The 288358-nt window shown below is 50.4% G+C and overlaps 2 protein-coding genes across 4 annotated transcripts; one reads left to right on the top strand and one right to left on the bottom strand.

Annotated features, from left to right (window-relative positions):
* Positions 1–51607: 51607 nt before the first annotated feature.
* On the top strand, positions 51608–61084 carry LOC119819485 (ficolin-2). 2 transcript variants are annotated; one of them, XM_038337713.1, is made up of 10 exons: positions 51608–51689; positions 53626–53739; positions 55736–55789; positions 56094–56147; positions 56431–56466; positions 57102–57134; positions 57287–57414; positions 57810–57939; positions 58924–59058; positions 60722–61084. In XM_038337713.1, exons 1-10 carry the CDS (start codon positions 51608–51610, stop codon positions 60967–60969), a joined length of 1014 nt encoding a protein of 337 aa, XP_038193641.1. In that variant the 3' UTR covers positions 60970–61084. The 2 variants fall into 2 exon arrangements, with proteins under 2 accessions (XP_038193641.1, XP_038193642.1); XM_038337714.1 differs by lacking the exon at positions 56094–56147.
* A 32093-nt stretch (positions 61085–93177) lies between these two features.
* Positions 93178–245422, bottom strand: Col5a1 (collagen type V alpha 1 chain). 2 transcript variants are annotated; one of them, XM_038335777.2, is made up of 66 exons: positions 244938–245422; positions 210581–210748; positions 203562–203775; positions 202153–202315; positions 182024–182155; positions 180802–180933; positions 180082–180321; positions 179171–179350; positions 178572–178628; positions 173547–173588; positions 173277–173339; positions 171587–171661; positions 170091–170183; positions 167965–168021; positions 166223–166276; positions 165896–165949; positions 164619–164672; positions 163368–163421; positions 161882–161935; positions 160271–160315; positions 158190–158243; positions 157528–157572; positions 156934–156987; positions 156686–156730; positions 155720–155773; positions 150784–150828; positions 150250–150303; positions 146356–146400; positions 144710–144763; positions 142704–142811; positions 141862–141915; positions 139999–140052; positions 136426–136470; positions 136246–136299; positions 135016–135060; positions 134305–134358; positions 133099–133152; positions 130422–130475; positions 129566–129673; positions 127981–128070; positions 127781–127834; positions 126572–126679; positions 123870–123977; positions 122405–122458; positions 121465–121518; positions 121272–121379; positions 120467–120520; positions 120257–120364; positions 118949–119002; positions 118101–118208; positions 117528–117581; positions 117240–117293; positions 115888–115941; positions 115238–115291; positions 114618–114725; positions 114486–114539; positions 114340–114393; positions 113316–113423; positions 111887–111940; positions 111072–111107; positions 109689–109742; positions 108237–108492; positions 107349–107461; positions 104078–104146; positions 100207–100440; positions 93178–95808 (listed from the first exon to the last, which is right to left on the bottom strand). In XM_038335777.2, the coding sequence occupies exons 1-66, from the start codon at positions 245044–245046 to the stop codon at positions 95662–95664; spliced, it is 5523 nt and encodes a 1840-aa protein (XP_038191705.1). In that variant the 5' UTR covers positions 245047–245422; the 3' UTR covers positions 93178–95661. The 2 variants fall into 2 exon arrangements, with proteins under 2 accessions (XP_038191705.1, XP_038191706.1); XM_038335778.2 differs by lacking the exon at positions 104078–104146 and adding an exon at positions 103948–104016.
* Positions 245423–288358: the final 42936 nt, after the last annotated feature.

Genomic DNA, 288358 nt, shown 5'->3' with positions numbered 1-288358 from the left:
CTTAAGATATTTCGGAGAATAATGTAGTTGCTTTCGTCCTTGTCCAAAAAAAAAAAAAAAAAATTGGATTAACAGCATCAGCAAAGGAGATTTCAAATAGCCTAGTATTAACTGTGTCATGTGATTATTAGTGCCCAGCCTTACATAGATCTATAATTGTAGAAGGAGTGGCGGGGCTGCGTCCCACCACCCGGCTAGCTTTACACCCGAAATAATTACACAGAAACTGTATTCATTTAAACACTGCCTGGCCCATTAGTTTCAGCCTCTTATTAGTTAATTCTCATATCTTGCTTTAACCCATATTTAGTGATGTGTGTAGCACCACGAGGTGGTCGCTTACCGGGAGAGATCTTAACCTGTGTCTGTCTTGAAGAGGAGAAGCATGGCGACTGATTATGGCCACTGCCTGAAGCGTGTGCCTTCTCTCTCCCAGAATTCTGTTCTGTCTACTCTGCCTACCTAATTTTCTGTCCTATTAAAGGGCCAAGGCAGTTTCTTTATTAACCAATGAAAGTAACACATAGACAGATGACTCTCCTCCATCATATAATAAAAAGGAGCAAGCTAAGCAAGGAAAAATACAAAATATACAGTTTGTGGAGAACAGGTACACCAGGGAGTGTAAACAGATTAAGGAAAAACCTGATGTTAATTGGAATAAAGGGATCAGTGACCTAAGAACAAGACCCCATCCAGCTAAGCTTCCAATTTGTGAAAAAGAATTAAAGAAAGGTTTAGGCTGGCCATGGTGGTTCACACCTTTAATTCCAGCACTTTGGGGGCAGACACAGGTAGATCTCTGAGTTTGACACCTACACCGTCTATGAATCTACCTCTTAGATCAAGGACAGCCAAACTTAGACAATGAAGGAAACCATCAAAAGCAGAAAGCTGGTGAAAATGTATTTGAATGCGGGGGCCATGTTCCAGTCTCAGGAAGATGTAGAATTTGGCAGCTTTGGCCATGTGGTTCTGGCTTTAGAGTCAAGAATGGGTGAAAGGGGTTATGGAATCTTCCTATGCAAGTAAGGAAAGCCATTAAGACCAGGCATACATCACGGTGTCCCTGCATGGAGGTAAAGCCTGGATTGCCTTGGAGACTCCAAGATGTTGGAGATGCTGGAGTCGTAGGATACCTGCTAAGGAGAGCTGCTGAAAGAGAGTGGGACTAGCCCAAAAGAAAGAAGTGTGCAGCCAACAAAGCTGAAAGGAGTTGGAAATCTGAAGGTTTGTTTTGTTTTGTTTTGTTTTTTGACAATTTGACATCTGCCATGGAGATAGAGTTTAGAGCTTGCCTGGCTGGTTTTCGGTCTTGTTTTGGTCCAGGGTTTCCTCACTATGCTCCCTTCCCTCCCACTTGGAATGGTAAGGTATATCCTGTGGCATGATATGTTGGAAGTATGTGATCTGACTTTTGATTTTGATTTTATAGAGGATTACAGTTAAGAGATTGCCAGAGTCTCAGAAGAGACTTCGAACTTAAAAAAAAAAATCTTTTTTTAAAAAAAGAACTAATTTATTTTTATTTCATGTACATTTTGTGTTTTGCCTGCATGTGTGTCTGTGTGAAGGTGCTGAATCCCCTGAAACTGGAGTTATAGGCAACTATGAGCAGTCCTGTGGGTGTTGGGAATTGAACCCAGGTTCTCTGGAAGAGCAACCAGTGCTCTTATCCACTGAGCCATCTCTTCAGCCCATAACTTTGGACTTTCAAACAGGGTTGAGCCTGATAGACTATGGGGATTTTAGATGTTGAACTGAAGGCTGTTTACATTATGATGTGGCTATACACCCATGGGTGCCAGGGAGTGGAATGTGGTAGCTTGAATGAAAATAGCGACCAAAGGCTCATAGGGGGTGGCACTCTGGGAGGTGTGGCCTTGATGGAGGAAGTACATCACTGTGGGTACGCTTTGGGTATGGAGAAGCTCAAGCCAGGTCCAATGCTGCTCTCTCTTCCTGCTGCCTGTTATTAGGATGTAGAACTCTCAGCTTCTTCTCCAGCACCACCATGTCTGCCTGCGTGCTGCCACACTTCCTGTCAAGATGGACTAAACCTCTGAGCTATAAGCCAGCCCCAATTAAATGTCTTCATTTATAAGAGTTGCTGTGGTCATGGTATCTCTTCACAGCAATAAAACCCTAGATATGACATTACCCCAAATTCCCCATCCTCCTGGGGCTTGACATTCCCTTTTCCAACCTGATACAAGAGCTCAGATGAACACAAAGCACCTAGGTATCCTTGTTAGGGAAGACGGGGGTGCAGTGCTTCCTGTTAATTTGTGATCTGGTAAATCTGAGTCTGTCCAAGGCATCTCTGGTATTAGAAATAGGCCATTCGTATTTTATTTCATATACCAGTGACTCCACCACTCCAGCTGGGTCCCTAACTCCTTCTACTAAGAACTGTTCTGGCTTCTGGGCTTGGGCTCAGCACGAATTATTTTCTTCCTAAAACCTGGCTCCAGTTATGACATCCTCCACTTTTAAATCTGATTGTGGGGCAAGGGATGTGAGTCAGTTGGTAGGAGGCTTTCCTGGCATGTGCAAAGCCCTGGGTTCTATTCCTAGCACGGAATAAACCAGGTGAGGCAACGTGCACCTGCAATCCTAGTGTTTGGGAGGTAGAAGCAGGAAGACACGAAGTTTAAGGTCATTCTCAACCAGCCAGGGCTGCGTGAGACTGTCTCAAAACAAAACAAAACAAAACAAAACAATTTTCCCCGTAATGAGAAGTCATTGCAAACGATTTGCTAATAGCATGGGAGAAATAGTCTTTGTAAAGGCTTAGTGAGCTTAGGAACATTTCCTATCTTCAGCCCTTGTAAGAGAAGTTTGTGCGGACCAAGACAGGGTTTGGGGAAAGGGTGCTCCTGTTACCTGTTGTAACATGTCACCCCAAATGCCGTAATTTCAAATGCCATAAATGCATTCACTTTGCGTTATCAGCATTGTTGGTCTAAAACCATAGTCACCCGACTGCTTTCTGCAGGATGCTCCAGGACACTCCGCTCCTGCCCCTGGCTTGGCTTCCAGATGCTTCTGCCTCTTCCTCCGTCTTCAAAGCTCACCATCCAGACTTGGTGGCCGGGTCATCAGTGAATCGCCTGTCAGCTCCGACCTCTGCCTCCCTCATATAAAGGCCCCCGTGGTTACACTGACTAATAGAGGCAAATCTGCCAGTTCTGATCTTTAATTATTTATCTGTAATGTCTCTTTCCTTTTAAGGGTACCCACAGGACAGGTCATAGGGGAGTGGCCATTTTTAAGTCAGTCCAACACGGTGTTTTTCCCTCCACTTTTCCCCATAATGAATCCATGGTATTCTATATATCATAAAGCTTATGCTGCAAAGTAGAATATGTGGGTTTTGTGCATTCTGTTTAGGATTTAGAGCTCCTCAGCCAGACGTCCAAGGTCCTTTGTCATCTGGTCCAGAGGTCCCTCCCAGATCTCTTCCTCTCAAGCTGAGGCATTGCAGCCCTGCTTCTAAGCTTCTTCACCTGTGAGGTTCCCCAGCCTCAGCTACCCTCACCCTTCCTAACCTAGAGGACCACAGGCTCCCTACCCCTGGATCTCTTGATCCACTTCCAGTGCCCAGTTCATCTCCTGTTGGCCAGTCATCCCCCCTCCTCATTCCCCTGCCTCCTGGTCCTGTACAGCAGGTACAGAACTGCACTTGGGGTCCACACCCAGTGAGCTCACACCAACACAGTCCCCTGTGTGGGCAGCTGAGGCATTTTGAAGCAGGTTTTATCCCCAGTGTCTCCCAATGGCTGCAGCTGCACCCAGGAGGGAGATGTCCTCACACAGCCCACTCACGGTTGCACCGGTTGCCAACTGCCCTATGATGGCTGTCTTCTTAAAATGTCCCAGACAGGCTTGCTGGCCTAGCCCTTCTGAGATGTGTGAAGCTCCCCAGTCCAGACCCTCTTCAACCCCTCTGGTTATTTCACTCCACCATGACTCTTCCACTGCCTTGGGAATCATTTCTTCAATCACCTACTGTTCTAAAAACCTCACTCCTACATCTTTCCTCCATCCCCAAATGTGTTCACAGGAACTCAGTAATCTTAATACGGGACTGTCACAACTCTTTGGGGTCAAGAAGAACAGAGGTACAAGAATATGAAATATTGAATGCTGATGTGTAAGAGATGGCACTGTCTTGGACAGAGCTACTGGGAGATGGGACCCTGGGAACCAAATCTTCCTGTGAAGGTGAACGAGTCCCCTGAGTCTAGGAGCCTGGTAGGAAAAGGCCCTGGGCAGTTTATTGCTCCAGAGTGAGGAATGGCCAGAATGGAACGCTTTCGAGCTGAGCCGGTGGTGAATCATCTTAATTAGCACTCTGAGTAGGTTCAAGTGGATTCTGCAAATGTTAGCAGCTCCAATTACTCCGTCCCCAAATTTACTGCAATGAGGTTACACTGCAAAGCCCCAAGGGAACTCCTGGGGCGAGGGAAGGAGGGTGTCCATAGCAATGTGCCTACACCATGCCAAACGAGTGTGGGATCAGGGAGGCTTGAGGAAGAGGTGCCACGCTGAGGAGTGAGTGGACCTTGCTCTGACAAAATCTGGTCTTCAATTCAGGATAACGCTTTGAGACAATTGCCATGTTGAGAAGAGCCCAGGACACCCAGCTTTGCCAACACAGACCTATACCCAGGGTCTGTGGAGAGGTTGCTCCCAACAGCCATGGTCCAGAACATTTGGTCATCACACCTGTGAATTTGGGCAGGTCCACCCTGTCTCCCAGGCTCTGAAGCCAAGACTGTCTCTGGTGACCTCCCAGCTGGGGACACTTTGTGACCTAAACCTTGGTATGCAACTTGACTGTGCTTAGCCTGGAACAGGCTCTATTTCTCCTGTTGCTGGATGTCTGGGGCTCTTCAGAAATCCAGAATGCAGAAGAAGATGAGCCACCTCCTGCTGCTGCAGCAAGAACCGAGAGACACTTGGGCTGTCCCTGAGAACCAGCTCTGTCTTCCCCGTAGTCTTATCTCCAACTGTGTGCTGGTTAGCCATGGCACAAGTCTAGACTAACCCAAGCCTCTTATTTTACTCAACACTCACACTCCGCTCTGTCTAGTGCTGGCTCAGACATCCAATCCTGCTTTGATTTGTAGTCTTGGGGTTTGTTTATATTTATCCTTCCCGTCAGCCTCTTTCTTAGGACTCTGTCCCCATGGGGCTCGGGAAACATCAACAAACAGGTTAGTCCACAGAGACTCTTGAGGGTTGAACCCATGTTTTGGCAAGGAAGCACAGAATTCTCTTGAGGTCAGTGAGCATTTGTAAATGGAGAGAAGGGAAGAGGGAAGGAGAGATGGAAAGAGCATGGGTACTTCTTGCAGATCCCATGGCACAAACTGAAGCAGATGGCAACCTCCTTTCTGTGCCTCCTTTGGTTCCAAGGGCCTACTAAGACCCTGGAAACACCTTTGTCCCCAAGCCATATTCCTAGCCTCTTGACAAATCCCTGTTGACTAGTCAAGCCTCCACTGATATCCCTGCTGTCCAATAAACAAGTGGCCTTGGCAAAGCTGGCATGTTTTGGGTCTATTTTTCCTGAGTGTCAAAAGAGGGTGTACCTCACAGGATGGTTTCAATGGGGATAGAAGTCAGCCACACCTTTGGGATTTTGTCCAGAGACATCCAGGAAGCATCATGGTGATGGAGACAGGGCCTGCTCCTTTACTCTCTCGGTTTTCCTTACCAGATATAAGCTCCTTCTCAGAGCAAAGGGCAAGACATGTCCTGCTTCCACAGGGGATACAAGCAGAATACAGACTTCTCCACCTGGGACCCACATACCCAAATGGTTCCGTGAGGCCTCTTTCCATTCCTAGATTGCCACTGTAAGACCTTCAGCTTTTCCCGTGCTGCCTCAACTTGGGGTGTTCTGGGAACACAAATCCAAGAAATTAGAAAGTCTCACTGGGGTAGGGTTGAGCCAAGAAAATGCCAACCTACCTTTGGGAAGGGAGAGATGAGGTATAGGAAAATTATATTGGTGTATGTACTCACATGCCTAAACACTTTCCCCAAGCCAGACTAGGAGGACATTAGCAGAGATGGGAGCTTAACTCAAGGTGGGAAATAACGTTGTCCCATGTTGGGGCTAACATGGAAGGCTACAGCTAAACAATGAGAGGTCTTGGGGCCAACTGTGACATATATAGGTAGGCCAGGGTGACAGGAACTTTCGGAGCAGCCGTGAGGTAGGGAAGTTGGGCAAGTGTATTATCCGGGCCTCCGTCTCATTCTTTTTTTCAATATATAACTAAATGTCTGCATTAACAATGTTCTCTCCAAGGGGCAAAGATCATCTAACCTAAACCACAGATATGAGAAGCCCTCTTCTGTGTTGGTGGTCAGGGTTGTCCAAGAGACTCCCCAGACATCCAGCCTATTGCTCTTGCCCTTGGTCACCTGCCAGAGGTAGAAGGTAGGTTTCTATTGCCGAGGACATGATGCACTTCAAACACAATGCCCAGAGGCCCCTGATCTGGAACTGACCTGAATGCCTCCACCCTGAGGACTAACTTTCATGCTACTAGAAGCTTCCAAAGGAAGGAAACAATCAACAGCCTTGCCCACCTCTGATGCTTATGAACCACAATGTCCAGCATTAGTGGCACACATACCTTGGTGGTAACCAACAGCTCTCCTAAAGCATGATCAACAAGAAGTACATCATGCCTGGTACTGGAAACCTAGCCAAGTACCCACGGTTAGTGAGACCATGGATCTTGGAGAGAACCTAGAGCTTTTATCGGCAGCACTTTAAACCAACTTAGTCCTTAACTGTGCTCTAAATACCTTTATACACAAGGATAGGTGTTGTCCTTGCCACTTACTGAGGAAACTTCTCTTTGCAACAGAGACCATTAGAAATTCACAGCTCACTTGTGGAGCCCAGTCCCAGCAGCTCCATCTACAACCCAATTCTTACAGCTAAGGCTCATGGAGCATTGCAGAAGGAGAGGTAAAAAGATTAAGAGCTGGAGCATCAGGGAGTCAGCTATGAGGTTGTGTCTCCTAGTAACGTCAAAAGCTATACCTATGAAGTCTCACCAACATGGCCACCTAAGCGGGGCTGAAGAAGACAATGGCAGTAGTCATGCCAAAATAGATGGGGGAAGCCCACAAGGCCTCAACAATGCACAAAAAACTACAGGCAGCTAAGGAGTGCTCCCTGTGAAGAGCACACCAATTGTTCATTCAATACCAAACAGCCAGCCTGGAAAACAAAGTAATATTATATAGACTGAGAAGATTGCACATATGTGCTTAGGAACACACACACACACACACACACACACACACACACACACACACACACACATGTAACAACAACTAAGGAAAAAAGGCCATGAAGTTAAAAGAGAGCAAGGAGGGGGTATAAAGGAGATTTTGGAGGGAGGAAAGAGAAGGGGGAAATGATGTAATTATAATCTCCAAGAAACAATTTTTAAAAGCTGAAAAATGTTTTAAGGATTAAATATAAAACTGTAGAGAAAAATCTCCCTTTACTATGGAAAGAAATGAATGGGTATTCCCTGAGTGTTTAGCCAGGACTCACTGCTGGGTAGAGTGTGGTATTGGTGTTAGATTGGCGAGGATTTTTATATGAGGTAATTGAAGGAAACCAAAGTTGTGTCTTGGAATCTAGAGGTCTGGATTTTGCAACCAGAGCCTCCAGTGGCTCTGGGGTCCAGGGAGTGAGGGTCCTGCCTCCTCGGTGCTGATGCTAAGATTTCAGCTGGTGACTGACCTCCATGACTGAGTTCCTCCAAGCTGAATGTGAGCGTCCTTTGTGTCTGCTTAGGGGTTCCTGTGAGTCTTGGATTCAATCACAGTCTTGTTTGGCATATAGTGAGAGCTCTGGAACATTGGCGGGTACAGGTAGTGTCTGGTCCTGCAGATGTGGAGAGGAGCCTGCAACACTCTGATAGAAATCTCTTTAGGACATTCACCTGTAGCCCACCATGTTTGGAGCAGGAAGCCCCCTTCAATGAGACCCATCCCAGCTCCTCACCATCACCACCCACCACCTTAGATGGAGGATCTTGGTCCTCAGCTGGGCCCACTAGCTAATCCTGAGGCTTCCCTCTGTTCCTCTGCAGAGCAGACTTTGGGGACTCTGTCCTGGGGAGAGCTTTTCTGACTGAACATGGGACTCTGTGGCTCTAGCGCTTGAAGCTGCAGGGAGGACACGAGCAATATTCCTCTCACTGTCCAAGTAACCCAGCCATCGCCGTTAACTTTGTACAAAGGGGATTTGCAGCTTTCATGGCAAATTAATTTTAAGACTTAAAGCTTAGTTAAATAGACTCAGGAAGCCCTTGTAGAGAATTTTTATGTCCGGCAAAGAAACCAACATTGGATGTCAGGAAGGGTGTTCACTCCTGAAGTTCCACGAGAGGCTGCCCATCCTTCCACCCATTGCCCTCCCACAGGCTTGCGGCATCCGCAAGACTCAGGACTTCCTAGGCTGCTCAGAATTCCAATTGCTAGGATGGCTGCAGTCAGGCAGAGCTGGACTCACCTGCTGTAAAGGGACTTGCTTGGTCACTGTAGGAATCAAAGACATTTCTTCTTGGCTTTGAGAGCCAGCATGGGTTTAAAGTCCCTGATAGTCAGGATTATAATACTGGGCAGTGGAACTTCTGGCAAGTGGAGCTCTACAGGAGGTCCTTAGGGCATTGGAGGACAGTCACCACAGAGACTGTGGGGGGTAACAACTGTATCTCTCCTCCGATGGTCAGCATTTTGCTCGGACACAATGCTACCCATTGTCTTTTGTACCCCCCAAGATGACCCTCTTCAATCATGCACAAAACTGTGGGCTAAATAAACTTTTCCCCATTTCCAAAGCTTATTGCCTCAGGAATTTCATTATGTTGCCTGAAAGCTGACAATGAATGGGATACTCAAGAAGGCCTCCGTCCTTTCTGGAGCCCATATCTTAACGACCTGCAGAATCCTTTTGACATGTGAGCCGATCTCAGATCACAGGAACTGGGACCAGAACTCCTTGAGGGCTGTTTCCAACTCACCAGGGCACTCATTATTTCCAATGTTAGCCAGCAGTACTGGGGAGAAGGACGAGGGACGATAGAAGGCTGCTGGGCTCATCCTCAGGGCTTAGAGGGATGTTGACGACAGGTGCTCGCCAGCTTTGCCTATGGCCAGCGGGTCAGGTCCACAGAAGTCAAGTGCATTTCCAGTTGTGTTCCCAACCCAGGGCCAGTGCTGTGCCCTAGATCTATATACAAGTGTCCCTCCAGCCCTCATCCATTCGGGCCTCTGAGCCAGCACTGGGCTCTTAGAATGGAAAAGCCACAAGTTTTTGTCTCGGATGTCATCTGGATCCCAGCCCCTTGCCTGTGGATGGTTGCCCAGAGGTTGACCATGCTGGCGAGTGCTCATCCAGGGACAGGCAGTGGGTGCCCTGACCACCGTGGGTGCAGGGACAGAAAGGCAGTCACATATGTGAGCGTGTGGGAGAGTTGACTTTGACCTGCCGCTTATATGTGAACTCCTAACCTAGGGGAAGAGGCTTGTGCTAAGGGCCTATAAGGAGAGCGATCCAGGGGTGCAGGGGCATACTATGAAGAAGGACAGCCAGGTGAGATGGGGCAGAGACTAGGGGTGCAGCGAACCAAGGCCAGTGAGCGTGGAGAGCAGTGCAAAGCACTTGGTCAGGCCTGGCGACCCCAGAGCCACTCTGACTTGGGGTTTCTGGCTATCCACACCATGACATGAAATCACCGCTGTGTTGAACTCCACACCCCAGTTTTAGTTACGTCTATGGTCGTCCCAGTAAGTGAAAAGTGTCTGGGGCAGCAGGCAGCTGTCCTGACCAGTGCTAGCCCAGCAGCCTGGCCTCCCCACTGGGAGGCCATTCATTCCCTCAGTCTTCAAAAGGGCGTTCTTCACCTCCAACTTCTACTCCTCACTGTCCAGTCTCCCCAGTCTCCAACCTCAAGTATCCAATCCTTGATTTCTAATTGTATACCTTCTATCCCCAACACCGTCCTCTGTGTTATAACCTCCACCAACTATCAACTTCCTTGAACGCTTAACCTCTAACCTTTAACCTCTTGTCTCCAGTTTCTCCAGTCCTGGACCTCCAAACTTAGCCTTCGATCTTGAATCTCCAGGGGGTCTTGATGCTACTTCTTTTACTTAAAATATTTTATTAAATTCTTTTTAAAAGTCAGGCAGTGCTGGTGCACATTTTTAACTCTAGCACTCGGGAGGCAGAGACAAATGGATCTCTGTGAGTTCCAGGCCAGCCTGGTCTACAAAGGAAGTTCAAGGCCAGCCTGGTCTACATAGGAAGTTTAAGGCCAGTTTGGTCTACAGAATGAGTTCCAGGACAGCCAGTGCTACACAGAGAAACCCTGTTTTGAAAAACCAATATATACAGAAGAAACTGGGGCTGGAGAGATGGACCAGTGATTCAGAACACTGGAAAACTCAGGTTGGAGTCCCAGTATCTACACGGTGACTCACGGACACCTGCGACTCTAGTTCCAGGAGATCCAACCCCTTTTTCTGACATTTTTGGGCACCAGGCACACATATGGTGCACATACATACACGTAGGCAAAACCTCTCCAAAAATTAAAATTGGCAGAAAATTTGGAGTTGATGTCATTAAAAGAAGGTATTTCCAGAAAGGTTTAGCTGAGCAGATAAAAATGACCCTTAGTGTGGGTGGTACCATCCCTCGGGCTGGAGTCTCTGACTGAATAAAGAGACAATGAACCAAGCGCTGTCATCCGTCCTCTGACTCCTTGCCTCCATCATGGTGCCTCAAACCGTGAGCCAGAATGAACCCTTACTGTCTGAAGCCACTTTTGCCAGGAGTCTTGTCAAAACTCTGAGAAAAGTAATGGAGACAGTAAGGAACGTGTCCGAGCTCAGCCAGGATTCAGGTGCAAGGCCAGGGCTCAGCACCACACAGGGACAGGATCCTGGCACAGGCTGCTCACTCCTTCCCTTTTCTGTATCCAGACCCTCTTCCATCAGCACCTTCTTCAGGGCCAGGCCATGGTGGCCGTGACCCTGGTAAGGCTTAATTGAGCAGGCTCCTTTGAGCCTCCTTTGTAGCTGGATCCTGACCTTGGTCATCCATGGTCATGTGCGACTGTGACTCCCCCACTTCCGGCTTCTGGTCCCAGCCTCATTCCTAGTCCTTGACATCTCAAAGTGTGGCCCACCTTTAGCAAGACCCCTTCTAAAGCAGGCTAGTGAGAATTTGCCTCCAGTGTCTAATCCATCAGGAGCTTCCCCTCCCCGACTCTGCTCCCCCAAGCATCTATCACTTTCCTGAGTTGGAATGGAGCTCGGTCCTACCCCACACTCCCCTTTCTGCTGCGGGAGCTTGAACGAAATTACACTTACTATTTTTACCAAAACTCCAACTCCAATGCAACTCTTTCCCCTTGCACAGCTGAGGTTATATATCTTGGACGGTGACTTGCAGGCCGGAAGATGAACGTTTTCTAAACACTTTGCATAATTGCTCTAGCCTTTGCTCTTACTGTCCGTTCTTCCTGTGGCCTTCTAGCCTGGCTCCTAGGCACTCTGCGGTTGTGAGATCCTGAGGCCAGCCTTCCCCTTCTCTACAGCATCACCCCCACACGCCAGCCTGCTCCCTCTGGCCCTCCAGCAGGCTTCAGAAGGAACCACCTCCACTTCTTTAATTATAGCCTCCGTCATGGCCTGGATTGCTGTGGTCTGCTATTTTTACTTTCGAACTAAGAGAGGTTTTTGTTTTGTTCCTACCTCAGGTGCAAGGACACATGCTGGGCAGATGTCACCCCTCAGATTTGAGGTCATCCTCAGAGGCTGCCCCACTTCTCCAGGCAGATAAGCCCAGGATGAAGCTGCCAGGAGTTGGGAGCCTGGTGGGCCTTTGCCTGGAAGCTGTGTGTTTAGATGGGAATGCCGGGAGGGACCTTTGTTTTAATCTGTTTATGATCATAATCTCCGATGGGAATCGATGACCCTGAACCCATGACTTTTTGCACAGGGACATCACAGATATCGTTGTCTCTCTAGTTACATGTGGCAGATGTGTCCCAATATGTAGACCTTGGAAGCTACAATGTGCTCCACCAGGCACCATGCCTGCAAGACCTCAGCCTCCCCACTGCTGCAGAGCTGGTAAAAGAGAGTCTCAGTGTCGTTGATGTCACCACTGAAGACAACATTTAATCCCAGTGGTTTTGTTCAAGGGGCTTATGTTAGACCAGAGGCTGCTCAAGACACCCCCATCCGTGATCTTATGTCTCCACCCTCAAGGTTGAGGCAAAGGACTGCCTCTGGATAGACAGGAAACAGACATCGCCCATAGGAAAATGGCAGTTTATAAAAGTAAAGGGGAAAACCCATGCTAGGTTGAGGTATTTAATTTGAATTGGGCTTGTCAATTAGGTGAGCCAAAGGGGGCTTTTGATTGCTGGACTTCAGGACTTTGGTAGTTGACCAAATCAGGAAATAGACCTTGGGGACTAGACTTAGGAATTTTATGTAAAGGTTTTTCAGCAAGGCAGAGGGAATGGGGGAGAAGGACAAGGCCTGCCTGAGCCACGTTTGCCATGCAAGAAGAGTCCCTTCTACTTGCACATTTTCATGCGGATAACTTGCTTGGGAAGCTGTATGTTCATATCTTTTGCCCATTCACTTCATACGCTGTTAGAGGGCTTGCAATGGGTCTCCGAGATTTCTGTATCCAGTGGGAGTTCTTATTAGATACATGATTTGAAAGTGTTGTCTGCCAGAGTTTGTTGATAGTCATAGTCATTCCCCCCCCCCCCCGTCTCTCTCCTCTCACTTGCATGTGTGTGTGTGTGTGTGTGTGCGTGCAAGTACCTGTGGAGACCAGAAGAGGGCATCCTATCCCCTGAGCATACACAGACTCTCTCCTGGGCCACCTCCAAGGGCATCCCTCTCTCCCTGGTATTTCCTCTATGGTCCTGGCATCTCCAGCATCTTGGCATCCCCATTGCCACTCAGCCTTCACCCTCACAGCTTCACACACATCCTCAGCTGCTCTCCACATCCCCCTCAATCTGGCTCGCATCTTCTATGTCTTTGAAACCAGTTCCACCTGGATGACATCACCAAGTTCTGCTGCCAGCTCAAAATACCACAACTGGATCACTTTCTGTGAACTGATCCTGGGAAACATCTGGGGAAGGGGCAGAGAAACCCCTGGGTTAGGCTTTCTCGTGATTTCTTACAGATGGAGCCTTCTGCCTTCTGCACAGTCCCAGGACTGTGTGTGAGGTGTTCTTCAGTGATGCTGAGCCCTTTGACAATCACAGCTGCGTTTCTACACCAGCCTGAACTCTCTCATGTCTTGAAATGTCTTCTGCTAAACAGAGCGACCCAGCATCTCTCAATTCAGCTTCACTCGGGTTCTTATGGCACAAGCGGAATGAAGCCAGAATTTCACATGCATGGCCCAAGCCCCCATTCCTGATAGCTCTTGTTCCCCTCCAAAACGTCACGAGCTGGGTTCCCACTGTGCATGTTTTCCTCATCTTTCAGATGAACCCAGAACAATGCTTAGTCTAGGGGTGACTTTCCTGACCCTGGAGACCTCCTTCTGTGTTTGCAGCTGGTGCCCTGCGGCTTAGGAACTCATACATACTCTGGCTGAGGAGATCGGCCACACGTCCGCATTTTGTCTGAGCTCCCCGTGTTTGACTTCTTCCTGTCCTCAGTAGCCGGAGCGCAAATCTTTGCTGATTTTGTGCCGATCTCATGGTACCCATGGAAAGTACTCACGGTGTCACCCTCTGCTGCCTTTGAGACAGGGTCTCTCACCCCACCTAGAGCTCAGACATTTCTGGTCAAACTGGAAGCCAACAAGCTCCAGTGGTCCTTCCATCTTTGTTTCCCTCCCATCAGTCCTGAGCTCACAGACACGCATGGCCATTCCTGACAACTCGCCTGGACGCCGAGGGTCTGAACTCGGGTCCTCACCCTTGTGCACTGAGTGTTTACTCTCTGAGTCACCTTGCTAGCCCCTGCCACTTCCTTGGTGATCTGTCTCAGGGACTCCAGCTGCATAGTCCTCCCTGGACCCTCAGCTGGTTCCTGCACTTTGTAGGGGAGGTGCAGAACTCCCTCACTTCAATGCAACTTGAAGATGTTCTCCGTGCAGAAAGTGGACCTTTGGTTACATCTGTTCTGTGAGTTGCTTTTCACCCAATGTCCAGGCCATTGCTAGATCTGCTTTGTCCAGTTTTTCAACCTCTTACTTTCCGTGTTCTTTAAAGTTGTCTCAGGAGGGATAGACTCTGTCTGTAACAGCTCTATCTTGACTGAACGCTGCTTTAATTTTTCTCTTCAACCAATAAAGGTTTTCCTAGAAATGTTTATTCAAATAAATACTTATTTTCACAATATCAACATGCCTGGGACTGGCTTGGGTGCAGGGAGGTGGGGCTGTGAAGACAGGCAGGACCTCAGCCCTCTGAGGTGAGCTAGACAGTTAGTGAGCCTCACAATTAGCCATTTAATTGCCATGGCAATAAGGAAGGGTTATAAAAGCTGACAGCCTCCAAGCAAATGTGACAAAGTTGACCTGATTATTTATGAAAGGTTTGTTTTGGAAAATAGGCTGTAATGAGTTCATTTGCAGGATGAAGCAGAGAGATTCTCCTGGAATCCCCGGGAGAGGTGAGAGAGGCTCTGGCTCAAGAGAGAAGGGAGAATATCCCCACAGGGGTGCAGTCCTACCAACTGGTAGCTAGCTCTGCCTGGCAGCCTGCCAGGTGTCCATCCAGCACATGTGTGCTCACAGGTGGGGCAAGGACGCCTGGGGCAGAGGCCTCTGTTCATCTACCAGCAGCTGGCCCTTCGCCTGCCCATCTTCCTTTTCTAATAACCCACATGCTGATAAATACAAATGTAAAACAGCCCCCCAGGGGCCCAGGTGGAGAAATTAGGGGTTAGTGATGGGCGAGAGTATCAATCAAGACCCCTTAGGGAGATGAGGCTGGAATCAGACTCCCTGCCTGTTGAGCCACAATGCCTACCTGAAAGCCCAGCTGCCCCCCCTACCCAGCCTGCTGCTGCTGCAGTGGGTGGGGCAGGAGCAGACTCAGTGCTGTGTATATCAGCAGCCCCTCTTCTCCAGCACCACTGATGCCTTCTGAACTATCTTGCCAGGACTGTCCCACCGACACCCACCAGCAGAGCCCACTGCATTTATTATTCATACCGAGGAGGGTTTCAGGGCAGCTGGTGCACACTGACTAGGAAGCACATTATTGTTTCATTAAAGATTGATCACACATGCAGCTGGTCATTTAAATAATGGCTCTACTGACACCGTTAATTGAATGATAAACGATTCCACCCTTGCCCCTCTAAGTCAATACCAGCGCCACTCCAGCAGAGCACAGCCTGTTCTCCAGCAGGGGGCTAGGGAGAGGCTGAGGGTGGGGCAGGTCACTCTGGTTTTGCACAAGGTGGGCCTGGGGGGTCACAGAGGCCAGGCTGGGGCATTTCAGACTGCCCAAGTGTTCAAGAACCCATGCACAGCTGCCAAGAGCTCAGCCGATGTTAAACTTCTCCTCTAGGAACTTGATTTAATTTAATAAGACAGATACTGTGTGTGGTTTAATGCCAATTCATTACAGAAGCAAACGGATGCAGGCTTAGGGTGTTAGCACACTGGGCATCATGAACCAGCGTAGTCCTTCTGGAGTGTATGGGCACCACAAGCTGCTAAGACAGAGGGAGGCATCAGGGAACATGATCATGTATCATTCATTCATTCATTCATTCATTGACTCATGCACCAGTCATTCATTCATTTACCCATTCCATTCATTGATTCATCCATTCATTCGTTCTTCAATTACTCATTCATTCTCCTCTGATCATTCATTCATCTGCATTCATTAACTCATTCATCGACATACTTGTTCATTCTTTGTCTTAGGGTTTCTATTGCTGTGATAAAACACCACGACCAAAGGCAACTCGGAGAGGAAAGGGTTTAATTTCAGCTGGCAGTTCCACAGCATAGTCCCTCATGAAGGAAGTCAGGGCAGGAACTCAAACAGGACAGAAACCTGGAGGCAGGGGCTCACGCAAAGGCCATGGGACGTGCTGTTTACTGGTTTTCTCCTCGTGGCTTGCTCAGCCTGCTGTGCAGCACCCAGCATCACCAATCCAAGGCTGACATTGCCCACTGTGAGCTGGGCCCTCTCATATCAATCATCCATAAAGAAAGAGAACTGCAGGCTTGCTCTGGGGGCGTTTTTTTAGTTGAGGTTCCTTTGTCCCAAATGACTCTAGCTTGCTCAAGTTGACTTAAAATCAGCCAGCTCACTCATTTACTCCATTCAGTTGTTCTTAATTTATTCATTCACTTGCTCATCTGTGCAGTCATTTATTCCCTTAGTCATTGTTCATTTCCCCCACTTGTTCAGCCATTAACTCATTCATTGATTCATTCACACAATCAGAGTGCCTATTGTTGGCAGAGACCATGCAGACCTGAAATAATCACACAGAAACTGTATTAATTAAAACACTGCTTGGCCGATCACTTAAGTGTATTGCTAGCTAGCTCTTATATCTTAAGTTAAACCATTTCTATTATTTTATATTTTACCACAAGGCTGTGGTTTACCAACCGGTACTGGCATGTGAGTGTCTTTCTCCTCTGTCAGTTACATGGCATCTCCTTGACTCCGCCCTCTCTCTCTCTCTCTCTCTCTCTCTCTCTCTCTCTCTCTCTCTCTCTTCCAGCCTGACTATAGGCCCTGCTGTAGGCCAAAGCAGTTTCTTTTATTAACCAATGGCAGTTATTCACAGCACACAGAGGGGAATCCCACATCACCCTATCCTAGGTTTCACGTTGTGAATGAGTAAGTGTGACACAGGCCTCCTCTTCCAGAACTTTTGTTTAAGAGGGAACAGAGGGCAATTAGACAACTGAGCAAAGACACCTGGGCTCCCGAGGGGACACCGCAGGTGCCTGTATGTGAGTTCTGGGAGAGGAAAGTCCCAGCTGAACATCGCAGGGTCAGCATTTCTGTAAGGAGAGTATTCAGCACTGACCTCCAGGTGCACAGAGCCCACCTTGGCTGCCAGCCTTTACCCTTCCTCCCTCTGAGGGCAAGAGCTGGAGGGTGGAACGGCCCAAGCAAAGCAGGCTGGAGTTCCAGCGATGACAAGTCTCAGGTGTAGTTTGTGTCCAGGCAAGGCTTCAGCTGTATGATGGAGAAGGCATTAGGAAGGCAGCCTGCAGAACCCAGGGCTCAAATGCTGACCATTATGGGTTCTAGTGAAGCCATAGCTGTGGGCCTGGACCACCTGGGCCATTTGAGGGAATTCAGCCCTGACTGGCATTCCTGTTGCTGGCTTCTGTGTAAACCTTTTGGAGGAGGAGGCTACACAGTGGGTCTGTTCCATGGACAGAAGCATTTCTGAGGCTCCCCTCCCCCTTCTCACACTGATGATGTGTTCTGTGGGAATTTCCGCTGAAGTTAGGTCTCAGGCCGGATTATCCTCCCTCACCCTGCCCATCCTGTGCCAGGTTTTCCTCCCATTTACACTTCTTCACGAGCCCACTTGGCTTTCCAGTTGAGAAGCCCCGGTGAGCCCTAATACCGGCAGCCTCTTCTACCCCATTGAATCTGGACCTGTCCAGCCAGCACTGATGTCACCAAGGAGGTGACACATGGCCATCCTTCTCTATCCTCACAGAGGCTCATGGCAGCATGACTTGTGTGGCTCTGGAAGTGACCTTTGTGCTCGTCCCTCATGGAAAACCCTGCCTGCTCATTATGATCAAGGCATGGAAGATGGTTAGTGGGTGTGGTGATCCCCATTCTGGATGCTGTGTGGGCTTCTGTTGGGCTTGAGGTCACACTTGCAAACATAGAGGTGGATGCCAGGGGCTCAGGGCCAAGGAGGTGGTGACAGTGGGGCTCCGGGGCTCTGCTCCTGGGTTAAGGATGAGGCTGGTCCCCTAGCCATTGGGCATGGGAAGAGGCAGGATGATGGAAATTCAAGCTTCATCATTTTGCCTTTAATCATGGCAACATGGACCATTAAATAGCCAACAATTGTCTTTTAGAAGCAGACCTTAAGGTTGACTAAGGGGCTGTGCATATAATAGAGTGTTGTCCCAATTATGCCTGGTTTTGGGTGGGGGGAACAGAGGGCCAGAATTTAGCACTTTGGAAAATTAAAATATCGAGAAAGCAGCTATGGAGAAGATGAGTTCGCCTCCTCAGCAGCCCTTCCTCCCATGATTAATCAGATGATGGGCTAATCCAAGCGGCAGGTTTTGCTGAAGCTGCAGTTTGGGGCTTCACTGAGAGAGAGAGAGAGAGAGAGAGCAGACGTGAAGCGTGAAGCTGGGCTGCAGTGGCTGGGGCTGTCAGCTGAATCCCCCACTTCTGAGCTGCAGGGGCTGGGGCTGTCAGCTGCAACCCCCCACTTCTGAGCTGGTGGGGCAACTCCTGGCTGCCACCATTTTCCCTCATTCTTTCCCCCAGCCTAGGGAGCCCTCAGAGGAAACTGCAGGGGAGGTGGCCGTGCAACAGCACAGAGGGCTCTCACCACCCTGGAAAGCCAGCTGTGTTTTCTCCAGGCAGGATCCACACACGGGTCAAGACTGTTCCTCCAAGGTCAAGCTGTCAAGTGGGCTCTGCCGAGCAGCATTTTAATTTGTTTCAGACATGATTAGGCGTGTGGGTGTAGCAGAGAATTGAAGCTGTGTTCTGTGGAGAGAGGGCCCCGCCGGGCCCACCCCAGGGCTCCTGCAGGCATTCTGTTATTATCTTCACCTCTGTGTACCCTTAGGTACCCCTGAGGCTGGCCTGTTGCCTCTGGAACCCTGAGCATCAGCTTCTGGGGCTCCAGAAGGCTGGGCCACTGGGTCTTTGTGACTGTAGTCTCCTGGTGGCTGTTCTCAACCTGGGCTCACACACTTGAGCAGGGTCTGGCTGGGAACAATGTAGACCCTTTAAAGGATACATTTATAGACCCTTATGAAATCTGTCTAAGAACACATTCATCCAGGACCTGTAGGACTCATGGAAGCCATTCCTAGGCTCTCCATACAGGGAAGAAAAAAGATCTTCATATATATGAAAGGAGGGCTCCGGGACCATGGGGAGGGACTAGCTTGGATTTCTGGTATAAACGGCCATATAGCTCTGTACATCCACCATCCTACTTATGACTGTGGCTGGTAAATGCTGGGTGAGCCTTGATGGCCTCTGCTTTAGTTAGGGTTTCTCTTGCTGTGAAGAGACACCATGATCACAGCAACATTTAGAAGGGAAAACGTTTATTTGGGATAGCTTACAGTTCAGAGGTTCAATCCATTATCGTCATGATGGGACATGGTGGTGTGTGGGCAGATATGCTGGAGAAGGAGCTGAGAGTTTTACATGTTGATATGTAGGCAACAGGAAGTGGTCTGAAACACTGGGCATGGCTTGAACATATATGAGACCTCAAAGCCAACCTCCACGGTGACACACTTCCTCCAACAAGGCCACACCTTGTTGTTTTTCTGCCTTCTTAGTGGCCATGCCTGACTCTACTATTTTAACTCTGTCTGCACCCTGTGGCCCTTGGTCAGCACTATGCCACCTAGGCCACAGCCTGGTGGGATTTCTGTCCTGCAAGCACTGGCTTGGCTGCATTTGTGACTGCCAAATGTTTTTGTCTAACTGAGTTGTTCTATTTTACCAATAAAGACTCAGGAGTCAGATGTTGGGGTGGAAACCTCCTAGATCAGAGAGGTCAAGAAACAGCCAGTTGACCGTCCTCTTCAGCTGGAGATCCAGCAAGAGAAAGTGCCTCTCTACATAGTTCCAAATTGAAAAGACCACAAGTCTCTTAAGTCCCTCCCTACTCCTTCCTGCCCCCTCTATCAGTATTACTGGGTCCTCCTACTCTCTGTGGCTGATTCTTGTCAACTAGTCGCTGGCTCCACCCTCTGATCCAAGGTTGACTTTATTTACAGTGTTTGTTTGGTGTTTCAGAGAACCATCAAATATCTTGCAACAATACCTACTCCAATAAAGTCACACCTCCTAATAGTGCCACTCCCTTTGGGGGCCTTTTCCTTTCAAACCACCACAGCCTCAATACTGCTGGGTTCTCTCTGACTTCTGACAGGAGGTAAATATATAAAAGTAACACAAACCCTTAGGTTCCTCCCACAAGCTTACTTCTTTTTTTAAAGACCATTTACTTACTATGTATACAGTGTTCTGCTTGAATGCCAGAAGAGGGCACCAGATCTCATTACAGATGGTTGTGAGCCACCATGTGGTTGCTGAGAATTGAACTCAGGACCTTTGGAAGAGCAACCAGTGCTCTTAAATCCTGAGCCATCTCTCCAGCCCCCCACCAGCTCTCTCCTAACGGGATAAGCAGACCCTGGAAAGTCGTTCTAAACAGGCATTAGCCAGTGGCCTCAAGGCATCAGCTCAACCACCACAAGCCTATGGAGCAGCATCAATGGCCCATGAAGGCCCCTCAGAAGCAGGAGGCTTCCGGGTCTATCAGTCCTGTTCTTGGCCATCTCGTGCATCTCCTCCCCTCTAATGCTAGGAGCTCTCTGATTGAGACAGCCTCCTGGCGTGCCATTCTTGCTTCTGAGGACTTTCTGGTCTAACACAGGATTCACTGGAGGCAGTGAGATAGCTCAGAGGGTGAAGTCACTCACTTGATGCCAGCTAATCTGACCACCTGAGTTGGATACCCGATCCACACAGGCGGAGAAGGAAACCGACTCCTGCAAGTTGTACTGTGACCTCCACACTTGTGTTGTGGCACAAGTGCCACCCCAACACACACACACACACAGACACACACACACACACACACACACACACACACACACACACACTTTCTCTCTCTCCTCCTCTCTCTAAACATAAAAAGTAATTTAAAACAGAATAGCCATAGGACCACTCTCTGCCAACTCTTCCCTGTAATTGTGGATGCTCTGGTTTATGTTCCTGAATACTGCCGGTGCTATGGTATCACAGCCACTCTTAATCTGCCTTCGGTCCTTTCCTCTGTTCATTGACTCCCGAGGGTGGCCTTTATCCTTCATCTGATCAGTTCAGATCCAGCAGGTACAGGGTGGCATATGAGCCGGACCCAGGGAACAAAGCCCTGAGTAGAACTGGAGTCTCTGAATGCATATACTGGAGACTGTGCCCCAGTACCTTAGAAGGTGACTTTTAGAGACAGGGTGAGGTGGCAGCCAGCATGACATTCCAGTATCCTTACAGAAAGGGGACAGTTGGAGCAGGCAGATGTAGGAAGGCTTCGTAAGGACACAGAGAGGAGAGAGACAGCATCTGTACACCTAGGAAGGAAACTGAGACTATAAAAGCTGATGATTCGAGGCACCGGTCAGTCTGATTGCTTCACTGTGGCGACTGGGCAGCCAGCAGGGTTCAGTGGGTTGGACATACTGTCATATCCCTGTGGAGCTAGGAACCTCTGAGGGTCCCAAGAGGGCCCTGCTAAGTCCAGTATCCCCTGGCTGTAGCTGCCTTCCCCAGGTGACCCCAGACTGTCTATTTTGCTGTCTCTCCAGCATCCTCCAGAGATTCCTCTGTCCTTTCTGAATTCCCACTGTGCTGCCCTCATTAGCTGCTCTGGGTCCCATTTTTAGGCATTTCATTACCACTTGCTGACACGGCAGCTTGCCTCACCTCATTGTATCTGTCAAGCCCTGGAAACCCACCATTCCCCGTTGGGAATGCAGCCCCAGTGGGAAGAACAGCAGAAACTCGCTCATTTTAATCCCAGGCAATGGGGTCGGGGGCATCATGCTCCCACTGGAAACCATAGGAAAACAAGGAGCCGGCAAAGCAGCGGGTGTCTGCATGTGTGAGTAGGGCATGAACGATTTCAGTGCCAGTGCCATCTGGCTCTGGGGCCTTATTGTTGGGCACAGCAGTATCACCACCCTTGGAAGTTTCAGAGACCAGGCTGAATCTGGTAACAGCCAGTTTCTGAATGATCGAGGGAAGTGGTTTAACCCCTCTGGGCCTCAGTTTCGCCATCTGAGACTCTATGCACCTCAGATGCTGAAAGGCTAGCAGGGTGCTATCTGACTGACATTGTCATGTGCTTATGGTAGCTCCTCTGCATGAGCCCATGACACAGAGGAAGGTGAGGGTGGGGCACTAGAAGGGCTGAGCCGAGCTCCAGCCCCAGGGCAGCTTCCAGCCTCATCCATTGCTAGTGAGAGTCCTCAGTCTCATGGCTAGTAACAGTAACCCCACAGTCTAGATGCAGGGACTGTGACAGCTTCCCAGAAGTGGGGCACGCCAGGCATGGATATACATGTGTGCAGGAGATGCCTGTTTCCTGGCGTGTGCCATCAGTTTATGCTAACAGTCACCCGAGTGTTTTGAATGCCAGAATGGTTTCTTTACGAGAAAGCGTTTGCTTTTTGTGACCTTTAAAAAGCCCAATTAAAGTTTATATGGTGCTGGAAGGAAGAGTTCAGTTCCCAGTTACTATGAACTCTGCAGGCTACATTATTGTGGCGAAGGGAGTGCCTCCCTCCCACCTTCTCCTCAGGGGCTGGCCTGATGGGTTTCAGGGACTCAGGGATGGGAGCTTTGCTGGGGATGAACAAAAGGAAGAGAGACAGGGGTTGGCCTGGGTCTGTGGTACGGTAGCCTGCATCCAGCCCCCTATGTGAACCGTCCAAGGTGGTGTAGACCAGTTACCCACCAGGGACAGTACTTCAGAGTCACTTGCCCTGCTGGATTCATGAGTGGGACACATTTCATACACATAGGGGTCCCCAGAGTGCCTTGGTGTGACTGTGATGTTGAATTCAAACAGGCCTGTCCCCTCTCTGAGAGATGTGTGCAAACACTTGGAAGCATCATAGATGTCCATGTCCTGTGAGGTGCTGCCCACAACTATAGGACACCGTGGGGTGGTTGAGAGCTAATGAAGTCCTTGGTGCTGAGTCCCCAGAGAAGCAGAGGTCAGACCCAAGTGGTGTCCTGGGGCATGTCCCTTCCCAGGATGGTTTAAGAGGGTTGGTGCCCATGTGTGCCAATACATCCCAGGTGAAAGTGTGACCCTCATGATGCCAGGTGGGGAATGTGAACTAGGTGCCTAGGCAGGTGTAGGAGGGTTCAGAGACCTGTCTTAGGGCAGAGAAGTTGGGAGCTGTAGCCCTGGGTCCTGGTCACAGCTTGGCCATCAGACCCCATGTGACTGATGTGATGTGATGTGATGATCCTACCTTCTTGGGAACAGGTTAGAGGCAGGCCTGCTGGAAAACCTGATGGTTGCATAGTACATGGGGACAGAGAAAGTGCAGAAGGGCCACGTGATCGATGCTAGGTGCCAAGCTAGGGCCCAATGTTCCCCTAGGTCCTGCTCACCTCTCTGCTAGATACAGTCCCATCCTGGTTCACATCTGCGGGAGCTCAGGGCCATTCCTGTTGGAAATGTGGTGACCATGGGCTCATGCTGGACAAGTCACTACACCTGTCATTCCAATGACCCCAATGGGTTGGGGATGCTAGCTGTGAGCTCTGCGAAGCCAGGTGGGGAGCAGGGATCTGCAGAAGCACCCTCTTCCCGGTGGTCCCACCAGGAAGAGCAGGGCTACCAGTCCTCACTATGCCTCTCCTACAAACCTCTCTGGAAGAAGCCCTCGGTGTAACCTGCCTGCCAGCCAGGTTGTCACAGTGCCTTCAGGAGAAAGGTCACCAAACCTCTGTTTGTTTCCCGGCTCTGCAGAAAGGGCCTAATTACTAATTAAAGCCGAGGCCTTCAGGTTGGAATACTAATCCTTCTCAGCTGTGCGTTCTTAATTACACTTCCCTTCTGACATCCCAAGGAGCAGGACTGGGACTGGGAGGGATATGCCAGCTTTCCCAGACTGTGGGCCCAGCCAGGGGGCCAACCTCTCTCCTGTCCCCAGACTCCCGAAGGCAGAGTTGCTCTTGCCTCTCGCTCCTCTTCTTCCCTAGAACACACGCAGAAATGGAGCTTGGGGCATCCTTCTTTCAATTTGTTTTAGTTGTTGCCTAAGGAAGCTGCTTGAGCCTGGAGCTGGCTCTGGCAGGCCCTGAAGCCTCTTCCCAGCTGTTCTTCCCAGTAATTACAGTTCGGGCTGCCTCAGGTTTGTGTCTCTGGATGCCCAGCTGATGCCTCGACTCCATCTTTCCTGGAAGTAGGGGCTGAGTATCTCTAGGGGCCTAGAAAATGAGTGTTCACATAACAAATGGGGGTGGCGTGAATGGTGAAGGCTGAGAGCCTCACTCAGGGGTTTGGCTGTCTGAGAGGAAAATCAGGCTGGGTGCAGCCAGCCCTGGGTGCAGCCAGCCCTGGGTTCAGCCAGCCCTTCCTCACCTGATTGCTCTGTCCAGCCCCACACCCAGCTGGAGCAGATGCCTCCACAGCTGGCCCAGTGCATTCTCTCCTACCCGCCTCAGTGTTTGCTCTGTGGGGCTCACACTCACACACCAGGAACCCCCTCTCCCCCGCGCAGCACCCGGCACACCCTCCTGGGACTACACTCTCTGGGACCTCACCACAGTTTCATCTAGAACCTGTGCCACCAGCTGACATGGAATCGGCTTCTGCATTTGTGGGCAGCCATCCTCGTCCCCGTGGAGTGTGGCGTCCCCCAGCAGGGCCTCCTTGCTGCTTCCGGGCCAAGCACACTAGCAGTCAGCGGTGGATCTGCATTTGCCCCGTGGAAGGATGAATGGGCAAGGTGATGGATGGATGCTGCTGTTGTAGAAGTCAGAGAGAGAATTAATGGGCTGGGGCTCGGGGAGGGGTAGAGCCCTCCAGCTGCAAGCAGGCAGGGAAGGAGGTGGCCGCGGCTCAGACATCTGGGGCGGCCCATGGCTGTGGCTGTGCTCCATCATCCATCAACTGGGCCCCAGGGCACCTGCCTTCTCCTCCAGACACTCGCTGAGGTGGAAAACTCTATTTCCTGATTCGCAGTGCTCAACAGCTCAAGTGCCTCAGGGGCAAGGAACTAGGTCACCATGGAGGAGCCACAGCATTGTGTGACTTCCTGGAATCTGTTTCTATTCACCTTGGCCATGGAGTAAAGACTCTACCCAAGTCTCAAGTGGTGACCCGATCACTTTATTGGGATAACTTACATGAACACAAGTGAGGGGTTTCTTACAAGATCATGGAGGACATGAGCAGGCATAGCAGCAAAGTCCCACCCTAGTATGAGTGATGATTCATGAAACCCACATCTCTGGAGTCCCACCCCAGACAACCTTCCAGCTCCTATCCACTCTAGCACCTGCTAAAACATGTGCAGCTGGACAGGATTAGAACCGGCAGGAGGATGGATGAATGACCAGAATGTCTGGTGAGGATCTAATGACACACCTCCCGTTCTAGGATCTCATGTGGGTCCTCACAGCCACTCTGGTTTCAAGATGACAGTCATCACGCCATGCACAGGAGATGGAACACACATGAACACACACGGTCAGCTTCTGAACTTGCCAACTTCATGGAGGACAGAAGACAGAACACCAGCCACAGTCCGAGACTAGTGGAGGAGACAGGTGTGGGCTTTACCCCTGGCTCAGATCTAAGAGCGAACGTGTCAGCCAAGACACACACACACACACACACACACACACACACACACACACACACACACACGGAGCACTCAATAATGGAAAAAGTGACTACGTACTTGATCTAAATTTATAATCTGTGTAGAGATCAGAGGCATCTATAAAAGACCCTACAGACTTGTGCTGGCCAGTTTTATGTCAACTTGACACATGCTAAAGTCATCTGAGAGGCAGCTTCAATTTAGAAAATACTTCCATATGATTAGGCTGTAGGCAAGCCTGTAGGGCATTTTCTTAACTAGTGATTGATGGGGGAGGGGTCAGCCCATTGATGGTGGTGCCATTCCTGGGTTGTTGGCTCTGGATTCTCTAAAAAAGCTGTCTGAGCAAGCCTTGAGGAGAAGGCCAGTAAGCAGCATCCCACCATGGCCTTTGCATCAACTCAGCCTCCAGGTGCCCTGGCTTCCTTCAGTGGTGGACTAAGATGTAAGCCAAATAAACCTTTTGCTCCCCAACTTGGTCGTGGTGTTTTACCACAGCAATAGTAATTCTGGCTAAGACAAGACTAGTAACTTTTTTTCTGGTTCTTTGAAACTGTAAGGAGAGAAGAATATTCCAGAAAATATTATTCTACCTTCCCCATGGCACTGGAGAAACCCAGGGTTGCTGTACCCTGAGGTCCGGGACTTGCATCTCTCTTAGATGCAGGCCTTTCTTCACAGCTGCAGAGGGGTAGGTGCCAATGTGAGCCAGCCTTCAAAGCTTCCCCTTTTCCTGCCCAGACAACAGCAGCAGCAGCACAGAGCAGCTGCAGTGCCCGGGAAGCACAGACCCACGGGGCTGGTCATCTATGGACTGGACCCTGGGCAGCAGAGCTGCAGTCCCCTTCTCACTCCACTGTGTGGAGAGCTCACAGCTGGGGCTTCTGTGAGCAGAGGAAGATGGCCCTGCAGGATCCACCAGTCGGCCCCTGGAGCCCCAGGTGGGCCTTGCTCATTACAGCTCAGCGTCAGAGTCATTCATAATTTACCAGTGTGTGTGTCTCCACTGTTGATGTTCCGTGAAGCCCCCGTTGTGTGAATCTAGGGGTCTGTTTGAAGACCAAGCTGGCAGAGAAAGTAAGTGTACTAGTCCTCTTCTTCCACACAGCCCCCGCCCCCTCAGGTGATTGACACCATGGTCGTCATGGCGCTGGAACCTGCCAGGTTTGGCACGATAAAGATCTTGTGCCAGCCCCAGACTGGCGTTGCACTGAGAATGGAGTGGGAACATGGATTCCCCTTTCTTCTGCCCTGCCAGCTGCTTTCTCTCTTATCTAAACAAGACTCCTGGGCCCGGACTCCAGGACCCCCAAGCCATAGTAGGTGTTCTCTTAAAGGAAGTTCTCTGCCCACCCTCTCAGCCAGGGGCAATCTTGGCCCCAACAAACAGTTCAGAAAGCTGCTTCCCCAATGGAGCAAAAAGACACAGCTCGGTGCTCCAAGGGAACAGATAGAGCTCCTGTCTGTGTCCTCATTCCCTCCTCGCCTCCTAGTCCCAGGCACATAACAGGCGCTCGATAAATATTTATCGAAGAAACGAAATTTGCAAGACATTTAAGAGAAACATGGCTCGAGTCTGTGCTGCCCCCAGACTTTGTTTCTTCCCTGACTCTTGATGGTTGTTAAACCAGGAAGCATAGCATCGTTATCCTTCCGTCACCTGTCTGACAGCATGCTCCGAAGGGCCCTGACAGCTACAAGTCCTTCCTGGCTTGTGCGTGTTGCGACCCTGCAGTCTCTGGTCTTGCCCACTTCTGGCTGGGGGATTAGTTTGCCAGAGAGACTGGAACACAGGAGACCTGGATTTGGTCTCTCTGCTGATGGACTCACAGTTGGGTGGGAGGAAGCTGATTGGCTTTGTTTGATTCCCTGGGAAGATCAGAGGAGGCAGAGGACTAGGCCAGCTCTCCTGACCGTTAGTCTCAATTACCAACTAGATAGGATCTATAGTCGCTGAGGACACAAGCCTCAGCGTACACCTGTGAGGAATGATCCAGATAGGTTCACTGAGGTGGGAAGACATTATTGCCTGGGCGTGGGTCCTGGAAAGGCATTTGTCTCTCTGCTTCCTGACTGAGGATACTGTGACCAGCTGCCTCAGACTCATGATGCTGTAACATTCCCCACCAAAAAAGACTGTCACCTGGAACTGGGAACTGAAATAAGCCCTTTCTCTCTTAAGTGGCTTTTGTCAGGGTGTTTTATGAGAGTATATAAGAGTATATAAGAAGAAAAATAATTAATATGATAATTAATATTCATATAAGAATAATTAATATGTCTGAAGGGGGGCAGAGGTAAGTAAGGCTCTTTCTTGGCAATTCTGGGCTTTGCAGAGAACAGAGGGAACCTCTGGAGCCGTGTGAAAATGGGCACACTTTCCAGTACCTGCAGCTATCCTCACCTGCTGCAGGAAGATAGGCCACTTTCCAGGGGAGAGCAGGAGCCACACAAGGAAGCTTGTCTGTTTCCCTCTGAGCCCAGACAGAGTAAATAGACATAAGAAAAAAAAACTAGGGATCCAGACAGTCAAAAACAAGAACATTACAGGTTGCAGATGACATAGTCTTCCTAAAATATTTATTAGTAACCCTTAGAACAAACAGGAGATTCATCAGCGCGGCCCGGACAAGGTCAGTATACAAGCATCCTTCGTATTTCACCGAACTGGCATGGTGGCGCTCAGCTTTGATCCCAGCCCAAGGGAAACAGAGGCAAGAGGAGCTCTGTGAGCTCAAGGTCAGTTCCGTCTCCAGTCTACACAGTGAGTTTCAGGCCAGCCAGGTCTATGCAGTGAGACCCTATCTCAAAACCAAAAACCAAACAACAACAACAAAAATCTTAGATCAATTGTTTTCTCTCTATGCACTTGTAACACTCCAAAAACAAAATTGAAAAGAAAAAAAATAATTCCATTATATTAACAGCACAAAGAACAAGATAATTATGGTGCCAGACTTATAAATTCTGAAATACTGTTCACAGAGACTACGCCTTCTGTTCACAGAAAGGTGCTTCTGCACCTCCAGCAGGATAACTTAGGGCTTTTAAAATGACAGTGTACTCTCAGTGTCTCCACAGAGTCAGTGCAATACCTTTCAGAGCCCTAGATGGAGTACCTTTTTATTTCTGGGTGAAATAAATAAACCGTGGCTGGTGAGATGACGCGGCAGATAAAGGGACTTGCTGTCAAGCCTCATGGCTTGATTTGATCTGGGAATCCACATGATGCAAGGAGAGAACCAGCTCCTGAAAGGCGTCCTCTGACCTCTGCCAGAAGCAAGTCCTGGCCTGCGTGTGCACGTGTGTATGTGTGTGCATGTGCACGACACACACTAAATAAAATGTAATGTTTTTTTTTTTAAAAGAACTAGGTAAACAGATTCTCAAGCTCTTATGGATCTGAAGAACAAGAGCAAAGTTGGATGCTTGCTCCTTTGATTTCAAAGCCAGTGGTCAGACTACCACAAAGCCAGTGTGAATGGCCATCTGGACAACACATGGGCCAGCAGAACCGAGACAGAGAGCGTGCAGATGCTATGGTTGGATATAAATCTCCTCCTCAGGATGCTGAACATTCCATCCCTGCCTGATAATGCTATTTTGGAAGGTTCTGGACACTTTAGAAGGTGGGGTCCAGCTGAAGGAAGCAGGTCACTGTCTCTGCCCCTTCTTGCCCTTCCGCTTTCTGGCCACTGTGAGGTGAGCTCTTTTGCTCCTCCACGTTCTCTCTGCCATGATGCGCTAAACTCTGCGACACCGAGCTGTAATTGACCCTCCCCATTTCCTGTGGGTACTGTGTCGTAACAGCACAGCAGTTCCACACACGCAGGCACCCACCTTTATGGTCAAATGGTCTTCAGTTGGGAGGACAACACCAGAGGGAAAATATTGTTGGGACAACTGAATATTAAAAAATTATTCATAGGTAAAAATTAAAATAAGGTCAGTGAGAGGGTTCAGCGGGCAAAAGGTGTCGTGAAATATTAATTTAAGGTGTGTTACATTTGTTTATGTTGTAGAACATTTGTTTAATGATGCAAAGATGTGCTGCATTCTTTTATATTGCATTTGTTTAACTCTGATACTGTGTTACTTTGCCTGTCTAAAACACCTGATTGGTCTCATCAAGAGCTGAAAAGCCAATAGCTAGGCAGGAGAGGGATAGGCAGGGCTGCCAGGCAGAGAGTGTAAATAGAAGAAGAGGAGGAGAAGAGCAAGAAAAGGGGGAGGAGGATGCCAGGGACCAGTCACACAGCCAGGCATGGAATAAAAAAGAAGGAAAAAATATACAGAAATAGAGAAAGGTGAAAAGCGCAGAGGCAAAAGTAGACGAGATAATTTAATTTAAGAAAAGCTAGCTAGAAACAAGCCAAACAAAGGCTAGGCATTCTTCTGAAAAAAAAAAAAACATAAGTTTCCATGTATTATTTGGGAGCTGGGCAGTGGCCCCCAAAGAGTAAAGAGTAAAGAAAAAACCAATTACATAAAGGTGTTTGCTGCCAGCCCTGACAACCCGAGTTCAATCCCCAGGACACATGCAGTGGAGAGAGAGAAGTGACTCCTGAAAGCTGTCTTCTGACCTCCACGTGCAAGTCACGGCAGAAGAACACACACACACACACACACACACACACACACACACAAATCAATAAATAAATGTAAAAACTCAAAATGAATCAAAACCCTGAGTGTGGGCCTGGAGTGAGATGCCAGAAGCACTTGCTGTATAAGCATGAGGATTTGAAGTTAGAGCCTCTATATTCACATCAAAATCCAGGTATAGAACCAACCCTGTTGATCAAGGTGCGGGCAAGCCAGTCCCAAAGTTGTGAGCATGGGAAAGCTATCCCCACTTCTCATCTGTATGGCGGCAGCATGGGCAGAGGAGAGACACCTTCCTTCCCCCACCATCAATGTCTGAGGCAGTGGGAGAGCTGTCCCTGCCTCCCATCAACTGCAGCACTCAGAAGAGTGGCCCCTACACCTTGCCCGGGCAACACAGTAGAGCTGGCCCTGGAGATGTAGCCGTGGGAGAACCAACCCTGAGGATGTGAAAGCCAGAGAACTGGCCCAGCTCCTTGCTCATTCCTGCAAGGGGTGAACTGGTCAGAGCAATGCAGGAGAGCTCACCCTGGTGGCAGAGACAGGGGAGAGTTGGCAGGCTGAACAACCCCGAAACTACCCAGTGCTGGCCCACCCCAACATCCGTCCAATCTGTGATCTGATGGAGCAAGTTGAGGGATTATTCCTGTGGACCCAGGACTGCAGGATTTCTGTAACATAGGGCAGCAACAGGAAGTCCAGGAAGAGTCCCAGTGTGGATGGTGTAGAAGAGACCAGGAGCCTCGAACCAGACCAATGATTCTTTTTGATAAATGCCTGTGTGTAAATTTATATGAATAAAGGGGTTCACTGTGTGACTCACTGTGTCACACTGCGGCTTCCATGATGGGATTTTCCCCTTCTTCCTTTTTTTTTCATTCCCCCCCTCTTTTTCTCTTAAATTTTATTTTGTTTTATTTTGGGGGTGGGGTGGGAGATGGGTGGCATCAGTAGGCATGATGTGAAAGATAGAAAGACAAAAAGACTGAAGGAAGGAAGGGAGGGAGGAAGAGAGGAAGGAAGGATGGAAGGGAGGGAGGAAGGAAGAAAGAAAGAAAGGACAGGTGGAAGGGAGGGAGGAAGGAAGGCAGGAAGGAGGGAGGGAGGGAAGGAAGGAAAGAAGGAAGGAAGGAAGGAAGGAAGGAAGGAAGGAAGGAAGGAAGGACAGGTGGAAGGAAGGCAGGCAGGCAGGCAGGAAGGAAGGAATTAAGGAAGGAAAGAAGGAAGGCAGGAAGGCAGGCAGAAGGAAGGAAGGAAGGAAGGAAGGAAGGAAGGAAAGAAGGAAGGAAGGAAAGAAGGAAGGAAGGAAGGAAGGACAGGTGGAAGGGAGGGAGGAAGGAAGGCAAGAAGGAAGGAAGGAAGGACAGGCAAAAGGAAGGAAGGAAGGAAGATACAGACTTGGTCATATGTGTCTGCAGCTCCAGTGCTGGGCGTCAGGGTGGGGTAGAGACACCCTGAAAACATCAAGCTCCAGGCTTAGTGAAAGACCCTGACTCAAAGGATAAGGTGGAAAGTGCTAGAGCAGGCCGTCCAGTGTCTGGGCTCTATCCACAGCCATATGCATCTACAGGGGCAGGGCATGTAAGGGCTAAAACTACACAAGTCTCGGGGGAAACGTAGGCATATGTCTCCATGGTCTCGGGTTAGGCAACTGTTCTGATGGGACATCAAAAGTGAAAGAAACAAAACAAAATAAAACCCCAAGATAAACTAGATTTCATAAAACTAAAACCTTTTGTGTTTCAAGCAATAAGAAGCAAGAAGACAGTGGACAGAATGAAGAGAGTCTCTGCAAACCCATGAGCTGACAAGGCATGTGTACACAGAAGATATGGGAAACTCTCTACTCAATAATCAACAGATAAACCAGTGTTCTAGAGGAAAGAAAACTGAACAGACTCTTCTCCCAAGAAGACATGCAAATGGCCAACAAGCTCATGAAAAGGTGTATGACCACATTAGCCATCAGATGTAGTTCTGAATGATTGCAAGAAGTCTCTTCTTATCCATCAGGATGGCTATAAGCACAAAGACAACCAAGAAGCAATGTTGGAGAGGGGACAGGGAGGGTGGGACCTCTGAAGATGCGCAGTGACAATATGAAATGGGACAGAGTGGGAGATGGGTGGCTGCTGACAGGAGTGGAGACGGAATCGCCATTCAACCTAGAAGGCAAGTCCAAGAGACTTGATCACAGCCCAGTGTGTCCATAGCTGTGTTACTCACTGGAGCTAGAAAAGTAGCCCCTGCCCCCGTCCATCAACCGAGTTATCAGGAGAGCTGTCTATGAAGACAGAGGAACAAGAAGAGCATCACTGACCACAAAAAAAAAAAAAAAAATACTGGCGCATGTTACAATGTGCTTAAGCCTTGAAGAGTTTTGCTAAGTGGAGTCTCCAGTCTATGAAGATGAAAAGGCAGTCAGGGCTCTGGGGCGGGGTGGCACTGGGAGTGCAGGTTCTCGGTTGGAGGAGGATGAAGATGCTCTCAAATTAGACTGTGCTGATGGCTGCCCAGATCCAGAATATACTAAAATGCACTGAATTGCATATTTTAAATTAGCAAAATTTATAAGATGTGAATTTTGGCTCAATAAAGCTATCAAAACAATATCAAAGACAACAAAGACTCTACACCCACCCATGGCCCGCATCCCAAAGGCTCAGGAGTGGGTGTGTGAGCCTGGCTGTGCTGGGCACAGCAGCTCCAGCTGCGAGATCTGGATGCAATAAAGTCCGGCAGTAGCTCGGGTGTGGAGCAGGCCTGTGGCAAGGCTTACAGTGTTTCTTCCTCTTTTTATCTCACTATAATGTCAGATCTGTGTGAACACAGCCATTGGAGGCACTCCCACGATCCACTGATTGTAGAGAATCTCTGTCCCTCTGGGAAGATCACTGAAATCCTTTCCAAGTGCCCCTGCCCAAGCAGTGTGTTCATACCCTGATGTCCGTTATTATGACTGAAGGCATGGTGTGACCATATCATGATTTGTTTATTGATCTGCTTTTCTGTGGTGATAACAGACAAAAACATAGTGCTATATAGTTTCACGGGTGGACACAGTTTGGCATTTGTCTGGGGTAGAGACATAGGCAGGAAGTGACTAGGTGTTCAGCATACCTCCCCGGTCATGAATGGCTATGGCCGGGGACCGTCTCTTACCACCTCTGCACTTCCAGTGCTCCCTTCCACAGCCAGCACAGAGGGTCCCCCTTCTTCATTCAGTCATTCCATGGGTTTCTCAGTGCCCAGGAGCAGCGAGAGCAGATGGAGAAGACAATGCTGACTGTGTGCCTGACGCTCTCCTGGGAAGAGAATGGGAGCAGACAGGTGTGCAGTCCATATACAATCAACCCAAGGCACATGGGCCGTGGTTAGACAGGGATTGTAGAGGTGTCAAAGGCTGTACTCCATTACTCCCTCTGAGACTTTGTAGTGAGATGTGAGTCAGAAGCACCTCCCCTTCGTGTGAGGTCCCAGCCAGAGGCTGACTGGGTGGCTTTCAGATGTCCACAGACAGAGGGAGAGAGCCTCTGTAATGTCTATGGGTGCTCGTCTTGGTAGCTCTTGGTTTCCTTTTTCTCTGTGTTGTGTTTCTCCAGCCTTACCAAGACAAGCTACATGGTATTTGTAATCAGGAAGGCTGAGCTCATCTTGGTGCTCAGGGCCACTCAGCTCATCAGAATTCACTCTCCCTGAAGTTCCTGTCTCTGGCTCTTTGGACATGTTCTGAGATTTAGCTCATCACCCCCACTTACAGGTGAGGGATGAGATACAGGGTAAGAAAATAGCTTCAGATCAGATGTCTCATAACTAAAAATACATTTTTTGGGTGCACGTTGCCTCGGTGTTATGGTGGCTAACTGCATCCAGTGGTTCTGACAAAGGGTTGAGGCCACACAATGTGTATGCCGCAAGGTCAAGTGTGCTCTGAGGGAGAGGGGATCCTGGTGGGTGCTGTGCCAGAGAGAGGCTCCAAGAAACCTGTCTCTGGACTGCAATGGACCCCTCTGAACTCCAGGGGTTGAGCTGTCTAGGAATACACTATCCAATAGCATTGCCTGTCAAGGTAAGGTCTGGGGACACTGGGAGCCAGTGGTGGGGATGGGGATCACTCTGAGCACCACAGGGTGAGGTGAACTGCCTGATGCTGACATGTAGGGGGGATACACGCGTGGGCAGTCAACAGGCTGACACGCTGGACAAAGCCTCTGGTGGAAGAGAAGCTAGCTGGGTAATCCTAGCAGCCAGTCTCATAAAAGAAAGGTTTTGCTTCAAGGAAGGCAAACAAAACCAGAGGGATGGAGTTGGATAAGCAGGGCTTCAGGGGGCTGAGGTTGAGAGGGACAGGGAGGGATGGTCAAACAGCCCTGTACTGAGTCTCCAAGGCCACCAGACACTTGGATCCTGATGCTAGTGTCCAGCATCAGGACACAGGATCCAGGGCACAGTGCCACTTAAAGAACAGAGATCTCTGAAGATGATGGTGTATCATCCCTGGCAGGGCAGTTTGGAATAGCTGGAGGGGTTGTTCATGATACTAAGAACTTTCTAGAGTTTTCTGAGGGAGCCTCCACCCTGGTAGTACTGCCTGAAAAGACCGCAGGTTAGTGAGTTTGGGGTGGGTGTATCATTTGAATATAAGAACCCTGCTGTGTCTGAGGCAGCAGCCCGGGCTGTGCTTGGAGCCCTAGCTCCCTTCCTCCTTATCTGAACATAGAGGCTTTAGCCTTTGGCCCCCAAGCTGACTGGCATTACACAGGGTCCTGAGGCACAGAAGGTTGCCACTGAGGTCTGTACTGGAGAAGCTGCCTGGAGAAGCTTAGCCTGTCCCTCTCTGTCTCAGAGTCCTCTAAGACAGATGGCAAGAGTGTCCCCAGAGCTGGGGAGGGACCCATATGTCCTGATGTGGAGGTGAGCTGGGGCAGAACATGATCCCTGAGCTCTGACTGCCTTCTGTGCCTGCTGCTGCTAGGCACGTGTGGCATTGCTTCACGGAGCACACACAGCATGCACTGGCTCAAGGGGAAGCTTCTTCTGGGACCAGGTGGGGGAGATGGATGAGGAAGTGTGCTAAAGAGTGTCATATGAGCCTGTTGGTATGTATGCTTGTGAGCTTGTGAGAGAGCACACTATGGACCCATGAGCACTTGTGCACGTAAGCCTGCAGGCTTACGTGCATGTGAGTCTGTGAGCACGTATGTAGTGAGCCCGTGAACATGTGTGCATATAAGTGTGAGTGCACATGCATGCGAGCCTGTGAGTGTGTGTGCTGTGAGCCAGTGAGCTTGTGTGCATGTGAGCCTGTGGACATGAATGCTATGAGTCTCGTGGGTCTGTATATGTGTCCTTTGTGAAAGTTCCAGTGGTCTCCATCAGAAGACAGCAGAGGTTTGACCCTCCCTATCCCTTCTCCTCTAGCCTGGGGTACGAATGCAGCCCAGCCATATCCAGGATGAACCCTTTTGTATCTACAACATGGGTCCTATCTAAACCTGTCTGATGGACTCAGCTTCCTGGTAGACCCAGCCAAGGGGCTTAGAGAGTAAGAAAAGATATCTTCAGGCTTGGTGTCGATGGAGTTCCTAGCAGCCTGCACGTATCTCCAATGGCTTAAGGAGTGGCATCATTCCTGGGCATGGGGTCCTGGGTCACAGCTGCTCCCCCTTAAGCACTTCAGAGACCTTTCTCACTCTTCCCCAGAGCCTAAGGAACTCCATTTTTTTTTTACTTCATTTCAGGGCAAGGGAACTGAGACTTGAGATTGGATATGAGGTTATGCTGTCTGTAAGGGCCCATCTGACGCGGCCAGTGGGCTCTACCTGTCCACAGTGCTGGCAGCCTGTTTCTTCCAGCTGGGCTCAAAGACCAGCTGTTCCCCTCTCCACCATCCAGTACACCCAGAGGAAAAGCGGGCCAGGGCACACCCTGTAGTCATGGTGGATATGTTTGCAGCCTCAGTTTCCCCTGCATGAAAGAGATCTTTGGGGGCAATCCCTTCCTGCTATCGGAAGGTCATTCAGATGTAAACATCATCACGGGAAGGTCAAGCTCAGAAAAGCATCTTTCCTCCCTGCTCCCCAACCTCTCCCACTCAGAGTAGCTCCCCACCCTCCGCTCACCCACAGGTCACCTTTACACTTGATGTCAGGTGTGAAGCAATCAGCCCTGTATTTCGTATTGCAGGGTGGGAGTGTAAAAGAAATGTTTAATTTATCACTGGCTCCAGGAACTGGGAGGAAAAAAAATAATAATAAAAAATCTGTCTCGAGCACCTAGAACATATTATTTACAGCCCCAAACTTTCACAACAATTTGAATGCAAAGCAGGATGGGCTGTATTTATAGCACGATGTCCCAATTGCAAAGGAAGGCGTCTGTGAGAAAAACAGCATTTTCCTTTAAACTGCTCACTGAGAGAACTGGAAGATGCCTCGCTTTCCCAGGGAGGCTGCGCACTGCAAATTCGCAGGTACCCAGGCAGAGAGAACAAAAGCAGATGAAAGCGGGCGGGCCTTGGCAGCCCCCGCCAGCAGAGCTGGGCAGCTTTCTTCTCATTTAAAATAACATTTCTATTGATTCGCGTGCAGGTCCCCACGAAGCTGGGAAGTAGGCTGACGCCACCAGGATGAGGCGCCTGGGGCACAAGCCCTTGGTGGCTCTGACCTGCATTGCTTCCACCCTGAGATCTGGGGGTGGGGTCAGAGACATTCAGCTGACTCAGTTTCCCCACTCCGAGGAACAGAATCAGCCCCTCTTTCCTTGGGGCTGGGATGATTAATGAGCAGCTGAGGAGCGCTTTGAAGATGAAAAATCTCCCCGCTGTCCCAGGGATTAATCATCGTATAATATAATGCATGTTCCATAGCGCTGTGGCGACTTAATTACCTACAGTCACCGAAATGATTTTCCTCCCGTGCCTCCCAGAAGAAATGATTCCTCCCTTTTTTGAGCCCCAAAACTGCAACCCAGATTCTCGGCAGCGAATCAAAGCTTCCTGCAGCCGCGGAGAAGCTGAAGGCTTTGCGGGAGCGAGAAACAAAAGAGCTCAAGTAGAGGAGCCTCAATCTCAGAAGGCGGGGGTGGGAGTGGGGGTGAGTGCAGAGGTGGGGATGATGGTGGTGCAGGGAAGACACAGGACTCCTGGGCAATTCACAGGGTTAAGTCTGACCCCCTCAGCTGATTGGTCCAGGTTCAAGGCCTATTACCAGCCTCTGTCCGCAGCCCAGGCAAGGAGGGCAGGGGACTGCCGCTATTGACCCTTCCTGAGGTGGTGACCACTGCGTATCTATTCTTGTCATTGATATGTATGGGTCAAAGCCTATACAAGTAGTCGCCCAGGAAGAGGGTACCTCAAGTAAGGAATTGCCTCTAACAGACTGGCCTGTGTACATCTGCGGGACCGGTTTTGATTGCTGATTGGTGGAGGAGGGTCCAGACCATTGTGTGTAAGAAAGCTGGCTGATCATGAGCCGAGCAAACAATCCCAGAAGGAAGCAGTATCGCTCCGTGGTCTCCACTTCGAGCCCCTGCCTTGAGTTTCTGCCGTGACTGATGCGTCCTCAAGGATGGGCTGAGACTTGAAAAGCTGAAATCAAGCCTTTCTTTCCTATATTGCTTCTGGTGACGGTGTTTGTCACAGCAATGCAAGTAGAACAAAGCCTTTACCACCTGTGAAGAAGGTGCCCGAGTCATCCCAGGAACACTGAGCTCAGGCCGAGATAGGCTGGGACTTCACTTTGTGGCCCCCTGTATTGACTCCTTTGACCTCACTGTGACCCTGATTCCTGACGGGAGCAGCTTAAAGGATGATGGGTTGATTTTGACTCAATGTTTCCGTGGGTTTCCATCCATCATGGCAGCAGCGATTCAGTTTGTGGCGGTTGAACTGTTCACATCACAGACAGATAACCAGGCCGGAACCAAGAACAACACACACCCAAGAACCCGTATCTGGTGACCCTCACCTCCTAAAGCTCCCATCGCCTCCAGGAAACAGGGCCACCAACTGGGGACTAAGAGTTCAAACCACGAGCCTATGGGGGCATTTTACGTTCAGTTCATGGCATTGCCCTTTAATTCAAATCAGCACTTGGAGGGATCAGACACTCCAGTGTCCTGGCCACCAGATTAGGCGTTTGGATGCCTTTCAAAAACTAGATGAAGTATTTTTTATTTATTATATTTGGCCTTTGAAAGAATAGACCCCACTGCAGAGAGTTCGAAAAGCGGAAAAACTAACACAGACAAGAGGGAGGGTGGCCCTGGATGTGGACACGTGGCAACATTTCTTTCTTATCTCCTTTTTCCTGTAAGACACTTCTTTATTCCACCTGGCTTGACCTTCTTTTAACATGGAAGCAGAAAGCTTCAGAGGGAGGAGAAATGGGCTCAGGGCCTGCCCATTTGCTGTGTGTCTTTGATCATCTCCACACCCTCTCTGAGCTTTGTTTCTCCATCGCAGAACAGGGCTGAGGCAGGGCTCGGCCGTCACCTTCTCAGTGCTTGCCTTGCAGCTCTCTGCCCTTTCTGTCTTCTCACCCCATTTTGTCTTTCGGCAAGCATTGATCTCCACCCAACACAGTGCACACTGCGTGTTTGCCATGGCTGCCACCCCCAGCCCAGGCGGAGCTCAGGAAGTCTCCGAAGGGGACCCGCTGACTGTGCTCTAAGCTCTGCCTCTGAACCCAGGCCCGGGTTTAGTGCTCAGTTTATGTGCAGAGCAGTCCAGCCAAAAGGACAGGAGCACGGGAGGGCACCTTGGGAAGGGTAGCTGGGTCATGGCGGAGAAGCTCATGCACAAGACGTGGCAGAGGGTCCTGGTGGTCTGGCTGCTGGAGGCTGCCTGCTCTGGTGCTCTTATGCCCATCCTCATAGGCGTATGAGTGGAGGCGGGAGGGAGTCCTTTCTCTGCCACAGAAAGGCCAAGACCATTGGGTGTAGAGTCTCTCTGCCTAGATAACTCTGTTTGGGTCTGTGATGGACGCAGCAGCAAACACCGTTGGAGAGAAGCCACCAGCCTGAGGCGAAGGGGTTGCAGCTGTTTGGAGCCCAGCTGTGACTGGAGAATCACACTCCACTCCCCGCTCCCCGTCTGGGACCGAGAAGCCGTTGGAGGGTGGAATTACTCTTAGCATCTTCTGAACCATTTTGAAAGCTCTCACAGCGAACCGTGGTGTGTTCAGTGTTATGTGTAGTTAAGAGCAGTCCTGCCAGCATTCTGCACCCAGCTGCAGCCACTCAGCCAAGCAGGAGGAAACCTAGGTTGCCCCCTACTCAGGACCTGGGCCTTCTTAGTATAGCAATGGGAAGTCCTTAGTTCTGGTGATGCTTTCAGAGTCTATGACTGGTCTGGGTACAAGACTCAGCCAGGTCCACATGTCACAGCCTCATCGCCCAGACAGGTCGCATCCCACCAACCTTGCCCTCCATCCTCAGTGTCGTGGGGCCCCTCTAGAATCCATTGAGGTGCTTCTAGCTGCCATTTGTGCTTCTCCCCAACGAACCAGAGGTAGGGGGGAGATGTTGTGAAGGCAGTTGTCCAGACAGAGCCACTGTCCTCATCTGGAACCAGGTGACTGGGTGCAGGTTAGTCACCACCAAAACAAGATCTATCCATACTTTAGTTCCCTGAGTCATTTTCAGGGCTGAAAGGACCTCTTTAGACCAATCTTCATCCACCCATTGAGTCTACTTGTCTACCTGTCCATCTGTCCATCGCTCACCAGTCCATCCTTCCACCTATCCACCCATTTAACCATCTCTCCACCTACCCATCTATCCACTCGACTGTCCACACACTTATCCACTCATCCATCGATGCATTTACCCACCTACCAATGTGTTTGTCTGTACATCCATCTGTCCATCCATTTACCCACCCACTCATTACCCTTGTGGTTGAGGCAGCTGAAGCTCAGGACAGGAAGAGGAGGCTTTGCTGCCCGTCCAGCACCAGCTCCAAGGTGTTGTAGGTTTTGGAATCTTCTAATAACTGGGAACACCAGCTTTCCAGGCTTATAGCACATGATGCCCTTAGATCCAGCGGCATCGCACAACTAAGACTGGGAGTTGGAGGCCCAGAGGAGCGAACTGGTACCCTAAGGGCTCCTTGCATCATTTCTGGTGGTCACAGCCTTTGCTTTGACACCCAGGTAGGCAGAAGGCTGGGTGGGCAATGGCACCTCTAGGCCAGTATCCACAAGGGAGTATCCTCAAGGGAGGACAGTTGACCTCTGACCCCAGGGAGCATGTGGTGTGGTGAAAAGGGAATCCTTTCCTGGTCATGCCTAACATCTGCCAACAATAGCTGGGCAGAAGCACACTGAACTGTCCCTGCTCAGCTCCCCCTCTGGGCCCATATGCACTGCTGTTACGTCCAGGTCAGGAACTCAGTGTTACCGTTGCTATCAGGACAGCAGTCTGGCCTCAAGAAAGCCGGGAAGGGAACCTTAGAGGAAGGATGAGTGATGGTTTCCACTACTGGTCCAAATCTTGGGGCACACCTTTTTGCTGGAGCTGGACCTGACCCCTATTTTAGGTACAAGTCAGTCCACATTGAAAGACGGGCATGGGGGTCTTCCGGAATCTCCAGAGTACCCAAAGAAAGCTCTCCTCCATCTTTTGGTGTTTGGGAGGAGGAAAAGGGGGAAGAGGTACTGGATAGACAGCCAGGAACAGTGACATGCCCCAGTTTAAGAGGTCATTTCCTTTCTTAGATTGTCTATTTGGACTCGTGTTTAAACAGGAAGGAAGTACATAGCAGCCTTTTCCATACAGGCCAAGGGTACCAGTCCTTATAAGAGCTGTGACAGAGGCTAATTTGAGAGGTGAGCCTCACACAGAGTCTTATCCAGGGATAGAGGGTTGGACTAGCCTGTGTGACCTCTCTGGGCTGTCTCTACATTCTTGAAACAGAAGAGTGATGGACACCCCTCCCTGCACGTTAAAGAAGGCGATTTGGTGTGGGTGCCACCCTGATCCCTCACTGAACACAACTCTCTCTTAGGTCACTAAGGATATTCTTTACACCAAAGACGGTTGAAATTGTATACAGATGTCCCCCGCTGGGGGTCACTGCTCTGCAGCAACTTGCCATGTGGAGGTTTCCCTGTCCCCACACACCACACAGGTCCCGGAGCAGTGCCTTCGTTAGGTTACTATTTCTGCGATGAAACACCATGATCAAAACAACTTGAGGAGGAAAGATGTTTGTTTCACTCACGCTTCCATATGACTGTTCATCCTCGAAAGTAGTAGGGGCAGGAACCTGGAGGCAGGAGCTGATGCAGAGGTCACGGAGGGGTGCTGCTTACTGGCTTACTCCCCACGGCTTGCTCAGCTCGCTCGCTTATAGAACTCAGGACTACTTGGCCAGGGTCACACCACCCACAATGGGCTGGCCCTCACCCATCCATCACTAATTAAGAAAAAGCCTTATAGGCCTGCCTACAACCTTATCTTATGGAGGCATTTTCTTACTTGAGGTTCCCTCCTCTCAGATAATGTTAGCGTGTGCCAAGATGATGGAAAACTAGCCAGTACAAGCAGAGAGATTCAGGCCCAGGCTCTTCACCATGCTTCCAGGGGTTGCGGGGGTCTCCAGATGGTGACTGTGGGTTTACAGCCTCCCCGGCTTTTCTTGTGCGGAGAGATGGTTGAAGTGACGTCACAGTGCAAAGGGCATGCCCGCAGTCCAGTGCTTTTGAAGAGGAACCTGCCACCGGTTTGCACGAGACTGGCATACACTAGCAATTTCCCAAGGGCATTTCAGCCAAGCCACCAGTTGGAGCAGAGATCTGGGCTCTGCTGAGGAAACCACAGGGCGGACCGTGGCCTGCTTTCAGTTCTCCTTTGTTGGTCCTTTTGAAATGTTTTTTATTGAAAGAGTTTGTGGAGAAATTGCAAAATTAAAGTGCTTGAGAAAGAAGCAAGAACTTGCTTGTTCAACTCACTAATCAACTGTGGAAAGTCCTAGATGGCCTCTTGAGTAGAGATCAGTCATGGTTTGTGTGGGACTGGAGGATTTCCTAGATTAAGGAGCCCTCAACAAGTGGGTCAGCTTTCCTAGTGTAAGCATTGCCCTCCCACACAGCTCAACGGACATGCTGACCAGCCAATCAGAGCCCGATTTTTTTGTTTGTTTTTAAACTAGCAGTGCCTCCAGTTCACAGGACAGGATGGAGACCACACCAGGTTCTCTCTGGCTTGCAAAGAGCAGGTCTCTAAAGAGCCTGCAGGGACTGTGTTTCTCTCTCTCTCTCTCTCTCTCTCTCTCTCTCTCTCTCTCTCTCTCTCTCTCTCTGTGTGTGTGTGTGTGTGTGTGCTACCATGCATTCATAAGCCTGCAAGCCTGCCTGCCTGTCCACAGAATGACAGGGTCAGGATGCCAGAAGGATGGAGGGAACGGAACACCATGTGGCTAGGCCTATGTCGTAGCCTGTGCCCACGCCACAGGGCAGGGAGCCAGCACCTCAAAGATGACTACAGGGAGGAAGAAGGCCGAGGAAAAGGCATTTCCATACCATGAATGTTTAATTTCACCTGTGTTTCTCCCATACCACGCATACTGGGATGAGTCTTATACATTCTGCCCATGTCTCAGTATCCTTCAGCAAGGTTAATCCTGTCCTAATGTGAGTTTAAAAAATTAAATCCACTTCGGTGAGCAAATGCCTTTCGCAGCCTCATCCTGATCTCTTACCCAGAGTGAATATGCTTGTGTTGTGACTCTGAAAACCGAGCTCCAGGGCAAATGGCACACAGGGTCCACACAGCTCCACGCAGCTCCATGCTCTCTGTCCCTGCCTCCACTGTGCTTGGCTCATGCATTATATATGAAAGCCCCGTTCCACTCCTGCCACGGTGCAGGCATGCGGGCAGGGACCTGTCAGCATGCTTAAATCAAGAGCAAGGCGGATTGTGTTCTGGGCCCCAGGAACAAAAGGCCGTAGACAGATTTGGGTTTTTCAGAACAACTAGGTTAACTCAGGTGGGGACAGACTCTTGGATCTAGTTTGTTCACAAGCTTTAAAAACACAGTGAACTAAGCAAGAACAATCACAAAGACGGAACAAAACCTCAGGAAAAGTGTCAGCCTTGCCTGTCTGATTTGTCGCGCCTGTGTTTCAGAAGGAGAATATGACCTTCATCCCAGGCGGAGTTGGAAGACGATCTCATGGATCTGTTTGCTCCATATGTCCTAGGGCTTGTAGACTCGATTAAGATATTAAAAACAGGACTAGGGGAGCAGAGTTCCTCCACAGTGCTCTGCCTTGGTTTGCGTCTCCCAGCAAGCAGCCCAGGGCAGACTCACATGTCCTAGGGATGCAAGAATGGTGTGAAGAGATGCCCTGCCTCGGGAGATATAAATTCCAATTTTCTGTGACACAGACTATTATGCTGCAAGCATTGGTCATCTGTCTTCGAGGGCCTGGCAGGTGCTTTGTGCCCCATTATTATCTCTGGGAAATTAAAACAGTCCATGGGTGAGGAATGCTTCCTGGGGAGCCCCAGGTGGCTCTGTCTCATGGCCTGGGCTGACCTCAGCTACCACCACTGCAGTGTTGCTTCTCAGAGGCTGGCACTGCCTGATACCCTCCCTCGCCCGCTCTGCCCCCCACCCCAGGGCTGCGGAACACTTCCTAATACCACATAGCTAGAAAGTGGCTTTCTCAATACAGGGTCCCAACAGCCTGGGCTCCTGACAAAGGAAAGTGAAAGAAAGGGAACTGACAAGATGAAGGGAGGGAGAGGGGGAAGGAGGAAGAGAGAGAGGGGAGAAAGAAAGGAGAGAGGGAGGAGAAGAGAAAGAAGGCAGGAGAAAAGGACTCCTCTCTCCCTGTACCCTGGGCAAAAGACAACACTCCCTTCAATTCTTCATTATTGGAACTGGAAAGATGTCTTAGTCAGTGGAGGACTTGCTTGCAAGCATGAGGACCTGAGTTCAATCCCCAGAACGAGAGAGAGAGAGAGAGAGAGAGAGAGAGAGAGAGAGAGAGAGAGAGAGAGAGAGAGAGAGAGAGAGAGCTGGGTGATGTGCCACGTGCTTATAATCCCAGCATAATCAAGATGAAGACCAACAGCTTCCTGGGGCTCACTAGCTAGTCAGCCCAGCCTAACTGGAAAGCTTCAGGAAAAATCCAAGGTGGTGGCCCACACAGATGCTTGGTGGGTAAAGGTATTTGCGACCAAGTAGGACAACCTGACTTCAATCCTGGACCCACGTGGTAGAAGGAGAGAACCAACCAATGTCCACTAATTGTCTTCTGACCTCCATAGGAACGACATGTGAGTGCAGACAGGTATTGTGTGTGTGTACACACACCACACACACACACACACACTCACACACACACACACACACACACACACACATAATTAAAAAATTAAAACAACCAAACAGAGGCTGGGCATTGTGCGCACGTCTTTAATCCCAGCAACCAGGAGGCAGAAGACAGATGGTTCTCTATTCTACAAATCAAGCTCCACGCAGCCCAAAGTACATAGTGAGTCAGACCCTTTCTCAAAACAAAGAAAGAAAACCCAAACTAAGTAAACAAAAAAGAAAAAACAAGGTAAACAGAGAGTGTGAAATAACAGCTGGACCAGACCTCTGGTCGTGAATACTTGTGCACACATACCCACCATACATGAATACACACACACACACACACACACACACACACACACACACACTGCTTAAGGACCCCTGACTTGTGTCCCTGGATCTGAAGGAGGCCTTTTTATCCGCTTCTCCCCAATCCCTTTATCTTCTGACAGCTTTATTAATAAACTCTACACACCACGGAATTCACCCATTTGAAGTGTTCAATTCAGCGGGGTTTTGTATTTTTTGAGTCATGTGTCATCAACATATTCTACAATTCTATAATATCTTAGAAAATTCTCATCACCTGAAAGACAAACCCAGACCCATTGTCCCGACGCCCTCTCTTCTGCCCCAGGTTCTGACAACTACTATGTATCTTCTCTGTGAACCTGCCTGTTCTGGGGCACACGAAGGGGCTTATACAGTGTGGTCTGGCCCTCCCGTCCTGGAAGCTCATCCACAGTGTGATATAAACCGGAACTTCAGTCCTCTGGACAGCCGAGGGCATCCTGATGGATGGCCTGTGTCTGTTTGTTCGTTCACCAGCCGAGGGACATGCATCTGCTTCAGCCTTTGGGCCCTCAGGATCTTACAGCTGGGAAGGGACAAATCAGTGGACACACACAGCCCCACTACTTTCAGGTCTTCACCTGGGAGCCAAGGTTCTGGATCATGTGACAACTCTGAGTGTGTTTCACAACAGCTGATTGCCATGTGCCCGCTTCCTGAACTTCTGACCTTCCTGAACTTTGAGCTTGTCTGCAGGGGCCAAGGGGAATAGCGTGGGATATGGAGCACTAGCGGCTTTCCCTAGGCTCCACCAGGAAGGATCTCAGTGGAGGGGACAGACAGGCTTGAGGATCTCTGAGATGAATGGTCCTCAGCCATAGACAATGGAATGAAAAGATCTTATGATGTTTAATGGTGTGTCCCCAGAGCCAGGTCCCAGCAGAGAGGAGACTGTGGAGGGAGGGAGAATGGGGAAGTTGGCGACTCCAGAACCCAGGGGTGGGGAGGGCCAATTAAATCCACTGGCAGGAAGGGCGGGGTGAGTGACCTAAGACTGGGGAGAAGTACCCCACCGGCATAGACACCTCTGAAATGCTTCAAGGAATTCTTTTTCTCCCAAACAGAAATTGTCCCACACTGGGTGGTGACAGGACCTTCAGTCCCCTTTCTTGAGCTCTGAATTTGGCCGATTTCCTTTGTATCCCAGAAGGGTGGAAGGCAGATGTCCTCACAGGGGACACAGCTATCCTGGCAGCTCAGAGAATGAGCAATGCAAAGGTCCCTCCCACGGCCTTCCGGGCTTCATGGAGGTGTGTATCCCTAGGAGAGGGACAGGGGAAAGGCCAGGTATCTTGGAGAAGAGGGCCATTCATGGTGTAGTGGCTAGCTGACTGCCTCAGTTGTGATCCTGGGAAGGGAGGCTGATGAAGCCATCTCCCCTAGAACCTGCAGAGCAGCCCCAGCCCTGTGTCCTAGCTGGAAGTGCCCTCTCCCCCACTCCACTTATGCCATAGCTCAGCAAATAAGGAACCATTCATTGCATCTTTCAAGGTTTTTTGTTCCATCAGCAATGCAGTCGGCGGTCCAGGCTACGTGGGCATGGTTCCTGCAGAATGCACGCTCTCTCTGTTTATTTCCCTCTCTTCTGGCTTCAGCACTAGCACTGGGAGCCAGTGCTTGGTTGATCTCCTAGAAGTGAGGGTATAGAAAGGGTCTCTGGGCCCTGCATACCCCAAGCTTCCTGTGAATGGTTCGTCTGGAGCTTCAGCAGGAGGCAATGAGGCTGACCTTCATACCTGTACTGGCTCTTCTTGCTCTGACCTTCCTTTAGTGAACCAAAATATCTATTCACCAAAGCCCGGGAAACTTTAACACAGTCCTGCCCAGCCTCCCAGCCCTTGTTCGAGTTCCACAAGTTCCACACAGCAGGTTCCTCTAAGAGGCTGGAGTCTCTCTACTTCACGACTAACCACACTCTTAAATCCCACTGTTCAGGTCCCTCTCTACTCATAAGCTTTGCACAAACACAATTTAACTATAAATGTTCTTTTTGTGTATGTGTGCGTGTGTGTGTGTGTGTTGTATGGTGGAGTGTGTATGCATGTGCCTGAGTGCATGCGGTGTACGTACATGTTTACATGTGCTTGTGTGTGCGCACATGTGAGTAGAGGCTAGAGGTCCTCCTAATGGCTCTCCACCTCAATTTTTGAGAAAGGGTTACAGATGAACCCCACCAAACCTGACTTTTATACAGATGCTGGGGATCTGAACTCGGGTCCTCACACTTGCACAGCAAAGCCCTTAGCTTGTACCCAACATTCTTTTAAATCTTTCTTTCATTTAGTTCTTGGTTGTTTTGTGAATTCCAGCAAGCTTCTGCAGAAGCTGTGATGGCTTTATGCCATTGCTGTAGAGACTTCCCCAGTATGAGATCCCTGCAGGGTAGTGACCATTCTGCAACAGGTGGATCTTTTGTCTTCCTGCTGGTCCCAGAATCTCCCTGCTGAGCTACCTGTGGCTGAATGCTGAGTTCACTGGTCACAGAGAATTGTGGACATGATGCCAAGGGGCTTTCAGATGTGTTTATACCATGTGCACCCTCTGTGATAATGGATGAGGGTCCTCAGTTCTCATGCATTCTCAGCAAAACCCTGTGTAGTCTGCTTCTTCGAAAAAATTTGTGTTAGATTGAATGGATGGTTGGTGTCTAGCGATGTTAAGGGTACTGCTCCGGTCACCTGAGCTGTGTGTACTTTGCCATTTCTACTGGAATGAAGCATCCATGCTTATAAGCATCACTTGGGGTTACCGGTCCACTTTCCAGAGGAGGGTGGCTCCCAGGAAGCCCTCTTACAACAAAGCGAGCCCTCTACCATGCGTGCATTGACATGGTTCAAGTTTGTCTTCCCCACACCTTGGTGTATTTTGAAAAACAAATGCTGTTCTCCATGGATCACGCCAGTTTCTAAACAGTCCCTTTGTGCCTGACAGTTTTCTATCCTGTATAAGACATCAGTGAGGCTAATTGATAACGTATAATATGATCTAACACCACTAGGTTTTACCATTCATGTTAGGGTTTGCTGTTTTCCCAACATTGGTTTCATTTTGTAGGACTGGATTCAACTTCCACTTCTTGTTTGGAGCATTTATTCAAAGTTTTCACTACCTGTTTCTCTATAGAGCCTCCACTGGCACAGATCAAAGGGTGGGATACACCCTGCTTTGTTGCTGGGCCCATTGCTGGCCCTACTGTCTGACTGCATAACCCTAAGTCAGCAGCATCCTGTCTGAGTTACTGCTAGTTTTAGGGATACTTTGGTGCCTGGCAGAGTAGATCAGTGTCTCTTGGTCCTGCTCAAGAGTATCATGGTTTTTCTGAATATTTTAAGTCCATCTTGTCCAATGTTATGCTGGGAGAGTTAACTGATGATATACGCAGTGGACACGTAGCTCACTCAGGGGACATGTGGCATGGGCACCCTGATCCATCAATGCAGAACAGACTTACATGAACACAGACCTCCAAGATCCTGGTCTTAGTGAGGACTCTGGATTCTTGTTTCAGAGAATGCTCTCAAGCATTCGCTATGAGGGTGTATCTTTGACACCTGTGACCTCTGTGTTCCATGTCCTGGGTTCTCGTTACTGGTTCTTGGACCTGTTGCTTTTCCTCCCTTCGAGCATGGTTGTCTCCCATCCTTTTCTGATATTTACGTACACATACACACACATTTTGTAGAGGGCCAGGCAGACGACTCAGCAGGCAAAAATACTTACTGCACGAGCCTGACCACTTGAATTTACCATCCATTACCCACTGGGAGCAGTGAGTGGCTGCACATGAGACCTCAGCTCTTCTTTGGAGAGCCTGAAGGTGGAGACGGGAGAATTGGCCAGAAGCTCGGACCAGCTCACCTTAAGTACGCCATGCACAAATATCAGGAAAGGGCCTGCCTCCGAAATAAGGTAGGAAAAGGGAGCTAACTCCCGTAAATTGTCACCCCAATACACACACACACACACACACACACACACACACACATACACACACACTATAGAAATCTTGTGAAGCCCATGATGCAGGCACGACAAACCTGGGAAGACCCCGAGATGTTTCTCAATCTTAGCTTTCCCCCTGGCACACGCCTCCTCAAAGGCAGTTTGCCGCAGTGCTGAGGTAGCTCATCCTGCTTCTAGGGCGGAGCCTTTCTGGATCCCAAACACAAACACTTCCTAGTCCTTGGCACTGACCTTTGACCTTTAGCACTGCACAGCTGCCCAGTTAGCTTTTGAGTTTGGTAAATTCTCATGGCAAAAAAAGAAGCTGGAAGCCTTATTTTCTTTCTTCAAGATTTATGTTCTCAGAACTTAGCCGTTGTGGTTGCAAGACTGTGACCTTTTGCTGTTTGCCACCAGTAGGATTGACAGTCCTGAATATCCAGATTGCCATTGCCAGAGATCAGTGGTTCCCACACAGCCAAATGTAAAGTATTTGACTGTAGCAGGACCTGGATATATTTGTCTTTATTATGTTACTAACAGACCACAAAACAGATGATTCAGAAATAAGTGAGTTTTGTTTATGCTCGTGGCTCTGGGCATGCAAATTCCAGGTCTGCATCTGGCAATGACTCTCTTGCTGGCAATGGTGACACAGGTCCCTGATGAAAGGCAGGAATGCTTGTGAGTGTTTATGTATATGTATACATGTGTGCACGCATGACTATATATGTACCAACGAATACACATGTATTGTGTGCATGTGTGCACACATGACTATATATATGTACCAATGAATACACATGTATGTGTGTGCATGTGTGCATGCATTGATTTTTATAAACACACACCACTGAATATACATATGTGTATGTTCTACGTACATGTACATATGTACACACATACATGTGCTCATGCATGTGTATGCATTTGCATGAAGGTATATGCATACATACCTGGGTGCAAACATGTGGGTGTGTGGATATGCACATGTATGTGTCCTGGTCCTCCCTCTTCCTATAGAGCCATCAGGACTGACTGTGGAGCCTACTCTCTGACAACTTTACTGTGTGGTTTAAATGAGATAAGTTTAAATGCCCATAGTCTCAGGCACTTAATATTTGGTCCCCAGTTGGTGGAATTGCGTGGGTGGATTAGGAGGTATGGCCTTGCTGGAGGAAGTATGTCACTGGGAGAGGACTTTGAGGTTAACCCTCCTGCCATCTCCAGTGCCCTTTCTCTGCTTTCCTATTTGCCCTTTGAGATGTGAGTCTCGACTGCTGCCCCAGCTGCCTGCCACCTGCTACCTCTGCTCCTCCATTATGGGCTCCAAACCTCTGGAACCATCAGCCTCAAATAAACGCTTTCTTCTCTTAGTTGTCTTGGCTGTGGTGTTGTATCACAGCAATAGCAAAGTAACCAACACACTGACCTAGTTCTAACTGCCCCAGAGGCCCCACCTCCAACACTACAGTGGAATTAAATGCCTACGATCTTCAAACCACGGCATCTACAGTCTTCACAAGCCATATCTCAGCAGCCTTTCCCTGCTACAGGACTGTGCTGGTGACATCTCCCCTGGTGACTGTGTGGAAGGAGTTGTGCCAGCAGAGGCAGCTGGCATATGGGGGTCCAAAGTCTTACTCCCTCTCTCTGGTTTGACAAAACCCCAGGTGAATATCCATCTTGAACCAACTAGTTGGCACAATGAAGCTCGCCTGCCAGGCCTCAGCCCCGTGCTCTCTGGCTCAGGGGTGCTGGGAGACTCAGAAAGGAGCCTACTTATGCTTGCACAATGGTGATGTCTAGAACTGCGCACCACACTCAGCAATGGTGCTCTAGCACACACCCCATATTTTCCTAGGCTTCTTAACTGTCTGTCTCTGCGTCTGCCCTGCTTGGCACAAGCAGTACGGCTGGGATCTCCTTTGCACAGTGGCCCAGGGAAATAGCTGTCCCTTGAAACCCTGTCCTGCTACCCTCTGACATCATCAGACGTCCATACCATTCAGCCGAACAGCCACTGTCAGCTTACAGTGAGCCGGCAGGGTACAGAACTCAAAACACAGAATTTAGCCTGAAGGCAGGGAGACCGGAGTGGAGGGACAAGAGGTGTCTTCTCCTGTGGGTGTGATGAGCGGCCCCTGGCCACTGGATCTCTGACAGAATGGAGTCCAGTGTCTGATCCTTGCAGCTGTGGGATCTACCTGTAAATGCCACGCAAGTTCTTCTCCCTTGGTAGCTGGTAACAAGGTACAAGTGTACTTCGGTGTCACAGGTGCTTAGAACTTCTTTTCCTTTCCACATCAAATCCCCAGTGACCAGCTTACTCCTGATTGTCCTGGGGACTGGCTCCAGAATCCTCTCTAACCACAGATGATTTAGAGCCTTATGGGAAACAAGAAAAGTATATGAAGTTATGCTTGACTTAAGCCAGCAAGGCAGGTCCTTTACAAATAGAAGTGACCCTGGGCTGGGCTCAGATGTTTCTGCAGAGGAAGTGAGCCTAGGCAGGCCTCACTGGAAAAACAGACATAGCCTTGGGACAATTTCAGGCCTCTTGTGCAACCATAGGCCTCCAGGAAGTGATTGTCTCCTGGGGATTGGGACACTTGGAGCCCAAGGTGGGGAGCTGGGTCTTCTGCTTTATAAGAGCGGGGTGCCTCTGCAAAGCTATAGAGAAGACTGGGAGCTAAGCAGTTACCATGGCCCTGGACACTGCTGCCCTCTTCATCGTGACCCTGTCCATCAAAGGCCTGCTCACTCATGCTGCTGACACCTGCCCAGGTGAGATGGACTCTAAGCCCCTGAATGCAGGTAACTGCTTAGTGTCCTGGTGCCCGCCTCATCTGAGAAGCTCCTGACAGCTCAGTGTCACCCTCTGAAGACAGACTGGAAGTGACCAGCACCAGGTCAGGTGGAGATTTTATAGCCTGGGACTGCTGACCCCGAGGCCTGCAGTCCAACCTCAGGAGCTTCACAGGCGAAGATGACACCGACATTTTCTACCTTCTTAGGGAGTTTAGAGAGAAATTCTAGGAGCCTCTAATCTGGTGGCTGACACACCCTCTTGATAACTTTGGTAAAAATGTACCCCATAGTCCCATATGGTACGTATAGGCAAGGACTTGGGGTCAGGAAGATCCCTGATTGGCTCTGTCCACCCTGGGAACATTGTTCGTAGGCACAGGACAGCTTTGTGATGACATGATTAGAAAAGAAACTCAAACAGCAAGGCACAGCCAAATCCAGGGAAAAGAGCCAGCAGGGAAACCAGACAGGAAAAGCCTACAAGGGTTCAACCCTACAGAGAGAGAACTACAGGCAACTGAGGGAAGATGGAAGCGGGAGAGATGGTCCTCCCCACTGAGGAGCACACTAATTGGCTGTCCAGTGCCAAATGGTCATCCCTGTAAACATACACACAAGTAACATCATGTGGACTCAAACTGTTATATTCACGAATACGTATGTATACAAATACATATATATGCATACAATAACAATTAGTGGAAAGAAAGAGACCATGAATTTGAAGGAGAGCAGGGAGGGGAGAGGTATGTGGGAGGGTTTTGGAGGGAGGAAAGGGAAGGGAAAAATGTAATTATAACCTCAAGAAAAGAAAAAAAGTTTGGCAAGAAACACACCAAAGACCCGCCCTTTTCTGATAACTCAAGAGTTCTACAAGGGTGTGTACTCTGCAATTCCACAGTTGAACAATATTTTCAAAAATGTAGCAACTTCTGTTGGGTGCCAGCTGTGCCTTGAGACATACATACCCCCTCCCCAGAAGACCTCTTCTAGCCCAGTCATCCATGATTAATCCTCAAGACTGAGAGACAATGTTATGCTGACTGAATTTCTTAGCAAGATAGCTTATTATTTTTTTAGAAACAGTAACCATTCACAAAGTTGTCTCTAAATGCCATAATGATGGCAAGACTTTAGTTTTCCAAAGTCATTCTCATAGTGAGTCTCTGCCACACCCCTATTTTTTAGGGAAACCATATATTTAAATGTGTATGGGTGTTTTGCCTGTAAGCTCATCTGTGTATCACTTGGAGGCCTGGTGCCTGCAGATACCAGAAGATCCTCAGAAACTGGAGTTACCACCAGTTGTGAGCTGTCATGTGGGTGTGGGGAATCAAACCTGGGTCCACTGCAAAAAATGGTACTTTTTGTTTATTTATTTGTTTATTTTAAGACAGGGTTTCTCTGTAGCTTTGGAGCCTGTCCTGGAACTAGCTCTTATAAATTTGGCTGGCCTCAAACTCACAGAGATCCACCTGCCTCCGCCTCCCAAATGCTGGGATTAAAGGCATGCGCCACTACCACCTTGCTAAGAATAATGCTCTTAACAGCTGAGCCATCTCTCCAGTTCCTACAACCACTTGGGGGCTGAGGGGACAGAGTCTCAGGGGTCTTATGTGATCTGTCAAAGGACCACAGCACTGGTAACTAGAGGACTCATTCTTGAGCAGGCTTCCCCTACCCACGAGACAGAGCTGTATCCTGAATTCCTCTCTCACCTGCTCAGCTTCCTGGGACAAGGACGGACCTAGTCGCCATCATAGGAATTTGACTTCTGCCCCATCTCTGCAGAGGAGGCTGGGGATCCTGGCTGTAGCCATCTACCCATATCTGATGTGGCTGAGCTGGCAGTTGCCTTCAGGGCAGGTGGCCCAAGATACTAAGACTAATTGATGCCTGTGCTGTTCCACAGAAGTGAAAGTCCTGGATCTGGAGGGCTCCAACAAGCTCACCATCCTCCGAGGCTGCCCTGGGCTGCCGGGAGCCCTGGGACCCAAGGGAGAAGCTGGTGCCAAAGGAGACAGAGGTGTGTTCTGGGGATGGGGGTTGCGTGGGAGGTACAGAAATGGGGGAGGGGCCCTGAGTCTGGTCTTCTGAACTTGGAAGACCACCTCAGGTCCTCTCTGACTCTGGGTCTTGCACTGGGCACTGGGTACCTGGCATTGGCACAATGGTAAATGACAGAAATTAGGTCCAACCAGTCTGGGAAGATCCAGGAGGGCTCCTCTGGACCATCTTAGGTGCCTCCTGGTCTCCTACCTATGTTTCCTTCACTTGATCACCAGAAGACATCTAGGCAATAGACACTTTGGCATCCCCACCTGCAAGCTGGGCTATTACTTTCTTCTCCACCTGCCCCAAGTGACAGAACAAAGGATCAAAGGGACCAGCTCCTCCCTGAGTTGACCTCCAGAGAGAGTGGGGCAGCCTCCATCTGGGGTCTGCTTCAGAACACAGTCCCTAGAGCCCTGAACCACAACCTTAGTGCCTGTGGGGACCTTGAGCACACTTGTTATCCCCTAGTGGGAGACAGTGGTGGTACCCATGTTTCCTAAGTCAGACTCTGATGTACACTGGGGTTCAGCAGCACAGCTGCCTGGGTGAGCCCATGTCTGAAGGTTCTCCATGTGGACCCTGTTGATGATCTGCTGGGGACAGGACAAACACTGACCCCTCTGATACCACTAGAAGATGCCAGGCTTAAAGCTGATGTGGGTGGCCCCAAGTCAAGTCCCACTTGCTTGCTCACTTCTGTGGTCCCACTAGGGGAGGGGATTTCTGTCCCCAGAACCTTGCTGAGGGACATTGGGGAAGAGATTATCCCATGACCAGAATGGGACAGCCAGCAATGAGGGAGGGGTGTTGACCTCTTACTTTGGACCCCATTTCCTTATAACTAAGATGTTACCAACATGAATTGCTGATTGGAGTCAAGCGGGAACTATTGTTCCTGGGTGCTCTGTAGGGTCAGTGGGCCTGTCCCAGTGTCCCCACAGTGAAGTAGCTTCTCCTGATGTACATGTCCGTCTGTAGAGGATGAACAAGTCCACTCTGTCCTCGGCACACCTGACGATGGGAGCCTGGCATCCTCATGCTGCTGCAGACACCAGCATGGCTGTGCTGGGGGCCAGTGTGATTCTCGCTATCAGAACCCGCAAGGAGGACCTTGTGACCGCCTCATAGCTTCCATTGAGCCAGGAAGCATCTTAGCTGGGTTTCTATGGCTGTCATAGGACACCGCGACTAAAAGCAGTTAGGGAAGGAAAGGGTTTATTTCATCTCACAGACTGCAGTCTGTGATCCAGGGAAGTCAGGGAAGGAATTTAAGACAGGAAACTGGAGGCAGCAGGTGATGCAGAGGCCGTAAAGAAATGTTGCTTACTGGCTCATTCCTCAAAACTTTCTCAGCCTGTCTTCTTGGTTCCCAGCACTGCCAGCCCAGAATTAACACCGTCCTCAGTGACCTGGCCTACCGCATCAATCGCTAATCAAGAAAATGCCCCTCTATGCTTGCCTGCAGGCCCATCTGGTAGGGACATTTTCTCAGTTGCTATTCTCTTTCCAAATGACTCTAGTTTGTGTCAAACCGACATATAAACTAGACAGCACGGGGTCGTTGGGCACGACGCAGCCACGGCTTTCTACATGGACACTCTGTGAGGAAGACCTGCCCTCTCCTTGTGGAGACCTAGCGGGACAGCATCTCTGAAGACACGTTCCCTGTCTCCATCTCCACCTGTGAGGTCGCTGTGGCCCAGGTCTGAGTCACTCAGGTTCAACAAAGGAATAATTGAGAGCTTACTGAGAGCCTGCCCGTGGCCCCAGTACCCAGCCTACCTCTGCTATCTCCCGAGCCACGGGTTAGGCTATACCACCCTCTGCACCCTCCACGGTGAGGCTGGCTATAGTCCCAAAGGTCACTAAGGCCATCATGACAGGGTCAGGAGTTTGCCATCTAGGCAAAGACTGTCCACGGAAACAATGGTGGATGCTTTGCTCAGAAAGTATATTTGGATTTGCAGGAGAGAACGGCCTCCCTGGACATCCTGGGAAGGCAGGACCGATGGGGCCCAAAGGTAACAGCCTGGCAGACAGCCGAGGGGTGTTAAATAGTCACCTCAGTCTGTCATAAAGACATGGGAGTTGGGGAAAGAATGGGAAGGGAGTCTACCCGAGGCCCCAGCGCCCAGCCCACCAATGCACCCTTCCAAGCCATGTGTTAGATTATACCACCCTCTGCACCCTCCACAGCGAGCCTGGCTCTAGTCCCAAAGGTCACTAAGGTCAGCATGACAGGGTCAGGATTTTGCCACCTAGGCAAAGACTGTCCACGGGGACAATGGTGGATGCTTTGCTCAGAAAGTGCATTTGAATTTTCAGGAGAGAAAGGCCTCCCTGGACAATCTGGGAAGGCAGGACTGATGGGGCCTAAAGGTAACAGACAGCCTGGCAGACAGCCAGGGGGTGTTAAATAGTCACCTCAGTCTGTCCACAAAGACATGGGGGTTGGGAAAAGAGATGGGAAGGGAGCCTGCCCTACCCCAAGCCTTGGTGTCCCTTCCCTGTCATAAACAGGGGTTGCCTGCTCCCACTCTTGCTGACTTCAGCTCCCCACCTGCCCCTAAGCGGTGCCTGCCTTAGGTAACTAGCCCCTTTGGTGAGTCTCCTGATTGATCAGATGCTCTGGGCACCAGCATCTTGTTTTCTCCTTCCCCAGGAGACCGAGGAGAAAAGGGAGCACGTGGAGAGAAAGGTGAGTCCATGTGTTATGCCTTGGACATGTCCACATCTCTGTAGAGTGGGGTCTGCCATGCCCAGGCATACCTAGGGAGAGGGGCTCAGTGGGTAGAGTAGGTGGTGGGTGGGCACTAGGATATTCAAACCCTGAGAGCTCACATCCTAGCACCTACCCGAAGTCTAGCTGGGTGATTAGCAAAACTGAGTTCAATTCTTTCTAATTGATGCATATTTATTTTTTTAAAAAAATTATTGAACTATAAGACACAACCTCATGTTTTCTTTACAATTGAGGGGGAGCTACATTAGTTCTGAATGCCATGGACATTCCTCATCCACAAGGCCTCCTGGGTAGACACTCTGACAGAGCATGCTGTCTAAGCATGTTCCCAGCATGTCTAAGCATGCTGGGAACAAGGAGGGGGTTATGTACTCTCATTGGTACTCAAGGCCTCAACAAGGGTGCTGTCAAGGACAGTACTTACCACAGCTGCAGAGGAAAAGCCAGGTGACTGGACCATGTACCTCAAGAGGAGGACTTAGGCAAGTCCTGAAATTATCCAGCTATTGCATTTGTGGGGCCTTAGGGGTCAATGGGGATGAAGCTGATGACTACACACTTACGACCGAGTCTCTTCTCTCCCCACACAGGAGACACCGCGCTATCTCAGTCATGTGCTACAGGTGACCACATCATCTACCCTGTCCCCATGAAGATATTCTCTGTCCCAGCCTCCCCTTCTGGGTCCCTGATGTGTGATGTTGGGCTTGTTGTCTACCTTCTCTGAGCACACCTGGGTTCCAATCCCACCTTCATTCCCTGATTCCCTCCACAGGACCTCGGGCCTGCAAGGAACTGCTCACCCGGGGCCACTTGCTTACTGGCTGGTATACCATCTACCTGTCAGACTGCAGGCCCCTGACTGTGCTGTGTGACATGGATACTGATGGTGGAGGCTGGACTGTGAGTATTGGGCTAGCCCTCCCCAAGTTCATGGCCAACAGAAAATGAGATCTGTGGGCTTCTCTGCCCTGTTGTGCCTCAGAGGGCGCCCCTTCTTCTCCGAAGACAGAGAACCGGGAACGCTGGCTGGTGACCTGTGTGGGAGAGCCCATGTTGAAGGGGAGGACCAGATGGAGCCAGCACACTCCATTTCCTGCTATGTGGCTTGGGGCACGTTGCCTACTCTCTTAGCTGCCACGTACTTGATTGTGTGGGGTTTGCAATGCCATGCATACGGCACTAGGTCCTCAGTGTTCTGGAGATCATGGGTTCCTGCTCTGTTCTGAGACTTGGTCCAACATGCTGTAGGAAGTTTGCCTGCCTCCTTGATTTCTATGTATTCCTCACTGTCCCAGGTCTTCCAGAGGAGGCTCGATGGCTCTGTGGACTTCTTTCGGGACTGGGCCTCTTACAAGCAGGGCTTCGGCAGTCAGCTGGGGGAGTTCTGGCTGGGGAATGACAACATCCACGTCCTGACCACCCAGGGTAGGCAGTGCCAGTCAGATTGGTTAACCCTGGGACCCTGAGTGCTGGACCATGGGGCTGAAGAGCCCCAGGTGGTTAGAGTGCATATTAACAGCACCCCAGGGCATGAAATCACTGCTGTGACCTTCCAGAGGGTGAGGGTCAGGGGATAAGACTCTCTCTAAAGGGCTACTAACATCTCAGAGCCCAGCGGAAGAGGTGTGCAGGTAGTGTTGGGGACAACCCTTTGCCAATCTAGCTGTTAATTCATCCTGCACACCAGCCTCTGGGTCCTATCAAAGTCCCTCTTGCCACAGAGAGTAGGCTCCCCAAAGCCCTTCTTGCTCCACTGTGGTACATCACACCAGCCCATGGTCTGTTCTGTGATCCAATGAAAACCACATCACCTTTGTCTCCTACTCACTGCCAGGACACCTTATTGTGTTTGATCCTGTGCATTCAACTTTTTTATTATTATGTATACAATATTCTGTCTGTGTGTATGTCTGCAGGCCAGAAGAGGGCAACAGACCCCATTACAGATGGTTGTGAGCCACCATGTGGTTTCTGGGAATTGAACTCAGGTCCTTTGGAAGAACAGGCAATGCTCTTAACCTCTGAGCCATCTCTCCAGCCCCTGCATTTAACTTTTTAAGGGAACAAAGAAAGAAAGAAAGAAAAAAAGAAAGAAAGAAAGAAAGAAAGAAAGAAAGAAAGAAAGAAAGAAAGAAAGAAAAGAGACCTTCACATTCAGGTTCAGGCTACTGCATTTGAGGGCAGAGCCCTCTGGGAGAATTCAAAGACTGAAGCATGCCAGGTCATGCCAAGGGAACACTGCCAGTGGGTTTTCAGGTACTGCCTGGAGAACAGATGGGAGGATGCCTAGAAATGATGCCCCCATCCAGGCCAAAAGATATTGGTACCTACCCAGGTGAATTCCCCAGGCCTGCCTAGTGTTCAAGTTCAAAGGTTGAGTCTTCACACTCCCCGCTCCACTTTCGGCAGGAACCAGTGAGCTGCGAGTCGACCTTACAGACTTTGAGGGCAAGCACGAGTTTGCCAAGTATAGCTCCTTCCGGATCCTGGGAGAGGCCGAGAAATACAAGCTCATCCTGGGAAACTTTGTTGGAGGTGGTGCTGGTGAGCAGCTTGGGAAGAGACTTGAGATGGGACCTTCTGAACCAGTCTAGGAGTAAAGGGGCCTGCTTTTTGCCTCCCCCTGGTAGCCTTGAGCTGAGTCTATGGCTCTGAGGCTAGGGTTGGCATCTGAAAAACACTAATGTCTGCGTCTTTATGCCGGATGAGGACCATAGATGCATTCTGTTAGCACTCCCAAGACTGCCCAATAGGCCAGGCTAAGGGCCCCACCCAGATCCACTGCATAGTGAGTGGGGACCACTGACTACCATACCTGATAGAGTCGGGAAATGGTCATCTCTCCCTAGGTGCTAAAAACTTGTTTCCCCATAGAAAGAGAACCTTTGGGACACTGAGTTAGCCAGACCTTTTACTGTGGACCAAAGGTGAGAAGGAACATTATGGTGGAAGCTTCTGATAGAACAATGCCTCTCATTTTAGGGCCAACAGGAAGCAAAGAGATAGACTGAAAGGGAACACCCCTCAAAGGCATGTCTCTAGTGACCCTGACTTCCCAGAGTCACCATGTCCCTAAGGGCTTCTAGGTATCTGTCAGTGACTAACTCACTGATGATGTCTCAGCTCTCTTAATCCAATCACCAGAACCCCAAATACTGCTGATTGAACCTTCAACACACACAATTTGTGGGGGGGGGACAGTTTATCTGAACCACAACAGCTTTCCCCAAAGGACTCTGGCCCTGTTGTTTGGGAAGTGCATCCCACGAAATAAGTGCCTGGCTGGGTACAATGGAATGATAAGATTCCCAATGCGTCTCAGGGAGCTGTGGGGCATGAGCAGACCTATTTAACTACAGAAACCCACAGCTAAGTGGGGCAGGCCAGTCTCTGAGGAACTTTTGATGGAGGAGTGTCTATGTGTTACTTTGATTATTAATAAAGAAACTGCCTTGGCCCTTTAAGAGACAGAAAATTAGGTAGGCGGAGTAGACAGAACAGAATTATGGGAGAAAGGAAGCGGAGTTGGAGGAATGCTTCAGGCAGTCGCCATAATGAGTCGCCATGCCTCTCCTCTCCGAGATGGACGCAGGTTAAGATCTCTCCTGGTAGGTAAAGCTAGCCGGGTGGCGGGACACAGCCCGCCATTCCATCTACAAACTTTGAAGGTGACAGGTCTGAAATTTATGCACCCACTTTACCCCATCTCACCTGGGACTTTTAGGAAAGAAAGCAAGCAGGGAGCACTGGTCCTGTTCTGCAGGTGGGAGGGATGCATCAGAGGGACGCAACAGAGGGTCCATGCAAGCTGCATGCCCAGCGTGGAGGCAGAGCAGGGTGAACCCTGGAGACACGGGGCCATTTAGTGCCTTCTGACAGACAGCCAAGACAAGAGGGGAGTTTAGAGAAGTCCTAGAGAGAGCTGCAGCCTGCAGCGGGGAGAGAATTGGTACCGGCGGTGCTCTTCAGAGGATCCCCAAGGGAACAGAGAGTGTGGTGGGGAACGATGACAGTGGCCACAAGGACTTGATGGACTAGGAGGAGGGGTCATATCTGGCGTTGTATTCTTTCCCAAGGCTTGCACAGATGGGTCCCTCACCTGGACCTGAGCTGATGAATTCTCCAGCTGAGGACAGGCAAGTCACAGGCAGGGCTGTCTAGTGGATGTCTAGCATCTATCTGCATGATGCATGTTCTTTCTGAATAGGTGACTCTCTGACTACCCAAAACAACCAATTCTTCTCTACCAAAGACCAAGACAATGACCAGGATTCTTCCAGCTGTGCACAGCAATACCACGGAGCCTGGTGGTATTCGGCATGTCACACTTCCAACCTCAATGGCCTCTACCTCGGGGGTCCCCATAAGAGCTATGCAAACGGTGTCAATTGGAAGTCATGGAGAGGGTACAACTATAGCTACAAGGTTTCCGAGATGAAGATGCGTCTCACCTAGCTTCCCACACAGGCACGTCCTTCCGTCGTCATTGCCAGCTAAGGAAGGAGTGTGCCCACCCTGTCCAGCTCTGCCCTTTACCCACAGCCCACACAGCCCGTGACCGCCAGTACAGCCTTCCTCACACACCTGCATTTTCATCCCAAAGGAAAAATTGCCTTTCCAAAAGCTGCTTGTTCTCCAACAGATGTGTGCCTATGAGACTTCCGTGTTACCTTTGAGTATTTCTTCACATCTGTATCATCCAGCACAGCTGTCTATGACCTTGACAGTCAGGAAGAGTTGGAAAGTCCATTTATAAATGTGGAGGAAACGACCAATGTCTGCTTCCCTGGGGTCATCTGCCTCTGACCCCCAGCCTTGCTATTATCATAAGTGATCAGCCCCATGTTCCCTTATAGCTCACTGACAGCAATTAACATGACCATTAAAAAGTCACATGGAGCTAGGAAACATTCATTGGGAACATGCAGAACCCCTTCTTGCTATGCAAATGTTTCTGTGAGACAGTAGCTTCACATGAATAGCAGATATGGGGATCACTGAGCACAGGACCAGCAGTACCAGGGAAGATGAAGAGGGGCCTGATCACCCAGGGCACATCTCATCTCCAGCACCTCAATTCTAACTGACAGAAGTGAGTGGGGGTTTCTGGGGTCGAGGAGAGGTACCCCTCACACATTAGGGCTGGTGTCTCCTTAGGACTCAGGGGGTCTGAACAGGAGGACGATCTTGGTGGGTATGCCCTGACCCATTCAAACTAGCCCATCTGCTTATGAGACATGAAGAAAGGAAGTAAGGACCAGGAGGATAGAATCCCTCTACACACTCATGTTTAGCCCCACACTCTGCTTCAACTGGTACCCACACATTTAGTGGCTTAAAAGAACCCACAGTTCCCAAGATAATAAGACTTGTAGAGGTCCAGCTGGCCAAAGTCAAGACACTGGTGTGCTTTCTTCCTAATGCCTAGCATGGAGCCTGGCTCCCACCCGCTCCAGCTTCCTGGGTACCCTAACTTCTTTGGCTATCGTTCCTTTGTCCAGCTTCCGATCCTGCAGCAGTGTATCAATCTGACCTACTGCTGTTCATCACCTGGAATGGGTCTCCATTTCTAGCTGGAGATAGATATGATCAGCTTAAACATGCCCCAAAGGTCTTGGGGAGCCAAGTTGCTCCCTGGAAACTGTTTACAGGTTCTGGGCATCAGGCAAAAAATCTTCAGCAGAGGATGTATTACCCTGCCCACAACATCCTATTAGAAACAAAACAAAACAAAGCAGGACTAGGGACACACCTTAGTTTGTTGGGTACTTGTCTAACATGCAAGTGCTGGATTTGATTTTCAGAATTGCACAACCCGGATGTGGTGGTGCACACCTCAAATCCTAGAGTTCAGGGGATGGAGGCAGAAAGATCAGAAGTTCAAGGCCATCTCAGGTTTGAAGCCCGTCTTCGACACATGCCCCTATCTCAAGAAAATAACCTAATAACAGCAACAGAAACCAAACAGCACAATCTAATAATAACAGTAAAAATACCCGCAGCAGGTCAGTGAAAACTAGTATTTGGGCTGGAGATGGAGCTTGGTGGTAGAGCCCTTGACCAGTATGCACAGGCACTGAGTTTGAAAGGCAGCTTTGAACAAAACAAAGAAAGCATGAGATTTGAGCAACCGTCTCATGAAATTGATTCCGATGCATTTGGTGAAAGGCTCGAAATAATTTAGACTTCTAAAAACACCCTCATATTTGTAAAAAGAAAGAAAGGAAAGGTTGAATTTATTTATAAAATTATATCTATCAGAGAGATGCAAATCATAACATAATGAGGTGCTAATACAGGCTACAGCTCTAAATGAGCAAGACCAAGTTTAGGGGACAAGGGGGTCTACTCACTAGTAGTGGTAACCCGAAGGCTATGGATAATCTGAAAACAATGAACGTTTGTTGGTGCCATGGAAGGGCCTCAGACATGATTATACCACACGCCTCATACCTACAGGGTGCCCTTCATGGCATGGAGGCACCAGTGTGGGTGCAGGAGGCATGGCCAGGAACTAAAGACTCTCAGGCCAGAGTGAATCCCAGTGCTTATCACAAGGAGAATGTGCCTAGAAAATCACAAAGACAGCAGTCCCACAGAGTTCTCCTCAGCAGCTGTCTGCATGGCAGGGGTGGGAGTCACCTTTATCATAGATACACACTTTAGTTAATTATTAATGTATGCATGTGTGTATATGTGTGTGCATGCATGAGTGTATGCACTTGTGTATGCAGGTGCTTACCGAGGACAGAAGACGGCATTGGATCTCTGGGAGCTGAAGTTACAAACATTCATGATTTATACAGCTTGTTACATGGGTGCTAGAACCCAAACCCTGCACTCGTCCTCATCACTGCACAGCCCAACTTCTCAATCTTGAAGCTACCTCTCTAGCCCCGCATACAGCTGTTTGTCAAAATGCAGTTCTTCTGGTGATAAATCCCACATTTGTTATCCATAAGTGTGCTTAATTTGCCCAATTTTATTTTCATTTATATTTATTTTGTGTGTGTACGTGTGTGGGAACTGTAACACGCATGTCAATTCAGAGGTCAATCCAGAGTGCTAGTCCACAGTCATCATGGTATGTATGCATGTATGTATGTATGTATGCATGTATGCATGCATGTATGTATGTATGTATGTATCTATCATCTATCTAACATCTATCACCTATCTTCTATCTATCTAATATCTATCTATCTATGTATCTATCATATATCTATCTATTCATCTATCTATCTGTCTGTCTGTCTGTCTTCTGTTTATTTGACACAAGATCAGTTGCTATGATTCAGGGCTTGCTGGTTAGTCAAGCTGGCTGTCTAGTGAACTCCAGGAATTCTGTCCCTGCTTCCCCAGCACTGAGATCACAGCTATACACCACTATGCTCACTTAGAAATTATTTTCAGATTTATTTATCTTACTATTTTATGTGTATGAATGTTTTGTCTGTATGTATGTATGTCTGTGCACCATGTGCATGTCTGGAAAAGGGGCATTGGTTCCCCTGGGACTGGAGTTACAGATGGTTGTGAGCCACCATGTGGGTGCTGGGAATTGAACTTGGATCCTCCGCAAGAGCATCAAGTGCTCTTAATTGCTGAGCCATCTCTCCAGCCCAAGTACTGACTTTTTATGTCAGTTCTGAATGCCGAGCTCAATCTTTGTGTTTTTTTTAAAAAAACATATTTTTATTGATTCTTTGAGAATTTCACAACATGCACCCCAATCCCACTCATCTCCCAGTTCCTCCATTTCTTCCTCTTAGTGTCACCCCCAAAGGAAAACTAAAAAAAAATAATAAAAATAAAAATGAAGATTAAAAAAGGACAAAAGAAAAATTTGAAAAATTTCAAAATACAAATCATATCTATAGCAATTAAAAACAAGCATGCCAACAAACAAAACAAACCCCATGTTGACCCTCTCCTCCTTCTTACCCCCTCTCCACCTCTGCTCCGTTTGTCTTAGCGGCACTGGGTGCAGCTGGGTGTCATGCAGTGGACCCTTCTGTCCAAGCAGCTTTGCTTGCAAATGCTCACTGTGCAAAGGTTGTTGGTCAGGCTGCTGCTGCCCCGAGTCAGGGAGATCCTGCGGCTATGGTTCTGCAGGACCCACACCTTCACACACTCCAGCAGGTCATAGATGGGGTAGACATTGGGGTATGCCAGCTCAAAGTCCTGGATATGTATGTGGGAGGCTGCTGAGCTGGTCAGTCCAGGTCTCTGTGACCACTCCCATCAGGTGAAGGATGAGGCCAGCTTTCCATGTGTGGGGACCAACTTTCCGTTTAGGGACAGGGCCAGCTTTCCCCGGGGTCATTGGTTCCGCGACTGGTAAAGGGCATGCATGGTTAGTTCCTCCAGACCCTCCTACTTCAACACGATTCAACACATGGTTTGCATGGGCCCCCGGGGTAATATGAGCAATAGACATGAACACAGCCCTCCCGCTGTGTCAGCATCACTGACCCAGACATAGCCATCAGCAGTAGCATGGGCCCAGATGTCACTATAACCCTGCAAAGCAATGCAGACCTCTTGGATCGGCATGGGCTCAGCAGCAGTGTGATCCCTGAACTCCAGTATGGTCCCAGGTAGTGTCCCAGACCCCAAGCAGTTGCACCCTGATGGCAACAGGAGCCATAGACCTCAACACAGACCTAGGCTGCAGTAGAGCTACAGACTTAGACATCCCCCCACCCTCCACCACAGCTCAGGCCAAGGTCAACATGGCCCTGAGTAGCAGCAAAGAGCCCCCTGATCGGTATGGTATGTTGGCAGCATAATCCTCAGGCATCAACACGGCCTCTGGTTTTGACCCATACCCCAGGCATCTGCAATAGCCTTCAGTGGTAAACAAAAGCCACTGACATTCACACAGACCTTGGCTGTGGCAGGGCCACGGACCCAGATATGGCCCTTGGCAGCAGGCCAGGACCAGACGTTACCACGGCCCAGGGTTAAAAGCAGGCCTCCTACATCAGCCTATTTCTCACCACCTTTGCCTCTTCAGATCCACCTCTCTGCACGGGACACGAACTCCTTTGCCTCTCTCTCCCTCCCATACCCCTCTGCTTTGGCTCACCATAAAGGAGCCGGACTGCCCTGGCAGCCAGTGGCTTCTTCCCGCCCGCCTGGTGCTGTGTGAGTTCATCTCCTCTGCTTGGTCCCAGTAGCACCGAGCAGGCCTGTGGCTTCTTCCTGCCCGGTAACCAGTCCCTGAGTTTTCAAGGCAAGCATTTAGCTAGCTGAGCATTTAGTACCTCCCCCAGCCGGGACTTTATTTGAACTATTATTACCATTTGTTGTAGGGTTCCTCACTGACAACTGTTTTCTTTCTGCAGCTTATTTTGATTTCTTTGATTGCTTTTGTGCAGTGCTAAGGATAGAACCCAGGGCCTTGGGGGAAGGGATGTCCTCCCCATTCGCACCTCAAGCCCCTAGCACCGGGAGTATGCATGGCCTGTTTTGTAGACTTGTTTTCGACAGAAAGTTAGTGAAAGCCGTGTTCCTCTAAAGTCTGTACCATAGGTGCAGACTCCCCCACCATGTTAAAACTTGATTTCTATGCTTGGCTTTTTTGTTTTTCAGTCTTAAAACTTCCCTTTGATTCCGTCTTATGGCACCTAGGTCAATGATGGGGACACTGCCATTCATTTCAAGACTGTTTGTCATTACCTCTTGAAGCACGGTCCTGGGGTCTATCTTGAGTCTTTGGCGCTCCTAACTCAGCTGGATCAGCAATGCAGGGTTGGGTGTCTTTCTGCTGCAGGGTTATGTGTTCTCTTGATACTTTGTATTCCCATACAATTTGGAACTGTAGGATGGACTTTTTAAATCTTGTTATGGCACCCTGGTCCCTTTAAAACCCTTCTGGGACGAAGTAGATTTGTTATTGTTTGAGCAGAGAAACCTCTTTCTTAGCAATGTTAATAGCCCCACTTTTGATCATTTTTCCAACAGTCTTTTTCCTCTTCCTCCAGGTCATCAGGCATTTTCCTTTACCTTTAAGATGCCGATGTCTGAAACTGTGCCCCAAGTGTATGCTGCACAGGCCACGACTTCATTTTCTGGTTCTCAAACTGACCTAGCACTCCCTAAGAGTTCAGGCTCTCTTACTGGTGATGACCCCAGCTTACCGACTATAAGTATCCTGCAAAGGGTCCCAGCTACCCTACGTCCCTGCCCCTCTGGGTCCCTGTTCCCCCTAGATACCTACCCCTTTGGGTTTCTGCTCCCACTGGGTACCTGTTCCCTTGGTCCCTGCTTCCTTGGGTCTATGTTCCCCTGGGCCCTTGACCTTCTGGGTCCCTGATCCCTTGGGTCCCCGCTCTTTGGGACTAGTCTCCTTTTGGGTCCCTATTCCCCCTTGGGTCCCTGCTCTTGGTTCTGTGCCCCTCTGGGTTTTGTTTATTTGTTTTTGGAAGGAATCTGACCCTCCACCATCCCTTCTAATACATTACAGGATATAGATAGCTATACCTTTTATGTTCTAATTTGAAATGTAGTTTAAATTTTCCATAAGTTTTATTTTATGTAAGATTTTATCTTATGCATGCAAAATTATACAAAATTTTATTTTATATATACATAATTGTGAATTTTTATGTAAAATACTATGTGTCTCAACTTTGCAGTTATTTTCCATGTTACACGTGTTTGCACATTTAGCTTTTTAAACATCCACTCACTCACGTGAGGAAATGGTCATGCTTTTACTGTAGACTTGGACCCCACGTAGCATTCCACGTGTGTGCAGACTCAGCCTTCTCTCCACTGTTGGCTTTTCTCCCAGGAGTGAGGTCCCTAGTGAGCCTGTGGATTCAGGGAGCATTCTCTGTCACTGACGTGGGGTCAGCAAGATTCAGCCACCCCCAGGCACCCGAGGTAAGGCAGGCAGATATTCTCCATCATCAGTCTTAGCCCCACTCAGGGTTTGCTTACCATTTCTTTCTGATTCAGCTCTTTCATGCCTGCACTCCCGGCTTGGCTGGAGGTCCTTCGGACATGTGGCTTGTAGGGGTAACCTGTGGTTGACAGGTCTATTTGATGTCCTGAATATGGTTTGTGTGTGTAGTATATATGTATGTGCACTCAAGCACACAGAGGCCAGGGGCCAACATTGGGTGTCTTCTATTGCTTCCCACTCTATTTTTTGAGATAGGGTCTCTCACTGAAACTGGTGCTGACTTACTGGCTAGACCTGCTGGCCTGCCAGCCTCAGGGGAGCCTCCTTCTCCTCCTCTTCCCCTCAGCACTGAGGTAACAGATAAATATCACCACACCTGTCTTTGCTCATAGGTGCTGGGGGTCTGAACGCAGCCCTCGTGGTTTACAGCATTTTAATAGTTGAGCTATGTTCCCAGGGGCTGTGTGTTGCCCACTGTGATTCTGGCTTCCTAGGCCTGAGAAGGGCCATGACGCTCTTTTTTGATTCTTCCTGGATGGTTGTGACGGGCAGTCAAGATTGGGGACCTGCAGGATCTGCAGATGATTACAGAGCAGCGGTCCTCAACCTTCCTATACAGGTCCTCGTGTGGTTGTGATTATGAAGTAGCGGCGGCTACTTCATAACTGTAATTTTGCTACTATTATGAATTGTAATATAAATACCTGTTTTCCAATGGCCTTAGGTGACCCCTGTGAAAGGGTCACTTGACCCCCAAAGGGGCATTACCCACAGGTTGAGAACCCCTACTTTAGAGGGATGTGATTCAGAAGAAAACTGTGTGGAGCAATCTTCCCAAATGGGAGTCACTCGGACCCTGTTTACACAACCTGGATTAAGGACAGCTGAGAGCTCCCGGCAGCCCTGCTCACATGTCCCTGAACTTCTGCCCTCTGCCACTCTGAGGAGCAATGTGGGTGGCCACGCCTGTACCACAGCCAAGCCTGTCCTGTGACAGAAGCCTGGGCCAGGCTTGGTTAGGACATGTTTCAAGTTCCTCATCTTGGCCACCAGCCTGAGCAAGCCCCTTTCTGTAGCCTAGTGTGTGGCTGTAGGCATTCTGCTGTGCAGGTGCCGAAGCCCACACAGCTCCTCTTAAAACGTATGGTCTCCTTCGGTGGGAAGACCCTACGTGCCCAGAGGGACTGTCCTGCCCTTTTCAGGACACTTCCAAGCAGCCTATACCTGCAGACTCCAAAGATTTAGTGGCTATGGATCATGGGGAGCCGAGAGGCTTGTGGTCTGGGTGGACAGGGGACCTAGTCAGCTGTGAAATGTGACTCTCCCTCCAACCCCCCTTAGGGTTAGAACTTTTCCTACCACAGCAGGCCAAAGCTGCGAGAGTCCTAGTTGCCGTCTTGGGACAGATGGGCTTTCAGATGGCCGCTAGCTGCTTTACTGGCTGGGACTCGTGACACACGGTGTGGTGGGCGGTGGGTGGGAGGGACAGAATCGCTGCACATCTCCAGGAATCACATCACTGGCCGCCCCCCACCCATATGTTCCAGGCTGGCTCATCACTATGACGATAACAACAGCATAAGTAGGTTCAGAACCACCAAAGAACAGCTGAAGAACGCAGTAGGCGGCAGCACTTGTAATAGCCACGGGGTCTCGGGGCTGCTGAGAGGGCTTCCACCACTCCTTCGGCCTCCTCGTAGTTCTCTGACCACCATCTCTCCTTGCGGTGCATCTGGACAAAGCACCTGCCTCTCGGGGATGGACACAGATTCACTCTTGCTGTTGCCCATGTCATGGCCAGAGCAGGGCGTGGCAAGCAGAGCAGGGTCTTGGGAGCTAAGAACAGGACCCCTTTCGATCTATAGTCCCTCCCCTCTCCAGCCCTACTGGGGCTCCCCCTGAGACAGTCCTCAAGTGTTCTCTGCCTCCCTGTATCTAATGTATCTATTATCATGAGGCCATCTCCCTGAGGTGGTCCAGGCTCAGGCAGGAGGAATCTCTCTCTCTCTCTCTCTCTCTCTCTCTCTCTCTCTCTCTCTCTCTCTCTCTCTCTCTCTCTCTCTCTCTCTCTTTCTCTATCCCTCCCTCTCTCCTCCCCTCCCTCTCTCCCTCCCTCCTTCCTTCCCCTTCTGTGTGTGTATGTGAGTGAGAGAGAGAGAGAGAGAGAGAGAGAGAGAGAGAGAGAGAGAGAGAGCACCTGTATGCATGTGTGCATGCATGGTGTGTGTTAAGTTATTGTTCACATGAGTAGGTCAGAAAACAAACTCAGATGCTGTTTCTCTGGAGTTACCCACTTTTTCATTTTATTTTATTTTATTTATTTTTTGAGACAGGGCCTCTCCTTGGCAAGTAGGCTGCGCAGGCTGGCCTGACCTATGAACTCACATCCCCAGCTCTGGAAGCACACGTGTGCGCCACCATGCCTGACTCTTTACATGTTTCCGGGGATCAAGTCCCTTAGGCTTGAGTGGCATCACTTTAGCACCTAGGCTGTCTCCCAGTCAGGGGAGACCTTTAACACAAGGCCGAGTCACTGTGTAAAAAGTATCTGCTGGTCTTGGTTGCCAACAGGAGCTTAAAACCTCTCTTATTGTTTAGGAATCTAGAAGTGTGCCAGCATTTTCCATTGCTGAGATGCCTTGGCCTCCTGGAGCCTCAGCCTGCTTTGTTCCTGCCTGCCAACTACTAAGCTTTGCTTTTCCTTGTAACACCTAGCCAGGCCGCCAAGAAAAATAAACAGACACCGTTAGAATCTTGTTTATCCCCCGCTTTCCCCCGGGGGCCATAAAGAATGTTGTGCATCCACCCTTAAAGTTGTTGTCGGTAATGCATTGATCAGTCTCTGTCTTTTGCCCTGCAGCCCCTACCAGCACTGAGGCCTGGGCTTTAGATTTAAATCAAAAATAGACCTACTACAGATTTCTTTATGAGTTAGCAAGATAGCATATGGGTATTGTGATAGAAATCCTGGGGTCACCATCATGTTGTCCCTGGTTCTGCTGAATAGCCTAACAGAATGCCTTGGGGGTTTCTACATGGCACAAAAGACCCAGGAGCTGCAAGTGTCCATAGAACCTCTGTGACCACCTGAGAACTGAGCATCTATAGTGTGGTCCCATCTACTGTCTGGTGGCTTGAGAAATGTGTCCTTCCCACAGGAGGAGGGCCAAAGACCAATGTGAGCACATCACATTATTCCGTACGAAGACACCGACGGACAGTGTTGACCGGATGGAAAGGGGGTTTCATAAAGACGCAGTCTCTTCTTCATAGGCGTGTGCTCCAGTGATGGCCAGGAACCTGAGCTGTCTGCATTTGCGCTCACACTTTGAAGTGCAGGGGCTGGAGAGACGGCTCCCTGGGTAACGTGCTTGCTGTGTAAGCACAAGGACCTGAGTTCAGTCCCAGCACCCATGTAAAACTCAGGCATGGCGGTGCGTGCCTGTAATCTCAGTGCTGAGGAGGCAGAGGCAGGAGGCTCTCCTGGGGCTCTCTCCAGCCAATCCAGCCGAAACTGCAAGCGGCAAGTGCCAGGCCCAGTGAGAGACCCTGTAGGTGGAGAGCAATAAAGGAAGACATTAACACTGACGTCTGGTCTCCTCATGTGCACATATCAGCAAAAGCACAGCGTGTGTGTGCGCGCGCACGCACACATGCACACATGCACACATGCACACACGTACGCATGCACAATGAATGCAGCTCTGGTAGATGGGGAGACATGGTGACTCTAAAGGACTGAAGGGAAACTTAAGCCAACCTGGAAAAAAAAAAAACTACAGGTCATGCTTCTGCCCCACTCGGTTTCCTGTTTGTGGGTTGCAGCTATAAAATGCCCCCCTTGTCTCAGGGAAAGCATGTGCAGAAAACCCAAGAGTCAGGACACTTCCCCGGTAATTTCAGGAGAGCGTAGCATCTGTGGATGCTCCTGGGACTTGTGGTGTGTACAGCAGTTTCAGTCCCTCAACCAAGTGATCTGTGCCACTTGCAGGGAAGAAAACAGAAGGCAGGGACTTGAAGCGGTTTCTTAAAGCAGATACCTGTGCTGCCCTGGAGGATGGGGTGGGGGCTCAGCTTGGGGTTTTCCTTTCTGTTGCCAACACCTGGGATACTGCGACCCTTCCTGAGATGACCTAGCAATGGTCAGTTTCAGGTGCAATTGGATTAGTGGAAGGAGAAGCCAAGGGCTGGGAGAATAGTACACAATCAGCACATTGCCATAGCAGAAATGATGGGGTGGGGAGGCAGCGGATGGAGGGGGAGATGCCACTAGAGTTAGCTCCACCATGGTGGACTCCGCAGGGCCCCACAGCACACAGCCACGCCTCTCTCCTGGGCCTCGTTAACACAGCCTGGTTCAGTCTATTACTTTTCTCCCTCACTGTGACCTGACAAGAGGCAACTTGAGGAAGGGTTTATTACGATTCGTAGTATGAAGACACAGTCCAAGATGGTGGAAATTCTGAGCAGCAAGAGAAGCTGAAGGCTGTGGCAGCAGGGACATGAGACTGCATATTGACATTAAGGTGGACCTGGAAGCCAAGAAAATAAGACAGGAAGCAGGCAAAGTTATGAAGCCTCAAGGCCCTTGGGGTTGGGTAATGGCTCAGCAGTGAAGAGCACTTACTGCTCTTCCAGTGGACCCAGGTTCGAGTCCCAGCACCCACATGGTGGTTCTTAACCATCCATAACACCAGTTCCAGGGAGATATGATGCCCTCTTCTGGCCTCCATGGGTATTGCAAGTACATGGTGCACATGCACATATAGGCAAACCACTCATGTACATAAAATAAATAAACCTAAAAAAAACCAACAAGCGAGCAAAGCAAAACTCAAGGCCTGCCTCCAGCAATTCACTTACTCCATATAATAGGTTTTACCTTCTTAAGTTTCACAACTTGTAAAAATCTGAAGCTTTTAAAATTGGACTGGGAACTGGGAACAGAATATTTAAATGCACAAGCCCATGGGAGGTGTTTTATATCTAAACCATAGTGGCTAGGACCCCATTTCAGAGGAGCAGTCACACGCTTCCCAAACCCAGCTCAGCATCAGCTGACATGACAGCCTCTTCTAACACTTCTTCCTGTTGACCATTTAAGGCCTGGAGTCAATGGACAGGTGCTGTGCTTTGGATGCTGACCACCTCCCACAGGCCCATGTGTTAAAGGAGCGGTGCACAGTGCGACTCCTTTAACAGGTGGGTCTACCTGTTAAACACTGGGCGTGTGCCCTTCAAATAGTCTATGGGACTCCTCTTCCTTGCTCCTCTTTGTACCCCGATTATAATGTAAGTGGCTTGTTCCACTGCACAAGCCTACTAGGCCACCTTGTGACCAAGTGACCATGGATTGGAGTTTCTAAACCCTTTAGCCCAAACAAGCCTTTCCTGCAGAGGCGGAACCTGGAGAGGCAACCTTTCTTCTCACGGAAGTTAATGGTCTCTAGTCTTCTGTTAAAGTAATGGAAAACCAGTTCCTATAAACCAGCCAGGGAACCTGTGGTTCACAGAAGAGGTGGCACATGGGACCAGAGACAGAATGGATGGGAAAAGAACATCAACTTGGCTTCTAGAAAGACTCGAAGCCCTCACCAACCAAGCAGAGAGGCCTTCCAATGCCCTGGGCCTGTACCTTCCAGGAACCCACAAACACTTGCTTCCATGTGTACCTTATTGGGGTGATTTCAGAAGGCATCTCTCTCCCAAATATATTGGCCTTTTTATAAATATTTTTAAAATCTTATTAAGATAAAGCAAAGATGCTCAGAAGCAAATTACATCAGGGCTTAAATTTTCGAAATTTATTTATAAAAATTATTTTTAGCTCATCACTCAGTTAAGCAAAATTTAAGAACAACACTTTAGGGGAAAAGAACTTGGAGCTTGACAGATTAAAAAATGTTTCTGTCTTTAATCGTTTATTTTTGTCTCCTGCAATAATGACACACACTTGGGAAGGTAAATGTTTTTTGAACAAGCATCTCTCAAGGTTTAACCTCAATTAATCACAGCTTCAAAGCTCTCTCACTTCCTGGAGGAACCAGCGTCCCGGGAGAACCTGTGTAGATGCAGAGACCGAGAGCCCTGGGCCAGGAATTGGAGCTGGGGCTCAGAAGGCAGAGTGATTGCTTAGCATACAGGATGCCCTGCCTTAGATTGCAGCTCCACATTATCCAAGCTGGGACTACACACCGCCCGGGCTCAGCACCCCAAGGGTGGAAACAGGAAGATGGAGACTTAAGATCATCCCTGGCCAGCCTAACCTACACAAGACCCTATATACAAACTCCCTCCCTCCCTCCCTCCCTCCCTCCCTGCCTCCCTGCCTCCCTGCCTCCCTCCCTTTCTCCCTCCTTTTCTCCCTCTCTCCCATGACTGCAGTTACTTTGGCCCTGGGCCCTACTGAATTCTCTGAGTGCAAAAGGAAGGGCATCATCCCAAACTGTGCGGACCTGGGGTGCTTTTGGAGATCCATGGCTCCACCGGGGATCTCCACGAGGAGAAAGAAACTGGTCTGTGGCTGGACTGCTTCCTGGGTCAGTAGCTAGACAGAGACTCACAGTGTGAGGGGAAGGAGCTGGGTAGCTGTCCAGGACAAATGACCTGTGCGCTATTGCAGGGTGGAGGGGCACGTTAATTTTGATTTCAAAATATATATAAAACATTTTACAAACTTAAAAAGTTCTACAGTCTTATAAATTCAAATTCAAATACCTTAAGTTTAGTCTCTTTTTAAAAAAATCCACGGTCTCTTTTTTAAAATCCAAGTACACAACTGTAGGTGCATATATATATATATATATGTGTGTGTGTGTGTGTCTGTGTGTGTGTGTGTCTGTGTGTGTGTGTGTTAAATACTTGTTTTCTTCAAGAAAGAAGAGCCAAGTACAGTCCCAATTTGAACCAAACCAAACCAAACTCCCACAATGTAAGTAATTTAGCATCCAGTGTCAGGGATCCACTCACCAGGTCTGGGAACCTCCAAAGGGTCTCTTCTCCGGCTCTGCCCTCTGCAGCATGCCCAGCTTGTCTTCTTGGCTCCAGCAGGCTCCACGCCACTGCTGCTGCTGCTCATGGTGGTCATCCCACGGTGCTGGCATCTCCAAACTGCTGGGTCTTCTGCTGCAACTGGGCTGCACTTTGACCAATGGCCTCTCCTGGCCTCTCTCTTCAGGGACTCCTGCCCTGACACACAGTGCCAAGCCTCAGCTGCTCTCCGTGACCCCTCCATGCCTTCAAAACCAGGTACACCTTACTGAGTACCTAGTACACCTTACCTTACTGCCAGCACCAGGTACAGTCTTGACTACCTCAGGAACAGGGCTTCTGCATGTTGACCCTGAGAGAACATTTCCCAGAAGACTTCACCTCAATAATGCTGATCTCTTCTTAGTCACAGCTGATCTCTACCCCCAGGTGACCAGTGCCCATTGCCCCAGCAAAGCAAAGAAGCAAGTATAAGGCCTCAGCCTGTGGGGAGACTGAATTCATACTGACAGCCCAGAGTGCCCGGGATACCACCACTTAGGGGTTTATTCCCACTTCTGAGCCAGGAGGAAACAGAACCCTATATTCCACAGCCCCACCTACAAAGACCCCCAAGATGGAGAAGAGGGGCTGCATTTCCAGCCTCCCATGCAGTCTCTCCTTCCTATACACCTTCAACAGAGGGCTTCCACCGAGATCCCAAACCTAGTGGAGACTAGGGGAACCTAAGAGATTCGTGCTACATGAACCTTTCCAGAGAAAAACAGCTCAAGAGATGGCTAAGGCTTCAGAACACTTGCCATTCTCCCAGAGAGCCTGAATTCACAGGAGTCACATCCGGAAGCTCACAACCATCTGCAACATATCCTCTGGCCTCAGTGGAACCACCATGCACAGAAACTCATACAAGCATACAACATAAATACTATACATATAAAAATAAAGAGCCAGGCGATGGTGGCGCACGCCTTTAATCCCAGCACTCGGGATGCAGAGGCAGGCAGATCTCTGTGAGTTTGAGACCAGCCTGGTCTACAAGAGCTAGTTCCAGGACAGGCTCCAAAGCCGCAGAGAAACCCTGTCTTGAAAAACCAAAAAAAAAAAAAAATTAAAAAAATAAAATAAAGAAACTTTCTTTTAAACTTTTATTTATTTTTATTTTATGAACATTAGTGTTTTGCCTGCATGTATGGCTGTGTGAGGGTGTCAGGTCCCCTAGAACTGGAGTTAGAGATGGCTGTGAGCTGCCATGTGGGTGCTGGAAATTGAACTGGGTCCTTTGGAAGAGCAGTCAGTGTTCTTAACCTCAGAGCCATCTCTCCAGCCCCTAAAGAAACTCTTTTCTTAAAAATGAAGGTAGATTCCAGTCCCTGAAAGTACCATAGTAGGACTAAAAAAATTAAATTCATTTTGAGCAACAAAGATGTGATATCTTTGACAGTTATAAAACTGCCCACAAGCCGGGCGGTGGTGGCGCACGCCTTTAATCCCAGCACTCGGGAGGCAGAGGCAGGCGGATCTCTGAGTTCGAGGCCAGCCTGGTCTACAAGAGCTAGCTCCAGGACAGGCTCTAGAAACTACAGGGAAACCCTGTCTCGAAAAAACAAAAACAAAAACAAAAAAAACTGCCCACAAAATAACAAGGAGCCAAATGGAAACAAAAAGTCCCTGAGTCCCCATCATGAGAGCTTGGGGCCATTCCTTCACCTTCTTGCAGCTGAGGAAACCACAGTTCCAAGCAGGACAGAGGACGCAAGGTTCACCCCCAGCCCTACGCTAATCAGCTGCATTCCTTCACTTCCTCTTGCAGAAGTGGCCCTCCACAGCTCTGCCCAGCTGCCCAGCATGGTTCTGGCATGTGCTGAGCTGGTCACGCTGGGAAGAGGGAGATGGAAGAGAGGAGAATAGAGGTAGAGGGGTCTGCAGCCAATGTTTGTGACACAGCGAAGATGCCCACAACATTCTAGCTACGAAAGGGACAGATTCAAGCTCTGCAGAGAAAGCTCTGAACTTCTGTAGAAACCAAGGAAATAAAGGCCTCTAGAAAACCTATAAAAGTTCCCCGAATATCTGGCTACTTAATAGCTTTAGTTTTCTTCTAAACACGATAGATAGCCAGGTGGTAGTGGCTCATGCCTTTAATCCCAGCACTCAGGAGGCAGAGGCAGATGGATCTCTGGGAGTTCGAGGCCAGCCTGGTCTACAGAGTGAGCTCCAGGACAGGCTCCAAATCTACACAGAGAATCCCCGTCTCAAAAACCAAAGCAAACGCACACATACACAGCCCCACCCATCCCATCATACACACACTAAAACAAGTGAAATGTTAAGAAAAAAGTTTTTAAATGAATACAGAGCCTGAAAAACCCCCATATGGATAAAAGGAATTGAAATAACAGTACACACACACACACACACACACACACACACACACACACTTTATCCTGTAATGTGGCATTGCTCGAAGGGTAATTTCTTGATCAATGAACAGAACAGAGTACACAGAGGAAACCCAGACCCAGGTGGCTTTAAGGGTGAAGTCATCCAGACATAATAATAGCAATTCTACCCCCACTATTTTCTGAAAATCAAAAAGTTACATCTATTTCCTAACTCATTCTTTAAGAGCAGCCTCCCTCAATACTAATGCCAGACAAAAATTATCACAAGAAAAGAATAATGATAGATCGATAACCTTTGTGAGCATGGATGCAAAGATTCTAAGCAAAGACTTCAGCAAATGGAGTCCAACAATACGATGTCTAAAATACATCAGAAGCTGCTGAGGGTTAGCCCGGGGATGGGAGGTGTGTTTACCATTTGGAAATCAATGCCGTTCTTCACCTTACTGGGCTGAAATGGAAAACCACACGATCATCTCAAGAGAACGGAAACACATCTGCAATCGTGATCCGTCCCCCATCTCAAAGACTCTTAGGAAACAACAGGTAGAAAGTCCTAGCGAGTTACAGCACAAAGGAACACAGTCTCGTTCTCCTGAGGTTTGCATGTGGGCCTGAAGCCTACACACAGCTTCAGTGAGTCGGCTACTGAGGGTCAAAGGTGACCACCAAAGTTCTACCATCCCTGAGATCTGCTGAGGAAAAGCTGTGTCTATGCCACCTCAGCTGCTTCTCAGAGTCCAGCTGCTGTGGCTGTAGAAGTGGCGGGTGTGGCTCCCTAAGGGTCTTGGCTGGAAGACGCCATTGTACCTAAAGGTTGCCTGCCCATGGCTTCACTAACATGGGCGACTTCCTATCTCAGAGTGGGCAGGAAATGAGAGCAGCAAGACTTGCCTGGCAGGAGCTGCCATTTCATGTGAGAACACACACACACACACACACACACACACACACACACACACACACACACACGATCACCTCCATTGCACTCCACCAGCCAGAAGCAAGCCACAGGTTCTGTCTACAGTCAAGGAGAAGGAACCTGGCAAGGTAGGCTAGCAAGGCACAAGGAGCCTAGGGACCCTTGAGGGTCTGTCACCACAAAGGGAAAACTGCTCAACAAACTATGAAAAAGTGTCCCCAGTTCTCATGACATTAGCGGTACAAAAGTGAAGGCACAAAGAAGGATCGAAAGCAGGGGCTGGGGAGATGGCTCACTTGGCAAACTGCTTGCCTTGAAAGCATGAGGCCTAGAGTTCGATTCCCAGCACCCACTTAACAAACTGTATGTAGTAGTACATGCGTGTAGTCCCAGTGCTGGGGAGGCAGAGGCAGATGCATCCCTGGAGCTTCCTGCCAGCTGTCTAACTGAAGTGGAGCTCCAGGCCAATGAGAAATCCTGTCTCAAAAACAAAACAGACAAGGTGGCAAAGGACTGGCAAATGATACTGATACTTGAAGTTGACCCATGACCTCCATATGCATGTGTACACATCATTCTGATGCACACACACATGCATCCAAGCACATGCGTGCACACACATGAATGCTTTCTGGTAAGATGAAAGCTGGTACACAGGGCAAGAGGTCCAAGGTTAAGGCAGAAGTTTAAGACTGATTGTGTCTGAAATGGATCTAATGATGCAACTTGGTTCTAATCAGAATCCCAGCAGCCTTTATCTTCAGAGCCATTGGAATTGAGCCTAGAAAGACACAAAATGTAGGATTTCCTAAAACTCTCTGAGGAGAAAGAAAGAATAAATTTGACAGATGTGGCATGATTTCATTTGTTATTATGTTAATATTACTACATAACTTGATGGGCTCTGAATTACTAATATAAGAATTATCAATACAATTATGGTATTATCTCAAGATAATTAACTCAGAAATGGGGTATTCATTTAAAGGGAGACAATGGAACAATGAAACAGAACAGAGACTCAGTAATATATACTCAGATAAAGAGATGGATGCTGGGCCAAGGCATGGAGGAAGTGTAGAGAATAAGCTGTTCAGGAGGGGATGCTTGGAAAACCAGCTTGTAACAGATGATGTCGAGCCCCAGCACCACCTTAAAAAACTGGGTATAGTTGTATGTGCATGTAGATGCTGGGAAAACCAGCTTGTAACAAAAGACATCGACCCTATCTCACACCGTATGCAAAATCAACCTGAAATGGACCACAGACCTAAATGATAAACGAAAAATAGAAAGCATCTAGAATGGAAAATAAAAGATCCTGATTTGGTTTCCTGAAGTACCATCTCCAGTGAGAAAATACCTACAGGCAAACACCACCAAAGTCCCATCCTTCCGCCCAGTAAAAGGCTCCTTTGGAAGCATTGCATTGGTTAATTTCTTCATTGCTGGGATTAAATGCTAGAAGCAGCCCAAAGGAGGAAGGCTTTATTTTGAATTGCGGTGTCAGCTCATCGTGGGGAGAGGACCTGGTAGAGTTCATGATGTGGGGAGGGCATGGTGGAGACACTTCACCTCCTGGCCAGTCAGGACTCAGGAAGCATGGTCTGTCAGAAAAAAATGGACATCATCTTCAAGTCCCTGCCTTCTGCTTGCTAGGTCACAATGTCCAAAGGCTCCTCAACCTCCCTAAACTGTACCAAAGCTAGAGACTGTGTTGAAACGAGAGTCTATGAGGGACACGTCACACTGATGTACACACACACACACACACACACACACAAACGCATATATATATATATATATATATATATATATATATATTTGAGACAGGATCTCACTATGTACCCTTGGTTGCCTTGAACTTGCTATTTAGACCAGGTTGGCCTGCAATTCACGGATTCTCCTGCCTCAGCTGGTATTAAAGGCATACACAACCACACCCTGTTGACATTTCCACACTGAAACAGGGATTTAAAAAAAAGACTCAGAGAAACATTTCTGAATCTTATGTAGTAGCCTGAATAACAGCCCTAGAACCCATGAACCACATATGACAAAATGCAGCTACCAAAATCTCTTGGTGCCCAAGTACCTTATTTAACGTAGTCTGACGTTTGCACAGAAAGTGTGCACATCCTTCTGGGTGCTTTAAACCATCTCTGGGTGACCTACAACACCCAGCACAGTGTAATTGCTATGTAAACAGTTGTTGTATCGTATAGTTCAGGGAATAATTTGGAAACAAAAACACAAAAGTATACAGATGTTCCATAATATGCAAATTTCCCTCCAAATAGTTTCAACCTGTGCCTGGTGGAATCTGTGGGCATAGAAAACAGACAGAATGCCCCTGGTGCCACTGGGCACAAAGAGAAATGAACTGTAGGTCCTCTAGCCCACCATGACTCTCAAGGACACTGACAGCTTGTTCACTGGCAGGAAACCATTAGGGAGGGCTGGAGGGACAGTACAGTCCATCATGTGGTGTCTGAGCAAGAGTCTCTGCATTTAGTCCCCATGTCTATATAAAGAAGCTGGACATGATGGGACCCACTTGTAATCCTAATACTGGGAAGACAGACACAGTTGGATCCCTGGAACTCAGGTGGTGAGTTCCAAGTCAGGGAGAGGTCAGAGAGAGACCCTGTCTTGAAAAATTAAGGTAGATAGTTCTTGAAGACCCTTGAAGTTTTCCTCTGGATTCTGCATGCATGCTCTTACACAGGTGCATGTATATACACATATGTGTGTGTTGTGTGGGCATGTGGGCATGCAAACACACACACACACACAGAGAGAGAGAGAGAGAGACAGAGACAGAGACAGAGACAGAGACAGAGAGAGACACAGAGACAGAAAGACAGACAGAGAGCAGACTAATTCACAGTGGCAGAACAGATGTCATCTAGAGAGCAAGGCACTGAGATGCTGGATGTCAAGCATCCCCCAGGGAAGCTTGGGGAGGTGACAGACAGGTGCGTTCATCATCCTGACCAGGGTGATGATTTCATAAGCTGATTGAATGTCAAGATTACTCATCTGTACACTTAAATTACATGTTGTTTATCATAAGTCAAGTCCATCTTGCCGATCCCTGACAAACAAACCGTACGTGGCCCAGAGTGCAGGCTTCCAGGGGTCCTCACTGTTGTCAAGGGGAAGAGGCTCCTTCGCTCGGCTCCAATTCCCACACAGGAGAAGGATGAGCCACTGCCCTGCGCTGTGCTCGGCAGCTCTTGCAGATGCTGCTAACTGGTCTCCAGACAGCTCTTTACAGCCAGAGTGCTTATGCCGTGGCTCCCCAAGCTATCCCGGCAGCCAGAGCCAGCAGCTCCTGGCAACCCTCGCAGCTCTCCCACCAGCCTTCAGTGTGACTCGCTCAGTTCACTCTAATCAAGATCAAATTCACAAAAGCAATGCAGTCTGAAAGAGACTTCCTAGGAATTCGCTGCGGCATGAGGGGTAAGCATTGGAGGCCAGAGTAAGGCAGAGGCTTCCCTGGCTGACCAGTGGCACTGGAATTTGTTTTGTTTTTGTCTTGAGACACAAGCTAAGTCTGTTAGCCCAGGTTGGCCCCAAACTTACTATGTAAGCCAGGATGATCCCCAAATTCTGGCAAACCTCCTGCCTCAGCCTCCTAAGCACAGGGGTTAAAGGTATGAGGTGTTACAACAGAGAGGGGTGATTTCACAGTTAAGAAACTACGATGCTTTGTGGCCCCCAACATGGCCCTAGTGCCCCTGGCAGGCTGGATCAGGGACAACTGCAAGGGCCTGGAGACAGGGACATCCATAGTAGCTCTGGGCGTTGGGAAGATTAGCTCCAAGACCCTGTATCAGGGAAAGCCATCATGGGTTGAGAGCATCGAGTCTGACAGGTTTTTCTATGATAGTGAACTTTCCTTTCTCCTTTTTCAATTCATGCACGTTGTGTCGAGCATCTCTCCCTCCTCCATCCTGTTGTCTCTTCTTTGTCCCTCTCTATCATTTTGTTCCTACTTATATGTACATAAGTGATTTCATGTGGTTGTGTGAAATCCAGGAACCTCAAATGAGAGAAAACCTGTTTGTCTTTCCAAGAAGGATTTAATTCGTCATCCATTTTCCTGCAAATGATACAACTTCCGCCTTCTTTACAGCTGAAAATATTCCACTGTGTATGTACCACGTTTTCTTTCTCCGACCCTCTGCTGCAGATGCCTGCTTTGGCCCATCACATGGGCATTGAGAGCTGCAGTAGTACAGGTGTGCTGGTATCTCTGTGGTGTGTTGGCTCGGAGTCCTTTGTGTAGAATCCCAGAAATGGCGTAGCTGGGTCCTAAAGGAGAATGCTTCTTAGTTCTTGGAGGCCCCACCATACTGATTTCCCCAGAATCTCTCACAAATGAAAAAAAACATTCAACTTCACTAGATATCAGAATGACACCCCCCTCGTGTGTGTGTGTTTCTGTGGGGTGTGTGTATGTGTGTGTTTCTGTGGGGTGTTTGTGTGTTACTGTGGTGTGTGTGTGATTCTGTGGGGTGTTAGTGTGTGTGTATTCCTGTGGTATGTGTATGTTTCTGTGGTGTGTGTGTGTGTGTGTGTTACTGTCGGGGAGAGTGAGTTCCTGTGGTATATGTGTGTATATTTGAGTACACTTGCTTGTGCAGGAGAGTGCGAAGGCCAGAGGTTGACACTGGGTGCCTTCCTCTATTGCTACCGCCCTCTTTTTTGACACAGGGTCTCTCATCAAGTCTGTGTCTTGCTGGTTTTGGTTAGACTGCCCAGTGACCTCCCAAGATCTTCCTGTCTCCACATGGAGCTACAGACACATACTGCCACACTGGGTGCCACACCAAAATCCAGGTGCTGGGGATCTGAGCTCAGGTCCTCATGCTCACAAGGTAGGCACTGTACCTACTGAGCCATCTCCCTGGCATGGTGACCTTTCTCTAAACCCCCAGACCTCTCCAGGACTGAGGAGGTGCTGCATTCTGTAAGTTCACCCATGTAGGGGCAAGCTTCCTTAGGTGAAATTAGAACAGAGAAGGCAGAACCAGGCACCTGTTCTCTGCATGGCATCCTTCCTTGGAGATGTTGGCCAGAGGCTCGCAGCGGCCTGATCCCGCTCATTTGACCTCCAGACCAGGAACAGACACATGCTGGTGTGTTTCTCCCTGAATCTGGACAAAACAGCGTCCTAATTCTGCAGAAGCTCTTTTGCACCTGGGACATTTGCCATCAGCGTCATGAACACTGGCAAAGTCTGAGGGGATTTTTGCCTTTAGGTGATGACATCGCAGTCCATCTGGAAAGGTGACACCGAGTGAAGGAACGAGCCGGTCATTTCAATGTGTTTATGCATCATAGGAGAACAGCTAAGCCACCCCCAAGTTCATCAAACTCATGTTTAAATAGCCAGATTTCTAACAATGAGCTCATACCCACAGTCTTGGTTGGAGCAAGCCGCAAAGACATAAATTTAAATAGATTAATTTTGTAGAATGCAATTAAAATGTTTAAGTCTGTTAAATCAGATAAGCCAGTGAAGAGGCTGAGAGTCATTTACGGGTTCCGTAAAGGAAGTTATTAAAGTTGTGTGTTGTATGGGAAGTCAGGTTTATAAGCCAAACTCAAAGCTTAAGAAAGCCCTGGGTTTGGGGATGTCATTTTAAGACGTCAGACAAGCTCCACTTGAATGGAACTTCTTGTTTAAAAGCTGAAGGTAAAATTCAGAGTCACCTTTGGCAAGAAATAAGATCTACCAGGTGATAAAACAGCAGAGCAGAACCAGCTGGTGATTTCAACGTGTTCGTGTGTCACAGGAGAACAGCTAAGCCACCCCCAAGTCCATCAAACTCATGTTTAAATGGCCAGATTTCTAACAATGAGCTCATATCCACAGACTTGGTTGAAGCAGGCCTGAAAGACATAAATTTGAATAGATTAATTTTGTCTCACCATTTCGACCAGGCCCAGGGCAGCTGCCTCTCTATGAAGGGGAAACTGAGGCTGAGGAAAGAGAGAGGCTACCTTGAGGCTATTTGGCTCTCTAAGGGTCCTGGAGTGCTTCTGAACTCAGCAGCCTCCCGGCATCTTCATCCACACCTATCCTGGGAGCCCACCCACATCCTCCTGAGGTGACAGGTTTGAAACCTGCTTGACTCTTGCCCATGCTCACAAAATAATCCCTCTTCATTGCCAATCAACTTCATCAGATTTGGAATCACCATGGAAACACATCACTGGTGCATCTGTGTGAGGATATCGCCAGAATGGTTTAACTGAGATGCGAAGGCCCACCCTGAATATGGGTGACACCTGTTGACCTGGAGTCCCAGAGTTATAAATAAATAAATAAATAAATTATAAAGGGGAGAGTGATCTGAGCATCAGCATTCTTCTCTCTGCGTCTTCATAGTGAATGCCACGTGACCAGCGGCCTTCATCTCCTGCAGCCATGACTTCCCTGCCATGATGAACTGAATGCATCCTCAAACTGTGACCCAAAAGAAACCCTCCCTTGCTTAACCTGCCTTTGACGGGGAATTTGCCATAGCAACGAGAAGCATAATGTATAGACTTGTTGTGGCCTTGAATTTCATTTTTACACAGATCATGAGCCCTGACTACACTCTCTTTTTTTATCTTAGTAAGTCAGCGTTTAGATCTAAGGGGCTTTCTCTCTGCCCATCGCTCTCCCTGCTTACTTGAGATAATGTCCCGCGTGTAGCCTAAGCTGGCCTGCTGCCCCATCTCTGTAGTGCTAGGATAACAGGTGGGGGCTGCCGGGCCTGGCTTTGCACCGTTTTAACGGGGAGAAATGCATCGTGGAGAACGGCTTGCCACTGTCACTTCTCCCCCGACTAGGAGTTGTTGCTTTCCTAACCTTTCCCGTGCCGCCTCAGCTGAAGAACACTGCAGCATAGCTGGGGCGTGGGTCTGCCCACAGTCTGAGCTATTCTCTTCCCATGTTTCCACTGATACAGGTTCAAGGCTGCCACTCCTGCTCATTGTTTCCCTCGTCCTCATCTTTCTGGTCACTCTTCCTGTCTCACCCCATTGTTGTCTCCAGGAATGCTTCCTTCACCCTCTGCTCCTGCCAGAAGAGGCTTCTCCTGTTCTCCTGTGTCCATGCTGTAAGTCCATCTCCCTGAGTCCTCAGATCGGTAGTGTCGGCTGCAGCCCATCTGAGCTGGACATCTTCAGCCCGTATTCCTCCGACTCTGCTCCCTCCCCCGCCCCACCGCTTGGCCTGAGTCCCACTCTGTCTGCTTGCTCCTTACCTCCTCAGAGTGGGGGCTGACTGCTCTTATTTTATAAACCATATCTCTTTGGGGTGGTTGAGAATTCTAGCTGCTCTTCCAGAGGAACCAGGTTGGGTTCCCAGGACCCATGCCAGTGGCTCGCAACCATGAGTAACACAAGCTCTGAGAACTCTGACTTCCTCTTCTGGCCAAAGGTACATGTACACACACACACACACACACACACACACACACACACACACACCACTCCACCCCATAATTAAAAATAAATATCCAAAAACATGACTTCTAAGCCCCCATTGGATAAATGTCACCAAAGCTCTCTGTATCCATGGGTTCTCTGAATTTCTATCTTCAGCATTTACACTTAGTTCATGCTTGTTTTTTTTCACCTCTTCTGAACCCCCCACATCGTTACCTGTGGTCTTCTTTTCTGGCATATATACAGTTAAAGTACTGGCTGAGAAGTCTGACATCTGAGGCATTCACGTGTTTCTTCTCCTTCTGTTTTTCTTCTCCACCCCCCTCCCATGGCAGGGTTTCTATGTGTAACAGTCCCAGTTGTCCTGGAACTCGTTTTATAGACCAGGCTGGCCTCGAACTCACTGAGATCTGCCTGCTTCTGCCTCCCAAGTGCTGGGATTAAAGGTGTGTGCCACACCCTCCTGCTGTTTCTATTTCTTCTTGGCAACAGGTTCCATGTTCCTTCTAGGGCATATCTAGTAGATTCTGATTCTATGGCAGCTATCATGAGCACTCTACTGTGCAGTCTGAAAATGCCATGTACACCGTGTTAGTATGAGCCGCTCTTCCTTAGAAGAGGCCTGGCAGGGTGCTTTAGACAGGCCCAGCACTATTTAACTACTCAGTCCTGGGGGGCTACAGTCCTGCAGGGCTGGCTTCCAGGCTTTCATAGGGTGCCTCTGTCTGGTCCCTTTAGTTGGGCATGAGGCCTCAGGGGAGTCCAGTGATGAGCTAGGGTGGAAGCTAAGCGCTAAGAAAGCATTTACTGCCCTGCTCTTGACTATGGCTGTGATGTGACCGGCTGCTTCAAGTTCCTGTCTTGACTTTTCTGCCGTGATGGACTGTAGTCTGGACATGTGAACGATAATCTCGCCTAAATTGCTTTCTGTCAAGGTATTTTATCACAGCAACAGAAATAATAACGCATATGAGACAATAATACCACAACAGAAATAACCACAACATACGCCCAGCCACGATGTTGTTAACCTGGATCCATGGGACTGAGTCCTCTGTCTGATAAGACAGCTGCCACCTTATGGGAAAAGTCATATGGTCCATCTTTTAGAAGAAGTACATTATAGCAATGTGCAGGTCAATGTACATTATCGTACATTATAGTAATGAATCACAGATTAGCAGGAGGCTCTAGGCCCCTGGGTCCCTAGCTAGCTGCTGGTGCCTACTCAACTGGGTGCTTTCGCATTTATCTTAGGGTTTAATGGTCACATACAGTCCAGAAAGGGCAGGGAGACCATGAGCTGCAGGAGGATGGGGGATTTGGGGTAGGGACTATGCTAGACAAGTGACAAAAATGACATTTCTTCCATGGAAAACCCACCCAGTGAAGAACTCAGAGGACAGAGAAACACCATTAGGCTGCCTCCTAATCCTTCCCAAACAGTTCCACCAAATGTGGACCAAGCATTCAAAACTATGAGCCTACAAGACCACTCTCATTTACATGACCACGCCCACCTCACCCCCCAGTTGCATTTCAGCTGTGTCTTAACAGGGTGTGGTCCATAGTGGCCTTACAGCCCAGTTTCCTGACCTATACTGTGAGCCATGAGGGTCTTAGAACTGAGTGTAGGTGGTGACAACTTGGTCAGTAGTGGAGGCTTTCTGCACACTCAGTGAACTCAGGGTCACCCTCATCCAGCAGCGTCCATGTGTTTCTGGCAGCGCTGGCCTGTGCTGAACCATGGGAGTGGCACTGTGCAGGTCACTGGATCGTGTGTCGTCAAGCCGCCTGAACTACATTGCTCAGACGTGAGGCTCTCACCTGCTGTGAACTGCAGCGTCTACGCAGTGCCTGCAGAGTTTCCGACTTTTAGAGAATCACAGAGACTTAACTACATGGGGAGAAAGTCAAATAATTCCCTCCCATCATTCTTCAGCATGTAAATATCATGTCAGTATGTCTTTGGATTGAGACTATCGGGTTTGGGGCTGGAGAGATGGCTCAGCCGTTAAATGCTAAGCTCATAACCCAAAATATAAGAGAATTTTTGATTTTTTTTTAAAAAAATTGTTTGAATTTCTGACTTGAGATTTATTTTTAAAAATGCTCAGTGAATTTTGGGCTGGGATTAGGACAGAATTTCCAACAGTTCTGAAAGTATTTTAAATATTTCCCTACCATCTTGTACTATGTTTATATGCAAAGTGGCATTGAAGGCTGTAAAATCAAAATATCAATCGACTCTGAAAAAGATTGAAGAGTTTCTAGGTCTTATGGTATCAAATAGTCAGGCGAGATTAGATCTTTATGTAAAAACAAGCACAGCCACGCAGCACAACCACACAGCACAGCCATGCAACACAACCACACAGCACAGCCACGCAGCACAACCACAAAGCACAGCCATGCAGTACAACCACACAGCACGGCCACACAGTACAACCACACAGCACAGCCATGCAGCACAAACACACAGCACAGCCACGCAGCACAACCACAAAGCACAGCCATGCAGTACAACCACACAGCACGGCCACACAGTACAACCACACAGCACAGCCATGCAGCACAAACACACAGCACGGCAGCGCATTGACAGGAAAGTTTTGTTTTTGTCTTTAATGAATGATAAAATTAATATGTTTACCAAAGGATTATTTTTAAAATAGTTTCTTTAATATAGTTAATCTAATTTCTTTTATAAATTACTATCTATAAATGCTTGGTATGTATATCTGTTTTATGTGTTTATATGCTTGGAATTATATAAAATTTCTTAGGAGAGAAAGGGTCAAAACCACAAAAAGCTTAAGAAGTCATTCCATGAAATATTTGTGTTGATGATGTTAGAGAGAAATCTTTATGATCCATTTTCAGTGTGAGGTGGAATTCATTAAGGAATGGCAGATAAGCAGAAGGCACAGGTCCCTGTCTTCCCCTAGTTGGGAGCTGACTCCCCGCCTGCCTCAATGTATTTTAGTTTATCTCAGGGTTGAAAAGGTACAGTGTCTGCTGTGTGACCAGACTCTCAGAACCCATGTAGCAGGAAATGGAGGGGTAGAGTCAACCTGGAGCCCCAGGAGGATGGGGAGGTAGGGGTGGAATTTCTCATGATCAGTACTAAACTGGTGTGTTGTCCATTTTGCTTTTTTTCCTGACATCTGACGTCACAAAGCAGGAGAGTAACCTGCCTTCGCAGTTGCCTCTCTGAGTCCTTGGTACGCTCTCCTACGAAGCAAAATCGCTGTTCATCACATTGCAAAGACAGACACAAGCAGTCTTCCAAGTGGGTGTTCACAACCCCCGCTCTGCAAAGTGATAGGTGACAGATGGGTCTCAGATCTGCAATACTAGGGGTGAAGTCTACAGAAAGAGGATTCCAGACAGAGTAAAAAGACCGGGGCACCAGAGGACAGAGAATGGAGACCACGGAAAGATAGGTCTAGGGGAGTTTGACTGCACGGGAGCGTGACAGCTGGTTTTGGACCACATAGACATGACAGGTAGGTGAGTGACACCCACCCTTGGCCCACCCAGATATTGATATAAAAGTATGAGATATCCATGTCTCCATTAAGAAGCTCTATATTTCACTGTCCTTTCCAATTATCTTCCAAATGGCCTCTGTGCCCCACCCCAGGCCTATCCCCTACACCAAGCCCACCCTCAGAGCCATGATCCCCACCAAAAGATCCCTTTGTCCTCAAAACCCTTCCCTGATATCTCTTTTGCTGTCAAATGGAACATCCCAAGATGGGAGCCAGATGAACCTTTCTTCTTCATGTGTTGATCTTCTCAGGTATTTTGTCAGAATCACGGAAAGCTGATGGATAAATTAAATGTACAGAAGTGGCCCAAGGCACTGCCATGTTCTAGATGTGCCCACGTTTTACCTGTGCCCAGTATCCTGTGTGGCCTCCCGAGACTCACCGACACTACCTCTGGGTGGGAGCTGCTGCCATCAAACTGCAGCGGATTTCTGCCCCTACGTCCCAGTTCCGTCGCCTTTCCCAGCTGGACATAGACTCCTTCATTAATCTGTAAACTTGTTCCCTCAACTCATTCTTTTTCCTGGGTACCAGAAGACCCTGTGTTGTCAGTCAGAGTGGGAAAAGCCACCGTCAAGCTCTGGTCTTCAGCCAGGGCAGCATCCGCTAGAGTCTCAGGCAAGGAGGGATGTAAAGCCCTCCTGGCAAGGGAGAAAGAAGAAACCCCAGCAAACGGGGCTGCAGCTGTAAGAAGGCTTCCGCTCTGCCATTTCCTTCTTGGGCATTGTTCCGCACTCAAGTTCCATCCTGGATGAAGGTGGTGTGTTCATCAGCTTTGTTGCTGTAACAGAATGACTGAGAAGGCGAATCTTCAGCTTCCAGGGCTTCACGGTCACTTCCCTGGGTGATGTGGAGTCTATGAGGTCATTGTGTGTCTCAGAGGTGGAAACATGAGGGAGGGAAGCCTATTACCATGGCAACAGAAAAGCAGAGGCAGGAAGAGGCTGGGATCCCAATACCACTTTCAGGGGCACTTCCCCAATAACCTAACTTCTTCCCATTATGTTCCACTTCCTGGGGTTCCACCACCTCCCAGTAATGCCACAGACTGGTGTCCAGGCCTTAATACACAGCCTGTGCAGGCTGTTTAAGATCCAGAACACAGTACTTTACTCTCGCCGGTGTAATGAAGTAGGCTGCCACACCGGAGAGACTGCCCATAAGAAAAATCAGCAATGGCTGCCAATCAACAGCACCCAAGGACTTGAATCCTGCCGCCGCCAAGGGCGCTAGGAAGTAGGGCTTTCTGTGGTCATCTGATCAACCCTATGAAAAAGACCTGGATCCTCACAGGCACCTGATTGCAATGCCAGGCGAGACCCTGCACCTCAAAACCTGCTGAAGCTCTTTCCAGAAGCTGTGGGGTGAAGCTGTGAGCTGCCTCAAACCTCTATGTCTTCATGTCCTGGGTTACCCCCAAAGTGAATCCCATGGACACAGAGGGGGTGGGCTCCCTCATTGGCGAGGAGTCTTCTTAATGGCTTCAACCCTGAAAAGGCTCTCTGGGCAGAGGCTTCTAGTTTGAAACGAATTTGAGGACATCCCAGAGGGCAATGGATTCTTGCACAGCTGAACGTGTTGGCTCACAACATATGCCTGGAGACTAGATGTCTCCCAAACCGACGTGATTTCCACCCGTCAATATGGAAAGAAGGGATGTGGCATGCCTGTGGGAGGACACAAGTGTGGCTCCTGTGAAGTGTTTGCTCCTGGGACACAGCTGGGGAGGGACGTCTTCCTGCCTGGGGCCTAAAACAGACCCGGTGCCTGACAGAATCCCGTGAGTGTGGTGCAGGCAGTGGCAGATGCTCATGGCTCATGTTTGGGAAGACAGGGAGCAGATGGAAGCCTGGGCCTTGCATCCCCATGTGCTGATTTCCACAGGTTGAGGGAGGGATGGGGCAAAGAGCTGAGCTGGCGCTTTCCAAGATCAAGATTCACTGCAGCCAAGCTGGGGATCTAGCCTGGGTTCCTGCTGGGGGTGGGGGTATCCTCACCTACCACACTGCGGCAGGGCAGGGAGGCTCCAACACCCGACATAGTGTCCAGCTGTTCAATCATTCAGAGAGAGTCAGCTGGCCATTCCAGTCCAAGAGTCTCACGGAGAGGCTTTGTTCCAGGCAGCAAAGGCGGGGAGGATCACAGAGGGCCTACCTAGTCAGGGCTCTAACCTCTAGCTGTTTCTTTGAGCAAGGTGGGAGGAAGAGATGGAAGGGGCATTCTGTTGGAGTTTCCAGCTCGGCCCCAATTCTCTAGCCCCAAACCCTACCCTCTCAGAGAAGCAGCGAAAAGTCCAGTTCTGCACTCTTGACTGCAGAGACACTCCCCCTAACCCCAACAAAAGCTACTAGCTGCTCAAGACCCCACTGACCGTAATTTTGGGCACCAATAGCTTGTGAAGGATGAATCATCACCTCGTGCCTGCAGGGTATTTAAGACCCCTCCTTCAGATAGGTCATGTGATTTCTCTCCTATCCTCATCTCTGGGTGGGGGCTGAAGCGTCACCCAGGAGTGCTTTGTCCAGACAAACCGGGTTCTTTACTTTTTAATTTGTCTTGATCTGGTTTACTGCATCCGCAGAGAAACATATTGTTTGGATACAGCAACCTATCAGGGGATCCTTTGAAACTTGGCCCAGGAGTCAGGAGTAGAGGCAACTGTGGCCTCAGTGGTACCCTATGCTCTTCCTGAGCCTTAGTGGATTTGGCTTAGAAAATAAGTTCATGGACCATACCTCTGTGTGCACCACAGCCAAGGGTCACTTGGAGAAGCCAGGAGTGTCACTGTTCCCGTGGTTCCCCAACCAGCACCTAAGTTCCTTAGATGGTTCTAGAACTTAACCCAGGAGGCGAGAGCCCTCAGGCTGGGGACCCCTAACCTAGGTGGTGGGACTATAATGCTAAATCAACTGTTAGAAGCCACTCTGGCTCTCGAGGTCTGGGGCTGAGCAGAGGTTTATGGGCACCCTAGAATAGGCCTGGAGCAGCCCCAGTAAGCACCTGGCCCTCCCATTCTCAGCCAGAAAGCTGGCCCACTCTGGTCTGGAGGAGGCTCTGTCCTCAAAGTATCTAACCTGCAGGTGCAGTTCCCAGGAAGGTGAGCCAGGCCATTTTCTTGCTGTGTGCTGCTTCATACAGGACACCACAAGGCTTTATCATCAGCTCCTACCGACCCTGCTGGAGGCCATTTCTGTGACGCCCATCTCTTAGAGGCAGCTTTCCACCCGTGCATTCCTGAGACCCCACCAGTGGCACCTCCTCCCACCATGGCTCCATGGACCTCCTATTCTGTGGGGCTCTTACATCCACCAGCCTTTGACAGTGTCAAGTCATTGGTGTCCCTTTCTGGAGTCACCCACTGCAACCCACAGGATGTATTGATGTCATCTGTTCCCACTCCAAGCCTGAATTCCAGCTGCTCAGCCACAGTAGCCAAGTTCTGGTGGGTGTGTCCCCCAGAGCTTTTCTCAACTGGCTATTTCGTTCAGCCCTGCGAATCCTCATTTCTGGAGGCTTTGCTTTCTACAGTTCAGGGCTGTTTTCCTCGGGATATTACCTCATCATTCACTTCCAAGCCTTGGAGCTATCTAGTTATCTGTGAGACTCAATGGCCTGCCTGTGTGACTATCAGCAGCTTTAGGCTGGGAAAGAAGGGAGGCCGCCCCTCCAGGACCAAGTTTTTCACTGTTCAGGGGTCATCAGGACAGTACTCTCAAGTGACCCAGTCTGTGAATCACCTTGGCAGAAACAGACGCCCAGGCTACTTTTTAGAGCGCCTGCAGAGCAGAGTGGTATGCCACCGGCCGCCGTGGGGCTGCGAACCACACTGAGATCCTCTGGCCTGGGGCTCGGTGGTAACAGGCATCCCTTGAGGTGCCTCAAAGTAGCAAAACCTGATTCCAGGAGTGATGGTACACGTTCCTGAGAGTCTGGTGGCTGTGACACCAGAACCTGCAGGGATGTTGCCACGACTGCTGATAAACAAAGAGCCGCCCCTTCAGAAGCAGGAAGTACACATCCCATTTGCTGAATGAAGGTCATTGGCGGAGGTGGACCACCTGTGCCTCCTCCAGCCACAAACAGTGTGATGTGATTATCTAGTTGCAAAGGGGTCACCTGATGGATTTGGTGACACGTCCCCTCAGGGTGTCAAAAGCCCAGGGTGAAAAGTAAGGCCTTTGAAATCAGCACCGGCTACATCCTAATACCCATTCATGGATACAAAGTAGCCCACAGCTGGGCCCACAGCAACATGAGCCATTCACAGCCGGTAGCCATTCTCCACACTTCCTAGAACAACCCTCCCCCCCCCCCCCCCCCCCCCCCCCCCCCCCCCCCGTTCATAGTTCTTAATGTCTGGGACTGTAAGCCAACAAAGCATCAGGTGGCAGAGGGCCTGGCCATGCAAAGGAAACAGCGGGTCAAGTCTCAGGTGTAAACAGTAAACTCCTTTATTGAGACACTGTTACAAGGATTCCTTTAGTACACGGTTTTAAAATATTTTCAAACACTCTTCCTGTGGAGAAGTGAAATTTTGAGGCTTCCAGTTGGACCTCTGGGAAATATACAATGTACCCTTTGGCCTGAAATTTTAAAGGACCCAAGGTCCTATATCTTTTATCACAGCATTCTGTTTATGTTTTTTGTGTATTTTCGCCACCATTTGCCCAATTATATATGGAGAAAGAGGGAGAGAGAGAGCACACACCAGAGAAAACGGAGACATAAAAAATGATGCCAGGAGCATTTCTGCAAATATAAGAAGTAATTTTTATTGTAAAATATTGAAGGTGAAGTGGACTGAGGAGAACAGGACACATTTTAGACTTCAATACAAATTGCAACTTGGAGGGGAACTGACAGAGAATGGGGCAGGGTGAAAGAGCAAGTCAGATGGGGAGAGAGGCAGACACCGAATCACATGACCTACACAGAATCCACAGGGCATCACATGGCCATCTTCCAATATGGCTTTTCTCACGCAGAGGCACGCACAGCAAGTGGTCCCTGGCTCACGATGGCATCCTGGCTTTCAGGAGCGACCTCCAGGCCAGGCTTTTCTTTGGCAAGAGTAAAACTTGTTCTTGAGGAAACCTGGGGATGCCTGTTGGTGGCGTTCATCAATCCTGGTCACTCCCGGGTGCTTCGTTGTGGTTTCCTTCACTTTGGGGTGGGGTGGGGAGAGGAGCACCAGAGCGTGATGGCTGACTCCCTGGGCACCATAGCCTCCTCATGGTGGAAGGAGAGGCATGACAGGCGTGGGACTCACAGTGAGCCATTCTTTTCTCTTGCTGGTCCTGGAGACCTCTGCACCCAGAAGGCAGCCTCTCCATCACACACACCTTGGAGGAGGAAGAAGACGACAGCATGCAGAGGGATCCATACCGACCCCAGAACTGACACCTGCGCCCAGAACACCCCTCTGGTGGAAACCCAAACAGCAGCCCTGGAGCCACGAAGTCCTTCTCTCAGTCCACCTGCTGCTCACAGGGCAGTCTGGCTATCAGCGTGGGCACCCAGTGGCTTCCATCCCATCCTTGGCACGCACACAGAAATTAGCACCACGAACATTCAGCAACTGAACACGATCATGGATACGCAATGTACCATGCAGGAAGTCTTTGTTTTGCGCGTGTGTTTTCAAATGAAATAAGCGGAGCCCGGAGGGGATTCAGGCTTCTGGAAGGACTCCCCACCATCATGAACACGCGGTGCCTTCAAGGAAAAAAGGTCTCTGGCACCAATCTGATCGTTAGGTTCTTGGCAAAATCTCAGAATGTAGAAAATTGGCCAGGGTAAAGGCAGGTGGGGGAAAGGAGGTGCAGCAGGCACCCTAATGCAGCCTCTAGGACACATAGCACCACAAGAGACAAGTGTAAAAAAAAATCAGCACCAATGTTCATAGTTATTTATCATCTACAGAACACGTGGTTCTCAAACCCTGGACACTGTCCCATCAGCCTCTGCAGGAAGAAACACGGAAAAGGGAAGCAACCAGGATTAATTTAAGCCTGTGTTTTAATCTGAGTGCATGTAGGAAAGGCAGGATCTCAAATGCCTATTTTTCCCTCCCCATAAAAAATTATCCAGAGCTAATCAAAAAGAAAAAAAATAATTAAAAGTCTGGAAAGGGCCCAGGCACCTGCAGTGGTGATGCAGTTTCTTGCTGACTGAGCAAATTTCCAATTTATTGCACTTTCTTGTGGGGATGGGGAGGGGGAGGAGTGAGGAGATGCCCTCTACAGAGAGCCGATTGCAAGCCCGAGCTGGTGCCCCGTCCCAGCTGCCCGCTCTCCCCATGGGCCTGAGGCTGGGTTTCCATGCGAGATTGAAAGCCAGGCACACTTAACATTTATAACAATACAATACAAATATTTACTTAAAACTCTCACAAAAACATAAGCACCTTTAATCCATCGGAAAGGCACGTGTGGAATGACATTTGGCCTCTGAGTGGATGTGTTGAGGGTTGTTTAAAAAAAAAAGAAGGCTTTGGCGACCTTTATAGGACCACCTCAGAGCATCTTTTGAAGGTCAAGGGGGATACATATCTTCAAGTTGCATCTTTTTAAGTGATTTCCAAATACTGCCCCACCCTGACTCCCTACCAACAGTCCATGAACGCCTTTAATGAACCTATCAGGAGAGCTGGGGACCAGGGCCTGCAGCGTGGCAAGAGGCTGTGGTGTGGTTAGGTCATGTGATTCGGCTCCGTGGCGGGACACGGCTCTTTCCCTTTGTTCTCTCTGGGTGTGGGGTCCAAGGCCACGGAGGGTCCCTCCGAGGCATAGATGAGTCAGGCAGGCAGGGGTGAGAAACGTTCACTGTCCGGGATGGGCCGTGCACAGGACACCCACAGGTGGGGTGCTGAGGTCACGAGGTTGCTCTGAAGACCGGTGGGCTCAGCAGCTCCTAACCCAGGAAGCAAGCTGGTCCCACTTCAAATCCAAATTTCTGTGAGGCTTCACCAAAGTCGTTGAACATGATGTCCACAATGGGGACTTGCTCCACTTTGGGGGTGTCGATCTCCAGCACCGTTTTCTGGTAGCCTTTCTTGGTCTAGGAAGGGGGAAGAAGGTGAAGGCAGTTAAAACTGGGGGCTTCTTGTGGTGGTTAAGGTGTTTAGGTCACCTACCACCCCTGACCCAGGTCCTCCTCTGCCCCAAGACTCTACCAACTCCCTGAGCCACCAAGAACAGCAAGTTGGAGGAGAGGTGATGGGACTTCCCGTAAGACTTCACACAAGAGCTGCCATCCCAGGCCTCTCCTGGACAGGCGAGGTAACTTTCCTTACTACCTGTTCCAGAGAGAACTGGGTAGACTGAGGCACAGAAGGGCCACGATAGTTCAGAGTCTGTGCCCTCCTGTAATCAGATCAGCACTTTTGAGCGGAGCAGGACAAAGCTCTGGTAGGAAAAGCTGGCGGAGCCTCAGGCAGGTGGGGGGAGTTGCCAGCAGAGTCAACCCTCTCAGACCAGAATATAGGGAGGACATGAGTACTTCTGTCCCCAACACCAAGCACACTTCTTAACTTTGTGTGTCAAGAACATTTATCACAAAAGACAATCTGGTTTGCCCACTCTGTCAGCTTCCTTCAATGGTGCCCAGTGTCTCCCTTTTCCACCACAAATCTTGGGCTACCCACTGGCCCCCTGTCTTCTACTATCATGGATGTAGGCTGCATTTACATGCAACTGTGTCTGGCCTGGGAAGGCCTGGAGAAATCACGAGGAGAAAGCAGATGGGCAGCAAGCATCTCCTTTGTGGGTACCACATGCCAGGATGCAGCCCGGCAGAGGATCCTCTGCTGACCCTGTGTCAGTCCTGAATCTTTCATGTTTGGTGCCCAGCTGCAGGGCCTTCCTTTGCATGGGTACCCCACATCCAAATAGGAGCCCAGTTACTCAAGACGATTGTGGGATGCTGGGCCTTGGAGAGATGATTGGACCACGAGGATGGACCCCTGGACCCCTCATGAGTGAAACTGGTTCCCTCATGAAGACCTTCTCTATCTTTGCCATGTGATAACACTGCAAGAAGGCAACTGTGCACAACCCAGGGGTGATGACCACAACCTCGGGCTTCCTGCTTGTGGAACTGTGGGCAGCTCCCATGGTTTGTAAGCCACTTAGGTGATGGTCATGGCCAAACCAACCCAAGCCACCCTGAGCCACGGCTGCAAACAAAGCCACTCTTAGGTTTCTGATATCAGACCTGAGCGCACTGGTAAATTTCTTTGTGTAAAACTGCTAAGCTCTGCAGGTTAAGTCGTTACAACAGCATGGCTACTTGACATCTCCAGCAGGAGTGTGGAGGGCTTGCTCAGAGTGCAGGGGTGAGTGCGGGAGTGGGCAGAGAGAGTGCAGGGGTGAGTGTGGGAGTGGGCAGTGCCTTCTCTACCCGGCACGAGTGTCCAGTCTTCCCTGCTCTCAACGTCCACTCTCCCCAGGCCCCACCCACCCACAGTTGTCCTGATAAGACCCCTCTGTCTTGTGCTCAAAGCCAAGCTAGGGATACACCAAGGCCCAGGAACGTTTGAATACTGCAGGCTCTGCCTATTCAGATTGACTTGGAGTGGATTCAGAATCTGCAAAACTTTCTTCAATGGGAGTCTTAGAAGATTTTGTCATCTATAGTTTTCTGGCTGTCCCTTGAGAAACACAGAAGGAACTTGCCACCAGGAAGCCAGCACTAGAACCCGGTCCAGTTTGAGGGCTGCTCTGGCCAGGGATGGGTGATCATACCCTTGCACTTCCAGGGTCACCTAAAACTTACTATGTGATATATCTGGGGGCTAGAGAGATGCTCAGGGTTAAAATGTTCGCTATGCAAATATGAAGAGAAGTTTGAATCCTCACAAATACATATAAATGTGGCAGCCCACCTGCAAGTCCAGCTTTGGAAGACAGAGATGGGATCCCAGAGCGAGTGAGCTAGCAAGACAAGCCGCATCAGTGAGCTCTACATTTGATTGAGAGACACTGCCCCAGTGATTAATATTGATGATTCCCAACAGACCCCAATGTTAGGGCTCTGCATGTGCACATACATACATACACACACACACATATATACACACAAACAAGCTTGCGTGCGAGCATGTATATACGCAAGTGCATGTATACGTGAATATGTGCTTATACATGTAAAACATGCATATACACAAATATGTACATCATATACATAAAAAATATAAAAGAAAAAAAAGGGGCAGTGGCCCGTGCCTTTAATCCCAATTCTCAGGAGGCAGAGGCAGGGGGATTTCTGCAAGTTCAAGGCCAGCCCAGCATACATACTGAGTTCTAGGATGGCAAGAGCTACACAAATAAATTCTGTCTCAAAAAAAAGAAAGGGGAAAAATCTGGCTATCTTCAGGGGCTGGACTTTCATACCCATGAAGCTAACTGTGGGGTAGCTGAGAACCTCACCCTCCTGGCCAGGTTAGGGAGCCAGAACTGGCTACTCCTCATGTAGGCCCTGTTATCTTGGGCTCTGCTCCCCGACCCAGACTTACAATGAGGTCAACAGCCTGGCCTCTCCTGGACCCTGGAAGGTGGTAGAGTCTTGGGAAGCCATGTGAGGTCAGTGATGGGGGTTTCCATTTTTGTATACCAGTGAGTCATGTACCTACAGGCTTACAGCAGGCACCACTCCCTTCCTTTATGGCATTAGCATGGAGTGGGTCTCTCTCTCCTACTCCGGGGACCACCGTGTGTGGAGCTGGCAGGCGATTTCACATGGATTTGTGGGGCCCCGTTGCTCCAATTATCAGAGCGCTTAGAGAGGGACGCAGTTAAAGAAGAGACATAAATAACCATCGCCAGCTAGCAACAGCCCCCCAGGGGCACACAAAGCTGCACAAACAACGGGATTGATGTAGAGTGACTCCTGGCCACCCCACAGGGCCGGCTGCTTGGCAACCCCCTCAATCAGGCTACCCAGCCACACAATACCAGCGCTGGAATTCCAATTTCAGTGGCTGTGATTACAAAATGAATCAAGTCGGCCTCCCAGGGCTGAGCAGGCCCTGGCACCACTGGCCTGCATGTGGAGGACAAAAACCCCCTGAAGGAGCCCTGCAATTGAATGAAAGGATCGTGACCTTTCAAGTTGTGGCTGGACTTCTCCGGGAATTGGGGGCGGAGAGCATGTTGGCCACCCCAGCCAGTCTTGCTTGCTGTTCCCTTTGGACTGCCTTGAGCCCCGGGTGTCCTGCTGGTCTGTCCCCTCCAGTACACAGAGCGAGTTTTGTTTTGTTTTGTTTTGTTTTGTTTTGTTTTGTTTTATCAGTGGGTTATTCTGTTCTGAGCCATTATTTCCCCACCTTTTCCAAAGCAGGATTTTCTTTCAGGAGTAAAAACAGGAGGGGGCTGTTTCTCCCTCTCTAGCCCAGTGGACTTCTGTCATCTTACACTTGCCTCGGCATCTGTGGATGCTGAGGATGCCACAGCTCATAATGATGCTCAGTGCTGCGGATAGAATAGCCCTCCCCATGAGAAGACGGTCAGTGTGGGCTATGGTCAGGAGAGCTTGCATTTAGCTCCACACTTCCACACTCTCTCTGGGTCAGCCTGCCATTGGAGGTGTATAGAGAGCTCCTCAGTATGGTTGGCTCCCGCTCAGAAGTCCAGTGCTGGACTGGGGAGACATTTCCATCAGCAAAGTGCTTGTCATGTAAGCATGAAGACCAGAATACGATCCCTAGAACCCACATTTTAAAAGCTGGGTATGAGGACTAGAGAGATGGCTCAGTGGTTGAGAGCACTTGTTACTCTTGCAATGGACCTAGGCTCAATCCCAAGCCCCCACATGGTGGCTCACAACCATCCAATGGCTCCAGTTCCAGGGGATTCAATGTTCTCTTCTGGCCTCCATGGGCACCAGACGTGCTTGTGGTACATAGACATACATGTGAGCAAAACACTCACACACATAAAATAAAAATTAAATAAATCCTTAAACTAAAAGCCGGGTATGGTGGCACCTGCTAGCAATCTTGGTGCTGGGGGTATGTGGCAGGGGAAGGCTACCGATTCCTATAGTTCACTGGCCAGCCAGCTCGACTTACTTGGCAAGCTGAAGCCAGTGAGAGACCTTGTCATTTTATAGGAGTGACAATCACTTGTGCCATCCACAGGCACCCCCACATACTAATACATACAAGTGCACACACACACACACACACACACACAAATAAGACACATGCTTCCATACATACAAAGGTGCCCAGTTTGTGTTCTCACCCTGCCCAGAAAAGAGCTACTTAAATAGAAATGATCTCTAAACTCCAAAACCGGACCTGTCCAAGTCAGCTACACTCTGATATGGCCAGGCTGGAGGCATATTTGGCCCCTGATACATCTCCAGTATACAGCTCAGGGAATAGTACGCAGAAGGTATAGCAACGCACCCAAGGGGGGCATACAAGGTGACATCACGGGCACATGTGATACTCACAGCACAGCCATCCACCAGGGCGCGGATGTAGGGGTTGTTATCGTAAGACATCTCCTCATCGTTGGAGCCCAAGAAACGGATAGCCTTGTCGTAGCTGCCTGTGGCGGCATCCTGCCAGGCCACTGACTGATAGCAGTTGTAGGTGATGTTCTGGTGGGCGGAGGCACTCAGCAGCCGCAGGAAGGTCATTTGTACCACGCCCACAGGGTTGCCTTCAGCATCCACATAGGAGAGCTAGGGGGTGGGTATAGTAAGGGAATCAGCAGGATAGAGATAGAGCAATGGCCACAGAGTTGCCCACATCCAGAGGGCTTCACCCAAGCCCAACTCCCTGAGGTCACTGCCTGGAAGCTTCCAGACTCCTTGCCTCAAGGCCAGCACATGGAATAATCTCCTGGGAGCTCCGGGATCAGGAGTCTAGTGAAAATACACCCTGTTTCCTTCAGGGACTGACAGTCTGCTTATTACCCTTCACCCAGCAATCTCCAGGTCCAGCGCCCACACTGCTTCCTCCAGAAGCCTGCCTGGATCAGGTTTTCCTACACTCGACCCTCTTTTCTGTCTCTAGCTTTCAGGCCATGTCTGAGGAGCCAACCACTTCCTCCCCACTTGGCTGGGTCTGCCTGGCTTGACTGCACTGAATGAACGTTATGTTTCGTTAAGACCTGCTCTCTCATCTACGGGACACAGACGGTTCCACACTCCCATCAGTGAGTTGGGGTGCTGGGAGCAAGAGGCAAGGTCTCTCTTCCTCGGATCAAATGTATGGGAATAAGGCCTAGGAGTGGAAACAGCTCCTGGGGTTCTGGTGACCACATCCTTTGCTGCCCTGATAGTTCTTGAGTGTTCTATCTGACCCTGAGCCTTAACAGGAGTTCTTCTCTCTCCTGGGCACACAGCCATAAGCAGGAGATGCTATGACTGTCATGTTTGGTCAAAGCTCTGCCACTGCTCCTCACTGTTCCTGAACACAGCCCTGAGGTTATGTGCATCAGCTCAGGTCCTGTGTTCCAGTGCCTGTGTGTTATCATCCTTGGAACACATATACCACAAGTACAGAAGCTCAGCCTCTTGTCCCTGTCACTGTGCTTAGCAAAGGAAGGTGGCATGGGCTCTTGTGGAAAATGGAAGGCCACCTGCTGAGTGTTCAGTCTGTTCACAGTTCCACCTGTGAATCTGCTAGATTCAAGAGCTAGAACAGCCAAGAGACCCTTGAGAATGGCTTGGATGGATGATGAACCAGCCTGAGTAGGACCTGAGTTGTGTGGGAATTTGAGTGACCTGGAGTACCCCAGAGGTACAAGGGTATCCTCTTCTGTAGGGATTCTGAGACAACAAACAGGCTATCCTGCTGACCACTGGCCATAGCAAGCAAGAAACGCGGGTCTCCGGAGACAGGACCCTCACTGGAAGGCTCCACTCTCCACAGCAAACTAGGAACCGCATCGGGTAAAGAGAACGCCACTTGGTAAGTGGCTTCCACAGTGTCATTAGTATCTCAAGCCACTTTGCTCTGCTAGGTGCAGGCTGGCATGGGCATCCTGAGAGGAGAGTCTCATTTTCTACATCTCTTTTGCAGGGAGTTTTCTGAGGTGTCAGCATTAGCAGGGGTGTAAAATTCTTAGTTGTGGAACAAACCACTGGCTTCCCAGCCTGGGGGTGACTAGACGATTCTCTCCAGGCAAGGACTAGAGGGCTCAGCTGGGCAGGTCCTGTAATGACTTTTCATTAAGGAAAGGAGGTTGGCAGAGGTTCGTGTCTCACTCTGGTAATCACATCTCCGGTTGGCTGCTGCTCTAACACTGCTCTGTGTTGGCCACTCCAAAGGACATGAGGCAATAAAGGAATGCCCGGGCAATGTTGGGTCTGGTACAGGGCGCGGTGATCAAAAAAACAGTGACAACTTCAGAACCCATGTTTTCAGCAGTAATGGGAGGAAAGAATGGGGTGGTGGAGCCAGGCCAGGACCCTGTCCTTCCCACCGTGGCACTAGGACACCATAGTGGTTCCCAAGCTTCTGGCAAACGTCATTCCCTTGGAGGCAGCTCCAGAAAACCCACAATCAGACTCTCAGAGGAAAATGCATACCAACCAGTGGTCTGGGCATCTGGCGTTCCTGGGAGGTCACGTGACTGACTCGAGAAAAGACACATGCCGCAGCAGAGGCAGAGCTGGCACCAGACACAGAAGGACCCAAAGCTCCAGTACTATCCCGGGTTGGATCCCAGTCTTTAAATGGCCCTGCCCTGGGGCATTTCCTGCCGTCTCAGTGTGAGCAGCCATCTTAGGCATCTCAGAAAGAGATTGGCTTCTTCTCTGCCCTCCAGTTACTATGGTTGTTACTGGGAGCTGGGAATGAGGCAGTGGAGCCTGGAGGCAGGCTGGTTTGCCGTGGATGGTCCCTGCACCCCTGTTCCTGGCAGCCAACTCAGGGTAAAGGTCAGAGGAGGCTGCCTAGGCATTCTATGGCTATTTGCTTCTTCAGCAAGGATAGTGGTGGGCGCCCCCTTGGGGACCTGGACTACACTAGGTGGAAGCCATCTTGGAAGGGGAGAAGCCAGGCCAACCTCAGGCAGATAGGACCCAATGGATCTCAGACCTGGGGAGTCTCACCCTCTTCTTGCCTCAAGTCTCCTGCCACTGCTCACTAGGCCTCCCCCACCACAGGTCCTTCTGTGTGCCAGTGGTTCTCTCTGAAGGAAGCAGAAGAAGCAAAGGAGAGGAAACAACAAGGAGGAAGCCCAGCTCCCAGCAAGGAAAGAGAAGGCTGTGGGGGCTGGAGCCAGAAGAACACAGGCCTGCAGCTTCTGTGCACAGGCCGAGCACCTCAGGACCCTGACAGACAGCCAGACATGCCTCCAGGCAAAGGGATGACAGAGAGGATGGTCCCGGAAGCCACTGAAAGCTCGGATATGCACGGCTCTGTGCTCACTAAAGGTGGAGCCTTGGTGCAGCATTGAGAGGCAGTGGAAGCCCAAAAGGGGTTTGTGTGAGCAAGGACCCATAGGGTGAGGCCCACTAGATGGCTAGATGGAAGAGGAGAGTCCAAAGAAGGTGTGTGGGCTCTATTCGGAACCCGAAACCTGGAGTCCAGCAAGGTGTCACAGAGTTCTGATGGGACTTTAGGAAAGGTTCAAAGTGCTAAGGGGAAGATGTCCTATTGAGTGGGAATGAATCGAAGCAAGTTCCTGGCCTCCGTGCTGGCCACATGAGCTTTCTGGTTGATGTTTTAAGATATTTTCACCTCTAAGGTGATGGGGTTCTGAGGTATACCTCCCATGAGTTAAACACAGACTAATATGTGAGGGGCAAGTGGAGACTTCAAGGCCAACAGCCAGAGCCCATGGGCCTTGCACAGCCCAGGAAGAGGATGTAAACAGCAGCAGCCTGGACGGACCCTCAGTGAACCACCTCATCTGCTGTGCCCATGGACTTATGGATGTCGTCAGCCGGGGTGTGCCATCTGTCAATGGCATGTGACTTTACTGGAGCTCCTACCTCCAGCTGTGGGTGCCCTGAGTCTCAGTGAGAAGCTACCCGCCTACTTCCAGGAGCGAAGGAACTCTAGGTGAAAGAGGAGGCAAGAGGAAGGAACATCACACCCATCGGACCTTGCTGTCAGGCGTGTGGAGCAGGTTGGCCTAAAGGGCATTAGCAGGTGTGGCCCCAACTGCAGTCAGTCCCAGGCAGCACCCAGAGCCAGGCCGAGCCGCAAGCAGACAGCGTGAGGCGGCCACTTACCAGGGAACCCCGTTTGTACTGACTATACCAGGTGGAAGGCTGCTCTTTGGGCCAGCGGGCCATTTTACTCTGCAAGATAGGAGATGGCGGTTTTAAAGTGACAGCTGCAAAAGACGTGGGGTCACCTTACCAGTTTCCCACGCTTGAATTCACTGAACCAGGAACCTGGGTTTTCTTTGGGCCAAGAAGTGATTCTGGCCTACACATCAGGCAGGAATGGTGGGGAGGGAGAGAAACAGAAAATGAAAGGGTTACTTCTGCCTCCACAGATAGATCTTCCCAGCTTTCCCAGCCCGTGTCGTGCCAAGGTAACTAGGCTTCCCTTAAGAGCTGAGGCCTTACCACGGTGACACGGGGTGACAACATCTCTGGAGCCCTACAGTGGCTAAGTACATGTCAACACAGTCATGCCAGGGCTAAAGACCACACCCTAGCAGCCGATGTGCACCAGGGCGTCAAGTGACATGAAAGGTACCCATGGGGCAGCAGACAGCAAATGCAGTAGTCTCGTGTCGGTGACAGGGAAAGTTGCAGCCAGCATGCAATGTGTGGACATCGCATCCCATTCTCAATCTTGAGACACAGCAGACTGGGCTCTTCAGCTACACCTGCTACTGCAGCAACATGGGCATTCCCACTGTGTGGGAGCTGCAGAGGGGTGTGTGTGTGTATGTGTGTATGTGTGTATGTATGTATGTATGTATGTATGTATGTACAGTATATGTACATATGCATACGTGTTTTTGCATGATATGTGTGTGCATAAGGTACATGAGTGTGGCGTGAGTTGAGTACATAGCCATATGGGAAGCTCCCTCCATGTTGGCTGGCTGCAGGCCATGGGAAAACCAGGCTGAGACTGAGCCGGAAGCTCCCTCCCTTCTGATTGACTTCCTTAGCACTAGGGGGCACTAAATAGGCACTGGGGGGGGGGATGGAGAATTGTCCCTAACAGTCCTGCTTAGTTATGCGTCCTGCAGGCTATTCTACCAACAAGCCAGACAAGATGTACACATGGCTGCCATAGTGATACAACTTTTATGGTGTAACCAGCTGATTTTCAATAGGCTTAAGACCCACTTCCCAGCAGGGAATTCACATCCGGAACTGGAAGGCAGGGGGAAAAGCCCATGGGTGGGGAGATAACAGGCTCTAGCAGGGAGGCCACTACACTGCTTTGTTAATGTTGTGACACCCCTATCAAGTTGCCTTTAACCACTGGTGTTTGTAAACACAACTCACAAGTCTCAGAAACCTGCTCTGGCTTACAGGACACACAAGGCCCCTTCAAAGGCTATAAAATCCATGGGAAGAAGAGGTTCTCTGACCAGCCACACTGCCTGCCAGTCACGAATCCAATGCTGCAGCTTTTGTAAGTTGTAGGCCTGGGGCGGAGGTCTTTTCAGTGAGACAGCCGCCTCTGAGTCACCCAAGAAACTCACAGCTTCGCTCAGCTAAACCTGGGTAAAATCATTTTTTGTTCTTTGCTCTGTTGTTGGTGCCCTATCTGAGGTGAAAAGATGTTTATCATTGTCTCCCCAGAAAAAGTCATATAAGAGGGGTGTGTGTGTGTGTGTGTGTGTGTGTGTGTGGGTGTGAAGGTCTTCACTGGGGACTTGTGGTCTTTGGGGTCCTTGGAGCTGTTAGGTAATATGCCGTGACAAGGGAACAAAGGCTGCCCCAAAGCCTCTTGTACTTTCAGTGCTATCCTTCATCATGGGCTTACTTCTGGCCTCCCTAGGGGAATCTCACTTCGGGTCTAGTGGGTGACTGAGCCTCTGTAGGTGAGGGTGGGAGGTGGCATCTCTGGATTGACTCACTGTAGGAGGAGGAAAAGAGAGTCCTCCAGATAGCCTGGGCCCAGACTGGGCTGAGCTGCTCCTTTTGAGACCATATTTGGGACCCGGGTCCAGATGTTAAGTGGGGAGAGGAAGAGATATGAGACACTATTGATTGCCCCCTTGAGCTGGGCGGGTGCTAGGACAGAACAGATTTCTGGGAAAATGAGGTGTCCTGTCTGCCGAATCACCAGAATCCTCCACTTTTCCCTGTTGTTTTCAGATCTAACAGTCAAGGCCACACTCGGAGCAGTTCCTCCCAAGTTAGAGACAGAGAGCACAGGCTTCAACTCTGACTTCTGCTCAAAGCTGCTCCAGGCCCTGGAGCCTCATGTCCCAGCGCTGCTAGGAGAGGGTCTTTTCATCCTGGACAGTGCAGCCCTGGCCCAGCCTGTAGTTCATACATTGGAAGAAGCAAAGAGCCAAAGTGCAGGGTCTATAAAGACTCCATGTGACCCAGCCCCAGATACAGCTTGGCTACTAGCGGCTGGCTGGAGAGGGCCGAGCGCCAAGGCGGGTGAGAAAGGTCTCTTAGTTTAATTCTGTACCCAGCTCTGGCCAGATGGAGGAATCCAAGACCCATAGAGTAGATGCTCAGGTCTCAGACCTCTACTAAGCCCTGGCTTGTCTCTGGGAATCCAGGAATCCAGGATGCAGGAGGGATGGATGGATGTCAAGCCTATGAATCTCTCACCCCTGCTCTGCTCCTACTGCCAGTGTGACCCAAGGGCACGCTGGTGCTTGCCACTTTTATGGTGTGATTTAGGGAGGGGATGGAAGCCCCAGGGAACCCTTATGCTCCCTCCAGCAGGAACTCACTCCCCAGGTGACAGGGTCACAGGAGGCTGTGGTGTGGAACCCGTGCATACCTGCTGTGGGATCCAGGAAATGGCATGGGAAAACTATGAGCCATCCCAAGCCAGATGGATGGACCCTGAAGTTGGGGTCATGGCCACATCCTCAGATATGGAAAAGGCTCATCCTATTCCTGCCTGTTCTAGGCCAGAGTCGCCTTGCTACAGATTCCCACCACATAATTTACATACCCATCACTTGCACACAAATTCTATAGAACGGAGCTCCTGAAAGGCCACAGGGGTGACTAACTGATCTCCCACAAAATCTGCTGAGTCAGAACCCGCTATCTGCTCACAGATTCTTCACAGATACCCCTGCCTGGCACCTGAGAGGACGGGGACAAATTCCACAGAAATAAGATGCCACTCCCGGTTTAAGCACAGCATCCTCTAGATGTCTTGGGCTCGTCATCACACTTGTCCCCAAAATTTTAGGTTGGTCTGGGTTGTGGTGCTTCTGAGAGCCCCAGGGAGGCTGGAGGGGCACACTCAGGGCAGCCTTTCTCCTACTTGCTGGGACCTAGGCTGCCCTGCCGCCACGTGCCTGAAATATCTCATCTCAGGACCACTTAAGAGTGACTTCCAGAAGAATGCTCTTGGTTCCAAAACTGGCTGGTCTCTGACTTTTAGCCCTAAAGCTGCATACACACAGGAAATACTGAAGCCCTGGCTGGAATGGAAGCAAGCGGCTGACATGAGTACTCACCCCCTCAGACTTCTTGTCAGGGAAGACACACGTGGATCCTCCGGCTGTGAAATTGCAGTAGACTTTGAAGGAGTCCCTAGAGCACCCCTGGTTGGGATCGACCCAGTATTCACCTGATTTCAGAGACAGGGAGGCAGATTCATGAGAATGGCTCTCCAGACAGCGGCAGAAGCCACCGCAACATTTCAGTCTGGCTGTTAAATGCCCAGCCAGGGCCATAAAGTCACCAATACAGCCTTCCTTCCTCATCTCATAGTGCTTCCCTTCTCCTGTGGGAAGCATAAAGAGTAGCAGACAGCCCTGCTCACAAGAACAGAGCCGGGGCATGCAGCACACCATGTACGTGTCTGCTGACCTTGATGGGTGGCCGACAGAAAGGCAAAGAATGTCCTGAAACAAACCTGGAAACTCGCAAGTGCGGAGTCAGAATTTACTGGAATCAGACACCCCTCACATCTGGCAGGAGCTATGTCCCTACTTACTGGGGGAAGACAAGCTGGATTTGGTTTGCTGCTCAATAGGCCCTTGGTTTGAAAAGGGTGAGGATGAAGCCCCATGGTTCTGCCAGTGTTTAAAACCCGCCTTCCTGAGCATCGCACATCCTGACATCAAGCTGCCTTCAGGGTCGGCTAAGTGCCAGGCCAAAGGCATTTCATACACTGTCCATTTACCACCACAAGGAATGTCTCTGTCCCCATTTTACAGATCAGGAGCAATGAGGCTCAGAGTAAAGCAGCCTTGAAGCCTTGGTGCTCAGCCTGTCTGGCCTCCCCTGATTGTGCCACCTCCCTCGCTAATGAGGGTCTAGCCTAGGCTTCCTCCCACGGACAGGGAGTGAGTGAGGCGTGGCTCTGACTGGCCTAGACTCCCACTGTGGCCCGCCCTCACCATCTGGGAAGTCAGGATGGCAGAGCTGTAGGTCTTTGCAGGTCCTGGCGGGGTTCTGCTGTGTGCCCAGTGGCCGCTTCATCTGCTCAATCTCCTGCTTCAGGGAGTTCAGGGAGCCGAAGATCTCCTCCATGCCATCTGCGTAGTCCACATAGCTCTCCCCAGCCCCGTCGTCCAGGAGCTGGCTAGCATCGATGTTCCGCCGAGTCCGCGATGCCTGCATTGGCAGGGGCTGGATGACCTCCCCGGGAGGGCCCTGGGGTGCAGAAGAAAGCAGTCATGGATGGGAGTGGACAAGGATGGGCCTGTCCCAAGGGCAGAGTTAAGATGATCCTGAGCCAGAAATCTGGGTCCCTCGGGCTCTGTGTCCTGGGTTGGAAGGACAGCTGCCAGGTCACACTGTTTGCTCACTCCTTCCTGTATCCTGAATATTCCATGCCCATCCACTTGCTCAGGCTAAGTGCCTTTCTCCCCTGAGCCCAAGGCCCTGCCTTTTCTCCAGAATTTAGTGGCTCAAGGCCTTAGTTTTGCATGTTGTTCTGTCATACAACAACACACATGCATAATACTCATATAGAAACACGCCTGAATGTTTTTACATTCTTATTCATAAATATTCACATGCATACTATGCATTTAGAAACACATACATTCATGTTCACAATATACATAATATATACATCTACACATATACATGTTCGTACATGTATATTCATATATATACATACATGCACAATACATACATAAAGAAACATGCATATTCACAACACTTACATATAGAAACCCTAACTCTGACACATAAATGTACAATATACATAAATACATACACACATATGCATGCATGCTCACACATACATATAAGCACATATATAATATATATGTAGAAATAATACAATACACATTTCATGTTCATACACACATGCACAAAATACATATATGCATACTTGCATGAACATGCATGTTCCTGTATACACATACATATAAACATTCATAATACATATAAACACGTGTACACATATACAAAGAGAAGTGCATATAGCATAGAGAAACATGAATGCACTTATATGCATATTTACACACATATTTACACAAATATTACACATTACACACAAATGCACAAGCCCATACTTACAAACATGTATACAGGCATAAGTTATTACTTATAAATATGAATATATACACATAATTAAGTACACACAAGCATGTACAGTCTTATGACACACTTACATAGTCACAAACATACATGCACGTTGCCTCTCTCTCTGGCCAATAATCCTACCCAGGGCAAGTCAGCCCATGAGCTCCGTGGACAGGCCTGTGACACTGACAGCCCCCTCTGCATCCCCGGGGACCAGCCTCGGGGTACGCCGTCTGAGTTTCACTGCATCTCAGACAGCGAGCCCCACAGCAGATGCTCCCCCAGTCTCCCTCCACACTTCACAGACTACTCACGGGTGGGCCAGGGAGTCCTGGGTGGCCTGCCTCGCCCTTTGGGCCAGTGGGACCCTGTGGAGAAAGTGACAAACCAGTAATTGGTCACCGGGCCTTCTGTGATCTGACGGACCCAGCAGCTCCAGAAAGGTCAGGACAAACTGACAAGGCAGGCAAGACTTCTCTTCCTGAGGCTGGCACCCTCTACAGCAGGGAGCAGACAGCCCAGAAAGACAGGAGACAGGTATAAAAAAGAAAAGAAAATGCCAACGCCAACAAACGGGTTTATGGAAGCATGCCAGCTGCATGGGCCATAGGGAGAAATGTAAGCCCAGCCCTCAGCAGGACTCCATCCACCTCAGCCAGCAGGGTCCTTATCAGAGAGACTAAAAGAAGTGCTAGAGAGGACGGGACACCGATGGTGGGGACGCAGAAGAGGTCGGCATGGTGCAAACAAACAAGGTGGACATGCTACACCGTCTCACTGTCCCACTTCTGAGTAGAGCAAGGACACAGAGTCACTACATCTCTGTGACACTCGCACACCCCCGTGGTGGCTGCACTGAACACAGTAGCTAAGACGTGGGATCAGCCTAGGTGCTCCAGCCAGTGAAAAAGGAATGTATCGTATACACACAGGAGCATTGCTCAGTCATAAAGGCCATCTTGTCTTGTGCGTGGGGACACGGGGGAGGGGTGACGACTAGGGGCACTCTGAAATCAGCATTACCAGAAGTTCAGTGTAGAATAATTTGAACATTAACAGTTAATAGAGAGTAGATGATAGAGGTTAGGGGAGGGGACCGGGACACTGCAAGGACGGAAGATGGATGATGGGTACGAAACATGGTTGCACGGAAGGAATAAAGCACGGTGTTCTATAACACAGTGGGGGACTGACACACCACATCCTAGCCTGCTAGGTTTCATGACTATATAGAGAGGCTGGAGGGCTCCAAACACAGAGTAACACTAAAGATGCAGAAACGCTAATGACTCCAGTTCGGTCAGGACGTGTCATACGCACAAAGTGAAAAGCCACACCGAGCCTGATAAATGCACGTGTTTGTTACATTAGCCAGAGTGCAAAAAGGTTGCAGGATCTGGCAGAGCTAGTTCGTCTCACTTGATTTCCTCCCACAGCACCGCAGGAACAGCTACAATTAAAATAATACTTAAAAGCAGCCAGCAATAGAGCGATAGAATCATATTTTTTCACCAAGGGAAATCTAGAGAAAACAAGGAATACCAACAACAAACAGTATAATGAAGAAAAGGGGAGGGGTGGAAAGGATCTCTATGGGCCCGAGTGGGCATCCAAGTGACCCACTTCCTAGAGGACTCCTCTCCCACCTCCAAGGTGGTCTCCGGTATCATGGGCCCCACCAAGGCAGAGTCACTTACCGAAGAGCCTTTAGCACCTTTGGGACCTGGAGGGCCCTGAAGAGAGCAGAGGTCAGAATGTCAGTAAACAGAGGGGCCCACAGCTCCTAGTTTCGCTCAGCCTGTCCCCGACCTTGCACTTGCCTGTCCTCTCTGCATTTGCCTGGCTGGTGGGCAGGAGGAGAGCTGGCAGTGGCTGCCACTCACCCCCAGGAGGCAGAGGGTGTCCGGTGAGAGGCCACCCTGCCCACAATGCTCAGCTTGGGAATGACATTTAGGCATCAAGAGTCAGGGAGTGTCTGGGCTCCTGAGGGGCCTGGAAGGAGTCAGCTGCTGGACATCCATGGCCATGTGAACCCAAGGTTCAATTAACACAGACAGGTCAGAGAGGGCAGAGCTCAGGGATGTGGGAATGGCATGTGGGAAACACAAGGGAGGCCTAGGCCAGGGTGCTGAGAGGACAGGTCCCTTATTCTCAAGGGTGGACTGAGATGGCCTGACTTGTGCGCATTAGGAAGAGGAGAGCCAAGACATTCCCCTCCCTCTTCCCAGATGCTTATAGAAGAATCTGCATTCTTTGGGATGGGGTTCAGGCATTAAAGTTTGTCCTTCCCTTCCCCTTTGGCAAGGCACCCAGGGGACTGGCACCCAGGGGACCAGCAACCCCTCTCCTGCTCCTGTGCCTTGGAACCCCAGTGTTGCATTATATACAAATAAATTCTGTTTCAACCATCTCTTCTGACTTCCTTGTGGTTCTCTAGCCCAGCTCGTCCATCTCCCTCCCCTCCTTGTATCCACTGGGTCCTACATCCCCTGCACCTGTCCTAGATACATACCGGCAGGCCAGGGGGCCCAGGAGGCCCAATTGGACCAGAGGGACCAGTGATGCCCTGGAAGGGAACAGAAAATGCAGGTTACCAGCTTTAAGATGGGGTGGGATTGAGGAAGGTGACAACCAAGCCTGGCAGGCAGCTGAAGTCAACCACTCTAGAGCTTACTCCACGGTGAGGGCCTTCACGCCTCCTCGCTGCATTAGACTGATTCACCAGAACACCAGCCACAGGCTGAGGTCCCCAGCCCCTCCCCAGGCCAGAAGGAACTATAAATTAAGACACCACCCCCACCATACACCACTGGAACTCAGAAAAGCCTGACCCAGCCTCCTGCCCAGCTTGGCCACATATCTCGGCTCTTGGTGTCAGGTCTCACCACAGGAGACAGGGGAAAGCAGAAAGTGTCCAGGAGTCTAGCCTGTCCAGCCACAGTCGACAGCCCAGCCTCACAGAGAAGAAAGTGTCTCCCTCCACTGTTAGCTCACAGAGCCTGGCCTCTGAGTCTCTAGTGTGTCCCATATTTCTCAAGCCTGCACGCTGGAGACACCTTCTACCTGTAACATGGCCAAGACCACACTGTGTGTGGAAAAACCAATGAACCTTCATGTACAGAGCTGCATAGTTTGAGTGCCACAGAAGCCTGGCGACACTTGGCAGTCAGAAAAACGCCCACAGTGGCCGAGACAAAGGCTCCACGGAGTCTCCTCCTTTGATGCCTTCCACTTCCAATATGACCTAAAGAGGGATGTCTACCATTCGCTCAGCCTCCAGAGGCTCCTGTCACCCCCACATTCCGCTGTCCTCAGGGATAGGCCAAGGTGTGGGTAAGCAAAGATCCCCAGATGTGAGTGGGTACAAAGTGGGGAGTCCCACTACAGTGAACGGGGGTTCCCCATGTGAACACGTGTGTCTTTTCTTCTGTGCTGTACACAAACTAACCCATTTTCAGCTTGGGCGTCTCTTCCACTTTACCTCCTACAGACAAACCAACATGCAGCCAGGGTTTCCTCCTAGCTGACCAAGACTGCAAACTAACCCACTACAGTGGATCCAGGGGAAGTCTGGGGTCAGAAGTGGGCATCTGTGGCAAGGGGAGGCAGGGATGTTAGGCGGCCATTGCTCTGCCTCTCTCCACAAGTGAACATGGCTCTGCCCACCATCACCTTCTGCCCAGCGAGTTAGTAAAGAGGGGCAAGGATTTGACTGCTCAGGCCCCCTGATTCTGATGGTTATCACACCAACGAGCTTCTGCTCTGCCCAGGACTTGGGTTTGGGGTAAGTTCTAACTTGTGCCTTGGGGACCTAGCTAAGTCCAAGTCCCCACTGGTCCCATCTGCAAAGCAAGATTTGAGATTCCACAGCAATGAGGGCATCCTCCCAGGCTCCAAGGGAAGCTAGAAACTGCTGTGGAGATGTTAGTTACTCTATGTACCTGTTCTCCTTTAGGACCAGATGAACCCTGGGGGCCTGGGAGTCCTCGGTCACCCTTTTCACCCTGCTCACCCGGAGGTCCGATGAGTCCAATCAGACCTGGATGGCCCTATGAGAAAATAAAGGTATGAGAAATTCACGCTACCAGTGCCCTGAGTCAACCGCACAGTGGGCCAGGCGACCTGGCACACGGCCATAACACAGGGAAATGTGTCATAGTTAACATGTTGAGGATTGAAAATAGGCAGAGGCCAGGCGACAAGAGAGGCCTCGTGGGCCCTTGCTGGTAAGGAACGTACCTGAAGAAACACACAGGGAGAGCCAGGGCATGGCTGAACAGTAAGGCCCTGGGCTAGCATGTGTGAGGCCCTGGGCTCAACTGCACAGTATTACTACCATCCTGGGCACTGAACCCCAGTAACAGCCAAAGGAAGGATATAGGGGTACCCAGACCCAGAGGCCACTGGATTTCCCCGAGGAATAGTTTGCTTACTTTAAACATGTATCCTCTTCCTACAAGGCCTAAGACTGACCCTGAATGGAAACCGCCCAGTGCTAAGAATGTTATATTCACTGAAACAGCTTTCAAGAGAAAAATCCACCATATCTGCCCTATACATCTTTTGGTTTCACATGAGTTTCTAGAATGTTCTGGCAGGACTTCCAGCTTCCATCATGTTAGCGAAGGATCTCAAAGTAGGAAAAGGTGTTCCTTGCTGTCTTCTCTAAGGACAGCTGCTTGTCTCGTGAGCCCATTTATTCACAAATAAATCAACGTGAGGAGGAGAAAAGCCACCAATCAGTTAATGATGCTCGGGGCTTCTAGAAGGTTCTTGTCAATTCTGGGGCTTCTAGGACACCTTGATATAGGCATGAGTCTCAAAGCCCTGGGTGTACTTCTCTGTCAATCTATCTCCAGGTCCTGCGACAGTCACAGCAGGTACTTGGTGGTAGGTCGGTAACGCCTATGGATGAGTTGATGGTGTTGCTATGGCAATATTGGAGTCCCCTAAGCCTTAGCTCACCTTTTCACCTTTGGGACCAGAGTCTCCTTTGAGTCCAGGGAGTCCTGGAGGACCCTGTAGGAGAAGGGAGAGGAGTCAGTGTCCTTGTCCCAAGGGTTTCCCGTGCCCAGCCCATACAGAAAATACTGGCATTTCATGCTACTCACCAAAGGGCCAGGGGGACCATCAGGGCCTGGGGATCCTGGGAGGCCTTGTTCACCCTGAAAAAGAGTCCCTTGTTGTGATTAGGTGCCCCCATCATCACCTGTCCCTCATCCTATGCTTGCTAGGCCACTTACCACAGGACCAGGGATCCCTCGAAGACCATCAGGACCAGGCTTCCCAGGGGCCCCTTGGGGGCCAATAGGACCAGTCTTCCCAGGAGGGCCTTCTAAACCGGCTTCTCCCTGTTTAGAGGATGCAGGAGGATGCAGATATTCAGAGATTTCCCCATGTGTCCTACGTGGAAGCTAACTTGGCCCACGCTCCATCCTGTTACCAGCGGCTCCCTGACTCCTGCTGACTGTGGTAACCATCACAGCAGGTCACCCACCACGTGCCTAGCCACATGACACCCACATGCGGAGCTCACTAAATCTCAGAGATGACAAATGTTCCCATCTAGGCCTGCAAGTCACCCCACTCAAGAGTAGCTGGGTATTCCAGTCCTGGACACAACATGTACTACTCGGGTAATGACCATCCTAGTCTCCTAAGGCCCCGCTTCCTGTGTGTACTGTCTTCTGCTCTGTCACAGGTCAAAGACTAGGTGTGACCTCACCCTGGCTCCTTTGGCCTCCTTCCTCTGCTTCGTCATCCTCCCTCCTGCCTCCATGGCTCCTTTGTCCTCAGACTGCACCCTGCCATTGCCCCAACCTCCTTCAGACCCACAGAGGTCACAGCCACCAGGGTAGCTTACCTTGGCTCCTTTCTCTCCTTGTCTTCCTTCAGGGCCCGCAGGGCCTGGAGGACCCTAGACAAATAATAGAACAACTAAGATTTGAGCGCTGAGTTTGGAGACCAGGCCTAGACTCCAGGGAGAGCAACAGGGTGTGAGGCCGCCCTGGACCACTCTCCAGTGAAGATTCAGGCCTCCATATGCGATCCTATGACTCCAGAAACCTGCAAGGCTTCTGGTGGATCTACGGATGCCCTAAATATAGAAAACCCTCTCCTGCCTGTATACTCTGTGGCTCAAGTGCCACAGTCCAGGCATCCAAAGACGCAGTATAGACATCTGTTCCTAATTTTGACTCTCCTTCGTTCAGATAGGCTGGTCTATGGACAAAGATAGAGAAGTTCTTGAGAATTTTCTCTTCCCTGACGGCAGAACAGACACGTCACTTACTGGCCATCCTAAACACCCCTGGTCTAGACTTTGCCTCCTCTGAGGTTGCTCCACCCAGTTATGTCACCCCACTGATCTGTGACCCGATGAGCGTGTCCCACATTTCAGATATCCATGTGCCCTCTTTGGGGCCATGTGGGGCACCAGAGGCTCCACAAGGGGTAGAGGCCTTTGTGCAGGAAGCAGCCAGTGAGAGGGGAGCAGAGGGAAGAAGGACTTACCCTCTTTCCTGGAGGTCCGGATGGACCGGGTTCACCAGTAGGACCTGGGGATCCCTGGTTGGGAGAAAGGACACGGAGCATCAGAAGTTTGTCACGTCAGGACACAGGGCTGTGCTGCCCACAGCCGAAAAAAAACACTTGGCAATTCAGTCCTTTCTGTGGCTAGCCCTGCATGGCCCCTCACTGGTGTGAGTATAGCAAGTCCCATTCCCTGCTGGTAGCACTCAGGGACTCCAACTCCTAGCCCACAGCTGTTGTATCTAGAACAAATAGACCCCCTGGGGGGCGTGCTTGTTGTGTCTGGAAGTCTGGTTTCTACCATGCCATCACCTCATTTGCCGAAGAACCAAGCCGGAGCCCAAGGCAGGGGGTACGGGAACAGGGGCATGTCACGACACATCTGGCTCACAGTCTGTGCCCCCAGCCTTTCACTTCCATTGCTGCCCTTCCTTGGGTCAGTGATCTGGTCTGAGTGGTCTCTGAAACCCAGGCTCATATCAGATTGCCCTTGTCTGGTGTTGAGAGGAGGAGCCTGGTAATCAGGTCATATGCGCATGCACAGTCTACACCACGGTCACAGAAATGAGCTCATCCTAAAAGGGTTATTAAGACCACCTCATCTTCCCCATCACTTTAGGTTGGCATCCACTATGTTATTATTATTTGAGACTGGATCTTACTCCGAAACCGAGGCTGACATTGAACTTATTATTTAGACCAAATAGCCTCAAACTTGTAGCAATCATCTTGCCTCAGTTTCCTGAGTGCTGGAATCAGAGCATGAGCCACCATATCTGTTCTTGCCTTGCTAAGCCACAGCAAGACACCCTACCTGATCAGGTCCCTCTATCTTGACTTCCCAGCCTCTAGCACCCTGAGTCAAACACATTTATCTTGCTTTAATTCACCCAGCTTGTAACATTATCCCACCAGCAGCAAAAAGACCTAGAGAGTCAGTCATTTCTAGGAGCTGGCCACACCTTGGGGGTAGGCTGGAGAGACCTCTGAGTCCAGCACATTCCAGCCAAGAGACCACCTTGCATTAAAACAGCTGCTCAAGATCAAGTGGCTTCAGTCACAGGGATATTGGGCCCCAAAGGAGGTGTGCACCTGTTGGGAAGCTTTGACTGACATTCAGGGTGAGACCAGGACACTTCACAGAGACCTTAGAACTTTGGACAGGTCCCCTGGTGGGACTACATATTCATCCTTCCTTTGGAGGAAGGGTCCCAGCCTTCATGAGGTTCCTGGGGCTCCTAAGCTCTGGCCACAGTCAAGAGGGACTTGACTTCTCATAAAGACCCAAGAATGCAGGGATGCTCCTACCATGAAGCCATCAGACCACAACTCACCGTCTGTCCAGGTTCACCATCATCCCCTTTGTCTCCAGGTGGACCATCTTGACCCTGTGAGAACAAGAACATTGCTTCCACTGGATAACTCACATTCACCCTCCAGCCCTAGCATATCCTCAGATCCTTTCCCAAACCCAAATGCCCCTACTGTGCCCAAAAGTTGGGCATTGGAACATGGATAACCTGGAGGGGTGCTATGGCCTCGAGAACCCGGTAGAAGGGTAGAAACAGAGAACGGGCAAGTTGGGGATGGTAAGAGGTAGCAGGAATGGGATGAACACTTACTGCAGGGCCTGGCTCTCCAGGGGGACCAGGGTCTCCGGGAAAGCCCACAGGGCCCTGAGAAAAGAGAATGAAACTATCAGCAGCCTGACACACCCTGCGTGGCCCACTACCACCCAAGTCGCAGGACAAGGGACAGTTCCGACCCCTCCAGCGCTTTTGATGGGGAGGCCCCTATCCTGAAGAGTCCACTTAAGCGCAACCTCCCCCAGGAGGCAGGTGCAGAGAAGCAACCTTCTGCTCTTTTGAGCATCGTGAGGGCAGGTGCCCTACCCACACTTTGGTGGCCCCTTCAACTTCTGATGCAAAATTGGGGCCATCAGGGAAAAGCAGCATCCTGAGCCGGAAGGCCTTTCATCAGGAGCCCTGCTGGCTGCTGCTTCTGTCCCAGGCCTCCCTGCTCCCCTCTTGCAGCTTCATCAGTAGCTGCTGTGGAAACCTCTAGGGTAGACAGAATTACCCTTCAGACACACAGCATTCGCACAGCTGTTCCTAGGTCAGGGAGCACCCAATGCAGGCACTACAGAGACTCAGAACAGATGCTGCCCAGACACCACAGCATCTAGTGTTACTTACAGGGCTGCCTTTGGGACCATCATCTCCAGGAGGCCCTTTGGGTCCAGGGGGTCCGGCAGCACCAGAGGGGCCAGCTTCTCCCTTCTCCCCTCTTTCTCCTTTAGGTCCCTGGAGAGGAAGACAGCTCAGTTGTCAGAACCCACTATGTGCTCGCCAGAGCCTGAAAGGCGCCAGCCTGGAACGGGCCATCAATGGACTCATTGCTGCATCTTGCCGGCAGCCCCTTCCCAGCATCTCTATGCTCCAGGGTGAAGATGATACTGTTCTTGCCTCTAATTCTCCATAGCAACCCCATGTGTACCACCAGGCAGGCAAAGAGCCCTGGCCTTCTAAAACCTCAGCTCTAGGTAAGGGCTGAATCCTGATCTGATGAAAGGCAGTGAGGGAGTCCCATAGTTCAGACACAGAAAACTGCCAGAAACTGAGACACCTCAGTCCCCCAAGATGCTTCCTAGGTCCAAAGCTACTCTGGGGATGTCCTCTCAGTGACTATACCCAACCTTCAGAGGCCTAGGCTAGTTGAGTTAACAGAATTGCTATGCTCATACCACAGCAACCCGTGAAAGGGCCTATGAACCACAGATGGCAGTTACTGGTAGCCATGATTGTGAGGTCATTGTTGCGGTCTACACATGTACACACATGTGTGCTCAGCTCCATGTCTGTAGACATGGATGTACACAAGCTCAACCCCGACAAGATGCCACACCTTCCCATCATAGTTCTGTTGTTTGACAAAGCAGGGTCATGACTCCCATTTCATGGGAGGGGAAACTGAGGCAAGGATGAAGCTTCTAGTCAATGTTCCCACTAGGCACATCCCTCGGCTCCTCCAGGGCCACACTCACCGGGGGACCTCCTTCTCCTGGAAGACCAGGCTCTCCAGCTTCACCAGGCTCCCCCTGAGAAGACAAGACAGTGTTGGAAGGTTCCCTCACCAATGGTGATAAGGGACAGGCCATCTGGCCCAACTGCCCCATTCTGCCTGCCTATCCTTGGGTACCAGAGTCCGGGACTCTGTGGGGTCAGGGTTATTGCCTTCAGATAGCTCATAGGAGTGCAGTGGGAAGCCAATGCGGAAGAAGAAATGGGAGAGGCATGAGGGAGGTGTATGGGGACGGGGGTGTCAGGGTACTGTGCAGATCACAAGGGACACCAACTCAAGGCTGTCCAAGCAAGTGCTCTGAGTCCTGACACACATGTGTGAGCAGCCTCCTCACACACGGGCCACCGTGCCTTCCCACCATGATGAGCCAGACAGCCCATCAGCCTTTAAGTGATTTTCTCAGGGGAAAGAAGCTAACACAGGGGGAAAGCCTAGTAGAAGCAAGAGACCCAGTGTATTCTCCTGCAGTGCTGAGACAGGAAGGAAGGGCCTGTAAAATGGTGGCAAACAAAGGCCATGCAGGGGTGAGGCAATGGGGAGGATACAGCAGTGCCTCTAACCCACACCCACTTCTCTCTCCCTTTCTTATCATAAAGAACAAGAACAAACCAACCTGCCCCAAGCGTAAGGCCTTGCATCAGAATCAGAATCCCCAGGAAGGGCAGGCCGTAGACTTCCAGCCCTCTCAAGGCCCAAGATGGCCTCCTAAAGCCATGCTCCCAGTATTCTGTGGAGCTCAGTCTCACACTGAAACCATCACAGTTCCCACACACATGTGTAGTCACAAGCAAGCATACACACATCCACACATATCCGTGCTCACACGCTTGGGCTAAGGGCGCTCAGTCAGCCTCAAGGGCCAGGCCCTAACACCAACCATCAGGAATGACAAGGCCTTGGCTGTGAGAAAGCAGAACTGGGAAGAGGCAGTCACAGCAAGCTCAGTGTGGAAGGAGATCTGAGTAGGAGGGAAGGGAGCGGGCGGGGTGTGGGGGAGCGAGCATGCTATTGCTTTGGATTTTGCAAATGGCTGTTACAAATGACCACTGTCAGAGCTCTGGACTTAAGGTCATGAATCCACTTTTAGGTTTCAAGATGGGTGTGAAGGGAGTGTCTCTGTGCAAACATACATGTGTATATGCATGTGTGCTCACACACACAGGCACACGAGTGCATCCACACACAGGCACATGGGACTGCATGTACACACAAACACACTACTTCTCAGGGAGCTATAGGGCAGACACTGTGATAAGCAGACGGACATCACCTTTTCTCCTACTGCACCAGGGTTGCCGATTCCACCAGGAGGACCTTGCGGCCCATCAGCACCTGGAGCTCCAGAGGGTCCTCGGGGACCCGGGGGACCAGGAGGGCCCTGGGAGAAAGAAAGGCCATTGGGCAAGACAAGATGTAAACACCCTTCCCCAAAATGTAAACCCGGGGAGCCCTACTGGGCCTCGATGGCCCAGCCACTTACCATCTGGCCCACATCTCCTGTCTCACCCTTCTCTCCTGGAGGTCCTGGCAAACCCTGTGGACAGGAAACTGGTGAGGTGCTACTCTGTGAGAGACGCTCATGGCTCTCACGAGTGCCACGGCCATGGTCGGCACTGCTGTGATTGCCCCTCCCGTGATGCTCCCTGAAGGCCCTGAAATGTGCTTCCGCGGGAGGAGTGCTCCTGCTTCCAGGGCTCAAACAGCCGAGGACATAATCAGTGGAGAATGGGAGGATTTATGGGCACCAGCACTTACAGCAGCTTCCCATAAAACAATAAACCTAATGAGCCGGCAGCAGGGAAGCTTCCGGATAAATCAAGTCCCCACCATATGCCAAATACCACCACTAACTAAAATTTGTATTTTCCAAAATAAAGTCTTGTGCTCAAAGAATATTTAACGGCCTTCAACGTGGCCCATAACATAAAACGAAAGGCTGGTGTATGCTTTACAACGCACAGTGAGTTTGGGTTTTATGGACATCCAATAGAGTCACCAGGGTAGAAACAGGCAACCTAGAGGGCAATGAACGTGGTGGGCTGTGTGGATGGCTGTCACTTCTAGGTGGTTTGCTCAGATGTGAACATGTGTGAGTGCGTGTGCGTGCGCGCGTGCATGCACGTGCGCGTGCACATTCCTAGGAAACAGGCAGCACTTCCAATCACAATCCCTACTACTGAGGCTCAGTTTCCTCATTCTTACAATGAAAGGAAGAGTGGGCCCAGCAAGATACTGACACCTCTGCTTGTAGGGGTGTGGGGGATCCTGGGAAGCTCCATGGTTACCTGTAATCCCACTGGCCCCGGTGGTCCTGGGAAACCTCTTGAACCTTCGTCTCCTTTCTGTCCAAACAGGCCTTGCTGCCCGCGAGGGCCAGGCTCACCGTCTGCTCCCTGGAGGAAGGAAGTGAGCATGAGTAAGGACAGACAACAGCTCGAGAGGTGGGGCCTTGCTATGTCATTCAACACAGATACTCACCGAGGGACCTGGCTGCCCGATGGGGCCTTGAGGACCCGTAGGTCCAGGAGGACCCTGTATGGGGTCAAACAGAGACATAATTATTTTGGAATTGCAGAAGAGTCCAATGCAAGGTCAATTCTGTCTCCAGAAGCGGCTGGATGTGCAGTATGTGACTTATGAATGAGAGTTAGTTCCCAAATGTGCCAGTCATCAGAGCGACACTAACTATTAGCATTATGGCACAAGCCAGGTTGTAGGTTCTAAGTGGGCAAGGCTCGCAATTCAACTACGGTCATGTTGCTATGGGTAACAAAAGCCGAGCAGGTCACTCCGTGTCCTCCCAGCGAGCCCCAAATGCCCTGTTGTGGCAGAAGAGACCCCCACAGACAACAAGGATCAGAGGTCTCAAAGCTCCTAAGTGCTGAGCTAGGGGGGACGCCACCATGACCCTTGCTTGCATGCTGTCCTCAAGCACCTATCACGGTAGGCTCAGGAATGGGGAGAGAGAAAAGCCAGCTGGAACAGACAGCCAGAGGCCTGTACTGACACCTGGTGATGTCACCTCAGAAGTAATGGCACTGGCACTAGTCTCAGGCTTAGGGGAGTCTCCAGTTTGGAAGGAGCTCATGGCACTGGAGGGGGCTGGTGTGGATGATGGGGGGGGGCTATGGCACCCACAACCCAGCACCTCCCAATGTATGAAAGACCAAGGGACAATGGATGCTTTGCCTCTGCAGAGCTCTGAGGTCCTCAGAGATGAGCCCCCAGGCAGACACATGGCTGGTCATGCTTTGCACCAAGAGGGTCTCTCACACGCCTGAACATACATGTACACGGGATAGTCTCAGGAATGCAATGCAACTGGTGTGACCCAGGAGTTTGCAGTGTTGGGATCACGGAGCATGAACACAGGGTCATTCTGCTTTCAGCAGCCACCCCAGCACGCTCACAGGCTTACCTGCTCGCCTTTGTCCCCCTTGCTTCCCTTCTGCCCCGGCTCTCCGATCTCTCCCTGGGGATGGACAGGAAGGATGTTGTTAGTCCAGTAGCTGGATGTGCCCTTCTCGGTTCCATGAGCAATCTTTCTTGGAGACTAATGACAGTTGCTCTCCAGATGGTCCCAAGATTTTCCAACAGAAAGTAGCTCCTTATGTGAACGTGTTTTCCTTTCTGATTTTGATGTCTGTGTATACCTAGGTGTTCGTGCGTGTGTGTGTGTGTGTGTGTGTGTGTGTGTGTGTATGTGTGTGTGTGTGTATGTGTGTGTGTGCAGGTACATATTCGTGTGTGTGTGTGTGTGTGTGTATGTGTGTGTGTGCAGGTACATATTCGTGTGTGTGTGTGTGTGTGTGTGTCTGTGCACACAGCCTGAACGTATGTCTGTGCACTGAATGTAGACACTCTGAGAAGGCCAGAAGAGGGTGTTGAATCCCTTTGAACTGGAGTTGCAGGCAGTTGTGAGTGGCCATGTGGATGCTGGGAACTGAACCTCAGTCCTCTATAAGAGCAGCCATGCTCTAATCACTGAGCCATCTTTGCCGTCCCCTACGTCTTATCTGCTCCTTTCTGAGACAGGTTTCTCACTAGCCTTGAACTTGCCTCCATCAGCTAGGATGGCCAGCCAGAGAGCCCCAGGGTTCTTCCTGTCTCGCCCCCCAGGTTCCGAGATTACAGACACACTACCACACCTGGGTTTTCTAAACACGGGTTTGGGGAGTCAAACTCAGTTCTAACGCTAGCAAGGCAAGCACTTTACTGATGAACCAGCTCGCCAGCTCCTCGATTTCCTTTATGATCCTCAGATTATTGCAAAGGTATTATTAGTACACATGGTGATGTGGTAGCCTACGATCCTCTCTGGTGCTTCCGTTGGACTGCCTCTCCCCCCCATGGAGACATAAGACTGAGATGTCTTCCATGTAGAGGTGAGAAATTCAGCAATGTCACCAGAGAGCTCTGACAAATGGAGAGCAAGGCTGAAGAGCTAAGCCACACACTCTTTCCTTAATGAAGTATAAAACCCGGGTTCCTCGATAATGGCATCAGAAAGAGCAATAAAAACAGAGCCTCGATCATTCAAGAGAAGACACTTAAAAATATACACAGCCTAAAACCTCATTAAATCCAGCCCCACACAGTCCCCGTCTGAAAGGGCTTCAGCTCTGGTGATGACCTGCACACATCTCAGGCAACAGAAAAGCTGCCAAGGAGCCATGTGCTTTCCAGGCTCCCGACACACGCTACAGGTCTTATTTATTGCCATTTGTTCGTGTGCTACTTTAAAATCATCGCCTCGTGCCTGGTCTGAAGGTGCACGGCACTGCTCTGCCGGCTGAAACCTCTGTATCATATATGATGCTGTTTAAAACACTGCCCTTACACTCGCTGCCTGACAGGCCACACACACTCCTACTTCTCCGTACCTTATCTCCATCTTCTCCAGGAGGACCCACGGGGCCAGCTGGACCAGGGAGCCCCACGGGACCTTGGAGGCCATCGCGGCCAGCTGGGCCTTGCGGACCTTTCTCGCCCTAGAGAAGACAGGCAGTTCAGACTCAATACAGCTTGGTATTGGGAACATCATGACACCACCGCTCCTCCCCCAGGAAGCTGGGGTGTGAGGAAATGGTCCTAACATGCCATCCAGGGGAATGGAGGTGATTTTGCCCAGTTCTGAACTGTGAATGGCTGGCTCTTGCTGCACCAGAGTCACGCTCAGAATACCACGTAGAGTAAAATCTCATTAAATCCAGTCCCACAGAGTCCAGCCTGAGTGGTTCCAAGGGGAACAGGGAGCTGTTTGGAGGACTCCTTAGAGGAAACTGAGACACAGTTAGTGCTATGGTTTGAACATGCAATGGTGAAGCCTTGGTTCTATCTGGGGGTGCTGTGGAAATCTGAGGAGGCTGGACCTCATTCGGAAAAGTAGGTCACTGCAGCTGCTCTGGAGAAAAAGATTCACCTCCCCTTCCCCTACCACCTTCCTGGATGCCATAAGGTGAGCAGCTCTGATGCAGCAACTCCTTCTGCCATATGTTCTGTCTCACTATAGACCCACAGCAATGGAGCCAACCATGAACCAAAACCTCTGGAACCACGAGCCCAAACGAATTCTTTGAGTTAAGTGGTTTCTCTCACATATTTGTCAAAGTGACAGGAAGCTTATTAGCAGAGCTTGTGAACGTTCCTGAGTCTGCTTGGGCTCCTCAGAGTTAGTGAGCAGGGACCATGCTGTGTTACGGGATGGCCTGAGCAGCAGCTTATGCAATCTCTGTTACTCTCTCAATACTTTTTGAACACCCTGCCTGTACAGGCATGCAGACACACATGCACATGACATGTATGCACACACAGACATGCATATACACACATACACATGACATGTATGCGCACACAGACGTGTACACACGTGTGCCTACACAGCACAAACACAAACATGTATACACATAGACACATGACTGTGCACACACATACAAAAGCACAAACAATAAGACACATATGTCCACAGGCATGCTCACACACAGGATATGCACAAGCTTGTACATGTGTATTCCCTCCCCCACATACATAAATGCATGCAGACATGCATATGCACATACATTCATGGCATTCACACAGCATGCCATGCATGTACACACACTCGAGCATGCACACATACAAATATGTGTATATGCTGACATATACGCATACAAATCCTCATCTTTTCTGCCCTCCTAACTCTGACTTGTTTTTCTCCCTTCATAATCTCCAGAGATCTCTCTAGTTCTTGCTACACTCAGTTTTGACAAAATCCCATCACCCGAGAGCAACAAGCATTTTCTCACCTCAGCTAGGAGTTTATTTCTTCCAGTGACACAGAGAAAGAAATTGTGTGCAACAGGAGAGGGACATGGATGCTGGCTAGCCCGTCCTGCCCTTCCTACACCCCACTCCCCACCCCTTGAAGTCAGCCTGTCCTCCCTAAGCTAGAAAGAGCTCTGGCAGGTTCAGGGTTTTGGCAGCATCTCTCTCTGCATTCCCCGTCAGGTTTGGAGTCTGCAGAGCCACCGACCCTCTCTCCATATTTTCCTCTTGCTGGAGCTATTCTGGGAGACGGTGAGCTTTTCCCTGCTTAGGGCAGTTCTGGCAAGGTTTCTGCTTAAATATTGAGTCTCTGGAACCAGTGAGCTTCCTCCAGTTGAGTCTGCAAGTGCCGCATGTCCTGAACCTCCAAGGGCTTCTGTGCTGGACTCAGAATCCAGCTGGACCTGTGTCCTGGGTTCCTGACTATAAATGGCACCGTGTTATCAATTGGCAAAAATAGCGTTGAAAAATTCTCTGTGGTACTGATGCGCCAATGTGAGCTGAATGTTCTTTCCTCCTTGTGAGCCCAGGAGAGCAGGACACATGGAACACAGAGCTTCACTGTTTCAGTCAGCGGGCATATGTGTCCAGCTCGGTGATCTGTGCCTACCCTACACTGATGCTCCTTCCAGCACTGAGATAGGGAAGCTGGGCTGAAATCTGTGAGATCTACCCGCACGGATGTGGGAAATCTGGGGTGATGGGAGGGCATGAAACTGCTTATGAACTGTAGACACGAAGTGGGGGTTTCGGCACCAGCCTGGATAGGGAGCCATGCTGGGTGATCAGAGAAGGGCTATGTGGAAACCCAGGCCTGCCCAGTGTCCTGGCTTTAGAGGTCATTCAGCGCCCAGTGAACTCAGGCCTCACAGAGGAGCTGTCCCAACTTCTGGGGACCTACCTGCCATCCTCTGCCAGACAGTGTCTCCCTCCTGTGGTCTCATCAACAAAGGGGCCACCCATTCCCAACACTTGTCTTTCTCCTAAAAGACCCAGTCATGAAGTTTTTGGGGAGGTGATATTTACTCAGCAGACGGTCCAGCTACCCAGGAGGCACAGTGGCTACAGAGCACAGGTGTGTAGGGGACAGGCCACTATGGTATCAGCGTTCAGGGCAGGCCAGGTTGAGCTGGCTGGGACTCCTCGGAGGTCTATCTCTATACGATAATCAGACTCCATAGCCTCTGTTTCCTCCCACGGCAGGAGAGTGTCCATGGAGATAACACAGTAGGAGGGACAGGACCAAACCTGGGAAAGGACCCCGATCCTAGGTGGTACTTACCGGAACCCCTTTCTCTCCAGCTGGCCCTGGAGGTCCCTGAGGCCCAGGTCTTCCTGGAATTCCGATGGGCCCTGCAGCACCAGCTGGTCCTCTCTCTCCTGGGGAACCCTATAGCACAGTAAGAGAATGACTCACTTTAGAGGCTCCTGAGCTGTATGGTAAGACTCACTGAAGCACCAACGGGTCACACTATGCTTCTGCTCACTTCAGAGCCCTCAGGGGTCCCTAGATGACTTTCTGCAAGCATGGATGGTTCAGTCTAGTATTTGAGGCTGTCATCAGCCTCCCATAATTCCCTCTTACGCATGCCCGGGAACAAGTACTATTTTGTCTGTCTTTGGTGGTCTTTTCCGGAGACCTGGCACCTACCCATCCCTGTAGAATTTGCCTGCCCACAAAGTGCTCACAGACTTAGAAGAGGAGGTCTTGATCTGGGAGAAGACAGGTATTGATGACAACAGGGAGCCAGGCTAAGCTTAAGGTCACATCGAAAGGTCAACACAGCCTGCAAGCCCTCCATATACCCTATCAAAAGGGGAAACTTGTTTCTCATTCCACCTGACGTCCCCAGCCTGGAACACAGCTAAGGGAGGTTACTCCCAAACTCATCTGGACTTTATACCTGAGCACATCCATCAGGCTGGCTTGAATGGCAGAGGAAGCAAAGCATACAGCCCTTACCCGTGTCGGGGAGGAGCAGCCTCAGGCATGGAGCCACAGCTAACGGCCTGGGAATGCAGGGTCCTAAAGCCTCTCACAGTTGGGGTACTGGGATTGATGGGGGATTAGCGAGTTTATGAAACATGTGATAGCTCCTCACTACAGGCTAGAGTTAGACCCCTTCCCTACCTGTTCCGGGTGCTCCGCCCTAGGACAAGTCCTTGAGGTTCATAAGAAGAGTACCTACTCTCTGTGCTGACCCAAGAGAGGTCCACACCAAGTGTGAGTCCCCCTCCTCACCTCCATGCCCACACAGGTCACTTGTAGATCTCCAAGCTGTCACTCCCCTGATGCTCCTCATACAAGGTACTCCTATGATGCTATCAACCCAGCCGCTGGCTCAGGGATACTCTTCCCTACTCTCTACCCTGTCCTCCTGACACACTTGATGAGGACCTTAGCAGCTAGGCACGCCCTCTGATGGCATCCTACCTTGCCTGCGGAACAACAGGTATGAAGGATAGGATGGGATAGAAGACTTTGACTTACCGCAGGACCTGGAGGGCCAGGGGGGCCTTCGCTGCCTTTTAGCCCAAGTGCTCCCTGTGAAGTAGTAAGAATAGGGGTTGAGGGCACTGAGAGGGAGCCCCAGGGCTGTGCACCATACCACCACACCCACAGAGGGAGCCCCAGGGTTATGCACCAGGGTTGTACACCGTACTGCTATACCCTCCTAGCCCATCACTCACCACTGGGCCAGGGAGCCCTCGGTCCCCAGGGAATCCACGCAATCCTGGAGGGCCATCCTTCCCAGGGAGGCCGGCAGGGCCTGGGTCCCCCTGGAAAGAGAGCCAGAGTTAACCCGACCTGGAAGTGCCAGCTGTTGATCTCTCACTGACCTCCTTCTAAGGTGTAGGGTGTGGCATTTGTCAAGATCCATTGGGATCTGGGTTGACCCAAGCTTCCTCTAGCCCGTTGGCTTTAAGGAACTGTTCTGCTTTTGTTTCGATTTGGAGGCTGAAGATGGAAGCCAGGACCCGGCACGTCTCCTCTGTCCCTCTGTGGACTCCTCTGTGGACTTGAGCTCAGCCCCTGCACACGCCTGGGACCCATGTTCTGCAGGCTGGCCATATATGTGGATCTGGGGCAGGGACTCCAACTGTGACTCCCTCTCCCTGTGCTCATTCAGGTCCCAGACCTACAAAGTCCAGCAGAGCCACAAGGGTTCCGCAATGGGACCGTGTCAAGATGAGGGCACACCAGTAGCTTGTGGTTAAAAACACACCACTCAAGGAACTTGGCTGCCAGCTCGATATCCACTTCTAAAAATAGACACCATTGGGCTTGCCCTTCCCAAAACTGTAAAAGATAGAATAGCTTTCAGAATTTTCCCTGGCCTTCACTGGGAACACACAGATCTTTCTGAACTCAAGGAGCTCTCTTTTTCTAGAGTAGATAGATTTATAGTCCAAGAGCTGTGTGTGTTAGGGTTATAGATGTGTATTCACATACACACAGATCTGAGGATATATGTCTTTACTTACCCACACATCGAAGGGATGTGTGATTTCCCTCAGTATTTATTTACTGTATGTCTCTAATCTTATATTTATTTTTATATGGTCACATCAACAGATGGTGTGGGCCAGACATGGTGGCACATGCCTTTAAACCCAGCACTCAGGAGGCAGAGGAAGGTGGATCTCTGCAAGTTCAAGCACAGCCTGGTCTACATGGCAAGTTTCAGGCTAGCCAGGGCTACACAGTGAGACCCTGTCTCAAAACAACAACAATAACAAAAAATAGCCTGAGAGCTCGTATTTTTAGTTACTGACACAGAAATCTGAAGAATTTTATGCTAACGTACAAACATTACAACCACAAATTTGGGGCACTCCAGCCTACTGGACAGACTACAAAAAAGGGAAAGTTGGCGCTGGGTTCAAGGTTAGAAATGCGTTCATTTTTCATTTTCAGAATCTATTTTCAGTATCTTCAAGCGAGGTGTTTTCAAAGGGCCCTACTCTACCAGATCTGTATTGGCTGCTGAAGACTCAGAGCCTTTAGTCTGTTTCTGGGAGGAATGGGCAGCAGGGAAAGGCGCGCTCCACAGGGTATGGGATGGTTTGATCCCACGTTCCCTCTGTGCGCCAGCTGCAGCGGGTCACAGCCCTGTCTCCGTTAAAGCAAAATGGATCTGAATGTGTGGGTTTCAGAGAAGCATTTGTTTGATAAATTACCCATTTGTTCAGAAAGATCAAGAGAAAAAGCAAAGTTTTAACTGATTCCCTGGAAAAAAAGATTCTTCTGACACGGAAGCTTCTGGGCACTCACCTTTGTCCCCTCTTTTCCAGCAGCACCTGGGAGGCCCTGTTCACCAGGGGGCCCTGGAGGGCCAGGGTGGCCACGCTCGCCCATCGGACCTGTTTCTCCTGTGGGACCCTACAGGGAGAGACCATGTTGGTTTTGAGTGAGTGACCTGTAAGGGGGGTAATCTCGTCTTCCCGAACCTAGGGACAGCCCGACTATGGTGCCAAAGCATCCACAGAGGGCCTCCCACTCTTCTCCATTCTCTCGCAAGGCTCCTCCTGGCGTTTAAATGGCAGGAGGAAAAAATGAAGCCAGTGGAGAGTTAGCCATGACTGGTGTCCCCCTGTGCCCGCACCTCTCTAGAGGCTGTTTCTGGGATGTGATCAGAAAGATACCAAGGGCTGCCATATTTGCCACAGGGAGGAAGAAGGCCTCATGGGCTCCAATTCTGGGGTGACACCGGGTGTCAGTCTCTTCTCATTATGTCAGGTGTGACTTTCTAAGTGGCAAGGCGGCAGGTACAATACTGTCCTTGGATCTAAAGTCATCAGCCCTAGCTGGAACCTGTGCCCTTCATTGATCCATATTGGTTGGGATCAGGTGCCTCTGCTGTCTGCAACAGGACAAGAAGACACGATTGGTTCCTGTGCCCATGGGGGTAGTTCTGACTCCCAGAGCCTGGCCCTGTCTGGCCTGGAGTCACCTGAGCTCTGCTGCCTGCTTTCTTTCAGTACAGCCCCTCCAGGGGTTCATCTCCTGCAGTTAGCACAAACTTGTCCTGGGACTTAAGCCTTTCCACTAATGGGGTCCATCCCCCTAGAATTGGGAAAAACTGGCCCAGAGCCGTGACCCCCTGCCCCAGGATGCTGCAAGGTCTCACCTGAGGGCCAACCACTCCCGGGGGGCCTGGAGGGCCAGTCTTGCCTTGGAAACCCTGTGGAGAGAGTCAGCAAGCTGAGGGCCACTGCAGCAGCACACCACGCTGCTGTAGAATCCTCAGAAGCCCATCCTGCACCTATCCTAGGTGGCTGTGCTCCAAACCCTCGTTTAGAGTCAAGCCCTATGCTCCCTTTCCATACTAATTTCATGAGACTACTGAAGTCAGGTGGGTGAGCTTCACGCTGCGTCTTTGTGCCGAGAAACTGATTTTAAGCCTGTTATTCTCCCTCATGTCACTGCGTGTTCATTTTCCGAGGACACACGAGAGCCGTCTCTGGGCTGGTGCTCATTAGCAACTTTGTAGGACGGTTTAGCCTTTGTTATCTAACGCCTCTGACGCACAGCAGGTGCCTCGCCTGCCTGCCTCTCTTCATATTTAGGACAGGCGGGAGCCAGGCCTGGCTGTTCTCTGAAGCTGTCCGCTCAAATATGTTAGTTTAAAGTCACTTCATAGATGCTGTCTCCTTGAGGATCTAAATGCTCATGCCTAGAATGGTCCAGGCACTGGACCCCACTTGGGCTCTGCTGCCCGATCTCTCCTATTGAGCAGGAAGCTTCAGCAAGCTTTGAGGCCTGATGGCAGAGCAGAGTTGGCCCAATGAGATACACCTGCGGCTGCCAGGTGTACAAGGATGGATCTACCCAGGGCCCGAGAAGGACGCTCTAGCTGCGCAGAGGTCACTGCTACGGCAGGAGGGTGAGCAGGTGGCTCAGAGCCAGCAGGTGACAGTCTAATATCTCACACAATTCACTGGCCACATGAACCACATCAGACTCTGCCCTGTCGTCCCCGGAGGGCTCTTCTCTCTCAGCCCAGCACAGCTCACACAGCGGGCATTTCTGAGACACATCTATTTGACAGCTAGAAACAAGGGGTGATGGACAGGTGAAGAGGGGGGAAAGTTGACAGGATGTAGGAGACAAAGTAAAGCTCTGCTCATGGCAGTGTTCGTGAGGAGGGCAAGCAAGACCTCCCACCAGGTCCACAGCCACTTGAGGGCCAGGAAGACCGACAAGGAGGAGTCTGCTCCTTACTGAGAAATGGGCTTTCGGCTCTCACTAAGAAGTAATGGCCACTTGTGTCTGGCCGGAGGAAGAGGGAGAAAAAGAGGAGGTGATAAGGAGAGGGAAAAGAAGAAGGGCTACACTCCAGAGATCTCCAGACGAGTCTCGGATGGTCAGCAGCATTGCCGTACTGCCCCCATGTCTACAGAGGTGGCTGCAGCATGATCGAAGATGCTGGAAACTACACTTTCCCAAGCAAAGACAGGAGGTTTAATTATCTGCAGAATGAGTCTGAGGGTGAAAAGCACACAGTATGCAAGATTCTTCTCTTGTCTCCTTGGAAAGGCATTAGAGGAAAATGTGCAGAGCTCTGAAGAAATGCTTTAATTTTTCTCTCTAAACAAAAGAGCAAGGTAATCTTCATTTATCAGCCGGCACGGGCTGCTCCAACACTGGCAAAGGCATAATTAAAAGGCTTCTCGTCCCTGCACACTGAAAGACAGAGGGGACAACATCTTAAGGCAGGTGCTGAGACTCTATATGATGAGTTGGTCAAAGGTCCATGTCAGGAGGGTCAGTTTCAGCCATGAGAGCCCCCCAGAAACTTTCAGGCACAATAAACTGGATATAATGACACAGAAGCCTGTCAGTGCTCATCTGCTCAGTGAGAAACGCTTATACCTGTACAAACTGCCCTTTAATGTGGATGGGGCAGGGGACACAAAGAGAACATTCAGTGTGGCCGCAAGGATGTCACCAGCACTTGGAGGACTCATTTGCTCCCAGTCTGAAATCCCAGGGTCACAAGTGCAACCAAGGTCAGAGGCAGGCACGTGCTCTTTCTGAGATGGGATCTCTCACTGAACCTGGAGTCCGCTCATTGGCTGGACTAGCTGGCCAGCCAGTGCTAGGGACCCTCTTGTCTCCCCTTCTCCTGCCTCAGAGCTACAGACTTGCACCTCTGCTGACTTTTCACATCAGTGCTGAGGATGGGAGCTCAGACCCATGCTTGTTCCACAGGGCACCTCACGCACTGAGCCATCCCATCTCTCCTGCAAGACGATCCTTTATCACAACAGAAGAGGCTAAAGTCATCTTTTTGCTTCCTTCTACCAGCTCCCCAGGCTGGAATCTCCCAGATGGACAATATTGGGATCCATGTGACGCGGCCCTGGCCATGGGGTTCTGTAACCTAAATGATCAGCTATTCACGGGGACAGAGCCCCCCAAGTCCCCATGCACTCTTCCCTATAAGGCCTGTGGTGTCCCCAGCAAGGCTGCACTCACAGTTACCCTGGGGAAATAAAAGTTGGAGACACAGGTTTTCTGATGTCACAGTACTGTGTCCCAATGGCTTTCAACATGGCCTTTGACCAAAGCTACTAAAACAAGCAAAGAATTGTGGCCCAGTTTCCACTGTGACATCCTGGGGCTCCTTCCCACCCCATAGCCTGACCCCAAGCCAGCAGCAGATGGCTGGCCCACAGGAAACCTTGCTAAGGTCCTTGGTCTTTCCCAGCTGGGAAGGACCCCCTTGGCTATGTCAGGCAGTCAGCAGTGTGCTATGTGTAGGGTTGTGAGCGACCCAGCCGGAAAGCAGTTGTGATACTCACGGTCTCGCCTCTCTGCCCAGGATGTCCGGGGAGCCCATCCTTGCCTGGTGGGCCCTGAGGAAAGAATCACAGCAGGGAAGGCTCATTCAGCAGCTCAGAAAAGCAGGTGACAAAAATTACTGTTATTTTAGTGGCTCTTGAGAAAGGGAATCACCCAGCTGCCACAGTCCCACAATCCTTATAGCTGTCCCAAGGGGTCAACAGAGACAGGGGAGGGCAGTCAGCTTCCCAAGCTTGAGCAGGTGGGTGGCCTGCTCAAGATCCTCATCTGTCTAGCTTAACAAGCAACTGAGGAGGGACAGTAACTCACAGACTTTTCCTACCATGAGCATCCCCTGCCAAGGCCCTTCCCTTGCTGTGGGCCTATGTTCCAGACCCTTTCATCCCATGAACATTCCATGTTTCTGGCCTTCCCCTACAGTGGACTATGGTCCCTCCTCTGATGTGGAATTTCTCTGGCATGGAATTCTCCTGGCATGAACCTCCCATGCCCTGTGCCTTCCCTTACAATGGATCCTTCACAGGCATGAACCTCCCCCGACATGGACTTCCCCCAGCACGGACCGTCCCCTTCCCTGGGCCTTCTCTGGCTTGAGCCCTCCTCTAGCACGAATTCTCATTTGTTGTGGGATGCCTTCTACCCTGCACTCTCTTCTTCTGTGAGCCCTCCCTTGCAGTAGGTGGGCTCTGAGTGGGCTTCCCTTGCTGTGGATTTCTGCTGCCGGCCCTGCCTGGATCCTTGGGAGGAACCCGCTTTTGCTGCAGACATGGCTCCAGCACGAACAAAAGACCTTGCAGTTGTTTTTAAGAAATCTTGTTCTTTTTTTTTTTTTTTTTTTTTTGTGTGTGTGTGTGTGTGTGTGTGTGGTCACCCAAGACACTAATGCAAACTCACTCAGAATGTCATGATGGTCTCAAAGACAGCAAGACCTGCCATGGGATGTGCACACAGGGGAAGGCTCTCAGCAGGCGAGGTTCATGGAAAGGAAATTCTGTCTAGAACTAAACACTTTCCAGAACAGGAAGCCTGAATGGGTGGAGCACGGCCACAGGCTCCCTTAGCAGACAGACTTGGGAGGCTGTATCTACTGCCCACGTGGCAGGGGTCCAGTGGACCCTTCTCCTCCCTGTATATCTCAGGGAGAAGAGGAGCATGGTGTCAGGGAAACCTGACCTGCCACCTCCATGGGAGAAAGCAGTACTTACCGGGGGACCCTTGGGTCCGGGGAAGCCTGTGGGTCCTTGGGGTCCATTAGGTCCCTGGGAACAGAGAGTGGCAAGTTTGAGGACAGATTTTTTTTTTCCTGTTAGCACCCCCCACTCTTTCCTCACTGTGGCACTGGGTGCCCCTAAAGCCTTCTCCCTATTTAACCTGACCTCATTTTCCCCGCTTGACTCTAGAGAGAGAAGAGGGAGAGAGATGCTAGATAGAAAACAGTAGATGGGTAATAGATGGTAGATTGCTAGGATAGATGATAGGTAGACAGACAGACAGACAGACAGACAGATACTAGATAGATGGTATATGGGTAATAGAAGATAGATAGGTAAGGTAGATGGGTGAATGGATAATAGACAGACAGACAGACAGACAAAAAGATAGATAGATGGATGTCCAGTGGTCAAGTTACATGGCAATACCGAGTCCTCTTTACTGTGTATGAGGCAAAGACAGAATTTCTGTGGTCTTAGTCATCTCCAGCACCCCACGGCCAGGTCCAGAGGGTGGAATGAGGTCTCTACCCAAGGAACGCAAACTTCCAGATATGATCTATCCTTGGGCCTCAGCAAGCCCTGCTCCTCTGCAGGGCACTGTCAACCTCCTGTACTGGCTCATCCAAGGTGAAGGGCCTGGAGTATGTTTGGGGCCAGCTTCCCTGGAAATCTCCTCATACCCCAGTCCTGAAAGACTCTTACCCGCTCACCAGGAGGGCCAGCTGGGCCATCGCCTCCGGAGTTGCCCTGAGAGAGGAGAGAAAAGCTCACCAAGACTGCTATGGCCAAGGGCTCTTTGAGGGCCCCTCTAAAGTCCAGGGCCAAAGCTGCTCAAGGTCATTCTGATCCCAGTGCACAGCAGTATGTAGTGGCATTGAGCCTCAGTTCCATGCTAGCCCGCCTCCATGCACAGCCAATAGGAAGCTAGCATGAGCAGGATGCTGATACTTCTGGAACAGGTCCCCATGGCTAGTCTGACACAGACTGTGATCAACCAAGAACACATCAAAATGACCGAAGAGAAAGAACACAAGTCTCAGCTTCTGACTATGCCATGTACCTAGGTGAGAGGAGAAACTTCTTAGGAACAGGTGAGTCCGATGTGTGTGTGTGTGTGTGTGTGTGTGTGTGTGTGTGTGTGTGTGTGATGGACCTGAAACTTAGTACAGAGGAGCTCAAAAGAGGGGATGGGCCAGAGGGATGGGTCAGTTCTGACTCTCTGCTAACTGGAACCTCCTCTTAGCAAGACCCTCCCAGGGATTATTTTTTAAATATTTTTATGTGTATCAATGCTATTTTGCCTGCATGCTATCTGTGCATCAGTTGTGTGCCTGGTGCCTGCAAAGATGGCATCAGATGCCCAGAACCATAGCTCTGGATAGTTTTGTGCCACCGTGTGAGTGGGTGCTGGGAACCAGACCTCGGTCCTCTGGAAGAGCAGCAACTGCTCTCAAACGCTATCTCTTCAGTACCCGAGTCTGGATTTTTACTGGTTAGATCTTGGCAACACACCATGCTTGGCTTTCCCCAGGTTTACAGCACAGGGAGCTGGTTTTCCCACTCAGCATGAGGAGTCCTGGCAGTGGTAGGCTCAGCTCCTGCCTGCACCAGAAGAAACCTTCTGGCGAAGCCCTCTACAGTTCTCAGGTTCCCTTACCAGAAAAGAAAGAAGGTTTCCCCACCAGACCTGGGTGGGGCTGTGCAAGGCTGGCTTCCTGGGGTCTGAAGCTCCTGTGTCTGAGAGCTGTCCTAGCTCTGTCTGTCTGGGGTCTCCCTAGGGTTCCCCTGAGTCACGTGGTTCAATTCACAAAGCGTGCTGAAGGCTGCCAGAGGGCAGAGCCCCCTTTAATGATAGTCAAGAAAATTGTTACACATAAAGATCACGGACCACCCACGGATGACCTCCACAACGCAAAGCTACCATGAACGTACCTTAGGGCCAGGCTTCCCTGTGATGCCCCGTGGGCCTCTTTCACCTCTCGGACCCTGATCAGAGAGACAGAGAGAAGAAAGGTCAGTTATCTCAGAGGCCCTTAGGCTCACAGAGCCCACCCACCCACACTGCACATGCTCAGTTTGTACAGAGCATCTATAGGCCACAAGGAGGGTTACCGTTGGACCTCGCTGTCCCCGTGGTCCTGGCTTTCCAGGTGTCCCCTAGAAGCAGAGAATAGGATGTCAGTTACACTGGCCACGGATGGCCCAGACCTGCAGCCTGCCCTCCCTGCGTTAACAAGAGACTTCAAGAATCCAGAATGAGGGCAGGAAGGTCCCATCTGGGGGCGGATGGGAAGAGCATAAGGGCAGAAACATTGATGGAGTGTGTCTGTTACTTAGCTGGGTCACTGGCTCCCTCCCTCTTCCCCACTCCCCTCCCTGCCTCTTCTCTCCTCTCCTCTTAGTGGGCACAGAAATCATTACACGAAGAGAGAAGAAAGTCAACTCCTATCACACATAATTTTCTTCCGCTACTGTTAAGAATATTAGGCATTAAATTTTCATCAGCCTCTGCAGGCGCGAGGGGAAGCTGCAATTTAACATAGAAATCATATATCCAAGAGTCCCCGGCTTCTCTCAGAGTTCAGTCCTTCTGCTGCTGCTGATCTGCATTTTCCAGACCCCGGAAAGCAAACGCATGGCATTTGTTTTCTGTTTTCTGCCATAGCAAGGATATAATGGCCCGCAAGTGCAGTTTACCCACAGCGCACAGAGGTAATGGATTGCCCGCAGAGGCTCCAGCATTCTGAGGTTCACCCCGGGTTTATCCTGGTCGCTACCAACAGAGCCAAGTCAGAGCGATTAAGCCGAAGCTATAGAGTCAGTCTCTCCTTAGCATTTCCCACTTGTTCGCTAGCAGAAGCAAAAAGTCTCCCATCTTGAAAGGCATTTAATGAAACAAATCACAGCAAATGAATTATGGTTTTTTTCCTTTAGCACACGCATTCCTGTTATAATGCCTCAGCTCAGTGACAACATTCTTTGGCTGCAGGTAAATATTTGCATATGAAAATTAAGGAAGACATCTGCTGTCTTCTGATGTGTGTGCCCTTACTGACAGTGTAACTAGCCCTGACTCATCTGGGTATGCAATCCAGGCTGGGCTGCCAACACTGCTGTCCCTCTCCTACCTTTAGCACTGCCTGGAATCACATGCCGATGCCATCTGACCTTGCAGCATCGCTGGCTCCCGATGCAGCCTGCCCTGATGGTTCCTGGGGTGTCTAGGCAAACTAGCCTTGGCAGGAGGCAAACAGGTCTCAGCCCAGCTTCCATCTGGGCCCTAGGGTAGCATGGTACCCAGCAGGGTATGTGGAATATCTAAGCCTCTAGAGCTTGGCCTGGTGACTGGAGGTGCTGAGCAGACTCCCTCACAAATTAATTGTTTGGGTGCCCCTGGCCTCTAGACCCTGCCAGGAAAAAATAGGGGGTCCCTGAAAGGGTCTTGCCTACAACTCTTCTGGAACATGATATCAAGCTGAAGTATGAAGAGCTTGAATTTGCTGGGAGACCTCAGGGGGGCCTTCCTCTCCTAGGACCCTCCAAGGGGCAGGATACAGTCTCATCCTAAGACACTGTTCTGCTTGCATCGTGTCTCGGCCTTGGGCTGCAGCTGACTGGTTGGGCAGTGTGACTTCTGACGGCTTCCCATTTAACCTCCCACTGTCAGACAGGCATGAACCACCAGCTCTGCAGAAGCCAGGTCTCTGGTAAGCGATGACCGAGGCATATGTGTAAGTGGTAAATATGCAAAGTGCTATAAGCCCAGCATGGCATCCACAAGAGAGGCAAGCTGCTGACCACGTCATCTGCAAGCAGAGCAGGTCTCCAGCGTGCAGCACAGACTCCCCCCACCCCATTCACAGCTTTCTGATCCTCTGTCACACGGGACCAGGACTACCTTTAAAATTTTCCCCGAGGTTACCCCTATGACTAAACTCTGGCTGCCTTGGGATAAAGACCTATTCTGAGGCACAGCCTCCACCAGCCCAGGCCTCTGCACTGGGCTCAACTACACCAGCTTCCCTAAGTGGTTCTGACCCCTTTCCCCACCCCCAGCCCTTTCTGGTCTTAGCAGGAACATCTTTGCCTCCTGGTAGTACCTGGGTCTAAGAGCTCGATTTATCCTTCCTTGCATGCTCATTACCCTTGAGCACTGGTTACTGGCGGCTTCTTATCTTGCTCAGTCACCGAAGCATCCCATGCCTGGTAAGCTCTAGCTTAGCAGGACTTAGGAAGCGTGCAGCGCAAGCAAATGAACTGCGTTCTGTGAAGCCAGCACGACTAAGGGGTCCACAGCACAGTGGAACAACAGGATAACACAACCTTAACCTTGGGGTTGGTGTTAATTCAGGAGATTTGCACAAGAGGCTGCTTGCAAGGCCAGTCCAGCCTCCAATCTCCATGGACCGTTAGGAAAGCCAGCCACTCCTAGTGGTCCAAGGACCCCCCAATTTTTGGTTGAGCTCTCATGTAGGCAAAGCAACAACCCATGGGCTTTCCATACTATTACAGAAGCATCTTACACAACTATGAGACCCTGGACCTCACAGGGAGTATGTCTGAATATTCCAGAGGACAAACCTTCCCACAAACTCATGTCAGATGATTCTAGATAGAGAATTTGACTGAGAAGAGAGATAGATTATTGGATGGATGGATGGATGGATGGATGGATGGATGGATGGACCGATGGAGAGATGGACTAATGGATGGATAGACCGACGGATGGAGAAAATAGAAGGTACGTAGAGATACAGAAAGACAATAAAAGGACTGCGTGGGTGAGAGGCTATAGTGGCAGTAGATAGTCTTGACCCTGTGCACTCCTTCCCAGGACATTGATGGTTTCTGCATTGTGAGGCTGGTGACCACTGGCTTATTCACATGGTCTCATATCTTGAAGTCATTCTCCTGGTTTTTAAGAGCACATCAACTCTGTTTTACACATGACATTCTGATGAAGCAATGTCCTGAGAGGAAGAGCCTCAGCCTCAGCTCTGTGTGTGTGGAGAGCATGTATCAAAAAGCAGTCTGTTCTGTGTCCCTAACCACCAAAGGCCTCTCTATCCTCTGCATATCCAAAGCCCAAGACAACCATCACACTCCATGTGCCACCACCCAGTGATGTCCACCCAGGCTTCTACAAGGAAGGCCTGAGCCAACAAGGACATCATGGAAGGGGGAGGGGGAGGGATATGGTTCCCCCAGGTTGTCCCTCAAGATGCCTGTGTGAGAATGACAACAGAGGGAACCCAATGGTGTCATGCCTGCCCTGTATTTACAACCAGGGTAATTGTAGGTCTGGGACTCACTGAACATAGCCCCAAGTTGATATGCACTCCGTGTGGTAGATCACACCAAAGAGAACAAAATAAGACCTTTTTTTTCCTCCCTGTAAAGTTAGGGTGCAGGGAAGTCTCTCAGAAGAAGAGCATCTGGAGGAGCCCTAAGAGTTTCCTGGCTCCCGCCCATCAGAAAACTCCATTCTCCCAGCATGCCTCCTTCCTTCCACTGCCCCTTCCTATCATGGTGCCTTCATAACTGAAGGTTAATGAAAGGCCTAGAGCTCAAGATCCACTACTTCTGAAAACGCAGTTTTGATAACGCATGGAGAAAAATCAGCCAAGCATTGACTGGGGAACCAACACATGCTCGCCAAGGCGGCCGAGCAACCGCAGTCCTTACCCTGCCGCCCTTCTCTCCGTTGGCACCCGGGAAGCCAGGGAATCCGATAGAGCCCTGCAAGACAGTTAAGGAAAGTTAAAACAAGACCGCCAAGTCAGGAGCAAGGGCCCACTAGGGCAAGTTTCTGATACTGTTCACATCCTTTCCTACCCACTGACCAGATATTTGTACCCAACTACCCATGCAGTGTCCACCAACCCCTCATCCACCAGCTAGCCATCCTACTCACCCACCCATGGAAAACCCACTCATCTATCCTTCCAACCTCCTATCATCCATTCGCCTAGCCACCTCCCATTCCACACCCATCTACCTCTCAGTATTTCCTGAGCTAGATTCCAAATCCAAAACCCAAAGTTAAGTCCTCACATGTTCCATCCCGTTCCCCTCAGTCCCCACATAGAGGCTGTACATTGCCAGCTGGTATCTGGGGGATGGGAGAACGTGAGATGCTGAGGTTCCCTGGAAATAGGGGCTGCATCTCACAGCTCTGATCACTGGCCCTGCTGCATACTCTGTGACCTGTCCCATAAAGTCTTAACGACAACATAACGGTTTCCAAGGTCAGAAATGGACCCAAATCCAGGCACAGACTGTAGTACTTAACTATATTCAACTCTACAGATGTACACCCAGTCCAAATATGGTTCTCAAGATTTTCCAAACTCCCTATATGTACAAAAAGATGCCACGGGGGCTCCCCAGGACATACCCAGGGCAGCCCACTGCGCACCAATGCTGGTGTTGTCTACGGCCCTTTGTGGGTCTCTGCCCTCTGGGTGGCTTAGCATCCTGACCCGAGCACATTCCTATTCTGGAAGTCTTAGATTCCATAACCTGTAGTCCTTCTCTGTGTCCACCTGGCCACCAGGCAGGACACTGAAACAAGGAACCTGGGTGGCCACCGTACAGCCCATTGTTGCATATAGTCACAGCCCAAGGACAGAGTTTCAGATCCTGCTCTCTTGTGTCCCCAAAGCTGCCAGCACTGTGTCATATCCCACCCTCCCCTCTCTCAGATGTCTCCTCTCCTTTTCTCTCCTTCTGAGACAAGCACCTAAAAAGAGGAAGGTAAATGTACCCAGGCGCCCATTTCCCAACACTTGGGTGCATGACTCCAAGTGGCAGATACACTGGGGTCACATCTAAGGGACACACATCCTGTGGGCTGGGATGTGTGTCCTCACAGAGCGGACAGGAGGACAGGTCACCGCTTGCCCATACAGGCCCTCCTCCTTTGGTTGGCAGGCCCCGGCTCTTGTGAGTCAAAGCCAGTGGAGCTAGCAGGCAGCGGAAGGGCAGGGATGCAAATCTGGGGCGGGCTGGCCGAGTGCTGCTAACCAGGTCTCCGGCGCAGGCAGCGGTTATTGTTTAAGGAGGAACCGTGAATAATAAAATGTGGGATGAGAAAAGAATAATGTTCACACTGATTTCCAAAGCCTTTAGGACCTGTTCCACTTAAGCCTGAACATGACTGCAGATAAGACGATGGCTGTCCCTCTCCTGCTCTGTTATAAACAGTCCCCAAACTTCCAAAGCAAAGTGGGGCCAAGAGCAGGCTGGTGTGGGTAAGCCAGGGGGCCACGCAACCCCAGCAGGCCACCAGGCCCCCAACCTGGCCCCATGGCTGGGACAGTTTCTGCCCCCTTCTCTGAAAGGCTCAACTCTTGTCCAAGCGCTTTCTTTGAGCTCGATCAAATTAACACCAAAGGCTGCCTGGGGACTATGAGATCACAGCGAACATATTGTTCTACTGTGGCACAAAAGTCACGCAGAGGTGGAGAACAGATGAGGGGGTTGGGAGTGTGCGGAGTGCCGCATGAGACAGTGCCTGCCAGGACATCTTAACAGGGCTTAAATTACCTTTGGTCCTTGTCTTCCTGGGTACCCTGGCAATCCTGGCACTCCGAGCTTTCCCTAGGAGCAGAAAAAAGACTCATAAATCATAAACATGACTTCTCCACCTCGTTCTCTGAGCAGAGAGCACTGGTGTATTCTGAGAGGGGCTAGGGCAGGTTGGAAGGGTAGGGTCAGTGTACAGAGGCAACTGGATCCCCCGCCCCCCCCCGAAACTGAATGGGTCTCTAAGCAAGCCTATCCTACCAGCATGCCTGGAAAACCAACCACCAAGCAAAGGGATGGCTAGTATGGCCAGGAAGAAGAATGCTCTTACCCGAGGAGGTTCTGAACACTCTAAGAGTTCTAGCCCAGCGCAGGATGGAGTGGGAGGCTTAAGTCCTCCTTGTATTCCTTCCTCCCCAGGTTACTGGGGACAAAGTGTAGGAGGGTACTGCTGGTACAGGGCAGGCTAGAGGCGGGCGTCTACTGGAAGATCATGCACATGCCATGTGCGAGAACATTCAGTCACCCCAAAATTGGAGGCAGGACTTGATAGGGATGGGTAACTAATGTATGGCTGGTAAGGTCCCCAAGATATATTTGCTTATATCTGGAGGAAAACACTCCTCTAAGGTATGGTGGTGGGGCTCAGAAGGGGAACTTGGAACAGGAAAAGGACCAATGGAGCCATACAGAGACACACAGACAGACAGACAGACAGACACAAATACATACTAGGAGAAGTGGCAAAAGACTAGAGGTGGTGACATGGGCTATTCAGAAGTCCCACTACCTCTGCCAAGCATGGGAGGGGCTGGCTGGCACTCAGAGCCCTCTAGGCATAGCCAAGCATTGTAAACACAAACCTTCTCCCCAGTGGGCCCCAGAGGACCAGGGTCACCATTGGGACCACCACGACCCTTTGGGCCTTCAGGACCATCTTCTCCTCGAGGACCAGGTGGGCCGATCTCCCCCTGCAATCAGAAAAGAGGAGGTGAGGGAGATCCTCCCCAGTCTCCACCCCACCGACCCCTCCTACTTCTGTGGGGTAGGGCCACACACACACACACACACACACACACATCAAAACACAGACTGCTCAGAGACCAACAACTGCAGAGTGCTCATTCCACCTACTAATCCTTTAGGTATTCACATCTGAGCACCTAGAGAAAACTCGGCTCTTAAACAAGGCTCTATTTGTAGAGGAGCAGAGCCGTAATACCGTGCTCCCCATCTCTCACCTTCATCTATTAAAAACTGAACTGTGCTCCCAGGAAGTTCCTTTTGTATGACTATCTATCATCTATCTATCTATCTATCTATCTATCTATCTATCTATCTATCTGTCTGTCTGTCTATCTATCATCTATCTATCTATCTGTCTATCTATCATCTATCTATCTATCTATCTATCTATCTATCATCTATCTATCATCTATCTATCTATCTATCTGTCTATCTATCATCTATCTATCTATCTATCATCTATCTATCATCTATCTATCTATCTATCTATCTATCTATCTATCTATCTATCTATCTATCTATCATCTATCTCCTAGTTCCATCTCATCTCCAGGGTCTCTCTATAAACATCAAACTGGCTGAAAACTTAAACCCATCCTCCTGCCTCTGTCTCTTGAGATTACAGGCACACGCCACCACGGCTGTGCTCAGTCAAGTAGACTCTAATTGTGTGTGCCAAGACATCGGAGAGGAGTCAAAGGGACCTCTGCTGTTGACATAAGGTAGCCCCTCAGCCAAGGCAATGAGGATCATTCATTAGGAGGAGGTCTGGGGCAGCCACCTTAAGCAGCAGCATAGTGGAACACCATGTCCCGTTTTAATTTTCCTCCTCTGATGGACATGCAGGTGGCTTCTGTCATTGTCTGACAGGTTGTGGCAAAGTGTCAAGTATATAGGCCTCTTGTTCTGGAATGTTTGGCAAAGGTACCTTTGGGGCCTGCTTCGGGGATAACTACACAAGTGGACAACAGGCCCGAGTTAGCCGATAGACAGCACTCAGGTGTGTGCAACAGCGGGGCTACCAGAAGCACTGTGCGTCACCTTCTGTCAGGCCCTGACTCATTCTGAAGTTGTGGAGAACGTCTCAGCAGGAGCTAGCAGGTGGCTCTATGGGTCACCACCTAGCAACCGCCCTCAGTGCCACTGTTAAGCCCTGGCTCATTGTGCCTGCTGTGCTAGGCACCCCACCCCCCACCTGAGAAAGCCATGCCCTCTTCTGCACCAGCAGCTCTCTCTGGAGCTGGGGTGAGCAACCCATCAGAAAGCAGCCAGGCTATGGGGGCATCACCCACCACCCAGCACCAGACGGCAGGGCACTGGGGTTGCATGATCTTAAGAGTGACTTGGATGCACCCTGGGGACTGGGATGGTCCAGGAGCTCAACAGAGACTACAAATCCTCAGTAGGATATAGAGCTGTTGGCCACCTGCTACATCTTGGGCAGTGTACGTATCTTGCTTACGGGTCTGTCTGGATGGTTTCCATCCTCCCTCCTATTTCCTCTTCCCAGGGTTGCTCATCATCCTCTGAGGTCAAATTTCTCTGTAATCCAGGGACCCCCATCCTTACTAAGATGCCTACCCAGCACCCAGGGTAGAGGACCAGTGACCATAATTGTCCTTGGGGCTGCTCTGGCTTTGGAGTGGGAACTGAGGAACGGCCTAGAGAGCACTGCACAGGGCCCCTGGGCTCCAGGCATCTCGTCCTCACACCAAGATCTTGCAGAAGTGTTGCCTCCCTTCTGATAAGCTGCTCTTTGGTCTCAGAGACCCCCAGCTTTCATGCAGGTCTCCAGACCCACCCCGCTTGTCCCTGACCCGAATCCTACGCCCACAACACTCACCCGGTCACCCTTTATTCCCATGTCGCCTTTGAATCCAGGGAAGCCGTCTTCACCCTGAGCATAGACAAGAAAATGCATCAGTCTACAGAGAAGAACTCCGCTCCACAGCACCACTTTCCACCGCTGCACAATGGGCCCGCACGGTGCAGAACCCCCAGCCCGGGGCAGAAGCAAGAGAGCTGTATGTGGAACAAACTTGGTGCCTGCCCGGAAGGAGGTATGTGGACACCTGGCCTCTCACAGAGGTTCTCAGACATTCCTTCTCCCTAGAACCATGCCAGCCTGCTTTCCTGGGCCCCTTGGGACAGCCCAGGAACTTCCCTGGTTAAGGCAGCATCCCCAGAGAACCCAGTCACATCCTCCATGCAGCCCTGCCTCGTGAAGACATGACAAAACAAAGCAGTAAGACCGGGACTCTAGAAATCCTCCGCAAAAAGGCAGAAGGTCCTCCAGTAATAGAGCCCCCCAAAAGAGTGGGAATTCTGGGACACAGGGCTTTTCAATCTACTTAAAGAAGACTTGCTTTCCCCTAAACCAAGAACAGGGGTGTTCTTGGCTGAACGGTTCAGAAGACACACCCATTCCCCTGGCCCTGCAGGAGGAGGCCTAGGGCTCTACCCTGCGGAAGTGCTCTAGAAGGAGTAGAGAATGAAGGCCTCTTTGCCTGCTCTTCCCAAAGGGTAGTTAGTAAACACCCAGACACCACGTGACCACCCAGCTAGTGTACTGTTCCCACCCACAGTGCTTGAAACCGCGCCTGAAGACTTCAGGAGAGAAGATCACTCAGGAAAGGAGGCAAAAATGTCCACGGGGTGTCCAGTGATATGCAGGGGCATGCACATCTGCAAGCATGAGCAGATGCAGGTGCCAGCTGCTTGAGCTCAGGCTTGGCAGGCCCTGCTCTCACAGCCTTCAAACCCCAGTGTCCCAGGGAGCACCATAGCCTGCCACAAAGGGTTGCCGAAACCGCTAGCTGCAGCAGAATGGCAAGAGGGGAGCCCAGTAGGATGGAGCTCAAGATAGGCAGAGCACATCTAAGTGCCAAGCCTCCTACCACCTAACGCAAAGGACAAAAATAGCTGGCTACACAGTTCCACGATGGTTCATCTGCCAGGGGTACTGGGCACTCTGACTCTAGGGCATTCAGAGGGACATTATTTAGCTTCGTATTAACGGATGATGACCCATATAGGCCTGATATGCGGCCTTGACCACGGGAAGCAGCACCACATTCCGAAATGTGACTTATATGTGAGTGTGAGCAGTCACTGAGCTGGACATGCCTTCACATGCCCCAGCAGTGAGCCCTGATCCCGGGGTTTAATCTGGCCTGGATGGACTCTGCGGGAAGGCTGGACTTCTCAGGTACTAGCACTGACAACTGGCCATGATGAGGACTGCTGTGTGCGAAAGAACCACAGGAAGGTTTGGGGGAGGGGGTATGTGAATACAGCCATGTGGCCATCCTAGGGCCCCTGGGTATGCTCTGGGCCAGGCCAGGAGATGCTGACAGTACCGTGGTCCTCGGCAGCTCCTTTCGACTTTTACAAACAAGTAAGCACCAACTCCCCTCCATACTCAGGGGCAACCCCACCAGGTTCTGTACCACACTGAGCCAGCACACTCTCAAGTGGAAAGATCCTTACCTTCTCGCCCTTGGTGCCCTTCAGACCTCGGATGCCATCTGCCCCCTGTGCAGGCAAGAAAAGAGAATGTTCACAAACACACAAGACCCGGGGTGGGGGGTGTCAAGGGAACAGCTCCCACAAGCGGTACGTTCCAGTATCAGAGGAGCCTCATCCAATATATTTCCATGTCAGGAGAGAGAGGCGTTTCTGTTGACAGGGGCTCACATGAGGCCCCCAGTGTCCTTCATTCCTACAATAGCCTCTGAATCCTCCTTCTACACAAACACCCAAACCTCTTCCTGGCCAATTACTCAAAGGTCTGGTTTTGCCTCTCCGAGGACCCCAACCCCATGCTAACATGCCTGTCTGTTCTAGAAGTAGTCCCTCAGCCCTTGCAGCTAGGAATGCAGGCAGGCAGGTTAAGATCCTGACCCTGTCCTATGGCCTCTGATGATGTCCCAGACGTCTGTGTGCCTCAGTTTCCTTATCTGGTAGTGGACTTATGAGGACCCTAGCCTTGTTTCTATTGTTGGGAAAGAATGGTCTGGAATCTCTCAGGACAGTGACCAGGCATCCAGCAGCCAGCAGCCAGGCACTGTCGTTTGTGTAACCTCTGCATGATCACTGACAGGTGACATGGTATTACGTCACTAATGCTACAACAATGACTGTGGCTGTCCTCAGCCCAGGGTGGACCACCTCATCTCCCTGCTAGACACAGCTCTAAGGACATAGACCAGAACCCTTTTCTCCCGTTCTCAATAGGTCTAGTGCCTCTGCTGATGGAAGTGAAATCGTGAAATCCAATGACAGATGCAGCCACATCCTCATGGTCCATGACCTTTGACCTCAGGCCTCTGAAAAGAGTGACATTTACCTACATGGAATCACTATTGACTCCAGGAGCTGCCCCAGGCTGCCTTGCCTAGGACCCCAGAGGAGCTATGTGGCGTGGCCGTTTCTCCTGGATGAGGCTGCAGCCTAGGCCTGAGCCACTGTCTGGACCCAGGATCCACCAGCTGCCCTCTGCTGGCCAGAGCTCCACACAGGCTTGTAGTTCTGAGCTTTTTGTTGGGCCTCAGAAGAGCTTCAGAATGGAGGGTGGAGACACACAAACAAAGGAGCTCAGACTGTGGTCTGGGCCTTGACACAGGAAGCCAGGAGCTACAAACCAGGTGCACAGGTACCATGAGATTGTAACCACTGGAGGGAGAGAGGGCTTGGAGCATCAGGGGGCAAGCCCATTGCTGGCAACATCCCTACGCCGTATCCCATGCTGCATGGCTTGCGATGTGGAATGGAGGGGCAAGAGGACAGCCATAGAGCAGGGAGAATCTGGGTGGTAGCTGGGTCAGAGCATTGTTCACTTATCTTGACATTGGGTAAATGGATGTGGGTTGACATTGAAGGTGCCCAGTCTGTTAGGACAGCGGCCCTTGGCCCTTGGTGGCAGTTATAGATGGAGAAGGCCCTGGAGGAGAGGTGCTAACTCCAGGGAGCCTGCTCTGTGCTTGTTCAAACCTGAATCAATGATGGATGGAGAATGTAAAGATGGAGAGGGACCTAGGGCATACACGGAGACACCCTGCATACACATGACCTCACAGATTCTGTGAACAAGGTTTGCCACAACACCCAAGCGACAGGAATGTAAGAATATCTGTGGTCCAAAGGACTCAGGAAGGTGTGATGTGCCCTGTCTGGCAAGCTGCCTTGGAGCTAAAGGTCTCTGAACACTGTTCTTTTCCTGAGATACCTTCTGGGCATCTAGCAGTCTGCAAAGAAGAAGACAGTGGCTGTTCAAGGTGCTCAGGTGGCTGTTCAAGTCCTACCCACCATCTCACTCTTCCAGGCACGTCCATGGAGGAGAGAAACAGAACCACCAAAACCTGGCCGTGGACTCTCAGGACCAGGCCCGCTGGCACAGACCTACAATGCAAACTGCTCCTGTGGCTGAAGCAGGTTCCCAAGTTTACAGCCAGCCACCTAGGCAGCGTAGTGAGAGTCTGCCTTAAACCCCAAAGTGAAGAGGACTGGGGGATTAGCTCAGAGGTGGGGTGCTCGTCGGATATGTGCACCCTGAGTTCATCTCTTAGTGAGAAGGGGAGAAGGGTGAGAGGGGGCGTCCTTCAGCTCTTTCCACCTTCAGAGGCCACAGTGAGAAGAGCCAGGGTGTGGAGCAGAAAGTGGCTCTTACCAAATAATGAATCTACTTGTTCCGTGGCCTTGGTCCTCCAGGCTCTATTTCAAAACCCCTGATCATGGAATATCTCTTACATAGACAGATAAGTCATGACAGAACCCTGTCTCATGGAGAAGTTAAGGGGAGAAATGACCAGCTCTCCCTAGCTGAGGACTAACTGTCCTAATGGTGACAGCCAGGACCCCTACCTCTGCTGTGTCTGGACCTGGAACTCATTCGGTGCCAGCACATCTGTTCTCAAGAGAACAAGGGGAGGGATCGTCTATTCCTCTTGTGAAACTATCTTAGAGCTTGCTTTCTCTCTGCTCCCACATCTAGCTGGATTGCTCACGTCATGAGTGAATTTTAATCAGATAGATAGATAAGAGCATTCCCCATAAACATGCTAAAGTAAACACCTTTCAGCTTGCAGAGGAAGGCTTATGTAATTAGCCTTGTATAGGAGCTGCCAAAGGCTCGGGGTAGGCGACAGGAATTTGTAAGATAAACACGCATAGAGCTCCCATAATCAGCACTGCTGCTCAATTATCATCTTTAGAGCAGTCACCAGGCATTCTGCTGGGGAAAGCATACTTAAGGAACAACCTGACTCGCCTAAGGCTGCCTCCCTTGAGAGGCTGCTCTTGAGGGACGTCTCCGTTCCTGAGACATGGAAGCAGGGCCATCGGGATTCAAGCCTAGCCTGAAGTACCATGCTAGGTGAGATTCTGCACGGTCTCTGAACACTGAGGTCCTGAGTTCTCCACCCCACACCCCCACCCCAGGGCAGCTGTGCACCTTGGGCCTGCATTAATGCCGGACAGAGAGGAAGTGCCACAAAGTAGATGGGTGAGGACAGCAGCCTTGGTCATACTGATAAAAATTCTTCAGACCTAAGAAGTCGTTTTGTGTGTGCGCTTGTGTGCATGTGCACACTCACAGGGGCACAACTGTGTTTCCTTTCCCGTCAGGTTTGAAGGAAGGAATTGTTATCTTTTGTTGACAGCGGGAAGCCTGGAGCTTTGGGATGCTGCTAAGTCCCTGTTGTGGAGAAAGAAAAGGCCCTGTCCGTGCTGATCTTCTACATGGGAATGTGCCTTCGCCCTGGGAACCACGGAACTCAAGATTAAATCACGCAGCTCAGAGCAAACACAGTTAGTGCTGAAGGGACAAAGGGGACCTTGCTCTCAATATTGCTCTGGTATTCTGTGTCTTGCTTAACAAGGTTCCAGGAATTTCTACCAGCAGAAACATGATTGTAAACAAATGGACATCTCCCATAAACCCTGCCTCCCAGGGATCTGAGAGGACACACTGGTCTTTTCTCTTTTCCAGCATGTCAGTGGCTTGAAGGCCTGTGTTTGGGTTTCCCCCGGCTGGCCAGGCCCCTGCTTCATGAGATTTACCCGCTGTGAAAGGCTCCTGAGGTCAGCCTGGTCAGAAATGGTAAGCACCAGAGGACAGCCAATACCACCTACTTCTTTGCAGGCTGCCTAGGAGGTAGTCCCTTGCTCTGTATCAGTTTGTACCTTGCTGTCAGGCCATATTCTCACCTGCTCAAGCCTGTTGTCCTGGCTCCCAGCATCTGTATACTGAACTGGAGAGCCAGGACACGCTAGAGTGTTCGGCATGGGGCTTAACCACAGAGGAACTTCCAGCAAGCAATCGGGGCCATGCATCCATCCCACCTTGACGCCCGGGAAGACCCAGAGCTACAGAGTTCCTCTTACCTTGACTCCTCGTGGACCCGGGTAGCCAATGGGACCCTGGGGACCAGGAGGACCCTAAAACCAAAGAGAAAGACCATTAGCTACCTTCAGGTGTGAGTACCCAGGCAACCTCTATGGAACCCGGTAAAGCCGCTTTGGGATATGCAGGAGGCCCTGCCTGCAGTCCACACAGATACTGATGCTGACGCTGGAGGAGGCGGAATGGTGCCTTTCAGAGAGCAAGAATGTCTAAGGACAATCAGATGCTGTGTCCAGCTCCAGGAAGCCAGGAGGGGATGGGAGAGAGGTAGCCATGCAACATAAAGAGACATAGCACTTGCTCGAGAAAAGACAAATAAATGTGTCCCCATCCTAGGCACCTAATAGATGAAGTAATTTTCAGCTGGGGAACAGGGGTATTGTATTCAGGGAAATGACACCCTTCAAAAGGCTTTCTCAATGACTGACTAGAGCTTACAGTCCAGGTACTGCACCCACCCTGCCTGGGAGACCGATACAGACTGGCTGCTGGGGCCGGGTGCAGCAGGTACCTACCTGGCCTCCTTTCTCTCCTGGAGGACCTTCTTTGCCAGGGTGCCCCTGTCACAAGAGAGACGTCTTTATTAGTTAGCCACCTGCTCAGAAAGCAGCTCCTACCTCTGCGGCATTTGTGTTAGTTCTGCAGCTGTGCCCTCTCCAGGGGTGGGGGTGGGGGGAAGAAAGTCAAAGATAGCTGGACAGGCAGGCAAGCTACTTCCGGTCCCCGGACCTTGGCTGCTTCCCCTGCAAAATGGGAGGAAGCAGTGTGGCCCTGCAGCTGGCTGCTCGTGGAAGGGACGTGATGATGCGGGTATAGTAGGCCAGCCAGCCTGAGACCAGCCGGCCCTCCAGGGCAGATCTCACAGCCCACAGAAAAGACTACACCGCCACTTAAGGTCCACACCAGCCAAATGAACCTTCAGGATCAGACTCCTGAGCCCCCCAGGAACCAACAACAGTGTTTGCCAAATACAGCAGCTGGCTGCTTGGGGAAACCGGGGGCAGGTAGGGTAGAAAGAGGGCCATCTTGTCACCTGACTGAGTGCATCAGCACCCCAGTTTTCCCCAGTCACATTCCAGTGGGTCCCTGGGGCCTGGGAAACTGAGAAATGGTGAAGGTGGCCCTGCAGAGGCATCTGGGCCCTCTGGTCTCCTCCCACAGACCCACACCGGGGCTAATTCTACCCTCCAGAAAGCAACATAGGCTCTGTCTCACCAGGCTGACCCTGGGGTTAGAGCCCTAAGTTCATAAGCAGCGAGCCACAGGCAGAGAAGACAGCAAAAAGACTGTGTTCATCTTAGGGACATGTTGTCCCACTGCCACCATTTTCCAGCAAATAGAGGCCAAGCAGTGGGGGAGGGGCTCAGTGCTACCTCTGGGTACATTGAAACTACTCTGCATGCTTGGGCAAGTCACTTGCTGCCTTCTCTAGGCCCATGCTTCCTCTTGAGGACAATGAAATGAGAGATACATGTTATAGCTCGAGTGGATTAAAGATCTGGAGCCTTAGACACAGGCTCATTTCCCAGGGAATAGCTGGACGGGTGTTCCGTTGCTCCTCTTAGTTGGATAACTGATTTTGCAGAAAGCTCAGCAAGTGAGTTAGGACACAAAATTCCGACATGGGAGCCCGGTAACTTTTGAGGAAAACTGAGGCACCCACAGGTGGATTGTACCTGCCGCTCTGGCTCCAGGGACAAGCTGATCCAGTCCCTGCCTTTCAGAAACGACAACCATGCTTAAAGCATCAGAGGCTCTTAGCTGCAAGACTGAATCAAAGATAGCAAGGAGAATGCGTCCCACTTCAGGGCATCCAGAAGGGTAACTGTGGTCTTCCTCTCAGTGCCCACCGACCACAGACATGGAGTTGCTCAGAAACCAGGATGGGCAGGCACTATGGGAGGTCATATGCCAGGATCATCACTAGGGAAGTCAGATGCCCTCTCTGTGTGTAACTCCTTCAGGGACATGTTAGAGATGGCACATGCCCACACCACAGAGGGCCTCAGAGACACCAAGGAGAGATTCCCAAGGTGCTCAGCAACGGGAGTGTGGCTGACCAACAGGAGCTGTTGGACACCATTGCCATGGCTGGCAAGATGCCTTAGATGGTCGCAGCCGTGTTCTAGAAGGAAGCAGCTGCAGCAGGGAGGCAAGGGCCTCATTTTTTAACCAGGAGGCTGAGAACAGAAGAAAATCTAACACTGACAAATCTTCCTGCCGTGCAAGGCGAGGCTGTGTTCTCTCTCTGCCAGTGTACATTTCCCCAATATTTTACAGTGAATGCTACTTCCATAATGGAAAAATAATAAAGCTTAAATTATTTGTATTTGATATTTTTCTGATTAAAAAAGTAATATATGTTCATTGAAGACAATTAGGAGAGTGGAAAAGGAAATTAAACTCCTCCACAGCCCACCGTGCGGAGCCACGAGGCTGGTCGGGGGCACAGTCTTCCAATCCATTTTCTCTGCGTGTGTGCATACAAAGCGGGCAGGTATTATATGATCTGAATTTAATACTGGATCATGAGCACTTTCTCCAAACCTTGACTGTTCATTCACATTTTATTTTTACTGGCTCCATTTACCCATCATTTTGCTGTGTGCTGTGGAGAATTAATCATATTTCAGGGCACTGGGTATGACTTGAAACTCTCTCCCCCTTCTCTCCCCCTCATCCCCACTCCCCCTCTACCTCTCTACTTCCCCTCCACTCCTCTTCCCCTCACTCCTTCTCTCCCTCTCCCCCTCTGCTTCTCTCCCTCTCTCCCTCTATGTGTGTGCATGTTTCTGTGAGTGTATATACATGTGTGTGATTGTGTGTAGAGGCCAAAGGTTGATTTCAGGTGTTTTCCCCAATTGCTCTCCACCCCAGCCTTTAAAATGGGGTCTCTCGTTGAACCTAGAACTCTCTGACTTGCTAGACTGACTGGTGGCAAAGGCTCAGGGACCTTCCTGTCTTCTCTTTCCCAGCCCCGGAATTACAGGCATACACTGCCATGCCCAGCCTCTATGCATGCTGGGATAAACACTTTACTAACTGGGCCATCGCCCTGTCCTGTCAATCATTCTTTCTTCACAACCAAAACTAAACAAAGAGCAGAGGGAAGCGGCCTCAGCACACGCTGGCCTCTTCCAGGTTTATCAACAGCAAGCAGCTTTCATAAGGAAAGCCATCCATCTTCCCTCCTTTCCAAACACATGGACAGCTGGATCTGGCTAGGGTCGCCGATGTCTTTCGGGTCCAGCTGCCATCTTTGGGTCCTTCCCAGGGAGAAAACAGGCCTCTTCCACAGCACATTTTAAGGTTTCTTGTTGGAATTGACAGGAAGTAGAACCCCTAGGAAGAAGCCTCGGGGCATGTCTGTGAGAAAGTTTCTGAGGTAAAGACTCTGCCCGTTAACTATGGCCGCTCCATCCCATGGGCTGAGGTTCTGGACTGAAATAAAAAGGAGCAAGCATCCATATCTCTCTCTGCTTCTTGAATATGTCCAGCTGCTTTAAGCTTCCGCTGCTGTGACTTCCCCACCATGACGGACTGTCCCTCCCTCAAACTGTGAGCCCCTCCTTCCTCAAGTTGCTATTGTCAAGTATTTAGTCACAATAACAAGAAAAGGAAATTAGTGTAGTCCCGAATAGAGACAGAGAGTTTATAGGCCAAAGGGTTCTTGGTTCCCCATCTACAAAATCTAAAAGGAGACCGTGCTCAGAGACCTGACTCTCAAGAAGTTTCAGTGTGGGTAGAGGAATTCTAGGCCAGAACCAGCCAGGCCTATGGAGGCCAGAGATGCATCTGTTTGTGGAAAGGATGCAGCCACTCACACCCGGACCATCTCCTCCCTACAAGAGATGCATGACACCCTGCATTAGACCTCCCTCTGTGGGCATCACCCACCACAGGAAACCGACACTAGGGACCCACGGTCCTGTGACCTGTGCTGGCCAACGGGGATGGATGGAGCCATCCATCTGCCGCCTCCCTCACCTTACCGTCTACTGGAAAATATGACGTCTGCATCATTTTTTTTTGCAACACAAAATAAATGTCAGTTAAAGGACAGACATGACACACGATGAGATGGCAGCTATTTTGCTCCTAAACTCCCCACCATGTCCACACGGAGATGGCAGTGACCACATATGTTTGCTCAGACCAACCAAAGATAAGCTGGGGTCTGAGAGGCACCAGCCCAGGCGACCCTCGGCGTGGAGTGGAGCTAACAGCTCACGGTGAACCATTCCCTTACCATTACCACACTCAACATCCCCATTCAGTTTTTTTTCCCCTTTTCTACTTTTGCATGTGAGTACGTGGTGCACTTGTGTGTTTATAAGTCTATTTACATGTAGGTAAACACATGTATGTGTGTGGTCATGTGGAGGCTTGAGGTTGGCGTCAGGAGTCCTCCCTGATGACCGTTCCACCTCAGTCACCGAGGCAAGGTTCTCTCAGACCAGAGTGTGCTGGTAGAACTAGGCTTGCCAGCCAGCTTGCTGCAGTAAATCCCCGTCTCTGCTTTCCAGAGCTGGAATTATATGTGGACACTATGACCACCCAGCATTTGCATGGGTTCTAAGGGTCTGAACCCCGATTCTCATGTTTGTGTGGCAGTCACTTTCATCACTGAGGCATTTACCTATTCCCCCACCCCACCCCCGCATTTAGTTTTTAATGGCATTATTAAAACAATAAACGAAACGGTCACCAATAATGAATGCACCTCATCTTGCTTTCTGAGATACATCCTTTCAGTTTCGCTAAACACTAAAGAACACAAGAAGCCGGGAGAGGATAGTGGGAGGGGGGAGGGGAGAAACTGGAGGGAAGATTTGATCATTTACTTCTAAAAATATTTAAATTAAATTTAAAATTGAAAAACCCTCAAAACTGCATCATCTCCAGGCAGAATGGCAGCTGTGGGTAGCGCCACACACACACACACACACCTGACTGCTTCCTCTTCCGTGCTCCCCCGTTTCTGCACAGCTTGCCCCCAGATTGGATCTGTCACTCACTTGCTATTTCCAGGCCCTGTCTAATCTGGCTCCCCAGCTGTGCTCACTGCAGACATATGCCCCCCTCCCAGCAGCTTCCCCCTAAATTCAGAGTGTGAACACTAAAAATACCTCCGGCACACCCTGCCCCTCACTTCCCATACCGGTGACATGTGTGAGGGCTTGGAGCCCAGCCCAGTGCTCTCACGGTTTCAAACACGATGCTGAGTTGGGGGGAAGACTAATTTGCACACCCTAACAAGAAAGTAATGCTCCCACTGCGTAGCCACATCCCCTCTGTGATAGGAACACACGGCATAAAAGCTTGTGTAGGATCTAGTAGTCACTCAGCATAGAGCGTCAGTGCACATGAGTTTCACCCACAGTGGTTCAGGGACACCAATGTCCCCTTTGGGGAGGAGAGCGGGCGGGATGGGGCAGGGGCACTACTCACCGGGGGTCCATCAGCACCGGGCATTCCTGGGAGACCTGGTTTTCCCAAAGGACCCTAGTACAAACCAGACAGCATGTGAGGGACCACTTTTGACATTTACTCCGTCCCTGGGATGTCCAGCCCTTCTCTATAGACTCCCCAAAACAATTCAGATACTTCCCTCAGGGTATCTGCTGTGGTCCTTGCTCCCAGCATCCAGTTTTCCCTGCACCCAAAAAAGTGCTTCCTTTGCCAGAACCTTCAGTTCTCTGAGGGAGCACCCCACCCCCATCTTCCTTCTCTCTTACATCTCCTGAGCAAATGCTGGTGCCCTGGGAGCCTCCTGAAGCTGCTCCTGGCACAAGTGGCACCTATGAAATCCCTCCCACAGCAGGGCAGGGCAGGGCAGCCACAGGGCCACCAAGCTACCATCCTCTGACATTCTTAGCAAGGTCCAGGTCCAGAACAGCCTGGCCGTCTGCATGACAAGCATTCCCAGGATCTGAATGCCCTCAGAACCACTCTAAAGTGTTTCTTCCCAGTCAAGACCTAGACATTCTGCATTTCCTGAAATAACCCATGCATGGGGTTCTATGACGCCGTTGGGAGTATCTCAGGACATGGTAAGTGCTAGAAGTCTATGCGCCCAATTCACCAAAGCTCAACTAAATAAGATGCTCGATTCAATCTGAATTTCTGATAAATGGCTCATAGTTCATACACAACAGTGTGTGCTGGTTTGGGGATCCCTCGCCCCTTGCTAAAATCGGCACCTCCCCACAAAGATGGAGACTGAGTCGTGAAAGGATGCATGAATCAATCAATGAGGATGATTTAAGATCCTCCCTGAGGCTGGCATGCTCGGTTCCCATAGGGCTAAACTTCAGGGCCTTCACTAGCATGCCAGCTAGTGAAAGCCAGTAGATCCCAGGCCTGCAGGGCCCAGGATCTATGCACCCTCTGCATGCACCCAGCTGGCCCACCTACCTTTTCTCCTGGAGGACCAATAGCACCCTGGGGGCCTGGGAGACCCTGGAGGGGGAAGCCACAGGGGAATGAGGAGACTGACCAGGGAATCCCTTCTCACCCCCCACCACCCACCCACTGATCATCCCCCACCCCCATCCAGGTACCAACCATGTTGATGGCAAAGCTAAAGTCTGTACTTCTCAGACACCTGACCCAAACCTGGGCCCCACCCTGATGTTCCAAGTCACCTTTCCCAGGATACTTACCTGAGCACCGGGATTACCCTGCTGTCCGGGGGGCCCAGGCTCTCCCTGGGGACCCTATAGAAAAACAGAGGCAAAGGCCCTGAGAAGAGGGTCTAGGAACCATACTCCCTTTGGGGAACCCCATTTTCACTTCTCATCCTTTCCTCCAACTGAAGTCCCCTGGAATCAGTGTGTGGGAACAGCTTTCGGGAAAAGGGGACCCACCAATGAAAGTAGGCAGATACGTAGACCCACAGGATTAGTGGCTTGACTCTGAAAGGGGGATGTGGCCTTGCACTGGCAGAGAGGGTGACAGGAACTGAGCAGGAAATAGTTTATTAGTAGAAAGTGTGCCCTTGAAATAGGTCTAGAGCTAATAGACTCACTTCTGATGGCATTGACTCCTACTTGGGCCAACCTCGGTAAGAAATTCCAACTTGGGATTCTGACACCAGAGGCTTCTGCCACCAGAGGGCAGCACCAGGCCATGGGTCAGAGCCTAAGGTGCCCACTCTCCTGTCCCAATTCCCAGCTAATACAGACTTCCACAGCCAGGCATGGATTGTGCCCACAGACCATCACCACAAGCCAGATCATGTGACCCCCGGGACTCACCACATTTCCTTTTGGGCCTGGCTGGCCATCCATACCAGTTACACCCTGCAGGAGAGGGATAAAGAAATGAGATGCTTTCAGCGTGGAGTGAGCAACCCCACCCCACATGCTCGGACACGGGTCTAAGGTGACAAGGCAGACTTGACTCTCCACCCCTCACAGTCGGGGGAGGGGAGAGGCTACTGACCCTTCGCCAAGCGTTAGCTGAGCTGTCAGGACCCCGCACCCTCACGTAAGCAGACCCTGAGCGCTACAAAAATCTCAGCAGGGCTGAAGACAGTAGGGACAGTCTGAGCCACCACAAACAGAGCCCCATTCAGAACCATGAGCCTCTGTGCCCTTCCAACAGAGATGCTGGAAGGTCTCTGAAGCAGAAAGACGGTGTGGCATCCTGAGGAATTGCTTATGACAGAGAAAAAAAAAGTCAGCAGGCATTGTTTGCCTGAAAGGGAGGTGGAAAACTCTCGAAGAACTGCAAGGGCAGACCTCAACCCTACCCATTTCCTGGTCCTTCCTGTATGAGTATGAGCAACCCACAACCCCTCATACCTACAGCTGCACACCACGGTCAGTATGGCCTCACGTCACCAGTGCCACTAGCTAGTTAGAGGGTTTCTGGGGCCACAATGTGAATACATACGCCAAGAGGTGACAGTACTTACCGGAGGGCCAGGAGGGCCAGGAGGCCCTTTGGGCCCAAGCAGACCACGTGGTCCCTGTGAGAAGGAAGAACAAGGAAAAAATGAAACCCAGCTGGAGCCCTGCCCTGCTTGTCTGTCCTGCACAGCCCATGACCAGCACCCTGTACCCCCACTGGAGCTTAGCTGGTAAAACCAGAAGCCTAAGAGACACTGTCATGCCCCACTTATCCCATCCTCCTCTCTCCCTGGAAAGGGGACCAGAAGTGGAGGGTTCCTGAAAGATGGGGGCTCAGCTCGACATCAGGAATGTCCTCAGGGAAGGGGGTCTTTCTCATCTGCCCCTGACACTCTGGGAAGCACGCACAAAATCTCTCCACAGAAACTCATGAAATCACATTGCACCGCGGGATCCAGTGTTTATTGCTGAGTCTTTCCTCAGTCTCTCTTCCCCGTGGCATGCAATGCTGTCATTTCAGGGCTGACGGAGCTCAAGGGATCAGAGAACAGGGTCAGAAGACAAAAGTCCTGCAAGGAACTTCAGGGTCTTGTTGGGGACAGCTACTTAGGAGAGCCCAAGCTATTCTCTCCTCCCCTGGACGTGGAAGGGTTGTTGGTGTGGGAGAATTGTCTGTATTCTGTCAATCATGTTTTAAATAAACACTGATTGGCCAGGCAGGAAGTATAGGTGGGTCAACCAGATAGGAAGTAGAGGCGGGGGGATGAGAACAGGAGAATGCTAGGAAGGAGGAAGCCCATTCCTCCCACTCTTGTCCAGATCACCAAAGACACAGGATGTGCTCTACCCTACTGAGAAAGGTACTGGGCCATGTGGCTAACATAGATAAGAACAATGGGTTAATATAAGCTACAAGAGCTAATAAGTAGCATGAGCTAATGGGCCAATCAGTTTATAACCTAATGTAGACTGTGATTTTCTTTGGGGTTTGCCGGCTGTGGGGTACTGCGCGGGACAGAAACCCCAACAAGCCAGCCCTCATGTTACAGGTTGTGTGCAATGCTTCCAGCCTCCACAAAGGGCCTGGTGCGAGGCACCGTGGACGCTGATGTCTGGGGTGGATACAGGGCTGCAGGAGAACCACCCACCTTAGGGATTATAGGCTTCACCTACAGCCCTCGGATCTCAAGTGCCCCTGATTTTGACAGAACCTTTTTAGATGGGAAAAAAAACCACGACACCCTTTCCTCACATTCTCTGCGTCCTAAACGCTACCTTCATTGCTTTCATGCTCAGTCATAAATATTTTTGAGACACTAATAACCCAGAAGGCACCGCTTAGATGTGTGTTAAGGAGAGCGGCGCTGATGGAGCCTCCTCAGTGGCTCATCAGACATCTAGGGTATAATTTCATCCCAAATGAACCTGAGCGTGCTGACCCCGCGCTCTGCCCTGTGCGGTGTTTACGGCATAGCTCATCAATTAGCTTCGCCAGATGCGAACGGCCGCCTGACTTGGATAACGAAGGTGGGTTTCTGAGCGTCAGTAAATGAAAGATAATTAATGTCCTTTTACCCTTGTGAAAATCTGCTTTAAGCCTAAATACAAATTGGCAGGCCGAAGGCAGCTTTTCCTGCAGTGGACCGGGCAGCACCCTGGAGGGTGCAGTTGCCAGGCCTGGGACAAGCTTGGGCCTATTCAGTCCCCTTGACTGCCCCAGCACCCACTATGGCTACTAACTGGACACCTGCCATGGCACCCTGGACATCAGCACAATGTCCTAGAGGCCCATCATGTTACTTAGGTACCTGCTATGATTCTTGAGGAACACACACCATCCCGTGTCTTCCTGTCCACTCAGCCACACTAGGGTGCCCACCATAGTCACTCTGAATGTCCTCCATGTTTTGCACTTGGGACATAATTTCCCTGGAACTACGATGCCCCTGGGCGTTTTCTACAGTTTCCTCCCAGAGAAAGGGTCAGTATACACTCCTCAGAGTGACCCAGGTTCTAGTGCCCTTCTTCTTTTCTATCCTAGGCAAATGTCACTTGTCCCCTTCTTCCAACCAAGCTCTCTAATCTACACACCCATCAATTCCCACTGTGGAACTGAGACCCAGAGTCTCCCCCATCAGTGACTTACAGGCTCCCCAGGCAGCCCCCTGGGTCCAACTTCTCCATCGTCACCCTATGGAGGAGAGAAAAGAGGATGTTTTAGGACAAAGTTTGAGGTCTGGATACCCAGAGGCCACCTCCCAGCACTACACAGCAGGATTCTGTCCGCTCTGCTTGGACATATGCTAATTTGCTAGTGCTGTTCCCATAGGAGAGGCCCCTGTCCTCACTCTGGAGCTACAAGGGTGCAGCTGCTGCAGGGAAACCATGAGGCTTGGACGCAGGCCCAGCTCCTATATTCACAGCTGTGGCAAAAGCAGTGAAGGCAGAGCACTTATGGAGTTCAAGGCCTTAGTCACCCTCATGAGTAACAGAAACTGAGAGACAGGGACATCAGAGGAGGGACAGAGGAGCCCTGGACAGACTGCTCTGAGCTCGGAGTCTCTCAGAGTCCAAAGCAGCCACAGCAAACTCAGAAAAGCCTTTTCCTCCTGATGCCAGATGGGATGGTTGTCCTGGTTCCATCGGGCGGGTCACACCCAGGGATGCTAGCCAGGACACATCTCCCTGTCACAAAACTCATCTCCCCTGCCTTCCTCACACACAGAGACATACGCACTCCCAGACAGCCTGCCTGCACACATGCTTATGTGTGTCTACATTCAATATATTTGCTCACAGACGCATAACTGCGGGCACACACATAACATACATAAACATATGCACGCATCTGGGAGTACACTTTTGCATCCACAGCAGTGTACATGTATGCACACCCTGTGTGTACACATATGTGCACAAAGGCATACAAAACATAGTGCAATGTGCACACGAAACACAGACAGCTAGCTGGGCACACAAATGCATGCACATGAACCCACACCCACATTTTCTAAATCAAGGGGTGGAGCATCCAATAGCACCCATCTCCTTCCTCACCTTACAGCTGATTAGGCCAAGGCCAAGAAAGGAGAAACTCCCTAGCAAAGTCTGAAACTGGAGAGGGTAGCGCTTCTCTCCCACTTTCCTGGCTTCTTGAGCCTCCCAACAATAGCACGAGGAGCCCATACATCCTATCACACATTCTCTGTCATGCACATCTGTGCTGTGGCCCGGGTATGAGCTTAACCTTCAGCCCCTCGGAGTGGAGACACTCGGGACAGACCTGAGGAGGCCTCTGGATACAGAGCGCAGGCTAAGAAGCCCGCTGCCAGCCCTTCCCTCCCTGTTCCTATATTCGGTTGTTTCGCCCTTCCCTCCCTCTGGGGCCAGAGATAATGGCTTTCCTCATTCCTCCACCCCCTGCTCTCCTCCTCTAGCCCTTGCTTCTCCATCTGACACCTCATTTAGATGAGATCAGCAGAGAGGCCGAGCTCATTAAGCCCCTGGCATCTCCCCTCCACGGGATCCTGGACACCTGCCTCCTACAGTTAGAAGCTCCGCTTCTGAGACCCATGACAGTTTGACCCTCATGGGCAAGAAGGATGAGGTAAAATGAATGCTTGTGCCTTGCTTCGGTCTCAGAAGCACACAGGCACCTCCCTGGGCCAACATGCATGCCTCCTTCCCCCAGCACCCCCACACACCCTATCGGTCCCCACTCACAGTTTTCCAGGGAAAAGGATGCTGAGATACGTACCCTTTCTCCATCTTCTCCTGGAAGTCCAGGTGGGCCGGAAGGACCAGGGTCACCCTAGTAAGTCAACCAGCATCAATGTTAACCACTGCAGAGCAGATTGTCAACAACCGTCCCAAGCCCCTTTCTCTGTCTCTTAAGTCTAACCCTGAACACACTAGGGAGCAGGCTAGCTCCCCTGGGAGGAGGATATACGCCGAGTGGTCAGTCTATGGGGTTAGCCACAGAACCTTGCACCTAAGTCCATCTGGACAGCTGGATGGCAGCAGAATCATCCGACTGAACACCTAGCAGGTTTAGCAGGAGACACAGACATGCAGGCACACGGTGCACTTGGGGTGAGGGAGGGTACCACAGAAAGATACCACCCTGGACCAAGAATCCCTGAAAGTCAGGGCTAATTTACCTCCTGAAAACCTGCAGTTCCAAGCCTTGCCTGTAGCAGGCGCTCAATTTGTGCGCTCGTCAGTAGGTCAAAAGGACTGCACACACACCTCCAATCCCCAAAGACTGCCACTGGTGGCTGTGAGTTTGACCGTGTATAAGCATGATTGTATTGCTGCATCCCCGTGTACATACTATATGCACATGCATGTATTGTATATGTATGCATACCCATGTCTGCCTGTATGTGTGGGTATGCCTGGGTAAGTATGAATGTCTGTACCCATGTGTACTTGTTTACATACATATGTGCTCCTGTGTATATACATGTATATGCACCTGGATGTCTATATGCCTGTGTCTGTTTGTACCTATCTGCATACGTGCTTATGAATGTGTGCACATATATATCTAGGTCCTATGTGATTATGTTCACATAGATGTCTCCATGTTTGTATGTGTGTACACATGTGTGGGACTGTGAATATGTGTATACGTGTATGCATGTGTGTGGCTAAGAATGTGTGTATATGCATATGTATGTAGATGAATATGTGTAGCTGTACTTTTTTATATGCCTACGAAGGTATCTGGGTACATGTGTGTAATACATATACATGTGCCTGGATGTCCCAAGCAATGTTAAAATTGGCTGATAAACCCACTTCAAGGCAAAGCAGGTAAGAGAGGATTCATTCCAGCTGGGGTGAGAAAGGCGAGCAGGCACCAAGGTAGCCAATTCCAGGCCTCCTTAGCCCCACCATCCAGAGCCACCGCCTGATGTCCTGACTCTGCAGCTTGCACATGACAGGTGCTTGGTTTCCCATGCGTGTGAAGCCTCCCTTAGGTAGAAAGTGGGTTCTAGAAGGTTTTAAAGCTAGTTCTAATGGCCATATTGCCTCACTTCCCTGTACCCCATGATTCCCTGGGAATGAGATGCCTGCTGGGCTTGTTTTCTGTGGCCTAGGTCTCCATCAACAGAGACTTCATTCTGGGGGTCAGTTCTGTGAACAGTTACAGCGCTTTTCACGGGGACACTGTGAAACGGGGGATGGACCCATTTAAGGGACCTGAGACCTTCCCGAATCCCACAGCAAATACTCACCCTGTGGCCCTTCTCTCCTGGCAATCCAGCGAGACCATCAAAGCCACGGTCACCCTGCAAGGACAAGAAAACTCCATCAAACACTTATACACACCCTCAACTCAGTGCCCTGGACCCAGGGCGCTCTCATAGCCTCTGCACAGTGCTCCTGTCTCAGGCCACTATAGAGCCTGCATATGCCACCTCCTCTCTCCCAGCAAGGCAAACTGGAAAGGGAGGAGCACTGTTGTACCCATGCCAGTCCCCATGCCAAAAGCCAGGGCATCCTTGGGAATGTAGACATGCAGTTTTATCAGTGGCCACTGCAAAGTCAGAATGCTCTCATTTGCTCTGAGTTCCCCCTGCAGGGGTGGTCTCATCTGTCCTGATGGTTGTAGCCTTGTGTCCTGAGGGCTGTCACACACCGCAGCTCACACTCACTGGTGAAGGCCCTAGCATAGTCACCTGCAGAGACCCTGTCTCCTGTCTCCCAGCCTCATAGAGCACAGTATCAGCATCCCATCTTGTGGGTGTACAAGCCAGGTAGGATGAAATCAAGAGTGGAGTAGTTGAGGCTTTTCATGACTTTGTAGTAAAAGATCAAAAACTACTTTGAAGATTCCCCTCCTCCTGTCATTCATGGCCTTCAGTGTCCATTAACTCAGGCTTCACAGGAAGCATTCAGGACTTTGGAACCAGGGAACCCAGCACAGATGTGCTGAGCAGGGACAGTTCCTGGTGACCCAAACAGGGAGGAGAGCATACAGGGTCATGGGATGAAGGATGAACGCAAGATCCACAGCATCAGGGGTAAACAGTTATCATGCATCTAGACAAGTCCTATGCGTGCACAGGATCCCTTGCTCTCCCGCAGGTGTGTCTACTCAACCCCACAAGGTCCAGGTCCTGACTTCCCGGGGCAGTATAGGAAGATTCACATCCCATAGACTTGGGATCATCTGGCCACTCATGCCGCCAAGGGTGTGGCCTGCTTACCTGCACACTCCCAAGGGGTTCTCACAACTGAAGCCACCCCACCTCACTCAGTGCCCATAAGAAGAGAGCACCCGCCCCTTTAAAGAGATTGATGCTCACCTATGCAATTCGACTGTCAATCTGTCCCCTGAACTCACACCAAAGGGACTCATCCAAGTGAGTCTGCACACCCTATAGTCACACTCGTCACACATGATGGTTATGTCATCAACATGACGTCGGGGGAAAATGGTGAATGTGGTCCCCTGACATAAGGAGGGATGGGTGACAGCCTACCTTGGGGCCTGTTTGTCCAGGCATGCCTCTGGCTCCATCACTCCCAGCACGGCCCTGGAACAGAGAAGACAAGCAGTCCGTATGGAAGAAAAGGCAGCCCGCCACATCCTCTGGGAGCAGCTTCCCAGCAAGCCAAGCTAAGGGCGGAGATCATGGAAAGCACTCTGGCCAAGGGCGATTTCCAGTGTCATCAGACTGGACAGGGGACCCAGATCCAACAGCCCGAGGCCATGCCACACTACTGACCAACAAATAAGAATATAGTGTTTGTCTCACTACGACTTGCCCCGGAGCCTGGTGCCACCTGTCCTTCTAGGCTTGGGAAGAATGATGGGATTTGGGAGACCAAGTACAGAGAGCTAGATTTTGTGGCTCCAGAGACAAGCTCTTTGCTACCACTGGGAAGAAAATTAAAGACCAAAGATTCATGGAAACAATATAGGCCTCTCTTGGTCCATCTGAGTACAAGAGAGGTTCAGAGGGTGTGTCCCACTCAGACAATACAGCGACTTATAGGCAGGGTCTGCCCTGGTCACCCACCTTGTCTACTCTCACATCTGCTTCCTAGTCTTGGAAAATATTCGAGAGCAAGCCCAGGGAGCCCAGTTGATTGCCATGGGACTGAAGGCCAAGTGGGGACCTTCAGTGTTTGCTATATAAGCTATAGTCAACACAGGAGAGGCACAAGGGAACAGGGATTCATTCCCTGCCAAGCCCCTGCTCACTCGTGAGACACACCAGCCTCTTCTTTCCTGTCTCCTGTAGGTAGCTGATCATGGGTTGGGGAAGGCATGGTCAGGCATGGAGGCCGTGTGGATAGTGGTAGCTTTTGTCTCTATATGCAACACATGATAAGGTCTGTTTGTAGCAACAAAATGGGTTAACTCAGACTTTTCTAATCTTCCTGGAGTGTGGTCATCACTTCTTAATAGTGTGGCATCTTGTAGCAGCTGTATTCCTGAGGAAACCAGGAGGACACCATTCTCAATGGGAAACCCCAAAAGGCTAGAGGACTGAAGGAAGGCAGGAACTGAAACAGTCACTTCTAGAGAGGAGGCACAAGGTGGCCCCAAAGACAAGGCCCACTATCAACCATCAATAATGTGGAGCCAACTGCTGTGACCTGTCTGGTAGGACAGCATTTGTTCCTAAGCAGAAGCTCAGACACAGCCTCGGAGGTAGTCATGGGACAATGAGGCCCTGAAGGGGACAATCTACCTCAGGTCTGGGCATGGATGCTGTCGCCATACCGCACGATCATAGCACCTAGCACTTACCCGTCTTCCGGGCTTCCCCGTTGGGCCGGGTGGACCTTGCACACCTCGCGGACCCTGCCAGAAATCAGAGGGCAAAGCATCAGGGCATGTCCCTCTTCTAAGCAAGGAGAACGCTCATCCCCATGCCTGTCGACTTAGCCTAAGGCTTCCTGTTCCAGTTGCCCACATGTGGGCATCCCAGGCCCAAGACAGAGATCCTGTGGGGGCACAGAGCCTGTTCTAAGGCATTGAAGAACAATTCTTCCTTATTTTGTTGAAGAACTGTGTCACCACAAGAAACCAAGAGCCACCACCCTGAAAGCAAAACAGAGGTAGATTTACACATACCTGAGGTCCCATGTCTCCTGGCTCACCCTTCAAGCCTCCGCTCCCAGGAGGACCCTAAGGAGACAGTATAGGATTAGTGTGTACTCAGACAAGTGACAAAGGACACAGCAAGGCTGCACAAGTGGATCACGAGGCTGGCCTGCCTACTGTGACAAAGCAAAGAGCATGACTTCTGGGAGGCCGGGGGACCTGGAGCTGCTGGGGTCTCTTCCTGGTTCTTCATGGAGCCCCAGGAGATGGAGCTTACAGAGTCCATGAAGTCCGGAGAGGACAAGTTGGCCTATGGTTTGTGACAGACCCCAGCTTGGAGCACCCTACATAGGCTATGGTCCAGCTCAAGAGTTCCTGGGAGACTGGCCTCACCTTCTGGTTGCAGGCTACTGAACCCAGGCCTGGGGATGGGAGGCAGCATATGGCAAAGTCAGTCAGGGGCCAATGGTATAAGAATTCTGTGTCCCTGGAGTTGGGCATTTAGCTCAGTGGTAGAGTGCTTGCCTAGCAAGTGCAAGACTCTGGGTTCCATCCTCGGCTCTGGAGGTAGCTGTGTCCTTGTAATGTCCTACTCCAGGTCCCCAGAGCATGTCTTTGACATTTGAATGACAGCTGAGTGTCCCTGGATATATGACATCCATCCTGTATTGTGAGGTCCCAGAGGAGAATTAATCACCTAAAACAGGCAAGGGAAGACTGCACACCTTGTGGTTTGCCCTGCACTGGGGTTACCTTTGACCCTGAAACAAAACTGTAAGAAAGAAGACCCCAGAAAGACAGAAAAGCTGATTCCTCATGAACCAAAGGTGCAGCAGCAGAGCTGTATGGGCTCAGCCTCTGAGGACATCTCCAGGCCTTTAGCACATCAGCTCCCTCCCCCACCTGCTGTATACCCCGTAATAAAAGTGAGAGTAGCCTAGAGTGTGTGCTGATGTGGATTTCCCTTGGTATGCTGTGAATATCAATGGTTAAATAAAGAAACTGCTTTGGGCCTATAGCAGAGCTATAGGAGAATAGAGTTAGGTGGGGAAAACTAAAAGGAATGCTGGGAGAAAAGAGGCAGAGTCAGGAGAAGCCATGCAACCTCACTGGAGCCGGACGGAACTTTACCCTGTAAGCCACTGCCACGTGGCGATACACAGATTAATGGAGATGGGTTAAATTAAGATGTAAGAGTTAGCCAATAAGAAGCTAGAGCTACAGTGGGTAAGAGCACTGATTGCTCTTCCAGAGGTCCTGAGTTCAATTCCCAGCAACCACATGGTGGCTCACAACCACCTATAATGAGATCTGGTGCCCTCTTCTGGCCTACAGGCAGGATACTGTATAAATAAATAAATAAATAAATAAATAAATAAATAAATAAATAATAAGAAGCTAGAGCTAATGGGCCAAGCAGTGATTTAAATAGTATGGTTTCTGTGTGATTATTTCGGTTCTGGGCAACCGGGAACGAAACAAGCAGCCTCCTTACAAAAGTGTGCTTTACAGGGAGAGTTTGAAGCTCAGATGCAGAGGTGAGGAGAGAGCACCCCCATCATGCTTAAACTGAAGATCATGTCCCAGGAATCCCCCAAAACTTCAAGTGACCTTAAACACAGCCATCCCCCCGACACATGCTCCCACAATGGGATGAAACAGCTCCAAGAGGCCACCTGTCTGAACTGGCTCCCAACTGGGAACAAAGGTCCTGAGCAGAGGGCCACCCAGTGTTCCCCACCCCACTGATCCCAGACCTGCCAATCACTCACCATGGGGCCGGGTCTCCCGGTGAGACCCATTGGACCAGCTGGTCCTCTCAGTGCCAACTGAAAAGGAAAGGGGAGGAGATCAGGAAAAGGCTATGGGTGGAACTGTCCTGGCTTTCTGGCTCTTGATCTGTGACACATGGCCAGGAGGAAAAGGGCCTAGGACTGGAGGTTCACAAGAGGTCTCACCCACTCAATTCTGGGCTCTCAGCATCCACAGGGAAGCAGGACACAGAGGGAGAAATCAGTGCTACCCATTGCCCTACTGTGGGCAGGGTCCCCAATGTCTTCCTCTCTTCCAGCCCTGCTGGAGAGGCCCTGCTTGTGGAACCTCCCCCCACCCAATACCAAATCTGAAATGTAGTCTCTCTTCCTGGGCTGAGCAGAGGTGTATATTTACCCTGTTTCATTTCCTGAGAGAGGCACTAGGTACTCTCCAGCAATGACAGAGGTGTGTGTGGCGCATGGCAGAGCCTGGGGACCCTGAGCTCTTTCTCACACACTGAATCCCAACTTGGTGTGGCTCCTGCCAGCGGCCACACAGGCTCAACTTGTCTTCCCCTCTCTGGTGGGACTGCAACCTCCACCACAGTGCAATCTTAACTTGGAAGGCCATTTTGCATTTTAAAGCTCTCTGAGGGCTAGGGAGATGGTAAAATGCTTGCCATGCAAACATGAGAATCTGAGTTAGGATTCCCAGCATACGTGTAAGAGGCCAGATGTTCCAGCACCTGTCTCTAGCCCCGGTGCTGGAAAGCAAAAACAGCTGGATTCCTGGAGCTCCTGGCTAGCCAGCTTAAGCAAATCAATGAGCTCCAGAGTCAGTGAGAGACCTTATCTCAAAATAAAATAGAAACCGATAAAGAAAAATGCCTGACGTTCACCTCACGCCTCCACACCCATGAACACACGGGTACAAATATACCCATATACACACAATAATAAAAATATGCAATATTAAATGATTTTAAATATGCAATTAAAAATATACAGTATTAAAAAACATTCCAAAAATATCAGAGCTGGAGAGATGGCTCAGGGGTTAAGAACACTTCTTCCAAAGGACCCAGGTTCAATTTCCATCACCCACACGATGGTTCACAACCATCTGCAACTCCAGTTCCAGAGGATCCAATGCTCTCTGCTGGCCTCTGTGGGCACCAAGCACACACATGCAGCCAAAATACAGAAAATAAAAGTAAATACATCTTTTTTAAAAAGTCTTACAAGCTCTCCCTCTCCTCTCTCAGTTGACTTTGATAAAATGCGCACAGAGCACAGATAAAGAGGCCAGCAAGACAGGCCCATGTCAACAAACCTAATCCCAGAAGAGCCATATCCGATTTGGGTTTATCGCTGGCTAGCCTATTTCATGGCAACTACACAATACTGAAACTGTCCTTCAGCTACCCCAGCGCACTCCGCCATTAGTGTCTGCTCTGCCCTGCAGAGCGGTGTCAATAGCTCCCAGCCAAGGAGTTCTGTGTTGGCTCCATCCACACTTCACCAGAGGATCACCCATCTGCCCACCCCACTGGCCAGGGACAGCATCAGGCCAGGCACTGGCCATCAGCCATCTGGAGCCACGTTCTCTAATGATGCCATTCCTGATGGGCTTACTCAGGAAGGAGGGGACCCTGGACCCAGATCTGTGACTCGGGTCTCAGTGTGAGAGACCCTGGACCCAGTGCAAGAGCCTTGTGGGTCCATGAAAGATTCTGGGTCCAGAGTGAGGGACCTTAGGTCTACAAGCTCTCTCCTAGGGTGTGTCCTTGCACTCAATAAGAACCCCAGCCCAGGGAGACTGAGTCAACCATCCAGCATCACCACCCAGAGTCCTGAGAGTGCCTTTTCCCCGTGGCTAGCCCCAAGTGCAAGGCCTGGCAACAGAGGTGAGTGTTTGCATTCACTGGGTCAGACAAGCTGCAGAGATCCAGAGGCCTCTCACCCCTCACTGTGGACAGGGCACCCCTGAAAATTCTCCTTAAGCTCCCTACATTCTCCAGCTGTACGTGGAGGACCCAACCTTCCCTATGCTCCTGACCAGGCAAACTGTGAGACAATCGTTTGATCTCTGCAGCCACTGGGGCCAGGCTCTATCATAAACCCCGGGCATCCACACTACTCACCCTGGCTTGCTGGAGGATAGCCTGGGCCTGCGACTCCTGGGCAGAGACCATGGGGCCCTTAGAACCAGCATCGCCACCACCTCCAAACCGGAACTGCAAGAGAAAGGTGAAGGGTCACTAGGGACAGAACATGGCACTCACTCTGACCTCAGCATGAGGTGGGTCTCATGGTCCTTATGTAAGCAGAGACTCCCAATCCCAGAACCTGCGTGCACCTGTGATCCGCAGCTATCACAGCTCTTCCTGTAGTCTGGACACCTGAAACCCGGCCCGTGCTCACCTGGACACCTGAAACCCGGCCCGTGCTCACCTGAACACCTGAAACCCGGCCTGTGCTCACCTGGACACCTGAAACCCGGCCCGTGCTCACCTGGACACCTGAAACCCGGCCCGTGCTCACCTGGACACCTGAAACCCAGCCTGTGCTCACCTGGACACCTGAAACCCGGCCTGTGCTCACAAATACTTTGGGCCTCCATTGCTTAGCACCCTGAGGAGCCATAGACCCTCACCACTGCAAAACGTAGCCAGGGGTCAAAGAAATAGGTCTAGATCCAACGGACCTGCAAGGGACACCATGGGCTGGGTCTCCCTTAGTGTGACATGCGTCTTGGGCATACGGTGCAGCTGGTGCTCTTGTTCTGAGACCTTAGAAAGAGACCAGGAGCACCAAATGCCACTTTCATCAACATCTGCCCTTGAGAGGGGAACCTGCCAACTTTCAGTCCTCCATCGCACCAGCTGGCCCAGGAGCACAGTACTTAAAGAGCAGAGCTGAGAACACAGTACTAAGAGCACAGACCTGGGAACACAGTGATGAAGGCACAGTGCTGAATCCAGACCTGAGGACACAGGGCTCAGGCACAGTGAAGGAGATGAGGGCTAAGGAAAATAGTCAAGAACAAGGTGGCTGAGGGGCTGGCCCAGCACTGCTTATGCCTGCTTCTAACTCCTCACTTCCCCAGGTTTGTTAGGTCTGAGCTACCTAGAACCCTCCCTCCTGAGGGCACTTCTGCAACCAGCTATTCTCTGGAGGAGAGACAAGAGTCCAGGGCATACAACCCTCCCTTCATGGTCTCCTGTAACTGCAGAGACCCCAATGCCAGCAGTAGTGGTTGGGTGCTGGCTACAAAGACATAGATGTCTAAAAAACTTCTGGGTTTGGACCCTGAGGCCAGGTTGGCCTTCAGCTACTCTCTGAGCTCCAAGTCTTTCATCTGTGAACGATTGACCTGAGGGACCATTCTCCACTTATTACAGACCCAGAATATGAGCCCGGGCTTCATTCTTATAACCTAGGATTAAATAGCAACTCCAATGGAAAGCGGCACCCAGAAGGTTCTAGAATAAACCACCACAGTTACAGAAGATGGTACCTAAGTCACAGAAGTAGCTTCCAATGAACCACCCCCACAAACCCCATTCCTGGGCTACCACATATCCATGCGCACACATCCCTTCCACTGCAACCTCCTCAGTCAATTAGAGACACTTACCGGCAGCATGAGCATTGTTCCTGGAGGACCAGGCAAGCCATCAGCACCAGGAAGACCTGGGCGCCCAGGGGGACCCTACAGACAGAGCGGGAAGAAAACTGGTCAGAGAGACGGAAGGACGGAGCTGAGCAGCAGCACTGAGAATGAGAATTCAGAAAACAGGCTAGGCAAGACAAAGACTCCAAAGCGGGAAACGTTCTAGAAACCCAGAGAAATAAATAACACGATAGGGGACTGTGCGGATGGGGAGTGAGGGAGCTGACTAAGGTATAAGGAATTCAGAGAGGAAAGGCGGGTGACTGTGTCTGGCTGGGGGCTGAAGACTGAGTGTCAGGCTTGGAGAAAGGCAGGGGCCAGCTCCCGTCATTTCAGAGAGCCCCCACTGTCTCCACACATACTGGAGCCCGAGAACTGTGGCCTCACGCTCCCCTGGCCATGAATGAGGAACCCTCCTTGCTCCGGTCCTCAGCTCTGCATGTGACCAGGGACTGGAGGACAGGACAGAGCGAGCACCTGCTCATTTGGACAGACCCAGAGTAAGGTGTGAACAGAAGGAAGGAAGGACCACCCACGGGAGCACAAAGCCATCTCGAGCAACTTTAACATGTTCAGGAACATTCTTCAAGCCCTGGCTTACGGGGACAGAGGCTGTGACAGAGTCAGAGCTCAGGCTGTCTTAAAAAGTGAACTCAGATGCTCAAACTGAACCCAGCTTGCAGAGACACCCACTCCTACAACCCCCAGTCTTCCCTGTATCTACAGGCACCTAACTTTACTATTTACCCAGAATTGCCTAAACCACCATGATATCCTCAACCACTGCCTTGAAGAGGGCACAGCCAGCAGAAGACGCTACGTGACACCCTTCCATGAGAGCACACCTTTCTACCTTTCTGCTTAAACGCTTTACTGTGCTGGGCCAAGAATCAGCTCCAGAGACAAATGGCTGTCCTTAACACACATACATCCTCGTCTGTAACTCGGCTGTCTGACTATAGTGATGACATTTATTAGATGAGCAGGCAGAAAAAGAGAGAAGGAAGAGAGGAAGGGAAAGAGCAAGGGAGGAAGGGAGGAAAGGATGGAGGAGGAAGGAGGGAGGGAAGGAAGGAAGGAAGGAAGGAAGGAAGGAAGGAAGGAAGGAAGGAAGGAAGGGCTTCAGAAACCCACGGGCTGCAGTACTCCAACCCACCACCAAGTGTCGGAAGGAATCCACGGCCCAGGAGACAGGGCTCACATCCCACCCAGAACAAATTGCCCAGCCAGTGTCTTGATTTCTAATAAGAGGGGCTACCGTGAGAACTAATGTAGGCTCCGGGTCAGTAGCTGCTCCTGTGTCTCACCACAGCCCTTCAAGCTTGTCTCACTAACGTAGGGCCACTGCCAAGGGCCTCTGACTACCAACCAAGGCTGATGCCGGCTGCCTCTGGGCCCAGCTTGGTTCTTATACCCCTGGCACAGAGCCAGGTGAGAGTCAACTCCATAGAGATCTGAGGGGGTGACAATGCATGGCCCTGTGGAGAGTGGTCATGTGAGGAAGGAGTAGACATTCTTAGTGTCATTTCTACATCGACAAACAGTGCAAGAGGCAAGAGAAGGAAGGAAGGAGGAAGAGACCAGACAGGGCAAGAGGAAGGAGCACAGACAAGCCCACTGAGCATATGGTTTTGGAACTGAACCGGCCTCTTACCCTTTCTCCAGGGTCACCCACTTGGCCAGTAGGACCCGTAGTTCCTGGTGGTCCCGGAAGACCCTGGAATTAAAAGTAAAGTCAAGACAGGGTTTCAGATAAGGTCTCAGGGCAAAGCCTTCCCCTCTGGTTAAGAGAGAACAGAGTGGGGTCAGGGAAGCAGACCCAGGTATCTGCAAAGGTGGAGAGCATCCAACTTCCTACCCAGGAGTCCCCCCACCCCCCACAGTACCTCCCACAGGTCAGAGGGGAATAAATGCAGACACTCACAGCAGGGCCTTCAGGGCCTGGGGGCCCCTCTATCAGCATGCCCTGCAAAGAGGAAGAGAAGGGACATCTGAGATCACTGGTCCAGCCCAACCGAGCTGGTGGACAATAGTCTAGATTTCTAACAGTCAGCCGAGAGATGGATCAGTCAGTCCTTACAGGGCTCACAGGCAGCAGCCTGTGGTGGGGAACACACTCTTACCATCTTTGCATTCTCCTCAAACACAACTTAGACAAAAGCACCACAATTTGCCAGAATGAGAGAAAAGGCCCCGAATACTACTGCTATCCTCTGTCATCTACCTTCAATCCAGCCACCCAAGGGGTAGAATAGACCCCAGGACCAGGCACCTGGGTGGACTGACAAAGGCTGAGGAAAAGAAGCTACATGGGCTGAGGGTACTCAGGACACACCCAGTCCCTCCTCCCAAGTCCCAGCACCCTGCTGAGGTCATCTGACCCACAAGTGCCTTTTTCCCATCATTCCTGAACACAGGCTCCATCCTGTCACTAGCTCTCACTGTGTCCAACCCCCAAAGGGAATAAGGCATCCTGGTACCTATTGGCCCTTCTTAAAAGAAGGGCTTTTCTGCTCTGGGACCTGCATTCTTGGGCACTCCCTTCAGAAAGTGCCACCCAGACTTGGTCTCCCAATCACCGCCCACCCAGAACATTCTGAGTCCCTTGTACGCTTCAGGAGAATCTGTGCTGGGAGAGTGGGGATCGGCACACGAGGTCGCAGGCTGGTACCCAGAGTCTGGGACAGGCTTCAGGTGGGTAGCTGCAGGACCCTGTCATGACACTTGCATGCTGTACAGGCTAGCCATGTGAGAGACATCCATAGATACGTCCTGGTTCTCAAGACTGCAGGAATAATGGAGTGAGTGGCTGGAGCCCTTGGCCTTGAGCCAGGTCCCTGTCTAGTCTCCCAGCCAAAGGAAATAAGAATGGCTATTCTGCTGAGACAATGGGTGCCATCATGCCTCCTTTGAAAACACATGACTCTCTTGTCATATGTGTGCTTTGCCCTGACAAGCGAAAAGACCTATTCAAGTGGAGGTGTGAGGCCTGAAATGCTGGTCACCATGGCTAAGGAGGGAGGGGAGAGTGAAGCCCAACTGATTAGGGGCAGCAACGTACCCTACACGTACATACACAAGCCTTAGCCACCCTGCCTATGAGGTTTCCTGGTCTCTGGGAAGCTATATGCCATGTTTACACAGATGCACTAGGAGAAATATTTGTGCGTGCGATGTACACAGAGAACTCATCCAAGCGGCTCATCTTCCCACTTCCCGTTTCCCCTGACAGGCAGCTGGGAGGACTCAGAAGTGGAGAAGGGATTAAGGGAACCACTGGTCCAAGCAGGGCCCAGGAGACAGCAGCTGTCTTTGCAGACACACACACTGTTGTTCTGAGGAGAGGGGGCAGCATCGTGGGAGCTCACTGGAGGCCAGTCCCGGATCACCCCAGGTCAGAACAAAAAGGAAGGCATATGGCTAGGGGAAACAGCCCTGGTTCCATGGCCTTCCGAGGCAAGCTGAACCAAAGCAGCATCCCACAACACCACCATCTCCTAATGCATGGGGCTCAGAACTAAAGGAGGAGGTCTCTGTAACTGACAGGGCTTATTCACTCGAGACCTATCAGAAACAATCTCAGCTACCCTCACTAACCCCAATAAGCCACACTCACACACTGACCCACACACAAAGAAAGGCTGGAACATAGGGTGGCAGATGGAGTTCTTCGCTGTGTATACATACGTCATGTATGTCAAAGCGTCTGTCTTGAGGGCTGGAGAGATGGCTGAGTCAATAAAGTGTGCAATCATGAGAACCTGAGTCTAGATCCCGGGATCCACATAAAAGCTAGGCTTGCACCTATAACTGGAGACAGGCGGAGCCCGGGAGTTCACCGTCCCAGCAGTCTCGACAATGGCTGAGCTCCCCAAAGAAACCTATTCAAGTACCTCCAAGGAAACCTCTTCAGGGTGCTGAGAGCACCTGCACATACATGGCAGACACTTCAGACATATTTTAAAAATAAAAGAAACCTAAAAAAACTAAAGTGGCAAGCAACTAAAGGAAACAACTGGCATCTACCTTTGGCCTCTGCATGTATGTACACACACCCACAGGCATACATTGTACACATCCATACCAAAATGTACCTACATACACAATAATAAAAACAGCGGTGATGATGACAATGATGATTTTAAAAAAAGCCATGTTGTTTCATGTCCTTAAATACATGTGGCTAAACAAAAACCAGAAATGAAAAATCTTAGACTTGGCCAAACTGAAGACAATTGTTTACTTTTCAGTGAGTAAGCGCAGAGCCTCCTGCCTCATCCTCCCAGTCACTAGTATCATAGGCATATGCAGTCACTCTCAGCTCCCAAACCATTCTTAATAGAGATCCATCCACCTGCTACACAGAACAAACTAGAAGCAATGACGGAGCCTGGGCTCCTTTGGTAAAGTGATTGCCTAGCATACTTTGTAGCCCTGGGTTTGAACTCCTAACCCCAGGACTAAGAAGAGGGAGGAAGGAGAATCAGGAGTTTGAGGTTATCCTCAACTGGTTAGGAAGTTCAAGGCCAGCCTGAGCTACTTGAGACATGGTCTCCCCTGCTCAAAAAGAGTCAATGATAAACCAGGAAGGTAGAGTGGGTGGCACCAGGTGAGAGGCATCAACTCAGCACTTACTGGCCCCTGGGCCCATTATAGGCTGGTGTCAAGGGTACTACTGGGTCTGCCGTGTCTCTGCCAAGTCAGATCTGTCCTTTTAAGGAGCCCCTTGTCTTGCTGATAAATGAGAGGAGCTAAACCTGAGCAGGGAGGGCCAGCTATGTCCCTCCTGGATGCAGGGGATGGACTGGCGCTGTGCTCAGTAGTTATAAACCCATTCTGTGGGACAGGTGTGGGGGAGAGGGGATAGCAGCCGCCCCCACACGGGGCAGGGTATACACTGCCAGTCCCCAAGGCTTCCATCTGTTTATGTATAGCTAAGACTCTGAGGACATCTGGCGACGCTCCAGGTTGACAATTCCAAATGTTTACACCATCTCTCCATGGGGACTCGCCAAAGGCTCTGTGGACACTCTGAGGAAGCTGGGAAGAAGCAAGCAACAGGCGGGGGTGGGGGAGGCTTCTGTAACTGCCTCCAGATGGCTTGGGCTCTTCCCAGAGAAGAGGAACGGGATCGTCTAGAGATGCGTGTCCATTGGACCGCCTCTACCTTCTCAGTGCTATCTCTGGCCCGCCCTCACCCACAGCCTCCTTCAGGGCAGCTCACTAATGGGGCTCTCTCCATGCCTCTCCTACTCTCAAAACTGGGGTACCAGCTCTACATACAATAAGCTTAAGTAAGCCTTATTCTAAGGTACCACTCAACCATTTCTGAAGCTGGAGACCAACCTTGAGGCCTGCAGAGCCTTGGGTACCTGCCTTCTCTGGGATCTCACTGCCCTACTCAGGAAAGATGCTCCTTTTAGTGAGGCATCAGGGACCCTGTCAAGGGGCTGCAATGGATGACCACGTACACCTGAGGCCAAGCCCCACTGAGGCAGTGCCGTATGGAGGTCTAGCATAGCAGATAGGCCATCTGTGCAGCAACCTCCCTCTAGCACAGAGTAGAACAAGCCTCAGACATGTGCCTGGGGATAAGTCTGCCTTAGTCCCTTGAGATGCTCATCTTCAGGACTAGCCTCCTGTGGACATGAACTTGGGTTGAGGTTTCCCATGGGGTTAAGCAAGGGGCCCCTGAGTTGGGCTACCCTTATCCTCTGCCCCCTTTCCCTCTGTGCCCTGATCATACAGCCTTAGATAAGGGTTGTCATCTTTAGATCCACAGGGAGGTCAGGGAAGGGATCTAGAAAAAGGATATATGTCCTTGGGCTCACTGCCAGGGGGAACCTGGGGCATGAGTAGCAGGCAAAGCCCTTGGAACCAGCAAGAGGTTTTCTTCCAGGGCTTTCCTTGGCTAGGAAAGTCAGGGAGCTTGCCCTGGTCCACTGGCCTACTAAGCACTTCCAAGCAAGGCTTTCCCCGTGCATGAAGGTGGTGACCCTATGAGGCTGGTTCTCTCTCTGAGGGAGCCCCAAGGTCATGTTATGAACTCAGCTCCAGGGAGTCAAGTCCTGATAGTGGAACTAACAGCTCCCCAGCCTTGCAATAGCTGGGATGTAGGACAAGTGTCTCCTCCCTTGGGTACTCACGGGCTATGTTAGGACAGATGCCCTCAGTGGCCAGCTCCTCTAGGCAAAGCTAATTCTGAGCCCACACTCCCATGGCTACCAAGCCCAGTGCAGTCAATCACACAGCTTTCTGTTCCCTGAGGTCAAATCCTGATGTCAGCATCTCTGAGACCCAAGCAGGCCACAGCACCCAGCAGGACAAGACCAGGCTACCACAAAACTCTCTGACCCAGGAGGGGACATGGGCTGTACACAACCACACATTCTCTATAGGTCCTTGTGCTAACTTACCCAGGATCCCACTGCCTAATGACATGGGGCTTTACTCAGAGGTGAATCCTACCTCAGCGCCGCTGACATTCCCTTGACAGTCTTTCCTGTTTCAATGGTTGCAGTAAAGGGACTCAAATGGGGGCATTTGAGAGAGGTGAAGTCCTTAACTAACTACCCCCCTCCCTACTTACACTAGGAGTTCCCCACCCAGCCTTGGTCCAGCCTCCCTCTCGAGGTCTGTGTCCCTTCTTCTAAGGAAATCTCCACAGAGATGCTCTGACTCTCCGCCTTCTCTCCAAGTACAGACCCTTGTGATCTACAAGCTACCCAGCACCTTGCCTGAGCTCTGGAATACTCCCCCAGCCCAGATTCTCCCAAGCATCTGTGATACAGAGGCTGTAGAATGCATGGGGTGGCTTCTCGAGTGTCCTGATGGGCAGAGAAGGGACCAACAGTCTGGTCACACTCTATAAAACCATCATGAGTTTAGCAGAGGACACCACGGCAAAGAGACAGACTTTATATGTACATACACACATCTATGTCCTTACCGGCTCAATGATGGCTGGCTCTCCCTTTTGTCCTTTCTCACCTCGAGGTCCTCCAATCTGGGTGGGGGTCAAGGTGTAATGTGAGAGTCCAGAGAGGAAGAATGGGGGAGAGAAAGGGAACAAAAAGTCCACATGACACAAAAGTTGTCCAAAAGCAGAGTGCTCCCTGCAGCCAGGTGCCTCCCCTCGTGTCCAGGAGGAGGTTAACAAGCTGAAGTGGGTGGCTCATCCTCATGCCTAGCCATGCATGTACCGATGCAATCAGGCAATGAGGCACAGGTAATGGAAGTCAGAGGGGCCACTTTAAAGAAAGAAGCTCAGCCAAGCATGGTGACACATGCCTTTAACCCCAGCACTTGGGAGGCAAAGGCAGATGGATCTATGTGAGCATTAGTCTGGTCTACACAGTGAATTTCAGGCCAGCCAAGTCTACATAGTGAGATCCTATCTCAAATTAGTTAATTGGTTAGTTTATTAAAAGAGAAGAATGAAGCTGCGTGGCATCCTAGGTCACTCTTGCCATCCTCAGACTTCTGGAAGGGCTGCCCCTTTCCCACCACCCAGATGCCCTCAAGCAGAGAGGAGCCTGGGTCTCTTACCCCCTCATAGATGGTGTCCTGGTTAGCTGGCATGCCTGGCCCTATCTCTGAGGGCGAGACATTGGAGTCGGAGTCAGGGTCGAAGTATGGATCATAGTAGTTGTCCTCTATATTCTTGATAGTTTCCTCAGTGAACTCACCACCCAGGTCATCCTTCCCTTCTCCTGGAGGCGGAGCTGGCTGTAGACGAAGGGACAGAAGTGGCAGAGTCACTCAGGGAGGCAGACCGAGTGACTGCAGACTTCACCTGGCAGGTGCTGAGTCCAGCAATTTCTGCTGGACATAGAGCAACCAATGGCCCCACAACAGAACCTCTAGAGATAAAGCCCATGGGGATTCCATGAAGGAAGACCTGTGCTCCCGGCAGCCTTTCTGCACACTTCCCAGCCACCATGGGGATGGTTTCCCAAACTGCCCAAGACCCCAAAACAAGTTAGGGCAGTATCTGGGAGTGGCACTCCACGCTGGGGAGTTCTGCACTCAGATGGTGATTACAGCCGTACTCCATCCACTCCGTGGGCCATTAAAGCTCGCACCCTGGAAACCGAGGGTCTTTCTAACAGTGAAGAACATAGTGCCCCATGAGGGTTACTCTGATGCTCATGGATGGTACTCCTGGAGCCAAAATCTACAGTATTATCTGTGCCACCCTGAGAATGAGAACTCAGAGCCCAAAAGCTATTCTACCTATTTTTCAGGGGAAAACTGAAATAAACTCACAAAAGCCGAAGGCTTCCAAACACACTCAACCCCACTACAGAGGACTCGGGAGCCAGAGTATGGGGGGGGAGGGTGTTGAGCAATGAAGGCCACCCAAGGAAGTGGGTGCTCATCAGGGACCCAGAGCCACAGCCTTGGTCCCTTCCCCACCCCTCCCCTAGGTCAAGTCATAAAGGAAGGAAGACAATTACATTGGAGGTGTTGGAGGTAACAGTGGTACTGGTGGGGATCTCAGCCCCTGAGTCAGGGTTGGTAGGCTGGTCGGGGTTCTCTACCCCCTCGCCATAGCCAAGGTCTTCATAAGGGGAGACAGTGTAGTAATCGTCAGTGGGCATGTAATCATAGTTATCGATTCCTGGATCATCCTCCTTGCCAGCAATGTCGCTGGTCTCAGGCACCGTGGGGGCTTCTGGTGGGGGCTGGGTCTGTTCCTGGGGGCAGAGAATAGAAAGAGGCAGTCAGGAGACCTGGATGCAGGATTTTCTAAGCACCCTTCCTGGCAACCCTTTAGTATGACAGTGAATATCAGAGCGTGGATGCAGAGCTCAGCCAAGGCCTATGGACCTGGATTCAGGATCCTCGGTCCCTGAAAGACAGGAGCAATGAGGAGAGAGGCAGCCAGTGTGTGAACACCAGCTACCAGGAGTGGCATGAGTAGATGGAGGACCACCCAGGGACACACCATGAAAGGTCCAACCACAGCTTAAGCTTCCATATATGTGGGGGAGGGGGATGTCTCCCTCTGTAGCCAGGCTGGCCTAGAACTCATGACTGTCCTGCCTCAGCTTCACAAGATCTAGGATTGTGGGTATGTGCCACCATGTTCATGGCTTCTGGCTCTCTACCCTCCCCTGCTTTATGGCCTGGAGGGACCAGGAACTTCCCCAACCCAGCCCCAGTCCAGATCAGACCTCAGGAACCTCCGTGGTTTCTCTGGCAGCTTCCACTGGCTTCTGCGTAGGGGCAGGCTCCTTCCCCGGGTCTTCAGGGTCTTCATAATATGGGTACTCGTAGTAATAGGTCTCACCGTCTCCTTCTGGGTACTAAAGTCAATGGTGGCCATATGAAGAAGGAAATGAACATAAAACAGGGCAGCCTGACAACCTCCTTGCTTTGGCTCAAATGTGAAATCAGATGTCATATGACACTGCCCAGTCCCAAGGGTCCCCAGACAGAGTTGTTCCCTCAGTGGCTCCATGAGAAGCTGAACAAAACCCAGAAGCCCAACATGGAGATGGACGACCTCACATACTCCTGAGAGGTCAGCAAAATCAGAGCCCTCAAAGAGGTTACATCTGACCCATAGGAATCAAAGCTGGGCAAAGTGTGAGTTCCGTTGGTCGCAGCCATTAGGCACCAAACATGACCTTCAACCCCAACATGTGGCTACCCAGTGGGAGGGACTCATAGTCAGAAGCAGGCATTTTTGTCCTCAAATACTAATCAGGGACCTGGTGGAGGCTGGCTTCGGCCCTCCACCCAGCATCCCAGGATCTATAGGGGTGCGTCCTAGGCCAGGGAGCCCTACTGTCCCATGAACACCCCCACCTCATCTGAGCAGCAGTGAAAGAGGAGAGGTGTGAGGAGAAATACAACTGGAAAGGCAAAGAGCTCAGAAGCAGAAGACAGGCCCGGCCAGAGGCAGCGTAAAGACTAGGAAGGACTCCAAGTAAAACGAATAACACAGGGCCTGGGGTGAGCAAAGTGACCCATCAACTAGAGCGAGAAATGGGGAGAATGGCAAAGGGGACACACATGGTTGTCCTTCAAAGTCATAGCTACTCTGGGAGTCAGGGAACTGACCACAGTACACAGGGCTGAGCATGCTTCAGGTGCCCATGAGGGAAAGAACTGAACTCTAAAGAAAAACTGAGGCCACAACCTGAGGGTAAAGGGCACCTATCTGCATCCATTCATGCGTGGAAGATTAAAGGCTACAGCTGTTGATGACATGCCCCTGAGAGACTCCATCATGGTGGGGTCGGTGTAACTATTCCGTGGTAAGACGGATCAGACATCACACACTGCTTCCCCTATGGTCCTGCATCTTCTACAGTCCTTTGTAACCCTGCAACTCTGAACCATCCTGGTCTGCCTGTGCTCCCACCGTGAATCTGGCCAGAGATGACTCACATATTCATCCGGGTTAGGGTCCTGTGACTGAGGTGTGTCAGGGACCGCGGTGTCACAGTCGGGGCTGTAGTGCTCACAGTAATCATAAGCAGCTCGGTGGTCAGAGACGAAGAGCAGCTGTTGGATGTCACCCTGCAAAAGGACAAAAGCTCATGAGCCAGCAGCACAGGTACTCATAGGGACCTGAAGGACCCAGGGGACCCAGCCTGATAGCCTGGATCAGACAGCAGCCTGGGAAAGACCTTGAGACACACTTCTTCCCAGCAGATGCTGCTCTGAAGAGCTACTTAAGCAAGGTTGGCTGACCTAAGGATTAACCCATTCATCTCCCCTTCCATCTGTTCACCAACCCATCCATCTACCCAACCTTCTATTTACCTTCTATTTACCGAGCCACCTATATACTTATCTACCTTTCCATCCACTCATCATCTAAGCACCCATTTATTCACCTACCCACTCATCCATTCACTACCCTCTTACCCATCCACTCATCATACATCCACGTATCCACCGACCTATCTACTCATCTACCCTTCCATTAATTATCTGCCTATCCATTCCCGCATTCACCCATACACACATCCATTTATCTACCTTTCCATCCATCCATCCATCCATCCATCCATCCACTAATCCACCCACCCATCTACTTATCCATCCTTCCATCCAACAATCTACTCAAATGTCCACCCATCCATCTATCTACCCCACAAATCATTCATCCATCTACCAAATACCTATTGCACACTTCCCATGTTGGTGCTCACAGCTAATGTAGTTACAAAGCATAACTACATCTGCCCTAGATTCTGGAGGACATATCCCTGTCTCCATCAGTCTCCAGCACTGAGGGATATCTCTTCACAATCAATGCAAAGCTTGCTTCTTCATTGAGTTAAATGCAGAACTACTATATGACCTAGCAGTTCCAACCCTGGAACCTAGGACAAACAGTTGAACAAATTTCCCCAAATCAGTACACCCCTAAAGATAAAGAGGGACTGACTCACTTGGGCCAACGCATATCCATATACTCTCATCGCAGTACTGTCAACAACCCCAGAGGCGGGAGCACCACGTGTCCATGCAAAATTGGCAAGTAAATGGAATGAAATAATGAATGCCCCATGTACAAGTCACAACCCCGACAACTCCACACAGCTGATGCTGGAACTTTGCAGCTGATCACAGAATCAGGTGCCCCACTTGTCTCTTACTAAGATATGCAGACAGCACAGAAGTAAAGAATCTGCAGAGACCGCACGAGCACAATGTACAGATACCCTCCTGGCAACAGCAAGAGCCAGCCTGAGGCAGGGGCTGGGCCCTCCCAGCCAATCAGACTGTACTGGTGACAGTGACCGGGAGTGAGAGTGTTTCCATTCGCTGAGCACAGGTAAGGAAGCTGCTCGTGGCCTCCCATTGTGGCCCATCACGGTCTATCAGCCCCCATTCAGTAGCCCAAGAAAGTAAGGCTTGGTGTCCAATAGAGGTGAGGCAAGGCCTATGAAGGTGGCTCACAAGGTTCCAGTGACTTCCTCCCACTGGTCTCAGGGCTGGGGGAGACGGTAGAGTATTCTAGCGTTTTGAAGGCCACACTGGAGATGGTATGATAAACATAGGTGACCTAGGGCTGTGCCAGGTCAAGTTCTCTGTGCCTGGAGCCCATCCTGTCACACGATGCTATCACCAGTCACTATAGCTGAATGCATTACACTATACTGGAATAAAGTGTGCAATATATTCTGTGGAAGTTTCCAGAAGTGGGCTGCAGAGACAAGGCCTAGATGCAATCTGGACACCAGCACAGTCTCTTGGGTTTCTTTTGGGTTTTCTCTCCACCCCAGGCAGAAATGCTACCTGCCTGGTTTCCACGGCCTCTGCATGGGCTATATTCTCAATAGCATCTTTGCCTTTCCAGCTGGGCTCTGCACCCTTAGCAGATCTTCAATGCTGAGTCCTCCAAAGGGACAGCAAGATAGAGAATGTCAAGGGGCCAGGGGCCAGCAGAGGACTCAGTTAGGACAGGGAACTCAAGAACACATGAGGTAGCAGTAATAAGACACAACCATAAGACACTTTGGACATACAAGCCAGGATCAGACCACAGGATTCAGAGGCAAAGCCACAGGCCTAGAAGGAGGGGCTCAGAGGGACTCGACAGTAAACAGCGAGCACTCAAGAAAGGGAAAGAAATAGTAGATGCATCTGTGTGATCATAGCAGATGACATGCCCGGCTCTTTCTCACTGATCTCCTCACCCATCCATCCATGCATGCATGTGATTCATCTGTCCTTCAATCATCCAGCCAGCCATAAAGGCCCTCCATCCATTGATGCACACCATTCCTATGGCCATCCATCCTTTCTCCCATCCATTTATTAATGCCATCCACCGTGTCATGTCTACCTATTCACTCATCCATGTACCCAGTCATGCATCCATCCATTAACCTGCTCGTTCAATAGCCACCAGCACCTCCTATGTCACACTCTGCAAATGCACTTGTGACACAGAACAGCTACATGGTGGTGCCCACATTCTATCAGCACAGACTGGCCTGTGCTTTCCTGATAATATCACATCCTCCCAAGACCATGTGGTCATTGAGCTTCTATTGGTGCCCTATTTCTGGCCAGAATCTTGGGATTATCTCTGGTCCTGCACCCACAGTTCGCTGTGCCCTGGGGAAAATGTGGCCTTCTTACCCAATCCAGGAAGCCCTGCATCCCTGTTTCTCATTAGGTGAAGTATGAATTTTTCTCTGAGCTGGACCCTAGGCTGAGCCCCCTGGAGGTTGCAGGGGCAGGTCTAGATGTGGCACTCCTATCTACATGACCATGCAGGACTGCATGAGTGTGTCACCAGAAGTCACTAAGTGTAAGCCCACGCATGGATTCCCAGGATCCTCCTTCCTGAGAAGGAGGGTGTGGATGTCTTCTGATCTAGGACAGGATCCGTCACCATCTCCAGGTTCTGAGAGGAGGCTGGCCTAGAATTGGGATGAAGTGGGAGTACTCACTGACAGAAGAAAAAAAAAAACAGTCTTGGAATACATCAAAGGCAAGCCTCCCTGAACCTTGGAGGCTGAGTTCCACATACCTGGTCCCACTGGGGTTTGAAAACCCCAAGTAAGGAGCAAGGAATTCCTAGTACGTTAAACAGGCTTGAGTCTGGATGGCTGTGTAGGGTAGCCTCCAGGGCAACCTACAAGGTCCTTTCCTCTGGGTACCATTACAGTAGACAGAGCCCAAACCCTGATCTCTATGGAAAAGGAGGGGCAGATATTTCCTCCTAAGGTCTGCCTAGTGCCCTAGGGCACAGTGCCCATTCACTCACGTGACTGTCACTACCCACTGGACAAGTGAGGAGCTGTATTCAGGAGAGATCACTGGCCCTGATCTCAGTAGTCTGGCTTCCTTTCCATTTCTGATAAAGGACTCTGACAAAAGATTTATTTGGCTTACGCTTCCAGGTCACAGCCCAGGATTAAGTTCAGGACAGAAACCTGAAGCCAGACCTATCTGCTATTCCATGAAGCATTACCTCTAAACAGAGAACTCACCCACAGCTAAGAGTACAGCAGAAACCACGGGGGACGACGCTGGCTGCCTCTCTCACAGACAGGGACACGCCCTGATGGTGTTTTGTTTGTTTGCTTGGTTTTTTTTTTTTTTTTGAGTTTCTCTGTGTAGCCTTAGGTGTCCTGGAATCTGTGCTATAGATCGGGCTGGTCTTGACCTCAGAGATCTGCCTACCCATGCCTCCTGAGTGCTGGAATTAAAGGAATGTGCCACCACCACCGCCTGGCTCAGCTAGCTTTCTTAAACAGCCCAGCACAACATACCTATAGAATAGTGCAATCCAACCTGGGCCAGACTCTGTCAATTCACACTCAAGAAGACTATGCACCACGGACATGCCCATAGGCCAGTCTGATCTGAGTCTCTTGAGACTCCCTTCTCAGATGACTCCAGGCAGTGTCAAGTTGATAATTCATACTAACTAAGGCATTGAGCTACAGGGGTAGCCCACAAGCCCTGTGCCCATGACTACCAGCTGACCCGCCCCACCGGTCCCCACCTCGGTAGGCAAACTCCTATCCAGGCTGAAGACAGAAAGCATTCTTCCCCGCAGCAAGCTGGACAGCTACTGCCTTCTTTGGACGTGCAAAGAGCTGTGCCCACCACTCCAAATACTGCTATGCCCTGGAGCCCAGGTTCCTTCCATAAGATGAGGCAGGACAGCTGTCAAGAGGCAGCTGTGGGTAAGAGGGCCAACCTAACCCATGAACCCTAGAGGTGAAGGGGCAAAGGCAAGGACAAGAACTTCTTCCTCCTTTAGACCAGCCCTGCACTCCAGCCCATAAGGGGATTTGGGAGTCAGAATAGATGTACAAAACTGCTTGCTGTTGCTGCTGCTGCTGCTGCTGATGCTAATGCTGCTAATGCTGCTGCTGCTGCTGCTGCTGCTAATGCTGCTGCTGCTGCTAATGTTAATGTTACCGCTCGATGCTCTGCAGCCTCCGCTGCAGTAAATGGGGGGGAGGGTACAGCAGGGTCCCAATGATCCCCTCTCCGTATTTTACATAGTATTTTCCCTACTGGTACCCAGGCTAGTTAATTCCCACTCATTCCCATCACCCCTCCCCACCTTCTCTGAGGCTAGAAGAGGTACCCACTGCCCTGGCTCCCTCCCTCCCACCCACACTTGTCCCTCCTAGGATGTTGGAGGCCTGGGTTTTCAACGGCCACAGATGAGAGCCTCATGGCAGGACGGTGCAGGAAAAACAGACATTTTCATTTAGCAACATGACGTCTATCTAGCTCAAATTTCATCCAATTCAAATAAAAATATTTTCTCTTTCAGTCGAGAGCTTGGCATGTAAATAAACGATCTCCAAACACACTTGGTGGGAGGAAGAAATCTCTTTGGGGGGAAGTGAACACTTAGAGTCTTCGGGGCCTAGCAGCTGACACATTGTGAGACTACTGTCTCTTACAGGCTCTGTCTGCCTTTCCAGGAGCACCACGCTCTTTGGGCAGGGATGTGTCTAACATATCCCTGCAATTCAGCTTAGTGGTCAAGAGAGCAGGATGGAGTAAGGTGGCTCACTGTCACTGAGTGTGGGTACACCACACACTACATGACAACTGCTTCCAAGGCTAGATAAAGGGCTCTAGGAACTGATACAAAGTTCCATGTTCCTGTGCGCCTATCCTGGAACCCAAGCTAAGCTGGCTTCAGCCCAGTCAGCTTTTCAGTCTGGATGTGGACATGCAATCAACCCAGGCTGGGCGAGAAATGCCTACCTTCCCCACCGCGTCCGTCTCCGAGCCCTACTGGGAGTCGCTTTAACTCTAAACCTGGTACTGGTCCAGTGTGCCTCTGGCCCATTATCCTTTCCTCATTGCATGTGAGGAGAGGGAGAAAAGCCTCAAATTCCCAATGCCCAGCAAGACTACCAAGGGACAAGGAGCTCTCTGCAGGGGAGGGAAACAAGATGGTAGGACAGGGCCTGCACTTGGCACCTGTTTCTGCTCCCCCAGCTGTATGTAGCACAGGCTGGGGCAGAGAGGCCAGGGTGAGAGCATCACAGTCCCCTCCTAGACCTTTAGAGAAGCAGGAGGAAGAGGAGCTGGATCAGGACAAAAGCTGAAAACTCATGCTGGGCTCTGAGAAGACCCTACCTCCATCCTAGGCTGCCTGTGACTTGCAGCTACCACATGGCCTCAGACTGGAGCTAGGGTCTGGTGTCCAATCTCTCAACCAACTTCTTTGGGTAGCTATCAGATGGCAATCAGACCTAAGAGGGCACTGGGGGTGGGAGTGTCGTGAGGAATGCAGGAACTGTGCTAAGGCACTCCCAAGTCCCCAGAACCATTGCCAGCCTGGTGAAAATACAATGATGACTGGTACGTAGAGAACTAGTCTAGCGTGGATAAAAGCCCTGGGTTTGCCAGGCAGTGGTGGCACGCGCCTTTAATCCCAGCACTCGGGAGGCAGAGGCAGGCAGATCTGTGAGTTCGAGGTCAACCTGGTCTACAAGAGCTAGTTCCAGGACAGGCTCCTAAGCAGCCAAGAAACCCTGTCTTAAAAAAAAACAAACCAAACCAAACCAAACCAAAACAAAACAAAAAAGCCCGGGTTCACTCCCCAGCACTACATAACTGAAGAAATATAGCACCATGTACATCTCAGCACTAGAGCAGTAATAGATAGCAAGAGGATTACAAATTCAAGGGTATCCTTGGCTGTATAGCAAATCACAGGCCAGCTTGGGCTACGTGAGAACCTGTCTCAGACAGATAGATAGATAGAGATAGATAGAGATAGAGATAGATAGATAGATAGATAGATAGATAGATAGATAGATAGAGATAGATAGATGATAGATAGATAGATAGATAGATAGATAGATAGATAGATAGATAGATAGATAGATAGAGATAGACAGACAGACAGATGATAGATAGATAGATAGATAGATAGATAGATAGATAGATAGATAGATAGATAGATAGATGATAGATAGAGATAGACAGACAGATAGGTCACAAGGGATGGAGGCAGACAGCAGTCTTGAACCTAAGAACGCCCTGTGTCCTGAACAGAAATCCAGGTCCTCTAGAAGTCTCTGATGGGGGTGGGTCCGGAGAGGCTGGGGTTGGTGAAGTCGGGAGGTAGGGGAGAAGAGCACAGGTCCTGCCCCTGCAACTTGGAAAGCATCCCAGAGGGCAAGCATGCTCTTCTCCATCATCCTGGAAGCTCAAGAATGCTTCTAGGGTGGACCTGACACATCTGGTCTCTCTCCGGTTTCTCTGTGGAACATTTAGGGGGTGGGGCCCAAGCACCCATTGCTGGGAGCCCCAGCAGGGTGTAGCTATGCTGTGCTAACCCATTTTGAAACCTTGTAGGATGTCCCCAATGGCCTCAATCCCCTGTGGACCAGCCAGCTCTGCAGGAAGTTCAGAGGGCCTTGTGGGAGACTTAGCCTCTCATGATTGCCCTGTCACACTGGATGCAACTTCAGCAAGCTTTCTGGAAGTTACTGCCTGTGGCCTAGGCAGAAGCCTGGAAGCCCCAGGGGTTGAACTACTGTTGAAGCCTGGGGCTGGAGAGAGAGCTCAGCCTTTAAGAGGACTTGTTGCTTTCCTAGAGGACCTGGGTTCAATTCCCAGCATCCACCTGGCTGCTCATAACCACCGTAACTCCAGTTCCAGGGTATCCAACACCTTCTTCTGGCCTCCATGGCCACAAAGTACACAACCATACATGCAGGCAAAACATTCATACATATCAAATAAAGTAAATAAATCTAAAAATAAAACCAATGGCCAGAGTTTCATATTAAGAACACTTTTATCAATGCTTCATGGGAGAGACCCAGGCTCCATGCAACAGCCCTAAACCTCACAAGGACCTCTTTAAAACATGGGAGAAATACAGGATTTAAACCTGCAGGCTGGGGGCCCTCAAGGCCTCCTCAGGGCCCAGCAGTAGCCAGCAGGGGTAGAGGCAGGAAGTCAGAACCTATACTGGGCTCATGACCTCACTCACCCACAGTTTGCGACCACACAGAATGGTCTCAGGCCTGAAGTTCAGAAAGACACTCCTGGCTTCTCAGTGAAGGCAGGAGATTGCAATTGTTCATGGACAGCACTCTGGGGGCCCTGAGGTGCTGCAAGATGTCAGGACCAGCTGCCCTTCCAGAGATGGGACTTGGCCGCAGGTTCTCATAAACAACCGGCTGAATTTGGGGATTGGGCCACAGGCTCTCTGCTCCTGCATGGAGACACTGGCTATCTAGGATCTCATGGAGGCTCACTTAATGCCATGTCTTATTACAAAGCATCCCATACACACTGCCCAGAGATGGCAAGGATGGCAGATATAACCCCCAGCTCCTTCAGAATTGCCCCTGCTCCTACCTCTATCCTGATACAAACCACATACCCTGCCCCTTTTCTCCTTGAGCATGACATTGCCCAGAGAGGGAGAGGTCACACGCCAGTGGGGTGGTGCCATGTAACATTCTACCGCGGCCCTCTTGCCCACCATGGAGGAGTCTCAGGGGCAGGAGTCTCATCTACTGTTCTCTGCATTCTGGAGATTTTCTCCGGAGTCTGTTTCCCCAACACTACCACAAGGCCACACACCCCCTGCACTTACAAGCCTGCAGGTCTCATAGCAAGAGCTGAGGTGGTCTGATGTGTTTGTAGATACGAGCATAGATCTTGTGCACATACATGGTGTCGAGACTGTATGTTAGCTGTAGTATATGCCCGTGTGGGCACAGCTTTGTCTGTGTGCATGTACATGCAAATGTCATGGGAGGGCCCTAGTATGTGCTAAGTGGCTGACCCTCAAAGAGCACGGAAGGGAGTACCTGAGTACCCAGGACACTGTTTCCTCCCTCAACTGCAGCTTTGGGTCCTCGAGAACTGCACTGAGACTCCCCGTTCCACCCCCCGTCACCCACATGATGACATAAGCTGCTCGGGAACAGGGAATCTTGACTGAGCCTGCCTCAGATAAGGTCTAGTGTTGTCCACCAGCCCTTGCTAGCCCCTTCTGTATCTCAGCAGAAGTGACCCTTCTCCAGGCCTCACCCTACCCCATTCCCACACTTCCAAGTGGAGGGGATGGATGGCTTCTTCCATCTTTCCCTTCTCCATGACACAGATGTGTGAACACAGAGAGATGAGACCACTGTCACAGACCACCTAGCAAGGAGGCTGCCTGCATCCCTCCCAGCTCCCTGGAGTGGCTTCCCTTGGAGTCTAAGGCCACAGTGTCAAGCTGTGCACATCACACATAGGACACCCTCAAACTTCTCAGTCACCCATGCAAGCTCATACATGGTGGGTAGCAGCCCAGCCCATCCTTCTAACCCCAAAGGCCAGGGCCAAGCCCTACCTACCATCACTTAATATCAAATGCCACACCCAGAACTAGCAGTCCCACATGGCCTGCCTATGGTGACCCTAAACCACGTGAGGAGAAAAGGTGCCAGTATTCAAATACCACCTTCACCCTCATATAACAACCTTTGCCTGTCCCTTCCCCTTCCTTTCTGAGCCCCTACGGGGTCTCTAGAAGCTTTTACCCCCGTGCCTGTCGGTCATCATGCTGTTCCAGTGTGCTGTGCTGACCATGCCCCCATGTTGGCAACATCAAGTGAACAGTCCATTTTTCTGCAGAGGGCAGTCCCGTCCCCATTTGGACACTGTAGAGATCACACTGTCCTTGGCGCTCACGGAGCCTGAAGCATTTTGCTGAGAGAGTCGGTTGTGTTTCTGCCGATAATGAGATTTTAGCCAGGCTGCGTTGGGCCGAGGAAATTGCAAAGCTTTTGTGGAAGAGTCTACAACCCTGGGGGCTATGCAGCGAGTGCACTCACATACAGTGGAGGCTTTGCAATATACCCTCTCATAACAGGGGCCTCTCTCTGCCCCCCTCCCTTTTTATTCTTCCTTCTTCCTGAGGCAGCCTCCACGCCACGGCTGCCATACCTGGCCCTCACCCCATCCAAAGGGGGCTCTGCAGGGATCCTCACAGACCACTGCTTAATTTACAGATTACATCTCAAATTTTATGCGGATGACCTCGAGCCTGCAAATAGACAGGTGCAAATAAGTTGGGAAAACAAGCCCTTCTTGTTGCAGGCTGCAGGAGAGACAGCCCACAAGTGTACTCGCCACAAGTCCTGAGTCCCCACTGCCACGCTCCCTGGCCATAAGCCATCCCCAGAACCATGCCCCAGAGCTAGTGAGGGTAGACCTCTCCATCACCCATTCAAAACACACCTAGGTACCTGTGGCCTGGACAAGTTCCCAGAGCTCCTTGCTTGTTGTCACAGGTGGAAGGAGGTGGAACCCGAGGGCCACACTGCCAAGCTCCCCTGGTTTCCCATCTGAGTCACGCTCAGTGATCTTAGGCACTTTCCCAAACCACACTGGGCCACGCTTCCCCATCTGTGAGGATGGAAAGAGGACTGGCCTTGGCAGCGGCCAGGGGAGGCCTCAGCCCAACTTCCGCAACTGGAGCAGAGGATGGCCATGTTTCCAGCGGCATTGAAGGACCGCAGAGCCAGGCCAAACGGACGCATGCCAGGTACCCATAGGTACGGGACACACCCTGCCAGCCAGCCAGGGATTCTTCCTGGAGCAGAGCACTGAGTGCTGAGGGGCCCTTTTTGACACCCCATGATGTACCCAGAGGTTCCCTATTGACAGATCACCTGTTTGGGTCTTCTGGAGCCCACACAAGTCACATTTAGAAATTCTGCTTTGGTATTATTGCCTATGGGCTACACAGGATGGAAACAAAAAATGTGTAAGCCAGGGAAGGGGAACTGAACACACTGATCTATGGTTTCCAGTAGCCTGTGGAGATGGGCTGAGCTGTGTTCACAGGACCAAAAATGTCTTCTTCTTTTCCTAGACCCTATGAAGGGTGCAGGGAATAAAGGCATCATGCAGGAAGTATCTTAGAAAGAGAAGGATGATCACCATCTTCATCGTCACCACAACCACCACCAAGACCAGGATTATCACCTCCACTATCACCACCTCCACTGCTAACACCACCAAGAACATCATCACCACTACCACCACCAACATTACCACCACCACCACCATCACCTAAGCCACCATTATCACCACCACCACTACCATCACAATCACTACTATCAGTACCACCAACACCTTCACCATTGCCACTACCATCACCACCAATACCTTCACTGTAATTGTCATCACCATCACTACCATCACCAAGACCACCATCACCACCACCAATACCTTCACCATCACCACCACCATTACCACTAGCGCCTTCATTATCATCACTGTCATCACCAAGACCATCATCACCAAGGTGACCATCACCGCTACCACTATTATTACCGCCATCATCATCACCACCATTATTACTACCACCACCATTACCACCATCTAGATCACCATCACCACTACCATAATCACCAAGATCATCACCACAATAACCACTACCACCACCCAGAGTACCAGCACCACCAGCACCGCCACACCACCACTGCTCTTCCAGTCATGACCATAACCATTCCCTACAGTCGTCAACCCCTGGTGAAGGCTCACCATCATCTGAACGCCCCTCTTCAGCATAAAAGCCTGCAGGAGAGCACAGGGCTCTGATTCCTCCCCCTCCCATGCTTTCAGTGTGTCCCACTCTCTAGGAAGTCTACAGACACAGGTAAATAACTCTGTGTCATAACTGTTAGTCTCCAGGGAGGAAAAACAGCCCTTAGGCTTCCTGGGGACAGTTTGTACAATTGTGCCATGTGGATTCTTCCTAAGTGGTCCAGGAAGGCACAATGGAGCTCAGAGCTTGGCCATGGTCTCCTGCTCCATCAACATGGGAGGTGCTGAGCCAGTGATGTGGGTGAAGCTATGTGAAGAAGGCTACATATTGACTTGAGCCAGGACTATGAGTATGGCCAAGCCCAGACCCCACAGGATACCCACATGAACCTGACAGCCTCCTAACCATCTGTAGAGTGTGTGTGTGTGTGTGTGTGTGTGAGAGAGAGAGAGAGAGAGAGAGAGAGAGACAGAGACAGAGACAGAGACAGAGACGGGGGGGGGGGGTAATGTCCTAGTTTGCCTCCTATCGCTATGATAAAACATTCTGACCAAAAGCAAATTAGGGAGGAAAGGCTTTGTTGTTGGTTTTTGGGGGGTTTTATTTTTTTTATTTTTGGCTTACATGTCCCAATCACAGTCCATCCCCAAGGGAAGTCAGGCTAGGAACTCAAGGCAGGAACCCAGAGGCAGGAACTGAAGCAGAGCCCACAGAGGAATACTGCTTAACCGGCTTGCTCCTCATGGCTTGCTCAGCCTGTTTTCTTAATCAATGCAGGGCCACCTGTATTGGGCAACACCCACAATGGGCTGGGCCATTTCACATCAATCATTATTCAAGAAAATGCCCCATAGGGTTGCCCACAGGTTAATCTGATAGAAGAACCTTCTTTCATTTGAGGCTCTCTCTTCCCAGCTGATCCTGGCTTGTGTCAAGTTGACAAAACAAACAAACACACTAACCAGAACACATGTAGAAGAGTTAATATCCACAATTAAGAGTAGAATAAAAGAACTTTGCGAGTGTCTACCAACCCAATTAGGAACACTTGGTGGATTACAGCCAATCAAATTGGCATAGCTTGTGGGCTTCCTGTTTCTCAAAAACTCTGGCACTGAGGAGCTTCAAAGGTGTCCGTCTGTCTGTGTTTCTGACACCAGCTCCCAACACCCATGCCGTCCGCCATGGGAACTGAAGGACAGGACTTGGCTAAGCTCCCTCTGGAGCCCCCAAGTCGGAGCTCAGACACTCTCACCCATCCACAGCTTGATAGCAGTTTTTCCTTCTGTTTTATTCATTTTATTGAGCTCTACATTTGTCTCTGCTCTCCTCCCAACCTCTCCCCTCTTCTTCACCCCTCTCCCATGGTCCCCATGTTGCCAATTTACTCAGGAGATCTTGTCTTTTTCTACTTCCCATGTAGAATAAATCCATGTATGTCTCTGTCAGGGTCCTCATTGTTGTCTAGGTTCTCTGGGATTGTAAATTGTAGGCTGGTTTTCTTTGCTTTATGTATAAAAGCCACTTATGAGTGAGCACATATGATATTTGTCTTTCTGGGTCTAGGTTACCTCACTCAATATGATGTTTTCTAGATCATCCATTTGCCTGCAAATTTCAAGATGTCATTATTTTTTTCTGCTGTGTAGTACTCCATTGTGTAAATGTACCACATTTTCCTTATCCATTCTTTGGTTGGGGGGCATTTAGGTTGTTTCCAGGTTCTGGCTGTGACAAACAATGCTGTCACACTGAACCTCACAGAAGAGAAACTGGGAAGTACACTTGAATGCATTGGCACGGGGAACCACTTCCTAAATATAACCCCAGCAGCACAGACACTGAGAGAAACAATTAATAAATGGGACCTCCTGAAACTGAAAAGCTTCTGTAAAGGAAAGGACATGGTCAGTAAGAAAACAACAGCCTACAGAATGGGAAAAGATCTTCAGTAACCCCACATCAGACAGAGGTCTGATCTCCAAAATATACAAAGAACTCAAGAAATAGGTCATCAAAAGAATAAAATAATCCAATTTTAAAAATGGAGTACAGACCTAAACAGAGAACTCTCAACAGAGGAATCTAAAATGGCTGAAAGACACTTAAGGAAATGTTCAGCATCCTTAGTCATCAGAGAAATGCAAATCAAAACAACTCTGAGATTCCATCTTACACCTGTAAGAATGGCCAAGATCAAAAACCCTGATGACAACTTATGCTGGAGAGGTTGTGGGGGAAAGGGAACACTTCTGCACTGCTGGTGGGAGTGCAAATTGGTACAGCCCTTTGGATGTCAGTGTAGTGATTTCTCAGAAAATTAGGAAACAACCTTCCTCAAGACACAGCAATACCACTTTTGGGTATATATCCAAAGGACGCTCAATCATGCCGCAAGGGCATGTGCTCAACTATGTTCATAGCAGCATTGTTGGGCGTAGCCAGAACCTGATAGAAGTTTCTAGGCTCTCATAAGTTCCTCAGCCATGTGCCCCTCCTGCTGCTCTGCTACCCTTACATGTGTCCCTATCTGCCCTGGTCCCCTCCCTCAGTGATTGTGTGCCTCGGTGAAATGAGGTCTAACTTCCTAGATCTCCTTAGCCACAATGCTCTCAGGGGACCAGATCAGAATGTCTGCTGCATGCCAGCCCAGCATGATGTCACTGGACAAGGCCTGACTTCCAACATAAGGTCAACCCTGTCTCCTGGGAGATGGCCGCTGCTCACAGTTTCCATGGAATAAACCTGACACCCTCGCGGGTCAGGCAAGTCCTGTGATGGGTTGAATCTCTACTCTGCTGCTCAGGGCCTTGCCTTACTGAGTATCCAGAAGCAGAGACCTCCCGTCTGATTGCCTGCCAGTCAACAATTTACTCGATGAGTAATGCTGTGTGGCCATCGGCCAGCCATGTACAGGCTAGTGCCAGCTCCTGAACCCAACACCAAACTCTTCCTAAACCTGATAGCTGCGGATCTGGAAGCCACTCAGGAGTGCCCAGTGCTTTGCACTGAGGTGTGCGTGCTCTGGTGGACCAGCGGAGGCCTTTTCCAGGATGCTTTAGAGACATGAGCTGAACGGATGCCCCAAAGCTATGTTGTAGCTCTAACCCTTCAACTCTAGAGTATGACCTGACCGAAAACAGGCCTTAGGTGGATGGAATTCACATATGAGGGTCTTCAGGTGAGACCACCAGGTTTGGGGAAAGCCTTAGAAGGAAGTGTGACCCACACACCTGAACGGGATGGACAGCCAAGAGCCTGGGTTTGAGGCTTCCTTTCTTGTAAGTGAACCTAGGTCTTACCATTTAGCTCTAGAAGCTTCCATATTCCCATCTATAGGTCGGGACACCGGGGTCTAGAGTAGCACAAAAGGGGCTATGTGAACATGGGTCTCAGTGCAGTCAGCGTGAAGTCTCACGCAGCACGGCCAACATGGCCACAGCCACAACTACACTGGGTAGCAACAGGGACTCCAGCTGGATCACAGGAACATCTGGCCCAGACTGTCCCGTCTGGACTGTAAACATCACAAAGGATGTGGGCTAGGGCACAGAGATGGTATCAGAGGGGCTTCTAGACAGCGACCTCACAGCTCGCTGCAGCCAGACTCAGAACCAGCCGTCCTTAGTTGCGCTCATCGTGGGGAGAGCATCTCGTGCCTCATTGCGGCGCCTTTTGAGACGTGTGTGTCATCCAAATCGACAGAGATGTCAGAGACGAAGTATAGGACAATGTCGACAGCTGGACAGGGGCAGATGCTCTCTGGGCCCCTGTAGCTTGTCCACCCTCACTGGCAGACTCCTACAGGCTGGGACCAGCTCTCTCTCCATTCCCCAGTGACAGTAGTCCTTGTTCATTGGTTTGGCATCCCACTCAGCAATAGGCCTGAGCTGAATCCCTGGGACCATCGAAGTTCACTGGGAAGGCCCTTGGTGGATGGGTGAGAGGCAGGAAAAGCGGGAGAGGCTTTAGACTCGGAGCTAAAGCTGGGCCTGGATCTGGGGCCACACCGGTACTATCTCCCGACTCACAGAGACGATGGATGACTCGCAGACCACTCTTGTTTGAGAAGGCCAGCCCCAGAGCTCCGTGGGCTGGCGGACGAGGAAAGCGCCTCCTCAGCACAGCCCGTTCCTGTCTCAGACAGATTCCAGGAAAAAACACGTCAGTGGAAAAGCCGGGCTCCTGGAAACAGGGAAGCCAGGATTAGGTAAACACTTGGCCTTCTTCAAACGCTGAGGTGTGGTCGGGAGGGGGTAACCGCCAGCAACTGGGGTGCACAGTGAAAGCTGAGTTTACAGTCTGTTTGGTCTTGTTGCCCCTTGAAACATCCAACAGCTTAAAAGTGCATTTGGCTCCTGGCCCAGAGTCTGCAGCCAGCCATTCCCCATACCCTGAAGTCTCAGTCTCCTCCGTGGCCCTCCTTCAAGGCACACTTCAGGCTTTTCCACCTCAGGGCCCTAGAGTCAGCAGAGGGTACCCATCTTTGCCCTTCTGTCGTGAACACTGGTCACGACCAAACCTGCAGACAGCAGAACAAGAGTCGTCCCAAGTTCCAGGTTGGAATGGGAAATAGGATGATGGGGACAGGAGGAGTCAAGAGAGATGGGCAGGTCACTAACTGTCATGCAAGACAGTCAATGCAACGAGCTTCCATCCTGGAAAGACATTTGCTCTGGTTCTTTCTAGAAGGTTCCGAACATCACAGATCTGACAGAACCAGGGATTCTGGTGACTTTGAATAACGTAGGTTCACAGGAGCCAGTGGCAGAGGTCGAGAGCAAGGCTACACGGCTGGAGAAGAGTCTTCCCTGGCTTCAGAACTCCCCTTCTGCCATGCTGCAGATGACATTTGATAAAGTTGCTCAACTCTTGGTGCTCTCGGATGGCAACAGAGCCCTCAGCTCCCAGCACCTTGCTGCTGCTGACAGTCTGGCTACAAAGACGCTCCAGCTAAGAGCAGCTCGCTTCCACCATACAGATAACACCTTTCCTGACAGCTGCACCCCTGCTTCCAATCCCCAAAGCTTACTCCTGGATGAAAAGAGGATGTTTGTCCTCATGGGGGAGGTCAAGGCATCCCCCTACACAAACACATATTTTCTGAATCGTGGAGCCTTGACCTACCCAGCACCTCCTGCATCTCGGATTTCAGGCACATTTCAAAAAAAGGGACAAAACTCGACAGCATATCCCTCAGGAAAACGCCAGCACTTGCTTAGAGTTGACTGAGTGAGCAAGGGAGACCAGCGTGATCCTAGTAATCGCCCAGGACCTAGAAGCGTGAGGCCCCCGTGACGAGAACATAGCACATGTTTCACAGTGTGCTTCTGAGATGGCAGGGCAAAGCTGGGGCCCGGGTGTCCCAGCAGCAATAAGTAGGACCAGGCTTACAACCACGTTGTGTTCATCCGTTCTATGCAGTCTCTCCGCTCAGATGGAGGCAAGGGGATGGCCAAGAGGCTCTGCTCCCTCCTCACCTCTGAGAGGAAGTCAACACACTTACTCGCTAGATGACTCTGGAAAACTCAGAGGTGGGACAGCCTCTGTCTTTGCCTTTATGGAGAACGCAGTTACTGCCACCGTCAACAGGCCAGGAGGGCCACAGCTCTGACAACCAGAGGGCCTGAGTTCAGCATGGTTCCCCAAAGGCTCTGAGCATTCCTTCACATAATCCTCAATGCACCGATTGGTGGTGGCCCGATTGAACCCATTTTACAGATGCAAATACTGAGTTCCAAGTCCTCAACCAGGAATATCACCTGAAGGCCACCCAGGAGGAGCTGACATCTGAATTCTGTATACCTTCACTTCTTCTCCGAGTGGCTTATCACAGCCTCCCTTGAACATCAGCGAAACACCAAGATTCAGATCCAAGCTAGTGAGGCAAAGGGGTTGTGCCCGAAGGAGGCAGCAGCTGCCAGAGACTGCCTGCCAAGGCCACTACAGCTGGGCTCAACATGTATATGCCACGGAGCTAAACAAGACACTGTTGCAGAAGCCTCTACCTAGGCCCTGGGGGTCTCCTCCATGACCGTCTCCTTCAGAGTGTCTTCACGATGCGCAAACATCTCTGTGGGGCCGTGATCACCCCAGCTTTTCCGAGGCCCGTTGGAAACCATGTGGAGTTCAGCAAATCTGCCTGGCAGAGGTGGTGCTGAGCGGGAGCACTGCAAGCCTGTGCCAGCAGCAGCCTGGCCTCCGCCTCAGCGCCAGCACCCTCCCACTCCCAAATCCAGAGCGCTGTGGAACAAACTGGCCTTTAACACGCATAAGAATCTTGTGGGAAGAAATGGCCATGGGAGATTTCCAACAAGAACCTTCTAGAGAAGTCAGGCCGTGAAAATGAGCAAAAAGCAAACACTATTATTTGAAACCTAGAAAGCAAAGAGTTAAATCACTTCTATTTCAAAAGGGATAAAAATCCCGTCTCAGTCGCGAGGAGACACAGAGAAGCTGAGGCGGGCCCCCCACCCCAGTCATTACACCCTTAAGAAGCAAAGAGGAGGAAAAGTCCCCATCGGCCACCCTCTGCCTTGCCGCCTTAGCTGGTCTTCATTAAGGAAGACAGGTCCAATTTCCCGCCGTGAGCACAGCTAACAGCCAGGAAACCCTGGGGCTGGGAAAACACAGCCCTCAGACCATTAACAACTTGTGGTCAACAAAAATCCCTGGCTTCTGGCAGCCTCTCTCCTTCAAATCAAATTCCACGGCAGGAGCAAACGGCTCGCCAGAAATGCGGGGCGGTGAGAGCATTACAGCCTGCTGTTCCTCGGTTGCAGGGTGACACCCACCCTGTGCGTGGCAAGAGAAAGACAAAGGCAAAACTGGACTCTGCAGCCTGTATCCAGATGGGTTTGCAAATTGGGACCTGTCTTCGTTCTCAACACAAATTGGTAACCGTGACAGAATGCTTGCTATGGACCACGCATGTGTATGCCTTCCGTGGATTGATTTCTGCACATCGCACATGGGCACACACACATTCATATACATGCACACATGCAAATATATTATTATTGTCCCTATTTTTCAGATAGGAAAATTGAGCCTCGGGTATGGCAAAAACCCAGCCAAGACCTCTGAGATGGGTCTAGTTCCCTGAGCTTCGGTGGCACCTTCCCACGCATTCTGGAGAACAGTACTCGCTGCTCCGTTACATGATTTGTTTGGGGATCCTTTTAAGATGGTGCAAGGCTGAGGAGATAGCTCAGTCAACAAAATGCTCACCACACAAGCGTGAGGACCTGAAATTGAAGCCCCAGAACTGAGCATTGGTAGTGCATGCCTGCCACAGTGGATCTGGGGAAGCAGAAGCAGTGAGACTCACAGAGCTTCGTGACCAGCCCGTCCTGCTAACCCAGTGATATGCAGGCTGGTGAGGGACTTTGTGTCAAAAACAACAAGGTGGAAAGTGACAGAGAAAAACATTTGACATTGACTGTTGGCCTTCATGTGCACACATGTGCATGTGCAAATACACACAGGCATGAACATGAACACATGTATATGCATAAGCCACACACAGAGACACAGACACACACACGTGCATACACACACAAACACACACATGGGCGCGCACACACTTTTTTCATAAGATGCAAAACTTTTCCCAGAAACTTGATGATAAAAGACACGCTGGCACACCCTGCAGAAATGGCAAGTGTTTGGCACAGTCTCACTCCACCAGTGCACAGAGGACTCAGACCTGATGTTTTGCTCAGGCCTGGGAAGCCCTTACATGCCTGCCTTCAAGAATTTGGTCACCAGAGACTGGACAGCAGGAGCCACTCTGGCCCCACTGGCTGAGAGTTCTCTCTCCGGCTCCTCAGGTGCCCCTCTTATCCACACTCTCCAGGGTAGCCCTGGCACTTGCCAGAATCGCAGGTTTTGCCCAGACCCTCCCCACGGGGTCATCACTGAAATCGGTACTTGACCCCTAGGCCAGCTGTCAGTCTCAGCTCCCCAGAAGAGGCCAGCAGCCACCTCTGTCTAGCTGAGGACACTCAGCCACCCTCCAGTTCATCCCGGATTCCTGGGCAAGTCTGATCAGAAGCCTGCAGTGAGAGCAGCTCAATGGTTTAGAAGACTTGGCACTGTCTGCACAACCCATGTGCCCATCCCACCTGGCAGAAGCCCCGGGCTACAGTGTCCTAGAAATCAGAAGGCAGCTGAGTGTAGCAGACACAACCACGCCCTGCTCCCATCTTCTCTTGGAGGGCCACCCTGTTCCCCCAGCAGGCATCTGGCTGTTCTAGAATCTCCTTAACTCTTCGCTGAAGCCCGTCTTCACCCTAGCAGACTCAGGCCTAACCTCCGCAGTGAGTGGAGCTCACACTAATGGGGCACTCCTTATCACGACTCCACCACGGGTCATTGTTCTCACAAACCTATGTAGCCGTCACATCGCGATTCCATGTCGGGCCACAAGCAACTGGCAGAGCGCTTAGGGCCAGTTCGACATTGCATCCAGCTTGCTGGGCCCTGAGCGTCTGAGGGGACGGGGCTTTAAAACTCATGCAACTGTGAGGCCATCAGCAAGCCTCAGCCAGACACAGTGACAAATTCACAGGGAGTAATGACATCCACATGGTACTTGGGAATCTAGAAGGGCACCGCCCCATTCTGTCCTGTCCAAGCCCTGGAGGGGGATATCTGAGAGCCAAGATAACCCTCAGAGACCATTTTCCAGGTGATTATCAAACTTCTTCAGCCAGGGAGACCTGTACTACCAAACTACCCTAACCAGGCACCCAGGAGACAAGGACTGGTTGCTTGGAATAGGGCAGTCATTACCATCCCTGCATAGTTCCCACATGGCAGCCAGTCTGGCCTCTCCACTCATAGGCCACGGCATCCTGTGGGAAGCGATAGAGTCAAACTGGTCCCTAACTGAGGAGATGGGTCTCCCCCGGTAGTCATAACGTCCCTCTAGGAGAAGCCACCAGTTGCCCACAAGTGTCCCAAGTGGCATGGGGGGAAATGCCTATCTCATGCCTACCTCGAATATTTCATCATCCAGAATCCGAGAGCCAAACATGATGATGCCATTGACGTCTATTATGGGGTGGTCACTGCGGTTGAGGAACTTCACAATCTTCTTTTTACAGTCAAGGATCAAGGTGACATTTTTCCTGTAGACACTGATAGCAATTCGGTGCCACCTGCAAGGGAACAGAGACTTAGGAAGGGAAAAGGGTACATACTGCAGAAGGCCAATGTGTGTAGCCTCGTGGCAGTATCCTGCCAAAGCACCCAGGGACGTGCGCTGCATGGCCTCTGAGTGGCAAATCTGGACACAAGTCTGGGCATTATCACATGAGAATTTCACTGTCATTTAGAGACTCACTAAGAGCCAAGAAGGGATCACATCCACTGGTTTCAGAACTGTTTCTCAAAGGCTACAGCAGACTTCTTTTCCCATCATGACTACAGAGTGTTGGTAGGCAACAAGAAATTAGTGCTTATAAACCAGAGAGTCCTTGTCCTAGCTCAGCTGTCTCTGATAGGAACTCCCCCTCCCCAGCTTTGACTGTGACTGGGAAGGTTCTTTTGGGTTTCTAAAAGTTCTGCTTTGTGAAGTCCCGACATGGCCCCCGTTACTTCCAGTGAAGCAGGCTAGACTCAGAAGGAGCCTTTGCAAGGCAGGCGCTTCTTGGGGGCAGATGTAAAATACAAGAAACCTTCTCTCTCATCCACCCAGACCCTCAGAAACAGACTTCTCATCCCTAAGATGCAAACCCCAGGAGCTCTGGGGTACCCATGAAAGGTATGAGCTTGAGGGCTCAGGGGTGGGTGCAGCCATAGGAAGGAGTCATGGAGGGGGCTGCAGTCATAGCAACATTATCATGAGCGCGCCAGTCTGTATGCAGGGTATGACCCCCATGGCAACTGTGTATGTGTGTGTGGGGGGGGTGGTGATAGGTAGACACAGAATCTTGCCAGAAAACTCAGGAGTCATGGCCTGAAGTCCCTAGGGTTACATTTTGGGTGATCTCCAGCATCTAGGGTGCTCCCTGAAGAATATTGGAGATATTTGTTCTCATTCATTCACACAGAGAATGTGTCAGATCCAGAAAGGGTAGGTCCCTTTGGGAACAGGCAGGCATAGCCACATAATCTCCTCTGTCCCTTTTGATCTAGGGCCAGCCTAGGACGCAATCAGTGCATTCTGCAGGGAAACGGGGCTAGGGAACCACAGAGGACCCCTGGGGTTTTAGAGAAGAGAAGAAAGTGAGTCCTGGGGAACCCAGGCCTTGGGACTGCAGGTCCAGGGGTCTATCTTCCTAGTACCCTGCCAGTGGGCACCATGTGCCATACCTGGCTAGCTGCTGCCCCATGCTGCCTAGCCAGCAGCTCCCACTCCCTCCCTCGACAAGATACTTACTTGCCATCTGACAGGATACTTACTTGCCATCTGACAAGTTGATGCCAGGGAAGAGTGGATACTCCTCAGGCCCGGGCTTCCCTGTGTGGTCCTCATAGAGGAAGACGGGAGAGCGGCCCAGCTCCAGCCCCACCTGCTGGATGCCCTGCTCATTGTAAACAGAGACCAGGAAGGCCTGGCTGCCTTTCTTGGCTTTCACGGTTGTCAGGATGGAGAAGTCCTCCGGAAAATCAGACTCTGGAACAAAGGACAGGGTGAGAAGGAAACAGGAGAACCTCAACTCTGGCCAACCGTGGCGAGCAGTAAATAGGCCAGCTTAGAGATCCGGCAAACCCAGCCACGTGTGGTACCACTCTGCAGCTCACCTGCCTGAGGTCAAGCTTCCACAGCCTCCTCTACTACCGGGAGTCAAGCTGCCAATTCAAGGCATACTTCAAACCAAGCTTCTCTAGCCAACCCCTGTGGCCCTTCCAGCGAGGAGCCCACAACTCACTCTCTGGACTCCATCCTACACCTCCACACATCTGACCCTTGACAGAGGCAGCTTCTGAAGCATCTTTGTGTCTCCCACTGCAAAGAAGCCTGGGCATAGTGTGTCCCATTCAGTGTCAATCACAGGGGATCCGAGGAGAGGAGGAGAAGAAGGTGGGAGACTATGAGCTTGGGGAAATCCTAGACTCACACTTTCTGAGATTTCCTTGTCAATATGTAAATCAAAGAAAAGGTAAAAATAAATTTAAAAATACTCTAAATTTAATTTTTTAATAAAAACAAATATCTACTAATGTTGAACAGGAGGGCCTGCCCCCTTCAATACAACAAGCCTCTAGGCTGGCCCTGAGGGTAACTGAACCCACTCCTGATGCCACCCTTGACTAAAACTAGGTGAGACCTTGGCTGCCACCTCCCCATAGATCCTTATGTAGACGTCAACTATCCTCCTATGTTAGAAGTTGTGCCACCAACAGCCTGGAGCTGATGGGGTGTGAGCAATACAGCTAACCAATGGGACGAAAAGTAATCTAAAAACATTGTTTCCTTCCCCGTCCCATGTACCTTATAGATCCCTCAGAGGGCAACACCCAACAAGGAGTCAAAAGGAACAGATTGATAGAAACAGGTGCACTATCCTCTCTGTAAAGGACCGGGAGTCTGAGATATGGGCTGGGATAGAACAGCAGTGTCTAGCTATCCCCACTCTTCCTTTAGAGTTAGAACAAGGTCAACTAATTGACCCAGAAGTCTACTAGACACTGCTGTAGCCAGGTTAGGGCGTGCCGGTCCCATGCAAAGCTATCCAAGGGCGCCCTCTGCTGACAGAACTGCATGCTGCAGGTACTATCCTGGGGGGGAAGTAAGATGTCCTAGGACCTGAAGTACTGGGGGCACTTGACTGCCCTTCCTTCCCACTTACAATGTAGACACAGGCAGAAAGAGCTTGTGAAGACAGCGAGAGCTCTTGGCAGTGAAACTATTCAGGCCCCAGGAGTGACACAGGGCATGGTGGGGTAGGAAGCCAGTGGAAGAACACTCCCAGGGGTCACGACGTCTCTCACTAAGGGGCCCTCAGACTCTGACATGGAACATGCAACTCTAGCATACCCAGTGCTCAAGTCAGGTACTTCTGTACAGAGAGAGGCTGGGTGTGCAGGAACCTGTTGGTGTGCTAAGCAGCATGACCAGCTCTGCTGGGGGGCAGGATGACAATGTCAGCCTGCTCCGATAGCCGATAATGATGGTAGCGCGGCTACTTAAAGACAGACTCCACTGAGGGCTGGCTTGGCCTTGCTTCAACTTCCAGCCAGGAAGTTGCATGGAATGCGACAAGTGAGCCCTCAGCGCTGCCTTGCTGCCCTGGGCATCACGCTGTAGCCTCCGCTATTCAGGGATGTGAAGGAAGACAGGGGTCTCAGCCTTAGCCGGTGCTGGTGGATAGCTAGGACTGGCATGCATGCCCGGTGGAAGGCCCTCCATCTGAGGAGCAGTTAGCCATGCTGCTGGCGGGGACTTGCAGGAAGTGGACACCAGAGTGGTCCCTATAGCAGCCTGGAGGCCAATGTCTGCATCCAGGCTGGACCGCGCAGTCATCATCCCGCCCCTGTGCCCCACCCTGACTCTGTCCCTTGCAGTCACTGACTGGAAGAATAAGAGTGGGACGTGAGAGAGTCCTCCTTCTCCGTGATCTATGGCTGAGGACAGCCAGCCCATCTCTCTCAGCTCATTAAAATGCTCCTTCTCAATGTTTAAAATCGCTATGGTAACAAATTTTCTCAGCTCAGACAAAACTTGAAAAAGATAAATTATGTTGAACATTAATCTCTCTCCTGGCAAAATAACAATGGATTTATAGTCACTTTAAGACGGTCCCTTCTCAGCTATGACAGGAGCCGGACGCTGACACCGTACTCCAAGCTTCCGGGCAGTCTGGGAGAAGTGCACCTGCTGTCTGGTACTTCCTAATTCCTCTGGCTCAGAAAAGCCACCGCGGAGAGGTGAGCGTGGCAGAGGACCAGCTGCTGCCCGCATGGTACACCCAGAGACTCCTGTCCGTGTCAGGAATACAACGGGAGGCTAGCACAGGTAGCTGCCATGGAAGGGACTCAGGCTTAGTCAACCGCTATCGGCAGACTAATGGATCACTCACCTTGGTGAGGTAATAAATAGTTATGGCAACTCATCTAACACGGGACAAGCTCCAGGGAGAAGTCAAGGGACAAACATAGTTCTTGCTCCCGGGAAGTAGTATTTCCATAAGGGACAGGAGCAATACATGAGTTATTTGGATACCAGCCAATGTGCAGCGGCCTGGGGTGGGGTGATGAAAGAGATAAGCTGCAGGGTGTGGAGAACTTTGGGCAGACAGGAAGCCTGTGAGGCATTTCGGTGACCTCTGGTCAGAGGGATTCTCGTTGGCTTCCCTCCACCTTTCCACAGAACTGTCTATTGACTCTGGACAAGATAATGAGCCTGGAGAACGCTGTCATCTGTCACCTGCAGGATGGGGTTATTCTGGGGCCATCCAGTCTGGTTCCCGGGCCCCCAAGTGAGGACAAGGCACCTGCAGCTGGCCTATCACCATGAGACGCCTGGAACCTAAGCGGGAGTGAGGGAGGAGTGCTTCCAACACCAAGTAGGTGTCAAAGGTGGGCCATCTGCCCAAAGGGACCCTCACACCCCCAGTACAGAGTGTGTGAGAGATGGCACTCCTTTCAACAAGGGACTCTACATCCTACTGTACAGGGGTGCAGGGGACACGATATCCCTAAACTCGAGGATTCCATATACCACTCTATGTGGGGGAAAGAGGCAGGCCATTCCTTAACTAAGGGACATCACATACTGATGGGGGTAGAAGGCAGAGGTAATCCTGTATGAGGGAGGAAGGGGAAGCCATTGCTGAACTAAGAGCTCTCATATCTTATTGTACAGGAAACGGGCTGAAGTCGCCCTCACCCAGGGAATCCCACATGCTGCTATATGGGTGGGTTGGCCACAGCCTCTCAGAGAGCATACAGTTCTTTGCACTGACAGAATATAGTACCTTTGGCCTGGTGCTCTATGCTCTCACTGTCCTAGGTTCTTAAGTCACATGGGGCCTGCTCAGGCAGCCAGCACCCTGCCCTCTACCCATGACCACGGTCCAGGGCCAGTATTCCAAGAAGTGATTCATCCTGTGGACAACAGTGGACTGGCTGGAGCCAGGGCCTGTACCAGCGACAGTGGGTGGGAGGAGGCAATAGGACAGCGGGCTGCTCTGCTGAGCGGGGGCTACTTCTAGAGCCTGGGGCCTGCTAAAGACTTAGGATTCTGGAGTAAAAATAGAGCCCTGGTGCTGGGCAGTGGTGGCGCACGCCTTTCATCCCAGCACTTGGGAGGCAGAGGCAGGCAGATATCTGTGAGTTCAAGGCCAGCCTGGTCTACAAAACTGAGATCCAGGACAGGCTCCAAAGCTACAGAGAAACCCTGTCTTGAAAAAAAAAAAAAAGATAGAGCCCCAGCAAGGGGCGATGAGGAGAAGGCCTCCAAGCCAATCCCTGCTGCCTAGAGTCAGCAAAGGGAAGACCTCAGTTTCCACCACAAGAACGGTAGAAAGTGAACTTCTACACCCAAGGTGAGACCAGGGGACCTTCCATAGTGTGACTTAGGAAAACATTATAAGGAGTTGGTGTGGGATGGGTAGACGCAGAGACAGTAAAGCTTGGTTGTATACAGGAAGGAACCATGGCCACTTTCATGCAGGACCTGTTAGTTTCTTTTTGATGTAGTACCTGTCCTGTGGGAGATAATGGTTAGACCCTACTCCATGGACAAGCATGCCCAGTCATCTAGAGAACCAGATTGCACGGGCTATGAGTGGAAAATCAATCAGCCCACTAGAGTAAGACTATCATGGAGTTCAGCCGCTTACCATGGGCTTCACTGGGCACTAAGACAATCACAGACATGTATTCATGCTCTGCCCAATCCAGCCTTGCTGCGGGTGCCTGGAGCCCTTAGGCCTCCTAGTGTAGCTCTGTGACAGCTGCGACTCCCCACCCTGGTGCAACCAAGCTGCCCCTGCACTCCAGAAGGAGGCACAGAGCATCACACAGCCATTCTTGTTCTTACCTAGGCTGCGGCAAGGGCTGGCGTGTGACCACAGGAATCCTACGGAAGCCATCCCACTAGGTCTGACCTGTTTCCTGAGCACTTGCCAATCAGAAAGCCTGCAGTACCTCCCAGGAGTTTCCAGGATTAACCACCAGCTTTGGGGCATGCACTCTCATACATCAGATGAGATGTATGAGATGCTGCCCCCTGAACAGCTTTCCCTGACTGACCTGTGGGACCTGAGGAGATGACACCACAGAAATTCCTCTACAGGCACTCTGAAGCCACCGACACACACTGCATGGCCCAGTGCACCCCAAACCCTAATTACAGCAACCCTGAGCATCTACTCAAGTTACTAATTTGAGGAAAGGAGGAAAGAAAAATAAAAACTTCCCAGGACTGGGGCTGGGACTCAGATGACAAAGTGCTTTCCTAGCTCACATGGAGTCCTGGTCTCGATCCCCAGCATCACATAAACCTCATACCAATGCGTGCCTGAAATCTTGGGGTTAGAAAGGTAGATGAAAGAGGATCCTAAATTCAAGGTCAACCTTGGCTGTGAAGCAAAATTTAAGACGAGACTAGAATACCTGGCATCCTGTCAATAAATGAATAAACAAATAGATCTTAAGAGGTCCGGTGGTAAAGGTCTGTGATCCCCACACTGGGGAGTCTAAGGCAAGAGGATAAGCGCTCAGGACAGGCTAATGGCAGGCACAGTGCCACGTGCCTGTAATCCCGGCACTTGGGGGTTGAAGACGGGAAGATCAGGAGTTCAAGGTCTCAGCTGCCTGGCAAATTCAAGGCCAGCCTGAGCCTACATGAGATTCTGTCTCAAAAACAAAAAAGCAACAACAAACTAATCAACAACCACAAAAATATCCCCTATCAGCTAGGTGAGGGATCCACTCAATTTCCGGGGCTCAGCGACCTGATCAAGCGAGAGTTCTACCCTAAACTGACCCAGGGGGAGAGAATGACAGACAGGAATTGTAGCAGCCTGTTTTGCTAGTGCTCTTGGCTTGGGTGACAGTGGTAAGAGAAACTATTATCTGCAGGCTGTCTAAAGGTCCCTGGGCTGGGGACAATCCCCATCAGTCACCTCCACAGCAGCAGCATGCCCTGCTGTCCCCGGCCAGCCCCTTCCAGTCCTTCCATGTCGCCAACTCAGGAATTCTAACTCTTGGGCCCCAAGGCAGAAAAAGTACAACTCTCTGGAAAAAGATGAGACTGGGGGTTCTCAGGGTGACCTTCCACAAAATATATGCTCTCTTTAAAAATAAGGCAGTTTTCCTGCAGCTCCCCATGAAAAAAGGGTGAGGTTTCCACTCAGAAAGGTCATGTGGGACATGTATGTTCACAGATGACATAAGCATGCTCTAACCTGGGCATCTGCTACCCAGAGTGGTTCTGCACCGAAGTCATGCTCCTTGAAGAGACCAGGCTGCTTCCCCTGGGGTTGCAAGGGATGTGCCTGGTGCATGAAACCCATCCATCCAAAATGACACCTCTGGTCAAAGCACCCAGCTTCTCCCGCAGATACAAACTTTTAAAGATCACAATGATATCAGAGAGACCCTGGGAGGTCTGGGACAAAACCAGACAGCAGAAGGCCAGAGGCAGTGACAACACGAACAGCAAGAGCATCCTTCGGGGATACAGTGGACACATGAGGTTCACCGGGACAGCACAGCTTGTGAAAACTGCCCAATTCTGGTCCAGTGTTGGGGGATCATGTCCAGACCACCAAAAGATTGAGCATAGACTTCTAATGGCAGAAGGGGAGTGTCTTTTACCTGGCTCACCTCTTACTTGGGTCAGCAGAGTCGGGGCTCCTCAGGTTGAGCCAGCAGGCCTTCCTGAGGCAGGGAAAGAGGAATCTAATACCTGCCCATCACAGAATAATCCCAGAGCATTTAATCAATGCCAGTGGGTGTGGAGGATAGGAGCTAACTACCCAAGTGGGTGGATAATCTGGATGCATACCTCCAGACAAAATGGCTCCCTAAGGATACATAATTAAAAGCAGAGGTCTGGCACCTGGCAGCAGATTCTCATTAAGAATCTCTCACACTAGCTGCCAGCCAGGATGTTGGGCTTGGGTATCTTTATGTCACTGGCCCCAATTAGGCTTGTGTTCCCCACTGCAAGTACTTCCTTTCCCATGACCTGAGATCTCTCTTGGCCTCACCCCTGGGGGGCATCCATTTCCTTTCTGCCCTTTGTCTTTGTGGTCCACCATTGGTGAAAACACGCCTGCTTGGAGCCCTCAAGGCGAAGACTAGGCTTGCACACACACGAGAGGTGGGTGGGTGGTAGCTTTCACTATAATGAGGAGGACTCCCAGGAAGCACGCCCAAGGTTCTGCTGCAACCGCCCACTCCTGCGTCCTCGTTGAATTCCCTGGCATTCCCTCCACCACCCTGAACAGAAATGGGGTGCTGCTTACCAGGGTACAGCTGCTTGGTGGGCATGCTGAGTTGTGCATCTTTAGAGACTCGGTAGGCGACATCCGGCCCTTTGGAAGATCGTCGAGTGGCACAGAAACCTGTGGTTTTCGTTACCCCTGAGGGCAAATTGTGAAAATCTAGCATCTCCAGAAGATCTGTTGGCTGAGCTGCAAAGACAGAGAAACCGTGTCAGCCCTGGGTGGACATGACTGAGGGGACACCCCCTCTCCCCGCCGAAGAAAAGGATGGTCTTAGACAACTGAAGCCAGTCCTCACCCCTTCCTTCCTCGCAACAAAATCTGGTACCCAGAAGAGGTTGCTGGTCTGCTCAGGACCAGGAGGGACACTTCCTAGAAGTGGGCTTATCTCTGTTCCTACAATCATTCCTACAAACCAGCTGCCTACTTCTGCAATTCAGCCACAAGGCATTGCCTACACCCTCTGACAGCCCCGACCTTTCTTGCTTTACAACCTGCAGGGACTTCTTACTCCAAACCCTCAACTGGCCTGAATCACACGAGCTCCACTTGTCTCTCCACTGCCACTGGTGTCAGTTTGTCCTCCGAGTCCTGACAACAGTTTACAGAAAATACCCCAATTCTATCTGCCTTCAAAAGACCTCAGCCTGAATACCCAGGACAGGAGAATGCTTGCAGGGACCTCAGACCCCTTTAGGAAGGCTTCTGACGCTCCATCCTTTGCAAGGCACTCAGAGAAAGGCAGACTTGACCCTCTGACTTCTGAAATACAGATGCCTCCTCGAGAGCTCAACAGTCGCCCCTGATTAGCTTTAACTGACAACTTGACCTTGTCAGAGTGTTTCCTCGAGGAACTGTTTATATTGAGTTGGCCTGTGGGCGTCACTATGGGGGATTAATTTAAATTAACAGACGTGGGAAGACCCAGCCCACTGTGGCACGGGGTCCTGAAGTGTAAGAGTGAAGAAATCGAGAGGAACATAAACATGCAGGTGAGCTGGAGCGTCCCTTCCTCTCTGCTCTTGACTGTGGACGTGATGCTGAGCAACGGTTGAAGACCCCGCCTTGACCTCACAATGATGAACTGTAACCTGGAATGCTAACCGGAAAGAAATTCTTTCCTCCCCTGAGCCTCCTCTTGTCAGGTTATTTTGTTTCGGTGACAGAAATGAAGCTGGGACATCCCCAAACATAAACCACGCCCTTCTGTCAGAGCCCCCTTTCCTCTCATCAAGAGGCCTTTGAGGCTCCGGACTACTTGGTTTCCTGTTTATCTGTGCTCAGTCTGAGATACAACAAATAGGAAGCTCTTGGATATCCAGCAGAGAACAAAGTCCATAGTGGTACCACAAGGGTGTGAAACCTCCTGTCACATGACCAGGCTGGACCAATGTTGCTCCATCCTCTGGTTTTCCTCTGGGAAAAGGATTCTGCTATTTGACTGTATGTGGGCTGCAGACACAGAGAGGGCAACTATCTCCAGGGAATATAATGTGTGCAGAGACAGACTGCTGCCATGCTAAGCGGGTACCTGGATCTAGCTATGCCTGAAGGGCATCTATACATGCCCATGTGTTCATTCTGTGTGAGCCCGTCTGTCTAAGAATACCACATACCTAGCTAGATCTCAGAGCCCATACCTGAAGGCTGCAAGAGCTGAAATCGGGTTAGCCTGTGACTGTCCCTCCCAAACTTGATTCGCTAACTTCACACCTTTTTCCCTAAGTGAGTATTACCTTGGGACATCCCAGGAGGACAGTCAAACTGTTTTTAAGTAGGTAGTAACCAAAGATGATCATGCAGGCTTCTGGTCTATCTCCAGCGGCAGCCACCAAGTCTAGAGACCGACATGTTCGTTACCTTTCACTCCAAGGCTGCCTAAGGGGCCAGGTCTGCAGCCAACTGTTTGCCATCCTTCAACACTTACTCCAGAGAAGGGTTCCCCACCTCTACAGGAAATCACTATGAAGGGCACAGTGTGGACAGCCAGCCCACTATGGATCCGCGATAGCCTCCCCATCTCAGAATCCTAGGCAGCTCTTGGCCACTACCCACACAAGGTGTCAGTCACTTGTGTATCTGTGGCACTTCCCCCTCCCCCCCACAGGTACTCTATGTGGCGACAAAGCCCTCACTGGGTTCAGTTTGTCCGATGAATATCAAAGGCAATGCTGAGCATGCTGGCGAGGTTGTGTGGCACAGTCCCAGGCCTGGACACAGCCGTGGGAAGATGGCTGTGCCAACTGCTGGCACACCTGGCCAGAATGACCCAGCACTGAGCCTTGGGTCCATCTCAGAAACTCAGCTCCAAGGCTGGCAGTGGTCGAAGGCAGAGATGAGTATCCCAGCAGGGTTTTCTGGACCTACATCACAGTCTTCATACTATGATGCCCTTCCCAGACCAGACTGGAGCCTGCTTTCCCCATTGTCAAAGCAGAGAGTGGTTTCCCAGGAGTCGGCCTGGGGAGGTTTGTAGATCTGTATTGCAACAAGTTTAAAAGGCCATCAGACCTTTCCTAGGCCCAGTGCCACCCTTCCTGAAGGCCAGGGCCTTTCTGCGCCAGAGAGCAGGATATATTTAGTCTTAAACAAGGTGTGGGGAACAGGCTTCTGGAAAACTTTCCCCCCAACATAGGAAGCTTTCTGTCCTTCAAGCCGTTGCCACACCCAGGTGGAGCACCTCCACCCTGAAGCAGCAGGGGCTTGGGACAGGTGGGTGTGCTAAGAATGCAGGGTCCCTCCTCCCCCACGGGAGGATCATACCAACTGAGGCCAGTTAAAGAAGCCACAGAAGTCATTTGAACCTGCCAGGAACAGTTCCCAGAACTCCACAGCTCAAGTACAGGGTCCCCCAGGAGGAAAATGGTATTCTTAGGGTCTTCGGGACTCATCTGAGTCCCAAAACTCGGGGAAGACACACGTGGTATTACATCTGTGGCCTTGGCTCCCAACAAGAAACCTGTGCTTCTAAGTAAGGGTCACTTGAGTAAGCCTGAAGAACCCTGAGACCCACTACCCACTGCAAATGAGACCACCTCCAGATACGTTGCATGCAAGAACTCCATTGCTCTTTCAAGGCTGCTCCACCTACGATCAGATCGGACTCCAGAGAGAGGACTGTTCTCTTCAGCTAGACCCAATTCTCCCTGGGAGTCCTGCTCCACAGCCTGAGAGACTAAAACTACATTTCCCAAATGCCTCTGCAGTAAGAATTATTACAGCAAGCCAGAACCTACCAATCAAAGATTATCCTAGAGCCAAACATGAGCTGTAGTTGCCTCCCCGACCTGCCCTCAATGTCCGTGAGGCGGGCAGAGCACTGAGACCCTTGTGTTTGGGCCTGCAGTCCAGCCTCAGAGGATTCTGTACTACTGCAGCAGGGGTCCTGGCATGTGAGTGACAGCCTCATTGTGACAGCTTGCCCTAGAATGTTACCTCAGACTTCTGACTCCAGCAGGATCTGCTCTCCAGACAGCCTGCTACTCGGCTATGCACATGCCTCACTTGCCTTTGAGGAACATACGTGAGGGGAAGTAGCAGTATCAGGCCATGGGCCTCAGTCTGCATCACAGCACACAGGGACCCGGCCCCTAGGACACAGGAGCCCTGCTGTCGCTTTTAGACACAGAAAGGAGCAGATGTTGCCCCATCTCTCAGGGGACAGAGACCCAAGAGGCTGGACTCAGCCTCTCATGTGTATTCATGGTCAGTCCAGACACTTGCTGCCAACACTCCAGCATCCCCATGCCATTTTAATGCTGCTGGAACTGGGTGTGCTATCTCTAAACAGGAAAGTGGATGCAGGTGAGCTTAGCTCTAAGATAAAAGAGGGGTAAGTAAGGGAGCAGTTGGAAGCATGAAGCTGAGCTCTGGATAGTCAACTCACAAAGGGAGCTATGCCACCAAAAGGCTCAAAGGGTCCAGGATAGACCAAAAGATGGATGGATGGATGGATGGATGGATGGATGGATGGATGGATGGATGGATAAATGGATGGATGGATGGATGGATGGATGGATGGATGGATGGATGGATGGATGGGCAGATGACTGACTGGTTTTAGGGTAGAAGACTGTGAATGAATGGATGAGTGGACAGATGGAGAGAGAAATGGATGGGTGGGTAAATAGGTAGATGGGTAAATGGGTGGGTGGATGTGTTTTGGGGAAGATATGAACAAACATCATTTCACCCTAGATAAAGCAACAATGACAAACCAAAGAAAGGCTTCCACCCAAGTCTAGCTTGGCAAGCCGAAGAGTTTAACTTAGGTCTTACAGGAGCGCTGACAAGTTAGAGGTGGTGATGCTGACAAGAAAGAGACATGCCCCACCAGAAGTAATCGCTTGCATCCTCATGGAGGATGAGCCATTTGTGAACATCTGGGATGCCTTGTGAGCCCTCTTTCCCCTCTAGAAAAGATGTTAGTACACTCGATCTTGTGACGATAATTATATCTGCTGCTCTGATTTCAAGAATGCAATAACCATGTCATACTCGGAGGGCAGCATTCCTCAATGGTTAGGTGAATGGATGGTGGGTGGGTGGATGGATGCTAGATAAATGGATATGGATGAATGAACAGACCAATGGATGGGTGATGGGTGAATACGGATGGTAAGTGGGGTAGGTAGGTAGATTGATAGACATAGATGGATGTACGGATGATGATAACAGGACGGATGGACAGATGGTTGGTTGGATGGAGGGAGGGTTGTATATTAGCGTCAAGTGTATTAGTTGTTGGAGGATAGATGTGTAGGTCGATTGATGAACGGATAAATGGATAGATGGATGGGAGAGTGGGTGGATGGATGGATAGATGGATATTAATGGCAGGTGGGTGGATAGTGGACAGAACGATAAGTGGGTAGTGGGTGAGTAGGTGGATGGAAGGAAGGATTAATCAATCACTCACTGCGCAAGTGAGTAGAAGGAGGCAGATGTCAAAGACAGATATTACAAACGGCTAATTATTCACATGTTTCACACCCCAGTGACACTGTCACTTCTAACCACAGAGTAGCCTTCCCCTTCCCCAGGAGGCATTTCTTTCACCTCCTCTAAGCCCTGGGCTGCTCTCGCTCCTCCAGAGCTGAGACGTGGAGTGACTGAGGTCATGTCACCCTGAGGCCTCCCATCCACTCACTTCCCAGCTATAGGACTGGAAGCATCATCGGAACTGCCATGTCACAAGGGCTCTCCTGATCTGCTGCCCGGAGACAGACAACTAAAACTGAGCCACTGACATATGAATATGTGGCCCAAGGCTCTGCCTGCACTCCACTAGAAGGACCAAATGAGGTAGACAGCTCACGACAAGGCCATGGAGCAGCACACCACGGCCCAACACCAGGAGCTTCCAGGACTCAAGAGCAGACGGAGCGAGGTTTGGAAGAACAGAAACCAGTGCCTGGTCATAGCTGGTATAGCTCATGCTCAGAAACAGAAAGGGTGACATCTGTGAGGACACCAGCCTGCTCTACAGAAGGGCCATTCCCATGTTCAGCAGCCTAGACCTTGGACTGCAGCCCTTGGCAAAGGAACACATCCTAGGCCACAGTGCCAACACTGCAAAAGCAGCCTGCTCTCGGGAAGACCAGTGAGGGCTGGGTCACCATCTGGAGCCACTCACGATGTGCCCTCAGAATAGAATCTAAAACCCCAGCCTTCGTGCTTTTGGCCACCACAGTCCTGCCCACCCGAGGGAGTAGAAACACTCAGAGAGGACCTTAGCCAAGCCCTGACCTCAGCACCTCGGCTGTCCAGCTCAGCAGGAGGCTTGGGGACAACAGAGATTCACAGGGAAGACCACAGAGCAATGGGGTCCTGAGAGGAGGGCTAGATGAAACAGCTAGCAGGGTTCATCTTGCGCCCCACACCATTGGGGTGGGCATCAAAAGAAATGAGAAGGACAAAGGCCCTCTGTCCTATGGTGGGCCAGGGCAGAGCACAACCAACACTCAGATGTGTCTGTTGAATGACTAAGTGAGCCCCTGGCTCACACAGGGCAGGCCCGAGGGAGTAAGTTCAGCTCTCCTGAAATTCGCTTCACCTTCTGCCATGTTCCCTCTCCCACCAGGTTCCACTCTCGGAGCAGCGGTGAGCTGAGAAGATGCGCTTTGAGCCTTGGAACTGCAGAGGGGAAGCACTCAGAGGTTCTGAGAAGCCACACTGCTGACCAAGCAGACTTGGTTGATTCTTGCCTTTGCTCCAACTCAGCACACACACCCTTAATAGCCTGTATATTTTTAAGCACTTGCTGGGAGCAGGGGGCCTCCAGCCCAGCTACCTGTCCCGTCCTGACATGGGCCTGGCATGGTTCCCTCTACCAGGAGTTCCATAGGGATTCATTGCCCTCTGTGTTTTCACAGGGAGGTCACTGGCCCTAAATCTCCAATGCAGCCCCTGCCCCACTGGGCCGCTCACTGGTGACTTGGATCTCAGCAAAGGCAAGGGGGTATTGCAACCTATATGAACCTGAGGTACAGCTGATTTATTACCACCTCATGGTCAAACAGGCCTCTCCCAAGTGGTGTGGGACAATTCTGTATTCTGTCAATTATGCTATAAATAAAGGCTGATTTGTCAGTAGCCAGGCAGGAAGTATAGGCGGGACAACCAGACAGGAAGTAGAGGTGGGTCAACGAGAACAGGAGAATTTTGGGAAGGAGGAAGCCCATTCCTCCGCAGTCCCGTCCAGACACCGAAGAAACAAGATGTGACCCTCCCTGATGAAAAAGGTACCAAGCCATGTGGCTAAAATAGATAAGAATAATGGGCTAGTATAAGTTACAAGAGTTAATAAGTAGCCTGAGCTAATGGGCCAGTTTATCATTAATATAGACTTCTGTGTGATTTCTTTGGGGCTTACCAGCTGTGGGAACTGGGCAGGACAGAAACCCCAACAAGCAGCCCCTCATGTTACAGACCCATGATTCACAGACTGCCTCAGACACCAAGGCTCCCTCACTTCACACCTCCTGGGAGAAATTGTGAGCCACCATGACCACCTTTTGCTGGTTGACAAAATGAAAGAAAATGAGGACTATACGGAGACTGAGAGACATTCAGAGGCGACAGACTGAGAAAGACAGGGTTGGGGACAGAAAGACAGACGTAGGGGACAGAACAAAGGAACAATGAGGTGTTCTGTGCTGCAAGCTCCGAAGTCAACATCAGTATCTTCAGGAGAAAAAATGTGTGCACCTTCCTGTGAGCCACTCAGGTTTAGTTCTTTAAGTTCACAGAAAAAAGAGTAGGAGGCGGGGGCAGGGATGCGGGGTATGAGCAACAAGGCATAGGTAGACTAACAGCCTCTGTCCTGAAAAATCAAATGAAGTTCAAAGAGGTGCAGCCAGCATAGCAACGCTACACAGCATGCTGGTGCCCCACGCACTCAGCTACCGAATGTACAGGACAGCAGCCTTCATAGGCTGGGGTGGCCGACCCTCCCACTCTCTTCCCTGCCTCTTCCCAGTGGCCTCCTAGGGCAAAGAGCCTGTTTCAGTAAAGCCAAGCCAGAAGGAATGGCAGACCAACCGGAGGGTCTGCCCAGGTCCCTCCCACTAATTCTCCCTGAGGATAGTGGCCTCATCCGAGGTCAACCAGTTGGTCGGAAAACAAACAAACGGGGTATCTTGGAGGCCCTGGTAAAATTCTTCTCCGGTGACTAAAGCCGGGACAACAGAGGGTGTGGCCAGGGCTGCAGGCAGACAGTGTTGGCCACTTGGAGCTAGCCAGGCCTTCTTCCCTCTCCTGCTATTCCCAGGCCTGGGGCTGTTGGTGCCCTGATCCCAGACCTTTTGCTAGGCACACTGCTACCATAGACATGGGTCCCTTCACCTGCAAACTCTTCTGTAACTTAGAGCTTCTGTTTCCTCCAGGCAAGGGGATCTCAGCCTGTCACACAGCACCTTCCTCACGCCACTGCATACCCAGGAGCCCTGAGCTGGCTGGCCTATCTCCACATCATAGCCACAGCCTTGTAGGGATCCCCAGACACCTCTTCCCATCCTCCCCTGCCTCATGGCCCATCCAAAGCATGAAGCATGCCTGAGTTTGTGCAGTGCACAGCAGGGCCACTTTCCCCATTTAGCCCCAGAAGGCCACAAGACCATTTGGTCACTTGTGACAGTCACCAAGGCATAGCAGACTCAGCAGTGTGGGGCTAGGGCCAGACTCCTGGGAACCTGCCTTGTCACCTCAGCAAGGGCCTGAGGCCATGCTACTAGCTGTGGGACCTGAACGGTCACGAGCAGTTAGAGACCTAAAGTAGCAGCCTTGGAGGAGCCTGCCTGTGCTTTTCCTGCCTCACCCAGCGCTTTCTACCAGGGCCTCACCTACTGGGCACCTCCCACTAGCCCCATAGGGCAGGAGACAAGGAGGGTATAAGGTACAGGTGACAGTCCCAGCGACAAGACAAGGAGTCCAGGGGCGAAACAAAAAGGAAGGCACTTCCAGCAGACAAGATGTCACGGTGCTGGGTTAACGGTGAGACATGAGGATTGATCAGAACCGAAGGCCTGAAGGACATCTCAAGCAATCAAAGGCAGAGGGGTCTCTTCTCAGAGTGGTAAAGTCGGCTCTGCCTCTAGAAAGCAGAACCCGGTGTTTCCCTCTACCCAGATCCACAGGCCACCCACCCAGCAGCCACACCCCAGATCCTTTCTGTGAAAGCCCAAGCAGGTTCTCTAGACAGCAGGACTCTGCCTCAAAAGAGCATGCGCGGAGGGTCGGTGTGTGTGTGTGTGTGTGTGTGTGTGTGTGTGTGTGTGTGCTGTATGCTGTCCTACTACATACGGCTCTGCTCCTTCCCCCGGGGTGCCCAGTATTCCCTTCCTTCCCAACAATTGCCAAGTTCATTTTGCCGCCCTGAACTTTGAAAGGATGAGCCCTATGGACCCACATGGGCTGTGATGGTGGGCAGACCAGAAATCTGCACCATAGCAGGAAATGGGTCACTGCAGCTGCACTAGATACAACAGAGATCCCCCAAGGCAAGGGTTACACCCACTCAGGCTGTAAGCATGGGTATCGGTCTTGCCTTGAGAAGCAACAACAGAGCATTAGTACTAGGCACCTCCCAGTCAAACCCCCTCACTCGGCACCACAGTCTTCAGAACTTGCCCTTCAAGAATAAATGAGGAACCTGACCAAAAGATCCGGGAAGATGCCTAAGGTCTGACCAAACTTCAACCAACTACATATCAGGATCTAAAGTCTTCATTCCTTCCTCTAAGTCATGAGACAGGAAGACGGTAGGATGCTTCCAGAGCAGAAGTATTGTTGGATCCCTGCTCCTCACAGATAGCCATGCAGGAGAGTGCTGCACAGGGCCAAGGACAGGCTGAGGTCCCTCCGCGGGGATGGGTAAAGCTGTTCTTCAGAAGATGTCAGGGTCTAGGAGGGCAATGCTGTGAGCAGAAACGCCATCCTTATCTTCCTTTCTACAGCATCAAAACACTGATCCTGGTCAGTTCCCGGAAAGAAAGGTCATTTGTTTACAGAATCCACAAGTTCTATCAACCCATAGGATGGAAGAACAAATAGAGACAAATGACTGATGGGAAAAGAAAAACAGAAAGGGTGGTTGAAGAACGAGTGTGTGGGGAGATGAGGAGATGAAGAAAGGACGGATAGATAAGCCAGTGTGGTGGCTCATGTCTTTAGTTCCTGCACTTGGGAGGCAGAGGCGGCAGATCTCTGTGAGTTTGAGGTCAGCCTGGTCTACAGAGTGAGTTCCAGGACAGCCAGGCCTATGTAGAGAGACCCTGTCTCAAAAGTGAGAATGCGGGGGGGGTGGGTGGATGGATGGATTGATGAATGAGGATATAGATAGATTAAAGATAAGGATGAATGGTTAGATGATAGGTAGTTGGATGGATAAGCAGTGGATGGATGGTTGGATGTATAATTTGATGAACAAATGGATGGAAGAAGGGTGAATGGATGGGTGGACAGATGGTTCAATGAATGGATGGAGGAATAGGTGGGTGGATGTATAGATGGAGGGTGAAGACTGAATGATTAGATAAATTGATGTTGGATGAATGGAAAAAATAAATGGATGGTAAATCAATGGATGATTTAATAAAGGATGAATGGTTTGATGGGTGGATGAGGACTGGATTGCTAAATATGTATATGGATGGATAGATGGATGATGGATTGATGATGGTTAAATAGATGGACAAATGATGGTGTGGGAAGTCCCTCTGTATATGTGTTGCTTTTATTGGCTAATGAATAAAGAAGCTGGTTTGACCTGTGAAGGGCAGAGTAGACCTAGGTGGGCGAAACTAAACTGAATGCTGGGAGAAAGAAGGAAGAATCAGTGAGGGGAAAGCCATGTAATCCCACCAGAGACAGACACTGGATGGAACTTTACCAGGTAAGCCACAGCTACGTGGCAATACACAGACTAATAGAAATGGGTTAACCAAACATATAAGAGCTAGCTAGCAATACACATAAGATATTGGCCAAACAGTATTGCAAATAATGAAGTTTCTGAATGATTATTTTGAATATGGACAGCTGGGAACAAACAAGCGGCCTCCGCTCAACAATGGATAATGGCATAAGTAGAAGAAGGAATAGATACAAAAGGATATACCATGGATTGAAAGACTAAAATTAAGTTACCTCTCCAGGAAGTGAAGTAGCTCAAGATGGACTACATAAACCATTATTGCCCAGTTTCTGTCCCTAGCAATAAGTTGTTAAGTGCCATGCCTGACTCCATGACTGGGCAGCGCAAGCATCTCTGACCACTTGGATTTTTCTCCTCCAACTCAAAGGCACTTCTTCCTTCCTAGCTAGAAAGCCAATAATTCCAGGAAGCTATTGACCACTGTTCCCAGCTAGGCAGTTTTATGGAAAATCTGGATAAGAAAAAGGAAGGAGCCTGCCCCCTTTGCTTGGAACAAATTATTATGGAGGGAGCCAGTGCCCCGGAGCTTCTCCCTTAGTCTGTGACTGCCTGTCCCTCACTTCTCTTGAAGGCTTGACTGAGGTCTAGACACCTGGCACCTTTGCATGACTTTGTACATGGAAGCCAGACACTGGCCAAGACACTTTCAGAAAGGCTCAGACACACCTGTAATTCTCCCTAATGCAGTCGCCTACAGTACTGTGTGATATCCCGAGATAAAAAGATCACGTGTAATACACACATACTCTTACTCAAAATAGAGCCAAGCCAACAACAGTAAGGACTCTGTGGAGGGCAAGGAGAATGGGGGAAATACAACATATGCAAGGGACTCTTGCAGGGAGACCTGAACCAAGCCTTGGAGAATAGAGAGGAAGGTGCAGTACCATATGGGAATCAGCAGATGCCACCACGCAGACTCTGAGACCACATGAGTATTGTGCCAGGCACAGGACACCTCACACCAGACAGCAACAGAGAAGTCCTGCATGAGGCCTGTCCTAGTGACTGTGGGAGCTGCATTCCATTCCATCAGGGACCGGGAGGAAATGTCACCAGCCAAGAGACGAGGTACCCAGAAGAGTGGGATGGTCCAGCTTCTCCCAAATCTGCTCAGCATCTTGTTTCTAGTGCTGGGTGATCACCGTTGCTTTTCATCTGTGGTTATGAATGGGTATGTTTCTCTCACCCTGTCCTTTCTCAAAGAATTAAGAGCACCAACAGAATGGAACATGTGTCGAGAACATTGTGCCTACAGCCAACTGCCAAACAAGGTGTGTCACAGAGGGACAGGCTGAATGCCAGGCTCCTTGCGAATTACACTGCCAGCAGAATCTACTCACTGTAGAAACTGACCTGTGAGCTGAGCAAAGGAACCAGGTGGTTTTGTTTCCTCGAAGGTAGTTTTCCCTCACTGTTCTGAAGGAAGTGGGGGATGATGCCAGCAGACAGTTTCGGCCCCATGGGTTTGGTTGCGATTGTATGTGTGAGGCTCATAGGGTCCCACCAACTCCTGGGAGGACTCAGGAGGTAGGCTGGTCCAGGCTCACCATCTGGATGCCCAGGAAGCTGGGTTAAGGTGATAAGAGGTGATTACATAACCGTGCCAGTTGCATGTCAGACCTCTGGGGGTCCCACTGATCATAAGGTCACTGAGACCTGCTAGGCTGCTCTGAGCTGCCTTTCCTCAGCAATGTCCCATGAGCACCTACATGTCATACATAGCACACTGAAGAATCATACCTCCTTTGATTCATTCCAGAGTCAGGCAAGGCCAAAGCCGTCCTGTCCCAAGCATTTGAAGATGGATGGCCTGTCATCACCAGAGACATAAATTCTTCTTGGATGTTCTGGTAGAGTTTTCAAGACTCACAGGCAATAAAAGACAACTTTCTTGGTGCTGATATGCTCTATGAAACAAGGAACTTAACAATAAATCACCCACCAGCTAACCAATGAACAAATGAGCCATACACTAACTAGTAGCTCAATAAGCCACCCACTAACTAACCAATAAATAAGCAACCCACTAAATAACCAATGACCAAACTATCCATCTACCAACTAACCAATGAATGAATGACCCACCTACCAACTAACCAATAAACAAATGAGCCATGCACTAAATACCAAAGAACCAATCTACCCACCAACTAACCAAAGAATAGATGAGCCACTCACCAACTGACCAGTGAAAAACATTAACCCAACAACCAACTAACCAATGAGCAAATTAATCAACTAAAAATAAAATAATAAAATTAACCAACCAATGAACAAACACACCAACTAACTGTTGAATAAATTCACCAACCAGCTAATCAATGAACAAATGTACCAACCTATCCATCAACGAACAAACAAACCAACTAGCCAATGAACCAACTAAACAATGAACAAATGAACCAGCCAACAAATAAAGGAGGTGTCCTGGGGGCTAATGATAACCACTAGTGGAAGAAGCCTAGATGGGTAAGGGTGCCCTGCAGTAGCTCGGTGAGGGTGCTGATACCAGGCCACACTAGCCTGGCATCTCCCCTTTTGGGTAGATTATAAGAAAGCTTTGTTCTATACCACAGTGTGCATGACTGCTTGTGAGACAAAAGCAAGGCCCGTGCCCATCATGGGGGGGGGGGGGGGCTGGTTGGATCCCAAAAGCTGTCCCTGTCTAGCTCACTGCAAAATGTGGGTGGCAAGGGTCAACCTCTATAGTCTGACATGAGAAGGTGGCCAGGACCCACTGCTAAGTGGACACAAGTATGTTCAGAGACACTGACAGCATGCAGTGCCCTGTGCTAAACTAAGTAGCAGAAGTTGATGGGTTCTAAACACCCACCCCACACCTACAGGATCAAGAACAATTGGCTCAGGAGTCGACTGCCCTGGGATATATCCAAGACTGGACAGATGGGTGAAGGAGAACTCACCAGCATCTACTTCTGAAGAGCTGTGTGTATTGATATAAAACATGCACAACTCACTTTTTAAAAAAAATAGCTTAAAAGATGAAAGTGTAGCTTTTAAAATCAGTCATAGCTTTTTAATTCAACAGTCTAAGTGATGCTCTCTCTAACAGACATGGGCTCTATGGAAGGTGAGAAATGCATGTGACCAGGGAGACACACGACTAACTGCAGCCTTGGCTGTAAAAGCCTTGGGACCTACCTACCTCTTCAACTCCTGCGGCACAGACGTCAGGCTGCAGAAACTCAGGGTATCCTGGAAAGACAGTCCCAGGTGAGGAGTACCCCAGGCCCCTGACCACCACCCAGGCCTCGCTGTGCACTCTGGGAAGCCAGCTTGGAAAATGAGCCCTGTGCCATCATACAGTGACCCTGAGTCATAGAGAAGGAGCAAGCCATCCTGGCATGCCCCACACCAGAAGCAGATCCACATGCAGAATAAGGGCCGTCTCAGAACGTGGGGTTTCTAGTAGCCATCAGGCAGCAAAGATAAACATTACAGGAGCTAATGAAAAACAAGAAGGGATATTTGTGACAGAAAGCCCCAGGAAACATTTTGCAATTAAGAAGGAAGATACACAAACAACCAACTACAGTTCAATGTCGCTGGTGGCTAAATGCATTCAAACTAAATGAAGGCCCCTTTGTGTTCATTTAAAGTGGCACAACTGGCATGGACGGGGATTCTTTACACTGGGGGTGGGGTCAGTCTGCTAGCAGGAACTCACCGCCTCCAGTGCAGGTGCTCCCCTCCGGACTGGGGCAGGCATTGCATCACAAACAACAGGGTCACCACACATCGGAACCTGCATGTGCATGTACGGACAGACAGACAGACAGACAGACAGACACACACACACACACACACACACCTTTCCAAAGTGACCCCACACACCACTGTGTGCTCTCCCCTATGCCCACGGTCTTAGTCGTGATAATGGGCAATCTTCAGCTGGCCTTTCTAAAACAAAGCCGAGTTTTCAATTCTTGGGGCTGTGTGCACCTCACAGCAGAGTGACATTTGAAAGAGGCCGGCCCACATCATGAGTCCACCCAAGGCCCCTTGGCAAGCCTCGGGTCCACCTCACCCTTGCCCTTTCTGGTTGAAATACGTACAAAGGCAAATGTGTCTGTTGGCCACTAGCTCCTCCCAGCACCATCAGCAAGCTGGCACTGCCTTTCAATTCTCGTTAGAAGACACAGCTTTAGAAAGAGAAGGAAACTGGCCCCTGAAGAGAGTTTAACACCTAGTATATAATGCAAAGACAGCAACATGGGGGAGGAAATTAATGGGGGACATTTCAGGTTACAGATGCCAGCCACCAACAGCCCTACACCCTGGGCACATCATCTTTCACGCAGTTTTCCAGATCCGAGTAGGGCTGCTGTTGGATCCTCCACTGTACCCTGTCAGCAGACATTTTGCTGGTTCTGCATACAGGTCGTTGCCAGCTATTTTCTTGCAGCAAGTAGATGGAGACCTTTCTGACAAGCCTTTGCGTCTCTGCATTTGATTATCCGTATGGCTCCAAAATGATCTAATTCGACTGCATGATGCAAAGCCATGCTTTGGTTACTGTGACCCTTGGACAAACATCTCACACCACACCCCGGGACCAGGGAGCATTTTTTCCATTCCCAAAGCTCAGGGTCAGTTCTGTGAAGGAGGAAAATGACTCTCAAGGCTGAGGAGCAGGACTCAGACTCCTTCCTCCACTAAGCGCATGCCACAGCTGAGCACTGTCCCCTCTCAGGAGTAAATGACATGACTCTCAAGGTCTTCCTGAGAGTAGTTAGGAAGGGCCTCTCCGTGGTACTCTGCAGGGTCAGGAGCTGCAGCTGGCCCCTCCTGGGTATGAATAAGGATAGTGCATGGGGCTGCACAGAAATCATTAGCATTCTGGACAATGCCTTCCTAAGGACAGGCTGTGGCGGGGCCACTTGGGACGCCCATCTTTCTCCAGCTCAGGCTGGTCCTTCTCCCAGCCTGCTCAGCAGCACCCAGCCCATTCCACTACCTGACAGAAGCTTCAAATTGTGATGTACGTCCCACGCACAGTCAACCAGTGGAACACCTGGCACAGAAAAGACCCTAACAGGTCCAGAGTGTGGTATGTTTGTTCAGTGGGCCCCAACTAGGACTTGGCAAATACAGATGGCCAGAAAGGGAACGGAAGAATAGTATCTGTTAGTATCTACTGGGTTCTAGAAGGTTCATGATTTCTGACCAATGGGAGGAGATCTATGAAGCATAGAGTGCATTGTGCTGTTTTCTGTTGTTTTTTTGTTTGGTTTGCTTTGGTTTGGTTTGGTGTCCTGTTACTAGCTCTGTAGATCAGGCTGGCCTCGAACTCACAGATATCCGCCTGCCTCTGACTTCCGAGTAGTGGGATTAAAAGTGTGTGCCACCACGCCTGACATGTGTGCTGTTCTTATTCCTAAAAGTTCATCTACTTGTGTTGACCCTGTAACTTAGAAGCGCTGCTCACATTCTCCAAACTGGTAAACACATTCCCCTAAAGGCCTAAAGGACCCGATATGTGTCACAAGCACAAGAAAGGGTCCCAAACTTTAAGCAAAAGTCCCCTGCTGCCTCTCCAAAACTGCAAACAGGGACTCCCTTCGCGGTAGATTGAGCCGCCTCCTTCATTCTACCAGGTAAGGTCTGCTCGGGCTTGACACCTGAGAAGCACGCGACCCAGGATGTGGCAGCTGGCTGGTAACTGGGAACTGCAGTGGGAATGGAATTCAGCGACTACAGGGCTCTCCTCTTCCTATGCTTGGCATGTGAGTAAGTGTCTCAGAATTCACCCTAAGGAAACAACCGGAGAGGCAGAGAGGATCTTCTGGGAAGATGTTCATCCAAGCTTTATTTACAACAGCATCCCAAAGCTGGAAGCAGTCCAGATCCAACGGCAGAGCAGCACTTCGCTCGGCTACAAGTCTCAGTCCCCGAACACGACACAGGAAGGTCCAGAAAAAAAAAAATAACCCAGACATTGTAAGTAGCTTTTATTAAAGCATACTGTTACAACCGTGCTGTCTTAGCAATTGCTAGCCTGGAACGGTACCCAGTGTGTGAATGAAAGGCTCGCCTGCCACAGGTATGTACACACAGGAACAAACGCAGCACACCCAGACTGCTCTATGGTTGTGCTTTCAAGCATCCCCTGGGGTCTTGGAATGTGCAGCCCGTAGATGAGGTGGGGTGGCCGACTTACAGGGAGTTCTGAAAGACATGGAGAAGAACTCTTCTTATTCCTGAAGAGATTTATCAGGAGGCAAAATGCGCTGTGCAGGAAAGAGGCTCCCATGTCTGCGCAGAACAGATCGGGGGGCCTGCACTGAGGCCAGACACCCCAATTTTCCAAGTGACTCCAAAGGAAAAGTGTGGCAACCTTAGTGTCTCCTCCTGAAAAATGAGTAGATGAATCCCCCCCACCCCCGCCAGGGGCCATGGCAACTCAGTTGCCAGTTTCACTTCCATGACATTGGGTAAAGGAAAATGCACGATTGACGACCCGCTTCCAGACTTATCCTGGGTTTGCTTCATGAACATTTTGGTTTGTTTGTTTTGTTTTTGTTTTTCAAAACAGAGTTTCTCTGTAACCCTGATTGTCCGGGAACTCACTCTGTAGACCAGGCTGGCCTCGAACTCACAGAGATCTGCTTGCCTCTGCCTCCCGAGTGCTGGGATTAAAGATGTGCACCACCACTCAGCAGCTTTGTGAACTTTTAAAAATTCCTTTTCATTATGTGCATTGCATGGGCGTGTGAGCAGGTGCCCATGGAGTCCAGAGTGGGTGCCACTGGATGCCCCTGGAACTGGAGTTATATGTGGTTGTGAGGCTCTTAACATTGGTACTGGGAAAAAACTTAGGTTTTCTACAAGAACAGTATAGGCTCTTAACCACTGAGCCAGCTCCCCATCCCCTACTTTAGGAACGTTTAAGGCCACACATAGCTTTCACTGTTACGTCAGCCCAAAGGCAGCCACCTAACAGTGGGAAAGGCATGCAGCCCAGAGCAGCTGGTTCACACTTCACGGTCTCTGTTTTCTATAGCTGGATATATCTGTCTGCTGCCCTGAAGCACACCTTTGGGACCCTGCGTTCATCTCTCAAACGAAGCAGGTAAGAAGTGTGGCCTGGGGACCTGTTATCCATTCTAGGAGAAAACCTAAGTCCAGATATTTGAGCATCCTTTCCCATGATTGCCACACGTGTAAGCATGGAGCTGGGTGTTTTCCCTCCGCTGGGAGGAGCCCTCTTCTTTGCCAGGCTTCCCCTCAAGTTTCTCGAAGACTGGCACTGCTCTGTGAGTCTGAAGCCATAATGAGAAAGTAAACCTCATTCCTTTCTGCGCTGTGTCCTGTCCTGTGGATGCACCATAATGTATTCAAATGCTTCCCCTGCGGCCAGGCGTGATAGTGCGTGCTTGCGATCCCGGCACCCAGACTCGGTCCAGCCTGGGCTATTTAAGGAGAGTTTGTCTGGACAAATAACTCCTACTGGTGAACCTGTGAGTGTTTTGAGCCTCTGCTCTTCCCATCATGCCTTGCACACATGAGCAGTAAATAAAACACACCCAAGGGGCAGAGCTACTGGGTCAAAGGGCACATGCATTTTAATATCTCAACAGCTACTGCCAGTTGCCTGCAGAAGAAGGGGTTTACTTCCCCAGCTGAATGTCCATGGTGTATCCGTGACCCTGAGGCTTCACCTTCATGCTGTCCTTGTTGATGTTACAAAATTTTCATATGTATACAAGTTCCAAATGGGGGCTGGAGAGATGGCTCAGTGGTTAAGAACACCCACTGCTCTTCCAGAGGACCCAGGTTCAATTCCCAGAACCCACATGGCAGCTCACAATTGCTTGTAACTCCAGTTCCAGGGGACCCAACACCCTTACACAGGTAAAATACCAATGAATATAAAAATAAATCAATATTTTTTAAAAGTTACAAACATTTTCCTTCCTAAGACCTAGTCATACCTTTGACCTTTTTCATTAATTTGTGGAAACTCTTTGCATATTATACCATCCTGATCCCTTTCCTGCCATATGGCTTCACATTCTTTTCTTGGGATTGGTGGTTGCTTTTACCCTCCAGCCAGACAGAAAAACTCAAATTATTCTCTTTTACAGTTTCTGAGGTTTATGTCATGCTAACAATGTCATCTTCCCACCCCACCCCCACTGCCTCGTAATCATAAACACCTACCTCCCATGCTTTCTTCTAGCGGTTCTGTGGTTTCATTTTTAAAGCTCACATCTTTGATCCATCTGGAACGAATCTAGCACAAAAGGACAGCAGACAGCAGCATCTTTGCCCCAGATGGCTTCTTCATTATCCCAGCCCAGTTCCGTGATTAAGCCTTTCTTCCAAAGTCCATGTGAAGTCGCAGACTTTATTAGGCCCTAAATTCTTGTCAGTGTCCTGGCTTTTAAGGACAAGGGTCACACATCTCCCACCCGCAGCTGGTTGACTCACATGGAACGGAGGTCTGCTGCTCACCAGCCCCCCCAACATGTTCTCCTCCCTAAATGCAGCCCAGGGAGGCCAAAGCTTTCTTGCCACCACCCCTCCCCTCAGCATGCTTCTCTGTAATAAGTGACCTGGAATAGGAGGCGTAGGGACCAGCAAACGTCCATCAAGAGCGGAGATGCTGTGACAAAGCTGGCCTTCACAGAGGTCAGGATGGTGGCGCGAAACCTACAGCGCACGCGACACGAGGACAGTGCGTCCTTGCTGCTGCTGGGGGGCCTCAAGGTTCTCACCTTCAGGAGGGGTAGCCAAGGGGTACAGGGTCCTTGGCAGAGTGGCTGCAGCATCTGGTCCAGGGCCCAGGTAGAAACTGAGACAAATGTCCCCTCCTCTCTTTGTCCTCTGCACTCACGAGCTGAGTGGAGGATTACGGGTGACTTCCAGCCACATCTTATTCCTTCTCCTGTTTTCTGAGATAACTACAAGATTCATCTTAGCCACAAAAGGTTAAAGGCCGAGAAGGGAAATGCAGAGGGAGGGACCTTCAGTGGGGTGCAGAGCCAGCTAAACCCTGACTGCTGGTGTTGTCCTAGCCAGACTGACGTGTGACCCCTGGGAACCTGACCCAAGTGGGGTCTGTTTCTTTCCCTGGACAGTCATGAGAATTGGGGGGTGGAGGTAGTGCAAGCCTCATACTGGGTAAAGCCACAGTGCTGCCACACCCGCTCCAGGTTGTAGCCCAGATTTCAAAGACTCCATGGCTCAGCCAGGATGTCATTCTTCTCCTCGGGGCTGTGCCAGCTCTGTGCCAATTACAGCCGTGTGGAGCTCACTGTGTTACACTTCAGGAACGAGGTTCCTTAACCACTCCTTGGCAAAGTCCCATACGGTGCCTTGGACATTGGTGGTGCCCACAGAGGCGCTGATGAGTTGAATTTCCAGGTTCAGCAGAGCAGGCAGGGTAAGTGTACAGTAGCCCCAGGAAAGAGGCAGACGTGGTTCTTCCATGACTAACAGCTCTGGGCTTGAGGGCCACAGTACAGATTCTAGCTTGAATTTGTGGAGCAACAGAGAAACAATAACAGTTTCGGAGCTCATTGGCCTGTTTCCGCCCAAGCAGGCAGCTATGCGTACCCATCCCTTAAAGAGTTGTGAGAACAGGCTAGGAATGAGATCAGAGGCGAGGTAAAGTCACAGAGCTATGGGGATGGGAGTGAGAGTCCCAGCAAGAATCCCTGCCAGATGAGCTACTCTGGCATTGGCCTCCATGCCCACCTGCGACCTCCCCCCCCAGGGATGTAGGAGGGGCCCCACTAGTGAGGATGCCCCAGAGATGTAGGAGAAGCCCACCCCGTGACCCCCTGGGGTACATTAAGGAAGGGCCCCACCAGTGAGGTTCAAATTTGAGAGTCACTGGGCAGAGAACTCCACGTGTCCAGCTAAGAGTCAGGATGAGTGAAAAGAAAAACAGAAGCCAGCTTCTCTGGCACCCACAGATGGAGTTCCCTGTGCTGGTAGGGACGTCAAAACAGGAAGGAAGATGGTAGCTGGACAGGCAAGAAACGGGCAAGTCATGAGAGCATCGCACCGGTCACTCAGTCTGGCACAGCCCAGGGGTGGGGATGCATGGAAGGAGCAGTGGAATGCCAGGGCTGGGTGGGTGTGGCTCTGCCCTGGCTGCAACATCGCTAGAGAAACCAGACCAGGAAACAGTTTTATAAGCGACTGGAAAGAGATCAGACTGCCTCTCTGCCGAGGAATTTATCTGTTGGCCAAGATACGGGCCAGGCATGAGCACTGAGGGAGAGAGCGCATGGCAAGGGCCCGGTGTCTTCTGCTGGGCTTAGTCTGAGCCCAGGGAGGGAGGCAGGCTGGGAGCATGCCTGCATCCAGAGTGAGGCATCCTTTATAGTCTCACTTCCCACCCGCAAAGTCCTAGATGACAGGAGCTCTTCAAGGGTGGGGCTCAGACATAAAGAAGTAGCTGGGGAAAGTGGGTAGAAGCAGGCAGTATTTAAGTCATTGCAAATCAAGGCTGGGAGTTTTTATGGGGTGTGATGGTGGATCCTGGAATAGATGAGCTGGGGCTGAAAGTGGCAGCTGGGGGAATGAGCACAGTAAAAGATGGCAGGATTAGCTGGCCAAGCAGAGAACTGCAGAGAAGGGCACAGATCCCAGACGAGTGCCAACCCCACCTCAGGCTGGCTCCTTGTGGGTCTCGCCATCAGAAAAGTCCTTGCAGGGGCGGGGTAGCTACCACCTGGGGCTGCTGAGCGGGGCGAAGAGTAAGCAGAACTTAAGCCCAGAGCTGGGAATGTGGCTCAGCTGGTGGAACGTGTGTCTAAAAGGCACAAAGCCCTGAGTTCGATCCCCAGCACTGTAAAAAACTGAATGTGGCAGCATATGGCCATAAGCACAACACTCAGAACGTGAAAGCAGGGAGGTCAGAAGTTCAAGGCCACTTTGGCTACGTAGTGAGTTTGAGGCTGATCTGCGGTTATAAAGAAAAGGTAAAAAGTACCTCACCCTCATGAGGAGACGAGATACGCTTAGCTTTAAGACTCACTGGGGGCATCAGCCCGACTGTGCGAGACCTAGATACCCATCACCATGCTTAGGCACAAGTCTGCTTTTTTTCTGGGCATCAGCGAAAGATTCAGGTTGGCTTAAATATCCTGGAATCCTAGTGCACAGCTCAGGATATAGACCTGTGGGCGCGAGGGGACAGTGCAGTAGGATCTCAAGCCAAATATTCCGACCCACCACATACTGATGAGCAGGTTCCTTGGCCAGCATACAGTCCCTAGGTGTCCCTGGGCAAGCACTGGGCATTCTCTCCCTGCAGCTCTCAGAGCATTCATCCTAGAAGCCCATCACTACAGCGCTCGGACCGCCTTCCTAGGACTCTTGTTCCTGCCCTAGAATGACCTGAGTAGCGTGAGCCAAGCGCTACTCCAACATGGCTACACTCTTATCCAGCAAATATTCTGGAGTTTGCAAGTTACTATCTGCTCAGCCCAGAAAGGATCCACTGGGCACGGCCTATGCTGGTCCGCTGTAAGATCCAGCAAACTCCAGACTTGTATGGTTCTGTATGGCCTCAACTCTGCCTCCTGAGGTCCCACAAGCCTGTGATGGACATAGACACCATCCACTCCACTCTGCAAGTGAAGACACTGAAGCACAGACATGTCATGCCTGAAGTCACACTGGCTGCTACCCAAACCACACCCAATTTTAAAGCTCTGATGTGCAATGCCACACTTGGCCTCTAGGTGATGCCTTCCTTTCTCCCCACCACCTAGAGCCTGAGACCTAAATTCCAAGCCTCTGGGCCACTCCACAGAGCCAGAGCCATGTTTTGCTCTGTCTGCTGGGAATTCTGATCTGCTGAGTGACCTGAAGCTCAAAATGTCTAAGATCACAAGTGTAAGATGGAATTCCCTCACTTCCTCTAGTAGTATCCAGGTCACACCGTGGGGCCAGGTGGGCGGCCTAGGCAGCAAGCACCAATAATTTTAGGATCAGAGCCCCACGGGGCACACACACCAAGACAGTCAGGTCACGTTGCTTTCTGAGTTTTTTATTTTCTTTTCTGAAAAGTTCATGATTTAAAGATGTGGGTCACACCCTGCTTGACTTCTCTGGCCCCATCGAGCTTACAGCTAAGCGGTACCAGCTTAACTTTTGGCCCCTCTGACTGATGGATGACTCAACTCCCACCCAGCAACCCCACCCACCCTTGCCCTCGGCATTTGGCTTCTCAGAGCGTCCCCCACACCCCTCTCCCCAGCTGTCAGCTGAGATAGAACAGACAGCCCTACCTGGCCATAATCCCCCACTATCAGACCTGCTTTCCACTAACATGGAAAGCATGACTCAGACTCCTAAACACACAGGCTGCTCACAGCTGGATGTTGCTGGGACGATTCCCCAGACTCTCCAAAGGCAGACCAGACCAAGTCGGCCGGGAACCCAGGGCTGAGGATTTAGGAAGCAGTGCCCAGGGACAGGGACCTGAGCCCCAGCCCTGACAGCACACACAGCCAGAGGCATGGGGGAGCATGGAGGACACAGACCCCTCCGTAGTCCTGCTACCATCCCACACCCTCCCCTTTCAGTCCCTACTGCCTTTGGAGACCTTTTCTGTGGAGACCAAAAAAAAAAAGGGGGGGGTGACTTAGTTAGAGACTGAAATGTCACCTGCACAGCCTTCTCTACTGGTCCTGACACTCAGCCTGAGTGCCGCCCCTCAGGCTGAGCAGAGTTATTCCCAGAGCACAGATGTTGTCCTAAGGGCTTGACCCTCACCAGTGGCAGAGCTTCTATGGGCCTGGGTCTTTTCAGATTTCCCTACCATCATCCCTCAGGTGCAAGTATCAAATTAGCATATCTTTGGATTGTATTATGCTACGACGTTTGACTTTTCAGAAGCTGCCATTTGAGCGTGAGAACAAAATCATTTTTTGTTCACGAAAACAAAAATCATTACGAGAATTCTGGCTTGGGATGAGGGCAGAATTTCCAACAATGTCTCAAATGACCCCAAACACACCTCTGCCAATTTGTGCTGTGCATTTGTACGAACTAGTGTTCTCAGCATTGACAATCATAACATCCGGATATCGAGCGGCTCTGAAAAACACCGAACGCACTATACATCTGGTGATGACAATATTCAGCCCAGATTTAATCTTTATATAAAGATGAATAAGCATGTCCATCTCATTAGCAAACTTGCTTCCATCTTTAATAGACAGTAAAATATGTCTATAGCAGAGAGTTGTTTTTAAAATAATCTTCCTCACACTTACCAATAAACATTTGATCTAGGTGTCTATTTTATATATCTGTATATCCAGGGTCACATGAATAGAAGGGGGGGTCTCAAGTAGAACACATAAGAAGCCTGGTTTTGAAGGCGCCATTGGATAGACTAAGCAGGGGTAAGGAGAAAGGTGGGGGGGGGACAATGAAAAAGGAAGGGGAGGGGATAAAGTAGAGGAGGAGGAGTGGGATGGGAAGAGGAGGAAAAGAAGAAAAAGGAGGAGAATGTAAGAAGGGGAAGAGGAGGAGGCAGCAGCCTCCACCCGCAGTGACCATTGGACAAACGTGCCTCTTCACATATGGAAGGTTTCTTCCACCTTAACCCGCATGCCAGTTACCAGACCCAGGGGAAGTTTGGGGGGGGGGCGGAATAAGACACCAGAGCCTGCTTGGAATCCCGTGCCCCTCACCCTCTGACCCTCCTCAGTTGTCCTGACCTGATGGCACAGTACCTGAAGGACCACAATGGGCAGATCAGCCGTCTGCTTTCCGTTCTCCAGCCTTTCTAGGGTACAAAGGCAAGTAGGGAGAAGGGCCTTGGCTTTCCCCTAAGGCATCCCACGTGGCCCTCCTGCCACACTGTCCAGGCCCTTGTACAGCGGTCCCTCCCGGAGCCTGCAACTCCTCCTCAAGGGCCAAGCAGCTGTTTGCAATGGGCCCAGCCCTGGCCCCAAGCAGAGGAGGAGCAAGTCCACAGGCTGGACCCAGGGAGTCACGGGGCATCTGAGGACAGGCAGCTCCAAGGCTAGGAGACCCGGGGCTGCCCCTCCCCACGCACAGAGCCAGCAACAGTGAAGACATGGGGCGGGCCTAAAAAGGCAGAGAAGACTAGAGGGCCATTTTCAGTCACCGCTGAAGAACAGGGACCAGCCAACTCAGCCTCAAGCCAGAGTTTGATTATATTAACACCGTGGCTTGGTGGTAGTTTACAGCACCTGCCTGCCATGGGTGGGGTGGGCTCTCCTGCCTGCACACCATCTCCAGCAGAGATGTTTGGGAACACTGATATTCACTGCCTGCTTAGACAGCAAGGATGAGACAGCCGGCGCTGACCTCCCAGCCTTCAGAGGCTGCACAGCACCCCCAGCTGGCTGGATTCAGGACAGCCAGGTTCCTTTTCTCAGCACCAGGATTATGGCAGAGGGACTCTCTGCCAGGCGCCCCTCTCATCACCACCTGTGACTTCAGAAATGCCCAACTCATCTGAGTCTAATTATCTGCAAGTGCCTTGAAGCTGATGGCCAGACTCTACATTATGCAAACCTTTCTGCATGGCATCTATCCGTTCCTTCCAAAATGGCCAGCCGGCCCTCCCACTCCTGGGCCAAAAACGCCTTCTGAACTAACTCCCAGGTGTTTGATGCAGGGGAAGGTGGGACAGCCCCAAAGTGTCACCAGTGGGATCTCTGTCTCTTAGGAGGAGCTGAGATGATGTGGTACTCACACACACCAACTCCACACTTCACAAAAATTAAAGGGTGCTCCTGGATCCCAATTAGTAATAAAGACAAGCTACATAACAGTTATGTGACAGGACATCTGCTACCCACATGGACTGGAAGCAACTCACTGTCACAGCCTCGATGCCCACAGCAATCCCAGTACCTCCTACAGCCAGCTCTGCTTCCAACTCATTGAGATCAGAGAGATGGAGCAGCATGCCCAAGAGCCCGCAGCCAGGTACACATACATGCTCTCCTGATACACAGGGCCCTTCACTGTCCTGTTCTCTAAGGATCTGCAGAACTTCCTCTTCCAGTGTCTTGACATCCAACCAAGCTGGCAGCAGGGGAAGGCCCTCCCCAGGGACTGCCTGCTGTGTCCAGAGTTGTTCCAAACTGCCCTCGACTAGTGACTAACACCAGAATTTGGGGAGGGAGTTCCAAAGAGCTTCTTAGAACTGGCCCTGTGGACCCACATTCACGAGGCAGGGTCTTGGGGCCACTGAGGCTAAGAGTTATGTGTGTGCCTGGGTTATGTGTGTTCCACCTGCTGGTTTCATTCTGGGTCCCCTGCTGAGCCCCTCATGGTCCATTTTTGAAGGAATTGGATCTGCCCTCTGTCCTATTTTATTTTCCTCAAGCCCAGAGAACAAGGGCATGTCTGGGCAGGGTCATAGGCCCTCTGCAAAAGGCTAGCATTCAGGTCTCTGGGGACCATCCCTCTGTCCCAGGGCTTTACTAGAGGGCGGGAAAGCCCCTGCTGCAGCCGGAGTGGCAGTACAAAAATATCTGGGGTGCAGTTTTCTTGATACGGGCACCGTACACAGAGCCCCCATCTTGTGTCATAAAGCAGACAGTCACTGCAGGTCCTCAGCCCCAGGCTCACCAGCCAGCATCAGCCTGAGACCTCAGAGTCACACAGTCAGGACATACTCTGTGAAGGCGTCTCAGGCCCTCCTGCTTCAGAATCATCTACAGAGGGGTAGCTGAGCTGGTAGAAGGCACTGGAGCCTGCACCATCTGCCTAGCCATGGGTGACTGGAAACAGGGTGGTCCCAGGCTTCCCTGCAGCTCCATAAGAAGCTCCAAGCAGCACGGCTCCATGTGTGAGCCTGAAGGTTCCATGTGCGCCCCCAAACAGGTACATACTGACATCATACGTGTCATACAATGAGGTCAGCTACAGCAGACACTGTGATCCCCATTCAGTTTGCCTCAGAGATGAGGCGGCATTTTATGTCGGCTTTGCAGATGGGACACCAAGGCATGGTAGATGCTCCTGTTGTGCTAAGTCCCAGTACACAGGGAAAGGCAAGATGCAGGGACCTTCCTTCCCAAGCCCCGATTGTGAGCTGGATGTCCGAGGGCGTGGGAAACAGCTGTCCTCTGCCCTTTTGGCCTGGAGCCTCCAGGGCACTGACCCTCTCTAAGCTCCATCTTGGTGACTCTCCTCATCCTTCCCACACAGATGTATCACCAAGAAGAAAGTGCAGTCTCAAGTCCACACGAGTGTCGCTTCGCTAGAGCAGACCCACCTAGAAGGAGAGAACCCCTGGACAACAACAGGCAGAGCCTGGAGAGGAGGAGGAGGATTTCTACCTAGGAAGCTGGCTTTTAGGGATGTGTACCCAAAGATTTACAAAGGAAAGCAGGTGGTGTCAGCAATCTGCTTAAGAATTCTGGGGTGTGGGCAGACCTGGGGGTGTTGTAGAATATGGGACCTTGTTGCACTAAGTCTGAAGTTACCCCCATTACCCCCTCAGAGCTAACAGACTCTTCTCAGTCATGACATGTTCCAGAACCTCACACCCCATATACTCCAGACCAGCCCTGATCCCTAAGATCTGCTGGGAAGTAGACGGGAGTTTGTGGAACATCTGGGGACGACTGGCTGTACCCCACGGACAGGAAGGAGGCAGTGTCCTGATCCTTCAGCAGAGGAGGCTAGATAAAGAAGAGGTTCGCAGGGCATTCCCCACTTTCACACCGCTTCTCCCCCACTTTCACACCGCTTCTCCTCAAACAATTGCCCCAGCTGGGCCTTCCCTACTGAAACTCAAGCCCTGTCAAGGGACAGCACCTCCCGCAAAGGTCCTTCCCGTGTCCTCAGCATCCCAGAGCCTGACTAAATCCAAGAGACTCTCCCTGTGCCCACCATGGCAATTGCAGGCTGTCCCATACTGGGGCAGAGACCAGCATTCCCGTCTGCCACTGCCCTCTGTGAGCTTTGACAATGGAGGAACATTGGCTGGGCTCAGCATGTCAGCTTTCTCCCAAAGGAGAAAGCCTCAGCGGTACCTGATCCTGTATCATAAAGGGAGGAGAATCGCCATTGAGTACCTGGGTAGGGACACTTCTGTCTTCCTGTGTCACCCACCTCTGGCTGAAGGGAACAGGGAAGCCAGGCCAAGTCCACCTCGCTGGCTTTGAGTGGGCTGAAGGCCATACATCACTATAAATGACCATGGTGAGAACCGCAAAGAGCAACTGTCATGGCTTCTTGGGACCTGGCCTGGCAGAGCCTCCTTGTACACAATGGAAGGATCAGATGCACCCAAAGATGTCCGAGGAGCACAAGCACTGTGTGGGTCATGCTGGAGAGCAGGATTAAAAGTGAAGATGAATGGGAGCCAGAAAAGAGCAGCAGGGGAAAGCGCCCTCTGCATCCATCAAGGGACACCTACCTTCATCTGCACAAGGGGTTGACCCTAGGGGGCTTAGCATAGTACTTCTGAAGCAGGCCTGGAAACACAAGCTGGTCTCTGATTGGCCAGTGCTCCATGGGGCCTGACAAGCGCCTTCTTTTGGTTCTCCAAAGCCTCGGTGGGCTTGGCAGGAACTAGCTCATCTGGACAGGCACCTCCAATAACTGGCACGGTTTCCAATGACCGTTGAGTATTTTTTTCTGCTTCCCACATTAACTGCACTTCATTTGACAAAGTCCCCTAAGGAGGTGTCTATCCCCTGGACACATCCCACTCGAGAAGCTCCTGTCAGCCAGAGATGGCTTACCGGTTGCTCACCAATGCCCTGGCACCTACAAAGGCTATGAGATCTAAATGCCGCCAAAGCCAGTTTCCTCACCATAGCCCTGGGCTTCCCCTCTGCACAATGCAGGAGGGTGGCCCACCAGTCCTCTCACCACATCACACTCAGGCTAAGATGCTCGTCAGTCTCAATGGGAAGTCAGTTTGTCCAAGCTGTCTCCAGCCACCCCCAGCCACACATATGTATTGATGTCATTTTGTGCCATTTATTTCTCCTTTATAAAGGATGATATTAAACTCCCCATTGTCAAGACATTGGTAAGAAAGAAAAGGATGGAAAACTGAATTTGCCCATAAGAACCCAGCATTAGAGCCCCAAAGATTGCTCTACGGATTATGGATACTTGCTGCCAAGCCTGACAGCCTAAACTCAGTTCCTGGAACCCTGATGATGGAAGAGAACCAACCCCTGCAAGCTGTCCTATGAATACACTCTCTCTCTCTCTCTCTCTCTCTCTCTCTCTCTCTCTCTCTCTCTCTCTCTCTCTCTCTCTCTCTCTCACACACACACACACACACACACACTCACACACACACTCACACACTCACACACACTCACACGCACGCACACACACTCACATGAAATACCAAAAAAATGTTAAGAAAGAACTCTATAATTAGGAAGCAAAGGTATGCCCATGTCATGACCAGAAGCATCTCAGAGTCTGCCCCTGGGACTCCAAGTTGTTACACTTTGAGGAAAGTGGGTCAGTCTGTGGTTCGTGTCTTAGGTCTGAGTCACCAAATAATAGTAACATTTACCACTGATGTAGGGTCATTACTGAAGCTGGGAATATTCCAGAAAAAAATGACTGTGTTCATAAGGAGCTGAGGGTTGACGGCTGAGACTACGTGACATGGGGGACAGAAAGAGACCCTGGGGCCTGCAGTTTGCACGCAAGTGTGTTTCTCATCTCCTGTCCTTCCATTTCATCCCTTCCTCCTAGAGCTGGAAGAGGTGGCCAGGAGCCACGAATGGGCGGGTCCATTCCTACTTCCTGACCCCAGATCATCCTCACAGAGAAGTAGCCACAGTGGGAGGGGCATGGAGGTACCTGGTCCACACTGCACACAAACAGACCTCCAGTGGCTGAGCTTGGGGTCTCGGGAGAGGTGACAGTCACAAATGAGCACGTCTTCCCATGCTTCCCCTATCCTGAAGGCCCAGTGTGGCCCGCTAGAGAGACTAAGGGCAGGTAACTCCAACAGCACATGATAACAGCTTCTAGCTGCATCAAGAACCCCAAAGATCACAATAGAAATCATGTAGCTTGTCTGTGCTTCACCAGGCTGTGTATTGCTCTCACAAGAATCTGCTGTCGTTACAATCATTCATCCGCTCACAAGTGGGGAAACTGAGGCCCAGGCCAGCTGGGAAGAATCGGAGTCGGGAAGGGCAGGCAGACTGCCTCACCCAAGTGGCTTGTTCTTCCACTTACCACCTGGTCTGCAGGCAAGATGGCCTGGTTAGGGTCCAGGCAGGCTCCACCCATTGAATCCCAGCATATCCAAGAGCTGCGCCAGAATTGCCACAAGCATCTGGCAAAGTGCTAACAGCAGAAGAGCTGATTACGTGGGAGAATACAACAAGATGGGGAACCCAGGTGTCACACACACTGCTCTCTTCATCAAACTGGGGGGACATGTGGACCAGTCCACCCTGTGGCAGGACCCAGGGCCTGTGGTCATCAGGAGCTCTAGGGCTCCAGGGCCTTGAGCATCTCTTCGCTTCCCATTGTACACAGAGCACAGAAACATCTCAGGACAGCTGTAGAAATGCATGTGCACATAAGTGTGCTTTCTTACTCACACACATATGTGCAGTTACACACACAGTTGTCCATACATGCAGGCATAAAGCACATACAGGGACATGGGCACCACATGGGCAAGCACATTACACACACACAGTCTTGATGTGCACAGAGCATCCATGAAAGCAACCCTGGAACTGACCTGTCCGGTGCCTTCACACACACATTCCTCAGGTGACTACACTAGCACCATGAGGGGTCTGGGCAGTGTGCCATATGCAGATGAGAGCCAGGCCAGAAGACAGGAGCTGCGTGACACCTCCTTTCATATATGTACCCCTCCCCAAGTTTCTGGATGTCCCAAGAGGATTTAGGGAACCCTTCCCTTTTGCAAGTTACTACAGACCTTGTGAGACAGTCCTGCATCCCCGGGCCTAAGTCACTGCCTATGAGGCATTTGCAGAGCCACCCAGTCAGTCTCGGGCCCCCTCAAAGTGGCACACGCTCATCGTTCCAATTTCCAGGAATGAAAACTGAGGCACAGCCACTCATCCTGGCCTAGCTAACCCCTCCACCTCAGAGGCAGAGACAGTACGTGCCAGCTCCTCAGCTGTGCACAGCCCCCGGAGCCACAGCAACCTCACCACCAAGGAATGTCCCCCACAAATCATCGCCAGAGTTCCCACAGGCCAAGTCAAAAGCCTATCTGGTCTGTATCATATCCTGCTAGCACAGTGCCAGGTCCTGCCTCCCATCCTGAGCGGGGACAGCTAGCAAAGCTCTGGAGACCTCTACTTCTCTTTCAGTGGCATTCCTGTTCTCCTGGTGTAGGGTCACCGAGGCAGGCAGGAACTGGGGGCCTGCCAACCCACTAATGAGGGGCTTTCCAGCCACGGCAGACGGCCCAGAGTGACCATCCTAGGATAAGCTTGGAATATCCAGCTAGGAAGGAGGGACAAGAGGAAGATTAAAGCCAGAGGGTGAGGACACAGTGGGAGAAGGGTAATAAAAAGCAAAGGGGGTCAGGGTCAGGCCACCAGGGACCCCCATGGAGACATCCTCCAAGTTGGTTCCACAGGATCCAGCATGTCCAAGGCGGCCTAAGAACAAGAAGAAAAATGTGTGGTGCCAGGAGGGAATGAGAAACCCCTTCACCACCACCCCCAGCACCTCCAGGCCAATGCAAGCTGAAAGCCTGTGGTACTTGAAGGTTCTGCTGACGGTGAAGTAGCTGGGTGGTCCAAAAGGAGATGCGGAGACTGACACCCACTGAGTTCCTTCAGAAGGTCACAGACCTCCAAAGGGAAGTGGAAAGGGAGGGGCTGGGGAAGGAGGATGGAGGAGGAAGAAGGGAAGGGGATAAGGGAGGAAAGAAGGAGAATGCAGGTAGAAGAAGCAGAAGGAAAGAGCATAAACTTTGTACTGGCCAAACAGAACACCCCATCTGTCCCCTGGGGTCCTGCCTGGACTGCGCCCCAAGCTGGGACTATAGCCTAGAGTACTGGCTCTCCCAGGGGAAAGCTAAGAAATGGGTGTGAAATCAAAGACCAGAATGCCAGGCAGAGGGGTAGCCCTTCACTCAGGGCTCTGCTCATTCACTGCTGAGCTTCTGTCCAGACAGGTACCAACGAACTAGCCACCAGCATTAACTGTGCCCAGAGTCATCGATGGGCAGGTTGGACAACCCCACACTACAGCAAACAGTGTCCTGGGGCGGGGGAGATAACGCTTGGCACACTAGCCACCGCTTGCCATCCCTGATGTGCCACAAGGGGACCAGGTTAGAGCCTTACAATCTGCTCAACAATCTCCCACAAGAGGGAACAGGCTGATGAAGCAAGGAGATACAGACTGGAGAAAGAGGCCTCCAGCCAGAGGCAGGGGCAGGCATCGGGCATCAGCTGGCCTCCGCTAAGGGTGTGGCTATGAGGAGCATCCAGAAATATCTACAGGGTGGGGTGGAGAGGCAGTCTCTGGCCACCGCCGCAGGGCCAGCCTCCAGGACAACATCATCAGGGAAAAGGCTGTGAGCTAGCCCCAAAGCTGGGCAAGAACATAGCTCCAATCCTGCAGCCGGAGTAATACAGTCTGACAGACACAGAGGGCTTCCACAGGGAGCTGAGTTCTTCCACCAACTGGACATAGCGAGGAAAGTAAAGGAGGGCTGGAAGGAGGACAGAGGAGGGAGGGAGGACCCAAGGATGTCCCTATAGCCAACTCATTGAGTCACAGGAAATTTAACCATTCAGTATCTGTCAAGTCTCACAAAACTTGGCTGCCTTGCCCTGCAAATTATTGCAAAAAGAAGTCATGTGACTCGAGCCCACCAATAGCACATGGAGGAGATGACCTCAATTTCCAAATATTGGGGTCACGTTTCATTTCCCATTACCCCCCCAGCTAAGACTTTTAGCAGCTCCCCCTGCAATCTGATTTCCCACTCCTTCACACACTTGGCCAAGAATGAGGCTGAGGAACTATGCTCACAGAAAACTCAGAAAACATCTGGCAGATCCCGAGAGGAAGAGAAGAGCAGAGCAGGGTCTGCCTGGACTTTCTCCTGACTCGCCTGCCTCGAAAGTGGGCTGCTGTCCCTCCGGCCAAGGACTGAGAATCGCTTCAAAGTGGGTCCCACCACAGGAGCAGGAGAAAGCCTCCGAGAGCCCACCCAGAAACCAGTTTCTTTGCATAGTTCAATAAGCCTTTTTTTTTTTTTTTTTTTTTTTTTTTTTTCAAAGCAAAAAGTCTAACACCACAGCTAGGACCCAGGCAGCCCCTTCCGAGTGGCCACACCCTCAACAGCAAAGGGAAGTAGGGGTGGGGATGACCTAGCACAAGGATGGAGAGAAGCAGAGAAGTGGATGGCCACAGGGCAGAGCAGGGCTGGAGTAAATGGTTGATGCCAGGAATGCCCCACCTATGCCCATAGTAATCCCAGCTTCTGGGGTGAGGATTCCACTGAAGGATTCCCTCCTGAGGTTCTAGGGAAACCCCAAAAGAGGAGCCAGGCAGGGGTGAGTGCCAGGGGAACAGTGTGGGAGTGGGGGAGGTGGGAGACTGACCTCATCCTGTCTCTCCTTCACTTTTGTGAAGGTCTCCATCATCCCCTACTTATTACTGAACCCTGCAAAAATCCAGGTCAGTTGGTCTAAGTCACAGTAAAGTGGGCTTCAGCCATGCTCTCCCTCCATCCCCCAAGGCCCTGGAGCCCCTTCCAGGCCACTTTTGTTTATATCACATACCTACTGGGCACTAATGATGCCAGGAAGCAGGAGACAAATATTATAATTGGCCATGGAGCATGGAAAATGATTCTCCCACTAGTCCTGGCACTTACGGCCAGCTAAGAAGAGCCTTGTCCTGGACACGAGCTGGCCAGTCCACTGCAGCCACCGGCTGTTCTGCAGCCTGAACGCCTAACCACCTTCTCCTCCCCTACCAGCGCATGCCTAGATGCCTTCCTGCCCTGGGCCATGGTGGTTAGGGGTCTGGAAAGATTTATCCCACAGCTAACTAACAAAAGTGATGCTGAGAATAGGATCGCTGCCCAGACGTGTGCTTGGAAGTGTTGGAACCCAGACAGGGACAGTCAGTGCCTCCCTGATTCTTCCCAAGGGACCAGGGCTCCTTCGAAGGGCCCATCCTGGCAGGAGGAGTCTCACATCTGCAGATCATCTGAGCAGTTCCCAGTCCAGACTCCAAGGCCCTCTCCTGGCCCGGCTCTCCGTTCAATCCATCTTTGGGCAGAGAGCCCAAGAAAACTACCTCTAAAGGGGTTAGGAGGTTTGCGGTCTGATTAGGACCAGAGTTGGCCTACTACCTTAACAGGGCTCCACAGTGCCTCCTGAACGCTTGGCAGGGACTACAGGGAACCCCGTCCCCTGGGAAAGTAGAGTCAGCCCAGACAGCAGGAGGGTGTGTGCCGAGGGAAGTCCAAAGCTGGGGATTCAAACTTCTGGGATCCCTTTCACCCCCAGGAGTCCCTAAGGAATTGAATGGCTTTAACTCTAGGGGGCGGCCCTTCCCAGCTTTCAAAGGGGAAGTTTCTACTGAAGAACTGCGTGGGATGGATGCAGCGGGTCGCCTGTGATGTGGGACAGTGAATGTGAGGTTTGGGGACAAAAGTGTGACCACCTCTGCTCGGATCAAACACTAGGCGAACTCTTCCTTGGCTCGCGCGACAGCCCCACCCAACTGGCCCTTTTGAGGAGGGGGCGGTACGCCCGTGGGGATGGAGTTGGCCGGGTTCCCTCTCCCGGGCCCCCAACGAATGGTATTCGTTGTCTTGCCCGGTGCATTCCACAGGCCAAGGGGGAAAGTTCTGCTGGCTCAAAGGAGGCCAGCGGCGAAAGCGCCTGGGATGACAGCGGCGCGTTCTACAGTCCCGGAGGCCCGGTCCCCCTGAGTCCTGAGCGCCCTTACCTGCGCGGCTCGGAGGCGGCGCCCACAGCAGCAGCAGGAGCAGGAGCAGCGGCGGGGACTGGAGCGGGGCGCCCGGGCGCACAGCTTTCCAGCGGGTGTGTACGTCCATACCAGCGGGGTGAGCGGGCCGGGGAGCGGGGAGGCGCACGCGATGCACGGGACCAGGGACACGGCCCGTGTGGCGGACACAGAGAGGAGCGCGACAACTTCAGGGAGTCATAGGAAGCTCGGCGCCCGCCCTTTCTCCCCCGCGGCGGTGTCTGTCCTGGAAGAGGCGGCGGGCGCGCTCGCCCACGGCGCGGGGATCGACTTTGGCCCGGGACGGCCGGGACCCCCTCGCTGGCTGCTCGCGCGCGCCCTGTCCTCCTCCTAGTCCCTTGGCCTCCTCGCCGCTGCCACCCCGCGACCCGATCCCCGTGGGCGCTCAGCTGGAGTGAGGTCTTGCGCCAGCCGCGGGGACGAGGAGTGCGGACCTCGCCTTCGGCGCCCAGCACTTTTTCCCCCTTTCCCTCCCTCCCTCACTGCTGGCAGACTCGGCGGAGGCTGTCGATCCCCAACGCCCGCAGCAAATCAGAGCCCGGCGCCCCGCTCTGCAAAGCCGGCCCCCGCCTCCCACTGGGCGCCGCGGGCGAGGGGGTGGGGACAGCGGGCGAGTCGCGGCGAGGAAGGGGCTGGCCCGGGGCGGGAGCGGACGTGGGACGGGGGCGGCGCCCCCCGTTCTTTCTCCCCGCTCTGGGCGGCGGCCTCCGGAGCCCAATGGCCCACCCTGGTCCTCTATTCTTCCCGCCCCAGGTGCCCCGACGTGGACAGACTCCAAGAACCAGCGTTGAGCCCCCCGCCCCACTCCCTGGCCAAAGTTTGATCGCTTAAGTTCAAAAGAGAGAGATTGCTCTACCATGCCGAACTTTCTCTTTAAGGAGGAGTTCCGAGAGCTCCTCTTCTGGGCGGAGACTCAACTAGCAACTCAGCCAGAAGGGGCTCCCTAGACTGTGACTGACAGGTCAACCTAGCGTTAGGGACCCGCCTTCCACCTCTCCCCCAACTAGATTGTCAAGGATGCCCAGAGGGTCCTCAAGTGGACATAGGGTAACCCCGTTATTAGATGAAGTTAGCCTCAAATCCCACCCCACCCTCTGCCTACTGTCCCTGGCAGCCCAGCCACTTGTAAGGAAAAGGAGGCCAAGGGAGAAGTCTCCTTCCAGAGCTGACAGCTCCCCATTCAGAGCGAAGAGAGACAGGAGTTTCTCCCAGATTTCTCCAGGCCCAGGAGGCCCTGCTAATGTCTGACTCACAGCCCTGCCCTTCTCCAAGAGCTTCAGGGTTTGTTTAGAAAGAATCAGAGTGAATTAAGAAGGGCTTTCAGACTCAAAGCCATTGTGGCTTTTGAACACATTGCAGTCAGGGAGGATTTTGGAGTGATGGGGACCTGACTGGGACTCCTTTCCTCTCTTACATCTTGAGGCTGCTGTGAGAGTCCCTAAATGCCCTTACTTCTCACCATTCTTCCAACCAGGAGAGTACAGGCTGTCAGGAGGTAGAGGCAGCCATGGGGCAGAAGCAGTCAGAGGGTACAGGCAGTCAGGGGACAGGCAGTCAGGGGGTACAGGCAGTCAGGGGGTACAGGCAGTCAGGGGGTACAAGTAGTCAGGGGGTACAGGTAGTCAGGGGGTACAGGCAGTCAGGGGGTACAGGCAGTCAGGGGGTACAGGCAGTCAGGGGGTACAGGTAGTCAGGGGGTACAGGTAGTCAGGGGGTACAGGCAGTCAGGGGACAGGCAGTCAGAGGGTACAGGTAGTCAGGGGGTACAGGCAGTCAGGGGACAGGCAGTCAGAGGGTACAGGTAGTCAGGGGGTACAGGCAGTCAGGGGGCAGAGGCAGTCAGAGGGTACAGGCAGTCAGGGGACAGGCAGTCAGGGGGCAGAGGCAGTCAGAGGGTACAGTCACTGAAAGGAATTGCTAGGATGGCTGTGCTCTGGTTCTTGAATCTGAACATAGGTGACTAGTACTAACTCCAGCCACACTTTGCTTACGTGTGGGACATACCCTACAGTGGTCATTGCACAGGGCATAGAAGAGAGGAGGAGGGTTGGGGTGTAGCTCAGAGGCTGTGTAAGAAGGCAGAACAGAGAGAGGAGAGGTAAAGGCAAGCATGAGAGCAGAAGCAAGATTACAAACCCAGGCAAGGTGCAGTAAATGTTAAAAGTCACCTCGTATAGTTCATAGTTCAGATAAATGGTTAGGGAATCCGTGTGTATGTGTGGGAGGTGTATGAATGGCAGTGAGATGTGTACGTGTGTGTATATATACACATGTGGGGCATGTACATATGTGTATGTTGTGTATCCTGTGTGCCTGTGTGTGCATGTCGTGTGGGATGTATGCATGCATATGTACATGTATAAGGTGTGTGCGCACAGATGTAAAGTATATGTGCATTGTGTAAGATGTATATGAGTTAAGTGCATGTGTTCATGTGTGTGTTACATGTACTATATGCATGCATGTGTGTTGATTAATCTGAGACCTCTGACCCTCTCTTTCCCATGCACCTCACTGAGTGAAACTTTCTCTCTGGCACTCCACGAGGCCCCGCCACACCCCTTTGATCTGGAGTGGCACTGCTCCAACCTACAAGAAGATCAGCCTCTCGCTATGGACAGGTAGTGCTGTGTCAGGTCAGCAACACGGTTCCCAGCAGTGTGGCCTTCCCAGTTCTACCTTGGGGAATGCCTCACTTTTCCCCAAGCACACAGGAGCTTCTCTTCTGACAGTCTGGAAGCTGGTCCCTGAGAAGCCAACTTAAGTGTACATTCCAAGGTCCTGGGTTTGTGGCTCATGACACAGACGTGTGCTGGACAGTTTTATGTCAACTTGACACAAGCTAGAGTTATCTGAAAGGAGGGGACCTCATGAGAATATCTCTGTAAGATCCAGCTGTAGGGCATTTTCTTGATTAGTGATTGGTTGGGGAATGGCCAGCCCACTGTGGGTGGTGCCATCCCTGCACTGGTCATCCTGGGTTCTATAAGAAAGCAGTCTGAGCAAGCCATGGGGAGCAATCCAGGAAGCAGCACCCCTCTGTGGCCTCTGCATCAGCTCCTGCCTCCACGTTCCTTCCCTGCGTGAGTCCCAATATTGATTCCTTTGATGATAAATTGTAAGCCAAATAAATCCTCTCCTCCCCAAGTTGCTTTGGTCATGCTGTTTTGCCAAGGCAATAGACACCCTAAGATACATGTTTTATCTTCTCTGAGGAGTAAGCCACACAGTGACTGGGCCGTGCTGGCAAACAAAGTTCCAATGGGGTCCAAACCTGAATTTGGGAGAAATGAGTTCCTATCTCACCAGGAAACTCAGAAAAAAATCTCCCAGTTGGGTGCTTTGATGTAGGCCCAGAGCGATAGGAAGATGGGCTACCCTTCCATTGTTGAGTTCCATGGGGATGTGAAAACCTCAGTCACCCGTGAGACTTTCACCAAGGTCGGCTGACACTACCCCACACAGTCCCCAAACTACATCAGGTCCACATAACAAGTGAGCTCACTCCTCCCATCTACAGGTGAGGAAGCTGCAAGTCAGAGAGGGCAAGGGTCCTGCCCAGAGCACCAAATCTACGACTCAGTTCATTGCGGCAGAGCCAAGATGAGTGCCCAGTCCCCGCAGCTGCTCACTAGGTGCAGGATTCTTATCCTTTCCTGGTAGACAGACTCCAAACACCTGCCTCCCAGCAGGAGCATCTGCTCATCCTGCTCAGGCACAGGCAGTCCCATACCCAGCATCCTCCTGTGCCCATTGGCATCTTGTTATAATGGAGAGTCCTTGGAAATCTACTCGTTGTTCGGACTGATTGCCAGCATGACTTTAGACTCTAGGGGCTGCAAGCTGCCTGTGGACTGCACCCACACCAGCTGTCAATGTTGCACCAGGGTCCGTGGTCACGGGAGAAGTTTGTGCTTTCATCTTTATCTTTCCGTCTCGCCTGGCCCTGTGCACCTGCTATTGGCATGCCAAAATGGAAGGGCTGACCTCCATTTTGGCCCCTGCATGTCCCAGCCAATCACACACACCGTTACCCCTTGTTGTAGAACACGGTCCTGCAAGCAAAGCAGCTGCCATTATCATCAGGTCAGTTGTGCCCGCTTGCAGGAGTCCATCATGGTTAGACTTGTGCACTATAGCTGTGCTCTCCTGGAAGGAGGGGGCGGGGAAGGTCATTGGACCTTTACCTGAGACTCCAGGGGAAGAAGAGGCACAGGAGGAACTCTGAGGAGTAGGATGTGTTTCTCTCCTCCTCAGAACGTATAGAGTATACAGGACAGTTGTCCTCAAGTGGGGCCGCTGGCCCTCCAACAGGTCACAGGCCTCTGTGGCTCTACAGTAGGTACAGAAAGTCATGGATTAGCTGTGGCACTGAGCTATGGCTAGAGATATTCATGCCAGCAGGGTGGCCTTTGTGTTGTGCCCAGGGAAGAGCTCTATCCATCCATCCTTCAGCTGGTGTTCAGAGGTCAGGCCAATGCCACAGTTGCACACGCCACCACTGCAAGCCCTGGACACATGAGATGCTCGTCCCCTGTGAATTGAGGTGTGAAACCGACTCTGGGATTCCCAAAGACTCAGATGAGAAGCTAAGCAGCAGGTTTAGGACAGAGGGGACAGGATAGCCCTGGATTTTTCCTTCTGTGTGTCCAGCCACTCCCTGCACCAAGATGTTTCCATGTCCTGTTCACCAAGACTGGCTTCTTTAACCTAGTCTGGCTAGCCTTTCCCCACCGTTGCCAAACAAGCCTTTGAAAAATGATGGGATTTCCAGGCAAAACAGCCCAGGAGACAGTAGGCTGACTTTTGGCATGAAAAGCAAGTTTGCAGAGAATCAGACGACAGCGTCCTGAGATGCGTTTTCCAGACGGTGGCAGCTGGCGCACGGATCGTCTCCCGTAGTCTGTTTTACAGAGCCGGTTTGAGACTGCAGGCCAAGGAAAATGTCCATGGGAGAAATTCCTGTTTTGTCTCTTTAAGAACCGTCTGCAGAGGTAGAGATAGCACCATACTGCAGAGGACTGTCCACAGGATCAGTGAAGTCACCAAAAATCATCTAAATCCCTGTTTGTCTGTGACGACCCTCCCACACAAGACTCTGATCTCACCAGATCTGCCCCGCAGGACGGGATGTGCATGGTGGCCAGGATTGTGGGCAGCTCCTGCCGAGCCAGCCAGCCAGCCCTTGTGTGGGGAGTTTGGGGATGGATAAAGTCCCAGGAGGAAGAGGCCTTGTGGCACCTGCACTCAGAAAACAGTCACTTCTAGGAAGGTGTATGGATTAGTCTTTGTCACCTTGACACAAACCACAGTCATCTAGGAGAAAAGGACCTCAGCTGAGGAATTTCCCAGATTTCCCTGTGGGCATACCTGTGTGTCATTTTTTGTTGTTGTTGTTGTTGTTGTTGATATGATTGGCATGGGAGGGCTCAGCCCACTGTGGGTGGCGCCATCCCTGGACAGGGGGTCCTGGGAGATATAGAAAGGATAGCGGAATGTGAGACTGGGCGCGAGCCAATCTTATCAGCGTTCCTCCACGGTCTCTGCTTCAGTCCCCACCTTCCGGGTACCACTTGAGTCCCTCAGTGATGGACGGTGCTTGGGGCTTGTAAGCCAAATAAACCCTCTCCTCCTTAAGTTGCTTCTGGTCATGGTATTTATCACAGCAATAGAGAAACAGCAGAGCATAAATAGAGGAGATCTGGACTAGGGGTGAGAAGGCAGGGTCAAGGATGGACAACAATGTCCTGGAACTCCAGGGAGCAAGGGCTGCAGGGGCCCACAGATCATGCACAAATGTCGCCCCAGACACTGGCCATCATGGCATGCCTTCAGCCAAGAATAATGTAGCCCTTCACACCTGCATGAGCCCCGTCCCCCTTTGCCCTTCACAGACCACAGAGAGGAACCAGGGTCCAAGATGACCAGCATGGGAGAAGAATGGGGCTCTACCAGTTCTGCCATAGAGACGTTACTCTCCCTCCACTAGCACCTCCGTACACACTTCCTCTACACAGCTACTACTGACGCCCCGGTCACCCGTCTAGCCCTAGAAATTGAGCATCCACTATGAGGGATTCAAAAGCAACTACTCCAGTTTCAAAAATGACCAAATTGGGGCCTTAGGGACCCAGCTGATCTTGGACAGCGGAGCTTTGAACCTGTCCAGATCTATGATAACGCCTGTTGCTGCTAACAGTCAGGTTCTGTATCCTTCCTTCCTTCCCAGCAGCCACTACTCCTGTGTGCATACATCTTAAGGATCCCTCAAAGCTCAGCTGTAGGCAAGCCTCCCCAAGCCCTGGAACTCTCCTGAGCAAGGCACAAAAGGGGTGTGTGTCATGGATTTCTGGTCCCACCTATCTGCCCAGCATCTGACCCACACTGAGGCCTGAGGATATTAGGTTGTTGACTGATGTCACTTCATACGGTTCTGGTGAAATTTGGAACTGGGTCCCCCAAGTACAGTGAGCACACCCTGAGCTCTCCCAGAGCTGTAGATATGTCTTAACGTGGTTCTTGGTTATGAGGTCAACTGAAGAATAAGCGGTAGATGCTCTGAACCCAGCCTGTGGTGATTTCGCTTGACCCCAGTACATTCTTCACCCCGGGCATTGGGACAACCTGGCCAGGCAGGCATCCTGATTGTGTGGATACAACCCTACTCACTGGCAGCAGCATTGAGCTGTGCTCTCAGTTCTAGGACAGTGGCCACACCAAAGCGCCTTGGGCTTCCACTCGAACAAACCTGGAACTAAAAGCAACAAAAGCCGCCACTCCAGCCCCAAGACTGCAAGTTAATGTGTGTCATGTCACCTGGCTTCTAGAGGCACTTGGAGGACCCTTCATACCTCCTCTCCTCCTGTTGGTGACAGGTTTCTCTGACAGGGAACCAAAGTTCACCTTGGTCTCCACACCACCTTGTCTGCTCTAGGTCTTTCTAGCAAGGACATCTGTGACAGACACATGCAGTCCAAGATGTCCCTACCACCATCTCACGGTCTTTAACTGAATTGCATCTGCATAATCCATTTGCAAATTAAGTCGCATTCTTAACCCCAAGGCTTAAGATGCAAGCCTAGAACATGGTGCCACTGGTCAACCCATTACAGTCACGGCACAGTAAGACAGGCACTGTGCCCCAAGCCCTCTAGTCCCTCCATCTCCTTGAGCCAAGAAGATGCTGGGCTCTACAGCTGTGGCCCGGAACAAAGGGCAAATAGGGGCTGCTGTGCAGCTGGGTGCCAGGGTAGATGCCACCCAGCTTCCTGTGCCCCGAGAGCCTATTCCCAGCAGGAGGCCTCGCTGGCAAATGGACTGGCCACTGGGCTGAGGGCAGTGTGAGATGGCCGTGCCTGCCAAACTCCAGCTGGGACTGTTGGTTTTTCCAGAAGGCTCTAACTTTATTTGTTTTCATTTTGAGCATTAAACCAATGTTTTTAATGGAAATATCTGTCCTCTTAGATTTTCTTCCATAAGAGGAAATTTAAAAATGGGATCTAGCCTTTAAAGCAAGTCTCTCAAACGAGTCTCACCCAGAAGCTGAATTCACTTGTTCCTTAAAGTCATTGAGCTTGGTTCATAGGGAAGCTTGGCCTGAGAGAATGATGTATTAAATTAAGGGAGGGTGAGAAGAAGTCAGGGAGGGACAGGATGAAGAAAAGGAGGATGGTGACATTGGTGAGACTCCAGAACAATCTACCTACCTGACCCCTTAATATTGTGTGTGTGTGTGTGTGTGTGTGTGTGTGTGTGTGTGTGTGACTGCAAGCACATGTATGCAGGTACACATGCTTGTGAATAATGGGTATATATGCGGTGGCCAGAAGTCAACCTTAGTGGCATTCTTTAGGAGACAATTATTTTGCTTTTTCTTTTTTGAGATCAAGTCTTTGGCCGAGACCTGGCGCTCACCAGGGTATTCTAGCCTGGCTGGCCAGTGAGCCCCAGGGATCCTTCTGTCTCCAGTCCCCCAGCCCTGATGATACACGCTTACATCACCATGTTCATGTCCCTTTAAAAAGAAAGTCTTAGTATTTTTATGTATGTGTTTATGTGTGTGAGAGAGAGTTAGTAAGTACACATGTTCAGGTGTCTGAGGAGACCAAAAGAGGACATCAGGTCCCCTGGAGCTGAAGACATCAAATGTGAGTGCTGAAGCCTGAACTCATGTCCTCTGTGAGGGTAATGTGCGCTCGTAACCAATGAGCAACTTCTCTAGCTCCATGTCCACCTGCTTTTGGTGGGTTCTAGAGAGAAAACTCATGTCCTCTGTGAGGGTAATGTGTGCTTGTAACCACTGAGCAACCCCTCTAGCCCCATGTCCACCTGCTTTTGGTAGGTTCTAGAGAGAAAACTCATGGCCTCATCTTACAAACAAGTATTTCCTCAGTTCCAGTTGCCGCCCCCTCATCTTTGGTCCCCACTTGAGCCATAGCAAAAGAGCATCCAGGACCTTCAAGCGGCACTTAGAGCCATAGGGTTTCCAGGTAGAGATCCAGAGTCCCACCGCCAGCATGTTCCCTAAGATTCATGCCCTAGCTGCATCCTTGCAGATTGGATGAAGGTGATGCTCAGCTTGCTGCACAATGGGGCAGGTGTGAGGGGAAGGAGGTCGAGACAAGGGGTGGGTGCCCCCAGTGGCTGACAGTGGAGAGGACCACAGCCTGGGACTGTTGTCATGCCTAGGAGAAAGTTCTGGAAAGATGCAGCTGAGTTAGCCCATATTGAGTTGTTCGGTGGTGCCCAGATGCCCTCAAGAGTATTCTCCTAAGAGGAAGGCAGAAGATTATCGACAAACTTGTGATGATGGTAGAGCAGCTGGGTAATGCTCACATAAAGCCATGGGATCTGGAGCCACCAGGAGCCAGGCAGGTGGAAGATCTGCCCCTGGAGACTCTAGATGGGCTAACTCAGCTGCATCTAGAGCAGTGGTTCTCAACCTCCCTAACGCCGTGACTCTTTAATGTAGTTCCTCATGTTGTGGTGACACCAACCACAAAATTATTTTTATTGTTACATCATAACTGTGATATTGCTGCTGTTATAAATCATAATGTAAATTTTGGGGGGAGATAGAACGTTGTTAATGGGGTTACAACCCACAGGTTGAGAACTACTGCTCTAGAGAGCATATGGTCCTGTCTACACCCTGATATTAGACTGGTAGGTAGTTTCTAGATCTCAATGAGAATGAGCTTGCTTTTTAAGCTACCCAATCTGTGGTATTTTGTAACAGGAGTCCCAGGACACTTGGACACAGCTCTCATGAGGCCTCTTGGCCAAGGAGACAGCCTAGAGTACAGGGTATCTCAGATGAACTGAGATGGAGTTGGCTGGGAAGAGCTGGATATGTAGGAAGAACCAGTGGTGGGCCTGGGCTCAGTAACTAATGACCCAGCGGCACATTCTCCAGGCATCTCCCTTATCATGGGTTGGAATGAGGAAGAGGTACAGGGTCTAGGCCATTCCTAAACAGGTGGAGACACAACCAGAAAAACCTGCACACCTGCTGCCACCATCCCAGCTGGACTCAGGAAGAAGAGGACATAGAAGACACAGCAGTCAGGTCTCCCTCTCGCCCTAATGAGGAACCAGCCAACCCTATGTGCACGTTCCTAACAAACTCAAGCTGGGAGTTCTGGTGTGCTTTAACTAGGTTTCTATTGCTTTGATAAAACACCACAACCAAAAGCCCTTGGGAGGGAAGGTTTATTTAAGCTTACAGCTTGTAGTCCAACATGAAGGAAAGTCAGGGCAGGAACTCGAATAGGAACCTGAATGAGGAACTAAAGCAGAGGAACTCTGCTTCCTGGCTTGCTGTCCATGGCTTGCTCAACCTGTTTCCTTAAATAACCCAGGGATGCATCACCCACAGTGATCTAGCTCCAGCTACATCAGTCATCAATCAAAAAGATACACCACACACTTCCCTTGGGCCAGTGTGCTGAGAGCATTTTTTCAGCTGGGGTTTCCTTTTCCAAAATGACCCAAGATAGTGTTAAGTTGGCATAAAACTAGCCAACACATGAATCTGGAAGGTGCTTTGACCAGATCATCCACAGAGTAAAAACACAGCTAGAAACCCTGACGGTCGTGGGTGTGGGAACAGTTCCACTATGTCAATGTCCTGGACAATCTGCAACAAGAAGTGTAGGATGCTCCAGGTAGCATGGATACAGGAAAAGGAGTAAGCCTTGGGGAGATTTGCAGGGTGAGGTTGGGAGTAGATGAGAAGTCTGCCTAGGCCTGTCCAGCTCTAGTCCCCTCCCAAGCATCATGTGAGACCCTTAGACCACCCACGTCCACATCAGAGAAGGTCAGGCTTGGGCCAGTGTTCAGTGAGTTTCTGGGAGACACTGGACGTGAAAAGTGTCTTCTGGTCTGTTCTGAATGGCTAGGAGAAATGGGCAGGAGGATGTACAGAAAGAGAAAAGAAAGCAGGACACCATCCCCAGGGAAGCTAGACAGAGAAGAAGCAGGGAATGGCGTCATGATTATCTGGCAAAGTGAGCTTAGTTAGGTGGGCCTTCAGCTGTGGCCTTGACCTCATTTGGAAAAAGGGTGATTTCAGGTATCAGTAAAAACTCACATGACAACATCAGCATGGATAGCTCAGGTGGCACTGAATCCAATAACAGGTGCCCTTACATGAAAAGCACAGAGAAGAGACACACAGAGAGGAGGAGGAGAGGCCATGTAAAGATGGGATAAGCAGGAGATACTGAGACCAGGAACTCCCAGACAGAGCTGACCCTTCCACGCCTGCCATCCTGACCTCTGGTCTCTAAGACCATGGGAGAATACACTGGTGTTATCTCGGTCCTCAGGTGGTGCTGTTTGGTTCCAAGAGCTTCAAGACACAGAATACTACAGAGTAGTTCCTCCATGTCCAATTGGCTCTGGAAACCAGAAACTCGGAACTGTGAGGGGCAGGCTGGAATCTCAGCTTGGTGGAGGGGAGATGAGTATCAGCCCTGCATGGTGCCCACCCCTGCCCTGCTGCTTTGTCCTATTTGCCTCTCAGGCGCTGTCCTCTCAGGTACCCGGCACCACGAGCTGGCCACCCATCGGTGGCCTCTTAGGCTCAAAACTGCTGGCACTGCAGCAAGCTCACCATGACATCCATTCTGCATTCCTGTCACCTCTGGGTTAGGAAAATTCAAGCCGTGCGCCAAGGAAAATGTACCAGAATGTTGGGAAACGAGTGTTAATGAGACCCTGGGTTTGGGCATCTCTGACTGCTGCCCCCTAAGGAGGTGTTCTCATTCACTAGGGCACCCAGCCAAAGACCCTTCCCATTTAGGATTGCCCCCATACTCTTTGAAGCCTATGGGCTTGGGCCAGTTTGGATCCCTGGGCTCTAGCTCCTCGCTGGAAAATTAAAGCAACCCGCAGATGGTGCGTGCTGGCATTGATTTGGTTCCCTTTATTTTTGTCAACAAGGAGGTTGGTTTTAATGAGAAGCAGCAGATCCAGGCTGCAGACTTTCCACTCTTGCAGGTCTCAACAGCAGCAGCCTGACTTCCCACCCCAGGTAGGGAGCTGCAGAGTTTGTGGACCTCGAAAACCAAGGGGAGGAACAGAAGAAAGGTACCCAGCAGCTAGCCTCCAGCTTCCCCATGGCTGGCTACCTGACTCCTCCGCTGGCATTCCTGTCCCCCAGGGGCTCCTCTCCCTGCAAACCTGAGGTCCAGGCACTGCCTCCTTTTCTCTCCTTGCTCAAGAGGGAGGTGAAATAGAACATTTTCTGAGAGCCTGGCGCTCCTTGGGCAATGACTCAATTTCCTGGTTTGTGACATGAGAACCAATAGGATTGTCTCAGGGATTCGGTGGGTTCACAGGTCTGTGCCTGCCCAGGGTGACACTGGGAACAATCTGATAGAAGTCCCTATTCTGGGACCTCTGGATTGACCCTCTCCTTTGCTCCTGCAGGTCCTAGCAGGCCTAATCTGACTCCTAGCTGCCAGTCAAATTCTTTTGACCGTGAGCAGGCAGTGGTATTGGCCATAGATGGCTGATGCCCTGTTCCCAGCTGTGGCCCATGGTACCATTTGGTGGCTTGACATCGGGCATGGTAGGACTGTGTGCAGCTGGCTTTGAGCAAACGGTTGAGGCCTTTGTCCTGAATAAATCCTCCCCAGTATGGTCCCTGTTTCTGACCTCGCTCTCCCCCGGTTGCTGGAGACGGACACCATTTTCCCCACCAGGTGGCAAGGGAAGTTTTCCTCCTATCTGCTTCAAAGCTGGGATTTCCTGAGAGGCGGCCATCTGTTCTCCTCAGACACTCTCTTCCTCACCAGCTGCCTGCAGATAGATATCTGGAGGGTTGACACGTGAAAGAAAAATTACTCTGCATGAGCCAGAAGGAGAGACGACAGAGTGGGGTTATGGAGTGGGAGATTATTTTCCTTTACCCCACACGTGTCAGATCATAGAAGGCTATTCCCAGGCTTGTTCATCTGAGGGTCCCCCAACGTGTAACTAGAGTCACCCTTACCATGAATAAAGCCCTCGTTGACTTGGCCACACCTCGCCTTCCCATCCAGGCCTTCCAGACGCCCTCTTGGGAAGCAGAAACCAGTTCTTAGCATAGACCTTAAGAGTATGACTTAAGAGCATGGCCACATTTGCGTCAAATTGGGGCTGGGACGGTAAAGGTATTCCAGGGTGGATAGTTCAAAGCCAAGGCCTCAGGCCAGTTTTCAGTCAGGCCGTGGAGGCGGCTGGTGGTCTTATAGCCTCTGAGACCCACTAGGCTAGAGAACTTCTCTCCTGACACCAGGAGGGACTGGAACTGTCTTTGCAAAGGACGGCACTGTGGGCCTTCCTTTAGACCAGCCACCGGACATCCTGGATACAAAACACAGGATTTCTTTTTTGCTTACGTTTTGAACAAATTAAAGCAATTATCAATGCTTGGTTGAAAGTGGGGTCGACAGATGATGTTTGGAGAGAGCAATGGAAAAGGCAACAGTTTATATAATTCTTTCAGACGTATGCTGTCTTCTATACCTCAGAATAAACCAACCGGGAGAGCATGGAAGGCTTGCAGAAGTCAAGAGTTGCCCACATCGGGGGCTGTGTGTGTGGCTAAGTGAGAGATCAAGGTTCCTGGCTCCTGGTTCCCTGTTCCTCTTCCCATATAGACAGGCAAGTTCCTATAAATAATGGATGAATGAATGAATGAATGAATGAATGAATGAATGAATAAATGGTGGTATGGTACCACAAACAGATCCTGAAATGGAACATATGGCCTGGGGGGGGGGGGGGCTGCAGACCCGATGCAGACCTAACACCACACTTGATTCTTACAATAGCCTCGCGCTCCTGAAGCTATGGACGCCTTGCCTGCTGTGCAGCTCTGAGGTAGAGTCAGGATCCGGGGGAGGATAGGGAGTGTCAGACTGGAGTTTGGACTCGGTCTCCACATCTGGGCTTTGGGATGTCTTTATCCCTAACTTGGATGACTCACCAGCTCTTCCTTCACTGAGGCCGCTGGTGGCTGGATTTGGGACTTGTCGCCAGACTGCTTCTTGTAAAGAAAAGCAGAGGCTTCCTTTGGGATGGGTGGTGGGTATGGATTTGGAGAAGTCCTTCCCTGAGAGACGGGCTGCTCAGGGAGGCCTGGGGTAAGGCGAGTCAGCGATTGCCTAATCTGGATAGCTGACCTACATTTCCCCCTCCTAAACCAAGATTACTGTTCCAGAAAGCCCACGTTGCCCTGGCTGCCAGGCTGAGTGAGTCCATCCACAGGAAAGTCTCCGTCACCTCAGAGGCCATGAGCAATTGCTGGACAGAGGGTGGGCGGGAGGGATGGAGACAGCATCTTTCTGTGCAGAGGGCAAGTCCTCTCCGGCCTCACCCTAGCCCATGGGCAAAGACAGCGGTGACTAAAGGCGCAGGCACAAAGATTCTGAGGTAAATGGGCCACAAGGCGGGGAGGCGAGTTCAGAATGGCACAGGACACAGGCACGTAGGGTCAAGGCGGGTCATGGTGGAATCCAGCGCCAACATCAAGCTCCAATGTTCAACATGATTAAGGCAACATAGTAGCTACACAGAAGCCTCTGGATTCTGTGATGGCCATGGCATTAGAAGTTCTGAGAAGAGACCATATAGCCAATGGGGTTTCTGAACCCATTCTTTCTACAGGGTTTGAAGACACGTCTCCAGCTCCCAAAGTTCTGATGAAACTCAGGGAGTTTAAATGTGCAAACGAATAACACATTCCTCCACCACTGATTGGTGAAGGACACATTTCAACCCTCTGGGAGACAGATGAACCAGCTCCTACAGGACCATGCAGGCCTGTTAGGTGAATTTAAGCGATCTCTTTCCTATCTAACCTCAGCTTCTTCGGTACTGGATTATGGCAAAGCAGGGAACAAACACGTGCTGTGAAAGTCTCCCGGGTGGGCACAGAGTGTGCACTCTGTAATCTTAGCTTTAACTGTTACCTGAACCTCCTTGGTGGCTCTGAGACCATACTGGGAGATGAGGGGTGAATGAAAAATACCCTCAACCCCACAGACAGTTCTAATGTAGGTGACTGTGTGTGTGTGTGTGTGTGTGTGTGTGTGTGTGTGTGTGAAAGAGAGAGAAGGGGGGAGGGAGGGAGGGAGGGAGGGAGGGAGGGAGGGAGGGAGGGAGAGAGAGAGAGAGAGAGAGAGAGAGAGAGAGAGAGAGAGAGAGAGAGAGAGCGTGCTGATGGGAGAGCAAGGAGTCAGGTCCTTGGAAATGAATCACATAGGGTAGGCAGTAGGCTGGAGTAAGCCCTTAACTTGTACATGGCTTCTGCCTGCTCTGGAAAATTCATCAGTATAACCCAGAAGAGATCCGAGGATGCTTATCTGTCAAGCTCTGATTTCTCCCACTGCTCTTGATTGGAGACCCTGCTCCCACAGTCTTGTACTGCTGTCTGTACTGCTGTCTGTACTTCCCAATTAACTCTAGAGTCCCCAGTGGACTCTAGTCTGGACCAGCCTCTTCCAAGTGACCATATACGGGCGGCAGATGCTGGTGCATTATTCAGCCCGCTGTGAAGTCGTTAGCTCGGTAAGATACACCAGCTGTGGACAGCCTGGATGTTATGGCCACAACATGGAAGCCACAGCAACCATAGCTTGCTGACCCCAATTTTAACCCACATTCCCCCTTTTGTAGACAAGCCAAGTGTGTTAATCTGGAGGCAAAATTCACATGTGGCTTCCTTGGGAGCTGCTTCAGGCCTGGCCTACCGCTGTGGCATGCAGCCCTCACCCACAGGCAAGGTTGCGCATTCTGACCCTGGGGTCACCCATAGGGTCACTCATAGGGTCACTCATGTGTGGATACAGTGGAACCTCAAGTTTTCTTCCAACCAGGGTGGGAATATGCAGGAAGGAGGGACTGCCCTGACGGGAAACAGCTGAGTTAATTAGTGACCGAGGTTAATCCTGCTCTGTGAGAAACACCATCCCTTTTCAACAGCAGGGCCACCTCCGAGCCCAGCTTATCAGTGTCTGGCCGCATGTCAGGCAGCAGGAAAGATAATTCTATTGCAGGCTTGGGTGGGTGAGTGGGAAGGGAAGTGGGAATTCCCAGACCCATCTCCGCAGCTACACCGTTCTTCTCTGTTGCACAAACCCTTCTCAGATGCCTCACCCCGAGAAGCCTGCCCTCCAGGGACCAGACATCCTATTTATAGCTCAGCCCATCCCCACATCTCCCCTTTCTAACTGGTACTTGTAGTTAGAGCAGGGAGAGCCTCAACCAAAATTGCTGGACTCCATCTAGGGTGCTGAGGCTGAGACACAATTAGGGCCCCGATTGGAAAACAGCCTCGCTTTGTCTGAAGACATGACACGTTGGCTGCAGGCTCGGGTGCAGCCTACGAAGCCATTTGTGCAAGGGGTGTACAGTCAGCCAAGCGCGTGAAGGTGAGTCTTCATAGAGCTCAGCTGGTAAAAAGCCAGGTCACCCCATCCCAGCAATGATCACCACGGTCAAATACTCTAACCGAACCCCACCGTTTGCCTTGCTGGAGAAGGTACAAGCTCTTTCCCCAAAGGCCGTTTGTAGGAAGCCAAATAAAGATACATACTCCAACCTCAAATGCCCCAGAGCCTTGCTCTAGATTCTCTCCCCTGCTATGACCATGCAGATGAGGACACAGGGCTCCTTGCCGTGGGTCCCCCATCTGTCTACAAAGTTGGATTTGCCCCTCCCATGTGTGTTATACAGAAAGGCCTGAAAATGGTGGTGTGAATACCAGACTAGGCACAGGCTCAACTGGAGCCTTCCGGCATCTGCCAACTGGAAGGTCACCAAATAGTGTTCTAGGCTTGCTTCCCTTTGTCATAAAGGAGAACTTACTAGATGATTCTAGTTTCAAATGCAATATGCCCAACTGTCTTAGTTAGGGATTCTATTGCTGTGAAGAAACACCATGACCACAGCAACTCTTATAAAGGAAAACATTTAATTGGGTCTGGCTTACAGTTCCAGAGGTTTAGTCCATATTAGCATGGTGAGAAGATGGTGGCATGAAAGCAGACACGGTGCTGGAGAAGGAGCTGAGAGTTCTACATCTTGATCCATAGGCAACAGAAGGAAAGTTAGAGCTGCCCTAGGCATAGCTTGAGCATATGAGACCTCAAAGCTCCCCTCCACCGTGGCACACTTCCTCCAACAAGGCCACACCTCCTAGTAGTGCTACCCTCTAGTTGAGAGGCATCCCATAGCACCAACCCCACTCAGACCTCTCCTAGAGCTGGAGGAGTCGACTCTCAGGGTTCTCCCACCCATTGAGGCAGGAAGGGAGGCTCTGGCCTCATCAGCTCCTGTTGTATGACATAATACTCTGAGCAGAGCTGTCGCCATCTCCATCAGATCAGTTGTGCCTGCTTACAAGGCCTACCATGATTGGGCCTGTGGACTACTGAGGTTCCCTCAGAGAAGAAGGGCATCTCCCCTGAAATTCCAGGGGCCACTCTCAGACTTTTGTATGCATTTCTGTCCTAAATGTACAGGCCTTAGTTGGGAGATACTGGAGAGTACATAGGCTGAGGAACTTAACTGAGCTGGAGGTCATCTTCATGGCTAGCAGGAAGCCATGATCCATGCTGTGTGAAGACTTTCCAATGCAGCCGTTAGGCTGTTTCCACACTCCAGGTAGTAATGCCTCACCTGTGATCTATAAATAAGTCCAACAAACTCATTGCTTCTCCCAAGGTGAATTTTAGTAGAACTGTACTTTGGTCTTTTGCTGGAACCTTATGAGAAAGGGGTGTACATTTTGTACATCTCCCTGGGGAGAAAATTTTCACAAGGGCTCTCATCTAGTCTTGTCTTCCAGCATCCCTTCCTTTGTCTGTAAGGAAAAATGACTCTGGTCCTCAGAAGTGTAAATGGAGACTGCTTTCATTTTCCTGCCTCCCTGACCCAAATAATCACACAGAAACTATATTAATTACTGCACTGTTTTACCAATAGCTCAGGCATATTCCTAGCTAGCTCTTACATTTTAAATCAACCCATTTCTATTAATCTGTATATCGCCACAAGGCTGTGGCGTACCAGTAAGGTTCTGGGGTCCTTTTCCTTTGACAGCTACATGGCATCTGTCTGAATCCGCCTTCTTTCTCCTGCATTCAGCCTAGTCTTCTCACCTAGCTCTATTCTGCCCTACCATAGGCTAAAGCAGTTTCTTTATTAACCAATAGTAATAAAACATATTCTTAGCATACACAGGGGAATTCTGTATCATCTCCCCTTTTCTGTCTAAATAAAAAGAAAAATTTTAATTTTAACATAGTAAAATTACATATAAAAAACAGATATCAAGCAAGAATTACAGTTACAATATTTCTTTGTGAGTCTAAAGTTTCATATCTAATTTGTCTCTTATCATAACTAAGGAAAACTATAACTATCTGTCTTCAGCTCCATCAGAGACCCTAAAAGGATATAATATTACCTAAGTAAACAAGAAGTGCACTGTAAGTAACTTTCAAAACTCTAGAATTGACAGAGACATCTCGCTGCCTGGACAGTCACCCAAAGTTCTTCTGTAACATTGGGGCATCCATCTTCAGCCTACAGGCCTATATGTAGTATCTGGCAGACTTTTCAGTGAAGCAGGAAATTTGAAGATCTTTTCTACCTTGTACCAGCAAAATTTGTCAGTTTCTTTTTTCTGTGTTCTGCAGAATGTCTGGCAAACTTTCATGAAGCATGAACCCTGAAGGACTGTCTCACCTTTAAACAAGTTCAGCAGTCATTTTTCTGTGGGTCCTGCATGTTCAGGTTAGACAGCATACCATCAAGCAGTCTAGGCAAGAGCAGTTTCTTGCCCAAATGGGTAGCCTTGTCACATTGAAGTCAAACTCCATAATGAGTTTCTTTAATGCCCATCAGCCTCTTTGAAGTAATTGGTGCTGCCAGAAGCAGACATATCTCACTGTCAAGAAAACTCTAAGTTCTTAAAACCTTTTAAATGCCGTAGTCTGTAAGTCTTTAAAGTGTTAAAGATTATCTAACTGTATATCTAAAAAACATAACTAACATGACTACAAATTTGACTGTTACAAATGACTATTAAGCTGTAATTTTTAAATATATATTACATTTTAAATGAGTTGTATAAACAGAGTAGAAACAGTGGGGAATGTACCAATGGGCATACCAAACAAGCACCCAGCAGTACCACCCTGTCCCTTGCTGAGTTGGCTTGGGCATCTGTGAGGCTGAAGCAGATCACTCTGGGCCCTCTGTCCAGCCCCGACCATGATCAGATCCAGGTCTGTTCATGAAGCAGCTCTTCCTAATTCTGACAAACTCAGGGGCGGAAAGCCAGATTAGATAGCCTATCTCTCCAGATGATTTCGCTCTGTCCATCCCCCACAGCCCACACACACACACCAGAAGTGCTACAGGAAGCACCTTGGTGCCCCTTCATCTGAGAGATGCCCCAAGCCTGACAGGTGGGCAAAATCAGGACACTGAGTGGACGGCTCTGCCTCAATGGGAAGCATCACCACACGGGTGTGGGACTCAGTGCCAGCCATCTTCCCACACGCCTGCTCTGCATCTTTCTGCAGCCCTCCACACCCCTCCACTTCTCTCCACAGCTTTCTTTGTCCTTGCACAACCTTCCACATCCTTGTAGGCCCTACCTCACGGCTCTCTTTCTCCCTGGCCCCGATGCAGCCTGTGACTCACCTTCCCCTGGTCTTCTTGGCATTTATTGCTCTCCTGAAGTTGTCCAGGTATCCTTAGGCACACTGGAGATTCCAGTGTGACACTGCAAGCCTCCTCCCATGAGGCACCCTCTGTGTGGCCTGGGTAGTCGTAGAGGGAAACGCATGGGGATGTGGGTTTTGATTGCAGAGAGTTGGTTTGAGTCCCACATGCTCAACAACACAGAGCAGGGAATACAATAGAAGGAACATCTGTTGCAAGGTGGTTGTGGCAAACATCTATAATCCCAGTATTTAGGAGGCAGAGACAGGCAGATCTCTGTGAGTTCAAAGCCTGCTTGGTCAGCAAGAGCTAGTTCCAGGACAATTAGGGCTACACAGAGAAACCCTGTCTTGAAAAGAAAAAGAAAAAAAAAAGAGTATCTGTTGTCCAGGTAGAGCTATACCATCGCTAAAGAGAGAGACATGCAAAGCTAGCCAGTGAGGGCAGAGGAGGCAGGTGTGGTAGTTCATGCCTTTTAATCCCTGAACTCGCTGTAGGTTTGGGGTCGGCTTGCTCTACATAGTGAGTTCCTGGACAGCCAGAGTTATATAGTGAGACCTTATCTCAAAACAAACAAACAAACAAAACACACACACACAAAAAAAAAAACACTAAACAACAGACCAAACAAATACAAAAAAAAAAAATCTAGGTGGAGAACACTGGAGTGGGCCACAGCCCGAAGTATATGGTATTTGAACTATTCTTCACGTGACCTGTGAGCACCTCCTCTTTCCCTCAACTTCTCTAGGAAATGCCGTCCTTCTTAGACCCAGTGCCTGCCACAGGCCCCGAGACACCCTGCAGAATTGTCCCAGCCATCCTTCTGAAGAAGGCGGTCCTTGCTTGCTGGCCCTATCATCCACCTGGTCACCAGAGGCAGGCTGGCTAGCCGGGAGTGTCTGAGAGTCTAGAAAGGGATAGGGAAGAGGCTGAGGGACAAAGAACTGCAGATCGACTGAAGGAAGTGGAAAACAGCTAATCCTCTCTTTGGCAAGGAGAGCTGAGGCAAAGGCAGCCAAGGAGGGTTCCGGTGCTGGCCACCATGCTCCAGAGCAGATGGCCGGTACATCAGGCAGAGAAGCCAGCACCTGGCATGCTTCTGCCTGAGAATCCACATGTGCAGGCCCACAGTAAGCTCATAAGACCAAGACAGAGCAAAAAAGCGAGCAAGAGGTAATCCCGTTGTGCGGACAAGGGGAGAAAGCTCCCAGAGCCTTCTGAGAGCACCCTTTCTGGGCTTCTGGATTCAAGGACGAGCTCCACAGGGGGAAAACAGAGAGGACAAGCAAGCCTAGAGTGCAGAGCTGGGATTCACCTTCCAGGCACAGCCAAAGGGGCTCACTGAGCTGTCCAGAGAGGGTGAGATGGGATCTCAGAGAGCTGGGTGCTTGGGGAGGTGTCTATGGGACCAGCGCAGACTCAGCAGCACCAGGAGGGCCAGGTTGGCAGGCTGCAGTTCTGAGCTTCTGTGCAGGATGGTGTCAGTGTCCTGCAGCCCCTGCCCTGAGGCAGAAGGGCTCTGGTCTTTCTGACCTTGTCTGAAGAGCCAGTTTATTTCCTGAAGAGCCAGTTTATTTCCTTCTCCAGTCCTGTACTTCCTACACCAATAACAGCCGCTGAGACTGGCTTGAAGGGAAGCGAGATCTCTTATGGGGCTGTACAGTGATAAGGTTGCCCTGTGATGCTCACCTGCAGAGGGCTCAACTCTCCGTGGATAGTGTTCAGCTTCACTGGGCCTGCTTGACCTTGCCCTGCCTTGTGCACAGGCCACTTGCCTTCTGCAAGATGCCCTGGGCAACTGGAGGCCCATACACTTAAGAGGCCAACGACAAGATGAAGGGCTAGCACCTTTTGCTGACACTTGGGCCAGCAGTACCAGGCGATGGTGCGTAGATTCTTCCCTTCAGACAGTTACACCCAGCACTACTGACCCAGAACCAGAAAGGAGTCCCCAAGTCTGTCTCCTAGACACTTCCCAGACTTCTAAGCCTAAGATCTGTGCCACGGACTACACTCCAGAATAAAGTACAGCATACAGGCCTTCTTAGGCTGGGACTCCGGGTCTGAGTCCACCAGATGCATAGAAACTGGTACACTCCTCTCTGAGTCCAAGTAACCAATGAGCAAAAGAGGTGTGGCCAGGTAAGTGGCCATTCTGGGTAAATAGTAGATTTTAATGAGCTGGAAATTCAAGAAATTCATAGAAATAACAAGGGGGAAATTGTCCGAGTAATACCTTAATGTGAGGGAGCAAAACACCTGGGATCTACATGGTGGAAGGAGACCACTGCTTCCTCTAACATGTTGTCTTCTGCATCCACTGGTGTGCATGCAACCAGTACCAGAGTTCAATTCCCAGCACCCACCATTAGCTTGTAACTCCAGCTCCAGGGGATCCCAACACGGTCCTCTCGTCTCTGATGACACTACACGCATGTGTACATACACACACGGACAGAGACACATACAGACATTAATAAAAAAGTAAGTCATAAGAAATAAAAGGGGTTGGGCAGTGGTGGCACATGCTGTTAATTCCAGCACTCAGGAGGGAGAAGCAGATGGATCTCTGTGAGTTCAAGGCCAGCCTGGTCTATAGAGTGAATTCTAAGACAGCCAAGCCTATACAAAGAATCCCTGTCTCAAAAAAAAAAAAAAAAAAAACACACACACATAAAAGTGGTGGTGGTGGTGGTGATGGAGGAGGAACGATGATAAATAAATAAACAAAATAAAAGGGAGTATGGGCCCTCATGGAGACTTGACCTGTGGTGAGGACATGTGAATGTGGTTTGCCCTTTGTAGTAAAGCCTTACCGCAGCAGAAGGGTGTGGCATGCAGGGATACAAATGGTCCACGACAAACAGCTTTATGGACTGCTCAGTTTGCTCTTATCCAAAGAAGAAATTATGAGCAGGTACACGGGAGTGACCACCTAGGAAGCAGGCCTGAGCCAAAGACCTCTGCAGGACCAGGCCTGAACCAGGGACCTCTAGCAGGATCAGGCCTGAGCAAGGAACATCAGTGGGAACAGGCCTGAGGCAGCAACCTCTGCCAGAGCAGGCCCAAGCAAGCTACCTCCACAGGAGCAGGTAAGGGGAAGCGACCGCTAAGGCAGCAGAACCCAGCCAGAGACCTCTGTGAGACCAGGCCAGAGCCAGTAACCTCCGTGGGAGTAGCCCCAAGCAAGTGACCTCTGTGGGAGCAGGCACTAACACTTCACTACACCAGATTGCAAAGTGAACCCCTGGAGTGCCAAGCAACCTCCGGGAATGCTGGGGTGAATGGAACCATGGCCCCAACTGTACCACGAGGAGGAATTGTCTGAGCCTTGGATCCACTGGCACCTGGAAGATTGATCACCAGAGACACAGATCCAACTACACCAATCAGAGGAAAAGATAGTAGACAAGGTAAGAACCCACTCAACACCACAAAGACCAACACAACATCAACAGAAATAGTGGCTCTACAACAGCAGGATTTGAACATCCCAATATAGATGAAACAGAAGAAAATGACCTAAAAAATAACTTTAGGAGAATGTATGAGGCCCTTAAAGAGAAAATGAAAATTTTCCTCAAAGAAATGGAGGAAAGACAAACAAAAAATAGAAAAAAACCAACAAATCCCTTAAAGAAAACCAAGAAAAAGCAATCGAAGAGATGAAATAAATAATTCAAGACTTGAAAACACAAACCAAGGCAATTCTGGAAATGGAAAATAGGGAAAAATGATCAGGAACCACAAATGCAAGCATAAACAGCAGAATACAATGGATGGAAGAGAGAATCTCAAGCGCTGAAGATACAATAGAGGAAATGTCAAAGAAAACATTAAATTTAACAAAAGCTTAACATAAATTCATGAGATAAGATATGAGACACCATGGAAAGATCAAACCTAATAATAGGGATTAGAGGAAGGAGAGGTCCAACTCAAAAACACGAAAATATATTCAACAAAATCATAGAAGAAAACTTTCCCAACCTAAAGAAAGATATGCTTATGAAGATACAAGAAGCTTACAGAACATCGAACAGACTGGACAAAAAAAGTCCCCTCACCCACATAATAATCAAATCACTAAATATACAGAATAAAGAAAGAATGCTAAGTGCTCCAAAGGAAAAAGGCCAAGTAATATATAAAGGCAGACCTATCAGAATTACACCAGACTTCTCAGTGGAAACAATGAAAGCCAGAAGATTCTGGTCAAGCTTTATGTATACATCAAGAGACCATGGGTGCCAGCCCAGACTACTATAACCAGAAAAATTTTCAACCACCAAAGAAGGATAAAACAAGATATTCCATGACAAAACCAGACTTGACCAACACCTAGCCACAAACACAGCCTATACAAAGTACTAGAAGGAAAACACCAACCCGAGGAAGTTAGTTACACCCACAAAAACGCAGACAGTAGATGATCTCACAGCAGCAAATCACAAAGAATGGAAAAAAACACACAATAACATCACCAACAATGAAAACTTAAATAACAGGGACTAGCAATCACTGGTCATCAATATCCCTTAATATAAATGGACTCAACTCACCTATAAAAAGACACAGGCTGGCAGATTGGATATGAAAACAGAATCTATCCTTCTGCTGCATATAAGAAACACACCTCTACCTCAAAGACAGAAGTCGCCTCAGAGTAAAGGTTTGGGAAAATATTTTCCAGTCAAATGGACCTAAGAAACAAGCTGGTGTAGCTATCCTAATAGCTAACAAAATAGACCTCAAACTAAAATCAATCAAAAGAGACAAAGAAGGACATTTCATATTAGTCACAGGAAAAACCGTTCAAGAGGAAATCTCAGTACTGAACATCTATTCCCCAAATACAAGGGTACAAGGGCCCCCTCGTATATAAAAGAAACACTACTAAAGCTTAAATCACACATTAAACCCCACACTGTAATAGTGGAAGACTTCAACGCCCCCACTCTCACCACTAAGGACAGAAACTTAACAGAGAAATAAGGGAACTAACCAAAGTTATGATTCATATGGACTTAACAGACATCTATAGATCATTCCATCCAAACATAAAAGAATATACCTTCTTCTCAGCATCTCAGGAAACTTCTCAAGAAATTGACCACACACTAGGTAACAAAGCAAACCTCAACAGGTACAAAAAAAATTGGAATAACCCCATGTATCTTATCGGATCACCATGGCTTAAAATTAGAATTCAACAGCAATAATAATTTCAAAAAGTCCACAAACACATGAAAATTAAACAATGCTCACATGAATCACCAATAGGTCAAAGAAGAAATAAAGGAAAAAATTAAAGACTTCCTAAAATTCAGTGAAAATGAACACACAAAATACCCAAATTTATGGAACACAGTGAAAGCAGTGTTAAGAGGAAAGTTCATGGGACTAAATGCCTACATGAAGAAGCTGGAAAAATTCCATACTAAGCCAGGTGGTGGTAGCACATGCCTTTAATCTAAACACTTGCGAGGCAGAAGCAGGTGGATCTCTGTGAGTTTGAGGCTAACCTCGTCTACAAGAACTAGTTCCAGGACAGGCTCCAAAGCTACAGAGAAACCCTGTCTCAAAAAAACAAACAAACAAAAATCCCCTAAAAACTCTAGAACAAAAGAAGCAAACTCACCCAGGAGGACTAGATGGCTGAAAATAATCAAATTGAGAGCTGAAATCAACAAAATAGAAGCAAAGAAAACAATACAAAGAATCAATGAGACTAAGAGTTGGTTCTTCGAGAAAATCAACAAAATATACAAACCTTTATCCAAACTAACCAAAAGGCAGAGAGAGAATATTCAAATTAACAAAATCAGCAATGAAAAGAGGGACATGACAACAGACATGGAGGAAATACAGAAGATCATCAGGTCATATTTCAAAAACCTGTACTCCACAAAATTGGAAAACTTAAAGGAAATGGACAACTTTCTGGATAAATATCACTTACCAGAATTAAATCAAGACCAGGTAAGCAAATTAACTAGACCTATAACTGCCAAATAAATAGAAAGTCATCAAACATCTCCCAATCACCCCCCCCCAAAAAAAAAAACAAAATTAACAGATGGGTTCAGCGTAGACTTCTAAAATATTTCCAAAGAAGAACTAATACCTATACTCCTCAAATTGTTCCACACAATAGAACAGAAGTAACATTGCCAAACTCTTTTTATGAGGCTACAATTACCCTGATACCCAAACCATATAAAGACATTACTAAGAAAGAGAATTACAGACCAATCTCACTCATAAACATATGTGCAAAAATACTCAACAAAATACTGGCAAACCAAATCCAATAACACATCAGAAACATCATCCACCATGATCAAGTCGACTTCATCCCAGAGATGCAGGGATGGTTCAACATATGAAAATCTGTCAATGTAATCCACCATGTAAGCAAACTGAAAAAAAAAACCCACATGATCATCTCACTAGATTCTGAAAAAACCTTCAACAATATCCAGTGTGATAAAATCTCCTTCATGATAAAGGTCTTGGAGAGATCAAGGATACAAGGAACATATAATAAAGGCAACATACAGCAAACCAAGAGCCAACGTCAAACTAAATGGACAGAAACTCTCAGCGATCCCACTGAAATCATGAATAAAGCATGGTTATCCACTCTCTCCATATCTATTCAATACAGTACTTGAGGTCCTAGCTAGAGCAAAAAGACACCAAAAGGAGATCAAGGGACTACAAATCAGAAAAAAAGAAGTCAAACTCTCACTATTTGTTGATGATATGGTAGCTATCCCAAAAATTCTACCAAGGAACTTCTACAACTCATAAACACCTTCAGTAATGGAGCAGGATACAAGATTAACTCAAAAAAATCAGTAACCCTCCTTTATACGGAAGATAAATGGGCTGAGAAAGAAATCAGAGAAACATCACCCTTCACAATAGCCACAAACAAAATAAACTACCTTGGAGTAACTCTAACCAAACAAGTGGAAGACTTGTATGACAAAAACTTTAAATCTTTGAAGAAAGAAACTGAAGAAGACACCAGAAAATGAAAAGATCTCCCATGCTCTTGGGTAGGTAGAATTAACATAGTAAAATTGGCAATCTTACCAAAGGCAATCTACAGATTCAATGCAATGCCCATTAAAATCCCAGCAAAATTCTTCACAGACCTTGAAAGAACAATACTCAACTTCATATGGAGAGGCAAAATACCCAGGATAGTAAAAACTATACTCTACAATAAAGGAACTTCTGAAGGCATCACATTCCTTAAGCTACAATACTGAAAACAGCCTAGTATTGGCATAAAAACAGTCAGGAGGACCAATAGAACCAAATCAAAGACCCAGCTATCAATCCACACACCTACAATCACCTGATTTTTGACAAAGAAGCAAAAAATATAAAATGGAAAAAAAGCATATTCAACAAATGGTGCTGGCATAACTGGGTATCGACATGTAGAAGAATGAAAGCAGATTCATATCTATTGCCATGCACAAAACTCAAGTCCAAATGGATCAAAGACCTCAACATAAAGCCAGCCATACTGAACCTCACAGAAGAGAAAGCGGGAAGTATACTTGAACGCATTGGCACAGGAGACCACTTCCTAAATATAAACCCAGTAGCACAGACAATGAGAGAAACAATTAATAAATGGAACCTCCTGAAACTAGTCAACAAGACAAAACAGCAGCCTACAGAATGGGAAAAGATCTTCACCAACTCCACATCAGACAGAGGTCTGATCTCCAAAATATACAAGGAACTCAAGAAATTGATCATCAAAAGAATAAATAATCCAATTTTAAAAATGGGGTACAGACCTAAACAGAGAACTCTCAACAGAGGAATCTAAAATGGCTGAAAGACACTTGAGGAAATGTTCAACATCCTTAGTCATCAAAGAAATGCAAATTAAAACAACTAAGAGTCTATCTTACACCTGTAAGAATGACCAAGATCAAAAACACTGATGACAACTTATGCTGGAGAGGTTGTAGGGAAAAGGGAACACTTCTGCACTGCTGGTAGGAGTGAAAGCCGGTACAGCCCCTGTGGATGTCAGTGTGGCGATTTCTCAGAAAATTAGAAAACAACTTACCTCAAGACCCAGCAATACCACTTTTGGGTATATATCCAAAGGGTGCTCAATCATACCACAAGGACATGTGCTCAGCTATGTTTGTAGTAGCATTGTTTGTCATAGCCAGAAAATGGAAACAACCTAAATACACCTTGACCAAAGAATGGTTAAGGAAAATGTGATACATTTACACAATGGAGTACTACACAGTAGAAAAAGATAATGACATCTTGAAATTTACAGGCAAATAAATGGATCTAGAAAACATCATATGGAGTAATTGAGGTAATCCAGACGGAGAAAGACAAATATATATACTCACTCATAAGTGGCTTTTAGACATAATGCAAAGAAAAACCAGGCTACAATTCACAGTCCCAGAGACCCTAGATAACAAAGAGGACACTAAGAGAGACATACATGGATCTAATGCACATGGGAAGCAGAATAAGACAAAATCTCCTGAGTATATTGGGATCATGGGGATCATGGGAGAGAGCAGAAAGAATGGGGGAGGAAGGAAGGGGAACAGAGAAAAATATATATAGCTCAATAAAAACAATAAAAAGAAATTATTTGTTTATTTATTTTGTATATATGTGTGGGGCAGGTACATACCACAGTGGGCATGGGGCAGTCAGAAGCAACATGAGGGAACTTGTTCTCTCCTTCTATCATGTGGGTCCTGAGGATTAAATTTTGGTCATCAGGCTTAGCAGCAAGCACCCTTACCTAATGAGCCATCTTGCCGGCCCATAGCATTTATTGATAAAAATAAAATCAGTGTGTGATCATCACAGATTATTTCTCTCTTGTGTTCCTTGACAAAGCCTGACTCCCTGCAGGAATGCAGGAGGAAGAGGGGGCCAATGGGGGCCTAGAAGGTTTCAAGGACCAAACCATAGAGCTGCCTGGCCCTTCCTCAGAGCTAGGACACAGAGGGAAGGCACCCTCACTGAGCGAGGAGCCAGGCCCTCCCAGAGGCTGGACCTGCTGGCATCTGGACTGTGGGTTTCCTCCTTCCAGGACAGTGAGAGGCGTGTTTCTGTTGCTTAGGGACTGTTCAGTGTCTGGTATTAGTTAAAATGTCCCTAGCAGAGAAACACAAAAATCTATGGCAAGAATGAATACCTGAAACCAATACCTGCAAAGTGGATGCCAAGTCTGTCCCGGGAACGGACAGCACATACTGTCTCCAGGGGTTTCCAGGGACTGGCCAGAGAAAGCTTGCGTTTCTGGGGTGGTGGTGAAGTGAGGTGAGGGGGGCTGTTAGGGTGACTGCTGACAGGCAGGTGAGGAGAGAGCCACGACCAGAAGAGAATCCGCAGGGCACCAGTCGAGAGCCTCAGGGGGAACGGTAGAGCACATTACTGGAGAACTGGAGAGAGGGCAGCCTGGTCAAAGAGCGGCGGGGAATTGTGGCTGAGTTGTGCTGGCATGTGGGGGCTCGGGGCGTGTGGAAGGCAGAGCTGGGGAGGATGAAAGGGCCCTGGGAGAGACTCTCAGGAACGTGTCAAGGTGCAGCTTGGTGACTCTCAAGTGCTCACAGTGACAATTAAAAAACAGAAAACGACTCAAAGGCAGGATTTTCAAGCAAAATGGAGACAAACCCTAAAAGAATCTATGAAACTGGAGTTGATGTGGAGCCCATACCTGTCATCCTCGCACTCAGAGATTGCATGACTCTGTCTCAAATACCACACACACACACACACACACACACACACACACACACCTGACACACACACACACACACACCTGACACACACACATACACCTCACACACACACACACCTCACACACACACACCTCACACACACACACCTCACACACACACACACCTCACACACATACACCTCTCACACACACACACACACACACTTCACACACACACACCTCACACACACACACCTCTCACACACACATACACCTCACACACACACATCTCACACACACACCTGAAGTAGGGAGGGGTTGATTTGGCCATCCAAAGCAAGGGCTCTTGAATAAGGCAACCGAGTGACCCCAAAGGCATTTCAGAGACTATCAGTTCACCCTCCCAGCACAGGCCCAGAGAGCCTGGGAGACAAAACCAACTAAGCATAGGAATATGGCCTGCTCACACTCCCTGCCCACTGCTACCCCAGCTCATACTCCCTCATACTCCCTGCCCCTGCCCACTGCCACCGCAGCTCACACTCCCTGCCCACTGCCACCCCACGCTCTGCAAGCCCTGCTCCCCGCCTGCAGAGCAACCCCTTTCAACACCACCACATCACGATCCAGTGAGCCACAGTGAGTTCTAGTCAGGGCCGTAGCCTTGGCTATATCATATGCTGGACCATCTCTCACATCTTAAGCCAGGGGTATGGGTGTGTGTGAATGCCTCCCCGTGGAATTCCAAGATAGCGGACACCTGGAGTGTCAGGGGACTCGAGAGGTGCAGGACTTCCTCAAGGACAGACTCACCAATGAGTCCCCTCTAGAACGAGGTCTGGTAGAGCTGTGTCACACGGTACCTCCATCCTAGAGCAGCAGCCAAGGGCTGTAACCTGCAGGCTGCTTCCTCTTCGAAGCAGGAGGCTAGTCGGTGACTCTTGCCTCTCACCCCAAGGCATTCAGAAGGCAGCTTGTGGGGTCGAGGATGCTTTCCCCAGAGCTGGGAAGTGAAGTGACACTTTGCCCTGCCAGGTTTTAGGTTTGCTGGGGACCAGTGACTCCTCCTGCCTCCCTTCCCACCCTCTCTCCTGCTGGCAATGCCCGTGCCTGTCCAACTCTTGTATTTTGGAAGCCCAGAACGTGTTTGATTTCCCAGGTTTACAGCTGGAGGGAAAGTGGCCTAGGGATGAATCATGCCTGAAGTTGCAGCCACATCTTATTTAGTGAAAAGAAGAAAAAATTAAACAAGCTTTGAGAACCATGTGGCCACAAACAGGGAAGATGCCCAAGCTGTCATCTGCAGTGGGAAAGCCAAGCTCCCAAACAGTGGGGTGATGTGTGGGGCCCACTGGGTCAGCATTACAGCGTGCCCAGACTCACGCAGGACCTAGAAGAAAAGGGAGAAGAGGGTAGGGGAGGGAGAGAGGAGGAGAGGAAAGGAGGGAGGAAAAAGGAAGGGAGAGAAAGAGGGAGAGAGGAGGAGAGGAAAGGAGGGAGGAAAAAAGGAAGGGAGAGAAAGACGAAGGGAGGGAGGGAGGGAGGGAGGAAGGGAGGGAGGGAGGGAGGGGGAAGGGAGGGAGGAAGGGAAGGAGGGAGGGCTTGAGAGGAAAACTCAGGTTGAGCTGAACTGGCAGAATGGGATTTCAGCCTGGAAAGAACTCACTCCAGATCACAACTCTGGGAGGCAGCTTGGCTGGGGCACTGGGACGGCCTTCCTCCTTAACTTGAGGCTTCTGAATGAGGAGCAGGAAAGGTCCTGACATCTGGGAGGCTCCGCAAGCCTTGGAGTGCCATGCTGTTTCCCTTCCTCCCTTGACCTCTCCTTTCAGTCATCTTTGCTTAGCATCTCCTAAGTTCCAGGTCTCTGCTTGTGCTATAAAAACGAAGCTGGCAGAAGCCAGAGAAATGGCTCAGGGGCTAAGAGCGGACTGCTCTTCCAGAGCACAGGGGTTGGGCTGTTAACCCCTAGACCATGGCTCACGGGCATCTGCGACTCCAGTCCTAGGGTGTCAGCATCTTCCTCTAAACTCTGCACACACGTGGTACACAGACACACATGCAAGCAAAACACCATCTGCCAAAAATTAATTAAAAATAAATCAATAAATGAGTGAAAATGAACATTGGGGGCAGAAGAGATGGCTCAGCAGCTAAGGGCACTTCCCGCCAAGCGTGATGACCTGAGTTCAATCCCTAGAATGCATATGGTGGGAGAAAAAAAATCTAACAACAACAAACATTGCAAAATGGTCTTCAGATTCCCATAAGCATGCTAAAGCGCGAGCATGCACACACACGTTAATTAATTAAAATTTTAAAAATAATTATAAAATGGACGGCAATAGAGGAAGACATTTTGTGTTTACCTATGGTCTCCACATGTACACTCACACCCATGTGCACACACACACACACAGATACACACATACCATGCACACATATTCTCACATACAATGCACATGGCTCGGCATCTAACTTTGTCACCTAGGCCATCCAATCACCTGCACTTGGCTGACTGCCTGGCCCTCTGCACACACAGTAGACTCCTGCCTTGCTCTTTTCCCCATGAGGACCCCCCATCCCCGTCATATCCCTCGTGGTGATAGTGCCCATTGGGCCCTCCATGTTTAGAAAATAAAGCTGGCCCATTGTGGCCTTCACAATGATGGCCTTGTTGCTTTCTGGTCACTCAGAGGCCAAAGGAACTACCGCCTTTCTTTGGCCCTTATCTCCCATCAGGCCATGCTCAGCTAGGGTCATGTCCACTCCTGCCTGCTCCAGGACCATCCTGTACCCTGGATAAAAGGCACCAGGGGAAAAAAATGACTATGAGAACTCAGACAGTAATTAACCAGACAAGAGATATTGATCTCTTTACTTGTTACCATGAGAGAACAGCACTAGCCTGTTCATAAGGGGCTGCCTTGTTCAGGAGGCTTGGCAGGGCCAGTACGGATGCTTGGACCACTCTGAGCCAGCAGCAGAGAGATGGTGGGACAGGGAGAGCCCTCGCTGTTCCTCTGTTATTTCTGGATGGCAGTGTAGCCTGGAGTTGTCCTAAGGCCCAGACTCACAGGGTTGTCATACTAAGTAACCTTAATGAGAGCGCCCGTGAAGCATGGCATCTCTCGCTGTCATCGCCGCGTCCTCCAGATGAGGACAGTGCTTCATGTGGGAAGAATGTGTGCCGGTTCACCCGTTTCTGCTGCAAACTGCCCCCAAGGTAGGGCTAGGACCTCTCGGAAGCGAGACAGTACCTCAGCTCTCGGGTTTCAGAAATTCCACTAGTCGGGCTGGGATCTGGGCCGTGAATCATGCCCTGGGTTTGGAAAAAGTTGCAGAATCTAAGCCAATGGAGGCTTGTGGCCCACCCAGAGGGGACATGGGCTCTTGCCCAGGATGGTGAGTTCCAGAAGCTGCTGCACTTCCCTATCCAGGCTCTACCATCAGGAGACTGGAGTCAGACCTCCTTTTAGACCCGGGAACATGAAACACGTGTACAACCTCTTGCCAGGAGTGCAGCTACCCAAGGACCTCAGACAGCTTCCAGGGGTGCCTGACACCCACAGAATAAAGCTGCACATAGAAGCCCTGCAGGGAATTATTATGCGAGACACTGCAAATGTCCAGAATCAGGAATAACAGAGGAGTCCCACACCACACAGTTCCCATCACTTAGCAGCAGAATGAGGAATCCTAGGAGAAAAAAGCCCACTCTGCAACAGGGAAACAGACACAAACAGAAAGTTCTTGATTGAGATATAGGATTTAGTAAAGGCACAACGCACTCACCCTGAATCTACTCCAGGCTCACCTCTGAATCTTCATTTGCAAGAACTCCCGGGGACTGGTCTGTGGCTATCTCCTCTCATCCATACACCTCCAGACCTCAGGCGCCTGTCTTACATCTGGCCTCCTTGAGCCAGAATCCACTTTTCAGAAATGTCCTTCCAGAAGGCAGCTGCCAGCAGACACTAAAATCATGTCAGGGGCCACTGTCCTGAGCATTTGTTAGAACCCTGAAGATTGGCCTGTTTTTCTACTCCTTTGTCAATAACCCTCCATCCCATGAGGTGAGAAGGAAAGGGCTTTTACATGCCTTTTAGGAGACAGACAGCCACTCCACCAAGGTCTCCTGAACTCCCTGGTTCTAAGAGGCTGGAAATTTTGCACTAGGACTTGGCCATGTCCTGATTTTGAATGGCCACGTTTCTTCCTCCAGGAACTCCCATCGTTCCTGAATCCCTTAGCACAGGGTGGCCATGCTGGGTACCAATCACTCATGACCTCAGTGTGCCCCATGACTGGGGATGCCTTGCTGGTCCTTCTGCGGGAGACTCTATCCCCAGGGTGAGGGTAGCTATTGCCATGGCAGGGAAGTGGGGATGGTTCTGAGCAGAAGAGAAAGCACTGCATCTGCCCACACATTCTCCAGGCCATTGTGACTTATAAGCTGGATCTATATCCTCAATAGAAGATGGAAGACCATATAGCTTGCAGAGATTGTGCAGGGCTGGGATGCCCTATGTAGGCCTTAGAGCCCAGGGAGGCCAGGCTGGCTCTCCATGGGGGTCCATTCACCTTTGGCAGTGAACCTGATGGAAAGCTAGTCAGGTCCGGAGGATGGGTGACAAGCCTTAGTCTATTCTTGGACCCCAAGTATATCATAACATGACGGTCCCTGCAGGCAGCTCAGGGACAGTGTCTACATCTGAGGAGAAGCTGGGTGGCAAGGCAGTGGGTTCACAGCCTATCTTGGTGGAGAAAAGCGTGAACCTTCCTCCTGTCTGGTCCCCCGTGGTCTGTGGGCCTGGCCTTCCTGCTTCTCACTAGGTATTTGCTGGGATCTGTCTGACTGCCTGAGGACGAGCCGACAGACACACTTCACAGAGGAAGAAGGCAACAAGACTGTAGCCTGGCAAGAGCAGGCTCACCCCACTCCCAAACACGCCACCCCCAGCATGGAAAGACAAAATTGAGACTGGCAGGGGAATGTGATTTGAGTGCTGAGCCCCTGGGGTGGACGTGGTGTCCTCAGCCACCACCCCGATTCTCTGTGTGCATCTCCTCACTGCCTCCCTTCCTCTCCCTCCCCAGATAGCAGCACAGGCTGACTCGCAGCCCCAGCAGCATCAGATCCTGGAGTAGCCTGTGTTGTGGATGTAGTGGAACGGACCCCTCCTTCTCTCTGGAAACATCAGAAGGTTTGACGCCTGGGACCCACCCTAGGCTGGAGGGTATCACTCAAACCTGTGAACTGACACCCCTTGGAGGCCGGAGACCCCCTGCTCACGGAAAATGTGTGTCATGGAGGCTTCGGTCTGCTCCATTCAGAAAGCCAGTAAACAAGCTGGCCGCGTCCCCTGGTTGGAAACCGCAGGCTAATGACAATCACAGACTCTATGGAACTACCAGGCCGGCAGCCACAGACAGAGAAACCTCACCACTTCCAGAGCCTCATGTTCTCTGATTTTTCCTTCAGTGCCTGCCCTGTGAGGACCTGCCAGAGTATAGAGCTCATTGTGCCAGAATGCAGTCCTGGCGGTGGTGGCGGGGGGGGGGGGGGCGGTGGGCAGAGGACAGACACGGAGTATATACAGGGTCCTGGTGTAGTGTGTGGGATGAAGACTGTCTTTGCCCCCAAGTGCAGTTTCTCCTAGCTAGCTGCATCTCTCCCCAGCACAGTTGCCCTTCCCCTCTAAGCCGTGTGACAAACTACTCTGCTTGCCCACAAGCAGGCAGTGTGAGGGCTGGGGCCACAGTTGAGGAGGGATATGAGGAGCTTTTGTTCCTAGGATTTCATTTGGTAAGAGCAAGTTTGGGAAAGGAAGAGGTTAAGCCCCACCACCTGCATTGACAGTGGAGCAAAAAAGAAGACCCCTGCAGAGCAGGCCTCTCAGGGAGGAGGTGGGGAAGGGGAAGGACAGAAGGACAGGCTGGGCCCATGCTCCAGGCTCACCAGCAGATACCAGGGAAGCTGGTCCCTTCTTGGGAAGGAAAGAGTGGCAGGTTCTATGGCCATAATCAAATTTTGAACTCCCCAAGATTGCAACATGATCTCAGTACCAGCAGAGAACCCCTGCCCGGTGATAGCCTCGCCCCTCCCTGCCTGTAGATGGAGAAACCGAGGCATGCATGGGGAATGATACACACAAGGCTCTAGGTATGCCCAGGCAGAGCTCAGACTGATCTCAGCACCAAGATGGCCACAAATTGTCTACAGGGTTGAGAATGAACTGAGAGAGGAAGAGAGGTGGCCTCAGAAGGAGGATGGGGAGGGGTGCTGTGAGGCTGCAGCCAGTGATGACAACAGAGTTTCCCTGTCCTCCTCCTATGGGAGGTTTCCATCCTGCCATCTTGCTGCTCATTCCCTTCAGGAGGTGTCTTAGGAGGACAGGAGGAGGGCTGGATATGTCTTCCCCAGCCAACCAGGGCTCTGTCCCTCCTACCCCTACCCAAGGGCAGTTACAGAGTAGCCACTGCTTTCAGAAGAGCCCTGGGCTGCAGCTGGCTGCACTGGTGACCCAGGGTGAGCTTCAGAAGGACTTCCAGGGCCCTCTGGTCAGTTGGATCAGTGTAGACACCCTGGTCTGTCACAGCATTGTCTGCTTGGGGTGTCTGGCCCTCCACACCTGGGCCCTGAGCCCAGGCCCAGGCATTGCACAAGCAAGGCCTAAGCCTGGGAAACTGGGGCCCAGGCTGGGAGGGGTAGAAGCTGCCCCAGAGGATGTTTGCAGGGTGAGTCAGAGCAGATGGGGGGCTGTCACTGCACACATGGCCACAGCAGCAGGGGAGTAGGCTCAGGCCCCTCCCCACTAGAAGGCAGACCAGAGAGGGCAGGCAGGGCCTGACACAAAGGCAAAGGCCTGTTTGAGTCAGAGAACATAGCAGATGAAGAAAGTTCTGTGTTGTTCTAAGGAACCAGCTCTGTTAGAGCAGCCAGCAACAGTGGAGCAGCGGAGGCTTCCTGCCAGCAAGGCATCTTGCTGGGTCTGCCCCCAGGAGCCGGTAAAAATAGCCTGTTTGAGACTGTGGATTGTTCCGCAGGAGAGGGCAGCCTGCGATCAAGGGGTCATGGCACGGCATCGCCTTGCTGCTTGCTAAGCCAGTGACTGCCCAGGGCTATCCTGTCATTGCTATGTTCTGATGGGGTAGGGTGGGGTAACAGAGGGCCCGGAATGCCAGAAAATTCACAAATGACCCTTCTAGCTTGGTACCCCAGTAACTACACTGATATTCTGACCATTTCCTGTGGCTATTTCACCCCAGAAGAAACCAGAAGGGACACTGCTACTCTCCATAGATTCCTTTAATCTTTGTTCAAAAACAACAACAACAACCAAAAGCAGTCTGTTGATGCTAAGCTTGAAGTCCTTCTGCACAGTTCTGGACAGGTCCAAGGAAGACTGCTCAGTAGAACCATTGGGGGCAGGGGCAGGTGTTAAGTAGGAGAGTCCTGGGCAGAATCTCATGGCACTGAGACTTGATTCATGGAGGTGACCAGTGATACAGAGGATGGTGACTTCCACAGCAAAGTTTATTGTTCCCAGTTCCCAGACCATATTCTGGAAGGTGCTAGGACCCTCAGGAGGCAGCAGGGGACAGGGGTGGGGAGCGGGAGGCATGCAAGCCCAGGGCCTTCATTTCTGCAGGAAGGTCCATGGGAGGCAGTCGGGGCGAGTTTGACCAAGCTTCCCTGTGGCTGATAGGTCTAGGGGATGCTGGGCTGTAGGAATGGTATCCCAGAAAATATCAGCCTAGAGTGTGGTTGTTCTATGGGAAAGGTAGGTGGGGTTGTGGAACCTTGGTAGTTGGTATGAATCTTAGAAGGTGTGTTCATAGGCAAGCTGTTGACTGTCTTCAGGATTCAACCTCTTGGTATCCGTATCCTTGGAACATCAGAGCATCATAGAGAACAGAATATGTGACTGACAGGCAGGTGACATTTTACCCTGCACAGGTCTGGCCCCCTTCAGCCTCGCCACACAGCTCTCTGGATCCCTAGTAGGCTCTGAGGGCTCCTCCCCATTTGAAGATCCCCTCACCCTCCTGGGGATTCTCTCCCCTGGGCTACCCTCTGCTATCACTGACACCCTCCCTGGTAACCTCCTGGTGACGTGCACAGTTGACAGGATGCCACCCTCATTAGACTCACTCCTCGGCACAGTTCCCGAGGACTCACCTGCCACATCGCTCACCAGCTGTAAATGCTCATTCTCTGGGCCTGTCCTCTGCAGTCCCAGTCTGCTTGGAAGGACCCTCTGTCTTCTTCCCTCCAGAGCTCTCAAGGAGCCAAGTTGCAATGTCACAGACTTTGTGTGCCCTTCGCTTTGAGTCGAAGGAGTGGCAGATGCTGTCTTCCTGCCATTCCCACGGGGAGGCAGGAATGTGTTCAGTCGCTCACAGTCCCTTAACTTCTGGTTTCTCAGTCATTTCTAATTTGAACCGCGTGGGCTGACTGTGTCATCATGGCTTATTTCATTTGGTTTAAAAATGTTTATTGAGGTGAAGTTCGATCTCATAAATGATCTGTTTTAAGTGAACTATGCCACGGCAGTTAGTGCATTCACTGTCTGTACAACCGCCGCTCGTTAGTTGCTTTTTCTGTTGTTCTGATGAAATACCATGACCAGAAGCAGGTTATAAAACAAGGGGTTTATTTGCCTTACAGTTCCAGAGGGGTAGAGCCCATCATGGTGCCAAGAGCAGGAAGCTGGCTGCTCACCTTTCATCCACACGCAGGAAGCAGAGAGACAAAAATTTGCTTTCTCCCTGAGCTCAGGGTCTTATCTGTGGAATGATGCTGCCCACGTTTAATTTAATTAATCTCCCCTCTTCAATTAATTTAATCTAGAAAATGCTTCCTGACCACAGGCTCAGAGCCTTGTCTTCTCAGCCATTCTAGATCTTGTCAAGTTGACATTCAGTGTTAAATAGCACATCCAAATAAATGTCCTTTCCTGGGAGCTCTTGCTCCAGTGCCTGCTTTCCAGCTAAGGTGTGTGTGATTTTTGCAGTTTTGTTGGAGGTAGGACCAGTGCTCGGGATTCACACCTGACAGGTGGACACCTGTTGTGGATGTCCCCTTCACCTCGGGCATCTCAGCATCTCAGGTTTGTTCTCAGCAGGCCTTTTGAGGAACTGTGCTTTTCAGTTATAATACAATATGGTTCATCAATCTTTGCTTTCTGGAAATGTTATCTGGGTCCTGGGGAGGACACATATGCCCCTCCAACTTCATCAACATGGCCACACTGCCTACTAGAAAGTATGTGCTGCATTTAACCATTCTTGGGTATAATGTTTAATGTCAAGATTTCTCTTCTTTCTCATCATCTCTTCCCATATGAACACCCAAGTGATCAAACACCACTTTTCTATTAAACTCAGCAGATGCTGCTTATCACAGGCCCGAGGACCACACATGCATGTGTCTCTTGTGTGCTGTCCTGAGCCAGCTCTGAGGAAACGCTTTGCTCTCTTGCTGGGCTCCAGTGTTTCAGCAGACAACAGAGCAAGTCTTAACTGCTCGCTTCTTCTTTAATATTTTCAGACTATTCTTGCCCCTTTGCACTTGCATAAAAATTTTAGAGTCAGCTTATCAATTCTGCTGGGATCTGGCTTCAGATCTCTGAGAAGATAAAGCAGATAATGAACAGTGGTTTTTCCACATCTGAGCCTTCATCAGACACGTGATGTGTGGGTGTGCCTTTTTGTCTGTGCGGTTTTCCCTCCCTCCCTTCATCTCTTCCTTTCTTGTTCCTTCTTTTCACCATTTCTTTTCTTTATGACAGATTTTATTTTATTTTATTTTATTTTATTTTATTTTATTTTATGTGTATGTATGTTTTGCCTGGATGCATATGCGTGCACTATGTGTGTGCAGAATTTAAGGAGGCCAGAAGAAGGCAAATGATCCTCCTAAAACTATAGTTACAGATATTTGTCAGATGCCATGTGGATGCTGTAAATGAACTGGGGTCCTCTGGAAGAGTATTCATTCAGTAATCACTGAGCCATCTCTCTAGAATCATGCAATTTCTTTTTTTTTCTTTTTTTTAACCTTGACATTATAGTATTGTGGTCATACTCTAAACAGATTCAGTTGTTTTCAAATTAGTTTATTTATTTACTTCATGTGTATGAGTGCTTTACCTGCATGTATGGATGAGTATCACAAACGTACATTGCCACAGAGTCCAGAAGAGGGCATTGGATCCCCCAGAACTGCTGTTACAGATGGTTATGAGCTTCCCTGTGGTCCTCTGTATGAGCTACGGTACTCTTAACTGCTGATCCCTAAAATGTGTAGCTCAGGCTAGCCTTGAGCTTGTGAACCTCCTGTACCCACCTCTTCAGTATATCCCACTGGCATACACATCCACAACAGGCAGATTCATTTCTAGCTCTGGCAGTTTCACAGGGCCGTCTTCGGCTTCTGACTGCGCACTCTACTGTGGGAAGAGAATGGGATGCTCTTTTTTCTTCCGATGCTGGCACCTGTTTGATCTATTCAGGAGCAGCAGGCGTGTTACTGTGGCAACATCCTTGCTCCATTTTCAGAAGGCAATTCTAGTATTTCACAATGGTTGTCGATTCTAGTATTTCACAATGGTTGCAGATTCTAGTATTTCACAATGGTTGTAGATTCTAGAATTCACAATGGTTGTAGATTCTAGTATTTCACAATGGTTGTAGATTCTAGTATTCACAATGGTTGTAGATTCTAGTATTTCACAATGGTTGTAGATTCTAGAATTCACAATGGTGGTGGATATTTGCTACCACTGGAGCTTTTTATTGTTTGTTTTTCAAATTCCCTTTCTAGACTAACAAGGTTCCCTTTGATTTCTTTGGTCTGCTCAATCCTGGTAACGTAGTGAATGCCACTGCTTGGCTATTTTTAAACCCTAAAATAATCCTGTGTCACACGCCTTTTATTGTTTCTCCAAATTAAATCTGTCAATGTTTTGGTTGGAATCTTTATATCTATGTCTATGAGACAAATCAACAGCGCTAGGGACATTCTTTCTAGTCTCTCAAAGAATTCACGTACAATCAGCACTAGCCTTTAATGAGTATTTAGAAGAATTGTACAATCGTCACTTGACCCAAAGCTTTTTATATTAAAATTTTAATTTCTTTACAAATTATATTAAATTTCCTTTGCTTCTGGTGTCTCTTTTGGTAGAGTGTTTTATTCTGTTTTGTTTTCATAGCCATCATCCATGCTGGATGAAGAATTCTTCCCAGTGCTGTTCTGGGGTCCCTCATGATCCTGTCAACCCTCAGCCAGGCCCTAAGTAAGTCCTGTAAACTCACTGACTCCTTGGGGTGAACACTGCTGGACTCAGGTTTTGCTCTTCCGTGGGGCCTTGTGAGGAGGGGTAAGTGCTGTTCACATCTTCCGTGGAGAAGATGTTTCCACCACAATGTATCTCATTTAGTGCTAATCAGATTATAAATTCTCGTGGGCTCCAATGGCCTAAAAACATTCTTATTTCACGTACATTGCTGAGGACTCTGTCCTGGGTTTGTGCTTCTCTGCAGCAGGCCTTTCTTTTAGCCCCATGAGACTCTTCCTCCACTGAGTCTGGTTTCTACTGTCTCTGTTGAAAGATTAGCTACCTATTGAGGTTAATTGTTTTCCTTTGACTAATCATAAATAAAGACATTTCCCTTTGTCTTTGGGTTTCGGTAGATTTACCTCAATCTTATAATGCTAACAAGATCATGACCTTATGGAAGTGCATGTGTGTGTGTGTTTGTGCGTGTGTGTGTGTGTGTGTGTGAAAAGACTTGGACCACAATGGTGGCAAGTTTGGGTCTCTCTTCCCATAACAGGAGCTATGTGTATAAGAAAACATAGTCTCTGAATGCTGGAGTGGGGGTCCTCTGCACATAGGCTCATAGTAAACATCCAATAGACATGGCCACTCCTTAGAAATGCCCACTGAGAGCAAGTCCACTGGACTGGGATCCAGTAAGTGCTGCCCAGCATTTCTGTGTAAACCACAAGGAGACTGGGACATGGAATTAGGACCTCCTCCTCTTTTCTCACAACACCCACATGAAGCCAGCCCACCCTTAACCACCACCACCCACACACACCGATGCAGCTCAGTCCCTGATCTGCCTCCACCTCCACTCCACACTGACTTTCCCTTTAGACAAGACCTTCTGCTAACACTCTGGTTGCCTGACTTGTGGCTGTCATGTGACTTTTATGGTAATCTCTGAGTCTGTTTTCCTGCCCAAAGATCCCTACAGAGACCAATGGTCCTGTCTTCCCCACTCTGTGGTTCTCTGGCCCAGATACCCTCTGCTAACCAGGTTGATTTGGTGATCAGAGCTCATTCATGTGACTGTGCTGGGCATCCATCAGGGCTTCCCTGCAGATTGCACTCATCCACTTTGGACAGTTGTTGTAGAATAGAATATTTGCTTAATTATGTAAAGATGTGTTGGTGTTTTACCTTGCCTGCCTAAGGCACCTGATTGGTCTAATAAAAAGATGAACAGCCAATAGCTAGGCAGAGGAGGGGTAGATGGGGATGTTGGGAATAGAGAAAAGGGAAGCCAAGCAGTCAGGGACCAGTCAGCTAGGGACCAGACAGACAGACATGGAGGAAGCAGGAAATCATGATGTATGTCGATAAGGTAAATGAGCCTTGGGACAACACGTAGATTAATAGAAACCGATTAATTTAAATTTTAAAAAACGCTAGCTAGAAACAAACCTAAGCTAAGGCTGAATGTTCATAATTGATTTTAAAAAAGTCTCCATGTCATGATTTGGAGGCTAGTGGTCCAAGAAAGCCTGCTACAGAGGGTAGGTAGGAAGTGGATCAATATTGGCCAGGTTCCAGAAGGGCGCCATGTCCTTCCTCCTCCATGAGTGGGACTCAGCAGGCTGTGAGTGGAATTGCTGAGGCCAGGGCATATGTGTGTGTTGGCAGAGACGCCTACAGTACCAACAGCTGGAGGCTTCCAACAGGAGGGGCAGCTCTTCTCTTGTGTCTGCCTTGCGTGCTCCAGATGCCCTTCAAAGGCCTTCTCTGTGAAAACCACTAGGGACTGCGAAGAAATAAAAGTGAAATCCTACCAGAGAGTTAGAGATGCTCTCAGAGCACCTGAGACAGGGGGAGCTCAGGCAGATGATGCTCTCAGAGAGCCTGGGGGGGCACTCAGGCAGATGATGCTCTCAGAGCGCCTGAGACAGGGGGAGCTCAGGCAGATCCCCATGGGAGAGGCCTTGGGGTCACCAGAGCCTCCCAGAATACTTTGCCCCATCCAATATCACAAAAGCAAGCATTTTGTGCCTACTGTCACTAGGAAACTGAGTCTGGGAAGGCCCTGTTTGCACAAAACACAGGCCTGGTCTAGTGCACACCGGGAGAGAAAAAGCTGAGTCACCTCACAATAACAGTGTCACCTCCACACTTCCCTTGGCCAGTCCATGCCCTCTCTGAGCCAGATGCTCACCCCCATCTGTGGAGAACTGGAGCAGCAGGTCCCATCTCTCTGCCTTGATGCCTGTGACTCCATGGTGACCTCTGGCATCTTGCTGAAGGCCTACACACAGTAGACACCCACAGGTACCTGACACTCAGCTGGGACCTGTGCACTGTGAGTGCCTAATGAATAGACAGTATCACCACAGTGGAAGGTTGCTGAGCCAGGAAACAGAGGAAGGTGCTAGTCTACCAGATCAGAGGTAAAGATGCAGGGTCACAACTCTGTCTGTACAATGCTCAGGCAGGACTGATGACGGGGTGGCAACTGCCTGAAGCCCCTGTCTATCTGAAGATCCAGGTAGAATCAGGGGGAAGCTTACTCACCCGTGAGCTTTCCTGATTCCATCACATGTGAGAGTGACAGCCCCGCATGAGATGGCTCAGTCCCTAAATTGTTTGCCATGCAAGCATGAAGACCTGAGTTTAACCCCCAGCACCCACATAAAAAGCAGATACAGTGGTACCCACCTGTAACCCCAGTGCTTGGGCAGAGGGTGGAGGTGTTGGAGGGGGAGTCCCAGAGCAGCTAACATGGCTAATAAGAGAGCTCCAGGTCAATAAGAGACCATGTATCATTAAATAAAGAAACAAACAAATAATTAATAAAAGAATTGCTAGAGAAATGATATTGAATGTTGTCCTCCAGCCTCCATACATGCCTCCATATACACATGCACATGTGTGCACATATGTTCACACACACATATACAAAGAATATGTATATTATTCTAGAGCAACTATCCATTGGCCCAACTCTTGGGTCAGAAAACACAATCAGACCAGTGAGATAGCTCACTTCCTGCTAGAACTGACAGCCTAAGTTCATTATTTAGGAGCTACAAGGTGGGAGGGGAAAACTGACTCCTGCTCATTGTTCTCTGACCTCTTAG

Source organism: Arvicola amphibius, chromosome 7 (genome assembly GCF_903992535.2).
Source record: "Arvicola amphibius chromosome 7, mArvAmp1.2, whole genome shotgun sequence".
NCBI lineage: Eukaryota > Metazoa > Chordata > Mammalia > Rodentia > Cricetidae > Arvicola > Arvicola amphibius.
This window is presented reverse-complemented; position numbering and strand designations above follow the sequence as displayed.

What these genes read in the sequence shown, in the direction of transcription:
- Col5a1 (XM_038335777.2), bottom strand. Translation starts at nt 245,046, where the DNA reads ATGGACGTACACACCCGCTGGAAAGCTGTGCGCCCGGGCGCCCCGCTC. An exon ending in CGGGTCCACGAGGAGTCAAG is followed by an intron (nt 146,401 to 150,249) that starts GTAAGAGGAACT and finishes TTGCCTGCACAG; the next exon opens with GGGGCAGATGGCATCCGAGG. An exon ending in CAGGAAGACAAGGACCAAAG is followed by an intron (nt 140,053 to 141,861) that starts GTAATTTAAGCC and finishes ACTGTCTTGCAG; the next exon opens with GGCTCTATCGGATTCCCTGG.
- LOC119819485 (XM_038337713.1), top strand. Translation starts at nt 51,608, where the DNA reads ATGGCCCTGGACACTGCTGCCCTCTTCATCGTGACCCTGTCCATCAAA. An exon ending in GGGAGCACGTGGAGAGAAAG is followed by an intron (nt 56,467 to 57,101) that starts GTGAGTCCATGT and finishes CTCCCCACACAG; the next exon opens with GAGACACCGCGCTATCTCAG. An exon ending in CTGATGGTGGAGGCTGGACT is followed by an intron (nt 57,415 to 57,809) that starts GTGAGTATTGGG and finishes TCACTGTCCCAG; the next exon opens with GTCTTCCAGAGGAGGCTCGA.